Source organism: Sturnus vulgaris, chromosome 5 (genome assembly GCF_052056855.1).
Source record: "Sturnus vulgaris isolate bStuVul1 chromosome 5, bStuVul1.hap1, whole genome shotgun sequence".
Classification (NCBI taxonomy): Eukaryota; Metazoa; Chordata; class Aves; order Passeriformes; family Sturnidae; genus Sturnus; species Sturnus vulgaris.
Window position 1 is genome coordinate 12795772 of NC_142247.1, and position 234920 is coordinate 13030691.

General features: G+C 40.9%; 1 protein-coding gene and 2 long non-coding RNA genes across 7 annotated transcripts; 1 reads left to right on the forward strand and 2 right to left on the reverse strand.

Annotated features, from left to right (window-relative positions):
• Positions 1-46876: 46876 nt before the first annotated feature.
• Positions 46877-51255, reverse strand: LOC148223563 (uncharacterized). The gene is made up of 2 exons (XR_015803772.1): positions 51082-51255; positions 46877-49319 (listed from the first exon to the last, which is right to left on the reverse strand). It is a non-coding gene; the product is annotated as an uncharacterized LOC148223563 (long non-coding RNA).
• Positions 51256-65125: 13870 nt separating this feature from the next.
• On the forward strand, positions 65126-223791 carry PHF21B (PHD finger protein 21B). Of its 5 annotated transcripts, XM_014880286.2 has the most exons (14): positions 65126-65633; positions 66135-66167; positions 66467-66532; positions 184344-184436; positions 196069-196419; positions 198650-198772; positions 203337-203388; positions 209328-209404; positions 212129-212183; positions 215853-215875; positions 217180-217338; positions 218031-218106; positions 219209-219312; positions 221506-223791. In XM_014880286.2, exons 1-14 carry the CDS (start codon positions 65580-65582, stop codon positions 221728-221730), a joined length of 1491 nt encoding a protein of 496 aa, XP_014735772.1. In that variant the 5' UTR covers positions 65126-65579; the 3' UTR covers positions 221731-223791. The 5 variants fall into 5 exon arrangements, with proteins under 5 accessions (XP_014735772.1, XP_088021002.1, XP_014735781.1 ...); XM_088164876.1 differs by lacking the exon at positions 66467-66532; XM_014880295.2 differs by lacking the exon at positions 66135-66167.
• Positions 146186-164189, reverse strand: LOC148223564 (uncharacterized). Its single transcript, XR_015803773.1, has 3 exons — positions 163838-164189; positions 152020-152863; positions 146186-146674 (listed from the first exon to the last, which is right to left on the reverse strand). It is a non-coding gene; the product is annotated as an uncharacterized LOC148223564 (long non-coding RNA).
• Positions 223792-234920: the final 11129 nt, after the last annotated feature.

A 234920-nucleotide genomic window follows, 5' to 3' on the forward strand; every position in this document is an offset into this window, starting at 1 on the left:
CTTGTTTGTCTCTTTTAGCAAGGAGGTGCCATTGCATATCTTCCTTATAGACACAACAGAAAGTTTGACGTGCTATCATTAGGGAAAAGAATACCAACTTATGCATTGTTCCTGGCAATCACTCTACTCCAAATAATAACTTTCTCCTTACCATCAGAGATTTTTAAATGCAAAATTTGAGGGAGTTTATATAATGTATTTTCATGAAATGTGCTCTATAATCTTTCTTAAAAACAAAACTAAAATACTGGACCTTTCCACTGCTCATCTAACACCAGCTAGGAAGAAAGTCTGGCACCATCTTTGCTTTGCTCAGTTTGGAGCCATTGGATCTTCTCATCTCAATAATCATGAGCTACACTGTAAAGGGACTTCATTTGAATTAGGGATAATTAAGATAAGGTCTGCTGCAAAATCTGTCACGTGTTTCTCCATCCATCATCCCCACAGGTGAGGCCTAGAGATAGAATGTGATTCCATTGCCTTTCCCCAGGAGTGGAGAGATGCTCTTCTGGCAGCCAAATTGGCTGGAGATTTCAACATGGTGCATATAACTAAGTGTCAGAAATGAGGCAAATTATAAACTTCATAATTCTTTAAAAAAGGAGAACAAGTATTTTTAGAAAATAACTTTGAAATAAATCTTAAAGTGAGGACTCTAAGGAGATCAACATTTAAAGGTGCTACATTTGATATCTGAATTATTTGAAACTGCTATTTTCTTTTGTCACAATCGAACATTCCAAGAAAATGGTATTCATAGCTATTGTAGAAGGTATTTTCTAAGTCCTTGTGATTTAAGTATAAAAAATGTCAGGAAACATTATGATTTGCTCTCATCTTTTATTTTATTTTTCATAATCCAAGATAATAAATCCCTCATTTCACATCTAGAAATACTTGAAATAATATGCTTTACAGGTAGGAAAAAGACTAGCCAGCAGTTATTATTTTTCACTAAGCCGAATAATAGACTTTAATAAAAAAACTCTTCTTAGCTGTATTGTCCATTATTAACATGACTACATCAGTCTTGTAATAGTCTTATTTTGAAGGACTCCTGATGGTGCTTTTTTCCTCAAGAGAGTGGTGATCTGTGTGTTAGTAGCTGGTCCTGACTGATGTGCCAGTTGTGCCTGTCCATGGGAAGCTGCCTTTTCTCCACCCAGCCTCTGACGTGTGATGTGCTTGGATCAGTCATCTCTGTGCAAAGTGCATGGCAACTTGAAGAACCGTGCTAAAAATACTGTGTGCAGTGCACCTGGGATTGCAAATGCTTTGGATTTTCGGTGTATTTGTGAAGAGAAAAAGAGAGTTTAATACTAACTGGAGGGATCATTAGTCCTGGGGCTAATTAACCATAGCTGAAATATACTCTGAATATTTTTAATGCAAAACCTTTCATTTTGTTTAACACTGCTGTCTCCACATATCCTTGGGGTGAAGAGAGCATTGCATGTTAAAATGCAGAGCCGGCTGATTCCCATCCTCTCCGAGTTCAGCAGCCTTTGGATCAGAAACCTGCCAGAGTTTGTGCTGGAGTGCCCAGTAGCTTCCTTAAACCAATTTATTTAATCTTTGGAGCCAGAAGAGAGCAGAGCACAAGAGAAAGATGTTTTAATGCAGTAAAAGAGCTACATGCCTTTCTTTCTTACCCTAAGACCTCTGCCCTGTGGTGCAGAGTAACAGAAATTTTGCTTCTTCAAATCTCACAGTAAAATCAATGTGCTTTCTTCCCTGTGGAATCTCTTCGGGGAGATTATTTTATTTCGACTTCAGATTGTAACTGTTCCCATTCTTTTGGATCAATTTGCTTCCAGATTGGTAAAATCAGCTGTGTTAACATTGCTTGTAGTCTGTCATAGGCTAGAGATTATTACCTATATTACTTGATGGTTAGGGTTTGATCTTATTTCAGTAGTTACTGCTTTCTCCTCTATTTTCAGGTAGATCCTTCTCGAGACCTGGCCAAGACTGCAGTCTCAGAACTGTTGAAGTGGCAATAACCTCTCAAACTGATGTTGGGAGGAGTGCAGAAGAGTTAGAGCAGGAGCGAATACTAATCTCTTAGTCATCAAATCTACTGTTTCCAGGAAATAAATGTATTTAGTCACACTGGAAAGCAGCATCATCCAAGGGAAGTGCAAAGATCTTTCAGTGACCCATCCAGAGTGGAGTAGAGGGGAGGAGCCAGTTGGTATTTTGCCATGTTTTTTCCATGTTAATCATTTTTTTCCCTTATACCTTTTGTTATTAATATTATTGCTGTTGCAGTTCATTTTCTTATCTCGTTTCTGCTTCCAGTAAATTGTTCTTATCTCAAAACGTAATTTTTACCTTTTTGTGCCTGCAATTCTCAATGCCATCCCCAGAGTGGGAAGAAGGAGGGGAAGGATGGGGGAGTGAGCAAGCAGTGTCTGGTTCAGGGAAGTCTGAGGGAGGGGGAGTGCTAAACTGGGAAGTGCCATTCCTAAACCAGGACACCTATAAAATACAGTATCACAATAACTGGTAGTTAAAAATTAACTTTATGTCCTTTGCTGCCTATGCAAAGTGCAAAGTTACTGACTAACCTGGTTCTTTCTCTCTTACATGGAGCCAAGTGCCAGTGAGAGTACTGAGAGTTCCCATTGTGTTTTGGTAAACATCCTGTCTCAAGGTGAGGGGGTTCTTACAGAATGTTGTTTATGACTTTTTTTCCCCTTAAGGAAATATCCCACAGTAAACTGCTGGAAAATGTTACATTTTTGTGGCCATTGTGAATTTTTCAGTGTCCTTGGTAGGGTTGCCTCATCAGTCCGCAAACAGATTTGAAAGCAACAGGGAGTTTTGTGTATGGAGTATGTTTCCTACTAATGAAAATTTCACTAGTCAAATTGCAGTAAGAATTTCCATAGCTATTAGGGTTTTATGAGTCAGAATGTGACACCACTGAGCTACATGACTGGAAGAATTTTTTTCCTTGTGGAGTAACATACCTGGTGTATTAAGGAAAATGGACCCAGGTCTTGAGTCTGAAGCAGAGAACAAAAAACATCGATCACAACTTTTCTTAGAGGCCAAACCTGTAAGAAGACAGGCTCATGTATTCATCACTTGCTACATATATAGAGTATATACATAATATATAGTATATATACATATATGTATAGAGGCCATTTCTGCTGCCTTTTGGCTAGTTTAAGGAGCATGTTTCAGTACACAAGGTATTGAACTGGGTCCTGGTCATTTCATCATCTCAAATTGTGGTGGTAATTTTCTTCTGCTAGGAAATAAAGGATGAGATGGCCATCTATGTACCTATACAGAGATCATGATATAATCATGACATGAAATGTATGAAATGCTGTTTTCTTTGTAGTTTTCCTGTCCTGAAAGGTTTAAAAACAAGATTTTCAGTGTATGATTACCAGTTTTCTGGGTACTCCTTTGATAGAAAGTATCTGCAGCACAGCTCACAGATGAGTCCTTTGCCCATAAAGTGAAGAGATTTATGGATTACATTATGTTGCCTCTTAGCAGAGCAGTTATTTTCCCTTGTCTGAAAACCAAGTACATTTATTTTAGAAAGCCCAGTCTCTCTTCATATCCTCAGTACAACCATCCTGTAACTGCCCTCATGAAATAATACAGGAGGAATTTCCCAAATAAACTTTTAATTTCATTAATTCACCAAAGAAAAGCAAATTCACTGGTTGAAGAATAGCCATTTTCTGCAGCTTTTCACACAAGTGCTCTGGAAACAGATGTAAAGAATGATTTAAATATCCCATGACTCTATTTTTTCTATTCCTTACAACTTTTCTGTAATACTGTGATATTCATGTTACCTTGAAAGAAGTTCAGTTTATTCCCTTCAAAGAGTTGGTAAGATATTGAGAGTAAATCAATTTTGTGCTGTTGGCACTTGGGTGGAAGGATTTGCTGCAAGGAGCACCTGCCATGGCAGCTCCTGTACCCAAGCATGAAGTAGGTGGGCTGATTTCTGAAACACAAACCTTGTCCTTCAAGAAGCCAGACAGCAATCATGAAAGAGACCTTTTTCATCCTTGCAGTGGAATGACGGAGAGGAAAGTTACAAACCCATTTCTTTTAGCATTTGCAGTTCTAGAATAAGGGGAAGCACTAAAAGTGGATTGTAAGCTGGAGTCTGCTGGACAGCTGTGATGCACCTTCCACATGACCTTCGTGTTCCTCTTTTCAGCCAGAAATTCTCTTATGGGTGAAATTCTCATTATTGTCTTCAGCCAGAATTTTTCATGAAGTTTATATAGTATCTCAACCTGTGCATTTATTGCACACGTGTAATTTTCACAAGACTGGGAGTGCAGGCTTTGTGTGGATCATAGCCACTGTCAATTGGAGTGTTAAAGCTCTAAATTCTATCAAACCTTTGATACAATTCTGACCATAACACTGCAAGCTTCCAAATCCTATCCAAAAGAAATTCGAAGTGCCCTGAAACCTACAGGTTCCTCAGCCATAGCCAGGAGAGGCTTGTCTGTAATTACTTGCCAAAATAACTTAAGTTCAGCTGCATACTGAAAGTGGCCCTTCTGCCAAAGAGGACTTGGAACCCAACTGATCAATAAATGGTGCTCAGGTAAACACTCCTACCTAGTCATTTATTCCTTTCAAATGCTGACAATAGGGAATGCTCTGATTATTACTCAGTGTGTAGCCTCCGGAAGAGAAAACAATGGGCTATAAACATAGTTGAATTTGCCCTTTTTCAGCTATTTAGACGGTCTTTTAGGGAACAGCAAATCGGGTCAGGCATTGAATTTGTTTAAAGACTATGTATGAGTAAGCCTTTATTTCTGCTTGTTCTCTAGAGCCTCCCGGAAAACTGGTGTAGAGTACCAGGGGTGTTAAATCATTATATTTATTTCTAAACAGTTTGCACCTGTTTCTGTAAGCTTGCCTCAGTTCCTGTTTACTTGTTTTTAATTTCAGTCCGATTTGAGATTTGGAATTTAATTTTTGGATCTCTGTTTCCTTCAGCAAATAATGTACTGAAGCCATGCTGGGAAATGTGCTGCAGTTTGAGCAAAGCAATTTTCTCTGCCTCTAACCCCAGATGAACTAGAGTTTTGAAAAATACTTCTGGAAGATCATTTACCTTCAGTATGTTAGAATTTTGTTCAAAAATATGTTGTGGTACTTCTGCCCAAAATTGTCTGAGTCCTTTTTCCAAATTCATGTCAAATCAAGGGTCACTGTAAAGTTGGCATCTTTGATTGTGTTCTTTGATGTGTGTGAAGAAGCCCAGTCTGTGTTGCATTACTTTTCCTCTCCTAGTGGACTATTGAAACTTCCATGGAAGAGTGGAAGAAAATGAGATTTCAAAGGAACAAAATTAATCCTGATTTCAGTATATATTCCTGAAATACTTTTGATGTTTGTTCACAACTTGATCATAATAAATACTACTAGTACAACCACTCCTGGCAGATGAAAGACAGAAAAGGAAATTCTAAGTTTTAATCCAAATGCATATGAATTCAATCTAGCCAATGTCAATTATTGCTTGATATTTTTTCCAGGTTGATATCACCATGGGTCTTCAGTCTTCTGATTTTATTGATACAGTTATTTAAGTCTTGTTTCTTTCCTATAATCAGCTAAAAGTACTGTGAATAATGTGTTGTAGAAAAGTGTAATTTCTTTTTAGCAGGAACTGATTAAAAAAATAAAAGGAATATGAATCTGGGCAAGGATATTTGTTCAGTATTTTGACATGGCTGGTACATATTGGGAAGGATAAACTTGTAAATATACAGCAGTGAGACAGCCATTAATTTTCAGATCAATGCTATTCTCATTGATGACAGTGGTAATCTTTACATTTATTTCAATATTCGGTGAGTTCAGTGTCCTAAGCAGCAGTACCTTTTGAACCCATAAAACTGCCCTGACACATCGTTTATGTCCAGATTTCCTGCTGTCTTTTGAGGTGTTATAGCTATACACACCTGGAATTGTGCTTGAAATTCTGCTGATGGTTTTTTGGGTTTTGCTTTTGCGGGGGGAGTTTTGTTTGTTTTGATCTTGTTATACTGTGTATTGTTTTAGCCCTCATTGATGAACTAATTTCAAAAGTTTAAACTTTTTTTTGAGTCTCTAGCTTTTAGATTATTATCATCTGCATAAAGACAAGAGTTGGTCTGAATCACTGATTACTGAAAAGGGTTTTAAAGGCAACAGAGAGGGCAGAGGAGAATGCTGAACACTTCTCATGAGGGAAATCAAGAAGGACCCTGTGTGTAGGCTGCTGGCTGGGTTTTGTGCTGGGAGCAGGGAGATGAATATATGCTCTATGTATGAGAATATATGGACAGCACTTGGCTCTAATGAGCAAAAGAAACCTGCACACTTGCAGTACCTCCATGGAAGTTGTTTTGAGGTTGATTTATTATTTCTTTGTATTAAAATTAATTGTGACTTCTCAAATAAGGCTTATTCCTTGGGGTAGGACCGTAGTACCTAGGGGAAAACATGATGGTATCAGAGTAACTGTATGTAAGGTGACAACACCTTTTAATCCAATCCCTGCAATAAATCCAAATATCCATTTTGGGTATTTAAGTGCTTATATACATATAAGTAGGTCATATCTTTATGTATGTGTATGTTTACCAATGTAATTTTTTAGTTTCTTGTGGTTTACCAGACACGTTGTAATGTCTCAGAAGTTACTGTTATGGTAAACATAATTAAATAATAAAAAAAAAGGGCATCAAATTTTTAACATATATTACCCAATATATTAAGGGGGCTTCTGGAGACCAGAGACACTCCATTGAATACATGTGGGTTTCAATAGTTAAAGAAATTGGATGATTTACTGAATGGAAAAAATATATATGTAAGATTTCTGGTTGTAGTTGGATTTGATGATCCTTGTGAGTCCCTTGCAGAATGTCTATAACAATGGTTCTGGTCTTCTGCATGCTGGATGAAATGCTCACACATGAAATATGAAAAATGAGGTATGAAAAAAAATGATAGAACTCTGCCCCTACACTCCACCTTTTAGCTTATACTAAAATACTATGAAATATTTTTGAAATCAGTAATTGTTTTGTATTCCCTCCTTTCAAATAGTGACCCTCTTGGTAGGACAAGGTTATCTAACTCGTGATGGTGTCACTGATGCTTGAGAAACCTCTGGATGGAAAGCATTGTGTATTTGTGTTCTCTGCTGGAAAGCATTGTGTATTTGTGTCCCATTCTGTGGCGCTGCAGAGGGCTTGTCCTAAAATGACAAGCGATGTCTCATAAAAAAAAGGTGCTGCTGTGGAAAAACAGCAAGACCAATTTCTGAGAATGAAGCAGCATATTAAAAGCATGTAGCTCGTGGCTTGAATTTTCAGCAGTGTCTTATATTCTTCAGAGCAGTTCAGAAGGGAGCCATTTCCTCCTTGTTTTCTGAGTCCCTGAAGATTGAGTAATGGATGAGAATAAAAACATTTTGATGGTGAGAGGTTTACAATGGGATCATTGTCAGATCGGTACCTCGAGGGCTCTACCGGGGGCCATTGTCATTCCTGTTTCCTTTCTTCTAATGAGTGGATCCAGCTCTTACTGAGGTACAGGAGAGATCAGTGTAACTACCCAAGAGCTCACAGTGGCTCATCTTTCTTGTCAGCCTCCCATACTCACTGTGACAAAGTGAGAGGCTTTGGAAAAGCCAGACTCATTCAATGTAATTGAACTAAACGGATAATAGGACACTTGTTAGGCTTTAAACAGAATACTCTTTGCTGGCTTTTGCAAAGACTACAGCTCTTTGTCATTTGATAATAGACATTCACTTAGGAGTCTATTATATTTTTTTTTTGTGTTGGAATTTTTAAGATATTTTACTCACATCAATATTAATGGGAATTTTTCAAGTAAGTCCTGGGAATTCAGAAAAATAAAACCCGAGACCTTTGTGTTTCCAGCAACCTAAAGCCTCGGATAACTGAGAATCTGTAATTGGTTCTAATATGGGACAATCTTGGATGGGAAAAAGAGCTCCAAGTATAAATAAAACTCACATACTTAAGGACAAATTCTACAGTCCTAGCTTCGCCTAGACAGTAACTTGCTTTTCAGGCAATGTATAAGTCTAACTCAGCTTTTTGTGGAGTAAAAGGGAACTCAGAATAAAGCAGCATGAGCGTCCTGCTTCCCAGTCGGAAACCTTCATATACATTTCCTATATAGGGTTACCCTTTTGCTCTGTTGGTCTCATTCAGAAGAAATATAGTTTTCAACATGAGGAATCATATTGAAATGATGAATTTTAATTCACTGTTTAATTTCAATGATCTGAAAGTACTGGTAAAACTGGTATTTTCACCTTTCCAGTTCAGCTCTGCATAGATTCAATAACACTAATTTTGCAGTTTATGAGTGCCTTTTATCCTCAAAAGGCTTTTCAAATATTCATCCATATTTTCTTGTCATTTAATGCTTTGGTATATCCCAGACCTAGGTGTGAAACCATCAGAGTTCACAGCACTTGAAAAATTGGACAAAGCCACAAAGAGGCTACTTGTTAATGTTTATCTTATGGAGTATTTCAGCAGGACAGTACTGTTAATGTCAAAATTTACATGATGAGACCAACCTTACAGTAAAAGAATTCCAACCTCTAGGTTTTTTTTTATCCTGCCCTTTCTTTTCTTAGAGGTGGAAAAACTGTGTGAGGAACATGGCTGTAAATTGCTCTAGTCTGAAAAGTGAGTGGAAGTAGGAACAGAATTAACATTCAGTTACCACTGCTGCCCTTCAATAAAGCATCTCACAGTCCTTCAGAGTAACTTGTTTCATGTGAACCCAGCTGGCAATTAAAACAGAAGTACTGGAGTGAAGAGGGAACCAGGAAAAGGACAGGTAGTGCAGCTCTGCATTCTTGTTTTATTAGTATGTGGGGGAAAAAAGAGATATATGCTTGGTATACCGTGTGACCTGACTCTGTGTTGTCCCCTTAGTTATTGCAGTTATCTAAAGAAATATCCTATTTGTTCTTCATGGTTTTCTTATTAATTTGGTATAGTATTTTGTGCATTTCCCTTGCCCTTCTAAGAGAGTGAAGATTTTCCTGAATGGCTCAGTACACACCTACTCACAGCTGCAGGGAAATTTCAATCCTTTGGAGCCACCTGTGGCTATGCTAATGGTAGGAACAAACCCAGGATTTGTCAAGCACTGAGTTTTTCTGTTAGTTGTTTACACCTATCTCAAATAGGCAGTCTCTGAATCTGAAAAAAACAATTGCTTAGAAAAGCAACTCAATATACACATAATATTCCCCATTTCCACCTCATTTACCTTTATGTAATAAGAAACAAGTTCATTAATGCAGAACAGAGTTATGTCAAAGGAGAGCCAAGCTTATAGGAGAAACCAGCCTATTATATTCTTATAGACATTATATTTTCTTAAAGAGAAAAGTTTGCCTAATAAAATTGCTACTACGTAGCTGAAAATTATGCTTTAGGAGGACTTTCAGCAAGGTTGCTGCCTATTTGATTTCTATGTGTACTGAGATCTCCTGAGCACCTGCAATAACCCTCTCTGCATTTTTCCCTGGTTGGAACATTCTGGTTGCATTCCACTAGATGGCTACAGGGAAAGCAGTTTTGCAGGGAGCAGAGACATGCAGCTCTTGGTATCCAGGGAAAATCTGTCTGGGATTTTTGTCTTTTCTTTACAAGTTCACTCTCTGACTATGTGATACAGCTGAGTTTCTCAAGCCAAAAAGTCATGTTCAGTGGGGTTGGAGAGCTGCCTTATTGGAGACTGCAGTAAATCCAACATGATGATCTGTTTGATCCTGGTTTCATCCAGTGACATCGCAAGTGCCAAGACTGGAGGTTTATCCTGAGTGTTGTGGGCAGTGGACCTTGTCATGGGCCCCTGTAAGGTGCAGATATCAAACCAGGTGTGGCCTGGCACAGGTTACACTACACAGAGTGTTTGGCCATAGTGCTACAGGAGCTAAAACTGGGTCTGTGCCTGACTTAGTCAGCTGCAGCACCACTGAGGCCCAGAGCATGTGCAGGCTCCTAAACAAATATCACTTTTTTCCCCATCAAATTACCCAGAGCACCTTATTCCAGCTTTGCCCCAGCTGCAGGAGGACAGAGAATACTTGCTGTTGAATAAATGCCTGCCTGGACTGCACTCTGTTGCCAATGCCTCCTGAACATATGTAAAATCAGAGAGTGAACTTATACTCTGGCAGCATTTTGAGTTATATGGCAGAGGTGGTTTGATGTTGGTGTAGAAGACCAAAGTCACTGCCTTGCTGCTTTTTTGTTTTTCAGAACCAGCATAACTCTAAGTGCATGGATATTAGAGAATCTTAATTGGGACCAGTGAGATGCAGCCAGTAAGATTTTCTGATGTTTCTTTTAGCCAACAGCTGAGTCTGTCTTGGTTTGAAAGACAGGTGTCTGTTAAGAAAGGCAGGAGCCTGTTTTTGAAATGGAGAATGTAAACCCCCTCCCTCCAAATTATTATAATTTTGAAATTAAGGGACTGTCAGGCAAAGATATGGGAATAGGAATAAGAGTTCTTTATTAAAATAAAATTAAAATTAAAATAGAAATACAGTATTACAAAGAACAAACCCAAAACACTGACAGAGTCAGAATACAACCTGACACCCTGTCAGTCAGGGTGTTGGTAGCAGTCCCATTAAATGGTGGCTGCATCCTCCTGGATGACAGATGTGGTTCTGTTGAAGCAGTGCCCTGTAGAAGGGTGCAGTTTTCCTCTGTAGTTCCAGTGATGATGTGGAAAGGTCTGTTTTTTCCTCTGGGATCCAGTGGAAAAAGGCTGCCTTGGTGTTCCAGATCTCAGTTTTTATCTAGGTAGGAAATGTTTGGCTCCTCCCCTTGGCTGGAGCATCTCCCAGTGGAATGATGTAATTTTATCAGTCATGCAGTGGGACTCAGTGGCCCATTAACAGGTAATATCCTCCTGGAGGAAGGATGGGTTGTGGAAAAGACAAAGAACACTGCCCCACCTGGTTTTTAACAGATGGCCCTTTAGCAGAGAGTATCTCCCACAGAGAGAAGGATCACTGCCCCATCTGGTTTCAACAGATGGTGATAGAATACATACTTTTGGCCACATCCTGTATTGCAACCTAAGACGCTTCTAATTATAGCAACTGGTTTGGCTTTTCTTGTTGTGGCTTTTCCTACAGGGCTCCAACACATGAAAGGAGTATCATTATTTGAATTCAGTAAATTAGGAGAATAGAAGTATTTCCCAGTGATGTGGCTTCCTCAAAGCCTTCCTGCCTATCTGTGGCAGATTTGTGAAAAATGAAGGCACAAATACCATGTACCCCAAAAAAGATAGTGAAATGGAGAGACCCAGCTGCCACGTCTCTGGGCATGGATGCGGGAGCATTGCAACTAATGTAAGTGGGAAAATTCCTACTATCTCCTTCACTGGGTTTACATATGCAGCACAGGATGCAAACATGCAGATGACCTAGAGAAAGTTCTTTTTAAAAGCCCTTTTTATACCTAAACATCATAATGAATCTGGAATGTGTTCTCCAAAAAGTGAAGAATGCAAATAGTAACCCAAAAATAGTCAGAAATTGGTGCTGTACTGTAAAAAAAAAAAAGTCCACAGTGAAATGATGGAAAAGTCCTGCACAGTCTTTATCACCAATGTTTTTTACATTTTATATAATATTTTAAATCGGGACAATCAGATATAAGTTGTGGTTACTGCGCTAAAAAGAGAGAGAAAGGACAGCAACACACATGAACCTCTTTTGGGGAAAAAAGGCCAACTTTATTGAACGGACAGCCCGTATTTAAAGCATGTTATGTGGAGCTAGGACAGGACAGTAGTTCATTGGATAATTGGGAAAAACATCCCTGGGACAGTACCTCAGGATGTATCCCACGGGAAAGACACCAGGTGTTAATCTTTATTATGAATTTCATTCTGTTTTTCACCATGTTATCACCCTGGGAGACTTCCTCCCTAACTGAAGCTGTAGTCAGCTTGTCAGCCTGGGAATGGACCTGAGAGTCAGGAGAAATCCAGGCCTGAAAAAGAATTTCCAAGCTGTAATTCCCTAGCTCTCTAAATGTGTGTGTCCACAATAAGTCTTTAATGAAAGTTATATTTTCATATCAGTCTTAATTCTGATTTATGCTGGCCAATATTTGGCCATATCATGGAGCTTCTCTCTCCTTTGTCTATTCTCCTTTCTAGCTGCAACAACAGAACTGAAACTCCCCTCACAAACTCACTTTTGAATCAGTTTTATGAATTTATTCCTTCTCCCCCAATGTATCTTTCCACTCTTCACTTTCTACATCTCTGATTATTACAATTTCTATTGTGTTTTAGGTAGAGTCTTAGTCAGGATACAAACCTCTGTATTCTTTTACTGTAAATTAATGCAGTATTTTGTGTGGGAACATATGTAGCTGTAGAAATAGAAATTGTCATCTTAAAGTTCACAAAATGAATGTAAGTCAGACTTTTCTGCAGTTCAATACATTTATGAAGGGCCACCTACCATTTTTCTTGCAGCCTCAGTGAAGCTGTGTGGGAATGTAGTTCTACTGTGCCAAGTAGTTTCTGATATATCCATTACTTTTATGAAATTCTCGGCTGTAGTTTATGTATAGCTTGAGAATAAAGGGAGAGAGTGGAGGAGTGCCTGCTGCATCATCCAGTTCTGTGTAGTGCATGAAATTCTGTATTTTGGAAACTCGTGAAGGTTGTTCTTGCACAAATTGGAGTCCCTCCTTGCCTGTTATGTGTGTCTGTGATTTAGACAATGTGTGTCCTGGGGTAGGGCCTGGCAGTGTGGAGGCAGCTGAGGGGTGAGCTGGACTGGTGTGCCCTGGTGATGGAGAGTGCCCATGCTCCAGCAGTGGCATTTCCCCCCGGTTTACCAGGACGTCTGACACTTCCTGCTACCACTTCACCCAACACACTCTGCTAGCCAAGTAGTATAAATTCAGTGTCTCAAGAGCCTATTTTTACCCTAGTTTACCTTTTTGGACTTGTCAATAACCAAGGGCTCTGTATGGTCAGCTCCTGCTTTACTCTGTATCCTCTGTCATTTAAGAGCATCTTTCCTGTAATTCTTAAGGAAGCCCTCACCCTCCTGTGAAGATGCTCTTTCTTAAAGTACAAACTGGTATCTATCTTTAGTAACCAAGTGTGGGAAACAAAATACAAATTGTACTTCAACCCTAAGGTAAAGTCAGTATTTTAAGGAATAACTGTGTTGATGTATGGTTACTCACAGTAACACTGTGAAGAATCAGATATTCGAATCGAAACATTCCCCGTGGCATGTCTAGCATTTGTAAGTGTCAGCCCTAAGGGTGTCAGTCATGGTTGTGAGGCACCACATTTACACACATGATTGACTTAGTCCTCCTTCTCAAGCCCTTGACCATCTCATAACATTCAGCTCTTCAGCTGAGAACTGTGCGTTCTCAGTAATCAGGAGATGCAAATGAAGGGGCCATAAAGGGAAGAGGTGTTATATCTTAGAGACTTGGCTTTCTTTCCTAGCTTCCTCAAGGCATCCATTGAACTACTTTGAAAATCTGTGAACCTCACATTGCCTCAGCTGCTCCACTGTATGCATTTGTCTCTTAAGCCCCTTCAAAATCAGGTAATGCTGGTCTAAGCATGGGCTGTTGATGCTGAACACACAGTGATGCTGCTAAACTCTAAAAAAATTTTGTTCATCTTACCAGTTCACCTTGGAATTACTGGCATAGTAAATCTGTATATCCCATGACTAATTTACAATAACTGGAACTGAACATGTACAAATTGTTACTTTTCCAGCTCTGGTTCCCAAAGATGCTAAATGCAGAAAGACTACACCAACGTTTCAGATCAATTGATCAGCAGCAAAAAGGTGGGGAGCTAAAGTGCTCTTGTCCATCATGCAGAGACAGTAACTAGAAGCAAAAAGTCAGCTTTGAATTTACCACTGCCTAGACAAAAATCTAACTTTGCATAAGTCTCAGTTATGTTGTGCAGAGGAGCTGAGCAGCACAGTGCATCCCGGCCAGAGGAATCTTCCCAGGCTGGCATGGAGGGTGAGGAGCTCCGAGCTGCTCCCATGGGTGGGAGCCAAGAGAAGCACCTGCACTAATTCCTACTAATTGCCTCCAACCAGGCAATGGCTCTGCATGGGCTGCCTAAGAAAAGCCATCTTCAAAAGTCAGCTCCACCAGGAAAAAAAAATGCCACCACACTAAGGACACCCAACATGAAATTTGTATTCACTGGCCAACAATAGCCACCATTAGATCACCCACCACCTCTCCTCAGTCAAGGGACTGGTCAAAGCTTGGTGCTCTGGCAGTGGTTTTTCTGCTGCCTGTATTTTTCCCTCTTTGTGCACTGGGGGCTGCTGTGGGAGAGATGGGAATACAATCAAAAGCTGCACAAAGTGTATCAGGGAATACTGCCAGGGCAGCCAGTTTTCTCTTCACTTGTTGCAGCTCTGTGGGCACAATCATAATCTCTGGGTATATGTGGGCAAAAAATCTGACAAAAAAAACTACAGTGATAAAATAATGGAACTCACAAAAGGCAGAGAATTCAGAGCTCATATTGGCAATCCTGCACTCCCTGTGCAGCTCAGAGAGCCAGAGTAGCTCAGCTAGCACTGGAGGATTTCAGCCACACGATGAAGTTCAAATGCTCTCTCAGCAGATGCCTGTTGTTTGGAGAATCTCCACCCAAACGCTGCCTACCGAGTAGTTAAATTTGACAACCAGCTTTCATTCCTATTTCTGTGTTGCTTTTCATCAGCTTAGTGTATATCCCTCTTGTTACTGTACTGTCATGTTTTGATAAGTTCATTTCTTTAGCCTTCCTGTCCCTTGTTCTGCTTCCAAGTGCTCCATTTCCCAAATTCTTCAATACATCTTGTAGCACTAGAGAAGTGCTTTCATTTCCATAGGACTCTTACTCTCTGCTCACCAAAGGAGCATCTGAACAGGCTCTCTCTTGTATCAACTGCTGAAGTTTGTTTATTCTGCACCCAGGAGAGGGGAAAACACAAATGAGTAGGATTTTCCATGTCTTCTGAAAAAATTTAGTTTGAATATCAATCTCATGCAATTTTGTCCTAATTTTTCTGAGACTGTAAGTCCCACTTTTACTTCTTTCTGATGTTACTAATTCTCAACATGGGCTGCAGTAAGACTGATAGTGGAAGAACCTGAATTCTCTACAGTAAAATTTATAGCTTATCATATTCAATAATAAGAAAGTTGTAAAGTTAAAACAATTTCTCTAAACTCATAGTGAAATAAAGCTATGGTAGAAGACCATAAAACACATAAAGATAATTCAATATTTAATATCTTCCATCCTACTGTACTAAATTTCTTCATGGGGTTTATATCTAAATGCCATCCTGTCTCAGATGGGACAAGTCAACACTTTTCCAATGACAAAATATATATAATGATGGAAGAATCTTTCTGATCTAAAAACTGCAAACAAGCTATAAAAAAGTTTAGAGTCAAAGAAATCAAACAATGTAAACGTCAAGATGGCACTAAAAGGAGATACTTTAGTTAAAACAATAGAAAACATTTCTTTGTCACTTCATGTCTTCATGATTAAATTTTTTCCAACAAAACTCTTAAGACCAGTCAGAACTGATTAAAGGAAGTTCTATTTGGAATTTCTTCCAACTAAAACAGCTTAATTCTAATCAGCATTTCAGTCAATGTGAACTTCTGTTTATGGAATGAAGAATTAATAAAAATAATCTATTCTGTTCATGTTGAAATCAAATGGTAAAACATGACCAAATATCATTAACACATAAAGGAGGGCAAGGAAAATTTCTGAGTGCTCCAACCAGAAGAGTAGAATTTAATGTAGAGTTTTGGGGAAATGAAAGTACTGATAATCACCTCAAAATTATAACCTCCTTGCAAGCAGATGGAAAATAATTGTTACTTTAAAGACATTTTTGGGATTTAAAAGAAAAGGAGAAAAAAAACAAATAAGTAGAGGTAAAAGTTTTCAGAGAAAAGTTCAATGCTACCATTTTTGATAAAGTTGTAATTCCAGGGGAGAGATTTACAGTCCACAAAAAAATTGTTGAAACAATTGTGGAAAAAACCTTGAAAACAAATTTCTTGTTGAAAACTTGCTTTGATTTTTTTTTTCTTAAGAGTTCCTAGCTGCTTTGGTAGAAATAGCTATATTCAAAATATCTGAGACAGTAAAAAACCTCAAAATTTCGACAACATAAAATATACTGAAAGTTGTTGATTTACAAAAAACTATATAAAATCCTCTTCCTTTGAAAAATTATGGCCAGCTGTATTTAGTATGCCTTAATTATGCATTTGATCCAGAATGTCATTCATCCTGCTTTCCCCAGCTGATTTCTGAGCATCTCAATGGTAACTGGGTCAGCTATATTTATGGTGAATTGAAAGAGAAAATAAGTTTTGATCCCTAAGGAGAATTTGGAATGTATTTGGTATTGGCTGTGAGGAGAAGTTCGAGGTGAAGGAATCAAGCATGGAAACATAAAAATTTATTTGTAGTGGAAGAGTTTATATAGGACAAGACAAAATGATTTGCATTGCTGCAGTTACTCTGCATGTCAATGCTCCTTGTTTTGAGGAACCATCTTGCTGTTAGCAACTTTTGGGAACATATTCCAATACATGGGCAGCATTCAGAGAAAAGTTAGTGCAAAAAAAGTGAGGTAACAAACTACTGGTTACTGCTTTGAAATTCTCTCTCCCATGCCCAAAATTTGAAAACTTTCACACCAAAGCCTTGCCTGCATTAGTGAGGAGGAAGATCCCTCTCCAAGACATGGTTATTTCTTCCCACACCTTGCCAGAGGATAACAAGACAAAGTACTGGAGCTGAACAGGGCTCCAGTAAGACAAACAGAAAAGCAAAAGTCAGGGAGGTCTAATCACATCGTTATTTTTGATGGACTAATGCTTTATTCTTTTATTTTAATCCTTGCCTGTTTGGGAACCAGAACAATTTAAAATAAGGAAACACTTAAAAATATAACATTATGAAGATATTTCCTCTTTTTCTTCTTCCTTTACAATCTCAAATTGTTTTCACTGGAGTGTGCACCTGAGGACTGTCAAGTGGCAGGGCCCCAGGCATCATTCTGGGGAATACTTATGTTAGAAGCATGAGGTTTTAAACCTGAACTGTGAACCCAAGTTAGCTCTGGTTCTCACTTTGGTGGGCATTAAGTGTGAGCTGGTTAAGTCAGTTCAGCCCTTTTGAGGAGTTTGTAGCTCCCCAGAGCTGTGAGATTCTCCTCCAGCCCATGGGATGCTTTGGGCAGAGGCTTCCCTGCTGCTGGTGCTGTGGTGATCACACCCAGGTTCATCACACCACAGGAACAGAACTTTCTCTTTTATGATTATCTTTGTCCTCATCAGTTCAGGCTTATTAAGTTTATTCTGGCTTGTGAATGTTCATTAAGCCTTAGCTGGCTTTGAGGGGTATTATATCTCACGCAGAAAGGGACACTGAATTGTGAGGTGAATCTGCTCCTCCTGGTCCCTCAAGATTTCACAGATGGTGACTTTGGCCCTTTCAAAACAAAGATTTGAGCATGGCACCATAAGATAGTTCACACCTCTTCTTGAAATTCACCCAAATTAAACCAGAAAATGTAACAAGTCCATATAAACTGTGATGAAAGAGGGAAATGTCTGAGTGACATTGGCCCCAAAGGGCCCTTGTTTGCTAATTTCTGATTCTGCCATTTCTGCCCACTTACATAAGCTGGGTGACACTGCTGCAGAACAGACAAAGGATCTGTCTTGGATGTTTTTAAAAATGCCGATTTTGGAAAAGTATGATTAGTTGTTTATTGTATTTTATAAGTAGAAAGGCTGGATGTGAGTCACTGGCTGGGCTGTCCCAGTCCTGCAGGTGTTCAGACAGGATGTTTTCCATCCCTGCTGCTGAATGTGGGGTGTTGAGGGATAGCTTTGCTGAAGGAGTCTCTACGAGTGCTGTCTCCTGGGATGACTTTGCTCTGGGGCCCTGTGTTAATAGCAGGATTGCACTTTCCTTGTACCTGTCATGGCAGCATGGATGTGATGCCATTTGGGCAGTGAAAAACATCTCCATTAAGTTCAACTTCTCCCTGTTTCCTTAGCAGGGCAGCACAGCATCTCACCTGGGAGTGCAGTTCCTCCTCTGACATCCCTACTCCCCTCACGTGTGCATCCTTGTGTAGCCATGGAGCTGCCAGGTATTAGATGGAATAGGTGCTCATGCATGAAATCTGAAGGCAGAAACTGCAATTGTTACCCTTACAAAGAGATAACGATGCTTTTACCACCCTGCTAAGTTCATTCTCACCCTGGTGCTTCCTGAAAGGGATTAACAGCTTGGATTTCTTCTGGAGCTTGGATGGTGAATGCCTCTTACAGCAGCCCTGGAATGACACACCTGCCTCTACAAAGAGTGTGATGGTACTGCTGGGACCACTGTATTTGTTGAGTGCAAGTTTCCTAAGGGAGCAAATTGCCCTCATGGCTTTCATTATAAATGTCTAGAAAGTGAGGAGCTGCTATGGCAGGAAGGAACATCAAGACAGTCTGGTGCTTTAAGACACTAGTTAAAATAGGCCCTTATTTTCTGACCTGACAGAGGCTCTAGAAGTGGCTCATTTGACTTTGTCCTGACCAATATTTTTGCTTGCAAGTGCATCACTCCACTTCCACAACAATTTTGTGGCTTTTGTTTTGCTGTGGAAGCTGAGCAATTGCTTGATCAGCCTAAATCAGTGCGTTTTCAACATTTTCCAATCTAAATATTTTCCAGTGCCAGTGCAGCCTGTTATTGAGTGGATTTAGGTGTACAGGCAAGAGGCTTGCTTCACTGCATGACCTGCCACAATCCCCTTGGAGACTGTTCTTACTCTGTGGGAATGTTTCCAGAGAAGGATGAAAATTGCAGGTCTGGATCAAGAATATCATCCCAGCTTGATCTGGGGCATGCCATGGGCTGGATGGCAGTGCAGCCACTGTTGTGGTGTTACCTTGCTGTTGGGGGGCAGCTCCCTTCTGCCACCCCTGATGTTTTGAAAGGCTGCCTGGAACAGAGGCTCAACAGTGTTAGAAGAATAAAGTAGATATTTATTAAAAGGGCTTTCAAAGGCAGTACAGGGCAGTACAAGAGCCTGGCCAAGGCAACACCCAAGATGGATAATGCGTCACAAGTTTTCACACTTTTATAAGGTTTGAGCCATTTGCATATTGGGGTTAATTATCCAATTACAGCTTCAGGTTATGAAGTCCCATCTTCTCAGTTTGCTCTCCTCAATTTGTTGTTGTTTGCACTTTTTTGGCCTGAAGCTGCAATGGTGTCCTTGGTTTTTGGGCTGGCAAAGCATTGCTTTGTCTGACTAAACTGTGAGGAGAACTTGCTAACACTCTATATGAAGTTCAGAGTTACATACTAATGCAGTACAGAACCTGGATAACATGAAAGCTAAAACTTAAGGCATCCCAAAGCATAAAGATGTAATTTTCCGCCAGATTTTGCTACTGCTGTGTTGGGATGTGAATATCACTGCTTCCACAAAATCCAGCTGGAGGAGAAGGGGGAAATGGTTCTAAGTGTATGCTTTCTCCATTATCCTCTGGACTTGGAGCCAGCATCCCTCCAGCAAAATTCATCCAGTGGTGGTGGGTTTGGGACAGGCACCTATGAAATCATGGGGTGCCAAGTGAACTCCAGCAGCCCAAGTGCCCAGACAAGTAACCCAGAACTGCAGCTGCTTCCAGAGGCACAGAGGAGTCTGAGGAAGGCAACAGAGCTTCCTCCAGGAATTGGTGGGGCACGGCTTTGTGGTCCCTTGCCCTGTGACCTTGGGGCTACCCTGCCTTTTCTGCCACACTTGTCTGTTCTATCTCACACAGCAGGGCATGTTCTGGCATGAATTGGTGCTTTCATTGCTGCTCCTCCTCCAGAGCATCAGCAGCAGATTTTGTAGCTTACAAGTTTTTACCAAGATAAGGAAGTAGGGAATACCTATTTTCCAAGATATTGTACTGGATATAAGGTATAGCCTGCTGCTAGAAATTGGGCTTACATGCCATCAATTTCAGTGTGATAAAACCATTTATTTCAGTGTGTTTACGTGACCCCCTAAAAGGCAACCTTCTAACACTAGTAGCAGCAATGTGTGCCTGCAGCTTTGCATGGCTTTCAGCTGGAGCCATCATTTATTAGCTCCTCTGAAAACAAATCCTGTCAAGACTACACCAGGAAACTTATTGCTGACTTTCAAGAGAAAAATGTCACTGCACTCTCAGTCACAAGATGAAAAATTTAGCAGGAATGTGTAAGATCCAAAGGGACAAAATCTCTGAGTGGCCCCTTTTCCCCTGCTCAATGACTAGTCAATGGCTTTCTGATATTCTCTATGGGAAACCTGCACTGGTGAAAAAATACCACCTGGCAGGGTAAAAATCTTACTGATGCCCTGATCCAAATCTAATTGAAATGAATCTTAGAGAAAGGGCTACAGAATGATGCTTTTATGAAGTTTAAATTGGATTTAGATGTGGGTCTACAGGGGCCACTTTTGTGGGAGATGTTTACCTGCTGTGCTTTTTTTTTTCCCTGTATCTTACCTACTGAGTCCGATAGTGGAATTTTGAACACAGCCTGGTTGCCATCTCTAGTGTCAGACAGAGGCTATTTCTGAGTCTGCCCATGTAAAATCTGCACTAGTGAGTATCACACACATTAACAGATGCACAGGCTGAACTAAAAAGCATCACCAGGGTTATAAAATCAAATAAAGACATAATAAAAGGCAAAAGAAAGGCAGTGTAATTCCATGTCACTGTTGTATACTCAAGGGCATTTTTCTGACTTCTTCACAGTAGGCTTTTTGACCTTAATAATGTCCTTTTAATGCATTTATGAAATCACACAGGTGTTTTAGTAGCAAATTAAACAACAAAAAAATAATTCTCTTGCTCAGCATTGTACTCATGGTCATTTTGATCATTAATAGGGGTGAAACTTCTCTGGTTTTCCTGGGATGTGAGCTCTCTTCCATCATCCTAGAAGACAGCATTAAGTGGTTTTTCGTTTCTTGTGCTTCCAGCCATGTTATGAAAATTTTCCTAGTGAAGGCACTTGGCTTGTTCAGCTGAAGAAAAGGAGAGTGAGGGGAGACCTCACTGCTCTTCCACATCCTCCCAAGGGGCAATGGAGGGACAGCTCCAATCTCTGCTCTCTAGGATCAGGGACAGGACCTGGGAATGGCTTGGAACTGTGTTACAGGAAGGTCAGACTGGATATCAGGGAAAGGTTTTTCCCCCAGAGGGTGTGGGGCACTGAACAGGCTCCCCAGGGAATGGTCACAGCCCCAAGGCTGCCAGAGCTCCAGGAGTGTTTGGACAACGCTCCCAGGGATGCACAGGGTGGGATTGTTGGAGTGTCTGGGCAGGGCCAGGAGCTGGACTCAGTGATCCTGGTGGGTCCCTTTCAACTTGGAATATTCTGTGATTCCTGCTTTGGGTCACCAGTCTTCGTGTCCTAGCCATCTCCACATAAATTTTGTTTCTCAGCCTCTACTAGTCTTATTTTCTGACCCTCAGTCACAGGTTTCTTCTGAGCCCCAGCTCCTGGTCCATCAGCCACTGTCCTCTCCCATCTGGGTTTCCATCATGCTGGGTAAGTGTGTTCCAGGGTGCCATTTCCAAACACTTCTCATGAGATCTTTGCTTAAACTTGCAGTCTCAGGGAGTATTCTGCTTAGTCTTTCCTGCATCAGTCTCAGTAAGGATAAAACAGTTAAAGAAATGAGCTGTGAAGCCTGGAAAGGATTGTCCCTTCATGTACAAATTGATCTTTTAAAGATTTTGCAACTGGGCCAAATTTTGCCAAAACTTCATGGTCCCCACAAAAGGCTTTTGTTCCATCAAGCAAACTGCCTCCTGAGAATTTCAGGATATGAATCATAAGGAAGGATTTGGGCACTGCTCAACAAAAGGAGCCCTAAGTTTGCAGGTTTACTTTTCCCAAGGTAAGGCCACATCTTTTCCCATTTCTTTTTACAGGAAGAGTGGATTCCCTTGGAATGAAATTAAATTAAACAAATTAAACAAAAACACCCTGCATCCTGTCTAAGCCTAATAACTGGAATGGTAAAACTCACCTGAAACATTTGGAGTTTGGCAAAGTCATAAGTAAAGAAAACAGGCCTCAAAATGTCAAATATTGACTAGAAACTAGGCAGCACTATCAGCTCCACCTCTAAAATTACCAGGTCACCAAGACAGCAGAGGGTAAGAGGAGAAATGCAAACCAAAACCCAGTACAAAAGGGAAATGCTTTAGGGGCTTAGAAAAATAACAATAAGGTACCTACTTGGGCAGTTTGGGATTCTGAGGAGATAATATTCTGGGTTCTTCTTTCTTTTGCTGGTTACATTACAGAGCTGAGAGAGAAAATTGATTTTTCATGCAAAATATTGGGTTGCTGCTCACTTGTAATTTAATTTATTATTTTTATACTCTGCACATAATTTGTTAGGGCTTTCTCCTATCTCTGTAACATTGTTGGAAAAGGTATTATTGAGCAATTTGCTGCCAATAATAATTTGCTATATTATAGGAATTTCTCTTATCATCATTACTATTGTTTCCAGGCCAAAAAATGTCACTGGTTGTGTGAGTGTGTCAGTATTTGAAGGCTGGGACCACGCTGTGCACTGCCAGGGCACATTGGTCACACAGGTGGGTGGTATATCCACAGCATTTCCAGGCAGAGGACTGTGTCACAGCTGGTGTGAAAAACTGCCTTCGGGGCCTTTGTTTATCAAGTTGCTCATCTGTTTCCATTTTCCTTTTCCCTAGTTCTTAATGCTTCACTCCTGCCTCCCTCATCCTTTTTGCCCTTTATTTATTCTAGGAATTCAGGAATACAGGGTTGCAAGAAACCAGATTTTCCAATGTTTTTGTCTGATACTGCTTTAAGAGGAGTTACAGCCAGCACAGCTTCATAAGGTGAAAAAAAGATCTCAACCACAACTTCACCTTGTAGGATAACATCATCTCTTCAACTCTCAATCTGATAGATTATTGTTTTCCTTTTATATATATTTTTTTTTCCTAAAAACACTGAGCCAAATTGAACGTAGCTATGACAAGAGTTATTCCAAGGTCAAAGTTGCTTTGATTGGGTTTTTCTTCTTCCTTTGCTCAGTCTTAGTTTAATCATTGCATAGTTCAAAGACACCCCTTGCTCCAAATTTTTTTCAGTGTATTAGTGCAGCAAGGTAGCCCACCAAGGGGATGTGATTGTTGGAAGTCAGTGAGCAGAAATGAGTAACACTTATTTCAGTAGCCAGAGATCTCTAAGCAAAAGTTTTATTCTCAGTCCTCATATATGTCCCAATACCCTTTACCAGTGAACCTCTGCTACCCAGCAAACCTCAGGCAGGAAGGAATGTGTCTCTTTTTTCATAAAAGCTTTTTTTCCTAGAGTGTGGAAGTGCTGGAGATCAGCCAGTTGTGTTGGAGTGACCCTATTAACTGCTAGGTCTATACTTTGGGAAAAGATGCACGCACATAGAGAAAAACACAACAAAAGCTTTGGGAAAAAATGCCAGTCCTCAGTCAAACAAAAAAAAACTTCAGGGTTGAACAGAGAGGGCTTTTTGCTTTTTCCTTTTATTTGTCCAAAATGAATTTATGTGCTTCTATGCTGAAAGTGTAATTTCTGAAATAAATGCTGACTTGAAGAGTGGGATTGGATCTGAAAGGTGACTCAATATGCAGGAGGGCAGGGAACAACATTTCCTTTCTTCAAATAAGTGCTTGAATTCAGTACAGTTAAGGCAGATTGGGGGCATAAGTTCTCCTGGTACATCTCTTATGTGAACCAGCCACTATGAGCTCACTCTTTTCTGGGGAGCACCTGTGGAGGTACCACCCAAACAGGGTCACACCTTGGGAGGGAGATGAGAGCTGCAGGACACCTGGGTGCACTGCCTTGGCATTCATCATGGGAATCTGAAAGAGCTCTGTTTACTACTCGTCTGTCATTGTCAGTTCCTAGAAACAGTAATTCCAGAAAAGAAAATGTGTGTTTCTAAGTTAAGAGGGTACTTCTTGGATCAAGTAAGATATTTGCCAATTTTTGTGACATTACAAACAACTGTATTTAAAAGAATGACATGAAGGTTGCAAAGTAAATAAGGCAAAGGTTGTGACATGTCAGTGTTAAGGTTGTTCTACTGTATATACAGTATGACAGAAACTTTAGTAATCAGTTTGGGTAGTATGTTTTCCCATGGGGCTTTTTCAACAGTGGATGTTTGCAGTGTACACTCAGGGCTTTCTAATGTAGAAAACTTTTTTCATAGGACCTCCAAGTCATTTCCTACTGAAATAACAAGTTGTTATTTGGGTGGGAGATTCAGGAAAGGACATGAAATTTCTATGGACTGGAACATCTGACTTCTGCCATGAGGAACTGAATTTCTCCTCTGTTCTTCAGAAACAACCTAAAACATTTCTTTGTAAAGCACAGTGCCAGATCACACACTCAAATGAGATTTAAATGTGCTTGTGCAGGTGCTGTAGACAGTACAGCAGTGCTGCTGCAGGTCTTAACCAAGTCCTTCCAAGTAGCAGAGCTACCCCAGAACTGTGCTGCATGAACATGGCAAAGATGTGGACACCTGTGGGGGATGTTAGAGCAAGAAATGTTAGATATAAAGCTTTCAAAGCTTTACCCCACACCCACCCAATCCCACCCACTCATCCATTCACAAAAAAAACTCAGAAATGCCCAGGTAAAATGGTGGCTGGCCCCTTTGTCTTTGAGAAAGGAAAAAAACAGATGGGAACTTGTTGATCTTCTGACGTTGGTCTCCTCCTCACAGCAGGCAAAGCAGGTGCATTTAGGTGTCCTGTCCTGTGTTGCTTCAGCTTCTCTGAAGTCTTGGGCTCGGGGCAGCCCACTGCTGGCTCCCTTGACTGAAAAAAAAAAAAAGAACAAGTCGAAACAGTTCAAGGGAAAAAAACCCAAAAATGTGCCAAAAGGATTTGTGGGTGAAAGCCTCCTGGCCAGGGGAAGGAGAAAGGGAAAGTTCTTGCCTAAGCTGGAAAAACTAATCCAGCAAAGCACTCCCAGCAGAGAGACTTTGAATACAGTTTGAGTGAGAGCTCAAAGGCTCCCTGTCCCTGCACCTGCATCATCTTAAAGCCTCAGCAGCCCTTTCTGTGCTTAAAGCAGACAATTAGAGAATACAGTGTCATCATAAAATCACCCCAAGACAGGAATGTGGTCATAATTAGTGTACACAAATTTCTTTGCTGGAGCAGTCTGTCCCTTCCACGTCGTGGAAGAGTGACCCACACTGCTGCAGTTAGAGGGGGAGTGTTGGCCATGGGATGGACTCAGGTTGGAGAAGTTCATGGAGAACTGTCTCCCATGGGAGAGACCCCAGGGTGCAGCAGGGCAGCGACTCCTTTCCCTGAGTAGCAGGAGAAACAGTGGGTGATGAACTGACCATAGTCCCCATTCCCTGTCTCCTTGTGCCACCGGGGTAGGAGGTGAAGCTGGGAAGGAGGGGGGTGAGAGGAAGGTGTTTTTAAGGTTTTATGTTATTTTTCATTAGCCTATGATACTGCACATGGACTATGGGAATGAAAGAGCATGCAGCAGGTCAATCTGGGACACATTAGGCACAGTATAGCTGCTAATCAGATGAAAGAATTGGTGGCCCCAGCATTGGGGCAGCCTCAACTCCAGTGCTGCATGCCAGTTTGTATTCCAGAATGTAAAGAAGAGTATAAATATTCTGGAATGTCATCTAGAAGGATGACAACAAAGACAGTGAAAGATTTAGGGGGCAAGACTTAGGAGGATTGGCTGAGGATACCAGGGTTAGTCAGTTTAGAGAAGGAGAGGCTGATCCCAGCTGTCTACATCTTCCTCATGAGGGGCAGAGAGAAGAGAAGGAGGTGCTGATCTCCTCTCTCTGTTTTCTGGTTATAGGACACAAGGGACTGGCTTAAGGCTGCATCAGAGAAAGTTCAGATTGGATATAGGGAAAAGATTCTTCACTGAGAGAGTGCTACAGCACTGAAGCAGGGAAGCATAGCTCCCAGAGAAGCATTCCTGGACACAAGCCTCTTGGTATCCAGGAAGTTTTTAAGCAACAATCTTAGATACATGATTTGACTTTTAGGTTGCCCTGTGTGGAATCAGGAGTTGGGCTCTATGGTCCTATAGCTCAGGATATTCTGATCCTCTGAAATGTCTACTGAGAGCATAATTGGCAGTACACCTCCACTCTGGAGCTGATTGCTGCTGCTCTATCCTTACCTACACCTCACCATTTCCCATTCAGAGAGCCCTCTGCTCCCACTCCAGCTCAAAAACCATTTCTGCCCAGTTAAACTCACCTCTGGCTTTGTCTTTTAGGACAAGGACTCTCCCTTCTTCCATGCTTTATTTTATTGTATGGGAGGTGCTCAGCGTTCACCTACTGTCCATAAAAACCACATGCCAGCTATTTGTGTTTGATACCTGCCTGTCTGTGCCTTTACAGCAGGATTCAGAGCAGAACATGGAGGTGGCAAACCAGGGAACTGCCCCTGTTCCCTATCTGTGGGAAGCCTACCAGGGCAAACCGTGTTCCTTGCCTCTTGTTGCCTTCACGTGTTCCTCCTCCTCTGTCCCCATATGACGCCTTTTTGCTCCATTGCTGAGATGATCCATTGGTAGAGATGCAATATTATTCTTTATCCACTGAGAGTTTGCATCCCACGGGGATAAAGAGTGGTCCCTGAGCTCTCTGTCTATCTCTTGCTGGTTTTTGCAAGTTTTTTCCCTGTTTCTTGGTGCAATAAACAGTACTGAGTGATGTGGTGCTGGGTTCCACCCCATATGGTGTTTCCCAGAGAGCTGTAGGAGCAGCCTTGCTTCTGAGGAGCTCAGTATGAAGGGAGAGCTGCTCTTCAAGCTTTAGGGGATGTACAGGGAGGCTGGATTTCCTGCAAATTCAGCTGCCCAGGAAAGGGGTGTGAAAGAATACAGGTAAAGAAGCCACAACATCCGAAATTATTCCTGTAGCCATCCTCATTTTCCAGGGCATCTGTGGGGCTTGATATTAAAAGCACTTGCATTTTTCCAACAGAAAAGCTGGGGAAAGGTAGCTTGCTTGCTTCTCCACTAGAAGTTCCTTTTTGGGCTTCTGGGTCTTTGAAGGAATAGTTTCTACAAGCCAGAGAAACTTCAGTGTTGAATAAACCAGTGGGTCTGCATGAGCAGTTAGCTGCAAAAGCCTTGGCCAGAAGCTTATACCAGATAGACCAAGCACCCCAAGGAAAATCCATAGCTACTGAGTGAGAGTTTGATGCAAAAAATTGCCTCTGCTTCACTAAAGATAGTGAGTTTCCACTCACTGATCCCCCTGTACTGGTCTCAAGTGGGTGATCTCCCTCCTCCCTGCTGTTTTCTGGTCATATGCCATGGAACCAGTCCCACTGTTCTGGGACTGGTCCCCCAGTTACTGTGGTGGGGCCAGTTGCTGTGCTGCAGGCAGCAGCTCTAAAGTGGCTTAGCAGAGCTCAGCAATAAAAGTCTAATTGTGTTATTCAATAGTGCAACAACTTGCTTTCATCTGTACAGATGATGAAGCACAAATGACTAAATTCATAAGCGAGAGGAAATATTTTGCTGAACTTTACTGAGAAGAACAACTAACTATTAATTTTCTCCTTACTGTATTTCTCCTATTTTTAGTGATATCACTTTCATCTGAATGCTTCAGTGCCCATGTTATTTCACTACGTGCATTTTTGAAAGAAGAATTACTAATATTTTCCTAATTATATACCATGACAAATAAAGGGAAAAGGTGCCTGTGTATAACATGGCTGAAGAAAAACAAATATTATTTTAAATGATCTCTCCCTTTTAAAATAAAATTGCATTTCCTCATGTTCAGATCTATTGCACTGACACCTCAAGCTGTAAATTAGCTGTATAACGTGTTAACTCCATTAACTTGACAGTGTTACCTTCACAGAACATACAGAAGCAAATATATATGCAGGTTTTCCTGGCTGCTATCTCCTGCTGCTGAGCTGGGACTCCTCAAGCTGCTCATGAAGATGCAGCTCTTGGAACAAGGTGATTACTGAGAATATCATCTGGCTGAATGGCTAAAAAATACAAGCCTTAGACATCCAGAGGGAAAAAACAACAAACCAACCAAACCCAAACATCCAAATTTCAGCAAAACTACAGTTTTGTTTTTGTTTTTTTTTTTTAAATTTCTCTATAAAGAGGATTAAGAAGAGATGATAAGAGTCACTAAGTAACTATAGGCAGTGCATACAGGAGTTAGTGCTTGCATTGACCTTTGGGGTTCAATTGGTAATATTATTTAATTAAGAGCTATCTCACTGCTCCTTTTTATCACTGAATTTGAACAAAAGTATTGGCATAGGGATTTAAATCCTGGTTGTGTTTCATCCACATTTTAACATTGGAACAGCAGCTGAAATCCCTATTTCATCTGCTTTAATTGCTTATGTGTGAAGAGAGATGCTTTCCTGAAGCCTACCAGGGTCTTAATGTTAGTTAAGGTTAACTCCTCACTGAAACTTGCAGAAGCACGAGCAAAATGGGGTTCATCTTTTCCAAGAGATTATTTTAATCACAGCATCGGAGAGAATATTTCCCTCCAGTATGCTTTTAATGCTTTGAGTTGCTTTGTTTTTATTATCCCTCACATTGCCTTACTATCTTCCAGGAAACTACATGCAAGGCTGGTTTCCTTTTCCTTTGCCTTCCCTTCAGGGATGCCACTTCTGCAGTATCATGATCTCTTGTGGACACCACAACAAATAACCAGTGACTCTTTTATTCAGAAGCTGAGGAGCAATTGCTCCAAGTCCAAAGGGTGATTTAAAGATATCTTTTTCTTTCTTTCTTTTTTTTCTTCTTTTTTTTTTTTTTTTCAGATCAAATAAGCAACAGTTCTTCATTTAAATTATCATGATCATGATGTGAGTAGGAAGTTGTCTTCCATAGTTAGCATTGTGAGGGAGAAACCTGATAATTCATTTATTCCATAATAATAGCGGGGTAGCTTTAAGGTTTTTACCATCTGTGCTCCTATGGGAAGAAGGAGCAAAGCCAATACAAATTTAACCTTCAGATTTATGCTTCTGTGCTTCTCCATTGTGCCTCTAAACCTCTTCAGAAAAAATCCTTAACCACTTCAGTACTGTATGATAAACATAACTACAGCTTCCAGATTCCACCTTCATTTTAAATCTGCAGAATTCAATTTAATTTTAAATCTACATGTTTTCGTATAATTTCAGACTTTAATAACAAGTACTCAAGGCAAGATAGATATATTTAGTGAGTGTTAAGTTTGATTGCATCTGTGTGTCTGTGTGCCCAAAATATCCAAACCTAACATTAAGTGCTGTATCTGTCTTAAAATCTTTATTTCCTTGCAAGTAATATCACAGTTTTACAGAATATACAACTACAAAAAGCTCGTTTATGCCTAAGGCTTTTACAAGGACAAAACTCTTGTTGAAGTGGAAGTGGGGACCTGAGACAAGAGGAAACTGCTAGCACACTTACATGCCAAGATTTCGGATTAAAAAGTGCATTGACTTGGATCTGGATTTATGGACTGATGACCTAAGAGAAACCAGGAATATCTCTGTCCCGAACAAGTGTGCTTGAGATCACTCAAAAAAAGTGTGAGAATGGGAATGTTATGCCATTCAGGCTAGAGAACTATATTCCAAGGCTGGTCATGAGAAAAACAGAAGCTCGTTCAGAGTTCCTGAGAGGGGACAGTGTTTCTTGGTAAGCTCAGAGAGAGCTGAGCCCAGGGGGTGTTGTCAAGGACAGAGCCTAACAGGCATTTTCTCAGATCACACTGCAGCCTGGAAATGAGTCAAGGGGGAGTGCACCATCACAGCTACCCTGGAGACAAGACTGAGTTTATTAGGCAGAGATCAAAATGTAACTGCATCCAAAAAGGGTCAGTAACTGATTTCTCCAGCCTTTGACTGGGAAGGACTGAATTTCCTTAGCACATGGTGAATACATTAAAGGCTCAAGGTTAAAATGCAAAACTGGCTGCAAAGTTTGGGACAGGCTCTAGAGAACACAACTGGTTATTGTTGTGAGAGCCAGGGATAAAGTAATAATGAAAACTTCACTTCTTTCCTTTTCTTTTATCCAGACCCCTGCCAGGCCGTGGAAACACTTCACATGTATTTTACTGCATCTGAGCACTGGATAATACACTGCATACAATACATGCAGTGTTTAACCATTGCTGTCTTTTAATGAGCTTGCCCCAGAAAATGGAGTCATTAGGAGCAAAATTCTCTTCTTACTCTGGATTGGCTAAAAATTTGAAATTAAACTGACCATCCACTAATTTTCTGCAGGAGGCTGAGTTTAGAGTTCAGTTTAGCATGATGTAATGTACTTGGTACAAGAAACTTTACAGCAGGGGGGAAAAGTGTGTTTTTATTATTGACCTACTTACTTATGGCCAGAATGGGATTGTCTGGCCATGTTCCATGGTGGGGCATGGAGTCTGTCCTTCAGAGAAAAACAGCAATGACTATACTTCACCTGATGCTCTCCTGCAGCCTAGCCAAAATTCGGCTGAGTCCTAAAAAAAAAAAAAAAAAAAGCTGTGTTTTTATTAATTGTGTCTGGAAAACAAAGGCGCTTAAATAAGGTCTGTGTGAGGTAGCACAGCTCTACAAGCAGATGGCTGTGCCTTTGAATTGCATGGACTCAGCTGCCTGCTTTGGTTAGGAAATTTCAGGCATCACAGCAATGGCCTGTCTGACATTTCTTTTCCTCTTAATGCTGTCACTGTGTTATTTAGTTTGCTGTGGGTAATGCTTTGACTTTACACCAGTTTAATCCTTCACAGAGCCATAGAACCTCTAGAATCCTAGAATGGTTTGCATTGGAAAGGACCTTAAAGCCCATCCAGATTCAATCCCTACCATGGGCAGGGACTCCTTCCACTATCCCAGGTGCTCCAAGCCCTGTCCAACCTGGCCTTGGACACTTCCAGTAAACAATCTCACTACATCTTTATTGTCAACTCCTTCAAGTATTGGAAGGCTACAGCTTGGTCACCCCAAAGCTTTTCTCCTCCAGACTTAACAACCCCAGTTTTCCCAGCCTTTCCTCATAGCAGGGCTGCTCCATCCCTCTGATCACCTTGGTGCCTCCTCTGGACTCACTCCAGCAGCTCCATGTCCTTCCTGTGCTAGATCCCAGTGCTGAAGGTAGCTCTGTAGGTGGGGTCTCACCTAAGTGGGGCAGAGGGGAGAATTCCCCCCTCACCTGCTGCCCACACTCATTTCAGATGACTGACAAGTTTTTCTTGTCTCACTGTAGTTGAGATGTTGGTGCCATGTCCACAGGTGACATCAGTGCCACTGTGTGATGAACAAGGTCACCACTGTTGTTGCTCTGGGCAGCACTGTAAGTTATTTTGAGCCAATACTGTAAGATGTGTTCTATTTGTACAATTGGTGAGGACAAATTCACTTCTCTCAAGTTCAAAATCACAAACCAATACTGTAGAGAGGTAACTGCTTGGGGTGGCCCAGTCCTGGAATGAGAGGGAAAGTTCTGTGTGATGAAAATAACCCCTTGCCTTCAGGTCTTCCATTTTGCTCTTAGGAATACCAGTTCCCCCACACCACCAGTCATGGGCAAGTCCTACTGCCAGTCCTGCAACACCAATGGTGCCCTAAGACCCAGTTCTTTATTAGCCACTAGAGACATGACTTGACATCAGTTTCCCACTCGATACTTATGTTAAAGGGGCTTTGATCCCAGTTCTGAACTGATTTGGAAGGGCAAGTTACTGCAGCACAGTAACACCAGTTCCAGTGAGACAACTAGGAGCTAAGTCCAGAACTCCTGCATCCTGGTCCAGTGTCTTCATCTGACACCTGTCTCACCTCTTCAGCCAAGTCTTACAGGTTATGTGCTGAGAATAGCCGAAAGCAATGTCAGAGATCTCTCTTGGGTTGGCAGTGGTGAGGAAATCTACATTAAAACTGCTCTGTTACTTCTAATTCAGTCCCCTGTAAGTGCAAGGCTCTGCCAGAAGAAAAGGAGAGGGCATTTCAGTGGGATTCTTCTTCCTTTCTTTGCTGCAAGTTACAGCTTTAATGCATCTGTAATTGTTTTTACTCATATCATTGAAAAAGGTTTGATAATGGCAGGTCAGATGCTTCCAAACTGTACTTTGCACCTTGTTCCCACTCACCTCATTACCTTTCTCCACTGTGGTGATTAGAGAGAGGTAAAAAGAGAAAATAGAAAAGAGGAAGAAGAGGAAGAGGAAGAGGAAGAGGAAGAGGAAGAGGAAGAGGAAGAGGAAGAGGAAGAGGAAGAGGAAGAGGAAGAGGAAGAGGAAGAGGAAGAGGGAAAGAAAAAGAGAAAAATAAAAAAAGAAAAAGAAAAAGAAAAAGAAAAAGAAAAAGAAAAAGAAAAAGAAAAAGAAAAAGAAAAAGAAAAAGAAAAAGAAAAAAAGGAAATTCAAAACAAAGAAAAAGAAAAAAGGAAATAAAAAAGAAAGAGAAAGAAAAAGGAAAATAAGAAAATAAAAAGGGAAAGGAAAAAGGAAACGTTTTGGCATGTCAATATTTATCTCATTTCATTGTCTTGTGTGATGACTCGCTGTCAAAATAGTGCTGCAGTATTTGACATGCCACACTGGAACAACTTCTGAACTGCTCCAATGTGCTATTTCCATCTGTACAATTAGGGAGGACTTTAAAAAGCAGATCTCTTGACACAACTTGGCATAGCAACTTCAGTGTATTATGCTACTTTATACCACGGAGTCTCGACTAAATGGGCTGTTTGACATTATGCATTATAAAGGATTTAGAGTCGTCGTGTGTAAGTACTTTATAGTCTTTGTGATGCAAATGAAAAAGGATGTAACCTGGAAAAATATTAGAAGTATTGCAGACACCGTGAGTCCAAAGGTGTTTCTCTGCACAAATGTGCCATCTGGCCTGGGTCATGTCCTGGTCCTTGCTAATAACTGTAATTAGGGTGAAGCAATGGGATTGTAATGGCTGAACAACCCTTTATTCCAGCAATGGTGGAACAACAGGTGCTGCATGGCAAACAGCTGAGAGAAAGCAATGTGATTAAGAGCACATAATTACACTGAACATTCAGATCATGCATTTCTCCCATGTATTCCAAAGTTCTGGTGTTACCTGGCTACTATGCAGGGCACTTTGCATAGCTGTGTACTCCCCGTTCCCTTACAGACAGCCACAGCTGATCCACGCTGCCTCCACAGACAGGGCGTGCTGAAATCAGGTAATTATTCTTTTTTGCATTGGCGGCAAAATATGTGAAAAAGGAGTTTTTAATAAGTAGTGGGCTCAGAGTTTCACTATGTGGACAATTTTTAAAATGTACACACCAGCTGTAAAGGGTGAAGGAAACGTCTTTGTGGTGCCTGCTGTGGGACCTGGTTGGCTCATGGAGCTGTGTCTGCTCCCTTCTGAGCAGAGAGGGAAAGGACTGGTTGCTGTTGAGTTCAGAAGAATAAAGGGAATGGTCCCCTTGAACAGAGGGAATGTCAAGTTGCCTGTGACAAAATTGTTTGTTGAACAGCAGTGGCCAGCAAAGGTGGTGGCTGGTCTGGAAAAGCACTGCCAGAAGTGACTCAAGTAAAAGCCTGAGTGAATGATGTGTGTGAGCCCAGCCCAGGTGCTGAGAGCATGGTGACCCTGGCTGTGCCTGAGGTGCACAAAGCACAGCCAAGAAACAGCTCCCAGCTACTGCTGGCATGCTGCACTTGGGAGGAGATGTAAACTCTTTTAAAGCAAAATGATATGTGGATTAGTGATGAGTTTATTAAATTGGAGTTTATATTAAAAAAATCACTTTAAAATGCAAAATGTTTTGTTTTGACACATTCTAAATGTTTTGACACTTACATATAATTTTAAAAGCTGAAAACCACAGAGTTTGGACAGCAGCTTTCACTTGATCACCATATGTATTTTCTCTACTTCCCCATGAAAAAATCAACTGATCAACAAAAAATGTTTCATATTAATCTAAAATATTCTCTTCCCTGTATTCCCTAGTTTGGTAAATTAACAAAAAAGCAGTATTATTTCCATTGTAAGGCCTTAATTTAATGCACATTTTCCTATTAAAGGCAATGCTTTTGAACTTTGTCATCTGCTGTGCTCAGAGAGCTGGCAATATAAACTTTTCAGAAGGTGTTACAGAATCCACACTGGAGGCACATATTCATTAGGAAACAGCTACCATGTCAACATAATGTGACAGTGCCAGAAGTTTATATTTTGAGGAAGCACAAAGACCATTGAGAGGGCTGAGGAAGGGAATGTGTGTGCTGAGTGTTTTAATGTGGGTAGAGTGAACAATCAATGTTGGTGAAGAAATGTGGCAAAGTAGATAAGCCCAGTGGAGATTTCTCCTGCTGTTGTACCCTTGCTGGGGAGAGGAGACAAAGGATTAAACAGTTCTTTACTTCAATAGCTGACCCTAATTTCACAGCATCTAAAATACCTTCATAGTGCATGTACTGTGTGTTCAGCCACAAGTACAATCCTGTTATTAAAATGCAACTCCCTTGCACCTGGCAGTTACAGGGCTGCATTGCTCACTTTTTGTGAAACTCTTAAAGGCTCTTCTAATGTTGGTTGTTTTTTTTTTTCTTAATAATTTTTAAAATATTCCAGGGAATGCTGAGTTTATCAAAATTTGGTGGGATTTTTGGGCTCTCAATCACCAAAGTGCTTGCTGTAAGTTTGTTCCTTGCCAATATCCAAACTCCAGCACATGAAAAGTGAGCCCAAAGTCAGTAAGGAGGAGGCAGAGAAAATGAATGTGCATTTGATCACTTTTTCACTATCCCTATCCTGCCCTTGGGAAACCATTTTTGGTTCTTCTGTGGATCCAGTTAATGAGTCCTTGCACATTTGGAGTTTGCAATGTTGCACCTTCAGTGGCAGTAGAACAAGTTGAGTTCTTCAGGTGTGAAGCTGAAGGGAGCAAGTGCTGTGTGTGCCTCAGAAGCAAGCAGTCAACTCCAGCTTCTCTTAAGAAAAGTAAAAACTGGGCAGATTTCTTTCTTCCACTTTCCATTATTTTTTGTTTGCCTATTTGCTTTGAAGAGCAGAAGCACAAGGCAGGATATTGAGTCAGAAAAGGTAATTTTCTCTGTTAGCTGAAAAAAAGAAGACTGGGTGATACCTCCTTCTCTTTGCCAGCACCATATGAAGCAAGTAGCACTAACAGACTCAGCAGGCCACATTTCTTCATTTTCAGTGTAACTGCTTATTTTAAGTTGTTACTTTAATAAGCAGATGGATTTTTCATAATGCTTAAAGGGAGTTAAAGCATGAAGGCACTTAAAGAAATCAGATGTCAAGTCTTTAACTAATGGGATTATAAAGTAGAGACCCTTTCAAGATGCCTTGGTCTAAGTGATCCAGAAGCCATAAAGACCTTATTATGGGTCAACAGTTTATTTTGTGAATAATAGTGCCTTTTGAAGAACCCACACAATCAAAATTTAGATTTGTGCAAAGTGCTTAATTTTATTGAAGTGTCATAATATAAATGCATAAGCTTCCCTGAGCCAGCTGTGTGTGGTTATGTTTTTACTTTTCTAGGATGCAGACTCTTTTGCATCTTTAATAAATGACAAACTCCGTGGATTTCCTTGTTCCAAAACAGCATTTTATAGTTTTTGTGATCCAACAAATGCCATCTTTTCAGGACTATTTCTGCAGGAGCAAAGCGGGGGGGTGGGGAGGATGGTCATCTCAACTAAAAACAGCTCATGCTTTAGTATTTAATATTGCAGTAATGTTTCTTTAATGTTTCTTTAAAAGCAACTCAAATTCAGCTATGGCCCAAGGGCCATTTCTGTTATATTAGACTGTAAAAGGCAGGGTTTTGGTAAAGATTTGAGCATTTGAAAACATAAGGTTTTATAGAAAACAATGCATCCTTATTGTCTTCAGTGCTGGTGGAAGCCTGGTTGCTTTATGGGAAACATAAGGAGTTGCTGAGGAGACGTGAATATTGTCCTACATAATCTAAGGTCAAATTTCACCTTCGAATTTTCCATTAACTCTTAAAAGAATCTTCCTCTGTGATGTCTAGGGCCTGATCCAAAGGTATTCAAATAAATTGAAATTCTTGCATTGATTTCCAAGACCTTTAAATCACATCCTAAGTGCTTTACTCTGTAACACATCTGATTTTGGTTGATTTCTTACTGAAATCAATGTGGACTTTCCCAGGCTAATGAGAACTTTCCCTTGAACCTCCCAAGAGTGTTCCAGATACCTTTGGAAGCTCTGCTTTTGTTGTTGGAGTCCCACCTCCAGGGTCATGTATTTGACCCAGTTTATGCTGGTTTTGGGCTTTGGGCATGAGGTGCAGAAGGGGGAGGCAGTGCAGGTGTGGTACCCATCCCTTGGCACTCGAGCTCCTGAGCAGTTCTCACGGTGATCCCACACTGTGCTGACACCTTATCCCAGCCAGCAACATCCCCTGGGCACATGGGCTGGTGCTGCTGGCCCTTCCTCACTCGTGGAGGGCACTCACTGATGGCAGCAAGAGGCACATTCAGGTCTGCTGTTGCCCACAGGGATGTTCTGGGGGACTTGCCGGCATCCACAATAATCTGACTCCTAAGCTGTTTCTGGAATTAGCCCCTTTTTCAGTTTCATAGCTGATGAAGTCAGGAAGAAAGGTTACTCTTGGGCTATGAGTAGATCCTGCTGGCAGAGTTTTCATGACATTAAGTTGGGGTGACATCCTGGTGGTCCAAGGGGAGGAGACCCACCTCCCTGAGAGCTCCTGGGCTGCTCAGGGTAGATGGAGGCTGCTGTACCTGCCCCTGCAACTTCCTCCTGTGACTGTAAGACTTTCAGGAGGCCTGTGAGAGGGGATGTTTCTAATCCCAGCAGTGACTGGATTGATTAATTGCTGTTAGTTTGGCCTTTCTGAAGCGCTTGAGCCAAGGAATGACTTGAACATTCCCACAGAGATGCTGATTCCAAGCCTTCTCTGAAGTCTACTAGAGGAACTGACCCCAAGTTAACTGAGTCCCTGGACAGGTTCTCATCTTGGGTGTGATGTGCTTTGCTAGAAAGGCAGTTCTCTTGCAGGCAGGGAAAGAGACAAACCTGATGGAAATTTCAGTAGGGTTTAGATTAAGCCCACAAATCCCGATTCTGCAAAGATTTAAGTTTGTGCATAACTTTACATATGTGAATAGTCTCATTGGCATCAAACTATTTAAGATAATGTACAAATATCAAATTAAAATTATGCACCTGCTCAAGTCTTGGCAGTATCGTGGCTGTAAGGAACTGGATAAAAACATGGAAGAGAAAAGATTACTTTCTCAGAGCTGTTAAGGTGTTATCTCAGAAACCTAGTCAATGACAACTGCATGTACTATACAAAGTCTAAATAAATGGGAGTGTTTATTCATCCATGTCATGTGTTTGGGTCAGTAAGGGAGCTTCAAGGATTTGGCTTTTCTATTCTACTAAAAAAAGCACCTGAAAGTATCAGTTTTACAGTCTAATCCTAGTGCAATCAGTGGGTATTTTTACTGTAGAGAGACTTCAGGATTTAGATTGCAAGTCTTATTAAAAATAGGCCCAAACTGAAGGAAAAAACAGTGTGACAGGTCTGCAATGCTGCAAGGGCTGCCTTGTGGTGTGAAGAGCCAGTTCCTCTCCAAATTAAGGATAGGGAGAGGTTAAATACAATCTTTTAGAGAAAAAGCAAGTCTTGGGCTAAGTCTAGGTCTGAGGCAAGGTATGAGGGTGACATGTGCTGGTGCTTGCAATGACCCTGCTGGCCACCTGTCCTGCCTTCTCCTTCCTCCCCTCTACCTTCAGCCCTGGCCTTTGGTCACGGGGCTCCTCAGCTGCCACTGGAAACTACTGCATCCCTGCTTCTCTGACAGTGCCAAAATTGTGGAGAAGGAAGCAGTGGAGGCAGCAATGTTGTTTAGCACACTTTGTGTCTCACCTTTCCTTGGTATTTGAGGGGCCCAAGCCTCCCTTGGAACCACAGTTTCTGGGGATGGCATCCCCTTCAACTACTCTTCTGTTCCTGACTTGGCTCTGATCCCTGCAATTGGGTTTTCAGAGCCACAGGTCATCACTGTACAGGTAAAGGAACTGGAGAGGAGGAAATCCTCTCTGTGCCAGCAGAGAATAATGTCTCCATTCAACTCCCAGTGACAGGATTTTTAATGATACTTTTCTTCTTAAATAAATCATTTTGTTAAGAGGGGAAGTTGTCACAGTGATAAAGTTCTGTCCCAATTAGTTGTATATATTTGCAATTACTATTTACCCAGGCACAAAAACACACACACATATACACACACAGCTTATTAGTGGCCTCAGAGCCACAGAACCACTCCTGTAAATATCTCCTTAGGCAGAAAAGTAATAGTTTCAAAAATAGGAAAAAATATTTTCTTGCATTTGCTATTTGCTGTAGAAAGACACTCAAACTACAAAGTGCTATTAGACATTTTACAGAAAATAACCTGCCAAGTGTGTGTGTTTGTTTTAAATAGAAATTCTTCAGGACCAGAAGTATGAGCAGCTGGTAAACTCTTTAATTATTTTCCCCTACATTTCTAATAATGTACTCAAATTATTTTAGCACCTTAAAAATGCTCTGCTTAAACAGCCTATGTGTCAGCAGATTTAGAACTCTACAGATGTCCTGGTACACAGAAGTAGTGATGGGGGGAAAAGAAAAAGAAAATTTAGAGGTAAAGAGAGGAAGAATATTTTTCCCACAGGGATGTCACCTAGAGGAGCAGAAACCCCCCTGTTCCTGGTAGGTGCTTTAGGAATGCCCATTCCCGACCTCTGTACACCTGGAAGGGGCTTGTCTTCTCCAGGCTGTGAGAAATGTTCTCTCCCCACTGTGGCCTCCTTACACTTGTGTTTTCCAGCACTGCAGGAGGAGCAGCCTGTAAGACACATTGTCTAGATAACAGATATTTGCAATTTTCCTAATCTCTCTTCCAACTTTTCCTTTCTTCCTGCCACTTCCACCCCAGCAAAAGATGGGTATGGAGGTTATGGAGCAGCTAAGTTTGTAAACATAAAGGAGGGGAGTTATGTGAGTTTGTTTAGGCAATTTTCCTGTGGGCAGTTGGCATTTATCACTTAAATAACTGTGTAAGCAATCCAGGAGCAATGACTGGTGTGGTCACAGTTGATGCTTTTAAATCCTTGGCTTTTCTCTGCTGAAAGCCCAGTAAAAACACATTTAACAAAGCAGGCAAGGAAACAGCAAAAATAGTTTATATTTCTATATAATTTTTGTTTTGTTACAGAACTGGAAACCAACATTATTTTACCTAAAAACATAATTTCTGATAAATGCATCTGACAGATTGCATATCCAAAATTCTATCCTAAAAGCACCCATTCTTAAGGTAAAGTTGTGCTTCAAGGCCTTTGTTAGCAGGATGACAAAATCTTCCCATGTGGTCTCTAATACTATCACAAATGGCCCTTTTAAGTTTGACTGGCAGCTCTGGCTCCTGTTCCTTTGGTTATAAATTAGGTGAAGTGTTTGCATAGAAAAATTATATTTTATAGAAGATCTCTCAGTGGTAAAACTAGTAAAATTTTCAAACACATTTTATTCATTGAAAAGTGAGGATTTGGCTGAGAAAATAGGAAGGTCTGGATCTCTAGCTACTTAGGTTACTACCTTGTGTTTTATTTTAAAAATGTTATTAAGCACAGAACAGGAAAACAATATTTTAGGTTGAGCTAAAGCTTTAGTGTGACACCTAAAATGTAACTTCCAGTTCTGTGCAGTTTGGGTTTTTCTTTCTGGAAACACAGTTTGATGAATAGAAAGTGTCTGCTTGTGGGAACACAAAGCAAGTTTTTACTTTTACTTTTAAATCTGTCATGCTAAAAAAAAGTGTATCTCTAAAATCAGTTTAATATCGTCAAGTGGCCCTCAACATTTGAATTCAAATGTCTTAGAAATTTACCTCCCCTCAGCTAAGATGTGATAATTGACCAAGTGTATTTTCCTGTTTTAAATTGAAAGTAAACTTATCCTATTTTCTCTTCTGGTGACATCCTGGAATGTCTGCAGATAGTTATTTGTGGTTACATTTCCACATTTAGGTAAGCTGTAAGTCTGGGAGTGTGGATTTGCACTAGTGAGATAACCCCTGAACCTAGAGAAAGAGCCTCAAAAGGCAAAAGTTCATTTAAGAAATAAAATAACATGTTTTCTGTTAGCATTTATTAGCATTTAAAATATGACAAATAACAAAGTTAAAGCTGGCTTCCTGTTAAAATTTGCAGTTCTAGGCTATGTCAGAGAAAATAGCTAAGGTCTTTGAAACAAGCTGAGGCAAGGACACAGAGAAGCACTTCTTGCTTTGGCATTCAGGCAACAGAGTGAGGTTCAGGAATGATGCTTTAGAACACAAGGAAAGCAGTTAAGGTTGTAACAGTACACAGATAGTGAAAATACTTTATCCAGATGAAAATAATATCTTTATATCAGTGTTAAAAATAAGTTTAAAAGAGGAAGTATTCAGTGCAAAAAAATTAGGCAATTTCTTCAATGGAGAAACTGTTTTATTAGCTTATAACCTAAAAAATAATTATAAAAAATAAACAGTACAAATGTCAGCACTGTCTGCAGCTCATTAGGTTACCTGAAACAATGGGACAGATTCTGATCAAATTCCTGTTGGATATAAACCTAAAATAAGTTCCATAATGCCATCACAATTTTTTTTTTACTGCTCTGGAGAGCCACCAGCACGCAGAAAGACCTTTTGCTTTCTTTCCAACACTGTTCAGGGGGATTGCACATCCTTCCTTAAACCCTTTTGGTTACTTCATGAAGCCCAGACAAGGGTTTGTATGACATGAATAAATGGTCATAGCTCCCACCACAGGAACACAGAGATTCAGGGCTTCTCATCCCTCCTCTCCTGCATGCCTCTTGCCAAGTCTGACTTGGGATCCATCACACTAGGAAATTCTGCCCGACTACTGCCCCTCTGAGATTAATATATTTGAACAAAATATAAGGCAGTGCAAATTTCGTCTCTCTGCAGCAAATCAGTGAGTCTGTTTTTAAAACTGATCTATAGATTAGATGTCTTTCACAGAGGGCATTTGCTCCAGGGCATTATTTCTTAGTAAGATAAAAACAAAATCAAGATGATAAATAACAAGTTTTTGCTATTTGCCTTTGTATCAGTTTTATTTACCATCTCCAGAAAGAGGCCTTGTTTGGGGGAATTAAAAGGCATATAGATGGAATCCTATGGCTTATTCCCATGGAATATTCTACTATATACTGCTGCTAGAGTAGTACTATATAGTACTACTGCTATAGTTTACTATATAATCTCTGGAATATTCTACTATATTGCACTTGATTTAGAGTTACTTCTCTTCAGTATTCAAGATATTGCTCATTTACTATCAGACTTATTTTTAATTCAAGTCAATATGCTGCAATTTATCTTGGAGAGAGTAATGGTGAAAATGGAAACTTTCTATCCCTAGTTTCACTTTTACCCGAGTTCTGTGGTCCTTGGTCTCCACTGTCTCTGAGCTGTTGGGCCATGCCCACAGGGGACACATCTCTTTTAAGTGGCACTAGCTGTCAGCTGGTCCACACAAGTGCACATTCTCCTTTTATGTGAGGGCAAATAGGCTTTTGAGATGAAGACGAGACAAAATTGCAGTTCCACTCTGGTCTTCAGATGAGTATTTTCCATGCCATTCACCTCCTGTCACTGATTTCCAGCAATTTTTACAAAGAGAGTTAACTGTGCATAGGATTAAATGGGGAAGATTTTTGAGTCTTCCTCAAATAATTTATTTCTCCTTCACTAGTCACAGGGAGAGCAGAGTTTAAATAGCAAATTGACATCTGCCACACAGTTGCATGGGGCCTGTCTCTATTTAGATTGATGTCTATAGCAGCTACACTCATCAGGACCATCTTTAGTCAGAAGGACTGTTGTGACAGCACCAGAGTCTTGCTTTCCTCCTGGATTAAATCTGGAGTCACATCACAGAACTTGCCTGATGGAATGAGAAGTAATCATTGCTTCCCACTGCTCAAGCAGGGCTTCCAGTCAAGTTCAAGCCAGGTTGAAAGAGTTCCTGGTTTGTGAACATGGAGAAGATGGCTTCTGCCTACGGGTAGCTAAAGTGTTGTTGCATGGCAATGGAATATAAAGTTGATAACACATCTTTGTTCAGAATGATTGAAAAAACAGAGTTTTGGCACATGAGTGTTTCCTAAAATTTTGAAAAGAAATGGCTAAGTGCAGAAGACATTGAGACTTTTAAAGACTTTTCTTTGATAGACTTCTGTCTTAACCTAGCTTGCTTAGAACACAGGGAAGAAAGCTAAACTTGAATAAAAAGAAATATCTGAAAGTGTGTCCCAAACTAAGATGGCTTTGGTAGCAAAATTCTTGGTGTTAAAAAAGCTGGCAGACTGAGATGGCCACCAAGAGCTTCTGGCATCTGAAACTGAAACACTTTTAAAAATGGCCTAAACACTGCAACTTTGGGTTCAAAGGCATTATTGGAAAAGTGTTTCGACTTGCTAGTTTGTGCTGGTTTGAAAGTAAAGCAGAGGGAGAAATGAACCTCATACAATTACCTAGAGAAGGATTACAGATCAGAGTTACAATTTAATAGGAAGGTTACAATAAACGCAATGATACACAGAAAAAAGGGGTTTAACCCATAGAGCCTGGCACCCTGATGTTCAGAGTGGTGGTCGAATTCCTGTCAAATGGCGGTTGCAGCCAAAAGTGGTGGTGCTGTGAGAGTTCTGATCCTCCTCTGGATCCTTCCAGTGGTGGTGGTGTCCCAAGTCCCCAGTTATTATGGTCAGGTTCAGGTGGGAATGCTCAGCACCTCTGCCAGGGTGGGGAGTTTCACAATTGAACTCTGTAGTATTGAGAGTCATAAGGTATTTTTGGTAGCTCTTGGTGATCTCAAGTCGTTGCAGCTGCTCATTATGCCAGTGCTGTTGAATGATTACAGACTGTTAGCAGAGATGACCCCCCTTAGGATGGGTAACTGTGCTGGTTCTTCCTCGGAGGGAATTGCTGTGTCTGAGTAATTTGTGAAGACAAAGAAACTCAAGGGTTTTCCTCTTCTCCCTTATCTCATTTAACACCCGGCCTGTAGCCTGAGGCATTGGGTGTGCACTGGGCAGCTACTATGAATGACCCATCATTAAGAGTTTGTCAGAAATGACATAGATGGGAGTAGAATACACGGTTTGCCTACACCCCACATTGGCACTACCCTTCTGTAACCCGTGATGCCTGTGTAACTGAGATCAAAGTTACAAGTTAGCTTGAGTTATAAGATATCAATATAGCCTGATAACCTGAACCTAAACCATGGCTTTCTATAAACCCATATAACCTGATACCTATATAACCTGAATCATCACTTTCATTCCTATATAACCTTGTATAAATAGCTTTCTATACAATGTAATGGCTAGTATATGGTTAACTAGTTTCTTAATGCTGAATACACAAAAAAAAGAAAAAACTCACCAGCTTTAGAGATAGATAAGTATAGTACTAATGAGAAATTGGCAAGTGCAAAGCCAATTAGCCACGAAACAAAGAATTTGGGCTGGTTAGGACCAGACAGACCAAAGAACACCATAACTGTGCATTCTCTGAAGACAAAATTGAAAAGTTCAGATGCAAAGAAGATTTTGGAAGCCTTTATCAAAGACCCCCGATGGCCCTTGAACAGGGGAGGTGCAAGTACAGTGCAGAAGAACTATTTGATAACCATGAGCTGTGTAAATTAGCTCCAGCACTATGTGATGATGTTGTAGTGACACAGTGATACTAGGCAATACTTACTGTATAAATATACCACAGCACTTGGCAAAGGTGGGTGAGTTAGGTGGAGAAATCCCCCTCACCACCAGTGCTGCCATAAACAAATACCTACTCTACAGACATAGCTATGTGGGGATTTATTCCCAGCCTATCTTTCTGGCATCACCCAGGACATAATTTTATATGAATAAATGTACTGACACCACATAATATATGTAATAAATATATGTACTGACACCATATCACATTGCATGAGGTGGGGGGTGCTGCCACCACAAGCCTGACCAAACTCCACTGTGATGCAGCTACTCTTTGGCTTGAGGCAGCACAAGCAGCATGGTTGTGCTGGCAGAGCAGTGTGAAAATATGCTCTGCAGTGTGCACAAGGCTGTCAGGCATTGCTCTGATCACACTTAGGCTGTAGTCACTGCCTTTTTTGGGTCAGAGCCTGAAATGCCCTTGATATGATCCTTGAAGGGACTGGTCCTCTTACAGAAAGATATTTTGCCAGCTGGAAAACACCTGATTTTCTGTCGCACTGGACAAACGTGGAGTGAAAATGGCAGGTATATCTAATAAATTTTGAAAAGGCTGTGCTCCCACCTGGCTGTACTGCAGTGCTCCATGGCCAGTCTTGGGCCCCTCTTTGTCTGATGTGGTGCCCAAAGGTAGAGGGAGCAGGTCCTTCTGTCCCTGCCAGTCCAACCACAGCAGGCAGTGGTGTCTCAAACCGACATACAGGAAAGCTTTTGTAATTCTCCTGCCTGTTCCGCTGATGCAGAAACCAAAGTAAGATGTCCTTGGTAGGAGATTATGATATTCTGAAGAGAGGGTTTGAGAATTTTTCACTTGTTGGGGGTTAGTGATGCAGTGATGCAGCATTCTCTGGGGAGTAATCAACTGACAGGACATGTTCACTCACTCATTTCTGCAGAGAAAATGAATAAGAGAAAGGGTTTGTATATTCCTAGTTTGTTTTTTTTTTTTCTATTTTTATTTTGTATGGCCCATGCCAGAGAAAATAAACTCTTTCTTTTTCTCCATTCCTAGCCTGTCAATGTGATATAAATACCAGCCCACAATTTAGCATTGTTAATTAATATGTACTTTCCATTACCTTCTTTTTGGAGAGCTCATTTTCTTGAGGAATGTAGCTCTTCATTCAAACATTTCATTTTGTAGCAGGAGAAAGAGACAGAGGCACGGAAGAACTACTTTAACTGGATCGTGTAACAATGGCTGTGGTAACAATTGTCTGGGAGAATTATCTGGAGGTAACAAAAGGACTCACAAAATGAATATATTACAAAGGCTCTTTTATGACTGAAGAATACTGATGTCCTAAAAAGAGAGAGAGAGAAGTAGGAGTTGGATGATTTTTTAAGAAAATACAAAGATTACACTTTGAAGTTTGTCTTGGCATAGGGAAGATGTTTTCTCAGGACTGCTGGAGGAAAGCTTACACTCTGTTCCATTGTTTCCTCGCCCCTATTTCCACAGCACATGTTCCTTGTCCTGCCCTAGCAGCAGTGAGGGGCTGGGCTGGTCAGCCTGACCCGGGCTGCGACAATTCTGCTGCCACCAAGCGCTCATCAAGCAGAGCAGCTCTGTGAGTGCCTCGGTGCTGTGCCAGTCTCATTTATCTCTGCACAGGCAGCTCATTGCCGGTTAATTTCGGCAGTCGAGGCTCGATGCCAGGATGTCACCCTTTAGGATCCAGTTGTGCAAGCAGGGTAATCCAGGATGGGGTCAAAAAGTGGGAGATTAAGAGGAAAGCACAGGGGGTAACTAGTTATTCTGGGCATCCTTTGCCATGACAGCTATCTATTTCTAAATCTATCATATACACACTTATTTCCAGGGGGCTGCAGGGGGCTGATCTTCTAGTTAAAAGATGGAGGTTTGCCTCTTAAAAAAGATGAGAGGTTTTATTGGACCCACTTGATAAGTGGATTGAATCTTGTTAGATTTCTCTAAACTCCAAGTTATAATCATGAGAAGTCTGTTTTTCATATCACTTATTTCAGCTAAGACGTTCCACTTCCTATCACCATTTGGGATGCTGTAGATGTTTGTACTGAACATTGTTCACAAATTTTTATTTTTGTCATGAAAGTACAGCTGTATCTTGAAGGTGGTACAGAATTAGAAAAAGCTATAATGAGGTTGCTAATACACATTACACTCAGCAGCACCTTGGCATGTGGAAATATGCAACTTTACACATCTGGATAACAGGACCCAACAAAAAAGAGATCGAAATTCTTTTACTGTTAACAGGGAAAATATAATTCTCAATGAAACGAGTGATTTCTTACTGCAGTTGTGACTCCCCAGATGACCACCTTTCCATGGCTAGTGTTAGTATTAATCCTTCAAAGGCGTGGAAATGTGGGAGAGGAAAAAATCTTCTTTAAAAAACAATTAATTTTTCTGAGGGGGCAGTGGTCAGCTGGATCAGTTTCTGACTTGGCCAGACACATAATTGTGAGTGCCACTGCTGCAGAGAAGGTGGAGGTGGGGAACAGGGAGTGTGAAGGGAAGCAGGAGAAAACGAAGAGCATGGAAGTTCCAGCATCATCTCTGTGGTGAAGGGGGCTCTCTGATGTGAAGTGCAGCCATTCGTCATTTATGCAGGTCCAGTACAGAGTGGAATTTTCAGCCTTTTATGCACAATGCTGGGTTAACAAACTGCCAAATGCCAGGCACTCATGAAAGCTGTTCACTCACCCTTCCCTGCCACAGCTGGACAAGGGAGAGAAAAATTTGACGAAGAGTTCACGAGTTGAGATAAGGACCTGGAGAAAACACTCCGAGTGAAAAACAGGCTCAACTTGAGATATTAAGTGAATTTATTAATAACAAAATAAGAGGAGGACAATGAAAAATAAAATAAGTCCTTAAAACACCTTTTCTTCCCCCAGCCCCTCCTTCCCACCGACAGCACAGGGGACAGGGCGTGGGGGTTTTGGTCAGTTCATCACCGAGATTTTCTTGCACTGCTCAGGGACAGGAGTCCTTCCCCTGTGAGACCATGGGGTCCCTTCCACAGGAGACAATTCTCCATGAACTTCTCCAGCGTGATTCCACTCTCATGAGCAGCAGTGCTCCCAAAACTGCTGCAACGTGAATCCCTCCCATGGGCAAACAATCCTCCCAAAACTGCTGCAGTGTGGGTCTCCCTTCCCACGGGGTGCAGTCCAACAAGGACAGGCTGCTCCAGCCTGGAAGCAGAGCCCTCTCTCCACTGGGTCCCACTGGATCACAGCCTCCTCCAGCATCCACACCTGCTCTGGTGTGGGCACCTCTGCCACGGCTGTGGGGGGATCTCTGCATCCCCCATGGATCCCATGGGCTGTGGGTGGATCTCTGCATCCCCCATGGATCCCACGGGCTGTGGGTGGATCTCTGCATCCCCCACGGATCCCATGGGCTGTGGGTGGATCTCTGCATCCCCCATGGATCCCATGGGCTGCAGGGCACAGCTGCTTCCCCATGGTCTCACCACAGCCTGCAGAGCAATCTCAGCTCTGGCTCCTGGAGCACCTCCTGCCCCTCCTCTGCACTGACCTTGGTGTCCTCAGGTTGTTTCCCTCACATGTTCTCTCCTCCTCCTCTTCTCTATCTGAAATGAAAACTGCCCCACTATATTTGTTTTGATTTTCTTTTAAAACCTGTTATTACAGAGGCATTGCCATCATCTCTAACTGGCCCAGCCTTGGCCAGCAGCATGTCCATCCTCAGAGCCATCAGGGATTGGCTTTGCCAGACACGGTGGAAGCTCCCAGCAGCTTCTCACAGAAGCCACCCCTGTGCCCCCCCTGCTACCAGGCCAAGCAAAAGCAACACACAAAGGTTAAAGAATTTAACAGCCAGCACACAGAGCAGTCTGATGAAGGTTAACAAGAAGCTCTGAGTAGAAAGGCTGTTCAGGATGTCTCAGGCAGTATTAAGGATCCTTTAAACTTCAGTTTCAAAGTATCCTGTACAGGCAGACATCCAGAGTCTGTCTTTAATGAAATACTGAAGTCCATTTCCCTATGGATTTTGAGGACCATCCTCTCCCACAACCCCACTCCAATGACTCTCAATTCCTGTTCTGTTTCCATGCTGCACCATGGATTTCATCCCATAGGGAGATGATTTCCCAGGTGTGTGTTCAGTGCTTCCCCTCGCTGCAGCCTATGGTTGGAGCTGTGTGGTCACTGCCATGTCCCTGTACTCCAGACAGGCCCTGGCTGTGGAGTGTGACTGAAACTGAGCCACTGAAGTTGGCTGGGAAAGAGAAGAAAGACTAGGGATCATACATACTATCATAGAACTATTTAGGTTGGAAAAGACCTCTAAGTTTAGAGTCTAATCTTGATGTGACCCATCACCAGCTTGTCAACCAGACCAGAGCACTGAGTGCCACATCCCCTTGTTCCTTCGATGCCTCCAGGGAAGGGGACTCCACCACATTCCTTTCCAAAGCCTGACAGCCCTTTCCATGAAGAAATTCCTCCTGATGTCCAACATGAAGCTTCCCTGGCAAAACTTGAGGTGCCATTTCTTTTTGCCCTGGAAGCAGAGCCTGAGCCCCACCTGGCTGCACCCTTGTGTCAGGGAGTTGTGGAGAGAGAAAAGGTCCCCCCGAGCCTCCTTTTCTCCAGGCTGAGCCCCCCCAGCTCCCTCAGCTGTTCCTCATATGCCTCACTCTGTAGACTCTTCTCTAGTTTTGTTGCCCTGCAGGCCGGTTAACAACAGGAAAAATGTCTAAGGATGCATTTCAAACGCCAGCAGTGGTTTGAGCAGTCCTAATCCTAATCTCACTTTGAACTGTGAGGTTTGTAATTCCCCTAAAAGCCGGGCAGTCCTGGAAGGGGGCGGGTGGTCCCACACACCCAGGGCAGCCAGCTGGATGCTCTTCGGAGCTCTGAGTGGGGCACAGAGTTGGTGGGGGTCCCCACGGCTCGTTCCAGGCAGGACACCCCGGAGCCCAGCGGTGACCGAGGGCTGAGCTGTCCGCGCTGCTCCTTCAGCTGCTATTGAGGGAGCACAGGGCACAGCCGCTTTTCCAGGGCTGCCTCTTCAGCTCGGCAGATGCTCCTTCCTTAACCTTTCCCCTTTCTCCCTGCCCTCCAAACAGATTCTTTCCCCAGGCAAAGCCGGTTTTCCCCAGCCAGTCATTAAATCAGTCGGATGTGGCTCCCTTCCCCCACCTGACGAGGAGTGACGAGGAGTGCCTGCTGATCAGTCCTTCCACGTAGTCTGCAGGTTGCTGCTTCGGCTACTAGGGAAAAAAAATAAAGGAAAAAGGGAGACAGAGAAAGAAAAAAATGAAAAAGAAATAGAGAAAGAGAAAAAAAAAAGAGAAAGAAAAAGACCCCCAAGCCCAGCAGTGGCTGTCCCGCATTTGTTGGCGTTGGTGGCCGCAGCAGAGCCCAGGAAGCCGAGCCGAGCCTGGCAGGGTGTGCTGGCCCCGGCGGAGACGCGGAGATGGGGAGGCGAGCGGGGTGCGAGATTCCTGCGGACCGCCGGGGAGGTGGAGCTTGCTTTTCTCCGCTTTCTTTGAGCCGCAGGATTCCCGAGCGAGCCCAGGGCTGAGGATCCGGTGCGTAAAGGAGGCTGAACTTGGGCGCAATTTGCCGGCATCGGGTGTAGGACGAAGCCCAGTCCTGTTCCTCCGTCTCACAGCACGGCAAGGAGAGAAGCTGGAGCATCCCTCCCCTCCCTCCGGCCTCTTCCCTGGCATCCCCCTCTGGCTGGACACGCTGGCTGTCCTTCCTCCTCCTCCTCCTACCCCGCTAAAATACACAAACCCAGCGGCTTTAATGTGATAAAAGACTTGAGGAAAGTCAAAAGCACGTGGGGGAAGGAAACAGGTTGGACATGTAAAGAGAAAAAGAGCTCAAGAGTTTCAGCAGTGAGCCATGAAATGGGAAGTAAGAGCTGATGTATTGGAGGGAAGGAGACTCATCATCGGGAGCTGTGGATCCAAGGTTAACGTGGGGGGGGGGGGCAAAGGAGAGAGCGAAAGAAGGAGATCCAGTCATCCAGTCTATTGCCTTGTGCTGCAATAGCTTGGAAAGAATCACCAGGAAAACCGGCAAACATTAGCAAAAGACTTTGCGTGGTCGAGAGCCACTTCCCCTCTCCTTTTAGAAGTATGAGCCGAGCACTTGATTTACTTTTCAAAAACAAAAACTCAAAAAACCCCATAGGACTTCCAAGAATTTACATTTTCTATTCCCACAGCTGCTTGCCCAGGAGGCTGAAAGGAAGAAGCCATTTCACTCCCCCCTCCAGTTAGAATATAAATACAGAAATAAAGAGCAAAGGAGTGGCAGTAGAGGTATAGGGGGTAATTGTGCATCAAAGAGTAGTTTAAAAATGACAACACTGCTGGAGAAAGATGGAGAAAGAACAGCCCTTAATTTTTCACTTAGAAATATTAAAATTAATGTGTTAGATGTTGAGAAGAATATTGTGTTGTCCTGGTGAGATGTGATGTTGAACAATATCAAATCCAAGGAGTGATTTTTCCTGCTCTCATTTCATGACCTCATATATACAAACACAAATCAGGGCAGAAGTTTTCCAGCTTGGCAACCCCAGGCTCAGGAGCCACAATTCCCACTGCCCGAGCCCCAGTGCACAGAGGGGGTGTCATGTCCACTCCCTGTCCCATTTCCTCCCACAGCATGTGTGGACAAGGCTTTTCCACGCAGTTGGCCAATGCCCAGGAGCAATGAAGCCGAGGGGATTTGCAGGAGCGAGTTCTCCCGTGGGATCCTCTTTCCCTCCCAGCCTCACCCCTTGCCATGATGCCCTTGGAAGCTGCCCTTGGCCAGGTGCCCTGCACAGGTTACCCATGGAGGGTCTGGCTGCTGTGGCCCCTTCCTGCAGCTCCCACGCTCCTTTGTTCCATGGCAGCTGTGGCTTGACTACATCTCCCAGCAGGCTGCACTGGGGAAGGAGGGGAGAAAGGCTTTCCTACCCTTTTTCCTCCCCCATTGCATTCCTCCTCAGTGAGATGAAAAAGACATACTCACTTTGCTGACACATCATGTGCTTTGAGGAGACAGGAGGTGCAAGGCTGCAAGAAGGCAGTTAAATCCTGGAGTAGGAAGGATGTAGCCCTGAGCTTTGAAATCTTAACAAAAACGTAGAGGAGAGATTTTTTTTCTTTTGTGTGCAGGACCGATGGCTGCCAGTCTCTCTGGGTACACAACTTACGCAACAGTTTCTCCATCACAAACTAGAGCACATGCAAGTCTTGCATAATGTTGTTTGCCACCTTACAGATATTTCTTTTCTGGCCCCTGTAGAGCCTACAGATTGCTTTGCTGATCTTCTGCATCAGATGGCTTTATCCTTCTGGTACTGCATAAATGCAGATCTGAGGTCTATGTAAATATGTATAAACAATATGTATATTTTGTAACAGATTTATTTTTAGTCCCTATGTTTTTATGCTAGGGATAAAGAAGTTTGTTTAATTCATATCATTGGTATAAAAGTGATTAATGCTAACAGTGGAAGCTGAAATCTTGTCAGGGAATTCTTATTTAGAATTAGAATTTCTGGTTGTAAGTGGTCTCCCTATAAACACTGTTCTCTTTGTTATTCTTTTGATTTCAGCAAAGCAATGCATGTTTAAATTAAGAGGTATTGGTCTCAGGTTTCTAAAGAATCCCGACAACAGAGTTTCTCTTCAAGAAGAGCTTGGAAATTATGATTATAATGAACTCTGGGAGCCGTGTGCCAAGCCTCTGCTCCTCAGAGAGATGGTTCCACTTGCATACTGAGTGCTGCCCTCTGTGCATGTGTTTGAAAAACACATTTGAATGATTAAAGCAAGCTGAGGAACAGACTTTGCACTCAAACATGTGGGTTTGGGCATGTATGTGAGTGTCTAGGTATTTCTGTATACATGTAGACATAAATAGCTTTATAAATGCCACATATCCACTGTGTAACAATTGTGTGATAAGGGACAGCTATAATGTCAATATGTAGGATTGAATTTTATTTTAAATTGTAAATTAACTCTCTCTCTCTGATTTGGCAGAGTGAATTATTATTGTTCCACTGCAGACTTCACAATATTTGTCCTTGGTGTCTTAGGATACTTTGACATGATTATTTTATTTTAAAGATCTTTACATGTTTAAATGAAAAAAAAAAATATTCACCTGTGCTGTTGGTAGTATAACCATTCTGGAGAGATTAGTTTTAAATCTGTAAGTTTTACATTAATTATTTTCTTTTCCTGTCTGAATTGTAATGAAGGTAACAGTCCAAGCACTTCCACTCCATTATACCATCACTTTCATCTCTCAACTTTCGGCTTCAACGTTTCTGAGAATTGCTAAAATCTGTTAACAATCAGTGTTGTTTTCACTGAAATTAAAAATTATATCAAGGTGATAGTTTTGTACCAGCTAAGTAGGGCTTGGATGATTGTTACATTTTTATTGCACATTGTGTAGCAGAGTATTGAGCCAAATTTGTGACTTCAAGCCCCAGTCATAAGAAAGAGGAATTAAGGAAGGACTAAGACTGAGATGGGCCTCTGGAAGTCACATTTTCTTCCCAGATCCATTTTGTTCCTAAGAACAAATGCCCATTTACTCCCAAAAACATTTTGCCACCCCCTTATTTTTCCAAACACCTCCTGGTACCTTCTATTGAATGGTGGAGGGCTGGTAGCAGGTTGTATCAATCCTCACCTTTCCACCTGTTTCAGTGAAAAAATTCCTGGTCTGCCTGTTTCCTTTTCGAATTCCAGGCTCTGGTGTGTTTTGTGTGTGTGTGTGCCTTGAGTTTGCTCAGATTTCTGTGGCTGACCAGTCACAGTCTGGTCATCTAAACAAAGCTTTGTCAGGATGTTTGCTGGGATGGTGGCACTTTATACTCCATTTTTTAGTCCATCTGGATGCTGGCATTAAATACACGCCTGCTCTTGGACAGGCTCAAGGGCTTCTTCAGCTCTGGGAGAGGAGCTATGGATTAGAGCCAGATAAAGGATATTTTTCAAAATTTGCTAGATGTTGAAGTTCTTCCTGCTCATGGCAAGGGGATTGGACTAGGTGACCTTGAAAGGTCCCTTCCAACCCAAACAATTCTATGATTCTATAGATAGGCAGATATTTAGTTGCCTTGAATATGAGAATATGATATTAGAATATGAGAAAATTATACTTCTACAGTGTTGAAGGCTGGGCTCAAATATAATTTGTTTTCCTTAAAACTGTGGCTAGTGAAAACATTGCTCTTCTTACCCTGTCCTTATTGAATTTCTCTCTAGTTCTGCAAGCATTTTATTAATATTTTTTGTCATTATATAGAATCATCACAGAATCCTGGGATGGTTTGGGTTGGAAGGGACCTTAAAGCTCTTCTCCTCCCAACCCTGCCATGAGCAGGGACACCTTCCACTATCCCAGATTGCTCCAAACCCTATCCAATCTGTCCTTGGTCACTTCCAGGGATGGGGCAGCCACAGCTTCTCTGGGCATGCTGTGCCAGGGCCTCAGCACCCTCACAGGGAATATGTAAACTAACCCTATGGTCTCTCAGTATATAAGCCATTCTTCCTTGCCCTGTCACTCCAGGCCCTTGTTCATAGTGTCTCTCCATCCTTCTTGTTGACTGCAGAATCCTGTTTCCAAACTGTTGGTATTTCACGCAGTAAAACAGATGCCCAGACCTGGAGTGAGATCTCTGGTTGCTATTCTGCTGATGATTACTGCTGGATTCCTGTTAGTGTTTTAGGTATAATATTTGAACCAAGAACTGAGAATGTTTTACATCAGGTAGATACAAAAATATTGTTAATGGCAAATACAATTTGTAATTTCCTGTGGCATTTGAGCAAATGAATGTGGAATGCTTTTAGCAGAGTCAGTCGTGTCTCAGAGCCTAACATAAAAAAAGTAAGAAAAAAAGATTAACCCAAAGCATTGTATCACTGACATCATAACAGATTTACAAAAATTAAGAAATAGAAGGAAAAGACCTATGGGGTTCACTTCCAGTCCTGTAGAATCAAGGAAGGGAAAACTTGGATCTCAATAAAATTTGTTAGCTTATTTAACACGGTTGCTGCAAAAGTGATCCTAAAGGGCCTCATCACTGAGGGAAAGCCAGGACAGAAAGTTGTTGGACCAGCCCTTTTAATAAGATCACATTTATTTTTGTGATATGTTTTTACAGTATATATTTGCAACTGGGAATTTGAAGGAAAACCTTTAGGAACAGAAGCCAGGCAGTACAGGAGACACCTTTCCAAGTCATGTTATTCAAGTCCAAGTTATTTTTAATTATTTTTCACCTTTAACTTCTGTAATCATGTATTTGCCCAGCAATGCAAATCAACCAAGGGTGAGATGAAGTGTGAGGACCAGAGGACACAGACATTCCCACAGCAAACTCAGGACTGCTGAGCCAGGGCACTCAGACAACATGAGTCAGCCTGTTCCTGGTTAGTCATGAGACTGAATTAAAAAAAACCATGAGCTGTTCTCAAGGCAAATTTGGGCTTCCTTTTGTTCGTCCTTGGATTCTGGTTGTGTCCTATGCCTGGGCTATGTTTGCAAGTTTTTCCCCATAGACAAAAGGACTAGAAGGGGATTTAAGTCCCAAGCAAAGGGCATTTGAAAAGCAAGTTGAATGCTAGTCTTGCAAGGACGGGCCAATGTGTAAAAAAAGGTTTCTGCAGAGACATGAAAAAAAAAGGTTTCTGCAGAGACATAAAGAGGGTGAAACAGGCATCACAGAACATATAGTAGCATGAATTGCTTGGCAGCCTTATACAACTCACCTAGTATTTAACTGGGACAAGGACAGGGAGGCTGATGTTTAGCCCAGAAAAGACAGGGAAAACACACTTAGGCTGGGAATTTAGTGTGGAAAACAGGAAGTATCAGGACATCAGCGGCCTTTTTGGCCAACTTGCATGAGCACTATCTTGGAGATTCACATCCATTTTTGGGCTGTGTGTCACTCAATCTGCTTGTCCTGACCGAGGCAGTGTGGCCATGGCTGGGGCACAGGATCTCACTACACCTGAGAAGTTTCTGTGTTCACCTGGGCAAGGAGCACCAGCATGGTGTTTGTATACCTGGTGTCCATCTCCCTCCTTTATTTTGACATCTCTGGCAACTTTTGGGAAGAGCTCTTAAGCCTTTTGTTTTACTATCTTTTGGGAGAGGGTTCACAAGCAAAGTGAGAACCCTTTAGTGCCTTAACTAGAATGCTGGTGGTCAGGAGAGAAAGCCTCACTCACAAAGGGCTCAATCTATTTTTTCTGATGGTCTGTTGTGTTTTGTCTTTGCACATATTTCTTTGCACTTATGCTTAGTGCAGAGAGGACTATTTAAGGAACCTCGCTATGTTTATTTAAAGAAGAGAAAAAACCCTAAGAACTCAGAATGTACTTTTTAATTCTCTTTGGAGCTGTTCCCCATGATTACATGTTAAGTAAGACACAACCAATAATTACGGTGAACATGGAGACTTTCTATCATAAGTATTTCATTTCATTTCATTTCATTTCATTTCATTTCATTTCATTTCATTTCATTTCAATATTTCATTTCAATATTTCATTTTTTAAACCTCAGCTTGTACAGCTCCTAGCACATTGTCATACCGGGGAGCCTATGTGTATGCTGCTGCAATAGCAGGAGATAATTAGTGTACCCTGCTCCAGAGAATGAGTGCATGGGCTGCATTAACAATATCCTGTTGCTCAACACTTCTCATTTGACTTTCTCAGATCCCCTATTTTGAAGATGATATTCCCACGGCTTCACTCTGTGGTGCTCTGCAATGTTGTTTTCCAATGATATTAACAGGAATGGTATTGATCTGAATATATTCTCAGAGTGATCCTTGGAGCAAAATTTGTTGAACAAGTGTTATGTACAAATTCACCTCAACGTACAGAAGAAATTCAATTCTCTTCTTCAAAGCAGAGTGATAAAAGGATTTTGGGACTGGATCAGCCTTGCAAGACAGTGAGACTGGAAGTGAAGGACAACAGCAGCAACAACAAAATTGAAAAAGAGGATTGGGTTGAAGAGAGAAAAGAAATACAATATCTAGGTTTTTGTAATTGAAACTATATTAAATATCTGTGGTCTGCAAATGATACAAATTGATATAGTTTCAAAAAGCCATTATTGGGACTCCACTATGGGAGTTCAATATATTTTCTGCCCTAGGGCTTTGTTCAGCAGAAATGTTAAGCAGGACTTCTGTGTGCAGGAGCCTGCTGAATATGGTGAAATGGGCTGCTTCATTCTTTTCATCCCATTCAGCAGAAATTCAACTGTCCTGTGAAAATATGTCTCAGTACTGCTGGGAACTTTTGCATAGAGCTAAAGAGAGGTGAAGGCTTTCATTGTAATGCTTCTCTTGCTTCCTGCTGCGGCACTGTCTGTTCATTGCACTACAAAGCCCTGTTGCTTTCTGCCACAGAAATTAATTTCATATTTTCCTTTGGAGCAAAAATGGCTTTGGGTTAAATCCCGTATGGGAGAACAAAACCTTGATGTGAACAAGGTGTAGGGAAGGGACAGGGAACAGAGGTGCACGAACTTTGTGTAAGAGCAAAATGTGGCATCAGGCAGCTGAGTCAATTGTGATGAAGCCAAGGCGACAGGTGTCACTTCTTCTTCACTTGACCATAAGGACATGTGACAGAGAACAGAAAGTTTGTGGCCTCTGCCAGAGCCAGGACTGGTTTTTAGAGCAGTAGGACAAACACAGATTTCCTCCATGAGAGGTGACTTATTTGGTGGAGTGAAGACATCAGTGGCACAGTGTGGCTGAATTGTGAATCAGGCTTGGGCTGACAGCTGCCAATTCTTTCCTACATTTCCCTACTAAAAAGTTAAATAAAGTATTTTCCAAACTGCTAAAGAAATTGAAATTCATAACTCTTATTTGAAAGAGGCTTCTAAATCTTCTTGGCAGCTTGGGAAACCTTAGGCCTAGCATGAGACATTTTTTCTTGTGACTTTCAACCAGGTTTGTCTATCAATCTGCCCATGTTTTCCCAGGTGCCATAGGGAGATGAAACTACTCAGAAAGCTTTCTGTACAAGCAGTTGGCTCATTACCTGCTGCCTGAAGAGGGGGTGAAGGCATGCTCTGGAAAGTGATGCTGGAAGGGATGGACACTCATTTCTGAGGAAGGAATCAGATAAGGAGAAAACTTGCTATGAACTTCAATATCCTGTTAAATTCTTCATTAACATGAAATGCCTGGGAATAAGTGATGCTCAGATAAGATAGGATTATTTTCTCAAAGGAGATGAGCAGCCCAGTTTGAAGGACTCAGTTGGGCTCAAGTTTGAGTGCACATATCCTGGAAGGGTTGAAGCATTGCAAATCCAAGTTAGTGATTCCCTTGGAGGATAGGCATTTCTTTTCTGAACCTTTTACACTTTGACACAATGTTATGCTGTATTACCTATATACCCCTGTTCTTATGCTTCTACTCTAAATTAAAAAAAGGAAGAAGAAGGAAGGAAGGAAGGAAGGAAGGAAGGAAGGAAGGAAGGAAGGAAGGAAGGAAGGAAGGAAGGAAGGAAGGAAGGAAGGAAGGAAGGAAGGAAGGAAGGAAGGAAGGAAGGAAGGAAGGAAGGAAGGAAGGAAGGAAGGAAGGAAGGAAGGAAGGAAGGAAGGAAGGAAGGAAGGAAGGAAGGAAGGAAGGAAGGAAGGAAGGAAGGAAGGAAGGAAGGAAGGAAGGAAGGAAGGGGAATTTGTTTACTTTTTTTTTCACTTGTGTAACTTAGTGTATCTCAAATTGACTTGATTGTCCAGAAAAAAAAAAAAAAAGAAGTTAGCATTGTTTCCAACATGAGAACAGAAAGATCAGAATTTGGTGATCTAATTTAGCAATATTCCTTGAGTGTCAAGGTCATTGGAGGGATTTTCAGAAGTGTTCAGCATTATATCTCATTTGAATTTTACTCCTCACTTCAAAATTAGTGATCTCACGGGTGGTGATTGCCCTGTAGTGACATCACAGATGTGAATCAGGGTTGGGTTAAACTCTCAGGACTTTCTTCAACCCAGGCACAGCTCCTTACCTGGAATAAAGTGCTGGAGTCCTGTCTGCACTGACTGCAGAAACAGCAGGAGCCTTTTCCTGAAAGATCCATTTTCTTGAACAGCTTTTCCCAAATATCCAAGACTATGTGGAGTTTAGCTCCTTTTCCATACAGGCTTCTCTATCATATAGGGACTATACTAGAATTCGGGTTGTCACAGGACTACACTTGATATGTCATTTACTTGGATTTAAAAGTGTGTTTAGAGAGATTCAAAATGTTCATTCAAAACAAAAAGAATTGACTCAGAAGAAAACTCCTTTGTTTTAACTCTTCCCAGGGAAAATGAACACAAAAATCCCCTGTAGTGCATCCTGCTTCTAAAAAGCAGCTCATTCACTTTACCAGACATTGTGGAGTAGGTGATATATGAGCAGAAGCACAAAAAAATTAAGTTTGGTATTTATAATAAAAATGAATTGGGTAGGGAATGGAGGTGACTTTATTTCTTCGCCTCCAAATAAGGTGTGTGTATCTCGTGTTTGGATATGGGGGGATGAGTAAAAGAACTTCAGTCAGTCCTTCATGTTTGCTCTTGGCTAGGTTGGAATGTGTTGTGTGCTTTTTTAACATGAAGTTCTATGTTATACTTAATGATGCAGCTGTTTTTCAAAAAAAACAACATGGGTGCAGTGCTACTACACTTGCAAATGTGCCAAAATGTTTGATATGAACAGATTTTTTTCCTTGCATTGGCATGTCTGCATTTTTCAGAACTCCTGTGGGTATGACAACACAGGGAGGGATTTTTCAAGGTCTAAAATGAAAGCAAAAGCCCAGCTGATGGTTTACACTGGCACATAACCCACTGGAAGTTTGTCAAATGCAAAAACTGCTGGTAGCATTTCGCATTTAAAGGGGCAAATCTTCTTGGCAGATGGAGTCAGGTATTCTCCACTGAAGTCAGTAAGAGCTGTTGATACATAGTATAGAATTTTGTCCATCCTGAGATTCAGAGTCTGCCTGGGGGGTCTGGTTCTGTGATTCAGACAGAAGGCAAAAATGAGATAGCTGGGAAAAACCAGGGGAAATAGAGAGATGAAAGGACGGGATGAAAGGCAGAACAGAAAAGTTTTCATAACACAATGAGAGAACAAGGGAGGTGGTTATAATTAGAGAAATGCTCAGAGCTGACAATGGAAAGGAAACTATTTAATTGCAAACAATGGACTTGAGACCACAAGAAGAAGAGCTCCTACCTCAAGAGAAAAGCCAGAATGTTAGCCTATATAGGCACCTAACACCTCCTGAAATCAAAGAAATCGATGCTTTGGGGACAAGTCAGATCTCTAAAGTTGTTTGGGATCCAGTCAGAGGGATAAATATCTTTACAAATTTAGTCCTAAGGCTCTCAAACCTTCAGTGTTGAGGAAATCTGTGTTCCAGAATTGGGCTGCAGCTGATCTAAGTGAATGTAGAATGACAGAAAAGTTCTGTGAGTCAAACCCCAAATCCCTTGCTAGAACACAGAGAAGGGAATTTGCCTTTAATAATGATAGGACGAAGACTGCAGAAAAGCCTCAAATGTTCTGTTATAAATTCCAGTTTTGCAAAAGTTTTAGAGACAGGCTGAAGTGAGTCTTTTGATTGCACTCTAAAATCTGTATCTGCTTTTACATTATGGCAATATCCTAGAACATCATCCTGGCTCCTGTTAGATTGGTACTAAAGCTTCTACAGTTTTCAGTGTAATCCTTTTCCCATACAGAAAGACAGGACAGTGTGTTTATATCTCTCTAGAATCTGCAAGTTAGGAAGGATCTTGTGCTTGTCCTGACTGATACTAAGAGTATTTCTGAGAAGTCAGTATGTATGAATCATTTTGGTGGAAGTAAAGCAAGAAGATAAATATGTTCAGAAAAATTATCATATTTCTTTAAAACGTAGCAGTATCTTAAACTTCTTTTAAGTTGGTTTACATTTGGAAGATAGTTGCACTTAAGGAATAGTAGTTTAAAGAATTCCACTTAAGAGGGGATTGCCAAAATTCAGCAGAGATTTTTTTCATGGTTGAAAGGATAAGCTCTCTTTTCCCACGCTGAATTTCCAAAGGAATTGCAATGCAGTCTGTTCTTCTTTTTGCCTATCAATGTGTCATTAATAGCTGGGGTACTCTCAGCTTTCAAGTGCACAATGCAGAAACAATCCAAGGAGAATAAATTCTGCTTCTGTGACCCTGATTTTACTCCAGTAAAGGAGGGGAAAGAACACAATGCCTCTTGCAACTGCATGCAACACCTACATTACAAACCTGTGAAGAATAACTGATTCACAGTTCTGGTGAAGGAATTACTGGAATATGGACACTCATGGTAATGACACAGTGAAGATGTCAAAAACTTAGAAAATAACCCAGAGGATCAGATCTTTAGACGAATGTTTCAGCCTTCTGCATAACTTAGACTTCAGCATTTCATTGTTCTTCCTATCCCTTCCCTCTGATAATCACAGGGAATTAATGAATTTCCTGACTCATTTTGTCTCTCCAAAACGTTTTTCCACCAGAGACAAGAGCTGGCTACTTCTCTCAGTCTCACCGAGATGACTGACTAGTCTCTAGTCTCCAGACAAAACTTTTGAGAAGAGGAAAAAGTTACTTCCATAAAATAATTTTTGTTTTTCAAAGCATCTTCTCAGTTAAGGTGGAGAGATGACCCTAAAAGGGGAAGAAATATATTGCAGGATGGAGCTATTCAGAAAATACAAACTACACATCTTGGACAGATTGGATAGCCTTAAGCCCCTCAGTGGGGCTTCAAGCTCTGCCCTAGTTTTCTTCTTACCTTGCTGGTTCTCAAGTTTTATTACCACTGGCTTCCACTTGTAGAAAGAGCCGCTGCTCTTGCAGAGAGGTTGACAGTGGCTTGTACAAAGACAAGGTTCTGTGGTGCATTGCTAGTCACTTCAAGGACTTTCCCAGGGCAGCCTATATCAAGCAGATATTCTCTTCTTTCTCAGCTCCTCATGATCTTACCTTTCCTTGCCAGTTTGGGAAGAGGATTTGAAGTCCATGGAATTTGCAACGTCATTAGTTCATTGGTTGCCTTTCAGTACTTAATTCCTCCATGTCTTTGTAACACTTTCTGTTGGAAAGTGAGAATATTGCACAATGGTTTGTGGAAGGGTGAATTTCCAAGTTAACTGTAATGAAAGACAGTATTACCAAAAAGAATTTAGTGCTTTGCTCTCCTCTGTAAATTTGCAAGTCTTGTTCTGAATCAGTTATAATATCTCATAATAGAAGAACATCATCAGCTCTTCTGGGGACTTGAAATGTGAGATTAGACTCCCAGATGTTGAATTCCTGGCTATCTATAATTAGATGCATGGGAAGAAAAAGATTTTGGGTGTCTTGTGTTCTTGATACAACAATTGGTCCAGAGCCTCTGTATGCAGGAAATATTGTTACAAGTGTTATTTATCGGTCTTCTATTGATACTGTATAGTGCCTTTTTAGGTAATCTCATCAGACAGAGCAATCTGTCAATTAATTTCTGCAATAACTTTTAGTAGATAAAGGTTCTGATTTAGAAATGTTTGTCCACATAAGTAACTTTATTATCAAGGACTGTGGAAGTGATACACATGCATTACACTTTACATGAATGGAAGCTCTTGTAAAATTGGCCTCTTTGTTCTCATCCAAATAATATCATACAGAAACTTAAATACCTTCTGGCAACAAAAAAGCTATGTTTATATTTTGCTGTACAACTGCAGAGTAGTTTTGCTTGTGAAAGTCCCTTTAGAGGCACTGAATGGTCTCTCTCCACCACTCTAGGAGAAAGAAGGGGTGCAGTTTCTTCTGGAGGACCTCTGGAGTCCCACAGAGGAGCAAGGATAATCTTTTCAGGAGACAATGAAAAATGTGTTTAATCACATGACATTACATTTCATTCAAAATTATCTTTTTTTTTTTGTTTAGCACTGACCATAAATTTCTATGCTTAAGCAAACCCACCTGCAACCCTGTTATCCTATTCACCCCCCAATTCACTTTGCATTTCCCAGCTAAACTCTAGCTGTTCCTTATGCAGAGGAATAGATGGAAGTCCACTGAGCTCTTGCAAGCAGGGTGATTTTTGCCATTATAATCCTCAAGTAAATTGCATAAAGCTGTTAGCATTTTCCTAGGTGACTGCATGTTATCTCATACATGTATTTGTCAGATTAATGCATTTGACACAATCTCCCTAGGAAACAGTATTCACAGCATAAATAAATGAAAAGCAATGCACTTCATTATGGTTTATAATTTATCATTTATACTTATATTAAAATTTGTGGCCCATCATTGTAGCATTGAAGATGTATAGACCAATTTTTGAATGGTGGGCAGATGAAACAAATTTCTAAACTTTTTCTGTTGACCTCATAGTGCTGTGGGGAGGATGATATGACAATCCTCACCCCTTGCAGTTAATGTCAAATTGTCTACTTCATGAACCCACACACATCTTTGCAGGAAGTCAGGCTTACAGGAATCACTAGTTTTGTTCTGGTCAGCAAGTGACTATTTTATAATGGTAAGAAAAAGGCTCTTTGCTCTACCAATGGAATATGCATTAAAACAAAACAACCAGCATAATGTAAATGAATTAACCACTAACACAAAAAGAAATTATACTTTACTAGTTTAATCAGTTTTAGTCAATGGCTGAACTCACAGAAACTTTGCTCTGCTACCAGAGGTTACAAACTTCAACAATTTACAAAATTACTTGGCAAAGCCCTGCTTTTGTTATGTATAACACTGCAAAATACCTTTGTACAGAACACATGAGAAGTAACATTGCTTCGATATTGAAAGATTTTCATACTTATCAGTACCTGCAGGATTGACTGATTTGTCTTTACAAATGTGAGTAGAATTTAAATTTTAAAAGTCCCCCATCAGCTAAGCCATTTTATTGTTTGACAATTAAAAATCCCTTTGATATTTTAAATCCAGATATCAAATACACTATGGAAAATGAACTGACCTAGATATTATCTTGAGAGAAAGGGTGAAACTTCCTGCTTTCACCTGTTTAAGCTGTGTGCCAGCTTGAACAAATGCTGTAAGTGTAACCCATTACCTTAACAAATCTTACTAATGCAAATGAGGCTCTTCAAAAACATTTATTTCATTGTAAGGTTAATAGAAAATTTCTGTTTAGATTTTACTCCTAATTTTGTCAAGCTAAGAATATTTCACCATGAATCTTCAAATTATTTTAGTGTAAGAACTTGTGTTATGCTTGAACAGAATATGTCTGAGAAGTTTAATGGAAATTGGGTACATTGTTTTGGAATCCCAACAGATTATATCTCAAACCAGTTTTAATTATAGTTCATGTAAGTTGGTTTTGGTATATATTGCTGTCTTTAAATAGTTTTAGTTTTGAGATGAACTTAGTTATTAAAATTTGCATCCAAGCACAACTGCAGCACAGTGGTGTTTTAAATACTGACTAATGATTTAGGCTGAGTTTCAGCTTTGTGTTTTAGTGCAGATTGAATAAAATATCAATGTTCAATCAGTGCAGGAGTGGGAGCATAAATACACCCAAGTTCTGGTCCCTAGCACTCCATCAGCTAACTGCTTGCTAAAAGGTGCCCTAAATTTTGACGGTCATCAATAAAATTAACCTGAGCACTGTTTTTGGCTTCCAATCCTACTCTGGCCATGCATCAAGACAACACTAAATGTAACTGCACAGCTCCCGTTACTGCATGGAAAACACTGCAGCTGCATGGTGAAACTTCACATACATATGACTTCATATACATTCATGCTGCTGAATTGACTCTATTTTTAAAAGTTGGCAGCTGGCTTGGTGCTGCATCAGCTGGGGTCTGTCTGTAGGACGTGGAGCCTTGTCACACGTTCATGGAAGAGAAGGCACATCAAGGTGTTGTGTTTCTGTCCACACCTGATGTGGAGCACATCTGTGGTGCAGGGTGACCTGGTGACACTCAGACCCCTTACTAACAGCTGCAACCATGACTTGACTTGGCTGAACTGGAGCATCCACTTGAGTCAAGCCTTCTGTGCCAGTTTAAAGGATCACTGCTGTTATTTATTAACTAAATAGAGTCAGAGGATCCTATTTCTGTACCTGTCCCTATCCCCATCCCGATTCCTGCATTTTTCCCTGTCCTTACCTCTATCTGTTTCCCCTATACGTATCTCTATCCCTTATCCCTCTCTGTATCCCCTGACCCTGTTCCTGTCCCTATCCCTATCTCTGGCCCTGTCTCCTATCCCTCTCCCTCTCAACTATCCCTATCCTTGTCTCTATCCACTAGCCCTCTCTTTCTCCTTCTTCTTATTCTTCACCCTATCCCCTGTCCCCTACACATCTCTGTATCCCCCGTTCCCATCCCTGTCCCTATCCCTGTCTCTATTCTTATCCTTGTCACTATCCCTGTCCCTATCCCTATCTCAGTTCCTGTCCCTATTCTTATCCTTGTCCCTATCCCTATTCTTATCCTTGTCCCTATCCCTGTCCCCATCGCCATCGCCATCCCCATCCCTATCCTCTGTCCGTATTCCTTGTCCCTATCTCCATCTCCCAGCCCTATCCTTGTATCCCTCCCAACCCTGGCCCCGCCCTTGGCCCCGCCCCCGGCCCCGCCCCTCTCCCCCACTTTGTTGTGGCGGCGCCGGCGGCAGCAGGAGCCGCTCCGCGCACGCGCGGGGCCGCGAGCCCCCCTCTCCCTCCCGCCCCCCGCTCCATCCGGGCACCCGCGCGCGCGCCAAAGCCGTGTCACAACTTTCTCCCCCCCCGCGCGGCGGATCCAGGCGCGCGCTCTCTCCCAGGAAATATAGTCCCTGCCCGGCCCCGGCCGCCGGCCCGGCCCCGCTGGAGCGGCCCCGGGGGCCGGCGGGGGGCGGCGGGGCGAGCGCGGGGCGGGGCGGGGGCGGCGGGGGCCGCGCGGGGGGGGGGGGCGCGCGGGCGGGGGCGCGCGGGGAGGGGCCCCCCCCGGTCGGCGGAAAGTGAGTAATGAGTCCGTGTCCCCAGCAAAGAGGCGAAGAACTTGCCGTGCACACCGAGTACTTGTGTCTGCCGGCTGTCCTGCCGCTTTTCCTTAGTATTGTTGTTCTTGGTGCCGCCACTCCTCTTTTTTTTATTTTTTTTTTTAATTTTTCCTGGCTTTCCTTTTTTTTTTTTTTTTTAATTTTTTTTTTTTTAGTTACTTAAAAAAATTATTTTCTCCCATTTTTTCGCGGAGAGAGGGGTGGCTGCCTGGCTGGCTGGCGGGTCTGTTGCAAAAAGCAGGAGAGAAAAAACAAAAACAAAACAAAAAAGCCAAAAAGAAAAAGAAAAGGAAGGCAGGAAAAAAAAAAAAGCCAAACCCAAACCAAAAACCAAACCAAACAAAAAAACAAACTTCACTCGGATCTGAAAGTGGCAGGAAAGTGCCTGGCAAGTTGCAGGGATGGAGCTACACAGCTTGCAGGAGGCGTTAAAAGTGGAAATCCAATGTCACCAGGTAAAAGAATGGAACGCTGAGGCGACCAGCCGTGCTGTGCCTCCGCTCGGGGCTCGCAGGACCGGCGGTGCATGTTCGGCGACAGCCTCGGTGCCGCAGCGACCAGGGGAGGGGGCGCGGGGCGGCGCGGCGGGGACCCCCGGCCCCCCGCCGCAATGGCGAGCACTTCCCCAAAGTACTTTGGCGGCTTGTTTGGCTGAGTTTTGTGTGTGTGTGTGTGTTGTGGAGATGCGGAGTCAACGCTGCAGTCCGTGCTGGTGTGAGCGTGTGTGTGCGTGAGTGTGAGTGTGTGTGTGTGTGTGTGTGTGTTGGAGAGATTAGGACGAGACTTGAATATTTATGAGCTTTGCTTGAAACTGACTCGCAGTGTTTACTTGCCTCTTTGTTCCTTACCCCCCTCCCTCCCCCGTCCACACACATACATACATTTAAAAAAATCCATTAAACTTGAAACAGTTTCTAATTCCTCCTTTTTTTGGGGGTGATTTTTTTTTTTCATAGAAACTAGTTGCACAGATGAAGCAAGATCCACAGGTAAATGCAGATCCTTTTTTTTTTTTTTTTTTTCTTCTCTCTTCTTCAGTATTTTATCCCTGCCGTAATAAGCGCAGTTGTGCTGGGACAGCAGGATGAGAAACTTTATCAGTAAGAGATCTCATTTCGTAGTCTGCACTGAGCTTTCTTGCTAAGGAGGGTGTTTTGTGTGTGCATGCTTCTGTACGGCTTCGGTGGAATGGTTTTGCCTTTGAACAATTTCTAGCTCGCAAGTTTATTCATTACGGGGGTTAGTTTGCACTTTGCCTTTAATATGCGTCTTGTTGCCGTTTTTGCAGAACGGGGATCTTAAGAAACAAATCCATGAAAGGCAATCAAGAATAGCAGCTCTTAATGAGAAACAAGTAAGGAACAGATCGATTCAGTTGTGTTTGGTTTTTCTTCTTGTTTTTACGATGCACTATCTAAACATCCGAAAAGTGTCTGCGTTAGCTGGAAAATACTGGCGGCAGGGGATATAACATCCATTTTCTTTTGCATAGAGTCAGAAAATGCATGTTTTCATAATGAGGTCGGATTCTCTGATGTCTTGCTGGGGGAAAGAATTATTTCAGTACTAGTAGTAAAAAGAGAAGCAGTAGTTAAAACGTAAGGAAAAAAAAAGAGGCGTCCATTTTGAGTTGGTCGACATGTTTTAGGAATATGGAAAATTCTCCTGTCTTGGGTTACTTTGTGCACTTCTGTGTAACGTGCAGAGCAAGAGTTGGGAAGGAGGAGGCTGGAGCCCCGTTTGGAGCTATTTCTGGGTTTAATTACAAAACTGATTTTTATTGATTACTTTATTTCTTTTCTTCTTGTTTTTTTCTTCTTTTTTTTTTTTTTTTCTTTTTTTTTTTTTCCCCTCCCCACTTGCCTTTCTCTTCCCTTGGTCTGATCTGACGTGTTGGCTTTTGATTCGAGTTCACTTAGGCACTTTCACTTTTTTCTACCCTTTCCAAAAACACGAATAAAAACAGATTAACCTGTTTCAGCTGCCAGGGGGAAGGGGGAGAAAAAAACCCCCACCAAAACGGAGGAGAGAAACAAAACAATCCAGGAACCTTCCTCCCTGCCTCCTCCCCTTGCCGCTCCCCCCGCCCTTCCCAAAGTTTCTCGTGGCTGTTTTTGTGCTGGGTGACCCCCGGGCCGCTGCTCTGCCCGGGAGGAGCCCGGGAGGAAAGTTTTGGAGCGCGGGGGGCGGCGCGGGCGCTCAGCACCGCGGACAGCGCCACTCGCATTCCCGCTCGCCTTCCCGTCCGCCCAGCTCCCCGCGGCCCCCGGCCTCTCTCCCGGCACTTCCAGCGCGGAAAGGCAGCTGGAAAAGCCAAGCGGGAGATCTGCCGGCCCGAGCCCCGCTCTCCATCCCGGGGCTGAACTTTCCTGCTCGCCCCCGGGCCCTCCCTGGCGGTGGGGGGGGCTGCTGTGCTCGCCGCTGCCCGGCCTGGAGCGCGGCCCCTCCGTTCAGCACCGGGGACAGCGCCCGCAGCCCAAAGCCGCCCCTTGGCTCCCCCCGCCGCCCTCCCGACAGGGGACAACCAAAGGGGACACGAGTGCCGCTCCCCCGCTTTCCCCTGTCCCTTTTTGTTTGGTCGCTTGGTTGTTTGTTTCTTGTTTTCTATTTTTTTTTTAATTTTTTTTTTTTTAGATTTTATTTTTTGGTGTGTGTTTTGTTTTGCCGAGTTGTGGTTAAAGTTGCAAAGTGCCTGTGTGATGAGTGCCTGCGGGCGATGGCTGCACGCCACCCTTTTTCTCCCAGTTTATTGTAATGAGAATTGGTCAGCACTCTCAGTTTGGTAGTGGAAGCTTCCATTTTGTGAGGAAGGGGTGTTGGTTCCTCCTAACATGGAGAAAAGTCTGCGGAGTTTGCCGGTGGGGGATGGGGCCCCATTCATGCTGAACATTACCATTTTGATTGCTTTGATGCCATTTTTGGAGGGGGGAGGGGAGAGAATACCCTACTCAGCAGAGCACAAAGATGTTTAATCACTGTGTAGAATCAAATCAGATAGTTTCTTTTTTAAAGCAAATCTGACACTACATGATATGTAAGGGCTGTTAGTCCTTGTTTTGCAGTGTAAAACAGCAAATTGTTGACTCTAATACTACTATATTGGGTAGAACCTTGTTGTTTTTTTTTTTTTAATAAGGTAAAAGCCTTTCCTGCAACAACACATCTTTATGTGTTGTTTCTTAAATATCAAAATAGTTTTACTATTTAAGTGGGTATTTGGAACCTAGATTTGATCATTTCCCCCTGTATTGTAGCAACTATTTCAAGGCTGTTTAAATTTTTATGATCGTAGTAAATGAGAAGCTATTTATTATATGTCATGTTGGAATTTAGATAAGGCAGAGAGACACATTTGAAAATTCAGTTTGAACATTCTGATTCAGCTTGGGGAAAATGGTTTTTGCTAAGCTTGCACAGCATATTTATGTGTAATCCAAACTAACTAGTAAACAATCGTTGTATATTTATGAATTCCATTCTCATAATCTTGTAAATAAACCTATAAACCATGAAGTAATTAAGCATAAAATACCTAAATTCTGCAAACAGAAAACTTGGCCTAGCAGGAAGCCTCCTATTTTTAGGTAAAACCCTAGATTTCTTTTACTGTTTTCAACATCCTGTGCAACAAGAGCTCATAATTAAGAGCCTGGCTGGTGATGTGGTGTCCTTGTGCTCCAGGCTGCCACCTCCAGAAGTCTACACTGAAACCTTTCTCTGGTCACAAGTGAAATGAGTTTGGCGGTCTTAGCTTGTGACCAAGTCGCAAACCCGTCATGTAACTTTGCAGACTTGCTATAATTAGCGGTTGCTCCTTAGGTAATGGCTTGTAAATGAGCTCAGTGTCCTTGAGGGTATAGAGAAGGAGCAGTGAGGGCCCCTGAGACGGCAGATGGGCTAACGGTGGAGCTATTTGGTGGTTTCAAGCCCTCACTTTCATGGAAACACCAGTGTAAATTTAAATAGGCAGTTCAAGTAGGAAGGTTATTTTTACATGTGTATTTACATTCCTTCCTACTTTATCCCTCCAAAGATTTGTTTAGGCACAACTAATTCATAATTCAATAATGTATACCTTTGATTGTGCATGCACTGAATACAAAAGACGCTAAAATTGCTTTTCAATTTAATTGCACATGTTAATGATGAAACAGTACAACAAACCAGAAACCCCCATCTACACCTGTTAGGAGCATAGCAGGAGTGAGTGTTATCTCTCAGTGCCCCTATTCATCACTTTTCATTGTAGATGGCTACAATGGCATTTGTGGCAACGTGTACTTTTCTTGAAAGTTACAAATTAAGATAAGAACGAACAGAATGACAAACTCAACTTTTTAGGGAAATTTATGAAGTAGGCTTTTATGTGCAGCTGGATTGCAAGTTTTATCCTAATTAAGGATCCCTGGCTAGTTATCAATGTTTCTTTTTTGTTGGTGGGTTACCAACAACAAAATATAGAGATATATAGAAATATAGAGTTTAGCATAGTTTTAATATTTTTCAGTGACTACAGTAAATCCATAATTTTCATTATTGGAAGGCAACAGCTTCAATCATTTCTTAATTTGGCATCCAACTCAGAAAGACAAGTTAGACTTCTGTCACAAGTACATCCTTCAGGTGCTGTAGCTTTGATTAATTGTCATCACATTTGAGTGGGTTACCTCTTCTTTAACAAGATATGATGTGTGAAGACTCCATTAATTAGTCCAGTGGTTTTACACCTTCAATCTACAGCACATACAGAGCAGCAGTAACATTTTTATCTAAATTGTCAAGCAACAAGCATTTATATGTAAATAAAAGAGCCATCATAAGAGCCAGCATTGACCACAATAGCACACCAGAGGTGCTCTGCTGCATGTGTTTCTTGCTCTTTATGTCCTTAAAGAGTTGTTAAAGGTCTTTTAATTCTAGAAAGTTGTGTCTTATTAATTAATAGATCAGGGTAAAAAAATAAATCTTTAACCTCCACTGGAAGTTCCTTTTTACTTGTTTCTCCATACTGACGTGGTGGCAAGCCAGGTCTTTAACAATGAACAGTAGTGTGGGCTACTGTATTTTTGACTATGATGAACTCGGAATTCAGACAACCTGTCCTGGAGCACAGTAAGAAAAACATGCCTTCCTGAAAGACATTATTCCATTCACTTGTGTGTTGCCTCATTTCTTTGCCATAATTAACTGTCTATGCAGAAAATCAACATTAGTTTCAGGCAGACTTTCCCAGCCTGTGTTATTGCTGGTTTGGGGTCTTTCTGGGCAGTATATCTGGAATGAAATCACGGACTGTATTTTGCCTGTGGTGATCACCAGCAATGTTTGTGGAAAGTGTTAGACTTCTTAAAATTGAAGTACAGTTCTTGTGCAAGTTGTTGGAGATGTTTTAGCTCAAGATGTCATATTGAGCTGATGTTGTCTCTGTTTTGGGGAAGAGGAGGAAGTGGATTTTGGGTTTGTCGAAGTTCATGCTGGGCTGTGCCTGCAAATGGCAGCATTGTTTACATGAGTTAAAGAGTAAATTATTGATATTGCCAGAGCTCAGTATTTCTATGGCTGGGTTCTTTCAAAATGATTAAGGTAAAATAGAGGTTATAAGCTTCAGTGGAAGCTAAGGTAAAGTCTGAAAGGCATTTCCAGATTGAATTGAACCTGATGTCAAACTCTGACCCAAGGTATGCACAGCCCTCCCTATTGCTGTGGCAAGAATTGCATCCGTGGATATCAGGGGAGGCAGGATGATGGGCTCCCAGGTGGAGTATTAAACTTTTCTATCACTGCACCGAGTCTATAAACACAAAGACAACAGGTATTAAATATGAGCTTGACTTTGCCATTCTTCTGCATATTGAGGTCCTGCTGACTTTGCTGGGAATCCTGAACAACTGCAGAATAAAATGAACTTACTGGATCAGAGTAAAGATTAGTTCTGGAGTGTAATTCAGAAAGCTCCATTTCCCTGAAAATTCCAGTTCCCCCTTTTTTTTTTTTTTTTTTTTTTTTTTTTTTTTTTTTTTTTTTTTTTAATTGCAAGATCAGGTGGCAATGTATTGCTTGTTTTGCCATCTGTAGGAGGGAAAAAAATTAGGGAAGGATTTACCTACAGCTCCTTGGAGGAGAAACTTAGGAATATAGTTTGCATAATGACAATCCTAGCATTCTGTTTGTGCTTTCAGTAACAGCATACTGAGATTCCTGTGTCATAATGGAGAAAAAGGGTAATAAAGAACATTTTCATGGAGGAATGGAAAATGGCTTTCAGCCTGCCATTAGGTTGCCCTTATAAAGATTCATGGAATTTGCACATTTGTAACAAAAAATTGTACTAGAGGGGTTAGAACCCCATTTTGTTTGGTAGCTGCTGGACTGGCATGGGAAATGCTATTTCATTCAGGCATTTTTCTTTGACTGTACACTTTTCTCTACTTGTACAGTGTATCACTTGGCAGGGCTAACTGTTGAAAAGAGAATATTACATTCATTCTAACCATTTAAAAGAGTTCACTTTGATATTTTACCCACTTAAAACACCTGCTGTCAGAACAGTACAATTGATTTCAATTAACTTTGAATTTCTTCAATAAGATGACTCTTATAATAACTCCAGTAATCCCATGATGCCTCATTAGAGGAGCTGGCTATGATGATTATCCCTGTGATTTAGCAATTTTTCCTTACAATGCCTTTGTCTATTCAGAAAAAGGAATTATGCCAACAATACCTTTTTATTTCATTTCTGGTTTTACGCTAATGACACTTGCTACCTGTTACACAATGAAATATATAATTTATACTTTTAGCAAACAGGTATTTTTCAGATGTACACAATACTTTAGCTGGGAGATTCTTTTAAAGAAACTTTAGTTCTATGTAGGAACTCTGTGTCTTGGAGTTAGAATTTGCTTTAATTTTTGAGTGGGTACTTGGGTAGGTGTTAAATGGTGCTTTTACAGGAATCTTTGTCAGGAGTTCTGGTTTGATGGAACTAAATCTCCACTGGTTCATGCCATGCATGTAGCTCATCCAGAACAGTATGTCATGGCAGATGTTTGAACCAGTTCATCCTGTTTCAGGATCTGGTGCACAGACTCCTTGTATCTGTGGAAGAAAAGGGGAATATCTTCTTTCCATAGCATGATGCTAGAGAAGAGTTTTGAATGGTGGTTCTAAATGACATTTCTGATGGAATACTGCATCAGTCTAAACACTTCTGCTATGTTCAAGCAGAGAAAATACCTTTTCATCTAATTTGCGGATTTGATTTTCAAGTTGAAAGCATGAAGGCATATAAAGACATGTTCATACAAAGTTACTTTTAACTTTTCCTTCTATGCCTTTCTCTGTGTGATCAAAGAATATGCAGCATTTTTGTGCTTGATTATAAAATGATGCCTCCCTCTCCCCTCCACCCCCAAAACAAAATCTGAAGCACCAACAAAATTTTTAAGCAATAGAGTTAAATGACAGAAATTTACAAATTGGTAAGACAAGGCCATGGTAAATGGTGTATGTGTGGCCACAATGTCAAGGGGGGCAACTGGTACATGCAGAGGAATTGGAGGTAAGGGAAGTATGAATACAGGCTGCAAGTTTAAGATAAGAACAAAGAAGAAAACAAAAAAGAACCAGAAATGGACTAATTGAAATGCAAATTTGTCATTCTGCCATTAAAGTAGACAGTTATTTCAGTGTAATAGACTCATATTTGGTCTAGCCAGTCCTCATCACACACTTCTCTTATATGTCTGTGTATATATTTATTTTATATAATTTATTTTATTTTATTTTTAAACTTAAAGTGGTACTACTTTTTTTTTTTTATTTGGAATTGTTCTTCTTGAGTTAAAATGTACTTTGTGAAAAATGTTTCCTCTCCCACCCTTCTCTTTTTTGAATCAGCTGCTTATTGTTATGCAGTAGCAATTTCCAGAGTGTCATATGAAATTGCTGATGCAGCTTAGTTCTCGCTCCAACCTGCAACTGCCAATAGTAGGCATCTATTGAAATCTGATATGTACCACAGGGCTTTTTGCACATGTACAGGCAGACCCCTCTTGTTAATAGACAGAGGACTAGGAAATTGGAGCACATTTTCCTTTTTTTGTCCCATGGAGAACTTAAATATATGTCCAAGTTTAAATTATAAAATAATCCTTTGAATTAAAGTAAACCAGACAACCGACCATAAGTGCAGCTGCAGTAAAATTAAAACAATAAGTACTTGAGAACTCGGTAGATATGATGGGTGGTGTTAATTTAGGGTTTTGAGAGGCAATCTTATTTTCAGAGTAGTAATTCAGTTTTAAGAGCCTGGGCATTGAGGCTCTGGCCAGAACAGTGTGTTCACCTGAGGATTGGTCTGATTGCTTGTGTTTAATTGAGAGAAGCGTATAATTGGCCTTGAAACAGAAGTTAAGTCTATGTTGTATATAAGTTATTTTTGTTTCCACATTGATTTAGCTTGATCCTTTGTGATGTAGCTTATGTATTATCTGGGGAGAAGGAGTGGAATTGCCTTTCTGTGCAACTCAGCTATTGATGACAAATCTTATAAGGTTACAGAAAGTGAGATTGTATATTACATTTCAAATAATTGAGTCAAGTGAGAATCATTGATACTTTTGACATGCAGCAGAGATTAACCTACATTTTCTATAACGTTCTTTTTTTCTAAAGCACTTCAAATCAGCTAAGATTGCCTAAAGATTTATTGGTGAGTCGAAGCTTTTCTAAGAATGAGGAAGAGAGAAGCTTCCATTCTCAGAAATGTACAGACTTGAGTGTCTCTGTGTATAAATTTGCTTCTGTGTGTGTGTGTGGTTGGGTGTGAGCATAAGGTCTTTCTCTTTGATATCGTTCAGGCAGAAAGCCAATATGCGCATGTAAATGAGCCTGAAAATGTAATTAAAAATATATACATACTGGGGACTGCAGTGCCGAATTTAGTATGAGATGCAGGTTATGAAGTGACAAGTAACATTTCCTAAATAATCACTGATACTAACTCTCAGCTGTGATTTATGCATCTTGTGTGTTATTAAGTGCCAAACAGATAAATGCTAAAATTATTTTTTTAGATATCGTTTCACCACCGTGACTGAAAGCAAAGTACATCTTGCCCATTCTCTTCCCTTCAACCAAAACAAAAGCCAAAATATACCTACCATGCAAGTGTTACTATAGAGATTAAAAGTATTTTACATAAGGTCAGATAAAGACCTATTTGGTAACATATCTTTCCTGGCAATAAAACGTGACAAAAGAGACTTACTTGTGAATATATTAGGTCAAGGAAATTCTGCAAATCATTAACACGCATCTAGGAACCTGTATACAGATGGAAAAAGAGAAAGATTGCTGGGGAAAAGACATAAACAATTTTGTCCTTTATTTCAGTGTAGATAACAAAGGCTCGCACATAAAAGCCTGTATGAGAGGCACCTCAGAAACTCCAAACTTAAGGCAAGAAGCCAGTTTTCTTTGCTTGAAAGTATTTTCTAAAAGTTAGGTCAGAGTGCTGGGTGCAGAAGCTAATGTTTCTGCTCTCTAGCTTAGGGAGAAACTACTTGAAAAAGCATTTATTTTGCATTTAAAAATACAGGTGGAGTCCAGATGCATTTCTATCAACAGCTCCGCAGCCCATAAATATATCCAACCTAAGCCAATGCCTTATTTACATTATTTTATTAACATTCTTTGCTGAGTGGGCTTGAATGGAACACAGTCTCTCATATAGAGGATCTAATTATAAACACAAGGGACAGAACCAAATAAGCAGTCTTTAAAGGGAAAAGAGTCTGGCAGCTTTGTTTAAAGTGTCCTTTAATGAACTTCTTTAGCAGCTTGTATCTTAGCAACACATTTTATTACATACCAGTGCGGGAGAAGCAGTTTGCAGATGGAGTTGCACACAGTAATTTATTTCCCCCTTTTTCCCCCCTTTTTTTTTTTTCTCCTCTGTGGTGACTCAACTGGAATGTGCAGAGTAGCTTTTCTAACACTGATAGCTCACTTGAAATCCCTGATTGGTTCATTTGTATCTGTTCTGTTTTGTTAGTTGATGAAAAAGGCATTTATTATGGTAAATGCATACTGATTTTGCATGCTCTTAGAAATTCAGATATGACTGTTTTGAATAGGCATGGATTTAAATGGAAAACACCCCCAGCTTTTTTCAGTGCACTTTTTTCCCATGGATGTGTTGCACTCGGCACTCATCCTCATTGCACACACCAACGAGTTTCCAGATTTGGAGGTTATTTACTCTCCATGTTACATGGAATTGTTTTAATCTCTCATCTTTCCCCCTCCAAAACTAATTGGAGTACAGGAGTGACAGAAGCATTTGCAATATTTTTTTTGTCTTCTTAGACAAAATCTGGCACTTAAACTGCAAATATATTAAAAAAAAGCTGCTGTTTCAAAAACCAATTGAAATTCTGCTCTACTGTCCCTCCTTCAAATGACCTACAGGGCTTATCTTTGTTGAAACATACTTTTTGTTCTTTCCAATACTAATTGCAGACCAAGTTCTCATATGTTTTGAGTGAAAAAGTATGTGAGTAGTTTTTTTCAATAGAGTCTTTGGAGGAATGTGGTATTATTGAAGATGAGTATGAGCAATACAATCTAGACTTCATCATTTTTTTCTTATAAATTAAAGGGGAAAAATGCCTTTAATGAGCAAACTAAATACTATTCAGTTCAATTTACATTTTTTGCTGGCTAGGCAGGTGTAAGTCCAGAAATATATTTCCCAGGAGTTCACTGGAGTTACCTAGAGTTTGCACTGGTGTGATAAAAATGAGAATATTACCAGAGGGAGAAAAGCAGGTGAGGAAGGGAGAGGGCAGATGAAGGCAGTCTAGAGTGTTAGAAGAACCCACAGAAGATGGAGATTGTTGGCTTAAAGATACTGCTCTTGGGGATGGCTTCATTAAACCTCAGTTAAGAGCTAATACATTAGGGGTTGATATTAAAAAGACAAAACCTGTCCATTTCATAAGTCCATAGATATTTGCAAGTAGACACGAGATGGTTTTTTAAAGAGATGGAATTTTTTCTCTGCCTAACATTAGTGAAATATAAATGCATTTTCATTAACTAGTAAACTCCTACATTTCTCGAGTCCTTAGTTCAAAAAACCCAGTTTCTTTTCACTCCAAAATATGGATGGATGGATCTCTCCAGTTTCCTGTTTTCAGTGTGTCAGGTGAGAGCCTGCCTCTTGTCTCTTTTGGGTCTGCAATATCTCAGTCTTAGTGGCAGCAAAAATAAGTCCTTTGAACTTTAAAAGCAGTAAGAGAGGTAAGAATGGAGAGGTAAAGGATGCAGTCCCACACCCCTTTAAATCTTGGTGATACTGGTTTTAAAACAGAAGGATGTCCTCTGGAGCTAAAAGTGTTTCAGTTTCCTTGTGATTTACTTACTTTTTCTTTCACAATTCAGCCCACTGTTAATTAACTCAATTTGGATTGAAAAAACTCTAATCTGGGGGAATGCACTAGAATCTTGCACAGTCACCAGGATTAATGATGGCAGTCTGAACTGTCAAACAAGCTAAATCATGAAATTTGCAATATTGCTTGACAAAGGCTTATATCTTTTTTTTGTAGCTGTAGGTCCCTAACAAAAGGGACCTGCCATTATTGGAACAATTCATGTGCTGTCATGAGAAATAGTATTTATGCCAGGCACGGCATTTGAACACCATGTCGTAGGTTAATTTTTTAATGTGATAGAGCTGGGAATATTTAAGTGAGACATAAAAACAAGGATCTTAACATACTAAGAAATTTCCTTCAGAAATGTTACAGTAAGAGAGAACAAAATGAAGAACTTAATTATTTTGTGAAACATTTAGGAAGAAATTAGGAACCTGCATATCAGATTGGCTAAAACAAATCAGCAAGATCCAGTGTTTCATTTTTCCTTCAATAAAGAAGAAAAGAAACATTTTTGTTTTTACAGAAGCACAAACATTCCTAGAAACTTCTTTAACCCTCTGAGTTCTAGCACTGTACCTCGTTACAGAAGTACTTTTAGTAAAGAAAACTTAAAGGAACCTCCATCCCCAGGTGAAACAAAAACTCATTTATAAACAATGAGAACAGGAACAATAGAATGCTGAGTGCATTCTGCATGAATAATGTAACTAAGGATTGTGAAAAGCCTATGATTTTTGTATGCCAAACTCAGTTTGGGAGTGCAGTTTTTTACTTTGGAGAGTGATTCCTTCTCCCCACCATGTGTATGTGCAAGCATACACACACAGAGGCCTTGCACTGATGATTAAAGAAGGGAGTCATCAGCAGCTCCTAGCAGTGGTATTGAGACTCAGGTGTAAATTCATAAAACTGGTTGAAATTGGGTTGAGATCTAGGCCAGCACTGAGCCTGAGGGAGGTGGAGGAAAGGTGGAAGACCTGTCTTGAGAATAGAGTCTGAACTTCAGTCTGTATCCCTGGCTGGGAGGCTGCATTTGTGTATTTTTAAGTCAGAGAGTTTATGAGGCCTTCAATATGAATTCCTATTTCTGGCATCTTTAGATAGATCATTTTTATTTAAGAGACTATATCTGCATTTAATCTCTGGATTTCAGACCTTCTGGTTGAAAAAAATTGCCATTTGGTTGGTTATTTTATCTTTTTTTTCCTCTTGCACTTTCTTAATTAAAGTAATTCTCCTAAATAAGCTGAAGCACTTTGGGTCTGGGTCTATCTTTATCCTGTGTGTATTTAGGGTTTGGCTTAATGAGATTCTCCTCCAGGATTCACACACCATAAGGTAATGCAAACAGTGAAGGCAGTAGTAGCTGATGTTTTCCATACACAGTGGAAAAATAAACTTTCCCCAAAACTCAGCCTTGAGTGACTTTGCCTACAGTTACAAATACAGAGCAAGTAAGCTGGAATTTTCCTGGCTTGGGCTGCCTAAGGCAGTCCATTTCACCCATTGCTATGAACTTGCTATCCTATTTTATAGAAAAGCAGCATATAGTTATGAACAAGATATTCTTCCCAGCCTGAGCCATTCTGTGTTTCTATGGCTCTCTCAAAGTTGAGTTGTTGGGTTATTTTACAGTTCAGTCTCTGGTTGCTCTTTGAAATTGCCTCCTATTAAACTGAGTGCTGTCAAATGATAATGATAGATTTTGTAAGATGATCCAATATCCTGAAAGCTGGACTAATGTATTTTCTAAAGATCTTCCTACTGTATGGCCCCTATTAGTTCTAGTAGAGTTAGCTAAGCAAAGTGGTGTGCACCAGCTCTGTCTGTAATTACTATTTCTGATAGTCTTCTATTTTGGCTCACTGTTTGAAAAAAAAATTACAACAAGAAGAAAAATGTCTGAAATCTTCATGTTACAATTTTGTAGTTTCCTTGGGTTCAGTTGAGCTGTGCCTGTTTATACTTCCCAAAAATCTGGGTTAGGTTAAATTAAGTTCCCTCGCCATCCCCAAACTACAAAATTGGCCCATCACTGGTACAACATTTATCTTGATCTCCCAGGTTCTTGGTCTTTCATTAAGCTCTTTTCAGTTTAGGTTAGCATCAACCACTGGTTTGCTGATGGACTATGTCCAAAGGCTGTGGCTAAACTGTGATTTTTGTTGTAAAAAAATAGCTTTAAAAATGTTATTCCAGAACAAAGTCTGAATAATAATGCTGAAAATTGCTACATATTTACTTAATGATTCACTGTTCCTTGAAAAAATCTTTTGATCATCAGATAGTTATGTATTCATCAGCTGGCCTGTTCCAACCTATCATATAAATACATAAAGTTTTCAAAATGTACAGTTTTCATCAGACTTGACATGTACAGGACCTGGTGTTTATTAAAATGCAGTGTCTTGACATGACTGAACTCAGCACTCGTGTAACTCTTGGGTTATTATCAACTGAAGGAATGTTGCCTTCTCTAAGGTAAGGATCCACTAGGTAGGTGCAATTCCTCCCAAGTCATTACACTATTTTCAGCTTTAAAAAATCTTGAAATTGGAATTAGTGGATGCTGGATTTCTGTGGGAATTTGATTTGCTGTGTTGAATGTGCAATGAATCAGCCTTAAATAAAAATAATTAGATTACTTTACATGCCTGTCCAATGTTGTTCTGAGAGAACTGACTGTTGTCTAAGAGCATCCCAAAATGTTTGTAGTGGAAATGGCTTAGAAGACAAAGTAGACACAGGGATTTATGTTTCAAAGGCCAGATTCTGCCAGACTCAAGGGTATTGGCACAAGCACCCTTCATATTTTAAAGAGAAAAATCCCCTCCACCTGGTAGAAGAGGTGTGCAATGTGTACAGAGATAAAAACACACAAAGAGCTTGAGAAAACAAATTTGAGGTGGTATCTAGAGCAAAGGGATTAAAATTGAAACTTACAAGATCTTTGTGAACACAGCAGGGACGTCCTGGTATTTGGATGAGAAATAGAGAGGGATAGGTCGAAGTTTGAGATGGGAGGATGATTTTCTTTCCTGATTCCTGGCAAAGGGGGAGTCTGTGGAGCTTCTGTGGAGGAACTGCTGGCAGGCACACTGGGACTTCATGGATACCAACAACTGGCATAGGTCTGAGCAATCTCCTTTTCCCACATTTCCTTGCTTCCCAGGAGAAGTAGAGGAGAACATTTTAAGATTAATTAGCTAATGATGATAGGCAGGAATTATCTTCTACAAGTTTGATGCTAGAAGGGATGTTAAGATGAGGATTGATGCTCCTGTGCACACCTTTCACTCTTTTCCTTGTTTATTTGCCTGAAGTTAATACAGTCTTTCATGGAGCAAGCTTTTGCTGAATGTGTACCCAGTAAATGTGCAGGAAGCTGAGTTTTAATGTGATTCAAATCAATGATGTCAAAATGTCAATCAGTAATATCAAATCAGTAGTTGTCAAAATGCTGTGCATTTTTATTTCTCAAGGCTAATATACTACATCTATTTTTAATTACCAGCTGTAACTGGAGGTGTGGTTGATTTTCCTTTACTGGAGTGTCATTACTAGCATTTCTTTTAGTATTCAATTGTCCATGTTAAATGTTTGAATAACCCTCTATTTAGAATGACGATGTCCCGACTCAGAGTGGTTAATTTCAAGCTCAATAATTTCAATATTGAAATAACTTACTTTTAATTCCTGAAATGGATGTGTCACTTTGCTTTCCTCACTTGTTTTCCAGGAGGTGTAACATAAAGCCAATCTAGCAAAATGTATGAGGGAACCTCTTTTTCTGTTTATGTAGGTAGACCCACCTCAGCTGGGCATGGAGAAAAATACAAAGTGCTGAGAGATGGTGGCATCTAATGCTGACACTTCCTTAGGACTGAGAGGATCAGTTTCTAATGTGGGTGTTTATAATGTTCTCTGAGTAGGACAAGTAGTTGTACAGTGAAAACTGAACTTCTGCCAGTCACTGGTAGTTGTACTGGCTCCCCTCTGGCTTCTGTCTTTGCTGTGTGGCTTTGACTCTTTCACCCTGAAGGATTTTTAGATTTAAATACAGAGAGATGCTTTCCTTGGCCTTTTGGAGTTCATAGGAAGGTGATGGTTATGCCACTGTGCAGTGCAGTGGAACCTCTGGAGAGCAGAAGTGTGGGTGCTGAGGACACTGTACCCATCCCAAGGGTTCATACTAACCCTCCCTAGCCTGATCCCGAGGACTGAATGGCTGTTATGGTGTGGAACATTACATGTGCTCCAGAAGTGTGCTCTGCTGTTGAGTTTAATCCCAACAGAATCCACTTGGTCCACTCCTGAATTATTTTGTGCAGTGAAACAAAGTGCAGGATCTACTTTCATCAGGTCACAGGGTGATCTGCTTCAGAAATGAGCTCCTGACTTGGAAGCAGTGATTAATGTGGATTTACCCAGTACGTGTTCCTTGCTAGTGGGTTCCTCTGACACTTAAAACAGCACTTCTCATCTCTGGCCCTTCTGTCTTTATAATGGTATGATGAAGGCTATGAACAGAGGAGAGGAGGAAGGCAGTTTCCCTGCTTGTGGGCATGGGTATATCAAGTGCATTCCTCTGTATGCTGCATAATGAGGATGAAGATCCAACCTCTATTTTGTTTTCCCATTATTCTAAAGGAGGGCTAAAAATGTTTTATATCCCTAAGATCTGGACCATTTCAGGTCTAATGGAATTTTGGAATCATACTTAAAGCTTTATTTTCTTATTTTGAATGTAAGACATATATCCCAGTATGGCTGGGAACAGGGTCCCTCAAGGTTAAAGTCTCTTCCATGGCATTATAGTATTTTGGGTTGCAGTCTGCACTTAATTTGTCTGTGTTAACAGAAGTTCATATTGATTTTGATATTTTGCTTGAACAGAACATTAGAGGAGTACTTTGGAACTCTTTATATTTCTTAAGAAAATGCCACCACTTCTGTTTATCAGCAGAAATTATTGCCTCTCTTCTCAGATTCCTAATGTTTGTAGTGTTATCCATTATGAAATACCCAAAAAAATCAGCAATGTTCATAAACACAGTTGAAACTTACTTGACTTATTTTACTCTGAATGTTTTGCTCACTATAGAAAAATCAGCAAATATAAATGAAAGAGAGCATAGTAGTGCCGTGTTTAATGTTAAATAATATTGGTTATTAGAAAACAAGGGAACAAATGAGTGGTCTTCCAAAATTCTCTTTAAAAAGTCAGTAGCATTCTTTCACCCAGAACTTTACCACTGCTGACCTTCAGTGCTACAAGGAGCTGTGCAGCAGCTGGGTAGAGGATTAGAATGCCAGTGGTGCTTCCTCTCTCCAGGCTGGGTTGAGTTGTGACCTAATGGTGCAGTGGGGTTTGTGCTGTGGGCAGCAGGGAGGGGGTTCTGCTCCTCTTTCCTGCTCAGGTGAGTTCCCACCTGCAGAGCTGCCTCCAGCCCTGGGGTCCCAGCACAGGAAGGACATGGAGCTGCTGGAGTGAGTCCAGAGGAGGCACCAAGGTGATCAGAGGGCTGGAGCAGCTCTGCTGAGAGGAAACTCTGGGAGAATTGGGATTGTTCAGCCTGGAGAAGAGCATCTGTGGGGTTACCCAGCTGTGGCCTTCCACCTGAAGGGAACCTGCAAGAAAGATTGAGAGAGACTACAAGGACCAGGTGTGACAGGACAAGGAAAAATGGCTTAATACTGAGAGACAGTAGGTTTAGATTAGATGTTAGGAAGAAGTTCTTGGCTGTGGCTGCTCCATTCCTGGAAGTGTCCAAGGCCAGGTTGGATGGGGCTCTGAGCAACCTGGGATAGTGGAAGGGGTCCCTGCCCATGGAAGAGGGTGGGACAAGATGATCTTTGATGTCCCTTCCAACCCAAAACATTCTGTGATTCTATGATAAGGGACTGGTTTTTACCCAGCAATTCCTCAGTTGCTGCAGGTATAGCTGATTTTATACAGTTCTTGCCTGATACACAGTCATGATTTCCTGTTTGCCAGCCTGTGTTTCAATGGCATGACACTCTTACTCCACTGTAAAGAGGCTGCATAGAAGCACATGGCTATATCACAGAATTAACAGAGAGCTGTGGATGCTGAGGGATTGGTGTGTAGTGGGGTTCTTATGGAGTAACAAATATTTCTTTAAAACTTGTCAGGTACAAGGTGTGTAAAGGTTCATTCTCCAGTGGTCCTCTTACTGCAGCTACAGTAGAAATGAAGGCTGGACATTGTGTTAGTCTTAAAGTGATGAGAAGAACAGGTTCTGGAGCAACCAGTCTTTTGTTATCCAGGGGAATCTGTGACATGCAAAAACGTTGAGGAGCCCTGGCAGGAGAAGAAAACACATAGCAGATACTTGTTTGTGGGCCATGAGGTTTGGAACTATTTCTGCAGGTTACAGAAAAAAAAATGTTAAGGACTGAAAGGGTAGCTCAGCATGTTAGCCAGTCTCTATTTTATGTCCCGTGGGGTGTTGGTTCCAGCTGTCATAAACTTCTTGATGGATAGATGCTTTTGTCATATTAAGACTGATACCACTAGAACAGATATTCTAGTTCTTATGGCATCTATAATAAGTTGAATACAGAGAATTTCAAGGCACAGATTGCTCACTTTGTAGGACAGAATTGTTATTTCACAGTAAATCATACTGTTTCTGGCACTTCATTTTCCATTGGGATTGTGGTACCTGAAAGAGCCATGAAACATTTTTTCAGAGTACAGTGCTCCACTCAGATACAGGATTATAAAGAGAGAACTCTCTATATGGAGACAGAGGTGACAGTTTAAGTTCTGACACTGGTATTTCTTTTTTAGCTGCCAGGAAGCACCAGAAGATGGCATGGTTTGTACAGATGCGTGCTGGAAAGTGAATGAGTGAGCTTGTGAAACTGCTATTAATAATCTTGGGTGGAGTGTTTAACACTGTCGTAAAGAAAAGCAGCAACATGCAGTATTTTAATCCTTATTTCTTTTTTCTGCTAATAAGGGATAGCAATAAAGTCCAGCTTATCTCTCTGTGAATCTATCTATCTATCTATCTGTCTGTCTGTCTGTCTGTCTGTCTATCTATCTATCTATCATCTGTCTGTCTTTCTATTCTTCTCTGAGTTTGGATGGCACAGAAAATGGGAGGGGAAAAGTGAAAAGAAAGCAAGCGTGATGTAATCTTGGTGCAACGTACACTGAAAGGTCAGCCTGACAAAAAGGGGTCTTGATGGTAACTGAAAAAGGTGACACCTTCCCTCAATAAATTTTGATGAAAAACTTTATCTCTTCTGTATCTGTCAGTTCAAACCTGAGAGCCCAGACTTATCCCTCCTACTTTCCTGTTCTCCCCTCTCAGTTCCCAGAAAAATGATGATGACCACTGGGCATTAAGATACTGTTTTACCCTCTGAACTGGAGTGCCAGAGTCTGCTAGCTTTGGAGGTTCAGGGTTTAAAGATACTTCATCTTAACATTCCTAATGTTGGAAGGAGTGTATTTTAAAAGCTGTGTTTGTGGGATTCTGCAGGACCAGCAGGCTCTGCCTGGCCTTCCATTGTTTACTGAATCCAGTTTTCTTTCATGCAGGTGAAGCTGGTGAAGGCTTTTATCAGTTAATGAAAGGGTGCCTCAGTGGAGTAGTTTGAGATTGTGAACTAACTGGTAAATATTTCTCTAGCCTTCTGAAAGTGTAAAGAACTATCAACATGTTAAAAAATTACTTGTTAAAAATAATTAGTACAGGGGAAGAACCAGTTGAAACTATGTCCCCTACCGCAATTGTTTCAGCATGTGACATGCTTTGGCTGCTAATCATAAGATCATAAAATCACAGAATGACTTAGGTTGGAAAACAGCTCTGAGATTATTGTGTCCAATTTCAGACTTGTCAACACCAAGTGCCACATTCAGTCATTTCTTGTTCACTGACACTGCATTGTAAAATCCACAGAACTGTGTGGTTATGGTTTGCAGCACACAGTTTGATTTTTGTTTTTGTTTTTTTGTTTTTTCATTGACTATCCAGGCACTGATACTGCCTTTTTAAGGACATGTTGAGTTTAGCTCTATCTTTTATGAATTTTTGAGGCAAAGGGCTTAATATAGAGACTGATTCTGATGTATGGCAAGAATAACTCTGCAGAAGTTGGCAGAGTGCTGTAATGTGGAACTGCTTTTAGACTGACCACAATATTTACAGGGGTTGGGGGTACTTGAGATTTGCCCTTTGCGTCCTTTTTTTAACCAATGGGACATCTGAATCCACAAGGACATCTCAGGGATGGGTTTTATTTTCTGCACATTTAAAATGTTGAAAAATCTGTACATTTATGCTCATGGAGAACTTGGCTCAGAGTACAGGTGGGATTTTAACAGAACTCAGTTCACTTCTTTCACTTCTGAAAGAACTGAAGGAAGGTTTGCTTTTTGCAGACTCTTTTTTTTCCATCTGATTTTATTAGACAAGATAGTAGTTGGAAACATTCTGTTCAGTAATTTTGGAATTTTTAATTTGTGCAGTACAATGTGAATTGCTTTGGAGATGGGATACTTCCAAATGTAAAGAGTCTATAGATGATGCAACAAAATGAATTTTCAAGCTGAAACTCCACTAACCACAGCAGGGGATGGTAAATGTTGTGCATATATAAAGCTAACATTGCATGATTACAGTCAGAAGCTTGTAAGGCATGCAGGGCTCAGGGTTTCAGTGCAGTTCTACATCTGTAGGTGCCTTGGCTCTCCAGTGTGCTCGCTGCTGTGCTCCTTGTGGCATAAGGAGCAGTTCTGTGAAGTGCAGTTCTGCTCAGCCACACTTTCCTGGCTCAACACATCTGCATTTTGCTGTGGAGCAAATGATGCAGAACTGGATTTTCAAAAGCTTTTGACAGTGTCCCAGTGTTCCTGACAAACCTGTAACTCCCATCCCATCATGAGGGTGTTGTCCCAGGAGGGACTGATCACAGCAGCATGTCTGGTCCCTGTCCTCAAGTCCTTGATCAGGGAAGTTCCTGTCTCCAGGGCTGGCCTTAGTCCAGCAGGCACTAGGGTTGGTTCTCACTGCCTTCATTGGGCTACAGGTCAGTCCTTGACAGCTGAGACAGTATGGGTTTAAAATGGAAAAATATGTTTGCATCCAGGCTTGGAGATCCTTAAACATACAAAAGAGTTTTACTCAGATTAAGAAAACCCCCAATGGTAAAGCCAAAGGTCAGGTAGCGACCTGGAAAGATGAGGGTGAAACACAGGTGCTGCAAAGCAAAGGAAAACAAAGAGATGTTTCATCTGATTGGGAACCTGGAGTCAGAACTAATTCTGCAAACAGATATTTCTAAGGCCAAGTTATGCATGTGTGGAAATTGAATTATAATAGGTGTTGTTTTGCTTTTTTTTTAAACAGAAATTGCCAGAAATTTTTCTTTATTGTTGACCTTCAAAATATTTTAGAAACATGGCTAAAACAGTTAAGTTAGGCTACCAAAATGGTGTGAGTGTCAACTTGCTGCAAATACAGAGCAAGTGATATTTAGGCCTTATATTCCTGTAGCATTTTTGCTTTCTTATATACATTGTTCTGTGAGCATAAACACTGTGAACACTAGAGTTTGATGGGTTTGTGCCTTACATTGGTGCTTAAGGAAGAGGCACACTCTGGTTCAATGATTTGCAGAGACAGGGGCATAGAAAGGTGTTCTCAAATATTAGCTCTCTAGAGCCTGTTGAGAAGTTGTCTGTGGTGCCTGACCTTCAGTTAGTCCAAATAGTGAACCTCACATTTTTGTGAAGCTTGCTGATAACTTAATATCCTCAGGATATCAGCTCTTCTGACCAGTTTAGGTGAAATTGCACAGAAGGTCCAAAATAACACACAGAGGTATTGTAAAACTGCATTTTGCATTTTAAACTGTAATTAGCACAGAGTGACAAAATCTTGAAACGGACCAGGTTTTTAAATCCCCCCTGGGGTATGGGTAGCAGTGGCAATGGGAACCCTCCCTCATCTTGACTGTGCCAAGCACCCACTTTCCTCCCTTCCAAAGCTCCAGGCTGACTTTGCTTCTTGGATGAAGCCACTCTGAGAACCTCCTGAATGAAGCAAATGTTTTCTGTAACCTGCAGGATTTTGGTTTGGTGTTACTATTTACATGCAGAGTGACTTGCCAGCCAAAGTCAAGGCCACATGCTGCAGATGCAGGTCTAAAAGACTGTTCTTCATCAAGTTTACTATCTATGTCCTCCATCTAGCTACTGAGTAAAGGCAGCAGACCAACTGACCACTTGGTAGCTGTGCAAAAGCTTGATTTAATTATGACAGTGACAAAAAAAGGGAGGAACAAGGTATACAAAGGTCCCAGTGTTGATATGACTTGGAAAGAATATTCTGGTTACTGGCTATTTGGCTTGGGTCTTTGGAGGTGTAAGATCTCTTCATTGTTTTGGTGGTTTCATGCTGTGTGTACTTCAGATGGTTGCCTAAGGCACCATCTCATTTTTTCTCATTTTTAAATGGATGAGCTGGCTTAGGGAGCTGAGTCACCCAAAGCTAACTTCACAAAAAGAAGTTATTTGTTCCCTCAGGCAATGGATTGGCAAATCAGAGCCCTGTGCAGGATAAGGGCTGTCATTCATCTCAAACAATTCTTCAGGAAAGCAGAACTGGGCATTATGGTTTTGCAGCATAAGGTGCACAGATCAGCAATGTCCCATGCAATGCAATGGCAGCTTTGTTACAACCAGCAAACATCTGACATCCTGATAAGTTTGCAGCACGGTGCAGAATGGATAAATCCCACAGATCTGTCACATAAAATCTTTCCATTTGGTTGCTTTCTTTCACACAATGTTCTGTAGCAGTTAACTATTTATAAATGTGTTAGTAATATTAAATTGCACTTCAATTTTTACAGGAATAATCACAAAAAAATATCAACTTAGGAGTATTACCCATATTCTGTCCCTCAGAAATAGGGATTTTCATGTATACATTGGTGCAATCAGTGTGGTAATTTACAGTTGCAAAGGCCTTCAGCAAGTCATGCAAAATCCATGGGGTATTTATTGATGCTGGAGCCTGATAGAGCTGACAGATGTGTGCTGTGCAAGCTCTTGTTCCTTCCCACACAGTTTCTTTGTACCCACTCATCTGAACTCTCATCCACAGCGTTGGTTCCTCCTCAAAGCCAGAATAGCTCCAGTTGTTTCTCACACCTTAGGTTAATCTCATTCCTGATGGAGTGCATGATTGTCCACCAGATAAAGTTTGGGTTTTGTTTTTTATTTGGCTCTGATTTACGTAGTTGAAAGAGTTCCTTGATAAACTTCTTGAATCTCAACTCTTCATATTTAGCTGGTGTTAAATATAGAATCTGTGTAAAAAATACTTGTTTTCTGGAAGTTATGTGATTTGCTCAAGTGTAATATTGCTGTTGTGGCTTATTTCATAGACGATTTTAATTATGGTGGGCTGGAAGCAAGGACTATGTGTGCAGATGAAGTCCTGTGAAGTTTTGTCTGTACCTCAGTAGTTCTGGCACTGGTACTTGGGCGGGTGGCACTGACCACACACCCAAGTGCCTCTCTGAGCCTCAGTTCCTTCCTAAGTGTATTCTTGGTAGCCCAAGAAATTTTCTGCTTCCCAGCTGGAACCAGCAGCTAGGTACAGTTCCAGTGTTGAGCTGTACACTCAACTAATGTGACACTTTAGAAAGGCTTCAAATACATACACCCTGCATCTCCAAATGACTGCTTAGTCTGGCACTCCAGAGTGCAGGATAGATGTGTCCCTTGCCCCAGGTTTGGTGTTGTCCGTGTCAGGCACTGGGAAGGTGATCACATCCTCATGCTTCTGTGGCTGCAGGGAGCTGGGGATGTGTAGCACCTCTTAGGAAGTGCCTGTGGAAGCCCTTCAGCTTAGCAGCAGTTTCTGCTCTGTTCAGTGCCAGTGCCTCTCAAGCACACTCAGGGCTTCCTCAGAGATTTCACATCCCAAAACAACTGTTTTAAATAAGTTTAGGGGAGAATAGATCAGGCTGTGATTTCTGGGCATACTGAAGTCTTCTTAAGAAGGTCAGATTTTTTTTTTTAATATTATTACTATATTGAGGTAATTTTGATAATATTGTCTCAATTTTAAATCTCTGTGATTATTGTTTGCTTCAGTAGCCTCCAGGTGCTGCTTCTTGTATGTGGAAAACCTGGCAGTAATGAATGTTTACTGCTAATGAGTTGCCTTTTGTGAAAGTACATTGATTTCTAGATCAACACCACAATTTTAAATGGCCTTTATATACTCTGTTACAAGTAGCTGTTTGCAAGGTTCAAAGTCTAAAAATTAATTAAAATCTGAGGCTCTCTTTGGTATAAAATATTTAGTTGTTTTCTTTCTTTTTTGTTAGGCATGTCAGATGTTTGTGTTAAGCTGGCAACTAATGGTAGCTGCAAGTTAATTTGGTTATTGTTTTTTAGGCATTGCTAAATATTGAAATCCTGTTCCATTGTTACATTAACTGTGGTCTTTTCTGGATTTGAATTTGTACGAATAGTGGCTAAGGCTTTGGAGCAGGACTGATTAACAGAATTTTGAGGACTTATTTCTGTTGTGACACAAGACAAAACACTGGCTGTTGGTTTTCCCTCAGAAAGCAGTTGGCTGCATACAAGGAAGTAGTTGGGTTTAGGATGGGAGAAAGTCCTCAAAAAACAAGGAAAGGTCTTAGAGTCTGATCTTTCAGGAATCTTAAACATTTCCAAGGGCTATGTTGGTAATTTGGGGAATAATCTCCAACCTTATGTCAGTGTTCAGTGTGTGCCTCTAGCAAATTTTCCTCTGTGTTGTGCAGGACTCTGGGTGGAAGAGTCAAGTTCACTCCAACAGCATCAGTACTCTGGAACTGCCTGTTCACCTGCCTGAAATTCCTTTCCAGAGCACACAGATCCCTGGCACACGTGAAAGTCTCTAGTAGAAGGGAATTTATTAAAAATGTATAGAATGGTGCAAATTTTAAAGGAAGAAGTTCCATTACTTTATCTTTTTTTCTGTGTGAAGGAAAATTATATATTTGCAAATGTAATTACAGTTTTGGAAACCAGATGTCAATTATTTTCTATTAAAGGAGCTTCCAGACACCTCTTTGGAATCTCTTGGTGTTAACCCAGGCATAGAAATGCAGGGGAGAACTTCTGTCTGAAGAGCTTTCAGTTTAGAAAAAGACAGGTTGTAGTTCCACTTCCACAGTGTGGCAGCTGAGGCTCAGAGCTGTTTAACAAAGCAACTGAGGTTGTGCTGGGAAGTTTGCAGCAGAGCTGGAAACTGAATCCAGGGCTTCTGTGAATAGTTTATCAATTTACCCACATGGGCATCCTGTAAAGGTGCTGCTCTTCTACACTTCTTCTGGGAGGAATGTGAGCATGCTCTGGCTCCTAAATGAAAACATTCAGAGTGCCAAATAGTCTTCCTGATGGCACTTTCTACTAGTTTTGTTGCAATGTGAAATAAATGAAAAAAAAGGCCACTGGCTTCTCCAGTCATAACAACAACAGCAAAAACCCCACAAACAAACAAAAAAACCCACAAAAAAAAAGAAGAACAAAGCTTCATTTTTTTACCCTTGATGAAATATTTATTTGGAAGCAGCACAACAAGTTGGAATAGTTTGATTTGATTAGCAAGTCTAAATGTATTAGCAGCAAGACAGAAACTATATTACAATTAGTGATAATTAGTTGCACTGATTACTTCAGACTGCAGTACTGTTTGACAGATGTGTTTCTGTGGTGCACCATTGAAAGAGAAGCTTGCTTTACCCTTGTGGTGGTTCTTGGCTTTCCTTCTCATGATATCTTTGTCTTGTCATTGTTTGCTGATGAAGTCTCCACTATGGCTGCTGCAATTTGTGGCTTGGCAAGTACAAATACTCTCTTAAAAGTAAAGTTTAGACTGGGAAATAGGGATGCATGTGCTCATGCTGATGATTGACAGTCCTAGAGAAGGTTTCCTGTTCTCCATGGAAGCAGTCACAGCCCAGCCCATCATCCCTGCTACTGCCCATCAGTCCTGCCCAACTCTGATCCAAACCCTTGTGAAATACCACAAGAGCTGCTTCTATGACTGGAGAGGACTTTGGATCAGATGCCTTCACTGCACAGAGGAATGTGGCTTCCCTGCCTGCTCAGCCCTTGGTCTCTGTAACACACAGTAGGGACTACGAGTGTCAGGATTTGTACCAAGGGGCTCCTTGGGATCAGATTAGGGAGAATAAAACCCTTTGGGGGACCCATATCCCACATGGAAGAAACAATCTCTTCTGCTGGCTCGCTCAGGTCCACCTGTAGAAGGGAAAAATGGAAACCTAATTGCTGTTGCCTGACTGAGGAGCAAGCAGGAAGGAGAGCAAGCATTCTGGAGCTACAGTTCATGGTGTGTAACCCACCACATTCACTGGTCTGTTAATCACAAAGTCCTGAAACATCCCTATGAATTGCAGGTGCTGCTTCAAAGAGAATCACTTCTCAGATTGGGTGTCCCTTTTATATTATAGACAGTTGCTCTGTGGAATGCTGACTGTGGATCATTTTATACAATGATATTCTCCAGGAACTATATCAATCTAGCCTCACTGGCTCAGCCTCTTGTTGATAAACCTATTAAGCTCTGACAATCATTCTGTTCCTTAGGAATAAATGGATGCAATTTTGGATATCTTGCTTTTGGTGTATGAGCAATAATCCCATTATCAGTCATCCAGAATAAAGTGCATTATGATATGTATTAGTATAGACTGTCTTTGAGCAATTTGGGGACAGATAAGCTAGAAATATGAATTTGTGCAAGCCAAGTGTTTTCCATGTTTCTCCAAAACATGCATCTTATGTTACTGTGCGTGTGTTTTGCTTGTTGCTTCAAAATTGTGGTTCACAGACTACGAAGTGCTTCTGCCACTAGGCAGACATGATAGGTCAAAGAAAAAGGAATAATTTAAATGTGTGACACAATTACTTGTTAGTATGGCAGAAAATGCCAGAGGTTAAACATTTGGGATTGCCCATGGAAAACATTTGAAGAGTGCCAGACAGTTAGCTCGTAAGAAAGGTCTTGGATGCTGATACTACATGAGTGGACACTTCATGACCATCAACTCTTCTAGAAATACATGCAAATTTCCAGCTGGATGAAGTTATGAGGCAAACTTTAAATCAGAAAGATAAAATGTAGAGTCTGTCTTACTGTTCCAGAGATGAGATGCTTATGTCCTTTGCCAATAAGGCTGTATTTCTGGATGTTTCTTTTGGCAGAACAGCTATCTTTAGTCACTGCTCTGATAATACTGAGCACTGATGGATTTTCCTGTATTGTGATGTCCTGGGGATCTCTGTGTTACTTGTATCTTGTACAGTTGTTAGGGTTTGTAGTTAGCCTGCAGTGTAAAATCAGGGTAAACTGTATGACAGGTAGGGAAGGATCAGCTAACCTAACTTGTGAAGAAATGCTAGGAGAGATTTGTTTGCTGAGTTTTTTTCCTCTGACGGTGGGATTCTGCCCTTTGGCAAAACTCTGGGCAACCTGGGTTGGTGCTTATTGGCTCTTCTGGCTGTGCAGCATTTCCCAGGGGAGCTCAGCACATGGCAGGACAGAACCCCGAGCTTGAAGTGAGCAGAGGTCAGGAGAAAAATCACAGAAGTTGAGGCAAGAACGTCAAATGAAATAAATTTGAGGAATACATAGGAAAGAGAGAATGGGGGATTGTGCAGAAGGCAGGAATGGAGGATGCTGAGAACTTACAAGCCTGATAGCAATTCCACCATGGCTCTGCCTCCCTCTGAACACCCTTTCCCAGCTGGGAGCCCTCCTTCAGGATTACAGAAGGTGTCCCACTTATTGTCATCCAACTTCCTTTAATAAAAAGACTCCAAGCAATTCATAAGCACAAATTCATACCAAATTCCCCAAGCCTTTGTTGTAGATAAGTCTTGTCCCCTTTTCCTCTGTTCACACATGGGTGAAGAAAAGTATGGGGCTCAAGTGGTGTGACAAAAGTCATGGTAAGCATTTGTGGCAGGAGTGGGAAGAGATCTTCTTACTGGTGAGCAGACTCACAGAGACTTTTTGCTGTTAATAGCTCCTTGAAATCAAAAGCTTATAGATATGTTTATGGATCTGGACCTTATTCTGAACAGCTGCACTGTCTTTGTGGTATCTACCTAGTCAGCAGAAGACATTTCACTGAAATAATTACGCCCATGTGGTTTTGCAGCTGTAGCAAAAAGGAACTGCACAGTATCTCTTTAAATAGTATATGAGGTCTGCATGTTCCCAGTACAAATGGAATACTTTTCTCTAGCTTGAGCCTTACAGGCTTATAAAGTGAGCTGGTTATCATAATGAGTGGAAAGCCATCTGTGAATGTATGGCTTCCTTGGAGCATTTGTATGTAAACGACAATGTCATGACAACAGTCTGTAGAAAACTTCCTTTACTGACTGGAATTGTAGAAGGTGGCAAATTTATTGGTCAGCTAACACAGGAAATTTAAGTGGAGGAGGAAAGAGTAGGTGAAATTAATCATGCTATGAAGAGCTTTGAATATGGAAAAATTGGATTTTCAGAATTAAATGTAACTTAAAAAAAGGCTTTAGAAGAGACATAAGGTAATCTTTTTGCTGCCATGCTCAATTTGTCTTGATTTTTGGCAGGTCACCTGCATAGGCCATTAAACTGATTATCTTGGGATATATGCTAGAGATGGAGTAAACTACCTAATATTAATTTAAGAGAAGGTGATAATGGTGTCATGCTGACAGTGTACATTTATAGCAATCAATGCTGGTAACTGTTTCTTTGAAATCTATGAAACCTAAGACCATGAATCTTCATTAATGAAACAAAAATAGAGACATGCCTAAAAATTAAATTAGGACAGCCTTATACTAAGCTATTAAAAACTGTGTTTTTAGAAACAGTTACTTGGTTTCTTGCACTGATCACGAAGTTGCATTCATGACCTGCTGTACTTATTGCAGAAAGTTATCAGAAAGCCTGGAGAAAACAAATCAGCTCAGAGCCCAACTTCACAATGACATATTTTCTTAGTTACTTGGCCAAATGACAGTACCTCTAGCACTCAGGATGGTACCTTAACAACCAAACTCTGAAGTTGGATTGCACTTTGTAGTTTGATTATTAACTTCTGTGTATACACATATGTGTATATTGGTATGTAATCTCTATATATATAATGTATGTATTTCAGCATGAGCACCACAGAGCATTAGCATCCCTGCAAATTTTTGTCTTTGAAACTGTCTTACAGAAAATCCTTAAAATAGAGGCCCCAACTGAGTTATTTTATAACATGTAATTTCAATAAATAAAAGCTTTATTCTACATCCCCACTGATGCTTCTAACTATTTTTCCAAGAGGAAGTAAATGGATATGAGCATAACTACCCCAGATAGCTGTTGCCTGGGACAGCTAATCAAAAGCAAAACTCTCAACTCATCTAGACTAAAGCTGCTGTCACATGTACAGCAAAGCTCACTTTAAAAAGGAACAGTTTTCCCTTTGTTGCTGTAGTTCAGTTATAACAGTCACCATTTGTACCCATGACAGATACTGTAATTTCACTGTTTTTTGAAACTGATAATGTTTCTTTAACTACAGTATTACAGGTCACACTGTCTCTTATACAGCTGGTCACCCTCAATAAATCTGCTTTGTAAAAATCATGTGGTGGTTGTATAATATATGACAAGTGTCTTATTAGATCTAATCTTTATATAAAACATACTTAGTGGTGTTGACTATGTAATACTTGCCCTGTTGAATTTCAATTACTATCATAGTTAGGAAATTCTGATTAAAAGTCCCCTTCCAGGTGGATGGAATGTTGCCTGTATTTTAAAGAGCCAGTTTTCCTTCTCTTGTACTTTCTAGTAATGTTAGATACCCAGTCTCCTCTGCTAGGTCAGCCTGTGTGATATGGCAGACCAAATGGCCACGGGCATAAAGGGGTGCAGCCAGCTACCTTATGGTGCCTGTGTGCAGCTGTATTAGGAAATTGAAAGGAGCTTGTAGTCAATGCAGCTTTGCCTATCCATTTGCAAATGAAAAATTCCCGAGTAGTGCCTGACCTTCCCTCTTGGAGTAGATATTTGCTACTGTTCATGGATGGGGAATACAACAATGGTGATTGTTTTTTTTAGAACTTGTAACTGCTGTGCTCAGAATTATGTGCCCAAAATCACTGGGAATAATGCAGTTGTGTTTTAGCACTGTGAATATCCAACTACATACTCCAAAGATTTGTCTGTATAAAAATGTTAGGAAAATATAATTGTGTTTTTATGTATTACATCTGAGCAGTTCCTTTCTGGATGTTGTGCACTGAAAACTTCTGCAGATTCCCCCTCCTTTTGCAGGAGAGCCTATCTGCTGGCTTACTTTCTTAGCACAATGTAGCCACATAAAGCATCACTGGCTTCAATTTCCTCCTGAACCTCTTTAACTTTAATCTTGCAACCTCCTGCCCTCTCTAGTACTGCTTCCCAGTTATCAGGCAAGAGCAGGGGGTCACCAGGGTTTTCAGAATTTGATTAGCGCCGTTTTTATGAATAATTCAGATTGTTTGGTACCAGCACAAGTGATCCAAGTAGCAATTTGAAAAATCTGATTTAGGATTTAATATCTCTGAAAAAAAATTAATTAGTGCTGCTGATGAGGGCTCTTGACTTTGTTCATTCATATTGATGAATTTAGTGCCAGTGAAAAGCAAAATTGAAACAATCCAGCAAAAACAAGTGTTTCTGTGGCAGAGGCCATATTCTGTTACAGATACCCAGGGTGCACATGCTCCTTTCTCCCTGTTGCAGTCCAGCTCTTTCACTGTGTGCCCTTTTCCTTCTGAAGAGCAAGTTCCTGAAAATCCATGTAGGTGTAGTAACACACTGCTGTCAGTAATGGAAGGTGTTCCTCAAGTGATTATGTGTCCATTATATAGTTTTTTGTGATCCTACTAAACATTATTTGACAGAACATTCTGCTTCCTTTGTTCTGTAAGAAATTGGAACTGCAGCAATTCACATTTGTGAGCAGAGCCTAATTAATGACAGTGGGTTTGTCTCTGATGTACGTTGGTACATTTAACTTTGCCATCAGTTTGACAAAAGCCTTTGCAATACTTCACCATTTGAACAGTAATAACAGGACCTCTGCATGTTTAGGACAGTTTGGCACTGCTTTTGTTACAGAAATAGTTGGGGGCCACTGCTGTTGGTGTACCTCTTCTCCTTTTCTACCTTGTCTGAACTTTGCAGTCTCCCAGGCAGTAAGATGTTACTATTTTACACATTGAGGCACTGAGAAATCAATGGAGAGGTTTTCAGGAATGCCCAGTGCTTTCCCCTGCTCTTATCAGTGGGAACCCTTGGCCACCCTGGAAGATGAAGCTTCGTGTCAGAAGCAAGTGCAGCACCCCTTGCCTTGAGTGCCAACCTCACAAGGGTGAACCAGTGTCAGTCTGCTGTGACTAAGTACAGCTTGGAAGCATTCATGCTATAAAAGTTTACCAAACTCCAATTGGTAGGTGTTTCCAATAAAATAAGAACCTGCACTTAACCTTTGAGCATCTGGCTGCTGACTGTGTATAGTCTCAGATATTCCCTGGCAGCTTTTGCTGTAAGTATGATCTGATAGGGGCCCATCCTCAAAGGGTCCTTGCTTCCCACCTCAAAGAACCCCAGACATGCTGGAGCCTCAGCTTGGATTCTGTTGGGTGGGGCAGGCACAAGACAATTTCCAGCTTTGCAGAGGCAGCAGTGTTTTGCACAGTGCCTGTTTGCTGTGCCCCTCTTTGCTCCATTGGTTGTCGCAGTGGCAGCTGCTGAGGAGCCCTCTGTCCTGGCTAGTGTTGGCATTGTGCACACCCAGCAATGTGCCAGCTCTATCCATGTCAGCTGTATGCAAATCCTCAGCGCTGATGTTAATGCCAGTTTGGTTTTTATAGCCTGGTGACAGCAACAGCCCTCAATATTAAACACAAGTACACATACACAGTTACAGCAGTGATTACTCTAGATGTTCAGCTAGTCATAATATTTGCACTTGGCATGATAAGGAGCTTTGAATGATAATAGCACTATAGTAGAAGCTTGTTAAAGTGACAGTAACCCTGGTGTCAATATGGAGCAGTGCACTGGCGTGCACATTCCTACAGCTTTCCCACAGACTGGATCTCCGTTTGCTGTATGCGATGTGTCAAAAGAGAAAGTGCTTGAGGATCCTGTGTGAAACCCTCTAAACTTATTTCAGAGTTTCATCTGCTCTAAGGCAACACTGAGACATGAGAAGGAGTGTAGTCTTCCTCTATGTGAGTCTTATTTCATGAAAATAGTGCAGTCCTGATGTAGGATAATAGTCTCAATAGATATTGCTTTTATTTACTGACAGCAGAGAGGCTCTCAGCTCCTGTTCTGCTTCTTTGACTAGTACCAGCTGCAAAGGGGAGCAAGTAAGAGTCGTGTCATGGCAGCATTTTGTGTTTTGTCTTTTTGTTTTGGTTGAAGCGAAAATTTAGCAGAGGAGTAACAGCAACGATCCCAAACCCTGTGTCTTTTTCCAAAATGTAACCATGTGGACTGGCTTTTATTTTAGGAATTCAGTTGTGTCAGTAAGACCCAGGATATTTCTGCTGTCAAGAGAGCAGAGGCCAGCTCCTCGAATTTGCTGGCAAGGTTAGTGCTTGGGTGCCATTGCACCCAGGGGTGTCATTCAGTAAACCAGAGCCAACAATCCTCCACTTCCCAAAGTGGCATGAGCTAGTCAGAGTTCTCTTGGTGCTCTAGGTTCTTTGTCAGCTTCCAGAACTCTGAATGCCTTGTTACTGCATTGGATTGTCTTTATGCAGTCATTGTTACAGCCAAATCTGTCAGCACCTGAATACTCCTCAGGTTCTTCTTTGTGTGCACAGCTGCAAAAACTTGGTGTGTGCTGTACTGGGCAATCATTCAACCCATGGTAGTGTCGACTGGCTCTTTGGATTTTGGAAAGGGATGAAGCAAAATATGTTTCAGTGGCTGGAATATTGTAATATCAGTGTTATTGCTTTCAGGTTCTGCCAGCAGCATGGTGTGAGGATGATCTGCAGAAGCACTGGGTTTGAGCAGCCCCAGCTTTTGCAGTCATGCACCATTCCTGTCCAGTGGGCATAAGGGAGACTGACTGCAGTGCTGGGGAGCAGGATGTGTAGAGAGACCTCCTTGGAAAAAAAAAATTAAATATATTTCTGAAAACATGTAAATAACTACAAAAAACACTAAAAATATATATTTATATAAGTATATGGAAGAATGATAAATGAATGCTCTTGATTTTTTTTTTAAGTGCCTTTTTATATCCAGGAGACTTTTCTGGTAAGTAACAGGCCCTTTTGAATTAGTCTTTAATTTGACCCTTCAGGAAATCTTCAGGAAAGCTCTTCCCATGCATTAATGGAACCCCATGGATCACCCAAGCCATTTGTCAGGGATTGTAACACCCATGTCTCCTCGTCCACAGCCACCTTTCTGATGCTATTAAGAACAGGAGGGATGCAGGAATCACAGGACTTAGCCCAGAACAAACACTAATGAAACAAATCTAGTGCTTTCAAATGGATTTCTTGTTAAAGCTGATGTTCTACAAGTAATAATCACATTTGGAGCAGGCTGTATTGGCAGATAATGTGTCTTTAATGCCATCTTATGACTTTGTCTTCTTTTCATCATGAATAACTGAGATTAGAGCCCATTATTTGGCCAAGAAACCAGCAGAAGGCCCCTCAGGTTAATAAATGTAGTCACTTGAGTATGCTCACCCAGGAGAAAAAGTTGCTCCCTTGAAGCCATTTTGTTGAACATTTAGTGTGCATTTTTATTCCAGTTCTGTGTTTAATATGCAGTATTTCAGTTTCCATGTATATTGTATATGTGCTTCTTTTAAAAGTTTGGAGCAGCTCTTTTTAGAATTGAGTTTCAATTTTGTTTTACTTTTGAAAAAATTAATGGGCACTAGGCAATTCATTTATGTTAAAAAAGAATACGGAGGGGTTTGAATAATTTGACAAAAGGCAAAATATTCTGATTTGAGGCTATCATTTGCATAGTTTGTTGTGAAATTCAAAAAACATGAAGCAGTTAAACTCTGAGTCAGCAGATATTTCTTTTTCTAGACAAAAATCAAACAAGGCACTGACAAGGTACTTGTTTTATTGTCCTTTACCATCTTCAGTGCATGTGTACTGCTACTTAACTAATGCCAGAAGTTGAGGGTGTGTATAAAATATCACAAAGTTCAGTGTGTTCCTGCAGATTAATTACGTTAGAGTTTTGCAGTTCAGGTTCATATATGTTATAATATTGTGCTTATTTCAAAATCACTAAAGCATTATAGGGTGACTGTAATTATCCCAGAAATAGCTATTATGTATATACAGAAATAGAGTTAAAATATTAAAGTTTGGAGGTGTATCAAGCATATTTTAATATGGAATTGCAACATTTAGCCACATTTAACTGTCTATTCAAGCCATGTCTGGCCTTTGCCATCCAACTGGGATTTCTAGTTTCCTGTTTGCAGCACTAGTTTTGATTGCTCTAGTTTGCTTTAAAACACAGGAAGGCTTTTGTCCTTTCTTATTTTTATATTTGTGTTTGTGCTATTCAGTTCAGGACATAATAAAGGTGATCTAGTTTTCTGTGACACACAATGCTAAAATATACAAGAGAGGTTGTACCACCTGCAACAGCATTGGCTGTAGCATTTTAAGACAAATAATGGGAGCATAAAATCACTACGTCTTTTTTGTAACTTCCTAGGAATTGTGACAATTCCAATGGATGTCAGTCACAGCTCAAGACTTTTTTTCTCCTGCTTTTTACAGAAATGCAGATCAGAAAAGGATATATCCAGTCCCAAGATCTTACAGTCTGAGTTACCTTAATTTAAAATAAAAATCAGCATGCAGGGCTATTATATTACAATGAAGTACTTTTAGAAGGAACTGACTTCTAGACAAGTGTGATAATATATTTTTATATTAATAATAAAATGAATTTTAAATTAAGAAAAGTGAACTGTGTTGTTTGCAGTTGTGAAATGCCAGTACTGAAACTCCAGTAAAGCCTTGATATGCTGATTTTGCAATAATTTATTTTTGGTGAAGAGGGAAAACGTCAGTTTTCCAGAGAAGTGATTTTTCCATGAGGACTACTAGCAACTTCCTCTGTGCCTGGCAAGACCAAGAGCTGGTTAGCTCTGAGGATGGGTGCACTGCTGAGCCAATTAGAAAGGCTGGGCATGCCTCTATGAGTCATATTTAAGAAGGAAAAAACATGGGAAGTTTTTTTCCCTGCCTCAGAGGCGCAGCCCCGGGTTGAGTGTGGCAGCCCAGATCCTGCTGCTGAACCTACAGACAAACCTACAGACACCAATTGTCTCCTGAATCAGGAAAAGAAAAAGGTGAAGACACGTGAGGAGAACAACATGGAAATACCGAGGTCAGTGGATGGAGAGGGAGAAGGAAGAGGAGGTGGTCTGGGTTTCAGAGCTGAAATTCTTCTGCAAACCATGGTGAAGACTACAGTACCCCAGACTGTTTCCCTGTAATTCATAAAGCTTATAGGGAGAAGCAGCATTCACCCACAGCCCTGAGAACTGGAGAATGTAGATGCTAAAAATGCTGTGATCTGACTTGAACAGAGAGAGAGAGAGAGAGAGAACTTTTGCTTTCAGAGATAGAAGAAGAGGACTCTTTGCTTCTATGATAGAACAGATCATCCTTAAAAATTGTACCCCATAATCCAGAATGGCCATGAATGGTAGTTGTGGGAAGACTCCAGACTGTGGGTGGGATTCCATGTGCAAGCAGGGTGGACTGCTTAGCTGTGAAATTAAAACCACAGGAAACTGTTTCCTGTGTCATGGCAGGAAAGACTCCTCTCCCTAAGCAAATTGAAGAAAGATTTATTTTTAGGAGTGCTAAACTGACTCAAAATCCCAGGTTTTGTTTCTTTACATTGTCAGTGGGAAAGAAAGAGGGGCTGGGGGGAGGAAAGGTGTTCCAAGGTTTATTTTAGTTCTTACTCTTCCTCTTTGAATTATTTTAATAAAATTTTCTTTATATCTTTTTAAAGTTTTGAGCCTGTTGTTGCCCTTAAAGTATCCTTCTCTCACCCCATGAGCTCAATTTTTCATCAATCTTAATGCCTCCTCTGTTCAATTAGAGCAGAAGAGGATGAGTAGATGATTTTTGTGAGTGCACTGCCATTTTGCCAATGGTCAACCCACTACACTTGAGCATTCTGGGTGTCTTTTTTTTTAAGGAATAGTAGCTTGTCATGAAAACCCTGCTTGGTAATTGTGCTGTGTGACTTTTTATCATGCTATCTCTCCACTGGGCAGTTTGCAGTGAGTGTGTGCTGCAATAAGCTCTAGCTGGATAAGCTTAGTGGAAACAGCATGTTTTAAGCAAATTTGTCCTGAGCACAGTGTTCTTTAATACTTTTCCTGAATAATTAGTAGTAATTTAAAAGGGGTACTGCACTGGATGGGCAAAGCTCAGGGAAGCCAATCAATATTGATTGCAGAGGCTCACACCTGTCATGTCTGTTTCTTAGAGAAGGGTCTCAACAGATGCATCTCTCATTTCCCTTCCTTCAGGGCAGAGTGAATGCCTTGCTTCTGTAGCCTCACCTTTAGTACACTGGATGGTTTTGGGCACCAGAATATAAGAAAGATGGAGAGTGATCAAAAGAGGATGGAAAGGTGGGGAAAGATGAGGAAAGGCCAGGAGGGGCCACACAAGGAATGGCTGAGGGCACTTTATCTGTTTAGCTGGAGAAGAGGAGACTGAGATCAGACTTCACCAGGGCTGCAGCTCCTCCCAAGGGGCAGCAGAGGCAGCTCTGCTCTCTGGGACCGGGGACAGGACCTGGGAACGGCTGGAGCTGGGTCAGGGGAGGGCCAGGCTGGATATCAGGGAAAGGTTCTTCCCCCAGAGGGTGTGGGGCACTGAACAGGCTCCCCAGGGAATGGTCACAGCCCCAAGGCTGCCAGAGCTCCAGGAGTGTTTGGACAACGCTCCCAGGGATGCACAGGGTGGGATTGTTGGGGTGTCTGTGCAGGGCCAGGAGCTGGACACAATGATGCTTGAGGGTCCCTTCCAGTTCAGGACATTCTATATTATATGATTCTAAGTGTTCCAATCCAAGATCATCTGTGCCAAAAGCAGCACATTACTCAGATCCATGCTTTGCTGCTCAGCTGGCTGAGACAGAGGTTTGCAGAGCTGGGGCTGCTCAAAATTGCACTGCTTAACAAGGCTGCTTCTCCTAAAGGCTTCCTTCATCTGGCTTGTGATTCAGACTGCTGCTGAAATCCAAGGACTGATGTTTAGCTGGGTTTTGAAAATATTTCTCAGTATTGCTGTGTTCTCATTGGTGTCAGGAGCTGAAATGGATGCCAGGATGCTGACTAGAGAGGAAAGCAATGGTGTCACTAGTGATGCCAAGAGCTATAACTTTCCTTGGGAGGTCAAGAAAAGTTGAGATCAGCTAGGAAATTTTATGTAGAAATATTGCTGTTTTCCAGAGACCACAACTCCCAACATCCCATGAAGATTTATATCTCTTTGTTTACTGCTGCCCTTGTATCCAGCTTTTGGTAATTTCTAACATCTGTGTGTGGTCAGCCCAATGACAGTAGTCTGTGGTTATTATAGCACCCTCTCAGCTGCAGTAGCCACAGGAGGTTTTCAGTGGTGTATTATTGTGTAAGTGCAGAAGGAAGTACAGCATTTGAAGTAGTTGCTGCGTTGAGGAGAAAGCAGGGAGAGAGATGTGGATTGTAGCAGCAGGTTAGGCCTAGAGCCATTGGATGGCAGGTGTTTATGGACAGGTGAAGAGGAATCAGTCAGTGGCTAAAATTCCTGTGGAAGGAAAGAACAGTCAGGATGCTGTCATTTCGGTGCCTCTCCAGTTACAGTGTGCCCTCAAGCCTGTTGTCCTGCCTGTGCATCATGTCCCCTGAGCAGCCTGGCTTTTGTTACTAAGGAGGGCCTTGGGACAAGGGACTGCCTGGTGCTGAGTTTGTGCAGCATCTCTGATGTGGGGCTTGGTCTCAGCTGAGGTCTCCTAGATGAAATGTGTGAGGTCACCTCCAGGCTCAGGCACAGCTCCACAGCCCCTCCTTGTCCTGGCAGGACCAAGATGGCACAGTGGTGGCACAGGGATGCTCATTAGGGCAATATCCTTCATAGCATGCTTTAGGTATTGGTCAGGCCTGAAGTAGTCAGGTAGTTGAACTAGATGACTGTGAAAGGTTCCTTTCAATGAAAAAATAACATTCTAGTCTAGTCTATAGTCTAGTCTAGTCTATGCATGTTGTTGAATAACCCCTTATTCTGTGGAACACAGAGTAAGAGAAGATGCAGATTTCACATACATCCTTACTGGAGGGGTTGTGCTCAAATTTTGTGAGGAAAGCTCATGTTAATCTTTTGCTTAAGCATGAAGACAAATCTGTATTGTATGTCTGTGAAAGGTGGGGCTCTCCAGTGGCTCTTGTGGTTCAAATAATACTATAAGCAAAACACCATACAGCCAAACACTGTGCCCAGCTTCCATTTTCTCGTCAGTAACTGTGGGCAAATCATTACATGTCTTGGGCCTCTGTGTCCCCATCTGCTGCTGAGGATAGTGGAGCTCTGCTTCAATGTGGTAGTGTGCAAATGCTTTGAGATGCTTGTGTAGGAAAGGCTTCCACTCCACTTTCTCTTTAAATGTGGGACATGCCTAGTGTATCACAAGTTTTTGTAGGCACACCTTTTCTGTAGGTAGTCAATTCCATCTCTTATACAAAAGAAGAGAAATAAAGGATGAAGAACATGTTATGGCTGGGAATCTATTGATTGAAAGGGGAGCTAGGTCAGAGCACTTATGCTTTTATTAATGATCCTGACAGTTCAGTATGAATGGAGAATGGCTGGTAATTAGGTTGGCAACTGTTATTGATTGTTGTCATTTTCAGTATTGATTATCTTACTACTTGGGAAAAAAATAGTCCAGAATCTCCTCAGGAATGCTGAGCAGAGCCTCTGGCCTGCCTTTCTGCTTCTGCAGGGAAGATCGAGCTGCTTCTCATGATGAAATGGAGCCCTATCAGCTGTGTGGGCCGGGCTTTTAGCTCAGTGTTGCTGCCTGTGCTCTCCATCTCCTGCATGGCATTCAGTTCATTGGCTGTCATTCCAGAAAGGATACACCCATTTCTTTTCTGAACTGCTTCCCAATATAAATTTCTAAAACACATGGGGCTAAATCCCTGTCTTAGATGGAGAGCCAAGATTAATGGTTATTATTTGTCAGCTGATAACTACTGAAAAGAAAACATATTTATCATTCATCCCTGCAATCAATGTTGTATAAAGCCATGCATATAATGACTTGGAACAAATGAGAAGATCATGGTGTGAGCTAACAGAACTGAAATACAAAATACACAGAACTCCTTTCAAAAGTCTCTGTGATTTCAGCAGCTGGGAGTACTGATCATTCAATGCATCTGTAAGATCAAGGTTGTTTACAAAAAGATTGGGGAGCAAAGCAAAGGTGTGTTTTAAAAGCAGCAGCAAAGTCCGAGTCAGTCTTCAGTAGTGGTGACAGGGCTCGTGAAGGAATTTTGTGGGTGGCTGTTTCAGAGCAGAAAGCCCGTGTGATTTGTGTTTGCTGAGGTCACTGCACCTCCATCCGCTGCACCCTGGGAGAGCAACGCTGCTGGGAGCGCTGCCTTTGGAGGTTTAGAGGGCATTCCAGTGGTTGGGCAGTATTGTTCCTTTGTGTCCTGCATTCAAAACAAAACAATAAGGTTTCTGGAGAAGAAAAAAATTCCTCAAATGCCTGGGATTTTTTTCAGAGCCTTTTGCAACCAGAGCATTTTGCTGAAGTGGTGCTGAGTATTGAATTTTTGCCTAATGGAAGTTTCCTTGAATCCAAGAAGATAAAGTGTTTCCAGTAAATAACAATAGAGACAAAAGCAAGCCATTTTTTCCCCTTGGTCAACTTCTGCTAGATATTAAGGTTTTGGTTTTTCCACCATTTCTGTTTTGATTAGTATGGAACATCTCATTCAGTGGATTTTTTTTTTTTAAGAACAAAGACCCCCTCTGACCTGGATTTGGATGCATCTGTGACAGCTGACTTCACTGGCTGCCAGCTGAGCATAGTGCATTTAATTGATGAAATAATAATGATGTACCATGCCTGAACTTGCTTTGACGACCACTTGAAGCAGAAGCCAGAGTAAATCAGGCCAGTGCAGCAGCATCCCAGTGGTCATGGTCCATCACTGACTTGGTGCATGGAAGATACCAGCTTCCCAATCACATCCCCACAGGCTTGCTTCATCCCCATCAAATACTCCCCTTTTCTTCCTTTAATTAATAGCCAAATTAAAAGAATCTCTAACTCTTTTTTAAAGAGCAACATTTTTATGCATTCTCTTAACTGCCCAGAGCATTAGGATTATTAAAACAGAGCTTTCCTTTTCTGAGCTGTCCCAGTGGAGAGACAGGCTAGGGTAGAACTGCTAAATATTCACTGCCAGAGCAGTCTATCTGTCCTGGCAGTTCTTTAGTCTGATTACTGGGGCATGTTCCCTCCCAGAGCCCGAACCTGCATGTCCTTAACTTCCAAACTGCATTTTCATTCATAACTGAGGCTCCAGCCCTGCGATTTTTACATGGGGAAAATCTCAGCAAACTTTGTATCAAGACTCAGCCTTTTTGTGTACATTTATAAAGATTAGTGGAACATAGCAAGGGTTGTTTTTTTGTAGTGGTTTGATGAGGGGAATAGATTTGGAGGGGATTTTATGTGGCTTAATTAATATTACACATTGGTTTAATGTTGTGAAAGGGGACTTCAAAAAGATAAATAGTTTTCCTCTAAAGTCCCCCTAGGTGTCCTTTGCCTTGAAAATTGGGGTTTGTTTTCAAGACCAGTTTGCGAAGAATAAGTACAGGATGTGGAAAAAGAAGTGATTTTTCTGAGGCCTTTGTTAGAATTTCAGGCTGTTTGTTTTCTGGTTTTGATTCCTCTCTCCTCAACTCCCCCCCCCCGCCCCTTCCTGCTCAGACATGACAAAATGTATCAATTAACTGCAGCAAACAAATCAAAGCAGTTCTTACTTTGCAAAAAGGAATATTTATGCTCAAATAGTGTCTTTTAGAGCTGATAATTTCTTTTTAGAAGTACTACAATGCCTTTTTTTCTTGTCTTTTAAGAAAATACTTGATCTCACCTACTGGTGATAATTAAATGAGCAAATGAAGCTCAAGAAATATTTTTTTTTCAACACAGCACACTTGGTAAATTGCGTGGAGTAAGACAACTATGTACATCTATCACTAATAATTACCACTGCTGGGTGTGCAGTTTATTCCAAGCAGACTGGTAGCAGAAGGACTTGAGCAGATATACTGGAGACCTTGATATTTTATCATGATGGTCAGCTGCTTGCAGGAGTTTTTGTAAACGTAAGGAATCTTGCCAGAATTGTGAGGTGTATTGTTCCAGGAGCTGACAATCACTTAGAAGCACTTATTGATCACTTTGGGATCAATAACCTTGACTTTACAAATTCTGTTCCGCAGAATATTATTTTCCCTTAGTCATCCCATATTAAAGTAACCTCTTAAATGTCAGGGAAACCCAACCATGAGGTTGAGAGATGAGGACTTTGCTGTGAATTTCAATTGTGCAATGTTTTGCTGTTAACTGATTTTACCTTCACTAACCAGGGTTTGTGCTTATAGACCTGCAGCTGGAATGCTTTAAATATTCTGTTCACAGTTGCTTATGAAAAACACTTTTTAAGCAGTGCAGTATGGGGGGGAGCCAGGACTCTTGGATTCTTCCTGCAGCTTTGTGAGTTTTGCAGTGTGGTCATTATTTGATTCTTGGAGAAGGCATTCTCTCAATCTTCAGCAAAAAGTCACATATGGCTTTGACTGCATCACTCTGTTTATTGGCATATTTAAAGAAGGATCCCAAGTTCTGAAAGCAGTAATTTATATTTCTGAGAGATCAAAGATATGAGAAGGAAGGGGCTCCCTAGAGCAATGTGTCACAGTAGTTAGTGTTTTCTGCATTTTCTGTCTCAGAACTGAGGTGTTCTGCTCCACTCAGTAGATGTCTTGTTTAAGGCACTGAGGTAGTCACATCAGCAACTTGGAAGCTGTGACTTGTCTGTGTCACAAACGTGGTAAAGCTGTTGGTGTGTTGGCTGTGATGCTTGGGCAAATAAAAGCCCAACTGTGCTCTTGTGAATAACTGCAACAATTGAATAACTTCTGGACTTTCAAGACCTCGAAGTCACCTGTCAAAGATCAGTGCAGATCTTCAGGAACTCTTCAGTGACATCAGCAATTATAAATACATACCAGCATGATTTAATGAACTTTAAGAATAAGGAGTTGGCTTTGTCTTTTTTTGCAGTTTGCCACACACCATATGTGACCTCTTCACTGCTTAAGCACAGTTTTCTTAGGACCATAACAGAATACATGGTTCTGGTTTCAATTTTATTAAATCAGGAATGACCCTGTTGACAACAGTAATTTTACCCCTGCAAACCAAATGCTAGGAGAGAAAATTTCGGTCAGCAGTCTCTGAATTCCTTTCTGAGCTGTATTAGCCCTCAAAAATGGGTGAGACATAGGTAGGTATTACTCAAGTTATTTCAAAGTGATCAGATGTTTAGAGTTTGCCCTTTTCATGATCTTTTGGAACTGAAATGTCACTAACTGCCCGAATTGGCATGTCTTCACATGGCTTTAGTGCTCTGTTCCAGTGTCCAGCAGCTTTATGACAGCATGTCAGTAACTGGAAATTGATTTGTCGGTGCTTGAACTGAGTGAAATAGAAGCAAATGGTAGGAAGAGTGAATATTTTTGACTTAAAATTGATTTCTTATTGGCCTTGTTATCTTAGGCAGTGTATTAGGATGAATGAGGCATTCCCCATAACCATGCAGCTTTCAGTTAACAGTATTTGTTTTGCAAATGTAATCTTATATTACAAAGAAATACCTGTGTTACTCCATTACTTTTGGTTTCATACACATCCTGTAAAAATGCCAACAGCATCCTAATAGGGACTAAGTCCCATCTGGCATCAAGTCTTGCCCTTCAGACAAACTCTCCAGCCTGTGCAATCTGCCTGCTAGGACATCCCTTATCAGAGCATCTTACTTGTTTATTATTCTCCACTCAGCACTGTGCTTCTCTGAGAGCACAGAATGAAGTCAGAGGATTTTGAGACACTGCCTCAAGACTGGCTGATTTTCTGTCAAGCTAAGGAATTGTGACAAAAATGTAGGTCACTTTGACACTCTGCTTCTCCCTGGCTTTCAGGCTGTGGTGCAAGTTCAAGCAGCCTTCAGGCCACTATCCCAGCTGGAAACTGGAAAAGGGACAGACTGTGTCTTGCTGAGTGTATGTATGAGACAGAACTGTGATGAAGTGCATTTTTCAAAGTACAAAATAAGTTAATATTTGGTGGCAATATTAACTTAACAGGATCAATAACGCTTCCCATGTTTTCAGCCCTGAGAAATCTGTTTTTGAATCAGCTGAAATAGAATTTCAGACTTGGAAAAAGAGAGAGTTTGGAAGGGAAAGGTTGGCAGAGTTTTGACAATGTCCTTAGAATGGAGTTGAGCTTTAGCTGATACAAGAAAGGACTGGATGGATGAGTAGGTGACAGGGGAGCAGAGGTAACAAGATGTGCAGGAGCCAGCAAGGTAAAAACACCTCCTCACTGGAGAGGATCCTTGATGCTCAGGGAAGCTCATGCCTCACCTTCTGATGGTATGAAATTACCTGTCTGGAACTGAGGACCTTCGAAAGCCAGTTTTTGAAGTTTGTATTTAGCATTCATGTTATATTGTTGAGTAATGGAGAATCAGGGAAAGCAACAAAATATCTTTAAACCCCTTCCATGGTACTTGAAGCGATTCTTTCCTGCTTTCCTTCATATTAAGCAAGGATGTGCTTCTCCAGTGACTGAACAGGTTCTAAAAATGTACAGCCTGTCTCAGAATGCTGGAAGGATGAAAAAAGTACAAGAGAGGCAGATAGGAAAACTTTAGTCAGATTGAAATAACAGAGAAGGGGCTGGGGGGAGGGGGCACTGGTGAAGAAAAGGAAAGCACCAACTAAAATTGTACCTTAAATGTGAAGAAATGGTGCTTATATGAACTGACAAGGGATCCATTTCCACAAGTTACAATATTGCAGTTTTTAAATTGAATTTTTGTGGCAGACCAGCTGAATAAAATTGCGAAGCTGTGCTTCAGTTGTGTAGTAAGTGGTGCATGTGGTGTGAAAGACAAGCTGCAGTGTGATAACAGACTATCTCCTCCATGCACAAAGAGTTCTGTATTCTGATAAACTCAACAGCAGGTGCTGGTAAATATTGGTCCAAGCTACTTGATCATTAGAATTTAATGTCTTGGTTAATCACATTGAGTTTAGTCATTCTTTCTACTGAATTTATTGGTTTACTTTTGGAGACACTGCTGTGGAATTACTATCCTGTGTCCTATTGTCATGAGTTGCAGAATTACTGGGGATTCTGATGAGATATAAAGGCACGAGTGAGAGGTTGGTGTTGGTGAGAATAGAATCAGCTTTTGCTTCTCTCTGGACTTTCAGGGTCAGTTCCAGAACTGAGTGTCTCTAATCTGAGTTTTTGGCAGGATTAGGAAAAGAACAAATTCTGCCATGGTTCACTGATCACCCCAAATTCATTTGTGGAAATTTTGGCTTGTGTTTGTCGCAGGGATGGCTACCCCATGACTCCTCTCACCACCTCTCCTCCCCCCCTTCTGTGGCAGAACTGCCCCAGCTACAAAGGAGCAGCCTGACCTCCAGTTCAGCTGCTGGAGTGACTGGGCAGTGGTGGTGCTGTGGTTTTTGTTGTGCACACCCAAAGCACTGCCTTTCATTTTCAGATATTTGCCCCATGGTTTTTCCTACTATAGTTTACAGACATCAATAAGACCTTCTGGGTTGATTTTTATTTTCTTTTTAATTTTGTTTTCATTGCAAGGCCTCTTGGGTGTTGAAGTGAATTAGTGGAAAAGTCACATTTACTTTGGGCATTGCTGTATGTCCAGCAAATGTTCTGTCCTGGGCTGATGTGAACTCAGGCATCCTGTTATTGCAATTCCAAGGGTTGCTTTGGGAGATGTTCCAAGTTGTCCCAGTGTGTTTTGGGTGATACAGTTTAGTGATTTAGGGGTTGCAGTGGCAGTGATGGGTTAATCACTGGGGACTAGGTGGTCATAAAGGTCCCTTCCAACCCTGATGATTCTGTGATTCACTATTGACAAACAGGGATTAGAATGAGATAAAACAAATATTTAACTGCTTATGATTTAACCCAAGTGTCATACCCAGACCAAAGCCCTTATTTAAAATGCTGGGACTCTGAGGTTTATGTTGCTGGCAGCCATCATGGTTTTATCACAGATCTTACAGTGGTGAATATTTTTCAGATTAAGGCTCAGCTTTTGTCAGCAAACATTAAACTTTTATTTTAAACAAAAGTTTTTAGCTCATCAGATGGTGGAGAGAAGCTCAAAAACTCAATTCCTTTACAGAAGCCCTTCTGTACATATTTTGCTCACATCTTATAGTTTTCAAGCTCATTTCTGTTCTGTGTGTGGGAAGGGACTTGGTCTTGCATTTCTGAATGTTTGGAGCTGCCAGTATTGCTTTTTATATACCACTGCAAGACTGTAATCTGAGGTTTTTAGACTTTTAACTCAATGAAATCAAAGAGACAACAAGCACCTTTCAAAATTTGATCTCTGTCTTCATACCAGCTTGTGCCTTCACAGCCCATAATGAATCCTTTGAAAGCAGTGTAAGGGGTAAGATTCTTTCAGAGGGAAAGAAAAGTTTCTAAAATCCCTGAAAGAATTTAGAATCATCTATGTTGTCTGTTCTGAAGGCTTCCCTGAAGTAGAAGTAAGTTAGTGAGAAGACATGAACTGAAGCTCTTTATTTTCAAACTCCAGTCACAGCCACAGCAATTTACTACATCCAGCTTGCTATTTTTGCCTGTGATGTATAGAGAGATAAACTCCTTTTAATATGCAATTTCCAGAGTACTCTTTGTAGTATCTGCAGTGATTCTGGCTCTGGAAATGCTAGGAAATATTGGAAAGTTCAAGGTTAAGCCTTCTTTCTGGTGCCAGTCAAGTGGGAACTGTCAGAGTTCTTCATGTCCTTGCCAAGTTGGTAGTTTTTATTCTGGCAATGGTAACTTGAGGATGAAATTTTCAATCCTCACTTCCTACTGGTGCTGACTTCTTAAACACAAAACTATTCATAAGAATTTGAGAGTGGAGTGGCCCATAACAAGTAAAGGGGAAAGGCATTAGAGCAGGGCAGGGACACAGGGAAACTCCACTCAACCTTCCACAATCTGTGGCTCAGGGACTTCCTGAGCCAGAGGTGGTCTCTCTTTAACATCTCTGTACTAGTCCTTAGCAATGCCTTTACTTAAGATGAAAGTAATAATTTGCCTACTTGGACTTGAAATAATTTTGCAGGCGTATTTATATTGAAGGCCAGGGATAACTCAGAATATATTTCTTAGTGTGAATCAGCACAGATAGCATATCAAGTTGCTCAGAAACATGAACCTGTATCTGCTGCCTTCATTCTAGTATTACACTTGAGGGGAGAAAGTGAGATGAAGAAATTAAACCCCACAGCCAATTAATGAAACAAAAGGAGTGGACTGTGGATTTACAGCCAGATTTTCCAAAGCACTCAATACTCAAAGCTCACACTGAAGAGAACAGTTAGATTTTCTAAGCGGCTCAGTGCCCACTTGTGAAACCTTTTCAAAAATCTGCCTTAGACCCTTAGTGAGGGGTTTCTGAAGGCTTGGCCTGTAGGTTTGCAGGCTGAGGAGCCCTGGCAGATGCTCAGGAGCCATTTCTTGTGCTCTTTGGCCTCTTCCAATGAAGAAGAGGGGGTGGCAGAGTGGGGCAGAGCAGGGGAAGGAGTTGAAGGCAGATGTGGGATTGACCCAGACAGGGCATGGGGCCTCTCACCAGGTGAGAGGATTACTGCTGCTGGTTCCCTTCATGCTCTTCCCAACCAAAGGGACACTTCTCCTGCTTGGAGACCTGTGCTCTCCTCACAGTCAGGCTTTTCCTGTTGTCTGTTGGCTGGGAGCTTGGTAGAGCTGGCTGACACATTACAGCTCAGCGCCCTCAAAGCACACTTTTGCCCGACTATTTTTACATCTCCTACACTTCTGTGCCACCTTCATGGACTTGCTGAAGGATTTTCCAACCATCTGCAAAGCATGGGTGCATCTTGGAGCAGTCTGAGGTGACAGAATGGCCAGAGGCACAGTGGATGTCAGCATAGAGACAATCCATGGGCCAGCACCAGGTCGGGTTGGAAATGCACACATGAGAAATGTAGAGCAAACCCTTGCTAAATCATCACTTGAATGATGCTTCTATCCAGCCATGCAGGTGTGGTACACCTGCCCCTTCCCATGGCCATGATCAGATGGATGGAGGAGTGGGGTTTTCCTGGGGCACCCGAGGTGCTCAGGGAGCAGGGCTGGTGCATTGTGATTTACTGCTGCCATAGATCAGCAGCAAATTACTAGCAGCAAAGGGGAGGCTGAGGTTTGATTCTCTTCCAACACTGAGGAGTATCCACAGTGCTTGGGGCAAAGATCCAATCTGGCTCTCCATTGTCAGAGCTGGGTTTTCCACATGGGATCATTAACACACATAAATGGAAACAGCAAACCCAGGATTTATAGAGACTCACATTCAAAGTGCAGGTAAATAAAAATTGATCTCTTAGCAGATAGAAGGTTCTTCAGCTATGGGCACAATCTTATTTTCAAATAGCTACAAATATGAAATTACTCAACTCATTAATTGACAGTTCAGCTTTATGAGGATAAGCATATGGCTACAAAATGTCTTTCTCCCTTATTCTGCACTACTGCCTCCCCCTGCTTTGTGTTTAGACCTGGAAATTCAATGCACCATAAAAACTGTTAGAATTCTCTGGTGTTGTGAACCATAAAATCTTTGTAGTATCAAGCTTGTTATTCCACGATGTCAATTTAATAAAGATTAGAAATACTTTTGGTCTGGTTCAAAAATTTGAAGAGAGAAATTTCTAAATGAAGACCAGGAAAGTTTTTTGTTTGGCACAAATGCCTATGACAGGACCAGCGGATTGAAGGAATTGTGATGGAAAATGGAGACAAAATTTCAGAGATATTTTTGCTAAGTGTGCCTGTTTTTCAACCAGATCTTTACACAATAACAGATAGCAAAGTATGATAACTGTGTGCTCTGCAATGACATACACAACACATGGATTTCCAAACAAGTATATGCAAACACATGATTAACAAAGCAGATTGTTACCCAAATTAATCCGAAAGCAGATTTTTCACTAAACCACTTACGGGAAACAAAAGTGCATTCAATAAAACTTTCTGTATCCACTGTGTAATTGCACATGTTGTACAGTTGTCATGGGGCTGAGCTGTTTCTGGCTGTTCAAGAGGGTAGAGGGGACTTTTTTGTGTGCTTGAGTCTGTGTTTGGAAACTACAGCTGCAGTCAGTGGGGGGCAAAGAGGGAGGGATGTGCAGAGCACAGGAGGAACCCTAAGCAGGGCAGTGGAGGAGCAACTCTGCTGCCTTTTTCTGCAGGCAGAAATTCCCTGCAAACTAAGGAGTGGAAGAAGCCATCCAGAGGCATCCCCCTACAGAGCTGCCCTGGTTCCAAACCACAGAGGAGCTTCTGTAGCTTTCCATGGGGAGAAGAGCCAAAGTCTTTGTGCTCACCTGCTGATGCTCTGTTCCAACTTCCAGTTGGTGCCTGCTTGCCTTCCCCTCTCCTTCAAATGCTTCCTCATTCATCTCTTGGGGAGTCACTTTGATGCCAGTCTTCATACAAGCAAATATTCCTCTGGGCTGTGTGGTGATTAAGGCAGACTTGGCCCTCAGTTCCCTCTCAGCATGAGAGGGGGTGAGAGATAGTTGAATGCTCAGCCTAGTGGTGCCTTTTCTCTCTAATTTCTGACCTTTAAGCCAAAGCTGAGCTGTCCATGGCAGGACAGTAATGAGGTCTCCTCTATTTCAGTAACTGCTGGTGTATGGAGAAGCCCCATTTTTCAGGAGGAAGGGGTTTCAATGTAAAGTCTCTCTCATCAGGGAGTTAAAGTGCATGTTTTTGCTCACCTCAAACAGTGATAACAAAAAGCAAAAAGTTGTAGCATGAACATTAAAAGGGACCAACATCATTGCTGCTTGTTTTCTCCTTGAGAAACGGCCAAAGTTATTTGTCTTCAGCTGATGAACTCTTGTGTGGGAAAAAAGGCAGAAATTAATGTCACCAAAATGTTTCTGATTGGCCCCCCTCTACCTGTGTAATGCCTTTTATGTAAATAAGCCAGCAAGGTCGAAGGAGTGGGAATTAACCCTGGACTGTCACTGGTATATCAGGTTCTCCCAAATCCAAATGTTCTGCACCACTAGCTAGGCAGTGGGTGCTCCTAGAAGAATAGAGGTGTCTCAGTTACCTTACTGGTTCTTTGGAAACTCACACAGTCCTCTTGTGCATCTTCACTGATAGTGAGCACCCAGGAAACCCAGGAAAAGGAGCTGGCCCCTGGTGTTTAAAATCCACACTCTGAGAGTGACATGTGACTTAAAGCTGCATGGACATTTTCCCTAATGAAGGAACCCCATATCTTCTGAGGAGTCATAAAAACTGATAAATACTGATATTTCTGTCACTAAATGATATTGTAACTGAAGCTAAATCGCCACCTGCAATGAGTAAATTAAATATTGACTGTTTCATTGACTGCTAGATTTAGTTTGAAGCAATCATGCAGGAGGTATAATGGCACAGAAGATGAGTGACTATTTAATCTTATCATCCCTGTTAAGTGTTGAATAATGAGAAAAATATCCACTTGACAGAATAAGGGAGTTGACTTCATCTTGTGTTTCCGTGTCAGGACTTCTACTTCATGAATTTATAACAAAGCTGTTGGGAGCAGGTGTTGTTGCAGGCTTACCTCTCTGGTGCCATGGCAGGATTTGTGTTCCTCAGCAGTCTGTCTACATGACATCCAACCCAACTCTTTCCAGCAGAAATATGTGTATGAGCTAGCCAAGGGAACTGGTGCTTTTTCAGGAGCCCGTGCTCTGCCACAGGACAGCTGTGCCCAGCCTGGAGCTCCCATTAACCATATTGTCTTCTCAAGCTTAGCTTAGGGAGTAATAGGCCCTGTTGGCTTTCCCTGGGATAGTATGTTTGTGATATACACACAGTGTCTTCTTCCTTTTCACTTCCTACTTAGCCAACCCCATTAAAACCCTCACGTCCTTAGCAGAAATCTTTGTTGTTTCTCGGGACGTGGTCTCTTATTTAAAAAGGAAAAGGCCTACTTCCCATGGATTTTTGAGCCTTTCATTGGTGAAATCAGTGGCATTTTAGGTGCTCAGCACTATTTAGCATCCAAACAAGTCATGTTCACAATCATTTCCCAGCTTTTGCTCTTTCAGGATTGTTGGATTTCTAAAGGGCAGCAAAGGACATTCTTTACAAAGAATAGGGACTTGGTATTTAAAGCCCAGAGATCAGATAGCCTTTCTAAAAATTTTTTAAAATGGAAGTTGTTTTTTAAAATCTTATCATCCTTCTATTTGAATGGATATTTCTGGAGTGTGGAACAGACAAAGGTTCTTATGTGCACAATGCTGACATTCTTCTCCCTTGCATTCACATTTCTTCATAAAATAGATTGTCTCTCAGCACTGCATTCAAACTAGCAGCTCTCTGTAGGTGAATGCCATCATTACTTTGTATGATGAAGTCTGCCCTAAGATGGTTAAATTGAAAAAGCATCTGTCATGTACAGGCAAGCACAGAAGGAACTGTTTAAAGGCAAACAGAACCATTTTATGCCTTCTGAGTTTTGAACTTGGCTGCAGTATTTAATTGTTTTCTCCTGCAGGTAAGATTTTCAGTTCTGGGTAGTCAACTCCTGACGTCTCTTTGCATGTTTCTGTAGCAGTCCAATCTTCAGTAGAAAAGATTGGGATGAATTTAATACAGTAAGTGAGGTCCCTATGCTGAACAACCTATAATCTGGCCTTGAATGTGATCACAGGCAGTCTGCAATGCTGTACACCATCCAGAGGGTTTTAAGGCTAAGCCATTAGGTCTGTAGTATTTTTGCTATGTGCTCTCAATCCATGAGAAATGACAGTGAAAGTAAAAGGCAGCTGGCTCCTGAGTGGACAGTGACACTGATATTCACTGGAGTCACCACTGAGTTAAACTTGGTTGCCACTAGCCCCAGTTCCTACCTTTAGTTCTGATTTGTTTTTTGCAAAGGAATAGCTGCAGGCTGATCTTTCATCTTCTCTTCATATATCCAACAAAGTGATCTATGGATAGTTCTCTACTTTGCTCTTTTGAGGGTAGGATCACCTGTAGGTGAGAAGTGAAAGCAAATTCCTTGTTGGGGTTTGCAGTCTGACTGTAGCTGCTCCCACCTGCCATGCCAACCTCTGTAAGAGACAAGGAGGTTTCTGCAGCCCCACTGCAGCACAGAAGGCTCATTTGTACAGTTTGCAGGTGGCAGACAGTGAGGAACCAACATGTTCTCCAGCGGCTGGACCTGCTGGACTGAGCACAAGTAGGTTGCTGCAATCAGAGCAGCAATCTCGTGTGCTCATGGTGTCCTGTGCATGATGTCTCCCAGACAGGGAGCTCTACCTTGCAGAGACCCAAAGCTGTTTCACACAAGGCTCAGGCCAGGCAGGTCTGGTGCTGTGTTGGCACATTTCTCCAGAGGTCATATCTGCATCTGAGCTTCCAATTTTACTATTTCCAGTGGTGCCAAGTCTGGCCTTCAGGACGGCTTTGTAACTGTGGCTCCATGCTCTAGGGATAGTCCTTCATGTACCACCCTGGCAGCACCTTCAGCAGAATTGTGCCTGGTTTAGACAATGTTAAGGACCTCAAATTCAGACCCTCCACATCCTCTTTAGATTGAAATTTATACTTTAGGTGGTGGAGGAAGTGGCAAGCAGTGGTTGTTCACTTGTGCTGGGCTCTTGTGAAGCCACCCTGCAAATCCTGTGTTCAAGAGCTGGAGCATGTCCAGAGAAGGAAATGGAGCTGGGGAAGGGTCTGAGCACCAGGAGCAGCTGAGGGAGCTGGGAGGGGCTCAGCCTGGAGAAAAGAGGTTCAAGGGGAACCTTCTGGCACTCCACAACTCCCTGACAGGAAGGGGCAGCCTGGTGGGCGTCAGGCTGTGCTCATGGGGAACAAGGGACAGGACAAAAGGAAATGGCCCCAAGCTGTGCCAGGGGAGGTTCAGGTTGGGCATCAGGAGGAATTTCTTCACTGAAAGGGTGGTCAGGAGCTGGCAGGGACAGCCCAGGGAGGTGGTGGAGTCCCATCCCTGGAGGTGCCCAAGGAATGCCTGGACGTGGAACTCAGTGCTCTGGTCTGGGTGACAAGGTGGGCATCAGTCACAGGCTGGACTCAGTGACCTTGGAGGTATTTTCCAACACATACTGTTCTGTGACTATGATTCTGTGACATGCTGCTAGTTAAAACTGAAATATTTAACATTATCTCCTTGTGTCAATGAAACTAATACGTTCATCAAGGAGGTACCAGGCTGTAAAGTTTTGCATGTTCCATTGAGTGCACTGAAGTGTCCAGTGTGGGACCCACATCCCAGTCAATGAGCAAAGGTGCCAAATGAAGTCTGTACTTCTGCTTTCCCTGGCTTTGCTCACCCAGGTGGGTTATATAAGGAATCTGAGATCTTCAAATAACTGTCATCCATGTGATGTGCTTTCTGTAAAGCTGCTCCTGGCAAATAAGCCTAGAGAGAAAAGAAGTTTGAAAAGCCCCAGTAGATAATTTGCTAATTAAATTAATTATGTTTGCAAAGGTAGGCATTAGAAATGACAGCTCCAATTTAAATGGAACTTAGTGACGACTGCAGGAATAAAATAGAAGGACAGAAAGCTCACAAGTGTAATAGGTAAATAATTAATTCATGTATCTATGAAAAGATGGATCAGACTCTCCCCCTACCCCATATTTAGCAGCTCTAAGTGAATCTTCTGCATGTTGGACTTTTGAGTTTGTCCACAATGCCACAATTTAGATTTTTTTTTCAACATGACAATTCAGCTTCTATAGAGAAAATGGTAGCTTGAAAATTGAGTGGCTACAAAAATAATATGGTAATCTAGAATATGCCTTCCTTGTCAAGAATAGGTAATACCTATGAAACAATGTAAAGCAATTTCAAAAGCAACCATTCTGAGACTTAGTGATGCCTGAGAATGAAAAGATCTACTGTTAAAGCAATTCAGCCACTGGTTAAGAAACAAAGTGTGACCTTGTCAACTCTCTGCAGTGTAAGGACTCTGCAGTAAATTGAAAAGCTTTGAAAATGTAGATTTCTGCATGCTGGTACAAGAGGTTTGTTTTTATTGGTCCATTTGTGATCTTGGTAAAAAAATGTTAATGAAACCAGGGTTGGGCCTTCTGGTTGCTGCAGACTATGAGTGTGCTGGTAGCCACAGGTCAGCTAAAGAGTTGTGCTCTGACAATTGCATCTGAAGCTCATTTACTACCTGGTGATTCATGATAGTGAAGCCAGAGACAAAACAAATGTACCTAGTGTATGACTTGTGCATCTTTATCTTTTGTCTTGTCTTCTTTCCCTTCTGTACTTCACAACTTAATCCTGATGTTTATTATTATACAACTGGGACCCAGACCCACTTTGTGGCATAATCTGAACTCTGTTGGTAGATGTGATATTACAGTGTTCTGCTGTACTGATGAGTATCTCAAAAGTCAGTGTCTTTGTCTGGATAAATGCTCGTGATCTTTTCAAAGTTTCATTTCATCATGGTCCCTCACTTAACCTAATGATGTTTGTTTCATAAGTCTTTAATACAGGCCTCAAATCCAGTACTCAGTTTCAATTTAAGATAGAATTTGAGGGCTGGAAGTGGACTGAGAGTGAATCAGGTTGAGCACTGGCCTCCTGCATGTGCTGAATTTCACTCTTTCCTTATCTATCTGAAATGCCTTTGAAATCCCTGAGAATTTGTTTGAGTGCAAATTGAGAAGGAAACAATGGACTGAGGACTTCAGGGAACAAGTTCAGTAAAAGATTTACTCAATAGCTGAGTAAGGATTTTAGAATTTTGTCTTGCCCAGAAAAGAGCTTCTGTATGGGAAAAATATTGACAAACAAAATTACCCATCAGTAAGATTGGTCTTCTCTGGATTACATTGCTCCAAATTGTTCAGCAATTCCCAGAGGGAAGATCTACTCCATATGAGAAACATTCTCTCCAGAAAGCATTCAGGGGTTTTAATTGCATTAAATGAAATTCACTGTGGCTGCATGATGTTTCAAGACAGCTGATAAATTAATGAATTAGATCAGCTAAAAGGAAATGAAAGTGAATATGGAAAAAAACCACTAAAAACATGAACTTACCATACAATTAGAACACAATGAAATATATTTACTGTCTTGATTTGCATAAAGTAAGACTGCTGACTTTTGTCATTAGTCTGAAATACATGGATTGTGGTAAAATATATGGAATGTGATGACAAACAGTTCAGTCCTTGGGTGCAGCTAGTTTCAAATGGCTGCAGCTGAGAAGCAGGAGAATTTCTGGCAGGATGAGAGAACCTCAGTTCAGAGTGCATCAATATATAGCCAAGTAAGCCAAAACTCTGGGTCCCACTCTTCAGTGAGCAAAGTCTCTCTCTTTCAGCCCTTTCTGCAGGATAAGGCGTTTACACCTCTGAACATTGCCTTAGAGACTGAACATCTTGCTAAAAATCACTTTGCTTGACAATGCTCCCCATACCTTATTGTCCCACCTACCATGAGGAGATGTAAACATTTTGGGGCTTCAACAGATAAAAAACTGCTTCTTGTTTTCAAGCTGAAAACACATTTCAGAAGTATGATTTCCAGAGCAGCTGTGGATTGCTGGTGCCACCAGAGAACCATGAATTTGGGCCAATTTCTTGAGAATTAGAGCTAGAGCTCAATCAGAAGTTATTTAGCAGATATAGGAATTCTTTAGTGGAAATTATGTTTGCTCAGATGGTAGAAGGTGAGAATAAACAATCCCTGCTGACCATGAAATCTTTCAACTTCAGACCCTTTTCTGTCTTGTGACTTCCTAGAAGTATGATTTTGTAGGAGACAATATTTTTTGTTTCAGTAGGATGGACAGCTGCATGTTTGAGAGGAACTCTGGAATGGTACAAGTATTGATCTGCTGGAGGGCAGGAAGGCTCTGCAGAGGGATCTGGACAGGCTGGATGGATGGGCTGAGGCCAGTGCTCTGAGGATCAACAAAGCCGAGTGTTGGATCCTGCCCTTGGGTCACGCTAACCCCTGCAGCTCCAGGATCATCCTGGAGGATGAGCAGCTGGAAATCTGGGAAAGGCCCTGGAGGTGCTGGTGACAACAACTGGACATGAGGCCAGGTGTGCCCAGGGGGACAAGAGGCCAGTGGCACCTGGGCTGTGCCAGCCATGGGGTGGCCACAGGACCAGGGCAGGGACTGTCCCCTGTGCTGGCACTGCTGGGGCCACACCTTGTGTCCAGTTCTCTCATTACAAGAAGGACACTGAGGAGCTGGAGCATGTCCAGAGAAAGGCCATGATGCTGGGGAAGGGTCTGGAGAGCAAATCATGTGAGGAACAGCTCAGGGGGGCTCAGCCTGGAGAAAAGGAGGCTCAGGGGGGACCTTCTGGCTCTCCACAACTCCCTGACAGGAGGGGACAGCCAGGGAGGGTTGGGCTCTGCTCCCAGGGAACAAGGGACAGGATGAGAGGAAATGGCCTCAGACTGTGCCAGGGGAGAGCCAGGGTGGATATTAGGAGAAATTTGTTCATGGAAAGGCTTGTTCAGCATTGAACTGGCTGCCCAGGACAGTGGTGGGACCACCATCCCAGTAGGTACATGTAACTGTGGATGTGGCACTTGGGGACATGGTTTAGTGGTGAACATGGCAGTGGTTGGTAAACAGTTGGACTCAATGATCTTTGAGGTCTTTTTCAAAATAATCAATTCTATGATTCTGAGTGTCAGCCAAGACCAGACAGCATAGGACTAGATATACAAAATAATCTGTGAGAAGAGAAGCAGAACCTATAGCCAGCTTTTGAAAAATAATTGGAAGACTTCATATCAATAGTTTCCTTTTAACTGCTCTTTTACAATCCTACCTTTATTGATGACAGAATGAAGAGAAAACCATTTGTCTTTGGGATAAAGATAGAACTGACTCTTGGTCCTTTCCAAACATTTTAAAGCTGGGGTATAATGAGACTCTTCTTAAAAATGATGCTTTGTGTGAAATGCTGAAAATGCCAAAGATTATCAAACTGCACAGCAAGCATCCTGTTCAGGAAAAACACTGATATATTCCCAGGAGACCTATTCAAGAAGATGAATATTCCAACTCCTTTCAGATATTCCTGGCAGGAAGTAATAACTTTAGACCTAAGCAGATTTTAAGATTTTAACTGCAGCAGTTGAAACTGTAAATAGAAAAAAAATAAGGATGGAGTGGCTTTGTAGTCTTGGAGCTCTGCAATAAGTTATTAAAACCCAAGATCCTAATTTAAAATCATGAACCACATCCTGATTTGTTGTAAATTATGCAATTCTTTTTGAGTGAGTGGAATTATACTGATTAATATCATCTGAAGTCTTGTCTTCCTGTTTCTCAGAGAGAATAGAATTTTGTAAAATTCTGTAACAATTCTTTGCATTTTGATAATTGGCCAGATATGATCTCAGACAACAAATATGTGTTTCTTCAAAATTGTGAATAAGACTGCTAGTGTCAAGAAAGAAAATATAAAACAGGTTCACCAGAGAGAGGAAGGAAAAATAGATAATTACAATATTTGATCGCTGTTGTTGTTGTCAGTCTTCTTTCCTTGATAGTAGATAGCTGGAATCAGACATTCTGAAATGATGACCTTATATTGATCTTTCTTTTAATATCTTCACACAGGGTATTTTGTTCTATGTGGAAGACTCTTGCAAACTTTTTTGTGTTGGGTTTGCTGTTTGTTTGGGATTTCTTGTTATGTTTTGTTTTGTTTTCCATGTTGTATTCTATCTGTGTAATAGTAGTGAGAATTAAATGACACTTGGAGATCTCAAAACTGATGATTTTTGAAGGATAGAAGGTGTTTCCATCCATGTCAGCTAGGAGTGAGCAGACAGCACAACTGAGTTGTGAGGCTCAGCTCAAAATATTAGTCATGGTTTGAGAGGTAGTTACTGGAATGGTGAAATGTCAGGAGCATAAAACTCTAAAAGTGTGTGTACTGAATAGTTCTCATGATAAATGATGCCTCAGGATTGAAATGCAAATAAAGAGATACTTGAAGTACAGTTGCTTGTGGATTAGGTATGCAGGACTGGCTTCTCAGCTCTGTTACTCTGGAATAAGATGATAGGACACACAATTCAAATCACTAGCATTGTGTAGGCATGGAGCTAGTGTGTTCAGGGTGGGAGCCAGTGGTCTGTGCTCTTAGGAGAGCTGCCAGCTGCTAAGATAAGCCCACGTGCCATGAAACACTGATCCTTTTCAATCTGGTACCCATAAAATGCCTCAATTGCTCCCACTGGCTTCAAGGGCAAATGAGTGCCCAGGATACAACAGCAAGAGGCTTGATCTGTGCCTCTATAGGCTGGGCTTATGCCTGTTTTAAGCTTAAGGGTCTGATGCCACTCTCCCTGTCTGCATTCCTAGAGTCATTACTGCAACAGCTATTGTGTGAAAGGGCTGCAGGGTGAGACCCCATCTCCTTCATTCTCCAGTTGCTAATTTTTAAAATATGCTGGGGGAAAAAAACGTGACTAATTAATTCTACTTTTTTCCCTTGCAGTTCTTTAAATGTAAGGTCAGATCTGTAATGAGAATTTCCATTGAGAATTACTCAAGGAAAATCTGGCCCAACAGTTTTTCTCCACTATAAAATTCCTCTTAGATGAAACATTAGAAACAATTAAAATGTTTAAAAAGTTAATAAAGACCACTCTGAACTGGGAAAAGGAAAGCCATGCTCATTTATTGAAGTGTTCAGACAGAACTGTTCTTATAGTGTCTTCCATGTGTCCTTTAATATTAATGTAATTCAGAGCGGAATTTTGCACCAATACGTTCTTGGAAAGTTGAGATATTTGTCTTGTACTTCCCTTCCTGCATTCTTCAACCCAGAGATGAATTCTCAATCTGGAGAGCTCTAGAAGGAATGAAGTGAAAAGGAAGGGGATGCATAAGAGGGAAAAGGCAGACTGCTGGTTGTGTTGCTGCTGTAGCAGAGCCCCAGTGGTGGGTGGGAATTTGCTTTGGCATTTCTTCACCAGAACAAGACCAGGCTGCTTTGTTAAGGGGATGACTTCTTGACCTCCTCACCTTCCTCACGGCTGCACATGCATGCAGATACATATTGGTATGTGGAGGGATTTTCTCCTTCATCCCACTCTTTCCTTAAGGATAACTGGAGGATGAGTCAGAGAAAGGAACGGCTGGAAGGTTCTACAGATGGTTTTGGGGGGGTCACCGAGGGGACTGTATGTCCTTGCTCACAAAATGCCAGCCTGCAAAGAGATTCACCAAACACATTCTGGCAGATGGACTTCTGCTCCCAATTACCAAGGACAGATGCAACTCTACACAAAAGCACTTGTCATTTAGGAACTGCACTGTGCTCATAATCAAGCAGAAAAGTCCCCTGAATGCCTGCATCCTCCTTGCCCTCATGTAGATAGAACTCTGAATTTCATCCGTATTGCTGGAACTCCTTAAATGACAAATGCATTTAGTGGTGCAAAATGTCAAGTCTCATGCAGCAGGAGTTTTAGCTGGGTTCTTCAAACACACATTTGGAACATTGCTTTCCATCTGATTGAGAAGAGTTTATTCTGGAATACTACAGACTGAAACTCTTGCTGAGCTTAAATTGTGAAACATCTTAGAGGTAGTCAAGGACTCTCTGTGTGTATTTTCACAGCCCTGGGTCTAAGCATGTGCCAGGGGAGTGATTTATGTCTTTAAAGGTAAGACTTTGAGCTCTAAATAAGCTGAATGTGCATTGCATGTGCAGTAATAGCAAACTTATTTGTGTATCCACCAGATTCTTCTTATTATTGAACTCAGCAAGAGCAGCCCTACCTGCTAATCACAATCATCTTACACTCGCAGTAAAACTGTGGCAGACAGTACCTTGAAATGTAAAACCACTAGTTAATTCACTTATTGCTAATGTTTGTACCTGTGTTGCAGTCTGCTGTGTATTTAGGACACACTTGTTGTTTTCTTTTCTTTTTTTAATTGAAAGTTGATATTTTCCCGCTCATTCAGTAACTATCAGGAAACTTTGCCAGACTACCTGGGAAGCTCAAAGCTGAGTTGTTGTAAGGAAATTCTCATTTATAGCCTCCAAGCAATTGTTTATTTTGCAAGGAGTAATATCTCTCTTTAATCCTATGTTTGGAAAGCCTTGGAGTAAGTTTGAAATTTAAAGAAAGGGTATCTCTTAGTCAAAGCGAATTGCATGTTCTGTGTACTAAATGCTGTGAAAATAAGTGTAAAGTTACTGTAATTCCCAAGTAAGTTAAAGTCATCATGGCAATCACAGAAAAGTTTCTGTGGCTGTGGTGTTTTACATATGGATTGCAAGCTGGTCTTCAAGGAAACTAGATTTAAGCAGCATAAATAAACTACATTGTCTTTTTCTGATGAGGACACTGCATTTTTGGGTAGGAATCTTTTAAATCCCTTCAGCTGCCCCTCCTAGGACAAGATGTTCTTGGAGAAGTGAGAGTTTCTCTAAGTTCTCCTAAAAGTTTTTTCTTTTGTGTTTCACATTGTTTTGTGCCTTCCTTGTTCTTGCTGATAGTATATCCATGTTGTACCTCCCTGACTCATCTCTAAGTCTTTCATAATGCTTCAGTTGCTTTGAAGGCTGTTTGGACCAAGATTTGCTTTTGTGTGCTGGTGGGGACCAATGTGTCCTCCTTGACCAGCCCCTCAAAAGCATGGAATTAATTCTTATCCTCCATCAAGTACGAAAGGAATAGTTGTAAAACCAGCAGCAGTGTTTTGTTGTTAAATTCATGTCACTGAAATGTGATGCCCATCTGGAAATAGTCTTGGCCACCACATGAGAATATGATGAGAGAAATTAAATGTGAGCCTTCTCAGTGTGACAGTACACTGAGTGTGTGTGTCCCATTCTGCTAACTTGCCAAATACAGTTTTTTGTTAATACATCAAAATTCAGGTGGCCACCAATTTGTCTATTAAGACAAAGAGAGAAAAGCCAGAGAAGTAAATAGCCATGGTACTTACCATTGATATTAGAGTTCCTTTCAGCCTCAGTGTGCTTTGTAAACTTTAATTAATGATCAGATCCTTGAAAAGCAGCAAGACAGCATAGTATGTTAAGCATTTGAGACACATGGCAGTCACAAAGTCTGCAGCTCCTGGAATTAGAGCTGGGAGGTGTGGGGGTGGAGGGAACAGCCTTGGAACCTGTCTTGCTCTGGAAGGAATCTTGGGAAAGATGCAGTGCCTGAGAGGAGGAAGAAGAGAGGCCAGTGGAAAGGAAAGAGGTAATTGTGACTGATGGGAAGAGCTGTTCATCTCTAAGAGTCTTCTAGAGCTCGTTGAGAAAGCCTTGCATTTTCTGAATATGGCAGTCAAAAAAGAGAGATGAGAACCTTGAGCAAGGAACAAGACCCACTTCTCTCTCTGAGCCCAGAGACATTGTGTGTGCTCACAGCTCCTGTCTGCCTCCCCAGGACACAGAGCCTAGTCTAATCTCTCCATGAAATGACCCATCTGTCCAGGCTATTCAAGTGACATTTATGCTTCAGTGGGCTCTGGTCATCACTGTTCAGTGACTTCCTGTATATTATGGAGAAAGAGGTATAAAATTAGTTTTTCAGCAATCACTTTCAATTTCCTGGTAAGAAATGATTTGGATGCCTGGTGACAGTGGAGCAATGTTTCACAGAAATGTCTTCTTACTCATAGATGACATCATGATTACATCCCAGTGACCAAAAGAAAAGAAAAGAGTTTTCTAATCTGGCTATTTTCTGATATCCTCCAGATCAAAAAGCATTTTTCCTCAAACTCGGGTCACTCTTACTAAGCGTCATGTCAGGACACTTGAGTTCTGCCTTTTGCCTGAGAATTAGCACTCGAAACTTTTGAATATCATTCAGTTTACACACATCTTCAATCATGCTCAGACGTCTTTAGTTGGTTGTGGATGATTAGGATGGAAGGGGAGCAATCTCAATCTTTTATCACCACAGAATTTACCAATCTGCAGGTTTTATATTGAAAATAAAGGACTAATTTCTTAGCATGCCTGTTGACATAAGTAAGCATTAACTTCTTTAGGCATCTGAAAACCTAAAATGAAAAAAAGAGGGGAAAAAGGTTCAAATGGAAAGTGAAGGTTTTTGTTTCCATCCATGTTGCAATAGAAGTAAAAATTAGCAATAATCACAATATCCCCAAGATGTTTAAATATAGTTACATTTTAACATTTTCGCATTATGACTGTAATACAACAATGACATTTCATCACTAATGACATAACAGCTGCTTGGGGAAAACTATCATGTAAACAAAACACTGTTTGTTAGCTTTATTGTTGCATGTGTGCTGTTCATTAACAAATGAAAACTTTATTCAAACTAATTACTTCTTTACTTTCTGGGAGCAGTAACACGAACAATTAGTGTTGCATTTTGCAGTTTGCACTTGTCTCTGTAGCCTGGCCTACACACAAATAGTACTGGTTGAAATAAATTGGCTTCTAAATCAATTTAATAAACTCATTGCAATCCTGTTGTGCAGACATTCTTTAAACTGAATGAAGCTAACATGATATTAGCTATTCTTAAACCAATCTATGTGTTCTCGCTTGGAAGCTGTTCCAATTTAACTAAATTGAATTAGAAACTGATTTAGTTAAATAGGTGTCATTTCTCTGTGTGTGGACCAGGCAAACATTCATCATAAATTACAGAAAGTATCTGTTGATCTAGTCAGTATGCATTATCAAATGTTCATGGTTGTGAGGATAAAACAAGATCAGAGGCAAGAATTATAGGTGAGAAGTTTCTGTGACATAATTGATCGAAAAGGAATGAACAGGGCACTGACAGGCATAAATAAATGTATCAGTGAGTTGCACTGATTTATTCAAGTTGAGGGCAGTAGCAAGGGGCTACTCTAAGTATGCTCTTAAATGCTGATAATGTGATTCTGTTCTCTGATAGCATGTCTGACTTTGTACAAATCAGATCTTACACCCTTTGTCATGGCTACAGGTGTATCCCATCTGAGGATACAAAGAACAAGAGAGCTGTGTTTCTTGTGCTTGATTTTGAGGTGTTCATGCCAAAATATGCTGAAGGGGAAGTGAGTTCTTAAGTTCTCAGAAATTCAGTGTTCAGATAAAATCTCATTATGCAAGCAGTCTGGCAGCAATGTTTTACCTCATCTACCAATGAAGAGCAGAGTCAGATATCTATTGTTAGGTAGCCATCACTCAAAAGTAGAAATTATACAGCAGGATATGAAAGCCTCCTTTCCAAACCTTAATTTCATAGGAAGATGAATACCTTGCCAGACATTTCATAGCATTCTCTGGTTTTTTTTAGATTAAAGCAGTTGTTGACCCTTATTTTATTTGATAAGAATAAATGTGAATCTGCATGCCAGTAGTCTGAAATAAGAAGCCAGTAACACTTTTCTCATGAAAGTGGTGCAATTAATGCAATTGAAGTAGTCGCTTATTTCTGTCACTTAGGAAAAAAATTTACAAATGACTGTGATTTTTACTGATTTCATTACAGAACATGTATTTAGTTATAGCACAAGTGGACCTGGCTGCAATAGTATGATCAACATTTATGAGTCCAGTCATTCAGACCAAGGCAAGTTCTCAATGGCAGTCAGGAGTTTTTTCATTTAAAAAAGAGTAGAGTGATCAGAAATAGTGTTTTCATTAGATCCATGTTTGCTAAAGCCCTTGTCTTTGAGAATGTGTACAGAATCCTGCCTATCATTGATACCACAGCTGAGCTCTACCCCACTTTCTGCATGTTAGGGCCTTGGTTTATTGTGATATTGAACAAGGCTTACTGTTGACAAAAAAGAGGTTTTATAGCACAGCCTTGAGTCCAATGAAAATATGGACCTGATGGGCTTGCCCAGGATGTTCAGAATTTGACTTCTAACTTCTTATGGCCTTGCTAACAGCACTGGTCCTTTTTACATTAAAAGCAAAATACAAAAGAGGCACTTAGAGTTTCCTACAACATTATGCTCTTTGGCAGGAAAACTTACAGATCTATAGATTCTGTTGTGAGTTTTTTCCTTGAAAGCAGCTTTTCATCATATTAAAAAAGTGTTCTTTTCATGAATAGGGTGGACAATTAATTTGTATATTCTCCATCAGATCTTTTGTCTCTTTATTGTAACAGGATTTTTTTCTCTATTGGGGGAAAGTTTTTTTAAGAAAGAACAAATTTAGTATTAAATGCATTTAATGTCAAGGCTTAATAGAATGAGTAAATCATGATCTAATACAATAATATCTTAGGCTAGTTAGAAAAAATGTCAGAATATGAAGTAAGCATTGATATAGCTAAATCCCAGCAGAGCATATCCAACATGAAAAGCTGACTAATAAAATTCCTAGTTTGGCTAATAATTTTTCAAAAGATTAGTACTGCAGCTAGTGTGTGGAGTCTTCTACTGTTAGGAGCATGAATTATTGGAACTCTGTAAACACATTGTAAATAAGTTATAGATGTGAGTGTGTTCACAAGGATCTTTATGTTTCCTTTCATTACAATGAAAAATTTCATATAATTAAAACCCCGACTTCTACTGCCAAAGAGGAATAATGGTTAAAGGTGGATGTGAAAAATGATGCTGAGTGTGTAAACATGGAAACATGCTTTGAGATAAATCTTACTTCTAAATCTACCCTGTCAGCCACCATCTGAATTCATATTGCACGAAGAGGATATATCAAATGCTGCATCCATCTCCCTGGAAAGCAGAGAATATAATGTACAAGCGACCCCAAACCTCACTAGCTATTACAATTTCTTCTGAAGGCATGTAGTTCACAGTGTCTTAGGAAAGTGCATCATCTGTCAGGCTTTTTGAATGCCTCATAATAAAGTGCCAGCTGCCAACAAGCCTCTCCTCCCCCTCCTCAGCACATAGGCTTTACAACTGCTAGCACAGGTTTTTTTAAATATTCCAATTTAACTGGCAGAAATTAACATGGCTAAGTTTTGAAAGTCTGACAGTGGGAATCAAAGAGGTCAGCACGTGCTACTGTGTCTTTAGCTCCAAAATGAAGGAGTGTAGCCATGGAGCCTCTCAAAGACAGTCAGGGCAATGTAGCTACGCTTTTTAGGCAGCAAGGAGCAAGTAGGAAAAACAGCTTTAAAATTATGTAAGATATTTTACTTTTTTAAATGGTTGTGCAGGTGTTATTTCAGTTGTAATCTTGAACATCTAAAGTAAATGATTCTCCACTGGTGTTGCTTTGCTTATAGCTATTATGGGTAGTAGATTTACATGATCTTATTCTGGCTGAAGAAAACGCTCCTTTTCCAAGCTCATTTGCCTTTCCAGTGATGTTAATATGAGCTGCTTTGTTATGCATGTGAATGAGAACAGGACTGTTGTAATTCACACACTTGTATCTCTGACTAGAGTCCAAAATAATTTCTGATTTGGCATAACAGGAGAAAAATCAGCTTTCACTCATTAGCCTTCCTGACTTAAGGCAGGGAAAGCACAAATATTTAAAGACCCTTTTGGGACAATATGTAAATAACTGTAAAGTGTCTAGCAAAGAAGTTGGAGTGAATTTCAGTTTACTTCTGATCCTTTGCCTTAGTTAAGATACACTGCCTGAATTTATCCCACCTGAGATTTATTAAAATTCTAGAATTACAGAATAACCTGAGCTGGAAGCAACCCATCAAAATCATCGAGTCCAGCTCCTGGCCCTGCACAGACACCCCAACAGTCCCACCCTGTGCATCCCTGGGAGCGTTGTCCAAACACTCCTGGAGCTCTGGCAGCCTTGGGGCTGTGACCATTCCCTGGGGAGCCTGTTCAGTGCCCCACAGCCTCTGGGGGAGGAAACTTTCCCTGATATCCAGACTAAACCTCCCCTGACACAGATCCAGCCATTCACTTAACTTGAAGAGTTTTGTAATTCCCAAATCAGAATCTATGAGTGAAACAGTCTTGCAAAAGTATCCTTAGTTCAATGTTTTATGTTGGATATGGATTTGTCAGATCCATTTCCTATAGAGTATTTCATGTAAATTAACTTCTCAGTATTCTTGGCTCAGTTCCTGCATCTGACACCAACTTTTTCTACTAGGTTGGAAAACACATGTATGTCTACACAGGGCCAGATCCTGCTTGATCCCAGTAGCTATTCAGGACACGTTTTGTCTAGGGCATGCACCTTAGCCTATGCATTGTCTCTGTTGATATTCCCAAGCCTGTGTCATCTACAGAAGTAACAATCATAGTAATATCTAGGTACTTTAAAAAGGAAGAGGTGTGATATATTTCATTAGTGATTCAGGAATTCTTTGGGATTCCAGGAAGAGATGGGCATCATTAGGACTCAGTTTATTACTGGTGCTTTATGGTGACCAGTGCTTCTAGTTCTCCATGCAGAAGAATATAACTAGATCAATGGCTTTCAGCATGACCTGAGGGGTCTGTGAGAGGTAACAAAAGGCTCAGAAGGTCTGAGGAAGTCTTATTACTGCTATGCTCAAATTTGTAGTCCTGATATTCACAGTTACATGGGAAAATTTGTGGACTGCACAAATAGGAAAAGCTCTGTCTCTTTGAATTAAGGTTTTAAGAACATGTAGTGGTTTTGTAGGCATTGTTAGTTAAAATTGGGCACTTAGAAAAGATGTTTCTTATATACAAATGGCTGCTTTACACCCCTCTGTAAATGATCAAAGAGGTCTTCAAACCCTAATAAAAGACATTGCAGGTCAAGCCTATTTTTCATTATCAAAGCAAATTCCCTCAAATTTCAATCCATAGCTGCCACGGGTGAGTTTTGGGAGCTTCCTGAGAGCCAGGTGGCTCAGTCTTCAGTGAGATTTCTCAAGGATGAGAAAGGAATTCTCTGAGCCAATCCAAGTGGCACCTGGATAAACAATAGACTTTACAACAGACTTTACTACACAGAGCCCTGCTGCTTTACTGCCATCCTTATTGCCTCCAGGCATGTCCCACTGGGTTTTTGTGTGCCTGGGCCCTTGGCACAGGCAGAACAAAGAGTGACATGAAGTAGAAAAAGAGAAGGAAGAGGAATATATCAGGGGAAGACAATGCAAAGTGTAAATGTTGAACAGCAGTGTCCATGTGACTCCCTAGTAACAACTGGAGGACAAAATCCCAAAAATCCACCTGCCATAATAGGCAACCAAAGTGCCAGTGAAAATCAAGCTCATTTGGAAGATGATTTTTTTGGTGTTATTTGTGAATAATGATTCAAAACTTCTGTGTACTTTTTCTTTGCGTTCTTTGTGCTCCTTTTGTTTGCATGAGCTGTAATACTATACACATGTAAATTTTCTCCCTCTGTTATTTCTTGACAGATGAGAATAGTACAATGGTTTAAATCTTGAAAGCATGTATAAGAAATCTTATAAGTCACAATATTTCTGTTAGAAAACAAGACCAATAAAACTGAGAAATCCAAGATAAACTCAAAGAATACCCAAAGCTTCATTTAGTTACAGAGATGCCCAGTTAAAGCATATCAAAACAGCCTTACCTTATCCCTCCCATTCAGTAATTGTATATTAACAGGGTGCATGAGGACAAATGAAATTTCCCAGACTGATATTTTCCCCTAGTTTTTCCTCCTTCACCAGAGGTCAATTTTCTAGTCTCCTGGACTGAGCTTCCTTTCTTGGGTGTTGGCTGCAAGAGAGGTGGTTCCTAAAGGCAGCACCCGTGGCTAGTCCAGGATGAGGCCCCAGACATGACTTGTGTAAAGCTGCTTCAGTGACTGAATGTGTGGTTCCACTATTGGAAATCACTTCAGCGAGGACTGAGGCAGGGTCAGGACAAGCGAGTAGGAATGTTTTTATCCAGTATTCCCTGTCCCCAGAGGTGGCTGGGTCACATTGAGTTCTACAGGTGGGGAGTAGAAGTGGCAGCATTGTTCCTAAAGTGTCTGCAAGACAGAGGCACTGCAGAAGCTCTCAGTTCCCTCCCAGTTCAAGTAAGCCTGCCATCAAAGGATCAGGCATTTCTCTCTTGTTGATAATGGAGGACCCGGCCAGTTCCTTTTCACAAGTTCTTTTCTTTCCTCTTTGAAGGATGATCTTATTGTTATGTGCCCTCTCAAGGCTGCCTTTGATCAGTGCTGTGTACAGTGAGATGCTTGAGTGTGCACTGAGTAGATGTTACACATGCCACTCACTGCAGCGTTCTGACCTTAATAATTTTGGCGCTCCAAATCCACAACCAGCAGTGACAAATTAAAACATTTTTCCTCTTGGCAGGCTGTATTTTACTCATGTGAATATAATTTTATGCTGTTCCACTTCCCTACTGTAGAGGTTTTTAACTTTATAGATTTAAAAACTAGTCATGATGTGTCTTTTTTCAGAGAGATGTGGAGGTGTGATGAAAGGAGCTTGCCAAGGAAGAAAAGGAGCAAAATTACCTGGCCTGTTTGTTTTAAAAAGAACATTAACAATCCACTAAGACAAATTTGGCCATGGATTAACTGTGTTATAATATTAAAATTTGCCCTGCAGTTAGAATCTATTGATTTGTGCCAGAATGATATTGCATTTCCCTTACTGCATTTTCATACCATAAGGCTTTACTGTCATAAATTCCAAAAGTATTTATGCTTTCTGTTCCATATGACTTCATTGTCTGTTGGGTTTGGGAGCACCTAAAAGCTGGTGTGAGTGTCTCTTGGGTGGTATGCAGACCACTCCAAAGACTGGCAAAGAGCAGGGAGCTCAAGGATATGGATTGTGTCTTATTTATTATAGTGGAACTTTAGTCTCTGTGTTTAATGTTCGTGATCTCTTTCATTTTTTCTTTCATTCTTTCTGTCCTCCAGCTCAGGTTCTTTGTTGTGTGATCAGAAAAACTCAGTATTTTCAGACATCTGCCTATGTAAACCCCAAACTAGTTCTCAAGTGTCCCCCACTACTAGAAAGCCTTAAATTTAACTTGAAATGTGTTCTCCCCCTACTCAGACCTACTGTTATCCTCCAGTTTTGTTATTCTAGTTTATTAACATTTGAAGGCCTGAGAAGAATGCAGTGAGAAAACAGAGGGCCTTTAATGTGATGACTCAGATGCAGACACAGCAGGCAGAGCTTCAAGAGATTAGAAATGGTAATACTTGTAATTAGAAATTCTGCAGTTGAGTAATGTTAGTTAGGAGCTTGCAAGAAGAATTTAAGTATTCAGATTAATCTATATGTTGTGAAAATAATTATGCCAAGCCAAATGTTTTCACATCAGGCTATCTGGGATCAGTCCCTTGGATGGATCTTCATTTTGAATTCTAGCAATGCAGACATGGAGTGTGAGGCATCAGTGAGCCAGGTGTAGGTCTGACACCAGATTCAGTGTGTAACTGTTCTTCTCCACAATTGTAAGGGACACAGAATTTACCTACTTTGGGTTTATGGGGGTGCATTTCCACAATCAGCCCATCCTTGTAATCCATGCTCAAAATGCTGCAGGATTGAAAAAGCACTGGGTGGGCAGAGGAAAGTTTTATAAATGAATACCCATTTTTTCCCCAGCAGACCGGTAAATTCCGTTACCATTACATAAGTATGTTTTGATTTTCTTCAGTGCTGTGTGCCTATATTTCTTCTCCCTGTCTCCAGGAGAGCTGTGGGCATTGAACACCTTGTTTACTATTTCTCTCTTTGGGAATTTGTCATTGTGAAAAGCAGTAAACATCAATTTTGTAAGGATCACAGAAGCATTTATCTTTTAACTAGGTTTAGGAATATACAGGTTTTGGCAAAATAATAAATACTTACAATTTTTTCCCCCCCCGGTTCAGTTCTCCTTCTGGTCTTGGATGTTACTTAGCAATTAAGGGATTCCTGTGCCTTGGTGTGGCTTGTTCTCTGATGGATTTTTTTCTTCACCTGTATCTTCAATTTCTCTGGTTCTGGCAGCATGGCCTTGCTCCACAATATGCTCAGTGCTACATGTTCTTCTCAGGCTAATTTTCTGAACTCCAGCTTTTACACTGGCTTGCTTTCTTTCTGGGAAGACTGTAGACAGCCCCTGAACCAGCTGCTTCAGTCAATCCTCTGCAGATACTGTGCAACCAAGCCGATTTTCTCAGTCCTTGGCCGTACATCACCTACAGTCAAACCGCTTTGGGTGGAACCATCAAGATGTATTTCTTGCCTGCAGAGTGGAAGATGCATAAACTATACTGTCAGGCTTTGTATGCACCAAGGTGCTCTGTGACACAGCAATCCCACGGTGGAGCACAGAGTTCTCCACAGCCATCTCCTGCATCATCACACACAGCAATTGATCCTGTACGTTTTTGCGTTTAGAAATCGAGGCTTCTTGAGTTACAGCAATTAAAAAAGGCTGCTGAACAAGATCACATAAAAACCAGCCTTTAGAAACATGGGAAATTAGGTATACCAGTTCAGAAGCAGAGGTGAAAAAGGTGGTGGATTTACTTTAATGAGCATTAAAAAGCCTCAGTACACCTGTAGGGAGTGTCTGGATATACCAGAATGGATTTGAACCTACCTCCGAGCTGGAATGAGATGACTGCCCAAGGTCCCTGGGACCCAATATTATTGTGCTTCTATTTCTTTATTTGCGTAAAGAATGTATTTTGAGCTGAAAACTGTACTGGAATAGATCCAGAATATTGGGTTATATCCTTGTTTCACTTCCACTGTAGATGATTATATTGTTAATACTATAATTTACATAATTAGAAATATTGATTCCTTTACAAATGAAGCAATTTAACTGTAAATGTGCCAAGAGGCCAAAAAGTAATCAATCTGTTGTTATCTTGCATGCATGAGTGAATTGTGATCTAGAGTCAGCAGGGTGGGTTTTTTTCATTCTTTGTTTTGGATCAGATGCCACTAATTTAGTACTGTCCCCAGCTCATGTACTTTTTTGATTACTTGGTGTCAAAGTGATGCTAAAAGGCATAAAATTAGTGTGTTAAAAGAGTCTCTGATTAGAGGAACACAGCACATTCAAATTATGAAACAATTTCCAGTTCTAGTGCAGGTTTCTCCAGTGGGATATCAGATAGGGAGATTTCAGTGTGAGTATCATCTGGGCCCTGAAGCATAGAGCAGAGTGACATTCTGCATGAGATGAGAAAATTAGAAGTTACATTACTTTTTCTCTAGATAAGGCTGAAAAGGGAAGTCTTTATATTGCATCATTTGCAAAACACACTGTCTCACTGGATGCATGTTTCTGAAACAATAAACGTGAATAATGCACACAGGAAATCTTCGTCTCCAGAGTGGAAGGAACAGATTCAAGTCTAGAGCTTTAAAAAAACCCCCAAAACCACAAGGAATCTTTTAATCAGTATATGAATTACTGAATTCTCTGTTTGTACCTCTAGCACAGTGGTGTGATTTTTATTTTATTTTTCTCATAAAGCTTTAGGAAAATTCCCCAATGACATTTCTATGTAGTATTTGAAAGAAGTGGAAGACTCAGCCATTGCAGCTCTGTGTCTCCCTGGAGAAAATGCCTGATGAATTCATTCTGGCAGAAGGAAAGTCAAGGTGTTTCTTTCAGGAGAACTGAAATTGTAAAAGGAATCTTTAACTATGGTTCACATTGTAAGACTATTTTTTCTTAGTTAGCTACAAATATGAAGCTAGTTTTCAGCTTACTATAGTTTTTCATTAAAACATGCTGTTCTTTCTAAAATACAGACTTAGAGGAAAACAGAATATTTGGTCCCACTTGGCCAGGAGTTGTCTTCATGCACAACTCCTGCTACTAATGTAACTTCTGTGAAAGCTGTTTGAAACTCGTTATATATTTGGATTCATGGCTCAACAAAAGTTCAGTGTGAATTCTTAAATGAACTTGTGCCTTTTCATGGGGTAAAGCTTAAAATAATGGATGAATGCTAAAGGAGGAAGGCAAAGGGCTTGTATGTGGCTGCCCTGACACTGCAACTGCTCTTACAGAACTGTTGTACATGAACTTGGTATTTTTCTTGGCATGACATTTGGAGGCTACTTTCCCCCCTTTCCTTCCCTTTTCTTGCTACATTTACATGAATGTATGGCCAAGCAGAGATATAAAAGAGCTGAGGGACACTCCATCATTCTTTAAAATCAATCCCTTCAGTTAGATACACTAGCAGTAGTATCTAAAGGAAGACTAGGAAATATAATAACATACTGCATTTCCTATTTTTGTGCCAATTTTTTTCCTGAATTGGAATATTCTTATGATTCAAATGTGCAGTCCAGTTTCAAAACAGTGTATAAGATCTGAATCAGAATTAGCACATAGATTGGGCCCTTTAGAAAAGTGGTAGCTTGGCAAAGAGGAAAGTCAAGAGTTTGTTTATCTTCTTTTTTTTTTGTGACCATCTAGTGGAGACATACATAAAAATATGAAATTCTCCTCTATGGATCTCACTGTTTTATTCCACAGATACGAACATTGTACTTCTAGAGAAATAAACTTGAAAAAAAAAGGTCTTATTTGAAGAACAAGTTTTTGTTTGCTTTCAGTTTCCTTTCATATGAATACTATTTAAAGTGCTTGAGTTAGAAATTAATACCAGAAAATCACCCAAAGACAAACTGAAGAGACATTTGTTGAGGAACTGGTGCAGTTACCACCTAATGACTGAAATGATACTTAATATGGCAAGCTCCATTGTACAAATTACTTGTAATATAGTAGAATGAAAAGTACTTAAAATAGTAAAAAAGTAATCCCTATCACATCAGTCAAATGGTTCATTTTAGCATTTAATTTTATGTATATACATACATGCACCTATGTATATAAAAATTTGTATGGTCTCATATATATGTTTGTGTAGTTATCTCCTTGATTTTATTATTGGTGTCTGTTACATCTTGTGTACACTTGTATAATTAATAAGGACATAAATTTAAGTTGTCCCAGATAACTGGAGTGGTTACCAGTGTAGACAAGTCTTTCATATCCACGAGGGATGTTATGAGAAATATGATGCAAAGTTTTTCCACACTTTTCCATGAATATCTATTCTTTCACTTTCTGAAAGTCTTTTTACCTCACAGGTATATACTGATGTTTGATGTGACTACATCAGATAAGCACAGCAGATGCTGCCACCTTGTCTCTTCATGGCTGTTAATATTGCCTAAAACAGCATTATTTTGAGAGTATTTAACTACTAGCCAATACTCTAGGGATAACATCCTTTTGCTGTGTCATGTGGAACATTCAAACTTAATCAAAACTTATTTATTAACTTTTTAATGGAGTAAAGACTGACCCTGAAGTGTTAGATTTTTAACCACCATGGTGCAAAATAGCTGAGCCTGGTCTAATGACCATTGAACGATCACGTGTATCACTCTATGTGAGAAAAAACGCATGTAACTGGGGAAATTTCCTATCTGATAGCAATTATTGATTGAATTCTGACTTGCAGAGGAGAGTCCTACAGCAGGATATAAGATATACCCAGTGCTTTAATTGATTACAACCTCCCAGTTCAGCAGAAGTCAAACATTGCAGTCTTCCCTGAGCTTGATTTAATTTGTTTAAATCTGTGTAGGACTGGGGGCACTTTTGGCTTCTTGACACTCTTGTTAGCATTTGATCAAGTAGAACATTGTATGTATTCACCAGGGGAGAAAAAAAAGATGAAAATTGGAGTATTCAAAAGTAGATATTGTGCAGGAAATGTTACCATTTCCTGTGTAGTTAGAAAATTACCACATTCCACCTGCACTGTGTCATTTAGTCCCAATTTAAATGAGGAAAATATTTGGTCCCCCAAGTTCATAGTACTGAAAGGACATCCAGTTTATTTGTTCTCAAAGACTATGTGGACAGCCCACTACATTTTTCACTTCAGTTTCTGCCAGTCAAGTAGGAGAGAAAACACTGACCCCAGGCTGGCTGCAGAAGATGCAGAATGGCTTCAAAATTTTTGCCAGCTTACAGCTACTTTCACATCCTCAGTTCAGAAAGCACATGCTGGGAGAACAGGTCAGTCTCCTGCCAGACTCTTTTGCTGTTTTAAATTTTCTTCAGCTCTGCTCACTGAGGTTAGGCTGAAAGCAGCACAGTAACCAGTAAGATAAAATATAGACAACTCAGTATTTGCATGAAAGGGAAAGATTTTTCAAAAGGAATTATATTAATTAGAAAACAAAGGTTTTCCTTAAAAGAAAATGATTGCTTTTTTTTTCTGATTGACCATAATCAGACATAAGCCTTTTTGAAAATTGCAATTGTTGCAATTATTGTTCCGTTGATTTCTAAAATATTTTTTATTTTATTTTTCGTCATCAGCAAGGCCTGAACTCTTCTTTCTCCTCATAGAACTTTCAAATAGCCACATTTTAATACTTGGGAAATGATTCAGAGTAATTGGCACCAGGAACACCCCTATTTGCCTAGCTCTCACTGATTCAAAATCAGGTTTGCATTTGAAAAAAATTATGCTCTTAAACATTATGATCTCAAAGCCATCCTGCTTTCTGTAAACCGAGTTCTTCTCAATTACATATCATTCACAAAAATCGAATTAAAACCCAAAGATCTGATTACTATTACCTAATAATGGTTGCCCTGGGTCAGACTGAACGTCCATCAGCATTGTGTCTGTGTTAGCAGCCAGAAGCTAAATCAAGGAGCAAGACAGTTATATGGGATATTTTATCAAAGACTCTTCTGACAGCGATTTCATCCCAGGTTTCCTGATCCAAACATAGTCTCCATGTATTTAGACACCGTTGGTGGTATTCTTTTCCATGAGGATCCCTAATCTTCCCATGGTCCCATGAGAGCTTTCAGTCCCCACAGTGTCCTTCCGAAAGACTTTTCTGTTTTGAACTTGGCTTCCACTTGTTTAATTGGATTACCTTTTCTCTTACTGAATGAGATATAAAAAACTAATCTCCACCTACTTTGTCTGAGCCATTTAAGATTTAGCAAACCTTTCTCACGTTCTGTGTCAGTTCTATGTGAATCTGAAGCAACATAATTCTAATAATTCCTTTTGTATAAGGTTTTCCTTATCATTGGTCATCATATGAAGCTATTTTACTACCTTATGAACCTCTGGAGCTTTTCCTGGTCTAACAGTAACCTTTACCAAGGGTAGGGTCAAAACAGTGCTCAGGGTGCAGAATGTCAGGACTGGCTTCTCTAGTATATATTCCCCATCATTTGTGTTTGCCATCAGAGAAAGAATTACACTGATTACAACAGAACCTTCTCTTTAGGTGTTTTTCTACTGAAAAAGATAACACCCCACCAGTTACAAAATATGGTGAACTTTAAGATTAAAATTGTGGATCTTAGAAGAAGGAAGATGGATTCAAGACTCGCTAGGAAGAAGAGGGAAGAGAAAGGCATGGTAGAAGAGTTGAAAAAAGGACAAGCAGATTGCAGATGATTTACTGTTGCATTACTGTTACTGTGTTGCAATATATTGTTTCTCCTTCCTCCTTGCAACGCTTCCATTTGGCATAGAAACAGTCTTTAGAAACTGCTTTTCTTGAAATTCTTTTAAATGTGTTTAACCTTTTTCTTAACGCGGAGAAACCTTTTTTATCTAGATATTCAGAAACTGGAATCTGTAGTTTTTCTCCCTAGTATGCACCTTTGAAAAGAAGATTAAGTGCCCATTAAGTAATATGAAATTTAGAAAGTTAAAATCGGAATGATTTGTTAAAAAAGAAAGCTGAAGGACCCTCATCATGCTCAAATTGTTCATACATATCAAGATGGACTCAGTGAAAGGAGACAAATGACAAAGTGCTTCAGCTGTGCACAGGCATGAAACCTGGGCACATCAGGATTCTCCAAGGAATCTGTTACAGCACAGCTCCCTGGAGCAAAGCTGTGGCTCTGTGCTGTGAAAGGAAACCATACAGCCAAATCTCCCACTAAATGGATAAATCCTCAAAGATAAGGACACACTTTTAGTTTGGTCTTGCTGAACTTATTATTTTTCAATTCCACTCTCTGTCCTCATTTGACATATTTAGTAATGTGAGATACTCTGGTCTTCCCTGCCAAATTTTCAGAATTAGGATCACAGTTAGAAGTCATAGAAATAATCTCAGGAGATCCACAGATCCTATCCAGAGCAGAGACTGGACTATCTAAATTATCCACTCTGCTTTAATTTATTTTGTACCTGTCCAGTTTTTTTCTGAAAAGTGTTGAGAACCTGTCATTTGAACCAAAAACTCCCTGTGCTATTTATTAACTGATTCAGCCTTTCTCATAAAGCCTGGTCTTGTGCACTGAGACTGACTATTCAGCACTGAAGCTGTTTTATTTAGAACAGGGCTTGGAGGGTTCCCAACAGAAGCAGTGCAGGCCTTTTCCCAGATTTTATAGTTCAGGAGCTGATACGGTTTTTGATAAGTATGAAGCTGAAAAGGAAAATCTAGAACCCAAAATATTATTAAACCAGATATAGTGAGACTTTCACTCCTCCACCTTGATTCCAGCATCCAACTAATTTTTCAGATCTGATATTATGAGAGATCTGGTCTGATTCACTGTGTTCCAGACCCCCAAATTTGATTTGATGTTCAGAACTTAACAGTTGGACTCAGGGTTCCCAAAGGTCTTTTTCATTACTGATTCTATGAGTCTGTGGCATAGGGGCACTTCAGCAATTGCAGTCCCAGAACTGTCCCTGCTGGCTGAAAGACACACAGAAAAAGATTCCTGCAGTTCTGTCTTTTGAAAGGACAACATTGAGTGCTAAAATTCACCAGTATGCTGATATAATTTAGGAATATAGATTAATTTAGTCTAGAGTCTTTGAAATTGATATAGTGAGGAGAAAAGAAAGCTTGAAAAATCATTACTAGTCTGATGTAAGCAGTCATCATTAACTACTATTTTAAAATGCCAAACAAAACAAAATACAGGAGACTGTAGAGAGACCTGAAGCTGTCTGAAAGACAATGCTCATATTTCTTATTGATTTGCATTTATGTGTGAAGTGTATTCTGAAGCAGCCCAGTGCTTTCAAATATTTCATTACAAACCAATCATTAAGACAGAAAGAGCTACATGGATGCCATCAAGGGCACTTATTAGACGTGTGTTTGGGTGTGCTTGTGTTAGCAATGGATTATAAAATAAAATAAAATAAAATAAAATAAAATAAAATAAAATAAAATAAAATACAGGAACAAACCAGATACTTTCCTACTTGGTGTGTCCAAGTTCCCTGTTGTGGATGTTAGTTGTGGATGTTAGTTGTGGATATGATTGTTTTCTTGGAGAGGAATTTTAAAAACTGTTGGGTATTATTTCTGAGCTCTGCTGCAGTTAGCAAAATCCTGTAAAGCATAAAATCTGGCAATATTATATCTCTGTAAACAAAAGGTCATTACTGCCTATGTTTTCTTTTATTGTTGCAGTTTAGCTCAAACAAACAAGCAACCCCCCCTCAAGTAAATAACTGTACCTTCTGTATTACTCTGAGCTGCTGGTGCAGTGCTGTGTGGGTGTCTCATAGCAAAGAGGTGATTTAAACTGAGGGGTTTTTTAAATCACAGAATATAAGTATTTTATAACAGCACTAAAATATAATTGTCTGTATTAAGCACTATAAGAAAACGGGCCCAGAGTCACAAAAGCACTTAGGACTTTGGCATTTCAGATGCCATCAATGTGAATCCAGAGCACGATGTCCTTGGCATAAGCTGACAAACATTGCCAAGATAGTCTCTAAAATCATGAGTAGCGTATGAGTATTGATCCTTAGGAGGTGCAAAATTGGCTTCAGTGTGCTGAACTTACGTGAATATTCACATTTATACCCAGTCCTTAACCCTTCTGCTGAGTTCTTCAAACATGGGTGTGGTAATGGTGAATCAGAGGAACACTGATGCCTTGTCACTGCTTACAGTAATTGAAGTTCTGGCCTGGTTTGATACGCAAATGTTAGAAGCTTGAAAAGCTTGTGACTCACCAAGAATGAGTAAGGACTGAAATGTGAGCTTTGAACAGCAGCATAAGGTAAAATGGTGCTAGAAAATTTCTTATCATTGCCCAGTTTGAGTTTATAGCATATAAATGGAGAACCACAAGCCCTAGCAGGGATATTGTGTGTCATACAGTGCTTTTTTTTTAAAGCCCTGGTTGTAGGAATTATGTGATTGCATAAATTTTCCACTTTAATTTGTACAAATAATTGTATTTCTAGCGATTATTTCTGGAAGTTTGATCACACCACTCCTACACAATTATTAAAGGAGACAAACCCCCACAATATTTTTAAGTTGTTTCTCTGATTAGTTGGGATACAGAATTTTAATACATTACTTTCGTCAATATTCTGAATGTAAATGGTAAAAAGTTTTTTGCATTTGACTGGTTTTTAAATTTTGTTCATTTGCATTCAGTGACCTGTTCAGAAATATTTGAACAATGATATTACTGGTACTGTCCTACTGAAAGTGATGTGTAGCTGTTACACTGTGGTGTGTAAAAGTATCCTAAAGTTAGAGACAAAAAGTTAGGCCAAAGTAAAGGTATCTTAAGGTGAGAGAAATGGGTGGAAGGCAGGCTATGAGTTTCTTTCTCACCCCTCTCTGGTGAGCAATGATGCAGTTGTAGGTCCCACACTGTAGTTTCCACTACAGCTCCAGAGTTATGGCAGCATAACAGTGGGCAGGCGTGTCACAAGAACAACAGATCTTCCATCTGATCCAGGAACAATTTAAGCAACTCCATTTATTTATTGAAATATCTGCATCAGATAATCTGATTGTGCAGCTTAGTCTCCTCTGCCTTAGGTTCTCAAAAACAATCATCTGTTTTTCCAGGTTAGCGCAAAGTTTTGATTATTTGTTGAATAACTTCCCTGGCTCATATTTTCACACATGCAAAACATGGAGACAGGAATGCAGTAGGGCTCATCTTTTCTGCAGAGGACCTATCAGGTAATAATCCAGAATGTTGTTCTCTCAGACTGAAAAATCCTAGTTGTTCACAGTGAGGGTTGGACACTGGGCATGTTTTTAAAATCTTGTTATTTTTTGAAAAAGAATTTGATTTGGGCATCGTAACTGTCACGAAAACTGATTGAAACGTGTACAATGAGAGAAAAAGAGGGGACACATTCTGTGGAACCTTGAAAAGACAAATAAATTTTTGGTTCCTATCCTTCTGGAGAGCCCCAGCTTATTTAAAGGCTGAACTGAGCTGTGGTACTGCTTAGCTTGTTTTTGACTTCAGAGAGCTGGAAGAAGAATTGAAGGAGTAGGATTTCTCTGTGTAGCAATGAGCCATATGGGGAGTTTGTGTAATATCTCCTTGAGGGGAAAGGAATGAACAGTCATAATTCTCTGCTTCTTCTTTGGACAGTCCTCACTATAGGACTTCTGCTCCTGGAAAAGATTCCACCCTCTGAAGAATCAACCACCGTGGTAATAGCAGATACTCTGTTGTAACACATATACACACAATGCATGGCTCCGTGCCAGGCTGTAATTTGTTTTTGTCATCTATCTACTGACTAATGTGACAACCTACACAAGTATTTATTTCCAGAAGGAGGAATGCATAATGAGAGCTGTAGCTCTCCCAAGTTCTGAAAAGCTGTTTAATGAAAAGGAGGGGGAAAGAGCAGCCTCCCACCCTTCCTCCCAAATGACAGGTTTTTAAAAGCCCAAGCACCAAATTCAACAACTTTGAAGTTGGCCTCATGCATTTTTTTAGCTGCCATTTTCTCTTTGCTGTAGCTTCAGAGAAGCTGATATTTGTTCTTTGTCAGGCTGGGGGTATTTGGGGACTTCAAGGGAGATGTTGCCAGAATGTGAATGACTGGGAGCTGGGAAGGCAAAAGACTAGATTGCATGCTGCTTCGCACATGCTTCTGTGACACTTAGCCCACTTTGGCTCCCTAAATCTGATTAAAATACAACAATCCTAGAACAGTGAGGTGCCCGTCAGAAATTCTGGCTATGTCAGAGGCCCTTGCAAGCCTGGTTACAGCTACAGGTGAAACTCCTGAGCAATTCAAGTCACAAAACAGGCTTATGTTCTACCCCAAGCTTAGTGCCCATTGTGGGTATGGAGAAAACCAGAATCATCTTCCCTGTCTTTCAGGAAAGGAACAACTGAGTTAGCAGGCAGCTATTCTGTGTAGCTGGGAAAAAGGTAAGTGGCTAGAAGCTAAGGCTGGAAATAAGACGAGGATTTTCAAGATTGAAAGCCATGAATACTAGGTGCTATTGCTTGAGATACTTAAAATTGAGGTTTCACTTTTGTTTCAGAATGGCTTCCAGGAAGAAATTATAAATTGCGTGCGAGTATTCTGAATTAGGTTTTCTGAATGGTGCAATATGATCCAGTAGTCACATAATCCTAAAGTTGCCTTAAAACGTTTAGCTCTGCAGATAGTCATGTCCTGACCAGTCTGTGATAGCCAGCAGGCTGTGACAGCCCCTGAGATGGATACCAGTGGTTGTCCAAAGGAATTTTGGTGTATCCCTGCACAGATTTTCTGGTAGTCCTGAATTATTGTGCATGTCTGGTTAAGCAGCTTTGGGCTGGAACTTGTTTCACACTCTGTGTCTTGAGGCACTGATGGAACTGCCCTACAGGTCTGACAGGCTCCCTCTAGCAGCCATTGCAAATGCTTTTTCAGAGGAGCCTGTCCACAGAAAAATGGAACCAGATTTGGAATGCTTGGGCCAATCTCCAAGGTAAATGTAACTGCTTTTCAGGGACAGCAATTCCTCAAGGTGCTACTGAGGATGTGCAGCGCTCATTTGTTCTTGCCCATGTGTGAAGAAACGTAGCAAAAGACCAAGGAAAATACAAATGCTCTAGTAGCAGTCTATTGCTGGAAGTCAGGCATGGTGGCAGTCAGTGATTAAATACATTCCTTTTCCTGCTGATGCTGTGGAAAGTTTGTAATTGCTCTTGAAGGGTTTGTCTTTTTCATAAACAATGTATTTTTCATGGTTACTTGTGGCTCAGCTGACACGTCCCTCTTGGTATTTTATATAACACAATGTAGAGAGGTTGTCCTAAAATTCACTTACCTTTCTTTCCCTGTACTGTCCTATCAGTTAGTGATGGTATCAGCTCCTGTCCTTTCAGTTATTGCCCAGTTGAAAGAAACCAGGCATTGTGAAACCTTTTTTTTTTTTACTTCAACACAAAAATGGTTCAAAAGTCACTTTAAAAGTATTTCTGTATGAAATGTAGGAAATTTTCATTCCTTTTGCCAGCCCTTAAAAAGAATCACGAGGGATTTAAAAAAATAGAGATGTCTAATTTTAGTTTAGTCACGATGATATGAGGGCAGATTTCTACTGCCATGAGTCAACTTTTGCTTGTTCTTGTGCTCTTTGCCAGGACACTGAGTATGTCCAGGTCATTTTGCTTTGTCTCCTGCATAGTTGCAAAAATTCTTGTTGATAAGGTCACATCCAAGCTTCATTGCTGAGCATGAGAAGTCCTAATAGTATCAGCCTCCTTTCTAGCCAAAACTGCTCTTAAATTACATTTGCAATCTCTCAAGGAAAAACAGAACTTTCCAAGGCAGGAGGATTTCTGTTCAAGGCTGTAGGCTGTGCCAAAAAGACTCTGTGTTGCCAGTGTACCAAAGAGAGCATGAATTAGGAGCTGGTTTTAATTTAAAAGCAGAAACAACTAACTGGCAGTCTTGGAAAGGGAGAAGGTGAGGCAACGTGTGCTTGCTTTAGGGAATGCTGGCTAGCCAGCAGCCTGTCTGTGGGGGGAAGATGGTTGCTGCAGGTGCATGGTGACAGCACATCCTATTTAGGGATGGCAAGATATTTTGTCAAATGGCAAGTTGTGACCATCCTGACTGTGTCTGTCTAGGTCCTGGACAACTGGGGGGTGATGTCTCTATTTAAATGGACTGGTCCTGAGATCAGTACACAAATTCTCCTTCTTGTGTCATTCAGACTTAATATTCTTAACGTGTTTGAAACCAAATTAAATGCTAACAGCAGCTATTCAGGACTTCTCTCTGAACATCAGGAGATGTTCAAGGTCTAAGGCATAAAGGCCTGGGCTAAGGCAAGGTGAAGCCCATTTTGTGGTTTAGGAACATAATTCCTGCAGCTCACTCATCACTCTTATCCCACTGTCCTAAAACTGGGATAACTCCCCCCGAGACATTGCAATATTATGCAAACACATGTTTTAAGATAAAGAACAGTGCACTTGCATGACTAAACATTTCACTGTTTAATTTTCTGGGTTAGAATTCTCCAAATTTCATCACTCAGTAGGGATACTTAATTTATAAGCCAACATGTCCATTGGCAGTGGAGACAAACCTGCTCAGAGGAGAGTCCACTGATCAGGTGAGATGATGATTCCCTCTGTCTCTTTCCATGTCAAGGTACTAGTAGGATGTTCCCAGAGAGATGTAGAGCCCCCACAAGGTGAGTGAAGATCCTCATGCTTTGATCCATTTGATCTAGTTCTGGCAATTGACATTGGAGATAACACCATGGAGCTGATCTGGCTTACTTGTCTTTACTCACTATGAAAATTAGAGCAGAGAGAAAGTAGCAGAATCATTTAAATACATTCCATTGGATTTCTTCCTGCTCTTACACCAGTTTGAACCAAGACTAATTCTGCTGAAGCTGATAGGTGTTATGATAGCTGATAGGTCTGCTGTAGGAGAGAAGAATAAAGTTCATAAACTAAAGGAGAAGTGTTGGGGGTTAGGATTTTTCCTTTTGTTTTATTCTCTCCTGGAATTTTGTCCCATCTGTTGCTAAGAGGCAATAACAACTGGCACTAAAGAGAAGAAATGACCAAGGTGGAGGAAGGGTGCAGCTGGCTACTCTCTTACCTGGGCAGGGGGGGTTACCTTTGGAAGGGCAAAGATACTGCGAGATTCTGGGGAGGGCTGAGGGGCTCCTCTTGGTCTCTCTCTCTTGACACTGGAGGGGAGACAGGCCAAAGCTGCTTGCTGGGTTCCACATCCTGCTGTCTTCTTCTACCATGAGTGAATCTCTGCTTGTAATGGTGGCCATTGGACTGGTACCTTATTAACAGCTTACCTCTCTAGGAAGGACCCTCATCATCTATTCGGGTGCCTCAGGGAAAACCTGGGACCCTGAGCCCCTTCGAGGGAGCCTCTTCTGGCTGTGTTTGAGAGCCTGGCTGCTGCTGCCCAGCCCCGCTGCTTCTCTGCCGCAGCTCTGGGTATTTCACTACACTGTAACTCCACATCCCCTGCCTGCCGGGGCATCCACGGCTCCTGCTGCAGCTGCTGAGTTTCTGATACATTTCGTTCACTGCTTCAGAGCCTGCTCATCCCTGCTGTTCCAGCCGCTGCTCTGAGGTTGCTGCTGCAGCCCACCTCGCCATACAGAGGGGCACCAGGGCCTGCTGTCCCCATGGGAGGAGGAGGAAGGGCCTTTTCCATCCTGCCCACCATTACCGTGTGGGGCCTGAGCCCCGTGCCACAGCGCCCCCTGCAGGAGCGGAGGACTCACTGCACCCACCCTGCCCAGCCGGGAGCCAGCAGCGCCCCTGCTGGCTGTGCCCGGAACTGCACCAAGGGAAAGAGAGAGGCTGGGACTGGGATTCGGTTCTGTTTGTTTGCCTGGTTACACACACATACTAGTGCAGAACTGGCATTCCTTTTCCAGTATCTTTGCCTGAAAGCCCCCTAATTTCAAAGTTATAATAATTCCGTGGGAAGGGGTTCATATTCTCCATTCCAAGGGAGGTTCCTGCCCTCCTTGGCAGACATCTGTATTTCAAACCAAGACAAGGAGTTGCTTCTGACCCAGAAGTGCCCTGAGCTGCAGGTGTGCCAGTTATAGATCTGCAGTTATTGCATTCAGCAAGTGGGGAACTAGAGAGGCATAAATCTTGGAAGATGAGTAAATATCTCAAAATCTCAAGGTCTGTTTTCATCTCCTTGGCCCAACAACCATCTTGCTGTGAGAGCAGGCACCTCAGCTCCCTTTTATGCCAGCAGCGAGGCTCATCTGGACATGTACATGTGCCAGTCTGAAACAGTTGGGTTGAGTTTTGCTTTCCTCAGACCTAGAGTTGCTCTTGGAACAGCATAAGGACTGCGCTGCCTGCTCTGAAGCCGCACGTGTCAGCATCACAGGCCTGCGTTTCCTCCCCCCACCATATTCCAGTCACTCCAGACTGACTTGTCCTATTTTCTGCAGCTGATGCATAGGTGGCACTGCAAGTCCTATTATACTCACAGGCTGTACGGTAACCAGCAAACTCTCTCAGGAAGCTGATCACATGTTTTAGAGCGCATCAAAAAACAATAAACCAAATCTCTCAGCTGAGAACATTTGTGCCCTGTTTCAAATGTGTACCATCTTGCGTTTGTCCGCACTATCCCCAGATAAACAATCAACTAATAAACTTCTATCATGTTGTAGAGAGGAAATGCTAATAAGCCCAGAAGAGCAATGACGTTAATGGATGATATAATGAGATTCAGTCATGCTCACTGCTAAATTACTTAGGAGCTTTACTTTTGTTCCAGCTTCAAAAAGTTTCCACAGATTGCATAGCCCATTTATAGACTTAGCTACTGATGAATTCAGCGGTCTTTGTCTCTTGCTGTTTTGTCCACCTTCACATTAAGAAAGCATCTCTGATGCTTTGGTTACTTCTTCCTGAAACTTTTAGGTAAGAAAACTGAATGCATCTGCCTTTACCACAGTACTGCATTCCAGCCCAGCCTGCTTTTGGTTTTTGGAAAGAATGCTGTCAAAAAATATGAAATTTTAAAAGCCTTTCTCTTGGTATCCTGTTTCTCTTACCTCCTCTCTCACTATGCATTTGACTGATTTCTTTTGTAATAATTTCTGTTCAGTTGTTTTTTTGATGACTCCTATTCCTGTGATTTATTTCTTATTCACCATGTCAGCAAAAGACTGGGAGTAGTGTCTGGTAGGTGGATGTGCCTATGTGGGGATGTTAGTGTCTGTTTAGCTGAGGTGGGAATTTGTAGCTCATAAGTTTTTTTGGTGAAGGTTGTTTGTAGGAAGAAATTTTTACTAGATTTATTAAATATAAAAATATAATAATTTTTGTAATAAAGTGATTTATTTTTCTTGAAATGGCCGTTGAATATACAGAACATATCCCCTGTCAAGCTATAAATGCTTTAAGGCAGGTTAGATTTTAGATCTAAATGACTTGACAGAGACCTATAATCTTCTGAGGGTTGAGAGGGTAATTTATTCATTGTGTCCATGCAGCCTTTAGCCTCTCTGCTGAGTCTGCATATTGTCATTGGCAGCAGTCTGCTGGAAATGGACATGTTTCCACACAGACTACTCAACACACAACTGGAAAAAGTGAGTGTTGATTACTACTGGAAGTACTGTTACTAAACTTGTTGGCCTAGCATGAAAGGCACAGTGGCTCTGTACTTGTTTCCTTTGGCCAAAGTACATTTTCCTCATATTTCCTCTTGCATGTATTCTTTCCTTTATTCTCTAATCCCTTCTTTTTCATTTTCCACTTTCCTCACAATTTGTTGTGAAATTGCCAAGCCTGTGCCCATTGCTGCCCCAATACCATGCCAGCACTCTCCTGGAATGGCGTTTTCCCCTCCTCTTTCCCTCTTCCTCCCCAGTGCTTCCTTCTACCACTTGGCCCAGTTGTTTTTGCAGCAGAGGTGTGATCTGAAGTGGGAACTCCATCTGTATTAAAAGTGAGGGTTTTTTTTCCTTTGATAGGTTACCTTTAATTAATAGAGCTACTGGTTTATTGCACAGCTATCTGAATGCGGTGCAATCATGTTAAGCAGTGTGTCAAAGGAGGAGGACTAAAGGACTAGGAGATGGATTTCCTTGGAAGAACTGGGAATTCGTGTTGGTATACTATGTTCTGTAGAACATGACCTGTTTTCCTCACCTCCTGGAGAAGGCCATCATTGCTTAAGTTTATTTTATTTTTGAACAATTCCTTTTTAAGGCTTCAATCCTTTAGAGGGAAAAAAAAAAGTGGGGAAAAGCAGGAATGAAATGATAGGGGGCTGGCTGCAGTCACAGTATCTCTGGAGCAGGTGTGTAGAGAGCTAACTGTTTCCACACTGAGTGTTGTTAACACCTCCTGCTCAGCTAGAATCCACTGGAATGAGCAAACTTGATATTGCCACTTATTTGTCCCAGTCTGTTTCTAAATTGTGTCATTACAGTTCACACAGTTGAAGCCCAATCTTATTCCAAGTTGGGAGTTACACCACAGATAATTTTTGAACTTGAATAAGGATTTCATTTTTCATTCCTACTTATTGTTTATGCTGTATTTGAATTCAAATCATTGGGGGCTGCTGCACAAACTTGCCACCTAATCCTTGCCTTGTGCTCTGAAGGGTGTTCCACCCTTGCAGAAGAAAAGGTTAACTCAAAGGGTAATGTAAAAAAAAATTAGGTGCACTACAGAACCAGAGAGCTAGAGCATCAGTTCTTTCTGACCACCTTGTCATTTTTTGTACTCGGCATCTTTGCAAAATGACTTTTATCAGAAGAAAAGCTGTCGGGATAAATGGGAAAAGCTGGGATAAATGTTCCAGACAAAGCACCTGGTTGACTGAGGGAGGCTGGTATTTAAGTGCTTGTGGTGTTTTGCACTCAATGGGAAATGTTTATTATGATTCTAAGATGTAAAAAAGTTAGGGGAAAAGTTTGCTGAAGCTTCTCTCGATTGCTTCTCACCATTCTTTTTTGTCCTTGAATCCTTTCTGAGTATACACTCAGATCAGTGCCACTCTGCAGTTCCCTGTAGAATTCTCACAGCTGAAGTATCCAACAATAGCAAAAACCCTCAACATAAAAACATCTTTCTCTTTCTTTTTTTGCAAAAGGTGGCTTTGGCAAAAAACCTTTTCATGGGAGTAGTTTAGAAATTAGTTCAGACACAAAACTGAAGACTAGGGACTAAATTTTGCAGATAATTTCCATTTTATATGTGCATTAAATAATCATTTCCATCTTGATGGAAAAGCATCAAGAAAGTAATGTGAAAGCGATGGCAATGTAGTGTGTCATTGCCTTCTCCTTAGCCATTGTGCTCCTCTCCTGTTGTTGTTTTGAAGTGGACCCAGTCTGTTCTATCTCATTCTCTCTTCTACATTCCATCTTATTTACAGTCATTGGCACGATCTGCATTATTTATTGCTTGTTACTCTCTCTTTGTCCTCTACAATAATGGTTGTGTAACTGTCTTTAGTTTCAAGAAACTACAAAGTTAGCATTAGCAGCTCTTTTATCTCTTTAGTATTTTTTCCCAACACTGCTGTATACTTTTCTTTCTCTTTAAGCGTTGTCTTATCATTTGCATTTCCATTAAGTTAGAGTGAAAGCATATAATTCCCTTGTTTCTTAAATTTACACAGTATTTTCTACATCTGCTAATGTATTTGTACAGTTCAGTCATTCTAAATAGTTTTCTCATGCATTCTCTGAAGTCTCATTAACAGAAAAATATTACATGCTGTATCCTCCTCTTATTATGACTGATCAATTATCTGTATCTAGTCAAGTGGTATTCCTTGGGATTCTCAAACTAAGTTGGCTTTTGATTTTTCACGTGTGTACTCACACAGCATTCTTTGTTGTGGGAGGAGGACTAGGGAGGGGAAGTTATTTTTTTTAAATCTGTCTAAACCACCCATGTCCCCAGAGGAACTAAGCCATTATATACCCTCAACAAAAAAAAAGTAATATATTGAATAGTGGTCTGAGCAAAGACAGAGGATTTGGAGTTCTCAATTTTTAGTTTCTCCCACTTCTGTAGGAGGTGATATTTGATCAGGTGGTATTCATTCAGCCAGGTTTTGAACATTATCTTTTGTTTTTGGTAAGACATTATTTGATAACCTACCTCTTTGAACACTCCCTTCTGTAAAGGCAGAAGACCCCTGCAGTGCTGTTGCTGTCTGAGTGCTGTGGCAGCCAGCCTGCCTGCAGTCAGCCCTCAGGTTGGATAAAGAGAGCAATGCAATCATTCACAGTTATGTTTTTTGATACTCCACATGGCAAATGAAGTGGTACAACCGAGGGAGAAATTAAATGAGGAGTGAAGCTGCTCTCTCAATAACTAAAGTTTTCTGTTTGTGATGTGGAGGTTCAGTTTCCAGCTTTTACTTTCTGTGACTTCAGTTTTAGCTGCTGCAGCTTCCTTCCACTTGTATACTCAGAGTTCCTAATTCTGGAGGGGTTTCACTGGATCATAGGCGTTTCTTTGAATGATGTACAGATGCTCAGATGTCCTGGGAAGGAACAGAGAAATCATTGAGATTATTATTGAGCCATCTTCTATATATTGTATGAGAAAGTAGGAAGTCTTGAGATGGAAGTCCATTGTCAACTCATCCTTCTGCACCCTTTACTTCTGCAAACCCCATTCCTCATTCTCATTTCATAGTTTGTAATAAACAGTTTTATTTTATGATGCAGGAGGAAAATCTCTCAGAGGTTTTCTACTTCAATTGTTTTCTCTCCATTGACAGCAATTGACAGCATTGACAGAATGGCAAGAGTGCTGCTGTGAAAAATTTATCTCTGTGTCTCTTCTGCCATTCCTTTGAACACTGCTTCTTTGAACACTTTTCTTCTCCAGATCTGTAGCACCTCTTTTTAGAGATACAGTTACCTGTTGTGTGTTTCCCATCTCTGGTCATAGGCTTTATTACATTTCTTGGTCTGCAGATTGCGTTTTATGCAACCTGTGGAAAGGAAAATACATGAAATTAAGTTTCTGCCATCTGCATGGTTGTTTTCATGGCCAAGCTCACATACATGCAGGAGAAGAGTTGTACTTGTGAAGTATCATCCTCATCTCCACGAGGTTTCCTTTTGAGGACATGTGAAAATATTTCAGGTGCAATAGGATAAACAGGGTGATAGTTCACTACCTTTGATGAGTCAGCCATAATCCTGTGGGATAAAGATAAAATCATATGATTTAACTTGTCTTTAAAATATAAATAAACAGCATTTAATGGATGCTAACAAGCTCATTTTCACAATGCTTCAATGAGGAAAACAAGTTATCAAGTTGGAAAACTAAGGCAAAGGGATTTATCTAGATCTTGAAAGACAGCTTCGATTCCACCTCAGTCCTGGTGTGCTTAGCCAGATGCAGACTCAGAGGCTGGGGTAGAAGGACCCTGCTCTTTGTGCTGCCAAGACACAGGGTTTTCATTAATAAAGTGTGCTAACAGCTGATGGCCTTTGCAAAAAAACTGTTCATAAAGTTGCCTTCATCTTTGTCCTCTGAACGAAGTGCACTCTTCAGGTTCTATCACAAAATCAGCTTACTTCATATACTGGCATTCCCTTGCCAAAAGGTGTGGGATCCCCCTGGGCTCGGGGACAGGAGCATGGGGTGACTGCTCCTCTGGCCACTGCTGCTGCCTTTTTTGTCTTTTGGCAGTGGTCCGTGTGGACACAAGAGCCTGGATTTGGAATGAGGAGCTGCCTGGAAGTAAGCACTCAGTTGGGAACTTTATTTCCCCTCCTGCTTTGTTTTTTTTTCACTAAAACTGTACTTGTGAGTGATGGAAAATTGAAAGGTTGCTCTGAGCAGTTTCACGTGTACCATGCAAACACGCCTGCACTTGAAAAACACTGATCACTTCAGAGTCATGCTAAAAGCTCGTGCTGTTGGGATGAAATATGTGTATGTAGAATTGCTGCAGAAATGTCTACACCAGGCCTGGAGAGAAAAAAGGGATTTTTTTTTCTTTTCTTTGCACCTTATCCAGAATTTCTGATGGGAATACTTCACCACTGAAGATCTGCCTTCCCTTGGGGGAAATGCAACCATTTAATTTCTATCTTCTTTCGATGTATACTGAGGAACTGATGGTTTGATCCCATGGGAAGTTTGTATCTGTTCACAGTTACGTTTGTTCATTTCAGGAGGATTCTGTGTTATCTAGGAAAAAAGGGAGGGGGAGGATTTGGCTTGGTTTATTGTACTGCTGGTTCTTCCTGCCACTCCAAAGAAGATGTGCATTTCCAAATTTGATTTTAAGCTGGGGTGAAGGAGGGAAAAATCAAAGAAATTATTGTCAGGTTGAGGTGGGCGTTAGGTTGGGACTGTGGGAGGAATGGGGCATAGGGAATATGAATTAGGAGGCAGCAGCTTTGGAACTAGACACAATAAATTACTCTAAGTTATTCTTAGTTTTTCTGATTGCATGCAGTTGCATCTCTTTTTGCAGTGCTTGTCATAGGAAGCAGTGCCTTTTAAAGCAAAAATGAGAAGCTCCTGAGTTCTAGACACATAGAATGCAAACTTTAATGATGTTCATGGAGAGGAGAAGAAAAGAGGCAGAGTACTGAAACAAAGGGAGGCAGATTATCAAGAAATGTGAGCTTGATGCCATTTAGAAAGGGTCTGGATCCCATGATTTATCTAAAAATGACAAGATGCCACTCTAGAAATGCAAATGTCTGCCCTGCATCTTATAGCTATAGTGAACGAGCTTCACACAATGGAAACATTCAGCTTGTTCTAGGGCACTTACTCCATCTCCATATGCTGGCTGCATGTTCCCAGCCTTTAATCACTCTGCCTTTGTTTTCTCAAAACTTAAATTAGAAGTACATTAGTGTTTATATGGTGTACACCCGGGGTGTTTTTGTGTGTTTGTTTGTAGAGAGTTGGTTTTGTTTTTCACCAGCAAATAAGCCGTATGAATGCAGTCCTCTTGAATGCATGGGATGAGGCAAATCATGAGAAACTGAAGCTGGCAACAACAAAAGTGTAAATTTTAAGCTGCTAATAGAAAGTAGGACTCTGGCTTTGGGGCTATGGGACAACCCGTGTTACACAGCAGGGAGCCTTCCTCTGACCTGCCAAGAGGATGCCTGTGTGCTTTCTGCTTTTTTCATAGTGAGATCAAGCTGAAGTTTTCCTCCGTGGTAAGTTTGGGTATTAAAAAAGCATGTCAGAGCCTTGCAGTCCTGCTCCAGAACACAGTGCTCCCTATCTAAAGGCTGTCATCACTGGGAGCTTCAGCACAGGCTGTGTTTTAGTATTAGCAGCTTATTGTATTTTTGGCTTGGGATTAAGGAAAAGAATAGATATCCACCCATGAAATACAATGGAAAACCAACTACTCTTGCATGCAAGATTTTTTGGGAGGTGTTTATCCCAAAAGTACAATATTTAATTTTCTGGATGCATATATGCAGCATGTGTGTGAGTGGGCACACTTGTAACTCCATTGCAAGTTTTAAAAGCTCTGTTTCTGACAGAAAACTGGTCTAATTAATAGGAGTAGGAGACAAAATGCCAGCTTGTAGATTTGTTTCCTCGGCAGAAATCAGCTCCCCCCCTCCCTGTTACACTGCTCCTTCTTGATCTGATGTAACAAGAAGAGAGAGTCAGCTGTGAATCAACCGCCTTGTTCTCATTTCCTTGATCATTGGCATGGTTTGAGAGAGAGAAAGGAGGAGGGATTATTTGTGAGGTTATTAAAAAAACCCCAACCCTAGTTCCCCCTCCTCCTCTTCTTCAAGATGCACAGGCACTACCAGAATGTTCCATGGTATCAATCTGACTTTTCTCATTAAATAGCATCCCCTTCCTCCCTACTCCATGTTAGTTAAAAAGTGCTGTTTATACATCACTAAGCAGCTAATTCCAAGCTTTGACAAGTGGATTGCCAGTTAGCAATACCATTTAAAACACATTGGTTTTTGCAGTCAGCAAGATGTTTAATGGGTTCAAAAATTAAAGGCTAATTGCACTTGACTGAGTGTGTGTATTTCTAAGCCCACAGTTACCATTGCTGGAGTATTTCCAGTTTGGAAAATTCTCTCTTTACATAAATCTGTTAATTCTTTATTGCTGCTCTGTCCTGGAGAGCAGCCACATTGAGAGTTTGGTCACTCACACTGACAAGCTGGGGTAGGGTTTTTTTTTGATGCAGCTTTAATCATTGTCTGTCGTCACGTTTCTGCGTGGTGGTTTTGCTTGGAGGATTGAACAAATTTGTTCATGTAACATTCAGGTTGTATATGATCCCTTGTGAATGAAAATGGCATGTTGGTATTCTCATTATGATACCAAGGAGACAAGGAACTTGACTGTCTTTGGAGAATAAGAGAGAAATACAAGGGTAGAATTAGAAGCAGAAAAAGTTTAGCTGTTGTGCGCTGCAGTATATAAAATTGCTGATGTGCAGAAGAGCTTGTGAATGCTTCTAAACCAGATTTTTAATACCAGTAATATTAATGGAAGCCTTTCCTGGAGAATGTGGCAGGTTAGAAAATCAAAAGCCATTTTGCACCTTAATAGAAAGACTGTTTCAGTATTTCCTGGCATGTGCTTTCCTTCTAATTAATGTCATACACAGAAGGAGTAATCATTCAGCCATCTTTCCAGCTTTAAAAGAGTCAAAAATTAAAAACCAAACAATTACACGATGTAATTAATTGAAGAAGGGATTTTGGGGGGCATGTCTGGGGGTGATGATGGTGTTGTGCGTTGCTCCCCTCTTCTGTTTCAGGCAGTGTTTGTCATTCTCTGGCAGGAGTGACTAATTTATTGTCTGGCTATCCTATCTGGATTCATACAGGGTGGCTTTCAATTCCTCCCCGCCCCCCACCCCCCGCCAAACTCTTCTGATGTGCTGTGTATTTGTTTGGGAGGGGAGCGAGGAGGGGGAAAGGGAGAAGGTTATATGTTTCTGACCTGCTTTACTGCTTTTCAACTGAAGTAAATTAATGCACACACTAGCTTCCCCTCTGCTGTGCTGATTGGATCCTTGTGCCGATTAAATATTTCACACTGATAGAGGGATGCTGAAAGCACTCAGCTGGTAATGCAGTATGTACATCAGTGATACAATAACTGACTCTCAGGTTAAAGTCAAACAAAACCTCCAGTTTGCTGCAGTTTTGATTAGAACGAGTTTCACTTTGAATTTAAATCTTTGAGCCTGCTGCAGCGATGGCTAATTAACTAAGATCTGATAGAGACAAAGAAATACATCCTTACTTCTAATGACACGCAGGCAGGAAGTTGTCGAAAAAAAGAGAAAGAAAAAAAAGAAATAGAAAGAAAAAGAGAAAGAAGAAAAAGAAAAAAAAAAGAAACAACAGACAAAAGAAGCTGTAAAAAAGCCCCCAACCAACTAATGCTGAGATAGTACTTCAGCATTTGTAAACCTTCCTGCCCGTGTTTCACACTCATCTTCCTCCGGCTGACAGTCTGCCCCTGGAAAGACTGTTTCCATCGAGTCCCAGATTTTCTTCAGCTATTTTAAAAATTCTTCTAACACTAGAGTTGTACCTAGTCGGGCAGTAGCTACCTCCTTGCTTATTAATCGTGCTTTTGGGGGCTTTCTTTAGGAAAGGGCAGGGGGACGGGAGCAGCCTACTGGGGAGGAGGAAGGGAGGAGGAGGAGGAGGAGGAGGAGGAGGAGGAAGGCTGCCTGCCCCCGGGTACCTCACGTCAGCCTGCGCCATGGTGACCTCTCCCTGGGGGTCATTAAAAATACCTCTGTCGAGCCATTTCTTCTCCTTCCCCTCCTTTCTCCCCACCCCTGCCCCCGCCCAAGCTGGGGCGTCGCAGGGAGAGCGTTTGCATCAAACTGACAGGTCATTTACCGAGGAATTGGCAGGAGGAACTACCCCAGCCTTCTTTAAAACGCTTCTTCCCCATCTCCTCTTCCTCCTCCTCCTCTTCCTCTCTCCCCTCGGTTGCACGTCTTGAACATTTTTAAATGAAATACAGCATTTTAGGTAACAGTGCATAAAGTCTTCCCATGTGACAGTCTTCATCTTTGTTTGTATGAGAACCTTCTTTTAATGTCTTCTCTGGGCGCAGTTAACCTGGTGCCCAAGGCCTGTATGCCAAAGGAAACATGTTTTATGAGAGTCCAGGGATAAAATACAGACTACGAAGCCTTTTGCCCTTCATAAGCATCCACTAAACTCCTCTGGGTTCCTGTATGTACCCCTGTGCTTGGCTGAAGCCCTGCTCATTTCTTTGTTTCAGTGTGTGAAGTTATGAGGATGGTTGGCTCATGACTTAGGGTTCAGATCAGGCAGGATCCGTCGTGTATGAGCAGCAGTTTGGAAATGTAGGAGAAATATATGGAGATTCATGGGATTGGACCAAAATCCTAAGACGGTGTATTTAAGTGCCATAGCTGGTGACTGTGTTTACAGTGCGTTTGTGTGTTGTCACTCTCTGAATATTAAATATTCTGTTGTTCAAGAGAATTTTATTGTGACTGTTGGGTAAATGAAGAGAGGCCATGGTTCTCACTGCTGGAGATGTCTGTTCAGCTGGTTTGCATGCATGGCATTACATTAGTGCAGAATGTTGTATTATTAATTGACAAAGACATCATTTTGGTTTGAAAGTGGATTGTCAGTGTTCTGCAAGCTAAATAAACTCTCAGGGTTATGCCAAGTGTTTTCTCATAGCCATAGGGAACCACTAAGGAAAAAAACCTGATATTGCTCCGTAAACAGTTGCAGTTTTTCACAACCAAACTGCTTTGTCAGATCATCATTCTGGAAAGATTGATGGAGTGAGGTCTCTATCTACAGTGTGTAGATGTTAAAATATAAATGTGATGGACAGTGAATTTTAGGTCCTTTTTAAACAGATCTCATATTTTACTAGGAAAGCATGAAGGTTTGCTGAAAAATGCCTGTTTTAAATCACTGCTATGGCAGACAGCAGCCAGAAGCTGAGAATTCCTCCCTTGTAGAGCATGACCATGGTCTTGTTTGAGATGCATGTGTGAAGTAACGTTGCCATCAGTTCAGTAAGGATTTGAAGACATGATGTAAACTGCAGCAGAGTGACAGTGAAGGAGCCAAAGCCTCTCACCAGAAGCAGAGCTGTGTATGTGGAGCCTGGCTGGAGCCTGCATATGTGCATACGTGTGCCCCATTGCTCAGTGTGTGCATCACAACACAACAGCCACCTGCAAATACTTCCTCCCTTTGCTCTTTCTGTTGCTTTATTCACTAAACAGAATGATTTGTGGTTTGTGATAGCAGAAGTAGCATTTGAATAATCAAATTAGAGGCTAAAACTGTTGGACTTCTTACCTGCAAACCTTCACCACACAGACCTCGCTGGGAAGGAGGGGATGGGGAGAAAGCTTACATGTACTAATGAATAGGAAGGCCAGCAATATTTTGATACATATGGAAAAAAAATTAACTCTTCTTTAAATAGTTGAGACCGTGCCACGTACAAGATGGGAAATCATAAACAAGTGGCAGATTTCCAGCACATTGTGGCGTGTTTGCGTGTGACCAGCATACATATTTCAAACTCTGGACTGCCTGTGGCATCCTGCAGTGAAAATGAAAGTCGTGTTGCTATTGAAAAGGCGCTGTTTCAAAATTGGTGTATTGTGTGTGCTATTATGCTGTGGATGAGAAGCAGAGACCTGCTTTCCAGCATTTAAAGCCAATATTTTTTTTCTTCTTTTCCTCTCTTTTGGCTCTTCCATTGTATCAACACATGTTTTCTGCTGCAGTGTCCAAAGCTTGCTTAGTGTCTTATTGTTCATTATTCCAAAACTATCTGATAATATGTTATGCTGACTGATTCTCAAAATGCAGATTTTCTTTCTCTTTAAAAACTAAGATTATTCTTTTAATTAATCTGGCAGAAATAGAACACAGCAGATGTAGGTTTTGTTGAAGATTATTTTAATCTCTCATATCATAATCTTTTTTTCTTGCCAACACTCCTCTACCAACGTCTTCTCAGGATTATAATGTAAAAATGCCTGTTACAAAGAAAAACAACATGAAGAGATGAGAATAGCTCATCTCTTAATTAACACGATTTGATTAAAGGGGCTATTTTTAAAGTTTTGATGGGTACAGTTTAGAAAATTAATAAAAGAGACACAGAAGAGATGCTGCTGTTGCTTTTTGCTAAATAGACGGATTTTCTGTACCTCTATTTTGGAAGTTAATCTTGAGCATCTGATCCTTTGTATATACTTCCATATTTAGTTTCTAAAATTTTTAGTTATTTAAAGAAACTTAGTATAACATTGTACTCTCAGGAGGTGACAAACATGGGCCAGTTGGTCTTTGCAAGTCTATCCCAAGGACATAATGTTTTCCCTGTATTTACTTAGAAAAGCCACAAAACCTATATTCAAATGAAAGTTTTCCAGTTTTACAAGCATTTCATATTTATCACAACTTAGACTGAAACAAGCAGTAATCTTTATTTCCTTAGCTCTTTTGGTTGTATAGACATGAATAGACAGGATTGTGAGGTTATTAGGAAAAATGTTAACATGCAGGACATGCAAAGACCCAAAACTGACTCACTGTTAGTACTTGTAGAGAGAATGAGTGGGTAAGGGATGGATGGTGGTTTGAGTAGTGAAATTGTTTTGTTTGTTTACAGAATTTCTGCTTTTCTACTTAGCAGCTAATTTTCTCCTTTGAAACAAGACAAAAAGCAATTAGTCGCTATTTAGATTTGTCGAGAAAGTCATGATCTACTTCTACTTAATTTACTTGTTCTTTCCACTGAGCTACCAAGGGTTGTCTATCTTTGGGAGTCAAGAAGTTTTATTTGCTTAGATGTTTTCTGTTGCTGAACTGTCTGAGAACAAAGTAAATCTGTACTAATACAACTAGAATACTGTTTATTAGCAATTTAAGTGAAATATGAAATCAGAGTAATGCTGTGTGTTTCTGTAATAAGTTTTTTCATTCAGTAACCCACACGTTCATGTCTGAGGCCTAGCATTAAAAGACACTTCATCAGTACAGTGATCTATCAGGAATAGCAAATGCTCCTAGGGTCACAAAAGAGAATCCCCACCCAATTCTAGTGATGTCAGCAGCAAACCTCTGGTTGTCTGCAGCAGAGCTAGGATTTCCCTCCTGGACTAACTCCAGCTAGGCAATGGATTTCTAGCACTGTAACCAAGTACAGCATTTTCAGACAGTCTGTGAGCTTGCATTTTTCATAGGACATAAAGCAAAAATACAACCACAGGGCTGAATTCTTAGTCTGGGAGCTTTATGCCACTGTAGGGCTTAATAAGGTGCTTTGCAAGGAAATATTCTGTAGAGCAGGAGGGGAGATGGTCAGCTCTCCCACATGCTGTCCCAATTCTCTTTGGCATCTGCAGCAGCATACCATGGGGCATAGAATCAGTGCAAGGAACACAGTGGAAAACTGTGCTACAACAAACCAGAGAAATAGGGTTTTATAGAATTTTTTCATAAGAAACTTTCCCCCCTACATAAAGCACATACCTGACCTTCTTGTCTTTCACTTGAGCACTCTTAAACTGTCAGACAGGTATATTTCTGTTTTGAAGAGAAAGCTCTTTTCTCTTCAAAACTTCTATGACACAAAACAGCATAGAGAATAAGGAGAACATTGTTTATGCTTCCATGGAATGATTGCCAGGATAATGGAGAATGAAAGGTAAAGACAAAAATGAAGAGAGCTCAAAACAATTTATAGAAAGTCACAATTACTAGAATAATGCTGACATTAGAAACACAGAACCACAGATTCAGTAAGGTTGGAAAAGACTTCAAAGATCACTGAGTCCCATCTTTGACCCAAAAGAACTAATTTCTGTATATTAAAATCTGAAGCAAGTATCTCTGGTAAAGCATATGTTTGTGAAGTAAAGCATATGCTTGTGATGTCATATAAACACAAGAACTACAGCTCCCAGAGCAAACATGTATTTCCACTAAGTCTTTCCAGTCTTAAAGTGCATGATGGGTTTAAAGGTAAGAAGGGATGTATTTTCCTAGAAGTTTTGTGCTACAAGGCTTCTACTTTGGTTTTCAGCCTTGATTCTGGAAAGAACTAAGCATATCTGTAACTTCTATACACGCACACACTTCTATACACACATTGTATTTTAAACAAAGTTCACAACTAAAGTCTTATGGGCTTTAACAGTAGAACAGCAGTTTCCAAAGGCTGTACATTACATGTAATTGCATTGGAGTCCAAAGTTATGGTCAGTGTATGAAGTTAAACATGGGCTGAACTGTTTGAAGGATTAAGTGCATTTGATGTCAACTCTAGTTGACAAGATATTTAATAATTAAAGATATCAAAAGAGGCTTGAACTGGCATATTTTTTCCACATGTACCTAACTTGCCTAAATGGAATGAATAAGAAAACCTCCCAAAATTACTCAAAGCGTAATGGCTTTATAAAAGTTTTTTTTTTTTTTTTTACTTTTCAGAAGTGAGCATTTTATGCACACAATATTATTTACCGTATGCATCTTCACAGTACCTACAGAAATCTCAAATACAAATCTTGTCAGAGATCCTATGACAAGGTCGTAATCTAAATACTTCTATTATAGATGATGGAATAGCCACTCTGTAGCAATATAAAAGAACATCTGTTAAGAAAAACAGAAAACTGCGAGTTAAAAGGATGCTGTGGAAAAAAGTTAGCTTGGGTGGTGATGGTGATGATAATAATAATAATAGATAATAATATATAAATATTATCATAATTATAATTATCACCACTGGAAAAATAGTGGGAGGAAAAGAAAACTTTAAAGGGAAAGTAGCAAACCGACTCCAAAGTCAATCACGGTGAACTAACACAGGAAGTCGCCAAGCACTGGGGTACAGTGGAATAGATGTTCAGACCAATGGAAGAGAAAGTTGGAAATACCATTCTTTAAGCCTTTTATTATTAATTGAAGCTGCAGTATTACCTAGACATATCACAATCATTTATACTAGGATATTAGTTCGAGGCAAAACCCAAGGGGGAAAAAAATCCAACCCAAGAGGGGGAACCCAGCCCCTTCCCCTGCCAGGAAGAAAACCGTAAACCCTACCAAAGAAAAGGAAAAACCCCAAATCCGTGCTGCTGGGGGCCGGGGGGCTGTGCGCGTCTGCAGCCCTGCGGTGACGATGCCGCTTCTCTCTCCCCCTCTCCCGGCAGAAGCTGGCGGTGCCGGTGGGCAGCGGCTCCAGCGCCAAGCCCGGCGTTGTCCCGGCGCTCCTTAAGGCTGCGGGCGGCGGCAGCCCCGGGCACCGCCTGCCCAGCCCCGGGCACAGCCTGCCCAGCCCCGGGCACTGCTTGCCCAGCTCCAGGCACAGCTTGCCCAGCCCCGCGCTGCCGGCCCGGGCTCCCCTCGCCATGGTCACGGCGAGCCTGCACAGCGGGATGGGCGCCGAGCCCCCGCAGGGCGCGCCCGTCAACCTGCAGAGCACGGCCAGCGCTGGGGGAGCCCCCCGGCCGCCAGAGCTCGGCTCCGGAGCCCAGGTACGGCCGGCAGGGAGCGAGGGAAGGGATGGGGGCCGGCAGGGAGCGAGGGCAGGGATGGGGGGCGGCAGGGAGGGATGGGGGCTGGCAGGGAGCGGGGCGGCGCTGCGGGCTCAGCCGCGGACGGGGCGCGAGTGGGTGGCCGCTGGGCGGGGGGCCGGGGAGGTGCCGGCGGGGCGTGGGAGACCTGTACCTCCATCCCAGTGCTCCCGGGACGCAGGAGCAAGGAGAGATCTCTCCTTCCATCCCAGTGCTCCCGGGACGCAGGAGCAAGGGGATATCTGTCCCCCGATCCCGGAGCCGTCGGGGTGCGGTGCTCGCCCCGCCGGATTGCCGTGGGAGGGTTTCCTGCTCTGGGGCTGAGCGCTGGGCAGTTGGGAACCTCGTGTTGCTGGTCCTCAGTTGCCTCACCTTCTGTCGCCACGTCTCTGGTTCAGGAGCAGCTCCTCAGCCTCACAAAGTTGGCGTGGAGCGATGCTGGCGGGGCGGAGGAGCTCCTGGCTGTGCCGGCGTTTCAAGTCCCCGCAGTACGGAGCTGGACCCTGCCCTCGCCTAGGCACAGCGGAGCTGGCAGGCTGTTGCCTCCAGGTCCAGATTCACATACACGTTTATATTCATGGTGACTAAAATACTAAATGAATGGACTGAGTGAAAGGAGATCAGAAGGGAAAGGGGTGCTGTTTGTTTGCTGCACACCATGTTTTGTTCAGTCCGTTAACAGAGAAGATTTGACTCCAATCATGCTGTGTGTCAGGAGAGGGAGGTGATGCTGATGAAGTTGAAATGTGAAGGAAGTGACAATGCCTTTCCAAAACTTTGTAAAAGAGGGTGTAATGTATAATTGCTCAAATGGGAAACGTGGATTTCTTTTCTGCTTTCAGCACATAGGAACTGTGTTAGTCTGGAGTTCTTTTTTTTTTTTATTTTTGCACCCTGATTCCCCTTCACAGGCTGAGGATATGAATCTCTAATAATCAGGAAAGGTGAATCTGCTATGGATAAAGGCAATAGGCAAATTATACCTGAAGATTTTTGTAAGTCAAGGTTATGTTGGAATGGACGAGGGTTTTTAATACCCCTTCCTAAACATTATATGAGGCATCACCATCCCCTACTGCATCCACTAACAAATGGAAAGCACATCCAACCACTTTGGAAACCAAACTGTCACTTTTTCTGGAGAAACAGTGTTCTGTTTAGCTGTTACAGTAAAGTGTCTGTCTGGGGAATTGGATTTTGAATATCTATTTTGTATTTCATGCTGGGTAATTTCCTTTTTAGAAGGTATTGTTTATGCTTTACTGAAAATATACTTGATGGTATCCTAGTAGATATTTCTTATAATACTGGAAAATAGCTATATAAATGATAGTAATATGAAAGATAAAAGTTTCAATATTACCACGGTCTATCATTTTGTGAAGGGCTATCTTTTACTGTCACTGTCAGGAGCCATTGGAAGAAAAGAATCAAAGCAGTGAGGGAAGAAGGTTGAAATATAATTTAATGTGTTTAGACCAAATAGTGAAGCAACAGTCCCAGGTGCTGGAGAGCAATGTGAGTTAGGACATTTGGCTGCAAACTTTTCACTTCTTCAAGTGTTGTTGGAGGAAGACTTTCCAACCTGCTGTGGTGTTGAATAATCCATGCTCCTTCCCATTTTTCCTTTCAAAAGGGCAGATAGGTCCTAGTGCCACCTTCCACATCCCCAAGCACTCTGGGCTCTGTGATGTGTTACAGCCTGCTGGAGCCAAGCACTGATGCTCCTGCAGGTTTCTATTTATGTGCTCTCAAACCTGTAGCAGTATTTGTCCTGGCATTGCAACTTTTCCTTGCAAGGAGCAGCTTCATTTCAAGCAGAGGCTTGCTGTTGTTGGAATAGCATGGGAATGTTGATCAGCATTAGGGATTTGCCTTGCTTTTGCTAGAAGAAAAGATATAGTGTTTTTATTTAGAGATGTCTTCGCATTGCAAGTTTTCAACAACTGTAGTTTTGTGATTTAGTATCTCTGATTATGTTTGTAATTTATGAAGGAAGAAGCTGAGGAATGGCAAGTTTCTAAACCAGACGACTGTAGTAGTTTTATCTTTTTGAGAATAGTCAGCAAGCATGGAGAGAAACAATTAGAAATATAGAATTCCAAAAATACAAAATGCAAGCTGACCATTGGTCCTAAACTGTCATCAAGCTTAGTGCCGGATTGCATGTTATTTATCACTCCTCTACCCAAATTAAACTTGTTTTGCAAGATTTCTTTCTCTGGGAAAAAAAAAAATCTACTCTTGCTTCATGCTCAGGATTCTTGATTGTTCCTGGAGTGTTAATCATGAATCAATATAGTAACACCTTAGGTACAAGCACTGTAATGTCAGAGGGAAATTTCATTGCTGACGTTTATTAATAAGAATTTACTATATCTTCTTTTTGGATTCTTTTGTAGTTTTGTTACTGCTCAGTAAAGTTGTTTTGGATTTTTTCTGCAGGAATGTATGTAGTCTGTAAGATGGAGGATAATAGATCTTTGCAAACTGGGCTAAGATGGCAAGCTGACAGTTGTAAATGAGCTTACTGATGTAGTGTAGCCTCTTCCTTTGCATCTGCAAAGTGAGGGAAAGGGTGAGAGCATGAAATGCAATATTATGAGTGTCTGAACAGTGGTTTCTGCTTGTAAGTATTTAGAGGATCAAGATATGTATATGGTCATCTCAAGTGCTATCTAGCAAGAAGAATGAAATGCTATATGAAACTCAGCAGAAAAAAATAGGGCATCAAGCATTATCTAAATACAGAACTTTCAAGTACAGCTAGGATTAAATGTAAGTTTGTTACAAAAATTTCATTTGGGCAGCTGCAAGTCAGCGCTTTCATTTTAGGCTGTTGTTTACCCAGCAGATTTTTAAAGTGATTTTGAAATATTGTTGATTTAATGGAAGCCATATCTGCACTGGGAAAAGTGTCTAAGTAAATAAATGCATAACAGATGCTAAAGGATTGTTTGGATACGTATCACATGGTTTATTAGAAGCAAGATATATTGTGAGATTAAAAAGAATTGAAATGTGTAAGCATTGGAAATGGTGAGCTGCAGGAATTAATGCTTGGTCTACACTATTCCCTGGCAGCCTTTCAGTGTCAAGCCCATGTGTGAAAACATGACTGATGGAGCTACACAGATGCAAGGGTACAGACAGATATCATGAATGGAGCTCACTCCCACTCTGAGAAATGAAGCTTAGAGCTTCATTTGGATGATCTGGAGCAAGTTATGTTGGCTAAAGCAGAATTTTGCTGTCATCAGCTGAATTTTGCTGGCATATGATGCATACATGATAGGTGTGCTTTGCCTTCAGAGCATTGCTGGTGCTGTTGTGTAGGGAGAATGCCCTAGAGCTACTGGATAGTCAATGGTATGCCTGTACCTACCACATAGTTTGGTATAAAGAGATTTTGATATAAGCATCTCTAATTTTATTTTCATTGTAATGATATTTATGTGGTATTTACCCTTTCCTATCCTCACCACCATTTTCTGACTGAAAGCAAGGTCTGTGGTTGCTTTGCTGAAGGACAAAGTCCCATCTGCTGTGCTGGAACAATGTACCTTGTAAAGAAAATGCCACTCTGCTGCCTCCTCATTCTCTTCTAACTAGCACAGCTGTGGGCCAGCAGTCATTCCAGGGTCTAGTTTGAAATCAGAAAAAAGAAATCAGGAAGCCTCTTGGCTGTTGGGAAGACAGCTGGATCAGGCAGTATTGGGAGCATAGAGGGGGAACACAGCTGTCAGACCCCTGGGCTGCTTTTCAAGATCTGTAGTGAAAGACAGGAGTGCTGAGAGGCCATGTCAGCACTGGGTCATGCCATGGAGCACCAGGACACACACACAGAGTGTCTGGAACTCACTGGGATCTCGATCTGCTGGTACTCTGTGCAACTCTTACAAAACACCTTAGCAAGGCCCTGACTCCAGGTCCATCATGACTCCACAAACAACATCAAACCTACCTCTCTGTGCTTCCCTTCCCACACATGTATTCCCTGGGTCAGCTGGAGAAAATTTGGCAGCTTCCCCATGCACATGTGCTCTTGCATCTTGGGCTTTTTCAATATGGAAGGGTTCTTTCAAAGCAAAATACAGTATGAGGATTTATAGTGCTGTAAATTCTTGGCAAGAACTGTTGTCCACAAATGCTTCATTAACTCCACAGCCCACAGAACTACTTGTGTCCCTGTTTAGACTGAGCAGACAACACTGGTATCCATTTATTTTTTCAGGAAATGTGGCTTTTATAGATGTAGGAGGATGCTCATATATACCTGTTAGTTATCTGTATATTCAATTTACCAGAAAAAAAATGCATCTCGGAACTTTAGGAACATACTTTTGCCTACAATGGCCGTTTTTCAGAATAATGTATTTGTAGAATGATTTATTACCTTTCTCTTCACCATCCTACCTGATGTGCTTCACTATGCTCTTTTTAAAAGCACTTCCTCCATAACTGGAAATCCGCCTGTAAGTATGACTAAGTCTTTTAGGGTTTTATTTATTATTTGTATTGCAGCAGTTCTTACAGGTTTTATTTATAGAGGTATTTACCTGTATTGGTTATTTTGCTATATTTAGCTGCTTTTTTTCTAGAATCCATGTTACTACAGTGCCTGAAAACATGGCAATAGTTAATTTATCCCCACAGTATGGAGTTAGTATGACTAAGGCATTATTATTCCATGTTTTACTGTGGGAAAACTGAGAAATAGAGGATCCACTTACGCTTCTCCATAGGAAGCTCACAAGGGCTGCCTTAGGAAGGATCCATGTTTCTCAGCCACACTACAGGCCTTTTTGGTAATTTTGGGAAGCCCTCAGGCATGTCAATGATGCACATGGCATCCTTGGGAATGAGAACTGTCCAACAAATCCTTGGATCCTGCTACAGCCCCCTTTAGCCTTTGCTGTAGGTCTTTGCACGTCTGCCTCATACTTCTTCCTCATCCATGTAGATCCATGTGCTGAAATACAGGTGGAAATGATAACTAGTGAGCACAGGTAAGGATAAAAGAAAGATCCAGTGGCTCCACACAGATCTAGGGGAGGGGAAAAATAAAGACATTTTTCTATGGACTATGACAGCCTTGGTCATGTTGGCCATCACTAGAACACCAGCATCTCACTGGCATCAGAGATGTGCCGGGTTGTCTGTGATTGCCAAAAATTGTTGTGTTTCTGAAGTCCATGGCTCCCACTCTTACTGAGTGTTAGAATGGTGTTCAGCTGTATTTTTCTTCAGATCTGTGTTGGTCAGTGATGGCTGATGAATTTCAAGATGTTGAAGGGATTTGTTGGGGGCTTACTTTAGCTTTGTTTTATCAGTCACTGTATTGGTTTCTGGATGTCTGTCCTGGAGGAACAGAGCAATGGTTGCTCTGTGTGGGAAACAGTTCCTACTGACTTTCCCTAAATTGTTCTGTTTTTTTATGGTTTCCTCAAATGTGAAACAGTCTGGGTTTCCTGCTGGGGCCTAACTAGGGCTCTGAGTTTTCTGCTTCTGCTGGTCTGTGAGAGCAACCTGGTGTGGTAACAGTGTTCTCTTCAAAATAACAAGAGAGGAGAAGACTCCACAGAAAGCCAGTGGTGTGGAGATTTTGAACAGATCAGTACTGACCATGCCATCATGGCCACAGTTTCATACACCAGAGTTGTTGTAAACAGAGGAATTCTGAAGTATGGTCCTATTAGAGTGTACCTTCAGGAGATATGTGAAAATGTAGAATAGGAGGGGTGACTTGGGCCAAATCAAATTAAGAATAGTTATAAAGAAAAGCACTCAGAGAGTAGGAGCCCCAAGGATTCACCACTCCACTCACCATCCAGTGATCCATTCTTGCCATTGGGGCTTAAGTTTTAACTCTACCATTAGAATGTTGTAAAGAGCATGGCAATTTAGGAAATGGGTTATAGAGTGTGTGTGACAGATTCTGCTCATATCTGCACCCTCTTAGTTGCAGGATTATTAAGGGAGATTCATGATTTTACTCCACGTGTAAATGTGGGTATCTAAGAGCAGGATTTGGCCTTACTACTCTGATATATACAGCGTAAAAGCACTTTAATATTTGTATTTCTTGCTAAATAGCATAAAATTACATCCTTTCAGGTTAATTAAACCATTTCTCAATGCTGGCTGCTGTTGATGGTATATTTAAATGTCAAATTCACAATATGCACTTATGCTTCCTGATGATAAATGGCTTCCTTTTAAATATCCCAGATATACGTATATGGTCAATACATCTGAATCATGTGGATTTCTGCTCTGCTCAATCTGCATTTCCATTTGGTCTACCATAGGATTCTGACACCCAAAAACTGAATAAAGACTCTCAGGAACTGAATAAAACCTCATTATGGTATTCCTTACACAGCCGAAAATTTCCATTGGAGGCAGCAGAATATTCAGCAGGAAAGGATAAGTAAAAGTGGACTTACACTGACTGTCTTACAACAACTGTCTGTTGTTGTAAAAACCTAAGAGCAACTTTTCCAAATTTGTTTCTGTGGGAACTGCCAAACAAACATCCTGCTGGAAGAAAATTAATGACTGGGGAATAATTGTGAGTCCTAGTTTTTGGAGACCAGACCGTGGTTTCAGCCTGCAGAATTTGTGTCACTGAACATCCCATCTGCAGCTCCATGTGCAGTGGTGTGTAGGAATGGATATGCTGCTTAATTATTTATGGGATGGATTTTCTTCCTGTGAGTGTCTAGGAAGTGTCTCTATGAGGAACACAAGTAGAAGGAGATTAACTGAAAGCTACTTAAGTTTTGTCAGTGATTCCTGGTCCTGCAGGAGAATGATGGAGCTGTCAGCACATTTATATTTCTAGTCCTTATAGCCAGGAGTACTTCATTGTCCTGTCCATAGAGAGCCAAACAAAAGAGACCAGGTTAAAGGAGGGAAATGCAATTGCTCCAATTTCATGCCTCTTCTTGGGAGCAATTTTAACTACGTATAAAAGACAGTCTTAAAAATTAGGAATATAAAAATTTAGAAGGGTGGGCAGCAGGGGAGGGTGTTCTGCCCTTCTGCCCTGCTCAGGTGAGACCCCACCTGCAGAGCTGCCTCCAGCCCTGGGATCCCAGCACAGGAAGGGCATGGAGCTGCTGGAGTGAGTCCAGAGGAGTCCAAGGTGATCAGAGGGCTGGAGCAGCTCTGCTGAGAGGAAACCTGGGGAGAATTCAGATTGCTCAGACTGGGGAAGAGAAGCTTTGGGATGACTTAATTGTCAGAAGGACCCAACAAGGAAGGTGAAGACAGAGTATGGACAAAAGTCAGGAGTGACAGGACAAGGGAGAATGGCCTCAAACTGTCGGAGGGCAGGGTTAGATGAGATATTGGGAAGAAATCTTTCCCTGTAAGAGTGGGTGAGACACTGTCCCAGGTTGCCCAGAGGAGCTGTGGCTGCCACATCCCTGGAAGTGTCCAAGGCCAGGCTGGATGGGGCTTGGAGCAACCTGGTCTTGGGGAAGGTGTCCCTGCCCATGGCAGGGAGTGGGATGGGATGAGCTTTAAGGTCTTTTCCAACCCAAGCCTTTCTAGAATTCTGTGATTCTATGAATATATAGGCAATCCCCTTATGGAAGTTTCTGCGATAGTTTTGTAGATCCTTATATATTTTCCATACAAACAAAGTTCTGAGTCCCTTGTTCTAATGCTGAGAGTTTTTAATACATTATTGTTTTGACGTTAATCAGAGTAGCTCCCATGGAGAGAGCTTTGATTCACTTCAGAAAAGCAAAGAATGCTCTACAAATGATAATACACTGTAGCTATTTCATTGTAATTGGAGGCTGTCTGTGCTTCACAGAAATTACCAGGCAAGCATTCCTGAAAATGTCAGAATTTCCACGTTAGTTCTATTTAAAATGGGAGAACAAAAAATGCGAGGGGATGGATTGAAAATTTGAGGACTGTGTGATTCAAACTTGAAGTGCAATTTGTAATAGTGAAAGATTATCAAATTTGGGGCTGGAGAAATCATCTAGTTTTTTTTCTAAATTATAGGATACATAAACAGGTCTACTTATTCTGCATGTGTTGTTACTTTAATAAAAGTGACCACTTTAGGAAATAAAAGGCTTTGGAATATTGCCAAACATCTTAATTCAATTTATTGTCTAAAGGTGGGGTTTTCTCATTATCTATAGAGTTTGTGGGATAGTTGAATAACTTACAGGAATCTGTTTGATACCAGATTGCAAACTCTGTATTTATCTCCTTTCAATGTTCATATTACAAATACAGGCATGATAAAATCTCCTGTTGGTGTTCTAACTGTATGAGGATTTGGCAATTGGTCTGCTACTAATCTCACAATGTGCATTTGTGTCTATATTGAAACTGATTGAGAATTGTATCAGGAAATATTGATCTTCAACTATTTTATGTATAAATGTGGAGGGGTAGGTGAAAGAGATGGGAGAGAGATGCTGTAAACACAGAGTGCTGATGAATACTCAATAGTAAATAGAAATATCTTAGAAGTCATTCCTGACAGTAATAAAGGCAGCAATTTTATTTCATCTGTGGATAATAAACTTGTTTCGCATTGCAATATAAGTGGCACTTACGTTATATTAATATTTATTAGTACTTATTGATGTTAGAGTTTAGTTGTTCTCTTTTCCTCACATCACAGCCATTTTATAAAAATTCAAGCTAAATTGCCACACAATAAGCAATTAAAAGTGTTTGTGTGTGTGAAAGTGAAGAAAGTAATCTATATTCCTATAGAGGACAGACCCTCCCTGACTAGGAATCCAGAGAGTTGTGCTTGAAGTGATGGAGTTCTGTTTGCACTAGTTAAAGATTTGGCTCTTTGAATGCATATTTCAACCCACAGGCACTGTTTTGCTGATCATATCAGAGGGGTTTGCAGGGTTTCCTGCCTTTTAATGGGGTGTTTTTGTATATCCCTTGCCTTGGCTGTGGGCAGTGCCTCTTCAGGAATGAGATTGTGCACTATGTTCTGTGGCCTTTTCGTGTGACATGTGGAGGATTGCCAGCTTGGAGGATAATGTGAGTCAGAAAGTGCCTGATCCAAATTTAACCAAATTTGTTCATCACTAAATTTAGAGAATAGCTGAATGGCAAGACAGATATATTTCAATTTCCATCAGTGACAAGGACAGAGTGTTGGCGGGTGCCTGTTAACAGCTATAGTGTGTGTTTTTGCTACTCATATATGTGTGTATGGGTGGGAAAAGACTAGTTACTTTTACTTATCATGAGCGTGTTTTTCTTTGACTGCTTTTAAATCACTCTTGGGCTTGATGTTTCTTCTGGGCAGATAATTCTTGTGCAGACGGTGCGCTGTGGTCTTGAGTCATGTTTTTTCCCTCTTGAGTAGAAAGACTTGCATTGGAATTGGATTTTTATCATTATGAAAACTGAAATATAGACCCTTTTAAAATAAGACAGGCACCAGGCAAGGTAAGACAAACCAAAATTCTTTTTGTTGATCTTACAATCAGGCTTCAATATCAATAATTTCAGAAAACGGTTTCAAGTTTATCCTCCATTTGAGCATAATCCTGAGTTAACATGTATATAATTCACATGTCTTCAACAGGGTTAATCATATCCATGTATCAGTTTGTATTTACCTGCTTTTCTGTGCTGAAGCCTTAATCTTTTTTACTGTTCTAATTCTTTGGCCAAATATTGTCCTTGGAGATTTGACCAGTGAAAGCAAGACCATGTCCCCAGTGCTATTGTGCAAGGCATTTTGTTAATGGGTACGACTGTTTGTTTGGGGGGTTTTCTCCATAAGATCTTTATTATAGACCTCTGTTCAGCCTCTTTTTCTTGTTTTATTTTATTAGGACTCCAGTTCAGTGACTTGTGTCATCAAATTTGCACATGTAGTGATGGATTGTGATATTACAAACAATTTGATTGTTGCATCCCTTTCTGAATCAAATTATGAGACTGGCTGGGTGGGAGATGTGTTCATTTTTATTTACAGGATCACTGCAATAGCAGTGACTGAATAGGTAATACTAGAACGTGCATGACAGCTTTGATAGGATTTAAGAAACATTGTGCTTCCTGTAGTTTACTGAACTGGTAATGATGATTTAAGAGTCTTACCTTAAATATTTACTATCCTTCTGGGTGTGAAATAGACCCACAAGCCATTGTTTAATTTAATATAATATTACATTTTCTTTGAATAATATCTTAGTACACTAAGATATTTTTAAAAGAAAGATACTGTAGCACAGTAGTAATGAGAATACTGTAGAATTTTGGCAGGGGTAGTACAGGGATACTATGATTTTGGAAGACTCTGTATGGTAATTAGTTAACATTTGCTCTAATGAAAACCCACAACCCAATTTGTTGATTTCATGTTTTCTTTAGGGTGAAGCACTACTGTATTCATTTTCCCTCACACTTGTCTTTTCTAAATACAAACCAGTCATCTATATTCTGTCAACGTGTAACTTTTAACCTTTTCTGTAATATGGGAAATTAGATATTGCATGTGTTATTATTGCTAAAAAAGAACAGCCCTCCCTAATAAGTATGAGAAGACAAAAAGCTTCAGGTTTCTGCTACATCTGTGTTCTTAAGTGGATTTCAAAGCCAAAGTAAGTGGCTTTGAACCATCATTATGATGGTTCAGAATTGTCAAGTCTTGAGGAATATGAGCTCTAACTTTCATTCTTCTAGCCTGAATCCAGAAACTGGTTTTGAATTTAGAAGGTATTACATAGAACCAGAATTAATTTATATATTGATGTATCACGATGTGTTTATACTTCAGTAAGTTAAAGTTTATAAGTCTTAAAGTATTTCCCAGCAAATTCTATAAACATTGTCAAATGTGAGTTTTAAGTATCTCCACAGATGTCAGGTCTAGAGAAGCATGTCTTTAACTATTTTCCTAATGATGGTAACAATAGGCTTGGCAAGCTATTAGTGATTTTTGTTGTTGTTATTATTACTATTACATTTGCTATGAAAAGGGATGTGTAATAAAAATAAAAACCCACCAGATTTTTTGACATGTTCATCCAAATTTTTACTTTTTTCAATTTGCAGTATGAGGGTATAGAGTGTACAGAACTTTCATATCTGCATGTAGAAGATAACTGATTAACTTTCCTTACCAATGTTTGGCTTTTGCAACCAATGGCATGGTATAAATAACCCTGCTTGAGTACGAGCAACTCAGTCTAAAAAATTATTAGCCACTCCATGCTGTAGGAGTTCTCTTTGCAGCTTCCTGGCAATTATTTTGGATTTAGGATATCTTTTTAAGAAAGATGGAGTGAAAATTTTTACAAGGTCATTTAGTGACTAGACAAGGGAGAACAGCTTCAAACTGATAGAGGTGGAGCTGGATGGGATATCAGGAGGAAATCAGCTGAGGCCCTGGCACAGGTGCCCAGAGAAGCTGTGGATGCCCCATCCCTGGAAGTGACCAAGGCCAGGTTGGATAGGGCTTGGAAGAATGTGGTCAATTGGAAAGTGTCCCTGCCCATGGCAGGGGGTGGAATGGGATGGTCAGTAAGGTCCCTTCCAATTCAACCCATTTATGACTCCATGATTGTCCAATTAAAAAAAAAAAATTAAGCCATTTCCTCTGTTTTATCTCTGGGAATGATGTGGTTGAAGTCCTGATCTCTTCAGTAGTATCCCTAGAGATACACACTCAGCCTTTCATTGGGCTAAGACTCAAAAAGGTCCATGGCTCTGCCTCCATGGAGGCTTTAATGTTGCTGCATCTGATTCACACACTAGGCAAGCTCAAAACACAATGTATTATTTATTTCTAGCAAACAAGATTTAGACTCTAGATCTTTGGAAGGACTTCAGTGCTGACATGCATCTGGCTGCCTGAAGCTCAGAGATCCTCAATGCTCAGTAGCATTCAGGCTTGGGCCCAGGTGAAGTCTGGGGGTGCCTCTATTTCTACCAGCCATAATCCAAAAAAATGCACTGGGGCATTGTAGGAACTGCTGTCATGTTAACAAGGGTGAACAGGGTGACCAGAGCATTGATTGGAATTGTTGGTTCTCTTTTTCCCCAAGTGTTCTCTAAGCCACAGGGTCATGAAACTATATCCTTTCTTCTGTCACTGACTAACAGAAAAGCTTGGAAGAATAGTCTTTCTCCCAAGTATGTTCTGATAGTTAAATGATTCACAGAGCCATGTGTGAGTGTGGGATCTGAAATCTTCCTACTCTGGAGTAGGTGGTTAGACTCCCAAGAAACTGATTGAAGGAAGAGATGGGAAGGAGAAGGAAAGGAAAGCACAGCTTTCATGGAGTATGTTTTTAATGAAACGGGTTAACCACAGATTGGTCTCCAGAATGGGGCTCAGGGAGGTGAAACTCAGTGGGAATGAAGTAGGTCTCCTCTTTCAGAGCAAAATACAAACATGTGGAATCAGTAGTGCAGCAAAACACATCAATACAGCAGCTCAGCAAGGAAAGATTTTCTACTTACTAGTTCTAAAATTTCCTGGCTGTATCATTGAAGGGAAGCACTGGTGCTCACTTTGGTATTTTATCACTCTGGAAAAGTATTACGTGTAATATATTGTGTTCTGAAATGTATGCTTCTGTAGTCACGTATATAAAAATAAATATATATATATAAAAATTCATCAGTATATATTTATGAATTGATTTATATAGGCATAAATTTACCAAATTCCTTTACTATCTGAACATAAAAGAACAGCCTTTTTATTTGGATCATCAAAGAACCAATTACATTTGTAAGTGAATACTGTAGAGTTTATCACCCTGCAAAACTAAAAATGCCTATTTTCTTTTACTAGAAGATAGCACCTACAAAGCAGTATCTGCAATGATTTTTCACAGCTGCAGTCCTAGAATTATGGAATACCAAAGTTAGGAATTCAATAGCAATGGTGATTCCACCATATCATGCTAAAGCAATATTTTCCATTAGGTTTTGTTGAGGGATAAGTAGCTTAATATTGCTGAGCAGTCTGCCTAAAAAGTATACAATGCATGTTTGTGGGATGTACTGCACATCCAAGTTAACATTTGCTGAGGAAGTTGCTGCTTCCTTTCTTTTATCCTAGCAAACTACATCAACTGCATAATTTTAAAATCAGTCATATTTATACACACTTTATATGGAATACAGGCAAAATTTTATTTACTTTCCCCAAGTCCTGTTCTTAAGGAAGTAACTTTTGGTACCAACATCCAGTTACTATGGCTGTATTGATATAACAGCTTCTTCTGTTAAAAAGGGTTGGAATTGTCATTCTTTTTTCTTTGTGGGGTTTTGTCTTCCCCCTCCACTTTTCTCTGCCACCTTAGTTAAGAGACATTTTTTCCCCCTTGTCTTTATTCTGTTGCTTGTTGGATACTTTCCTAAGCAAATTCAACTTTCTTCTGCTTAGCAAATTGGATTAGCTTAGCTCAGGCCTGACAAAAGGTACTGTCTGGCAGCAAGCAATTTTGTCACCTCAGGCTGTCACTTCCCTCATGTTTTCCAGTTCTTGTGAGTGACAGAAGAACACCTAACACTCAGAGCAAAGAGTACAAAAGCAGCTCTGAGCCCAGTGGGTGTTAAGGTGGAATCATATGGAATTCTAATTTTTCAGTAGGTTTAGCTAGTAGGCTGCATGGGCCATTCTGATAGGTGAGGATTCTAAATCACTAAGGGATGATGGTCATTTGCTCCTTTATTTTTCATCCCCTTGCCTTCCCTTTTCATACTGTAATCTTCATATCCTGCAGCTGTGGTAGGACAGAGGTGCTTTAGTAGCTGCTGGGTCTGTTGAAGATTTTCACTCCTGCCTGAGCTCTCTTGAGGCAGAGGCGTGAAACTGCTTTGTGTGACACTCTTCATGCATTTTCCCTTTACTCGGGAATATTTCTGCAAACTGTGAACACGGACTAAGTAATTTGAAAACATTAGTCATTAAAAACCACATCAACCTGGAACAGTTGAGTAGTTAAACAGTGAACATTTTATGAATCATCTGAGCAAGAGACTATAGGTGTGATCACAGCTGCTGAGTCTTGCTGCAACTCATTGACATTATGCTCATTTGTGCAGGAGGTGGAGACTTAATTAGTTAAATACAGTTTGTGAATAAGGCTACAAATAACAGAACAGGTATGTGCATGCTAATGCATTTGGCACATCGAAACTTTCTTTTTGTTTTTTATTTTCTTTTGATTCAGAAATTTAGAGTGTGATCTAATGCCTGTGGAAAAAATCCTAATAAAAATAATTGTATATATCTTATATAAAATTTCTTTTTATATGTAGAAATAATTTATTATTAGTTTATTTTAAAAATGGTGCATTAAAAAAACTACTGACCAGTAAATTATATGGTGCAACTTGTGTTTAGGAATAGGCATTTGGCACAGGTGTCTCCTTGTGTAAGTAACCAGTGGGATGTCCAAAATGGGGAAAAATGTGGACTGTGTTAATTGTGTTTTCCCTTTGCTAGAATACATACCTACAGTATGTTCAGAGTTAGTATTTTTCAGTGCACCCAGATGGCAATGTGCAAGTGGCAAGAAGTAGAGATAATGGAAAAAAAAAAATCCTATGGTAGAAGCAGAGATGAATCAGGTGGTGCTCTGAAAAGTCTGAGAGCCACAGGAGAAGCAGAACATTGCTTGCTTCATCTCTGCATATTCTCTTCTGACACCTGCATGAGCTCTGATACCACCTTGGGCTTCCTTGCTAATGAGTGGTGATGAAAGGGATGAGTACAAAAAACTCAGCAGCAACTAAGAATTTGATTTACAAAGCAGGTGTGGAATTTAAGGTGATACTTTTCCTCCTACTGCTTGTGGCTACGCCCATGCAGAGAGAGTTGTTCCAGGACAAAAGTCCAAGTCATTGTTAATTGGCTATAAGGAGAGTTGGTATAAATTGTATTTTTGGTGCCCAAAGAAGGGATGGTTTAAAAAATATTGATAGTTTGAAAAAGCAACAGGACATGTATTTCCAATTGTCTACTTCATAACAATTATAAATTGCATATGAAAGCATGATTAATGAATTCTGAGTAAAAGGAGAGGAACTGGGCAGAACAAACACTTTTGAAACATGTAAAAGAAACCCTTACATTTCTATGAAATTCCAGTTAAATTACTGTTTACACGAAATATGTGTCTGAAATAGCAGCCTCTTTAGAATACAATGAAATGTGAAACTGATATTTTATTCCATCAGTTTACTGGAAATACCATGAACAATAATTTCACTATATTTTTGAAAATACAGAGTGTTTTTCCACTGATTTTTATGCAAGTTGAGTCTAGAAGGAAAGAAAATATATGTATCTGAACAAGTCTTACAGCAGCCTCAAAGTTATGTCTGAAGGCCTGGTGTTTTATTGGTGGACTCCATGGAAAAATGATAGTATTCAGATGTTTAGGACAGCAGTTATTCAGGATTCGTGAGGGAAGGGGCAGCAAGTTTTAGGTCAAATCAACTTGGAGGCTGCATATAGTGCTTGGCATTTATATAAAGCAAGCTCAAGGTTGAATGCAGCATTCAAGTTGTAAAATGGATGTAGAATGGGTAAAAAAACCCCTGCAATTACTTCAGCGATGATCCATTCAGGTTAAGAATTTTCGTCTTTGCTGTTGCCATAGCAATCTGTTCCCCTGTCACTACCACATTAAAAATCCATTCTGTAAAACTGTTGTTGCCAATATTGAACACATAACAGACAAAAACATTTTTTTTATAGCTTAAGTTCAACACAAAGAAGACCTAGATCTTAAAAAGATGCATGTGTTCTTTAAAAAGAAGAAGATTAGTATTTCCATAATTCATTGCAGGAACACAATATTTGTGCTGCAGTATTGATGTCTGTATAAAATAATTTGCAAATAATCCAGCAATGCAGTGTCAGTTGAGCTCAAATAATTGAACTGTTCAGCTGAGAAGCAACAAACCCATATGTTCCCGTGTTAAACTCTCATTTTGATAACATGCTGTAGAACTGTGTGCCTCTTTAACCTTCTGTTACTGGTTGAGTCTGATTCTCTTCAGTGATTGACTGGAGTGATTTTACTTATCCTGGTTTAAGTCTGGAATGGGAGAATAGTTATGTCCCATAACAGCTTTACATCTGTGATCTAATCTTTAACTGCTCTTGGACACAAGCTCTGCAATGAGTTTTTACAGATAATGAATTGTAGCAATAAGTCCTTAAGCATTTGTTAGTTCATCTAAAGGAGGGAGGAAAACAATTTATAATTGAAAGCGAACATAGCAATGGTTTGACAAATGTACGTACCCAAAATGAGTAAAATGAAAATATTTTTCAATAGAGATACAATATCTAGACACATACATATGTATATATATGTGTGTGTGTGTGTATTCATTCAGGACTGAAAAGCAGAAGCTTGCTTAAATCACAAATAATCCTAGATTTGGAAACATTGACTAAATAAGTCATAACATAATAGCTGGAAACTGAATGTATGGCCCTTAGTCTGGTCACTGATTATGTAGGTCTCATCTTTGTTTCTGCTGCTGCATCCTTCTATCCTCAGACCATCTCTAGACTGTATCCTTTGAATTCTTATTCTCTGTCCATGCCATATTTCTTAGTTTCCCTTTTTTTGTCTTCCACTTGTGACTTTCCCCACACTTCTATCCCTCAGTTGTCTTTGAGAGCCTTTATCCTGGGATGGTGTTGATTTATTGCAGGAGAATCATAGGAGCTTCAAAGAATATGCTGAGTTGGAAGGGACCCACAAGGATCATTGAATCCAACTCCTGTTGGTTATTCCTGTAGTTACAATGGAAGGCATTAATAGAAAAGATGGTGATACGTGATACCAGAAAAGCCCAAGTAGACAGAGGAGAGATTCAGAAATATCTTTGACTTTTATGGACCTTTTTCATTAAAATGCTTAGAGCTGTAAATGTAGAAATAAGAAACTCATTTAGCTTTACAAAAGTACTGCTATCCAGCACTCATAAAATAATATTTTAAATTATTGTTCCTGCTTGTATCAATAAATTCGTACAGAATGCTTAAAGGTCAAGCATTGCCAGAAAAATGTCTTTTCAACTTGTTAATTAGAGGTTTATAAGAATGTGCACCAGCTTGCTCTTTGGATAAACTGGAAAAGAAGAAAGAGAAAAGAAAAAACTCCTTATGGATAAAAATGATAATGTGGAATTAGTGAGTGCAAATCTTTGATCCATCAGGCTCAGCATGGCCTGGACAGTCAGGGCATGAAAACAAGTGGCTCTGCTAACAGAAGGAACAAAAGTTTCTTTTTCTCTTTGTTGGGGAGGTATCTTGATTAGTCACCTGCTGAAGCCCATGGGCTTGAGCTGAGGGTCAACTTGAGCTGATGTATGAAGGGGAATGTGAGCAGAATTTCCCATTCATAGCTTGAGCCATGGGAAATTTGTTCAGTTCTCATTGCATGGCCAAGGGCATCAGATAAGGACACTTATGTTTTTATTTCCCAGGCAAGTGGTTTTATCTTCTCTTTTACATACAGCTTGTGCGAGAACAGAGCAGTGTAAATTGTACCCAGAGCCAAACTGCCCAACCACCCATTCTGGCACCTGCACCTCCTTCATTGCAGAGACTACAAGGGGGATTCCCTGTTTCATACTTCACTTCTTTCACCCATTGTCATGGAGACATCCTCGTCTGCCTAAAAATTAGGCCATTGGGATGGAGCTCTCCGTGCACAGATATTCAGTCACATGGATAAGATACTGAAATTTCCACCTGCACAGCACTCTAGCCTTGACCATTATCATTTTACCTCTAAATCTAGATTATTTTTTCGTCACTAAGAGGGGGACAATAATACTGACCTAGGCAAAGTACCTGGACATAACAGATGAAAAGTGTTACAGGAAAAGTACAGAGGTCATCAAATTCTTGAATAGCTTGAGCTGTTTATTGCCCAAGCTGGGAAATAGTAACAAAACAATGTAAACAGTGAAAAATAAAAGAGATTCTTAGATGTCTCTCTGTCTGAACATACTGTAGTGCTAATATAAACATGAGATTGAAGTTCTGATTTTTTTCTTTGGCCATATGATTTCTATACTGAGATTGTTTCCTTGAATATCAAATAACTCAAACCATTTGTAAACAGAAGGTTGCATCTTTGTCACTGAATATTTCATAACTTAAGAGTGCCATTATTTGGTTTTGTACTTTTGAGTTCACTGCTGAACTGCTACTTCAGGAAAATAAATCTGATTGAATTTTTGAAAGTGCAAGTGACAGAACTGATGGTAGTTCATTTCTCCACTACCCACAGATGATTTATCCTGATTTTGCCTTTAAGTGAAGCTCAGACAACAGTGCAGAGTAGTTTTGTGGTGTTTCTTGTTTGTTCTGTCGTTCCCATTTCTTTTGACTCAATCATTCACTGTTTTGAAACTTGAACCAGAATTGGTCCAGCAGTGCACCCAGGGGCCGACATGAGCTCCTTCTGCACAGGACAGAGTCATTCTGTTCTAGTTGCTTGCTTGGTTTTTTATTTCCTGGAGATATTTGAAGTAATACAAGAGAAGAGATTTGTTGCACAGACATGGAGTTCTTTGTGCATCTTAACAATTGCTAGCTCTATCTTGCTTAACATCTCAGTAATTTGATTCTTATCTTTATAATCAGTTCCAAATTTCATTCAGTGTCAGCACTCTGTATTTTAATGGCATCACAGAATCGTTAAGGTTGGAAAAGACATCCAAGATCAAGTCCAACCTTGGACCAAACACCACCTTGCCAACCATCATGTATTTTGTTGTCCTGTTTGAAAATATTTGCAAATCCATGTGTATCTGTAGAATAGGAATATTAGAATGTATGTTTGCAAGGTCAGAGGCAGCAGTCTTTAAAACACAATTTCCAGAAGGAAGAATTTTAACTTTCTGTAGAGGATATCTGTACAGCCCAAGAGAAGTAGTGGTGCCTCTGATATTTCCTAGTAAACCTTGGACTTCACTGTGGGATGAAAGAAATCTCATTTGGGATAGTAAGAAAATATAGATCCTATTTGTGATAAGTTTCTGTAGCATAAGCTGGAAAGTTCACTTCAGTATTTACCCTAAAAAATCTGAATCTGGGCTGAATTGATTACAGTTCATGCTAATATTAAGCAGGAAGTTGTAACAAGTCTAATAAATACCCACAGCAGCAGGTGGTACCTCAATTTCTCCTTCTCCCCAGACTGCAGTAGTTCATCATGTTATTCTTGCCAATGTGTGAGGCTGTGATAGGGTAGACAGGGCAATGAAGTTGTTCAGTCAAATCCTTCCCATTGTTTTTAGTCCATGTGTCACCCTATAAGGAAACTGTAGCAGAAATACCCCCTTCTGTTCCACGCCCTGCTGCCAGAACCTTTGTTTCTAAAGGAAGGTATAACTTGCTTGTTGTGTCATCCATGGATGGAAATTCTGCTCTCTCTGCCCCCTTTCCCTCTTCTCTTGGCTTGAGAAAGAATTTTAATGGAGTATTTTTTTCCATGGATAATCCAGGATACTGGTAATCCATGAGTACTCAAGAAAAATTGTCTTGCATGTTTATAACTGTTCAGGTCTCATTGTTTTACTCAGGCAAATCTTATTCAAATGTTAATCTTTGCTGGATGGATGTACAATATCACACCCCCAAATGTCTCTGACAGGAGTAGTAGAGGTAAAAATATAAACACTGTAGAAGTTTATTAAGAATATTCTGCCTGAATACACTTGTTATTTCTTATCAAACACTGGAGACAGAATGAAATAGACTATTTTGCCACTCTGTGGGTGAGTTCTGGGGAGAACATATCAGCATGGATATGACACAGTTTCATTTTCCTTGAGCTGATTATGTTATAGTTTCTTTTCGACTGACAAATTTCATTACCATATTGGGGTAATAATAGCATATTTTATCTTGCTGGCTGTGATCCAAAACCTTGGTTTAGAGCAGAGTTAAATTTAGAGAAATTCAGTGGAATCTATATTTTTCTCCATATTAGCTATTTCTAACAGCCTGATAAGATTTTGTGCTTGGTGACTAAGTGTCTCTTGCTGTTATCATGACAATCATCTGCTTGCTTATATTGCTCTGTCGTCCCAACAGCAACAACCAAGTGCTAGATAAAAGTTACATAACCTTGCCTTAAGAATATTGGCCAGTTAACCAAAGAATGAACTTTTGGTTAGAAGCTGTGGCTTCCCCATCCCTGGAAATGTCCAAGGCTGGGTTGGATGGGGCCTGGAGCAACCTGGTCTGGTGGAAAGTGCCCCTGCCCGTGTTGGGGGTGAAACTGGGTGATCTTTAAGGTCCTTTCCAATCCGAGCCATTCCATGATTCTATGAACTGAAATCGGGGATGAAAGATGTTGAATGGAAAAGTTAGCTGTCTTCTTTACATATATGGCCCAATCACAAATTTATAAACTATCTGTTTATTCCATCCTAGCTGAAATAAGATTTTAATAAATTTGGTATACAACTAAGAAAAGGGTGAGTAACAAAAATAAACATGGATTTTAATAGATGCTGTGTTGGCCCAAATGGGTGTCATCTTAGTTGAATGTTGTGTGGCAGTGTGCTATAGTAGATTTATAGGCAGCTTTACATTTTAATAATTCAGTATTTGCTATTTCCTGAGGCACAGCAAATATCTCTTTGTGACCCTGGCTACCATGAAATGCATCATCATACCAATGCATGTCACTGTGGTGCATTTCAGACCTCTTTTGAAAACAGTCTGGTGCCTAGAGAGCCTTCAGCCATGGCAGCTGGGAAGAGAAAAAGAGCTGGAAGGGAACTGCTGGCTCGGAGAGGTTCTGTCTCTGAAAGCTTTGCAATTGTTTTAAGCTGTGTTCAAATGTTTTTCTTCCAACAGACTTTGGGAACGATCACTGCAGTGCCCATTAAGGTTCCTCAGGTCAGCTCCTTGCAGAGGTTGGCAGGACAAGGACCAGCAGTGCTACCTCAGGTACAAAATACAGTTTTCAAAGATGGGATTGTGTCGTTTTGTACATATTCTCTGCTGCTGTCTGGTGCCCAGGCCTGGGTGCATCAGCACACTGATTTTGCAGAGTTGTGTTTTTCTTCAGACCATGAAAAAAAATTCTTCTGGGAGTGTACTCATTGCACAATGAAAAGCTGTAAAATGTCATGTAGATTCATTGTGGAAGAACAAAATACATACGGTGGAATGTAAATTTGTGCTTTAAAGCTGAATCACAAATCACAGAAGTGAAAATCTGCAATTTCTTAATTAAAAGAACTGGTGGAAGTGTTAGCCTTCCTGTTCAAGATTTAACCCCTGTTTGAGATTTAAATAAGTCTGTTTGGCTGACTTATTTGCCTTGTTCACCCCAATACATAGTTTTGGCCCAGCTAACCCAGGTGCCAGACCAAGAAAAGATTCTCTGGGTAAGAGTGAGAGTTGCACTCACTGGTTTTTAAAATGTTTCAAACTCTTCTTTTCTGAATACCCGTCACTGTTTCTGTAACTATGCACTTTATTCCCCATTTCAACCCTCTTTCTCGAAATTTTTGGATGTAATTTTCAGCAAGTGTTTTGCTGCAATTCTATGGTTTGCTCTTCATATTAATGATTATAAAGCATAAATATATTTGTCCTACTGTGGCCCTTAGAGATCTATTTCTCATATGTGAATACTAGAAAAGTGCTGAAGTTGATGATATATATTGTTCCTATTGTTTCTTCATTTTTTCTAATTTTTTTTAGTGGCAGAATCTAGTAGAAGATCTGTGAGCTAAATTTACTTGGAGAAAGAAGTGTTTCCAATACAAAGTTCTTTAATTCTCTCTTTAAATTACATTTTGTGGAAGGCAGAGTTGTGAACATAAAGTGAAGTTAAAATTTTCTTATCAAGTTCAAGACTTTGATTTTCAGTTGTTCTTACAACATAATAACATTTTGATTTCTGCCATTTTGGGGTGTCAAAGATGAGCAGATTGCTCCTGAAAATAGATGATGAGGTTCAGGAGCAGCTGAAAGACCTCTAACAGGGTCTAAATTATCATTTAGGTTGTGTTTCAGCAATGGTGATGGCATTGCAAATGCTGTACTTAGAGAAGTACCAATGCTCTATGCTTTTGTTAAATAGAAAAAAATTCATTCAGTGAAATTCTTCAATTTTGAAGAATTGAAAAAAGTGGAGGAAGCTGTTTTCCTCAGCTTTTTGAAAAGAGCACATCCTTTCTGTCTTGCTGTTTAGGTCATGGCAGTATTTTTGTTTGTATTCCACTTTGTTTCACTCCCTTCCTCGTACAGCTTCCATTTCAGACCTGTTTATGCAATCATAGTTAATACTAATGAACTACCAGGTCTTTCTTGGCTGCCCTGAGCCTGAGTTCACTAACTTCTCTGTTTTGTGAATATTTCATATAGATAGAATGGGCAATAACTACCTAGCAATCTCATGTCTGAAAAACTAAAAATGAAGTAGACAGCTGTATGTAAGCCCATGTTATCAGGGTGTGTCCAATGCCCTGAGTTTTTCTGGCTTTTTCACAGGCCCACAACAAGCCAGCTTGTTCAGCAACTGCCTGTCCCATTTACATGCCATTCCTCCTTCATGCTTCTTCATGGTCCATATGTTCCTCTCCCCCTCCAAGCTCACAGAGAAGTTTAAAATTTCCATGCATTTTCCTAGTGGGGAACTCCCTCCATCAAACATCCCTCCTTTGTGCTCAGTGTCTTCAGAAATACCAGGTTTCCATCTACAAGTGGAAATTTTGGTTTCTAATTAACGAATCAGATGTCTTGAAAATAGATTTAATATAGCCGTGGACCAGAGTGGTGCAAAGCTGTCACTCCCCAGGTACAGCTGGATGCAGGTGGCCTGGGAGGACACTGTAAGTCTGCAGCACTGTGTCACTGTGAAGGCTGTCCTTTAGAAGAACTGTAGGGCGAGTGCATAATCATCTCTGGTCCAGGAAAACTGGAAGCTTCAGATGGAAATAGAAAAATTCTAGGAAGCAAGGCCATGTGATCTCCTTCTTCCTTGTAGTGCTGTGAAAACAAGCACCTAATTAGCAATTATTTTGGAAATTAAGAGACGTATATTATCTTCCAGTAGGAGCTGAAAATTATGCAGAATTAAATCTTGTTACAGGCCATGTCCTCAGCTTTTTTTCATCAGACTTGGTCAGAGCCCAGGCTGGCCACTAACCTCCTTTTGTCCCCGTGGGTGACAGGCAAGGCCCCATACCTTGCTCTGAGTTATTGGCACAATCCTGCCATTCTAGGACTGTCTTTCAGACATGCAAACTTCCAAGCATGCCAACAAGTTGAGTCCTGCTGGGTTTGGCATCTGCTAAAACCTTTACTTTGTTTGCCCATGTAGCAGCAAATTACTGGGACAGCAGAACCATATTCATCACTCCTCTACCAAGAATTAGGAATATTTCACAGGGAATTACAGCAGTGCAGTGTCTGGACTTGGATGTTATCTATGGTTCAATCTTGTTCTGAAAGGGATGGAAACGTCCCTGATCTCCATCTCTGCCAACTCTGGTTGTGACAGTGAAGTGTGTAGAGCCCTGCAGTGATGAAGGCAGAGCAGCAAAGGCTTCTGTGCTCTGGCAGCTGTGCCTGTTTACTCAAGCAGGTGAGTCCAGGTGTAGCATGGGCAGGTGCAGTGGCAGGTACAGCTGCACTCACCTAATCTTTTGGGCTGTGTATGCTGCTACTCTGCACGTCTGTGGGGGAGTGGAAGGCCTGGGTGGAGCCCTTTTGGGATTCCTGCCATTTTAGGAGCCTGCTTATATATGAATCCTCTGGGAGTGGCTTTCCTCTAAGGTGGACAGATTGCACTTCTGTCTCAGGTGCATGTAGATAACTGGGAAAAATCCAAGTCAATATCTGCATTCCGGGCAGCATATCAACTGCTCCATGGCATTTCTCCTTTTGGCCAGTCTCATTATTTCTTTGGGATTTTCAAATTATCTTTAGATTTACAGATAGGCATAAATATTAGCAGGCTGGATGGACAGAAAGAGGGGACTCCTCCGTTTTGAGGGTGCTCATCACGTGTAAAGGAGTTTGATGTATTTGACACTTTCCTGCTCCTCATCTTGACAGCCTCTTTTGATTTACCCCTATGCAGTCAAGCAAAAACATACCACACAAATAAACTGAGGCATTTAACAAGAGTTACATAAAATAATGCATACAGCTCCCTCATTTTCCACATTTGTACAGATACTTGTCATTTGTTTTGTTCATTTGAATGGCTTTATGATACGACCCCCTGGGAGCTTTTCCATCTGGGGAACAAAGTTTCAAAATTTGCACAATCACAAATGGCAGCAGAATCCCATCACTTAGAACTGCTAATCAAGCAGTGAGCAAACAAACATTACTTACAAGTTCTTTGCACAATACAAACAATATCTTTTAGGCGTTCATTATTTGCCAAAACAAGCTTCTTTGGCGAATATTTGTTCTTTTTTTTTATTTTCCTAGAATATGAAGTTTTTTTTGCTTTCATCAAATAAGTGATCTGTGATGTTTCAGAAGTAAATTCCAGATGGTCTTTCTCTTCTTACTTTGGTCTCTGAGGTTTCCAGCTGAGTGAGAGGCTTTAAACTGCAGACTCTCCACTGCACTCTAATAAGAAAATCCTAGAGGTCCTCTGCTTAAAAACTGTGGTTCTCCTGAGCTATTCCTCTTCTTTATGGCACCATCTGCTCTAAGGAGGGGCTGATACTCTGTCAGGTTGAGTTCCAATTTCCAGCTTCAGAGCAAATATTCTGTCTATTTTGAACTGGTGTACAGACAAATAAAAGTTGCACTGTAGCCACATGTGAAATGTTATTTTCTGTTCTTCAACAGGAAGATTTTAAATGAACATCTGATGTAAGCCATCTCTTCTCTTCTCTTCTCTTCTCTTCTCTTCTCTTCTCTTCTCTTCTCTTCTCTCTTCTCTTCTCTTCTCTTCTCTTCTCTTCTCTTCTCTTCTCAGCATTTTGAGTGCTTTCATCTTGCTTTGGCTGTCAGCAGACAGAAATTATTTTTGTCCTTGCTTCTATTATTATTTTTTTCTTTCTTTTTTGATTTGGCTAGTAAATGAGTTGAGGCTGGTTAAATCATCATAATGTGATGTTATTGTTGTTTAGAAGCAGGGACATTTCTTGAAGTGATGGACAGTACAAAGCAGTGATATCCATGGTCTTTAATGTGACACCAGATTTTGAGTCCAGAGAATGCCAGCTGTGTGGATTAGTTCAGAGCTTGCCTAAGGAAGTATATGGACAGGAGGAAAGCAGACAGGTCTTCTCTCATTCTTGTCCAGAAGCTTCATGGACACTTTAAATTGAAGGAAGTTAATCATAGATGAGTATCTGTGAGAGAAGCAAGCTAACTTGTTATGCTGAAAAGAGTGGAAATGAAAGTAAGTTATTGACTGGTGTGTGTATAATCACAGTCTATCTTTTATACTCCCATTGTAATCCTAAACAATAAGGATTATTTTTTTTCCTCAGAGGCACAAAGATAACTGCATGTTCAAGGACAGAATCGTTGTGCAGAAGGTAAAAAATCCCAGAAATCCTTGTCACCTTCAACCTCTACTTATTAATTTTTTGAATAATATTGGTTTTTATTTGCTGGTTTAATGGTAGTTTTTCCCTTTGCAAATGGAAAAGAGCCACTTAATGAGTCATCAATTCAATAATGGCAGAGCCAAACCAGAAAATATAGACAGAAAATACACAATCCATTAGCAAAAGTCAGTCAAGTTCCTGTGAAAATACAGTTTTGTGTTTGTCAGGGTTTGACACTGGCTAGAAACCATGCTACCGACGAAAAACCATTCACTCACTCTCCTCTGCTACAGTTGGCAGAGGAGGGGGAAAGAAAAACCAAAAGGCTTTTGGTTTTGAGGTGAGATAAGAATTAGGTGAAAACACTACAAGGGCAAAGCAGGCTCAAAACTTAAAAGGTACAAATAAAAATGTATTAAAGAATTAAAAGAGGATAATGACAACTAAAAAAACCTTTAGAACACCTTTTCCCCCCCACCCCAAGCCCTTCTTTCCTTCCTACCGACAGCACAGGGAGACAGAACATGGGGTTTTACTCAGTTTGTCACTTTTAAAAACCTTTCTTCAGTTTGCTTAGGGAGAGGAGTCTCTTCTGTTATGTCATGGGCTCCTTCCTACAGGAGACAGTTCTCTGGGAATTTCTCCAATGTGGTTCTAATTTTCCTGCCCGACCTGCTCTATCCTGAGTCCCTCCCACAGGCTAAGGAGTCTTCCTGAACTACATGGCATGGGTCATTTCAGTTCATGGCATGTCGTTTTTTAGCGATGAGTTGTTCTAGTTTGGAAGCAAAGATCCTCTTTCTCTATGTTCTCTCTCTCTGTTCAAGTTTCCCACTGAATTGCATCATCCACTCCTATTTCAGCATCCACTTTCTCCAGCATGAGCACCTTTTCTCACGGGCTGTGGGTGGACCTCTACATCCCCCATGCACTTCATGAATTACAGGGAAACAATTCATTGTATTGCAGTCCCCACCACAGCACACAGAAGAATCTCCTCCCTCTCCCTCTTTTACCTGACCCACATGTGCCACCATGGTGTTCTCATCACGTGTCCTCACCTTTTCCTTTTTCTCTGACTTGGGAGAAAATTGGTGTCCGTGGGTTCATTTGTTTCCAAGTTCCATCAACAGAAAAGGTCTTCCAGGGTTTTGCAGCACTGAAAGTTTGATTCCATCTGGGCTGTGCCCTGGGGAGTCGCTGGCTGCCTGTTGTGTGGAACTCACCACAGACTCATGGGTGGCTCTATTTGGTGCCTCTCTTCATGCAGGGCACCAAAAAGGAAAATTCTGTTCTGCTAAAAGTGGTTGAGCAAGCAGAATTCACCGTGAGCAGTGCTGAGGTGGATCTGGCTGCATGGCAGCCCCCAGTGCCAGGATGGCCCTGGCAGCCACCTCCCCATCCCAGGAAGGGAAAAAGAGGAATCATACACGCTTTTTCTTTCTTAAATATGTCATCACAAAGGCGTTACTCACCATGTTAATTGGCGTAGCAGCATGTCTATTTTCAGAGCCAGCCTGCAATTGGTTTTGCCAGGCATGGAGGAAGCTTCTAGCAGCTTCCAACACAAAAATCACTTCTGTGGCTGGCTTCTTCCCTACTCACCAAAAAATCAAGCCATGCAAAACCAACACCGTGTTCATAACATTAGTAACATTTTAAATAAAGAACTCTCACCTGAGTTGCCTTATGCCAACATCCAGAAAAAGCAGAGCTGGCAGATTCCCACTCAAACATCTCTCTCAGCAAAACTTCCCTTTCTATAGTATCAAGAAAAGCTGAAGGAGAAAGAAAAACTAAATTAAATTATTTTGCCTTCTTTAAAACTGCCCAGGCGTTCTATTAGCTGCATGTCACCTTTACAATAAAGTTAGCTGTCCATGACTAACAATTGCAATACCAAATGACGGCAGATACACAGCACCTGGGAGATGCCTGATCGAGTGTGTGCAATTTTGAACACAAGTGAAAACACTTCTGGGTGACTCCTGGGTTGTGTTGTGTGTAAACTGAGAGACCAGGGTTTGTTTAGAGGGGCTGGTTGCAGTTCTGGCCTTGCTGAAGTCTGCTCAGTTTTGCTATTGGTTTGGATCAGATTAAGGTTTTTTTCTCTGGTCTACTCCATCCCAAGTAGCAGGATTGAAAATGTGGGCTGGAGCAACTCCTTGGGTTTTGCCCTACATTTCACACTGTCTTGTAGGTTCACAGGCTAATATTCCAAGGATATACTAAAGAGAGGGTTACGTTGTATGTGAACACGGGATTCACTGATTCTGGGTCATCTTGCCCAGGTTTTCTACGATGAAGCATAATTTCTTTTTTGTGTAGCCCCATCAAGGGGAAAGGGAAGAAAGAAATCTTCCCTGTGGGAGAAAGATAAACTCTTTATTTTGACAGTGGTCTTAGACCAGGCTGAAGATAATAGGAGCTTATTGGGAAAGGAACTAAAAATGAACCAAGATGCAAATACTTGTATTTGAGTGAGTGGGGCAACCTGAATTTTAGGGAGTGTCATTGCTGTAAAATTAAGCAGAATTTTTTTTTTTGCCTAATTTTTACTGATCAAAAAAGAAGAGGGAAGGAGTTGGTCCTCAGCTGGCATAAATAGACACAGCTTTACTGAAGTCAGTGTGCATCTGTTAATTCTGATGCAGGATGTGATTACCCCATATTGCATTCATTTTATCAGCCATTGCTAATGCTTTCTGTGTAATCCTCTAAAAGTTTTCAAGAATGAAAGCTCTGGCTGCTGCTCCCAGCACTTTGCCTCTGTGACATATGAATTGTGCCAAATCCATTTTGAGTTTTTGTTTTTAAGCTCTGAGTACAAGGGTGAAGTGAAAATAAAGTGTGAATAATGGTCTTTCTCTCAAAGGCAATGTGATATGGCGTTGAGCAGAAAAACTTACTTTCATACAGATCAGCCCTGCTAGTATGAAGGGCTGATAGATGCTGAGCATGATCCAGCTGATATCTGATACAGGGGAAGGGGAGGGCTCTTCACTGTTGCTGACTAAGCTATAACAAGATCCAGGGACTGGAAGCTGAAGTTAGGTAAATTCAATCTTGGAATAAAATGCCAGTCATGAGCATAAAGAAAACATTTTAACAATTTACTGGAGCTCACCATTAAGAAGACTTTAGTATTTTCCTTTTAAAATAAGTCTTCAATTTCTGGGATAAATTACATGGTCAGCCTGCGAGCTGGAGGATCACAGTGATCCCTTTGGGTTTCTAATTGAAGTACACTGCATTAACTTCCCTTCTTTCCTAGGCCTGAAGAACACATTTACCATAAATGCCCTAACAATTCTCATAACACCTGCAGATCCTCACAGACGTAACTGTTCTAATTAAATCCCATCCTTTAGGACTACATAGGATTGCCCACAGAGATTGGAGGAACTGTGTGACTTTCTTCCCTTCTCTGTTTTCCCTACACTTGTTTGGGTTGGATCTTGAGAACTTCTTTAGTAAGAGGTTTTCTTTCTTACCTTATTTTTCTTTACTACAGGAGGTGAGTGGCTCACCTGTCGGGGTGTACCTCAGGAAATAGATTGCTCATGATCACATTTTCCTTTGTCAGCAGTGACACACATCAGGCTCTCCCACCTCCACCACTCAGCAATTCATTCACCTCTGCAGTATTCAGCAATTTGTGCTCTCGAGAGCTTGAATGATGTTTTGGTGAAATGGAAGCCTTTGAGTTTCATATAGGGACACCTGTATGGAGCTTAATAATATGGGATATACAAGAAGCCATGTTAGTCTCAGGACCTGATTCTTTCCTGATCTGAAACTCTTTAAAATATATTCAATTAGAGGTTGTTGAACAAAAGAATGCTCTCTAGGTCTCACAGGATTGGGCCCTCTCTTATTTCCATGTCTGAAAAGCAGACAGCCCCCACCTAGTGAATGCTCAGATTTGAGAATATCTCCTTGAAAAATGTGCTCACCTGCAGCTACCTGAGAAGTGCCAGTGTGAACATTGCCACAAGAAATGAAATGTATCTGTTATTGTGTGTATTGAGGAAACTCAAGAACAACACAGGTTTAGGAAATCATTACATTCAAGAAGCAGCTCTCTCTTCTGCATTTGAGCCCTGGTAGTATCACATTCTGTTTTGACAGCTGTCAGAAGTTAAACGGAAGATACTTGGGGAAAGAAGGGTTGAGCTGCAGGGGAATTGTTACTTGCAACACTTGCCAAGAGTTGAAGCGTTCTTTTGGTAATGTACATGCTGTGTCTTTTTCTTTCCCTTCTTTTCTTTTGCTCAACTTTGGGGCCTTTTGTTTCTGTAACTCTTGTGACAGGGACTGGTGTCATCCAACCTGTGCTTCGTTCAGTAGAAAATTACTTTTTGATACTGTGTGTGTGCAGTGTAGTCCCTGTCCTGCTCTAGTTTTATTCTACCTCTTCTTCAGTGATTTCCACCTTCCAAACTTTTGCTAGTGCCATTGTCCTCCTTTCATCTCCCAAATTTAAGCTACAGTTTTGCCGTGAGGGAATGGAATTTATGCTACCCTTTTTCTTATTTTTTTCTCTTTCTAGCCGATACCATTTATCGTCACAAATAACTGTAGCAGTTTGTGGTTTTAGGTGACACTCTTCCAAAGGTCTTTCATGTTGCTGTTTATTAAATATTTAAGCTTAGTGTTTTTATTCTGAGGGGAACTTTCATAGGTGCTGGAGCACAAGGGGCTTCTACGTTTGCTTTCTGTTTTGGATTCACACTTGCAAGCCCTAGAAATAAATATAATTTTCATATTATATTATTGTAACTTTTAACTCAGGAGCACCTGAAACTTTTGTTTCTGTAGTCACCCATTTTTATTGTTCTGTAATTGCAAATAAATATGGTCTCCCAGGGTTAGGTAAACTTGGCAGGGAGTCTGCAGAGGCTTAGCCCATGAAAACAGCTATTCCTCTTCTGTATCACACGGTGGCAGAAAGTGCCCAGCATATGCTCTGTGCTGTACCAGTTTGGTAAGTCCTATCAGATAATTTCAGTATGCAGCACTTTATAAAGGGTTTCATATTTTGGAAAATTAAGTTTGTTTAATTATCTGTGCAGGAAGAGCTTATTTAACAGTGAGGTAACGTGTGTTCATCCACAACTTGCAGGATGTGTATTATGGGTGTGTAGGATTCACTGAGGTATTACATCATGCAGTAGAAAAGATAATTATATAGCTAGAATGTATGTCGGCATTTAGTTTTAATCAGGCTTTTGATTAAATATAAAAGTGCAATTAAGAGTGACGGATACAGTGCATGACTACACGACTACGTGACAGTTTTTGGCTGGAAGAACTCCTGAACTGATGGGTTTAAGCCAATGCTTTGTGCACTACTTTTGAAAATAAGACCATTAACTAATTATGCATATGAAGCTAATAGCAGAGTCCTCTCTTAAACTACTTGACCCAGGTATTTGTCTGGTATCTTAACTAAGCCAGTCAGATAATTGTTACACAAAGTGATTGCATAAAGAAAACGAGCAAAGAACCCTTCAGTTACTGTCAGGGTATTTTGACTATGGTTCGTTGGAGCTCTGTGTAGTTTTACATCATTTCCCAGCAGGTCTCTGAGGCTTTCCAGTGTTACCCTGAAGTTGTGAGCTGAACACAGTGGCTTCCTGGCTCTGCACAAGTCTGCAGGACCTTGGGCAAACCTCCTCTTTACCTTTCCATCTGCCATGACTGCTGGACGTGTGAATGTCCCTAGCAGTTGTGTGCCTCTGATACCAGTTCTGCACTGCTCATGGGTGTTGGGTCCTATTGACATGTGAGGGACAAGTTACCAAGACACAAAGAGCTCACAGCACGTTTTGCTGCACTTAATATTTGCAGTGGGGACAAAAGGGTATGGTTCCTTCTTGACACCATAGGGGATGATGGCCAGCTGTGAGAGATGGTTTTCTGCACACCAGTAAATCGCTGCATTTTCATTAAATTGCTTACTTAGGCTCAAGATTGAAGTCGGCACCATTTGAAGGGCTCATGTAGACTCCAGCATGGTGACACAGGCAGCTGTTTCCCATGTTTGTCTGTTAGAGCTTGTCATTTTGTTTCACAGTGTGGATGGTACGAGAAGTGACAGGGCTAAATAAGCACAGGGAACTGACTGTTTTATCTGGCTGTGTTAACGAATGAGCTGGGAGTGAAGTTAACTCCATGTGAAGCAGTTTAAATTATTTATTTTCAATCCTGGAACTGTACTTAAAATGTTGTTAAGGCAGAGCCATGTTGACAGGGTGACGTTAATTACACCACTGGAAACACATCACATTAGCTGAAAACAATTGATTGCAGCTATCATTCATGGCTCTGGGTACAGTCCCAGCTGTTGCAAAGCTGGGCAAAGTGTCCTCTTCCATTCATGGAAGTTCCTCCTGCATCCTCCCACTGCTGCAAATTAGCTCTTTAATTACTGCAACAAAATATGATGTTTGGTGGTTGTGGGTTTCTTGTATCCCTCTCTTTATTTTATTTATTTGTTGTGAGCTAGGTGATTTTGTGACTGATCTCTCCATTTGACATGGCATGTCTTAAACATGTGAAGATGTTCATTGACCAATCCACCAGTATAAAAGCATATACTTAACTGTCCCTGTAAATGCTTTCCCACAACGCCCTTGATGATTCAGCTCCCTCTCCTTAATTCATAGCAAAACTGTTGTGTCCTTCAGAAATGGAAATTTTTGCACCTGGGTTTTCCATTCTCTGCAAAGGCTTTGGCTTACATATCCATACTGAGAACTGGATGGGACTTGACCAGCATTGGTATTGATGTGTGCTAGTCAAAATAAGGATTTGACTTTCTTCTCACTTATTGCTTAGCATTGCAGTGAGTTAAGAACTTCAAAATTACCCAGTTGAGAAGTGCTGGAAATGTATCTACAAGTAAATGAATGGTTGACTTCTTGCAGTTGCTACATTCTGTTTTTCTAGATGCTCTTGGTCCAGGGTTAATGCAATTAGAGATTCTACTGGGAGAAGGCATGTGTGCAGTGTCTGTTCATGTGCCTGACTCTCTTTTTTAGGTTAGGCCAAAGACCCTGATTCCAGACAGCCTCCCAATCTCCCCGTGCAGAGACCAACCTTCCAAGCAGCCTCCCACCTTCCAGAAGGCAACCATAGTGAGCATCAAAAACCCCAGCCCTGCCCTCCCCACCGCCAACAACACCGTCAGCCATGTCCAGACGCACGGCAGCCAGTCGCAGTGTGTCCCCGAGCCTGCGGCTCTCTCGTCCCCTCTGAGCGGTGCCGGCGTGGCCTACGCCATCATTTCCACCTCGCCCAGCAATGCAGGCCCCATCAGCACCAGCGCCGCCGTCTCCGTGGTCAACGACAGCATCAAAGTGCAGCCGCTTCTCATCAGCACCGACAGCAAGGTGAGGCCTGTGGGCAGCAAACTGCAGGGACCCTGGGAGTGCACACCCTGTGCAGTGCTCTCAGTAGTTCTTGGGCTCTGATACCTTCTGGACTGCAGCTGGGCCCTCTTCAGGGGGCAGGAGCTGGGTGTTCCTCCAGTCCAGGGATTTTACAGATGCCTTGAGGTCTCATCTGGGGTGCCAGAACTGAAGGGCTGACCTGGAACAGAGCAAAAGGAATAAAATAGGTATTTACTGAAAGGATACACTTTGGGCAGTGTAAGAGCCTGGCTGGGGCCACACCCAAATCAAATCCAAGATGGATCCCGGTCACAAGTTTTTGCACTTTTATAAGTTTTGGTTCATCTACATATTGAGGTTAATTGTCCAAACACAGCCCCAGGTTATGAAGTCTCAGCCCCCTGGCTTGCCCCCTTCCCTCACCATTGTTTCTGCTTTTTGGTTACTGGGTGTCCTTCACTCTCTAGTTGGGAAGGGATTGTTGTGTCTGACTACCCTGGGAAGAGAACTTACCAACACCTGATATGAAGTTCCAGAGTTACATACCAGGCACCAGAGAATCTAAAAAATATAAAAACTAAAACCCAAGGTATCAGTTCTCAAAATGATCAGAAAGCAATGGGAAAATTCTTCCCATTGTCCCAAAAAAAGGGACACATAGAGGCTAGTAGACTTTTATCTGTGTACAGTCCTGTTTTTTACTGGGAACAAAACACATAATTATATAGACTGACATTAATGGGACAATATGAACTTCTCTTTCCTTAAGCCTCACTAATAAAATCCCTGAATTCTGTACAGGCTCAGATTTCCTATGAACTCCCTCTTCAATGAAGCAGTGATACTAGATTTGTTGACTGACCCCAGGGAGCACATAAAATAATCAGCGATTCCCTTCTGCTCTTCCAGGGGAAGACCAAATGAAATGAGAGCTCAGGGATTCGGAACTGACCAGGAGATGAGTCAGTAGAAAGAAAAAATTCAAGCTATGAATTACTCGTTTCATCTTTGTACTGCTTTTCAGCATTGGACTGCAAGAACTTCACCACTCTTATACCAGAGACAAATTCCATACAGGCTGCTAATGTACCCAGCAGTCATTCACTTTAATTTACTGCTGGGATTCTGCTACTTTTGGTCTTGTTGGCAGCACAGGTTCTCATATAGTGCTAAAAAAATATATAGGAGGTAGGATGGCTTTTGAGGCAAATAAAAGCAGACATCTCTTTCCCATTTCTTTGACATAAATTATTTTTCTCTTGCTTAAAATGGCTGTTGGCTCAGAAAGCCATCCCTTTTTATGCTCTTGAATCTTCTTGAATGACTTGAGTTGAGATAATGTATCTATCACTTAAATGACATTGATTGAAAATTAGCAGTAAAGTAGATGGAAAAGGCCTAGTGTTCAAATCTAATAATCTTTATGTAGAAGGTGATAGTCCTTGGGAAGTCCTTTTGAAGCTTCCACAGTCCTTTTGATTATAGGTATGAAGTCATATGTGTAGTTCTGTGGGAAGAAATTAATTCCTTTTGATTTAATAGCCTCTAGATAATATGACCTACATCATGTAAATCTTCGTGTAGTAATTCAAATAGGAGCAGCTGGATATACTACCATAAATGTGTGAAAGAGATCTGTGTCCTAATTCTTATAGGTTCTAAACAAGACCTAATTTTAATTTAAAACACATATAGTTTATTTAGTTTACTGAAAACTGGACATCCACTGCTTATAACATGTAAAGGCTGAGGGCTGAAGTGTGATCTCAGTTGCATGAGGAGTACCTTCTTTCCCATCCCTATGGACTTACTCTGAAATAACACAGGTGTGAGTGAGATCAAACTGGGTTTGAAAGTTTACTAATCCCATCTCTTCTACCTGTACACAAAATAAAATCAAAGGAAAGACCTTAAAATCACTAACTCCACAAAGCATGGCTTCTCAGCTACCTTCACAAGTCCTCTAAATAGAAAGTGTCCTTATTTTCAGAAGCACTGATCAAGGACTTAGGCTACAGCAGATTTATAATGCACCAATAAGAACTTTTAGAAACTTAAGTATGGATTTAGGACCTTAACCTAGGTGTCCTGTTGTTTTATGCTTTTGACTTGTGACTTACATTTCTTATTTGTAGGGTATCAAGTAACCGTTCAAAGAGGACTCAAAGGTTTCAGGCAGAAAAATCCAATTTCATATAGTGAATTCTCTTATTTGTACATTGTCTTTTAGGTTATCATTATTCAACCTCAAGTCCAAACCCAGACAGAAAGTAAAGTGGAGACAAAGAAACCTCCTGAAGAGTCAGCTCAGGGACTGCCTGCTACCAAAAAGAAAAAGGAGGAAAATCCAGAGGTGATTTTTAAAAATTTTTTATTTTTAATAAATGAGCTACAATATGGTTAACTTATGGCCAAATCTAAACATTCTTCTGTGTGCATATGTGATTACTTTATTTGTGCTTATGATTCTTCCAGCTGTTCATCTCTCCTCTCAATCTCTGCAATCAGGGTAATTTCCCTGCCAGTGAGTGCCCTGACAAATTTGGTTTACACCATTCAAACCTTCCACTGTCACAAAATGTTAGACTTGAAGGTCTCATAAGACCTAGAGGTCTCAGAATAATGTAGGGACCCCATGGCTGCAGCTGGATTTCTTGTGAAAGGTTTATACAAGCTTAAGATATTTTCTTTTATGGTATCAAACGTGTAGCATCAGATTTAGAGGCTGTGTATGAGGTGGATTTAACATTTCTTTTGTAAGCTGAGCTTTTAACATCTTCTTTGTAATGAATCTTGCAATTTTTAGATTGTATTATGTAGTTTCCTGCATTTGCTGTGTACATGTCTTCCCACGTACACAGATTCTAGTCTGAAATACATTTAAATCCTTTGAATTGACTAAGAGAGTAGAAAGCAAGTTATGAGACTAGATCTCTTTTGTGAATTATACTTTTGATTTAAACTAGAAATATAAACTCCAAGTCCTTGTAGAAATGGGGCTGCTCTAGCAGACATTTTGGGTTTTGACTGGATACCCTCACAGTATATTGGGTGTAATTTTAGGGCAGTTTGAGAAATTATATAGACTGAATCTACTTCTTTTGTGGAAATGCTCAGCTCCTGTGAAATCTTGAACCTCACTTACTTATTTTGTAGCACCTTATGGATAGAAAGGGTAGTAGGCCCTTCTCAGAAACAGAATGCTAGGAGAAGATATCAGTTTTTCTTTGCCTGTAACTTATCCTCATGGAAAAAAATATTGAATAAAATCTTCCAGAGAGATGCAGGAGGAGGCAATTAGACTAGGCACACTTTTAGTATGGGATTCAAAAATGTAAGATTTTCATTACATTGCTAACTAGGATATCTCAATGGCCTTTTTCTAACCATAGACACTGTTCCTACCCTGTATAGTGGAGGTCCCAAAAGCCTTCATTTTCTGGGTAGAGTGCTGACACTGTGCCCTTCAGTATGACTGTTCTTTTCACAGATTTGTTGCACAGCCATTAATAGGTAGGGCTAGAGTTAATTTCTTTTGTTCTTTGAAAGTAAACTTTAGTTGATTATCATGTATTTATGCAATTAGTGTAATTAGAACTAACATCATAATTAGTATAAATACATGTAATGACATAAATAGAACATGTAATTACAAAACTAAATGCTTTTATGAAAATCTTTGTTTTGCTTCATGAGAGACATACTGTGTATTTCTATAAGCACTCATGGCTTGTAAGCAGATGATTAAATTTAAAGCAAAAACAACATGGTATTTTTAAAAAGAAAATAGGCACTCAAGGCACTTCCCACTTTTATTTATCTTCAAAGCACAAAACTGAGGCAGGAACTCCAATACGGCTCTGTAGAACTTAGCTGGGAGAGACTGGGATTTAACAAATGACACTGACAATTTGGAACAAGCTAACTAGAAATAACCAGATTTACCAGTAACAAAGATCCCCACATGCAGTTACTGAGTGTACCTGAACAAACAGAGAAGAGTGAGGATAATTACTGTCTTTAGCTCCTGGCTTGGTCATTCTGCTCAGCTGGGGATGGAAAACAATGATGATGGATCCAGTGATGGGCCTTCTCCCACCAGGATGGCTTCTGTAAAGAAATGGAGGAATTACAAAAGGGAGCTGCTCCTCTGGGGAGAAAATGCCCTGGACATTGCTTTTTGGGGTTTTTTGTTCATTTGTTTGTGGGGAGTTTGTTTGAAGGAGGGTGAGGGGGACGGGTTAATATTTTATTTTTTTCTTAAAGAGACCTAAGTTCAACACAGAAAGAAACAGAATTCTGCCAAAAACGTTTTGATCATTTAAACATTGATAATAGCAAACAATCTGGCAACATTTTTATTCTAAAATGTTTTTATCTAAAGGAAAAATTACTGCCATAAATGCTGATTATTTAGTTAATGGCATTCTAATCCTTCCTAAGCACAAGAGAGACACATGGCAATTGTGAATTAAATATTAAGCCTGGGTTGAAAATCTGGAGAAAATGAAGTCTTGGTTTTGCAGCTTCTGTACAGAGGATAAAAAATAGACCCTGTGATATTTGAAAGGAAAGTTTTGCAGTGGAAGTCAGATTTTGAGTTGAATCCAATGATCTACAGAGGTGTGAAACAGCAAAACCCATAAAAATAAATAAGCTATTAATATAATATGCTTGTTCAGAAGAATACAGCTTGTACTGGGATTTTTTAAAAGGAATCATCTTTCAAGTCCCTATAAAAGCTAACACTTCTTGTGTTTAATCATGTGATAATTATCAAGTCCACTTGTGATGGCTTTTCTTATTTTAAGCAGGTATGTTGTCATTACATTTAGTTAGATACGTATTCAAACACTTTCAGCATGAAGAGAGAAAATTGTTTAGCAAACATTCCAGTACACAAATAATTTCATTTGAGGCATCAGAAAATATGTGCTTTCCTTACAGTTTAATGATGGGGTAATGCAGGAATTCTGCACTCCATTGAGAAAACAGACATTAACCATTCCAGCTTTCTGGTTCTCTCCCTAAATATTGTTATTACTTTTGATCACAGTGATGAGAAGTATCCTGCCACCTTTACTTTTTGATGGGGCTGAGGTCAATCCTACTCAGCTGACTAATTTTCTTCTCAGATCTGCACAGTGGATCAAATATTCATCTTTTCCTTCAGGTGTGGGGTCCCCACTGTGCCTGGTTGGTGTTTCAGGCATGTGAGGAGTGAACATTACTGAAATCAAGATCTGACATGCAAATGAACACGTGTGTAATTACCACAGATATGGAAGGCAGAAATACAGTGTGAATATATATTTCAATTGCCAGTGAGGAAATTCTACACCACCATTTTTTAATCTACCTGGAGAGTAGGAATCTCCCGAGGTTGTGGGAAGGAAATATTCCTGTCTTACATGGGTATTAGTTCACCTGCTTGACAAAGGTATTTTCACAGATGCATGAGTGGTAGAGGTGTCCAACCCTAACCCTCTGATTTTGATGAACCCACCCAATAGTTAGATCTTTTCATCTACAAAATGAGGATGTTTTTGCTTTCACAGTTTCACTAAGTGAAAGTCAGAATTGCAAAGGAAATTGTAGTTCTGGTGACTTAGAAGTTGATTTTATCCTGAACTGAAAGGAAATGTTGAATCATCAGGCTTTTCACAAAACAAGAAGGTCAGACTAATTTTGACTTGGAAGTGTTGAAATGTGTTCTCCTGACACTCTTTGAATGAAACAGAATGTTTTGACCTTCTACTGCTCAAACGCTATGTTTTAGTTGGATTTGAATAAAAACATTTTATTTAAGGTATGATAATTGCATCTTCCTATGGTCTTTGTACACTTCCTCAGGCTTGGATTGTGGGCTTTGCTTGCTTGTATTTCCCAAGAGCTTGAGTTTCATAGTCAGATTGTCTGTCCTGTGGAATTGAACCTCATGAAAATGCCCCTTGGGTAATCTGATCCAAGGAGATTGTTCAGCATTGCAGAAAGAGGACACCCCCAAAGCCCCACAAGTACCACAAATGTGACTGAAATCCAAGGCATTCAGTTCAGTTTGGGCTTGGAACAACACAGTGTAATTTTAGTTTTCATCAAAAACATGCAATAAAAACTTTAGCAAAACCTTTCTGCAAGGAAAAATTTTCCAGTGCGAAATCACTGTCAGAAATTTTTAAATCTGCTCTAATGCTTGTCCTATCATTGCATCAGCATGTTCTGAAGACTTTTTAGTATGAAAATATGTTTTATGCATGTATAGTTTAGAAGAGTTGTGAGTAATATTTTAGATCAGATTCCTCACTGCAGAATGAGTTCATCAGTATCAGTGGGAGATTTTTGTTCACTCCTCATTGAGGAAAAATATTGAATCAGTATATGTCTTCACAATCCATGCACACAATATTATTTTTTTTATCTTGGGAAGAGAAATTTCTGATTTTTTTTTATGGGAGGGGACTTTCAATATGCTTCTGATGTCTTGTTTAGTGTTGTACAGTTCATACATGTTTCACTTCATACGACTTGCTCATATCCAATAAAAGCAGCGTGCCATGTCCAGATTGTCAAAATAATACAAAATTACTTCACTAAAGGATGGAGTGAAGAATCCAGCTAGTAATGTGAAATTGAACTGATTGAATTGACTGAATATTGGTTATGTGTTGTGTAAGATTAGTAGTCATTTAGCATTGACTTCAGCCATCTTTGAAGTGTCAGAGTTTATATAGTCATACTAAGAGAACCAGGCATATCTCAAGCAAATCTTCAGTTAAAGTTCTTTACATTACTATGCATTCAAATAAGATACATTTCTAAGAGATTTTTATTGGGTTTATTCTGTCAATGCTAATTTTATTTATTTTCTTACCATGATTATTATCGTAGAAAATCTTACCCATTTATTTTTTCCTTAGAAAATTGCCTTCATGGTAGCACTAGGACTGGTTACAACAGAACATTTGGAAGGTAAGACAGCATATGTTGATTTACAGTTCAGTTTTTGAGTGAAATATTTTCTGTTGGCTTCTCTGCCAGAGCACATTACTGAGGATTGTGTTGAGATGGCTCTCGAATCTCTCCAGAGAAGGAGATTCCACAGCCTCTCTGGGCAATCAGCTCAGTGTTCTGTTGTCCTTTTGGAAAAGAAGTTCTTCCTCATGTTCAGGAGGAACTTCCTGGGCATCAGTTTCTGCATATTGCCTCTTGTCCTGTCACTGGGCACTGTGGAGCACAGCCCAGCCCATGCTCTGACTCCTACCTGCAGATACTTATACAGCACATCAACAAGATTACCTCTCAGTTTTTCCTACTCCCATTCCCTGAAGGACATGAGAACTGAAAAAATGAAAATGAAAAAATCAGTTGGAATGTTACCTTTGCACAATTCTGCCCTTCAGTCTCACAATAGTGGGTGAACTTGCTGAGCCCTGCCTCCCACGCCATGGCACAGCTCAAGGGCCATGAGGACTGGCCCCACAGCCAGCCACCAGCATGCTTGATACAGGCTGGTATTGGGACTCACTCAGTCATCATGGTCCTTTAAAAGATCTTAACAACTGGAGGAAACAGTGAAACAAAAATCCTGAAAAGGCTCTGGCCACCACTGGTCTGGTTGATGGATCTGTGAGGTTCAAAGATGTTTGCCCAGATATGCAGCAAGTGCCCTCTGCTCTCTCCCATGTGAGATGGACTTCCAGTTTTTGAGTGAATTGTCTGTCATCTCTAGAGTTCCAAAGAATAATGTGTAAAATAGTGGTGAAAATCTGGGATTTGTTTCATAAGATTTTACTTAAGGCTATTTCTCACAAAGAATTCCTTCCCTCCATTTTCCCCACTTAGCCAAAAACTTAACAACCTTCCTATCTAACCCTGTGTTTGAATAAGAACCTCTAGCATGTCTTCCCAGGCTCCTGAATATGACTTCAAACAAACATTGCACATAAGCTAAATGCAACATCACATAGTTTTCAGTTTCCTTCTCCAACCTTACAAAAATAGCTTGCAGAAGTTAGCAGATTTGTATCTTTCTTTGACTCAGCTTTGTTGTTTTCAAATTATAGATGAGAGGGGGAAAAATGAGTTTGTTTAGTAAATTTGCCAGTGGTGTGAGACAAGTTGGGGTGGCAGAATAGTTCTCATGGACAGAGATGATGCAGATATTTTTAAGAAAAGATCTGCACCCTGTTTGGTTTTAATTACAAGCTCAGCTCCAAGTTGGTGTGATTCCAGCAGTAAAAGGAGAGAAAGCTGGTGTCTGTGTCAGTGATTCTTGATCACAAAAAGTGTTAATGGCAGTTGATATTTACCACACATGCCATGGCCCATAGTTAGCAAAATACTTAGGAATTTCCAGTGCACTGAGCTTAAGTTTTATGTGCTTTTGACTTAGGAGCATGCTTAGCTACCTTGCTGTCTCAAGGTATCTACCATTTTTAACTTGATTTCTTTTTACTAAGATTTCCAGTTCTTTGGTTTTAAGACAAGTTGTGAATTGGTGAGAAAATACATCTGAATTGTAATGTTTCCTCAGTATATGCAGCCAGTTTCCTGTGGGTCTTGCTGCCTGTGGTTCTTTTTGGTTTTTTTCCTCTTTAAATCTGATTTTAGAAAATTATTTAGTGTCACGGTGACTGAGAATTTGAAAGCAGTTTAAAGAAATTTTAAGCCTTCGTAACTTTTAATCCTTTAATGGTTATAGATTGAAATGGAAATCAAAAAGCTACAACAATTTGGGGAGAAGATTTATAATCCAGAAAAGTACAAGCCATGTCTGGTTCTTGTTTTCTTTGTCTAAGGAAAAGAGGACAACTTTTCAGATTGTGCAGAAGTACAAATTAGGCTTACAACAGAGAATACTTAATTTTGAATAATTCTATACCCTTTGATTTTATTAGAACTAATAAATTGTGTGGATTTATTGCTTATGTTCAAAATGCCAGGCAGTGCTCTACTCTGTTCTACACAAAGTATGGAGATGCACATTTTAAACAAAACTGCTGCAACACTCACCGTGCAGAATCAATTCTTGAAGGAAAATTCACTTTTTATGTTCCTACTAGCATTAAATAAATGGTTCCAACCAAGAGCTATTTACTATGGAAAGGGTATTTCTTCATCAAAATTGGTGATTACAACTGTCAAAAATGTCCTTATAGCTTTCACATCCTAAAGGTTATTATTTTACTGCTCTGTCATGTTTACAGTTATCAGTCATTGCTATTTATCAGGAAGCAGTGGTCATTACACACTTCACTTTATTCTAAAGCTTGTAATTATTTCTCAATTTTACATTTTTTGAATTTAACTCTATCCAGATTCAATCATTAAAAGCTTATTCATTTGGTATATTTAACTCACAGTGTTACTGTTTTTCTTAATTTTATTCATTAATTTTCTGGTGAAGGGCTGAATCCACTTCTATGTGGATTTCTCTATCTGCCTAGAAGCCTTTTCACCTAACCTCCAACGAGCATTCCCTGCCTGGGAAAAGAGCTCTGTTCTGCAGAGCCTGAGTGTGAGGCATCTTTAGCAGTAAATGAACACAGCTGCTTCCACTGCCTGCCAGGCTGCAGGGTACAGCTTTCCCTGAAGATAAATTGCCACCACGGGCCTCATAGAATGACCATGCAGAATGCTTATTGGTGAAGGCAGCAGCTCATTGGAGTTTGGCCTCCAACATAAAGCTATCTTCATTCATCTTTGTCAAATGTATTACAGTTTAATTTTTCCTCTTTGGTTTCTATTTTTTTAATTGATAAGCTAAGGAATAAGATAGCTCAATTCTGTGATGCAGTGCATGGTTGTAACATACTGAATCTATTTCTCTAAAATAATAAACACCTTTTAGCATTACAATTGTGCAAAAAAACCAAAAAGGTAGAAAGCAAAACTTTAAAAGAAGAACGTTTAGTTCAGGTGATTCTAAAAATGCATATCTTGGTCCATCTAGATTACTGAAATATTTATTATATCATCAATTGAAACAAATTTATTGCACCCTGTTCTGAAAAGTGCACAATACTTTTTTAGCAGATGTAACAAGTAACAAAAGATAGCACACCAGTGTATGCTTTTGCTCTGTGTAGGTGTACTTATTGACAGAACCATTCTAGATGTACATAGATGCAGGGTATTTTTGTTTCCATACAGAAAATACTCTCCCTCCCTGATGTCAGCACAGGGTGTTGTACATCTCGAGCTGTTTCCATTCATTACTCTCTATCTCTCTTTATTTCCATCTATTCCCACTTCTATTACTTTTCCTCCCAGCCAGCTCTTATCTCTGTACCATAGCAATGCCTCTTCCAAAGCTGCATTCCAGGTATCTGTCATATGTGTGATTCAGACCCCACCAGATATTTTCTGTTGCCTTGATGAGAGGACGTACCAAAGAAATTTTCTCTATGACTTGGGACCAAGAAGGGTAGAGAGCAACAGATCCATCATTGTCCTTTTATGAGATGCTTGGCCTAGTTACATACAAAGAAAAGTCTGCTGCATTGAATTCTTTGTTTCTTTTTCTGGGCCATTGAAAGTCAAAATTCTTGTATCCCTGTGACCACTTCTGGAAGACCAAGCCTGCCCTAACTCCAGTGTTTTTCTCTGTACTGCCATGGCTCACACTGCCAGCTCACACTGCAGAGACCAAAGGAAAGAGTCAACAGAGAGCCACTTCCTCTGTTTTATTGCTGCACCAGGGTTCCTCAGCTGAGACATGTCTGTTACCTTTGGGACTTGAGAGCATTTCCCTTATAAGAAATGACACTGACATCAAGAGCAACATCTCTTTTCTGTGGCTTTGACAGGCCACTGGATCTGCATGTAGCATTCATCCTGCTGCTGAGGCACAATTCCCTTTAGATACTTTCAAGGAGCCTGGGAGCTTTGGGATGGATATCCCAGCACAGACACATGAGCATTTCATAGGAAATATTTTCACAGTAGGACAGAATTGCTTCACAGACAAGGTCCTGTGTTTTGGAATCTGCATAGCGTGGATGTTAATATGATGCTACAGTGGTTACAGCCAAGGCATTTATCTCACACCTCAGTGCAGCTCCAGATCACACATTTCTTGGTGGTGAGATTCTGTGCAGCCCCTTGAGTCACATGGCAGCATGTGACAGCTTGTGTCAGGCTGTGAATAGCCTGCCTGTGCTATTTGAACTGCCCTAGGAGAAAACACCTCCTGAACATGAGAGGTGACATGTCCCTGTGCCATAGGAAATCCCTGCTAATAGTTGATCTCCTGTTTTTCTTGCCCATCTGGTTTCCTTCTAATGCATCGCTCACTCCAAGAGCAGCAGCTTAGCCAGTAGTCTTTGGTGAAGGAAAGGTTTTAAATGCATATCTTGGAAGTTAGGCCAGTACAAAACCCATACAAAGTGTTGCCTTTTCTCTAGGGACACCATGTTCAAGACATGACCAAGATACTGACACTCTGTACTGTAGCAATATTTAAAATGGTATATGGGAATGATCAACACCTGGGTGTTGGAAACCAGAAAAGGGTGAAAAGGGTGCTGGAAACCAGAACTAAGTGCTGGGGATCCAGTTCCCAAGTATCATAAGCATCCTGAAATCTCAGCTGTACCTTACTGTTGGATTACAGGTGGGATGTCTTGCTCAGTATCCTGAAGGCCATTATCTGGTGCTGAGGGTGTTCTGAGATAGACCTCTTTAGCTCAGACATTGAGGAAAGACACCAGACCTCCTGCATAATCAGATGGTGTCTTGAGTTTCTGTTGGATGTGCTCTGGGGTCTCTGTGCTGAAGAACATGCTCCTGCCAGTTCCTCTTCTTCTGAGATAGACAGAGCAGAGGTATCACCACCATGGGGGAATTTAGACTAACAAGATCCCTCTGGTACCTCAGAGCAGAGTCTAAACTTTACCTTACAATATTCAGGAAATAGGAAATATTTTGGAACACAGTACACACTTCATGTCATGGGATGGATGCTGTTGCTCTCCTTGCTAAAGTATGTCTGGGGTTTATAATCAAAATAATAGGCTCTAAAAGACATGCTTGTAATAGTCTCAGCATTCTGAACTGACGTCAAGAGCTGGAAAAAGAAATTCCATATGATGTAAATGGAATCCTAGCTCAGATCAAAGTAGCATTAAACCTACAGATTTCTGTGGCTGAGTGATCTGCTCCCTCTCTCTGTGTTTACAGAATTGTGCACATGGTTGCTAAACACAGTCCTCAGCATGTGCTACCTTCAGTAGGTGTCACCATTTAGTGCAAGGGAGTTGTGGAAGTTCAGTGGAAGGGAGCAGTGGGCTGCAGTCCAAAGAGCCCATCTGTGTGCTGGTGTTTTCAGTGACACATATACACACACATGACTCATAATGACATTTTGCAAGCTCAGGATTATGAAGTGGTATGCTTCTGGGTGGATAAATCATCCTACCCTGGTTAGAACTGAATCCAGCTGTGCCATTTCAACTATGCTTTTTCTAGCCTCCGTGGAGGAAAAGTGATGTAAATTGAATTTAGGATGTTCTCTTTCATATGATATGAACTAAAGGCTTAATTACTTTAAATGTTTCCCTTTTGTTAATAGCAGACATTGAGAGTACTTTGAAGGCTCTCTGATGATGCTAGCTGAATATGGGTCTGAAGACATCATAATAAAATTCTTCTAGGGCAGCAGAAGTCTACCTTGAAGGAAGGAAAAAATAAAAAATGCCTGTGAATCTCACAAGGAAAAGCTTATTAATGTCAAACCTTGAACTGCAGCAAATATCAGTGCTGATGCAAACCAATTATACTTTAGAAACTGAAACAGAGCACAAAGCTCAAGGGGCTGAGGGTAAGATCATCTTGCTTAACAAGTTATATCTACATTTTTCCCTGATGAATGAGAAATACACAGTTCATGTTCCTTTCCATGGTTACAGAAATCCAGAGCAAGCGTCAGGAAAGAAAGAGAAGAAGCACAGCAAATCCAACCTACAGTGGACTCTTGGAAACAGAGGTACTTTATCATTCACTTTTTTGCCAGAGTTTTATTTCATGTCAATAAAAGGTTTAAGTGTTTCTTACTACAAAAATATATATGAATGCAGAACCACAGATACTTGTAAAGAGATACTGATGTAGAAAAGAAATACAGAAAATATCTCATCTCAGTGGCTAAGCAACAAGTTTTCACCACACAACATCACTCGGTCCTAACAAAAATTCATCTTAGTTTTAATAAAGGCCAAAAGGACTAAATTAATGTGGGACCTTATTACTCTTTTATCTACAAAGGCAGTCCCTTTAGATCATATCTAAGAACAGAAGTGCTGCATTATGTTCAAATGTGCATTGCTATTTCTCTTATGTGCCAAATAATAAATGGAGATATTTGCCCTTTTTATTAATGACCTTCATAAAAGGGGTGTGTTGGTTTAAGAATCAGTGTGGTCTGCAAGGGGTATAGAAATCTGCATAATAAATATAATAATGAATTATTAAAAATAAAATGCTCTGGATAATCTCTGTTGTCTGCTATGCTTACACTGTTGCATTTACAGTAGTATCAGAATTTGGTCCTGCATAATATTGGATTGCAAACTTGGTGTAAAGGCAGCATAATAAATAGGCTTAACTTCTGATTTTTTTTTTCTTTGTTTCTAAACTAACGTATATGCATTTATTCAGCTAATTAAAAACTCACCTTTAAAATTTCAGCACAGTTTGGGTTTACTGGCTGAACTTTCTGAAATGAAATGGAACTGAAATGAAACTCAGTTGCAGCCAGCTCTTTGTTTAAGCAAGACTTCTCTGTGTTCTGAGTCCTCTAAGACTAAGGAAAGTGATTGTTATTTATTTAGGCATAAGTGATGCAGAATTTCTGGTATGCCAGTATTTCAGATTTCTGTCTTTGTTGGCAGATAGCAAACAGGTGAGGCTAAGAAGAAACCCACTGCTGCAGTCAAACTGCTGAGTCGCTTGATTGTTCTTTTTTTGAAAGCATTGAAGATTTTTATACTCCAGAGCAGCTCTGGGCACTTAAGTTCTTCACAATTCCTCAACTATTTTCTTCAGTGCAAATACTGATGCCCATATGTGCAGTATTTAACACAGTAGGAACTTTAGTCTTGCTAGCATTAAATCTGTAGCTCCTTAGACGTTTTTGTCCTGATTATTAAAATACTTGCAGCAGAGTTTTGTAGCTGTAGCCAGATTGGTGTTTGTGACAAACTCTATTACCTTGGAGTAGAGGTGGAAGATGGCCTGCTGCACCCCTAGTTCATACTTCTCATCATATCTATTCTCAAAAGCATATGCTGAAATGAAGGATGGCACAGAGAAAGAAATGTCTGTGAAAGACTCCTGGGGCTGATCAGCTGTGTCCTCATTAGGAGCTGTCATTAAGTACTGACCATGGGGAATGCCATTCATGTAAAATGGAGGCAGATGGTTTTTCTCTGATCAATTAGCTGCTCAGACTGATTTGCTAATCAGTGAGTTGAGGTATTTGTGACATTTCAGGCATTTTGGTGCAGTTTCATTTAGTCTGCCGAATGATCTTTAATTCATGATTGTTTAAATTGAAATTGCATATAAATTGGACTTTTTATTTGCCAACACCCCTCAAAATGGCAGGAGCGCAGCATTTGTAGTGCTGATACTAACTCTGATAGCAAAAATGTGATCATGGTCTTATGTCTTCACTTGAATGGTGTGCTTTTTCTTTTCAAGGTTTTGTTCTTAAAAAAATCAGATACTATTTTATTTTCCTACCCTCATTAGCCTTTTTTTAATTGAAAAGGGTTATGTTTTAGGCTGGTTATTTTCTGAAGAAAGAAACATCTATTCAAACATTTATTAATTAACAGACTGACAGGCACCCATCTATAAGAGAATAGTTTGCTCACCACAGAATAAATAATTTAGTAGCAAAATCCCTCTAATTTTCTTCCAAGGAGAATCTAGCAACATCTAATGGAGGAAAATGGTGCTGTTTCCAGCCCTGCTGTACAAGTATTGGAGGAAGTACAAGTATTGTACAGAGGAACAATTTGGGGTTTTCTATTAATGAAGCCTGGCTTGCTATTTACCACAGCTTGTACCATCAGACCAGGCTGACCATGGGCTGCTTTAGATGAGTTAAACATCTCAGACAGGTTTGTGGTGCTCTCTGTAAGTTTGGTGATCTCAGCAGATTGGAATCACTGCCAGCTCTTCAAGGTCCTGCACATTCACTTCTGAAAAGGCAATATTTCACTAAGGCCCTCACTCGTTGCTTGCAAATGCAGTATGCTCCTCTGAACTGTAGGCAGGTGTCACAAAGGTAGCAGTGCTTTTCCTGCAGGTGAGAAATCCATCACCATTTCTATATATGCAAATAAAGATGTCATGTCACAGCAACAATTTTCCCTTAGGGATGTTGCTGGGCTTGGAGTTAGTTTTGCTGTAGTCTTGCTCTTACCAGCCTATGCAATGTATCCTGCAACCCCATCAATAACATTTACAATTTGTGTTCCTCTCTTCTTAATAAAATCTAGTGCACAGTAAACTGCTCTGTGAAACACTTATTAGAAAAGTAAATCATGCAACTGTTTGTCTGATTGTGTCAGTGGCCAGTCTAAGTAGCTCTTGGAGAGCTGGTTAGGTATGAGGTAAACCCATGGAGATTGATAATCTGAAATGTAGGAGACAACCAAAGCACTTTGCAGTGATATGGGGATTGGTTTCTTTTCCCTTACAGCGGAAACGCCTTGCATCGAATTATTTGAATAACCCCTTGTTCCTTTCAACAAGAGGTAAGCATATTTTTAATGAATATACTACAATTCTAATGACATGTTAAAAATGTGTTAGTAGGATTTCATATGAGTTACTGTTAGAATACCATAGGGCATTACATTGTGTAATATCCCTGCTTTTTAATATGGAATGAAAATAGATGGTTTTCCTGCAAAAACAATGGTAGGATAAGGCTAAAGCTCACAATTATATAAAAATGGATCCAAAGCCTCTGCAATCAGTGGAAAATCTGATCTCTGGCACTTTAAGCACCATGCAGTGAGAGAACTGATTGAAGAAAGCAGTGTTGCCAACCCCAAGTACTTAAAAATACATGTTGAAAAATAATTACTATTTTAGGAAATTTCCCACAACTTTTGCTTCAATAAAAAGGGCTGAAAACCAGTTTTTCTGGTTCCAAGAGGTAGAACCATAAATCTAGACCTTATGACGTTGAAGATGCTTTCCAGTCTTGTATTTGTAAGAACTTCAAATCTGAAACTTAATAGTAAATGCCTTGAGAATTAACAACTCAGAGGAGCCATTTGGGGATACTGATGATTAGCTCATGGGAAGAAGCACATTTCAGGAAAAAAGTGCAACACAGAGAAGACAAGGAATTGGGACATGTGAGGTGAAACACAGAGAATGTTGAGTATAGTTTAATTCTTCAGACAAGACCCATGTAATGTTCTAAGGAGGAAAGTGAGAAACTTGTATTTCAAAAGAGAAGACAAAGCCAGTAAAGAAATTTGATTCTCTCCTTGCCCTTGTTTTGCCTTTACAACTTATTCTCTACTGAGATGCATTAGAGGTAAAGGAAGAGACACCTTCTTGTAAGTTAAATATTATTTCAGTATTAGGAGCATTTGCAGGGATAATTGTAATTGAGACATGAAGTTTTGACAGTTTTTCAGTGTTTGCTTGATTACCCTGTCAAGCATCATGTTTAGTGGTTGAGATTCACTTTTCTGCCTCTGCCTTGACTTCTGCACCACAGGAGCACAGATTGAATGGGAGTGCTGCTTCTCTCTGCCTTCAAAACTTCACATGCCAGATACAGACACTTGGCCTACTTACCATATGCCTGTAATGTGTTTGGTCTCAGAGGACAGGAGAGGTTATTACAGTAAACAGTTATGATGGCATGCCTCTTAGCAGGAAGCCAGGCTCATGTGATCCCCACTGGAAAGAACATTATTCCTGGCTCAGTTTTATCTTCAAAATTAAAATTGTGATTTATTGTTTTTCTTATCATAGCACTTGTTTTTCCCATTTAAACACATGTGAGAAATCAGGACAGAATGGCGTTGTTAGCAAGTTGTGCTGCCAGCCCCTTGGTGGGTTTAAGTTAGGGTTTGATATCTCTGACCCTCTTTTCATGACATGTTTCTCATTTTATTTGCAAGGAAGTAGGCAAATGACAGAGCTCTACTGATGCAGCTGTCTTGGATCTTCCTGGAAATCAGCAACCTCTCTCCTTAATCACTAATTCCTCTGAGTCCTGTATCTTTGGTTTTTCCAGAATATGTGCTGGAGTTCTGCATGTTCTGAGAATGTTGAGATGGACTTCTTTATAGCAGAATTCCCCACCTCTGCAAGGATTTTTTGGCACCAGCACTGTTTTGCTGGATGTTTTGCAAGTGTTGAGCAGAAGGCAGATGCTGTCCCAGATTGCTTGGCTCTGCAGTGATGAAGTTCTCCAGCTTCAGTGCAGAGATGGCTGCCCCTTCTCTTATAAAGTGCTCCTTTAGAAATATTGTCCTCAGTTTAGTTTTTCAGCAAATAGAAGAGGGAAGTGGAAATGTTTTAAGAAGTTTAAAACTTTGTAGTAAAAGTAAGCTGAAAAGACAAATAAACAAACTAGAAAAAAAACGCATGATGTCCAAGAAACAACTGTCATTTGTGGTAATACAGAAGAGGACAATTCTTGTAAATTTTGATCAAAATGTTAATTAATCAGGATTCATTTATATTAAAATATCTTATCTGAAATGAGGTCACATCCCCTGACATGTATCATTTGTACAAAAGATTCATAAATTATCAAGCCTCTGTTTATCTGAATAATATTTATATCCCCTGACAATCATGGTGCCATACAGTGGTGGATCTTTGTGTGTGTAATTTTGGGTATGAAGTAACATTTACACATTTTATAGGTCTGTGATTATTTATGGAACTCATTGCCAAAGTATACTACAATTCTTGGAAGAAGTAGAGAAATTTATGGAAGAAAAAATCGATCAAAGGCTGTTAAATATAACAATGAAAATGCAAGCTCAGGGTTAGGGAAGCCCATAAACTGCCAGCATCAGAAGGATACTTCTGGATTTACTCAGGGTTTGCAAGTCTGTGCAGGAGTGGCAGCACTGTGTGCTGGTAGCAGAGGACATGGGCATTTACAGCCTGTGGTCCAAGTTAGGTGAAGCTGTTTCTTTATTCTCGAGTTCCAAGTCCCACACGTGTGTGAGGCCTGCTGATGTGCACATCTTCATGTGTACATCAGTGTGTAAAACCAGTTTGTACCAGCAGGAGAGGACTTCAGGTGGGTCTGATATGAGGGATCACAATGGGACAGCTGTATTCCCACTCTGATCAGAGGCACCTGAAGGAGGACAGGAGAGAAATACCAGTTTGGTTGTCTCCACTTTAATCCAAATAAATACCTGTCCATTAAGTGTTTTTCATTGGGACAGTGTGCTCCAGCCCCTTGCAAGAGTACAAGTGAACAGCTGGAGCTGTGCCAGGGATATTAGGTTGGATATCAGGGAAAGGTTTTTCCCCCAGAGGGTGTGGGGCACTGAACAGGCTCCCCAGGGAATGGTCACAGCCCCAAGGCTGCCAGAGCTCCAGGAGTGTTTGGACAACGCTCCCAGGGATGCACAGGGTGGGATTGTTGGGGTGTCTGGGCAGGGCCAGGAGCTGGACTCAGTGATCCTGGTGGATTCTGTGATTCCATGCAATCAGCAGCAAAAATTGCAACACGCTGTGCAGTTTCCATAAAGTTCTTGGTTTTTTCTGTTTTTTTTTATTTTTGGACCAAAGTGTGTTGAATTCCACAATTTTTAATTTATTTTTTTATGGAAGGTTGGCTTGCTTTCAGGAGAGCTCTGTTGGTTCTTGTTCATATCAGGTTGTGAATACAATCACTACAGACTCAGTTCATCCAAAGGTCTCTGGTATTCTGGTTTGATGAGAAGGAGGTGATGATACCATCAGGCTCACTCCCACAGGAGCTGCCCATTTTGTCCGGGAATCAGCTCAACATTTAAATCTGTGTTTAACAATTAGTTGGAGGCACCCATTTCATGCTCCACGTTAAGTACATTGCTGGTTCAGGGCCAGCATTTTCAACACCTAGCATGCTGAGGTCCTTGAGGAAGACTTTTTGATTACTGGCACATGGAGAGGAGCTCTGCATGAAAATTTCTGAAAATTTCAAATACTATGACATTTTAGCATCAGACTTTTGGACATGGGATTCCTGCAATGTACATTTTTAAATCTCAAATGCTAATTCCATTGCTTGCTGTTATATTCTTTCTTGTCTGCATTAATTTTCACAATGTCCTGATCTCCTATGCCACATCTTAACTAAAATTACTCCCAAAGCTGAGAACTAGCTACCTCTGCAGCAATATATTTTCCACTAATCCATTTTCTGCCCTTCTTTTGCATGCTAGCAAATGAGGATCCATTCTGGAAGGTATGTGTGTCAAAGTTTGTGTATTAACAGGTATCTTTCTCATCACTGTGTATCAGTGCTTGCTTTTGATTATTGTAGTCACTCTCAAGTCGCTTCCTTATTGCAGTATTCTCTTCTCCCACTTAAGTAAATCTTTGAGTCCCTAAGCTAGAATTTCAAAGAGATGAACTCTTGGGCTTTCACATGCAAGACATGTTTAGTCCCTTTGTTTATTCCACTGACTGAGAAATTGCTAGTCCAGATTTATGAGTTTAATGAAAATTTTAGAAGAAAAATGAGTAACCACTCTAGTTTGTAAAGATTAAATCTCTTTACATTGCTGTTAAAATTAAGATCCTTTGAACATGTAGTTTATAAAGAGTAATATTTTGGAGAATGATTTTTTTGACAGGACTGGTTTAGAATTCAAGCCTGCCTAAAATTGCCGTGAAACTTTTAAATTGCTACTCCTAAAAATGAAAACATGCTTGTGGAATTAAAAAATATGAAATTACTATTCTAGTTCCTCCAAAGCCAATAGGAAATTTTTGATTTTTTTGGTAATGATTCACAAGGCATGAGAGTTTCAAAATCAGTGTCTCCTTTATTAAAAAAAGTAATTAATGTTGCCACCAGATTAGCATAGCAATCTACTACATGACATTGTAACTTTGCTGATGAGTCTTGCTTCATGTTATGTGTTGTTTCAGACAAAGCCCTAATCAGTCTTGTTGGAGAAAGGTTGTCAGAGCAAGTCTGAGCAGAGAACAATTAGTGCCAGGGAGAAGGAGGCCAGAGGAGTTCACAAAAGAGGGTGTACAGCCCTAGGCTGTGCTTCAGCCTTCTGTTTCCCCAGCTGCCTTTTGAGGCAATGGGCATGAAACGTGGAACAGTGCTTCTTCCCCAGAACCCTTTTCTTGCTTGCTTCCTTCTGTTTGGGCATGAAGGACAAGTGATCCCCACATTAACTCTGATCCAGGACAGAGCCATGCATGGGGATACAGGTGTTGTAGTAACACACTGGCAAAGGAAAAAGAGAAATAATTCCTATGTCAGAATCTGGTATTTGCCAACTCTCTTCTGTGTTTGATTAGTTAGGTTTTATGTTTCTGGTTCAATTTATGGAACTTGCTTCTGGCTCATTTGTTGTTTGTATTTGTTGCTATCATATATCTATTATTTCTGTCTTCTGTGTCTGTCAGGGTCCTTTTGACAATTAGATTTCGTGTTTGAAGGAGCCTGTCTGCTGCAGTAGAGGCTTTGAATGCTGTATAGAGAGAAGTTCTCAATGGATTGACTTTACCCAGGGCACCCTTCTCTTGCAGAATGAGATCCATCACGATGAACATTGCACTGCTTGCAAATGTGGAGTTAACTTGCAGCCCTGTGGCACATGTCCCAGAGCATATCACCTCAACTGCTTGGACCCACCCCTCAAAACTGCACCCAAAGGGCTCTGGGTCTGCCCAAAGTGCCAACAGAAGGTAAGCTACATGGAGCATGGTGTACCAAGAAGGGAAAATGGGAGACACCTCAAATTTGTGTAGCCCTAAACAAATCTAACCTATGGTCGTAGCTCAGTGGACTACATTAGATAAAGAAGTACTGAGAGGTTTTTAGTGCAGTTTGCAGTATTGATTTCTGGTATTTTTCACTGTCCTAGACTTAGAACATACATGGAGTGCTGTAGCTTGCCTGTAATTGCTAAGAATTGTCCTCTTAAAATGTCTCTTCAGTTCCTTCAGCTGCTTTCTTTACAGTAACACCACCAGCATGTAGCCAGACAAAGAATGTAAATCTTAGAGATGAGGGAGGCAGTGTCAGAAGAAGACACTGTTCACCGGTGGATCTGAAAGATGTGAGGAGAAAACTTCCTTTTCTTTAAATCACGTTTGTTACACACAGCTGTTTATCACAGTTATGTGACATATGCTAAACTGTCTAGTTGATGTGAATAATGCTGATTGCACAAGTAAGAAAAAAAATTATTAAAACACTTGAGTGTCACTAAAGTGTAGATTCTGTGCCATAGAGTTCCTTGTGCTTAGCCTTAAGATCACTTTTATGTTGTGAGACAAGGACCCAAGTTCTGGTCCTGCCAAACTGCAAGGCTGGAGCAAATATTAATGTGATGTTTTTTGGAATCCTAACCATTTATTGTTTCCCGGGCTTATAGGTGTTAAAGAAAGATGACAATGTGCCATGGACTGGAACTCTGGCTATTGTTCACTCCTATGTTACTCATAAAACAGGTAGGGATTGACTCAGCCACTGACAAGGGCTTCCCTGCTCATGGTAGGCAGTGACATTTGAGTCCTTAGCTGAAATATTGAAGTAATGTTACAATGCTGATGGTGTAGGTCATAGGGCCATAAATGACTGGGCAGAGCAGACTTTTTCTTTCCCCTTCCCCTTGGTCTACTCCTTTGCCATCTTCTCTCTGTAAGGAAGTTGAGAGTGATCTCTCAGGAACTTCACTCTCTGGAGGAGGCTGTCATCAAAGTGGTGCCTTCCCTGGAACAGTGCTGGAAACAGGATTTTGAGGCAGAATCATTGTGAGGCAGAGACAAGATAAGCAGAGCCATGTCATTGGCAGTGTAGCACAGTGCCAGACTAGTGTCTCAGACACCACAGCAATACCAGCTCCTAATTGTTTCAGTGTTATGTAGTATGGCAGCCACTTGAGTCCCATGCTGTGTGACAGCTGTGCATTGAGCATTATTCTTTTTTAATTCCCTTTTGCACTGTTACAATAGGCTCTTTTGGGCATTAGATCATATTTGTAAGGACCTTTATTGAGGTCTGGCACAGTCATAATTGTGCTTTTCTGCCAGGGTCATTCCAAGGGGTTGGCCTCTTCCTGAATACCATTCACCTCTTTCTTAGAGACCTCCAGGATCACATGTGGTCTAAGGATGAATTTTAATTCACCTTAAAGGTGCACTGTACCTTTTGGGTTGTCCTCCTGTGTGCTAACCATGAACATAGGCACATGCATAGAATCCCAGAACCATTTAGGTTGGAAAAGACCTCCAAGTTATTTGAGTACAACCTGTAATTGATCCCACCTTGTCAACCAGCCCAGAGCATTGAGTGCCATGTCCAGTTGTTCCATCCTCCAGGGATGAGGACTCCACCCGCTCTCTAGGCAGCCCCTTCCAATGACCAACCACCTTTTTAGTGAAGAAATGCCTGCAAGCAGAAACTCCAGATTTCTTTGGCTGTATCTGCTGGTACAAAAGGCTAATGAGACCTTAAACTCACTATGCAAAATACCTGCTTCTGCTTTCTGACCTCAAGCACACAGTATATCCTTTCCTTAACCTCTGCATCCTTAATCTTATTGTTCCACAGTCAAAGAAGAAGAGAAGCGAAAGTTATTAAAGAGAAGCAGTGAGTTGAAGAGTGAGCATAGACAGTTAGAAGAAAAAGATCGACTTCTCAACAGTGCAGTGAAGGTAGGACACCTGATGGGGACACTGAGTCTCCTGAAGAGATGTTTATAAAGAATTTAAGCCCAGAAAAATGGTACTTCGTGGCTAGAAAATGATTCAAGCTCCCAAGCAATAGATTTTCAAGTGTGAATGTGTTTCTCTCTGAGGAAGTGCATGTGCATTTTCTTTATGCACAAAAGCAAGCCACTCTAGCAGGCTGAGGAGGAGAAATCACTTGAATTCCTTTGGCAAAACACCACAAACAGAACTCCACAAATAGCCATGGCTGCCTTCCTTGTAGTTGCATCCATAGCTCTGAGCTACTCAACGACTTCAAGGCACTTCCATCCTCTAAGTGAGAAGTTCAGTCACAAGCATGTCCTCCAGTGGTAGCTGCTTGTCCATTAGCTCAAACCTCTTGATATTAAGTAGAAATAACCATCTTTACTGAATGTTGTAGCATCTCTTCATGACTGGACATGGACTATTTTGTCTCTCCAAACTAATTTCAAAGCTCAATGTCATCTGGAGGTATCTTCCATACATGTTGTGCTATGAGGAGCAGTCTCTGGCTGAATGGGCTGAATTCAAAGCTTAATTTCTACCCTTCATAACTGAAGGAACTATCTGGAGCTACCTCCCTCCTGAGAGGTAGCTGTTAGTTTGCATGGCAGCCTCAATAAATATTTGACACTTCCTTACCTTGAAAGAAAAATCAAAGTGGCAGCTGCAGGAGTAACTGGTCACTGCTTGTTTTACCATTCCAGCTATCCAGAGAAGGCATGTTAAAATATTTATCACGTAAAACAGAGTGGAAGGAAAAACAATAACTTATTCAAAGACATCACTATATATTCCCTGACCATGTGCATAGCACTAATGAAACCACACATGCATGTAGTAGGTAGGAGAGTGGGCTGAGGAATTTGGAAAGAAAAGTTGTCAGCTATCAGGTGTGTATCATGGCTGTCAAAACCAGTAAGATTTCTGCCTAAGCAGAATCAGGTTCTTTCAGTGGGCAACACTTATTTAAATGGTAATATCAGCCAGTGATTATATTTATTGGAAAGGGATCCACTTGAAAGGAGAAAATAAATTAAAGGTGTCCCAGCACAGAGCAATTTCATTCTGACATTTTAACAGAGATTTATATGAAAAAGAACATTCTCATACACCCCACAGCTGCAATGGTAAAAACAGATAATAATCTACAATTATTTATCTTTCATCTGAAATTTCATCTCTCTAAATCGACCTCTGAGCAGCTCCACACAGTTGCTTTCCAAACGAGCTGATTTTCAAGTGAGCATTTCCCAATTCTCCAGGACTGGAGAATCCCCCCTGGGCAGTCTGTACCATAGCCAGAGAGGAGCAATCTGCAGACAAGTAATTGGTTTGGTCAGATCCTGGGCACACTGGGAGGAAGAAAACAGGTTTCAGGTATTAGAGGCCACTGTCCCCTTTCACCCTGCAGACTCAGGGTGTGGGTCTGTCCCTCGCAGAAGAATGGGGTGCTGGATGCAGCAGTCCATGGCTGGGAAGGGAAAGAAGAATTACTGATCCTTCCCATCTTGTCTTGGAGAAATGGAGAGCTCCTGCTCTCGTGTCCATTTGCATTGAGGTTTTTATTTCAAATGATGAGTTTGGTCACCCTGAGGGATGAAAGCTTTCTTGTGAGTGCTCTGGTGTAACAGTAGTGTCTTGGAGCAAAGTTTTCTGCCAAAAAAATGTTGATACCATGTTCAGCGAGATTAATGCATCTTCACAATGCCTATTCCCTGAAATGTGTGGCACATATGAGATGCATCCTGGTGAGGTTCACCCACCAAGCACTTATCGGGGTCCTTTGGTAAGAGTGAGACTTGAGTGGTGCCTTCTGTGTTTTCAATAACAAGCTATTGCACTCCCCTGCCAGGCATCCCTGTGGAATGCAGAAGGTGTTCCTGCCAGGCTGTCTACAGGATGGAGTCAGAAACATCCTCCAAATGCATTTTGCCAGGGAAGAATATTGTTCCCTCAGACAGCTGCTGCAATGTGTGCAGCACTGCTGATTACTCCATTTGTTAAGCTGTGGTTTTGCTTTCCCCAAAGGAGAACATACTTCATTTGAGCAGAATGTGCACCCAAGGCACCAAAGGATGTTTGGAGAGATGTTTGACACCACTTTGAATGTATTCTCAGTCTTTCCTTCTCTCTCCCCTCCTCTTTATTTGACAGAAATGCTTAGAGCTAAAAACCAGCCTGATGGCCCAGCAGAAAGGGACTCAGTCATCACTGGAACGTCTCAAAACCCTCATTAGACTGATACAAAATGAGCAGATGATTCAGGTTACCATGACAACCACCACCACCACCTCCCTGCTATCCATCCCCTGGATCAAACCCTCTGCTGCCTCTGCTGCCATGCACAAAGCCTTGCAGCCATCCCAGGGTAACAACTGACAGGAGTCGGCCGCGCCAGGTCTAAGGAAGAGGCAACGAGAAACTTTGTGCACGTGAGCAGAGGAGAGATGAAACTGGAACAAATGGCAGAAGGAGCAATCTCAGTTTTGATACACTTAGAGACTTGCAGACCAGTCAGCCCAGTTTGTAGGTCACTGTGGCAGCAGGTTCCCACAGAGCGGGTTGTGCTGCAGTTTCGTATTTGCCAAGACCTTCAGTGCTTATGACATTTTGTTTTGTTATGTTGGCCTTAATGTATTTATGACTGAGGATGAACAGGAAAAGCATGGCTGATAGGAAGCAGGATAGCCTTTTGTGGTGGCAGACAGGCTTTCTGTTCTAAGGGGAGAGGAGTTAGTGAGGTATTAGAGAAGTAGTTGGGCTGAAAGCTATGTGTGTGGGGGGGAATTGGTGAGATAACCAGAAACAGAGCTACTTAGCACTTGACATGGATTGTTTTCAGAGGAACAAGTTTGGCCCCATTGATTCAGGTGACCTGGAGATGGGGTCGTTGTGACCAGAACAGCATCACGGACACTCACAGAGCCTTGGAAACAAAAGATTTTTTTTCCATATTATTAGACTTGAGAATTGCAAATATTTAAATAAAGAAACTGTATGAAGTTAGCATTTCTAGTAAAATATTGAAGTATTTTCATGCTGATGCTTCTGTATATGCGTTCCAAAATATTTTAAAAATACGACTGTAAAACTCCTTTTGCAGGTCCTTTTTACTTATTTTGCTATCAGTGTATTTTTCTCATGGAGTTTTTGTGCAAGGTTTAGCATTAACCATAACAGCGGATATATTTGACTGTTTGGGTTTCATTTTTTAAAGAGATTATTTTGTGGTTTTCTGTCTTTTTGTTAATTTTGCATTCTTTTTTTTTTTTAAAAAAAAGCAAATAAATATTCTGGTTTTTGTTTCTTGTCAGTACAGATAATATGCCAAAAAGAAACTTAACATTTTTGTACTGCATTTTTATTGTTAAAGATATGTAACATTATATTTTTGGAGTTTGTTTTGTTTTGTTTGGATTTTTTTTGTTTGTTTGGGGTTTTTTGTTTGTTTGGGGGTTTTTTTTGTAGAAATATCTGCTGAAATGGTACAGGAAAAAAACTGCCTCAAGGGGTTGTTTCTCGAACTGGAGACTCAAACTCAAGACTTCTGGGGGAGGGCCAGGGCATGGAAAATTAAAAGGGTTTGGGAGGATTTTGTTTTTGGAAACTTGATTCCTTTTTAACATTTTGTTGGATTTTAGCATATTTGGGAAGCGTTTAGCATTAGCCTGAGAAAATCCCAGTGCACTTGCTTGTTTTACTAGCTGGTCTTCCTGATTCTGCAAGGTCCTGCCTGGTCTCCTGCAGTGCCTGGGAAGGTGGTGATGGACACCAAGGATTTCTTAACTCACACTCCCCAGTGCCATTGTCCCTGTCCTTATGAGTTCTCCATCAATTAGCACAACAGGTACTTATGGAAAGCCACCAGAGCAGGACACAAGGCTAGTCTCTCACATCAGCATATCACATGGTGCCAGATAGCCTTTTTTGTTTTTAATTTAAAAAAAATAAACACATAAGGGACTGGCTTTTTCTGCTGCCCATCACTAGGCAACAATAGTCCCTTCAACCATTTTCACAACTCCGGGAGAAACTGTGCAGTACTATACAAATCTATTTTAATACACAACACTCGATTGAACAAGATTTTTATATTCTTTTATTAATGAACAAAGTGAACTAAGTAAAACACAGTTGTTATACATTGGTTAATGTATGCAATTATGCATTCTGAGTGGCTTGCAATGTAGATGTTTTCAGGTTTCATGATTTTTTTTTTTCCTTCTCAGACAAATTAAAAAAAAAAAAGGAAAAGCGTGGAAGGTTGAATATGTGGAGAATTTCTGAAAAACTGTCTTCAACTGTTAAAAGTAGTTATTTTGAAAAGGGGGCTGTCCAGTGGATAGTGTGCATAGGAAAAAAAAAAGTGTTTGTCTTAAATATGCCGATGTAGTTTTACTTCTTTATGATGCATTAAACTTGACTGACAATTTCCTGGCATTGTTGTGGTGGTCTCTGCTGCCGAGGGTCACAGCATGGCCTGCCCTCTCCCTGCTGAGGGACCCCCTCCCTGGCCAGGCTCTCTCTGGGAGGGGGGAAGTGGCTGGTGCTGATTTCTCTGCCACTCTGTTCCGTTTTCAAACTTAAGCGCTGCAAGAATGAGTCCAATGCTTTCTCCTTGCTTTCTATCAGGTTCAGTCCCTTGCTTAGCTTCCCACCTCCTGGAATAATTGCCAATCCGTCAGACCCCTGGGCTTTGCTTTCATACTGCACTCTCAGGTGCTTGTCAAATGTGTGGTGACTCTATTTTGTAAAGTAATTTATAAATAACTTTATAACTGTAGTAAAGAAACAGGGAGAGAGGGCCCTCATGGGGGCTGGCTGGTTTCTGGCCGGTGGAAGGGATGGAACTTCTTCCCAATAAAATTAATCAAATTAAAGCAAAACATTGTCACAGCTGCATAAAGCCTGCCACAGTGGCTAGTGCTTATGCAGAGCAGAAAGAGGGTTGGGGTTTTCTTGTCAGGGGTAGAGGAAAGGGTATTTTTTTGTCTAGGAGTGTGTTGCCTTGTCTTTACCTCCTGGAAGCATTACTGTTTGATTTCAGGCTGCAATAGGCAAGGGAGCTCAGCACTGCAGTCCTGCTTCCCCTACAGCTCAGCTGCCCCCTCCTCCCTCCCAGCCCCTGCTACATGGAAGGCAGGCTGACTTTTCCTAACATACCTTCCAGTATTAGAAGACACCTCTCCCCCATGCCAGAAAACTCTCCAAATCATAAGTTGTCGTCGTCATCATCATCATCATCATCATCATCATCATCATCATCATCATCATCATCATCTGTCTGCCACCACCCTAACCTTTAAACTCAGTGCTGTACTAACAGACAGGAGCCATTTACAGAGCTCTGCATGCTGCCTTAATAATTAATGCAGCTGCAAGGGAGTGCAGCCTTTAATCTTTGATAGTATTTTAAATTGAGGTTTTGGTGGAGGTTCGAAGGAGTCACGGTAGCCTCCGTGTTCCTTGCTGGGGTACGGGCATTGTCTTTGAAAAGAATCAGGAGCTGCAGGGTTCCCAGCTTCCCCTCCCAAGTGAAAGTTAATTTTACAGCTATGCCAGACTTCATAGCTTCCAGGGCTCTTTATTTTACCATGACAAACTGTTTTCTGTGCACAGGACTTTTTCACATGCCATAAGTTATCTTGCAGAGGATCTGCTCTGCAAATATCCATTTGAACGAAGCATGTTGTCTCCAAGCCTGTCACTTTTGTGTTTGCACCTCTTCAAATGTAATTTCACCTACTCTTCCTCCTCACTGTCCCTTGTCTCTCAGAAATGAGAGGAAAAGGAACACTTCTCTCTGTTGGGAATGCCAGAGCAATGCCAGAATGAGCAATTTTTGTGTCAGGATCTCAGGCGTTTCAAGGTTTCATACTTTTTAGAGGGAGAAGCCACTAGGACCTAAACGCTCAGAAGTCAGGAAGCAAAGTCAAGACCATTCAATTTTTTTTTTAGTATTTAGTTTACAATCACAGCAGCAATTTTTGCAAGATATTGCAAGATTATTTCACAATAATGTCAGCCCAGCAAGCAGCTTCTCTCATGGCAGACTTCTGTGTAAGGATGGCAACACCAGTTACAGCAGCTCTGTCAGGAGTTTATTCCACATGCCAAGCAGTTTTCTGGTAGTTTGATGGCCTGTTAGGATCACTTAAATTTTAAGAAGAATGCAGTATAAACTGATACGTACCTTTTGTTCTGTGTTCTGCATGTCATCTGTAGTTGGAAATAAAGTCATTATGCTGAAATGAGTGGCAATAGCCACATCAGATAAAACTCTACTCACTTTAATCAGGTTTTTCCAACTGCATTTTGCTTAGAAAATGAAGCCTGACTTCTGAGATCAATCACTAGCGACTGACTGATGCAAACAGAAAATGCCAGACTCCCCTGCTGTAAGCCACTTTTAAGTTCACCATGGTGAAGATCATTAAAAGAAGAGTTGGGATTTTTCCCTCTCTTTAAAAAGTGAATAAAAACTAAATTGTCATGACAAGAAAAAATACTATGAAGTGTACACAAGCTTGCTATAATACATTTTAGCCAGGGAGAAGGAAAAACAAAAAAACCCAAAAAACCCCAAAACAAAAACAAAAGCCCACTGCCCTTTGAAGTTCTTGATTGCATTTGTGCTGGAAAATTGCAGATGATTCTTTGCAGTTTAAATGCTGCAGAAATACTGCACTCCAACCGTTGATTGAACCGATACCACAGAAATTTTAATTCATTTTTGCATTTCATCTTTGGGCTTAAAATGCTGCAATGAATCACCTTCCCCCTCAATATTCGTGCTTGAAACACAGCTGACTGGCAGTCCCGTTGCAGATGACATTCTTCCAGCAGCCGAGGTGGAACCTCTGATCATCCCAGCACTGGTGCTGTGCTGGCTCCCCATGGGAGCAGCACCATTTCGCTGCTGGTGTGTGCCCTGTCCCCACTGTGCTTGTGGTTACCCTGCTAAGCAAGAGCCCTGCTGCGATGGCAGCTCAGTGAGAGGCTGCTCTGGCTCACTCCTTGAGCTCTGGAGCTCCACATGCTTCACTTACCTCCCTCTCAGAGAGACAGAAGGGAAATCTAAGCAAAGCACAGGGTCCCAAGCTAGAACCATGGCCAAGGCCTGAAAATCGGAGGGACATCAGGTTCATTATTTTCCATTGGAGAAGGATTTAAATAATGATTTAATGAGTGGGTCCAATATCTCTTGAAATACTACATTCCCTTTCCCCCTCTCATTTTCCAAACTGGGATACGTTGCTGCAGCAGCAGCAGGGAGAACAAGAGACACAGGCTTAGGAAGTGACTTTCTGTCCCTGGACACAGGTGAGCAAAACTCCACGACTGGAGTGACAAGTGCCTGCAACAAGCATTCCTCCCTCTGCAGCCAAGCATGGCAACCTCTAAGGTACCAAAGGAGCTGTGAGATCTTTACAATCTCTCCCCAGCATGAGGGTCCCGCTGCCAATGTGCTCCATGTTGTTGAAAACCCAGGGCTGTGGTTTAAGCTGTAGCTACTGAAAGAGAAATGATGTATCCTTCACCCTGACAGGCTTTTGCATCCCTTCACATGAGACCTTCCCAACTGCCTTCATCTGCATCTTGGGGCCACTCCTGCTTTGCTTGGCCATGGAAATATTGTCTTAGCTAAAACTCCAAGGAGAATTAAGAAGGGGTGACATTAGAAATAAATTCACAAAGCAGTGAATTGAGAAAAATTAAATTCTGGTGTAGATACTATTTTATGCTTTAAAGCGCACCTGCATAACTAAGGAATTTTCTAGTGATTTGAAACTCCATCGTAAAAAAAATGTGCTGAGCCACTGACTATGTGTTTCATTCTTCTTACCTTCCTCCATTACATCACAACTGAAAAAAATAAACAAAAAAATAAACCGAATCCCACCCACATAGATGGGTGACACTTCGTCTGGGGACTCATGCGTTTGACCTTGCTGAGCTCTGGGAGGTCTTAAGCTGATGGAAATGGCTGAATTCAAGGACTTTTCACACAATATTAATCCTCCCATTTTCCCCAGAGTCTCCTGTGCTGGTTGCTTCTGACCCAACTGCCCTTCCCTTCTCCCTCTACTGAGGGCTCCAGGAGCCTCATCCAGCCAGTGTAGTATGGAAGAGACAGACACGACTAGTTAAGTGAAGGCTGTGCAAATTCATCGGGCTGAGATTTGATTTAACATCAGCCATCTGGTGAAACAGTCTTGGCACAGAGTGGCTGTGAAGCTGCTGGTTGGCAACATCTGAACATGAGCCCAGGTGTACCCAGGTGGGCAAGAAGCCAAGGACACCTGGCCTGGATCAGGAATAATGTGTCCAGCAGGACCAGAGCAGTGAATGTCCCTTGTGCTGGGCACTGTTGGGGCCACACCCTGAGTGCAGTGTCCAGTTCTGAGCCCCTCGTGACAAGAGAGACACTGAAGGGCTGGAGCATGTCCAGAGAAGGAATCGGTGCTAGAGAAGGGTCTGGAACACAGTGGGGGCTCAGCCTAGAAAAGAACGCAGCTCAGGGTGAACCTTCTTGCTCTCTAGAATTCCCAGACAGGAGAGTGCAGCTGGGTGGAGGTCAGGCTTTGCTCCCAGGAAACCAGGGACACCATCTCTGAAAATATTTAAAAGACTTGTAAATGGGGCACTCGTGGACTTGGCATTTCTAAGTTAGTCATTGGACTCAACCTTAAAGGTATTTTCCAATCGAAATGATTCTGGGATTCCATCATCAGCTCTGCTGTGTGCCCTGGGTGTTTGGGGTGCCACGGTGCTGCCTCAAACAGGGCTGCCCAGTGTGCTGGGGCCAGAGGGTCACTTTCTTTGAAGTAATGTTTCTCTATCACCTGTTTCATTGAAGTGGGCTCAGGCTGGAGCCAGGGTGTGAGTCCTGGCAGTGCCAGTGACCTGCTGGGTGGCTGCCAGGTGTCTGCCCTGTGCTGGAGTATTGACTAAAAATCGCAGCCAAATGAAGAACTGAAAGACATATATAAAGGACTCAAACATGAAATAATGATGAAACAAAAAACCAGATCAAAGCTTTTAATTTCACTCTAAGTACTTTACTCTCACTCTCAGAAATTCTTATCAAAGACAGGCAGGCAGATGTCACTGCCTCCAGGGGTCTCAACTCAGAGCTTCCCAATTTGAATTTACTCCACAAATTTGTCTTCAACACCAGAGACCAACGACATAATAGTAGCAGCAGGTTTTGCTGTGGCAAAGCCACATGCTGAAATTTAATAGCACTGCAGAGCTGAGTAAGGCTTTCCAGTACCCATTAGATGCTGTACAATTGTAAATGCAAATAAATCCCTGCACAAATGCCACCAAGCTTCTGCATTCTGGTAAGATGAATTACTATCAGGTAACACAAACATTTATTTCCATGGCAAAATACTAGCACAAACCTTCCATTTTGGGTTTTATATTAGGCAGGAGAGTTTACAAAGTTTTTAAATAAATTGTGCTCCCAGTCACAGCAAGCCACGGGGTAGGCACAGCTCTTGTGGAGCTCAGCCTTTGTGAGTCTCCTTTCTCTCCAGATGAAGGTGGGGATTGCTGGGCTTTCATGTGAGGTGCTCTGCCTGGTGTTCTTTATCACCCCTCTGGTCATCAAATTGCTTTCCTCAGTCAAAAGCTCACTTAATGAGTGACACACGTAATTAGTTCATTGGAAATAGCATTGCAAGGGCCAGCTGGGAGCAGGGCTGGGTCAGGGTGGTGGGACTCCCTGCCATCAAAGCTGCAAGGAGCCAGGGACACAGCATGGGCTATTGTGCGCCTGCATTTTGGAAGATGAGGCTGCAGAGGCAATGCTGGGTCACAGGGATAATTCCTGGGCTGCCAGCAGAGGTCAGATGAGTTGTTTCCTGCAGCAATGCTGACAGAGCTACCCGGTGCCAGCCCAAGGGCGCAGGTTGGGAAAACTTTGTTACTGAGCTCAGCTAACAGCCTAGAAAAATAAATTGTACTCTAAATCTTCTTGGAGAGAAGAAAGACACATCCCATGTGTTATGGCCTAATAATAATTCTAGTCATGCCGCAGACATGCTTCTTCAAAGAAAACAGTGCAGAAAATGAGTGCTAACCTAAAGCCTGAGGTGCTGCTCCCCTGCTTTGGCAGTGCTTACAAGAGTCCCCCCAGGACTCTGCTGCCTTAAGCTCACGATGAACATGAAGTTGAGTCCCTGTGAACCATCCTGCCCTGTTCACCAACTGCCAGCACAGCTGGAGGGGTACAGAGCACCCAGCTGTGCACTGGAGGAGATCACAAGTGCTTCACACTTCTTCAGTGGCTCAGGGCAAACACTTGGACTTCTGCTATGCTGTAAAGGGCATAAATTTGTTTTTCTCTGCCCAGACAGAAAGAAATCACTGCCACCAAATCATCATGGCTGTTCAGGGTAGGGGTAGCGTCCCTTTTGAGGTATTTCAAAGATGTGCAGATGTGGCACTTGGGGACATGGGTTAGTGGTGCCTTGGCAGTGTTGGAGGAATAGCTGGAAGCCCTTTCCAAGCTAAACAATTCTGTGATTCTGTGCTAATCACGGAGCTTCAGTTTCCTTATCTGAATCATCCTTTCCTGCACTTCACTGGTGTCCTTCACAACTCCTGCAGGGAGGAGGAACCACTTCTCCATCTCTGCCATCATCTCCATCTTCTCCATCATCTTCAGTGCCATGGTACAATGGGGTTTCCTACAGGGAAATCACTTGATTTCTAAGGCAGCCTCAAACAACTTGTCTACCAAGTTGGTGCTTCCACAGCCAAGTCTGCAATGACAGCCATGGATGCAGGACATGACATGATTATAGAAAATGGAAAATAGAAAATAGAAAATACAGCTGTCATGATGGGAGTGGAGTCCTATTAACTTTCAAGTGGTAATTACATGGTGAAGTTGTGGTACTGTGCCATGGAGAGAATGGGGTGTTTATCCAGGCTGGGTGTCAGGGCTTGTGACAGAGCTCTACAAAGCCTCTCTTCATTTTCATCCTCTCATTAATATTATTTCATAAAAGCTCTTTTGGTGCATAAGGCAGTGATATTATCTTACTGAATTTTATGTTACTTTGTAATGGAGTAAGTTTGTTTTCTCCTTGTGCTGTAGCCACTTACACAGCAGGGCTGGCAGCACGCACTCTGGACCCTGGAAGGCTTTTGCTGCAGCAATGCCTGAGAGATCAGCCAAAAGCCAAAGAATAAGAAAATAATTTAATCAAGCTTCTGAATAGAATGTGAGAGTAAGAATAGAATGTAGGCCTGCTAATCCTACTTAAAATGTGGATGCCATTTGTGATAGTTCAATGTCTTGTTTGTTCTGCAGCAGCATTAAATGCTCCATGCAGATGAGACTGAAAACTTTTGGTGGCCCAGGGCCGTTGGTGTTTGGTAGCTCAGTAAGCATGAAGGAGCTCCTGTTCTGGGAGGGAAAGGAGGAAAGGAAAAGGACCTCTCTACAGCCCCTAACCTAGAACAAGACAGCCACAGATAGAGCCTGTGCATTGCTCAAGCTCTGTGCATGTACTCAGAGTGGAGAGCGATGCAGCCTGATGTGATTCTGTGTCTGATTCTGTGTCTGTTCTCAGTATAGTTATTGAATACAGCATGAGCATTACTAGACATCAGCTGGCGCTGCATTTCATCATGCACCAGTAGAGGAGGCTTCTCAAAGGACACATGTGCTGTGGAAGGCTGGGAGCACTGGGAAAAGTGGAAAGAAAAAGATAATCTAACTTCTTTTCCCCTTCATCACAACAAGAGTTGGGTTATGGAGATATAAAAGCTCAATCAAGTTATCAGAAGCATAACCATCTTTTTCCTTCAGAGAAAGGGGAAGCCCAGTCTGGGGAATTCTCTTCACTCAGACACTGTAATTTGAAATTTACCTGCAACCCCAAACCTCTCACAGTTTCAGTTCAGTTTATTCAGCTACAGAATAGCCCTGAGACCCTGAGATCATTCCTATCCCATAAAATTCCAGTGGGATTGTGTGCATAGGCTGCTGACAGGCTGCAGATGAAGAACCTCTCAATAGACAGAGGATGCAGCTTGGAAGGGGAGGGAAATATGTAGGAAAAGAAAGAAGACAGCACTAGCAGGTGAAATGGGGGAAAAACATGTTTCTTTGGACGCTTTTGAAACATAAATGATAAATTCCTTACTATAGCCATTATTATTTTTAGAACTTTGGGTCAAGAAATTCTTGGGTGAAGTGTCAAATATCCACCCATCCAAAGACTCTTCCATGACTTGCTGCAGAATCTAGTTCAGACACTAAAGATGATGCAGTTTGGTGTGTTTTACAGTTGCTTTTTATTGTCCCACTAATTAAGGGGAGCAGAAATAATTTTTCAATCTGCAAATTTTTAGTTTTTTTCATTTGCCAACTATTCTAGAGAGGAACAGCCAGGTCTATAGGTCTATGGTCCTATCATGTACAATTACCACAGCTTTCCTAGCACTAAAGACAACAGTGAGGAGAAACATGAGAACACTACAATCTCACTACAATCTTCCATTCTCTCAGATGATGCTGGAGAACACTGGAATCCTTTGCAACATTCCATACACTGAAGTGGCTTTCCAGGATGTGCATGGATAAAGACAAAAATCGAGCTCTTCAGACTGTGCAAATGGGTATTACTCCACCAGGAAAGGCACAACACCTTTCACACCCCAGCCATGTCTATTGAATATATGATTTCCACACTTTTCATAGTCATACCTTTGACTTTGATGGGGTGCTCCTGCTCAAACAGGGCATGTTTGCTTCTGACTTCTCTTTGTAATTGAAAACCTCTTAGAAATGAACAGGGTATGAACAGGAACACTACAAGCCAGTAGAGCTTTGGCTGAATGTGAATTTCTCAATCAAAAATTTCAGGTGCTGGCAGTAACTCTCTCTCCCCTTCTTCCCTATGATCCAACAACCCCATGGCCTCTCAAAAAGTGAGAGTGCTGGCAAACCTACATTTTCCACAGTTGGGAATACAAACCAGCCAGGAAATGAAAGGGGGAATGTGTGATTGTATCATCAATCCCATTAAAAGTTCAACTTGCTACCTAAGTACACATTGGTCATGCGAATAAAATTTGGGGAGCTTTTCTATTATTAGTCTTCTCATGGGTGGATGAATATATTAAAGTTTATAAGGCTCTAAGAGATTCTGTGATGAATGCCACTCAAGGATTGCAGCATACCCAGACAGATCATCTGCACACATGTAAGTGTTATTCATTTATGGAAGTTTTTTTGTAAGAGCTGCAAAGGGCTCCCTTGGTTAATGACATTGTTCAATCTTCTTACATTTCTTCATAGATTCAGGGCAGAAAAGTATTCCCTTTCCCTTTTGGTGCTTGTTGCTAGAGGTGTCCTGATAATCAGACTAATCTTGGGACCAATTTTCAATTCCTAGCAGCTCAGTAAACTAAAATGCTTAGGCAATTTATTCCCTATATATTGTCAGCTAGGTAACACTTGATTTCTCATTTCATGACTGCATTTTATTATTTTCAACTGAAATCCAACATGTGTGTTTTCAGCAGATTATCTCCATAATCACTTTCTTTTTGCTATGGAAATGATCTGAAAATTGTTCTTTGATACGAGAGAAGAGTTCACAAGGCCACACTGTACAAAAGCTTGAATCGTGCAATTATCATTTGTAAAGAGAAACTGTTATCAAAGTAACTGCAGGGGACACCTCCAGGACTCCTTTTAGAGTCAGGAAATTTGAAACATATATTTCTCTAACATGAATTTCATCCAAACCCTTCTGAATAATTCATGTGAGCTGATTTAATGCCATAGTTAAGTCTGGCACTCAGGACTGAGATCGGGGGGGTTCTGCCACAGATGGAAGATTTCACCAATTCCTCTAGGGCTGGGGGACAGAGCTGGGGTCTCATCACTGGCGATTTGTACCCAGGTGCCTTTAGTTTGGGAGAGTCCACATCCCATGATCAGTAGCCTTGTAGGGAAAAGCTGGGGTGGAGGCAAGTCCCTTCCTGTTCCTGCCCAGAGTGGCTGCAGGAGAGGCAGGAAGGCAAAGGGGAGCAGGAGCCTGGTCCCCCACCACTCTGTCCCCAGCAGCACTAAGGACAACCAGACCCTGAGCTTCTGGTTTTCTTAAGCAGCATCAAATGACCTGCACTGAGATAACAGGTGTGATCTGTTTTTTAAAGAAAAAAGGTACCTTGACATGAGAGAGCACCATTTTGTTCTTCATTCACTAAAGAGATGAGCTATAAACTGCTAGGAAATTGTAGTTTTCAAGGCACTACGTTGGAGATCAGGTGTTTAGCATGTGACCAATACTGATAGAGGGAATCTGATTTTAACTATCATCTCAAGTGTCCACAGACAGGCAAATCAGCTGAAGGGATGCTTTTGGCTTATACTTTATAAAAGCAAAAGGGTCAGAGACAATTGTGTTCTGACAACTGCAGCTGGCAAATTCCTGTTGTCTCCCAGCCTGGGAGGAGTGGGAGAACTAAATCAATGTGGGAGCCCCTACCTACCTCTAGGGACATTTTAAGCAAAGCTGACTTCCATGAACTCAGGATTTCAACCCACAGGGCTCTGGTCTCTTACTGTGCTAAAGCTGTCCAGGACTCCCATTCTCATTACACAACACAGCCTGCAGACCAAACACCACTTAGTTAGTGTTGGCTGGATTTTTAAAAAAAGACGTGAGGAAATGGAAAACAACCCTTTTATAGGACTTACCAGTATTTAATCCCAGGTTTTAATTAACATTAACACCTTAATGCCAGGTGCTCCCTTTGTTTTTTTTAGAGACATTGAAACTAATGCATATATATTTTGGCCAGTCAGAGGGTGGCAAAATACTGTGGTTTTGTTAATTCCCAGAGGCCACATTCCTCCCCTATCAAAACAGGGTGCTGATGTACAGAACCAAGTTGCTGAGCAATGCTGAGCATAACTATGTTTGAGTTTCAATACAGCGAGGCTAGGAGGCTCTCATGCAGATGAAAAGCTGATGAGTTGCAATACGAAACTCTGATAGTTTTGTCCTTGGCAATCTCATTTTGCTGAACTGCAACAGTCCTGAATTCTTGTTAATTATTCTCTGTGTAATATGCCAGATTTTATATTTAAATGGGAGTCATAGGCAGTTATTACTTACAGACATTCAAAAGCCACATGTTGTTTTTATAACACTTGAGGAACAGGAGAAAACACGCAGCTGTGCTATCAGAAGCTGGTCCTAACCCATCTTGTTCTAAAGCCTCTATTTTTCAAATTTTAATCACTGCTTTATGCTATAGATGACACCTACTGGGCAAACGAAAGCCTGCATATCCAGCATTCCACAGCCTTCTGAATATTTGGTTATTTCCCGAGATAAGAACAAATCCTCTTCACCTTCTGTGACAAGATTTTGTTGCACTCTTTACACAGGCTGGCAATTTCCAGCTGCCAGGAGGAAGGACAGAAGCACAAGTCCTCAACTCACTAAAACTTGTGGGACAAAAAGTGACTCTGTTTGTAGAGGAGAAGGTCCTCCTGAGACTATTCCTTTTATTGCAATCAAAATATT

What these genes read in the sequence shown, in the direction of transcription:
- PHF21B (XM_014880286.2), top strand. Translation starts at nt 65,580, where the DNA reads ATGGAGCTACACAGCTTGCAGGAGGCGTTAAAAGTGGAAATCCAATGT. An exon ending in TGGAAATCCAATGTCACCAG is followed by an intron (nt 65,634 to 66,134) that starts GTAAAAGAATGG and finishes TTTTTTTCATAG; the next exon opens with AAACTAGTTGCACAGATGAA. An exon ending in CTTGTTCCTTTCAACAAGAG is followed by an intron (nt 212,184 to 215,852) that starts GTAAGCATATTT and finishes TTTGCATGCTAG; the next exon opens with CAAATGAGGATCCATTCTGG.